Genomic DNA, 288358 nt, shown 5'->3' on the forward strand with positions numbered 1-288358 from the left:
GGAAAGTTGTAAGGAGGACATTCCAAGATAAGGGATGAGTGCTGAAGGTGGCCCACCCTACTTATCAGAATTCCGAATTAGGGGAGTGCTGAAGGCAGCACTCCTAATTATTCCTTGAACTTTCCAACCAAGTCCCATGCTTCCCCACAATTTTGCTCATTAGATTCTACATATAAGTGAAATCATATGATATTTGTCTTTCTCTGTCTGATTTATTTCTCTAAGCATAATACCCTCTAGATCCATCCATGCTGTTGCAAAAGGTGAGATTCCCTTCATCTTTATGGTGGAATAGTATTCCATTGTGTATATGTACCACAGCTTTAAAAAATATATTTGCAGCAAAATCTGATAGATCTGAAAGGAGAAATAGATTTATTCACTATCATATTTGGAAGCTTAAACACTACTCTTTCAGTAATTAATAGATCCAGCAACCAGAAAATCACTAACAGTATAGTTGAACAGCACTGAACCGGATCTAACTGACATTTATAGCATTTTTTATCCAGCAAAAATATACATTTTTCTCAAGTTCACATGGAATATTCACTATGATAGAACAAATTCTGGGCCATAAAAAGTACCATAACAAATTTTAAAGTATAGAAATCATACAAAGCATGTTCTCAGGCCAGAAATGAAATAAAATTATATGACACTCTGGAAAAGATAAAAATGTGGAAACAGTGAAAATATCATTAGTTGCCAGAATTTCTGGGGGAGAGAGAAAAGAAATATAGTGCATTTTTAGAATAGTGAAATTATTCTGAATGATCCTATAATGGAAGATATATGGCATTATGCAATTGTCAAAATTCATAGGAATGTACAACACAAACTGTGAACACTAATGTACACTATGGACTTAAATTAAAAATAATATATCAAAGTTGGTTAGTCAATTGTAACAAATGTACAGCAATAATCGATGTTAACAACAAGGCAAACTGCCTGAGAGGAGGTATATGAGAATTCTCTATGCTACCTCTATAATTTTTCTGTAAACTTAACACTGTTCTAAAAAATAAAGTGTGCTAATTTTTAAAAATCACTTACACACAGTGTATTTGCTTAAGAAATGATTGACTGAAAGATATTATTGGGAATTTAATGGAAATTAATCATTATTATTCATTAGCTTTCTATGCCAGGAAAGATTTTTCTCTAGTGCTTTACCAAAATCCCAGTGATTTTTTAATAGACATGGCTACATCTTTCATTTTAATACATGTTTATACATTATTTATTGCTTTAACCCATAAAGACTAAAGAAAAATGCTAACAAAATATACAACCAAACAAAACAAAGGCAGTGTGTGATTAGGGAGGGCACATAGAGCATGAGTAAAGGAATCGGTGGGAGTCTGACCATGGCACGTAAACAAAAGTAAGGACACCAGCTTTGCTACACACACACACACACACACACACACACACACACACACACAATAAAAGCCCAAATATTTTTTTAATCCTCTGACATTTGAAAAATTTTCAGTATCTACAAAATTATATGTGTGTTCCCGTGTAATTTTTTATTTAATCCATAAAACATTTTCCAAAAACATAAAGAACTTTTATGCAAATATCAGAGAGAAAGCTGGAACCTAGTAAGAGAAGCAGAAACCCACAGAACTACAGCCATATTTCATTAAAAAATATATCAGCTTTGTGGAGATATACTTCATATACCACACATTTCACAAATGTAAAAAAAATTCAATGGTTTTTAATATATCCACTCTTCCTCCGCAACATGGAACTGTAGAAAATGTTTTCTTGTTGATGAATAGAGCTGGCCACCACACATGTTTGCAAACTGGTTTAGGGTGATCCGAGCAATCTCAAGGTATTAACTTGCTTTGAGGACTTCCTGGAATAACATTGCTGCAAGGCACCTGACAGATGAGAACACAGGTCTTCTGTGGAGCAAGGTGCTTTTAACCTGGACTTCAAGGAATTTCTGTATATATTTTTCTATTCCTGCCTTAAAAAATTAGCACAAACGTAGAGGCCTAAAACAACACATATTTATATTTAAAAATCTATAGGTTACATGTCATTAGAAGAATCTATAGATTAGATTCTATGTATTAGAAGTCCAATGCTAGTCTCCCTAAGCTAAAAGCCGTTCCCTTGCCTTTTCATGGTGCTAAACAGGGTATGTATATTCCTGGACTTATACACCTTTAAAACCAGCACTATTGAAACTCTTTGACAATTCTTTCTAACCATTCTTTCTAGGTACATCATCTCAAAATTATCTTCTGCCTCCCAGTTCTATGTTTAGAGACCCTTGTGATTAATTGGGATCACCTGGTTAATTCAGGGCATTAGTTCTGTTTAACTTAAGCTGATTAGCAACCTTAATTCAATTTTCAATCATAATTTCTCATTGCCATATATCCTAATATATTCACATGTTCCAAAGATTAGTACATGGACATATTTGTGGACTAGACATTACTTTGCTTACAACAAATCTCAACATTTATAATTTTTCAGTGTCAATGAGCATTACACCATCAATAACAGCCTAATGTAATGTGCTATAAGCAAGAACAAACATAAATAAACAGGTAAAATAAATGGAGTTTCAAAATCTTCATATTTTGGAATGATCAGATATTATTTTAAAAACTGTGGTTATTATATCACAAGATATAACATGAAGGTTTGAAACTATCAGGAAATAGGAAACCATAAGCAAATTTACAAAATAAACAGACTGCTAGAAATAAAATATACAATGTTGGCCCGGTCACCCCTAACTTCCCTCCCTTGCCAGCCTAGTCCCCCCTAACTGCCCTCCCCTGCCAGCCCGATTGCCTCCCCTGCAGGCCTGGTCACCCCCAACTGCCTTCCCCTGCAGGCCTGGTCCCCCCTAACTGCCCTCGCTTGCAGGCCTGGTCCCTCCCAACTGCCCCCCTCCTGCTGCCTGATCACCCATAACTGCCCTCCCCTGCTTGCCTGATCGCCCACAACTGCCCTCCCCTGCTGGCCATCTTGTGGTGGCCATCTTTCACCACATGGGGGCGGCCATCTTGTGTGTAGGAGTGATGGCCAATTTGCATATTACCTCTTTATTATATATGATGTGCAACAATACATTTTACTTTAATCCATTTCTATACTAATTATACTAATTATTATAATAAGTAAATTAAGGGTTGTAAAATTATTGAGTATTATATTAGCAAATTGAAAAGAAAAATAGTACAAGAATTTTTTCTCCTCTTGGTTCTCGCATTAATCAAATTTCAATTGGAAAATGTTCAGTAAGTCTTAAACTTGGTTGATTATTAAGCTTTTTGTCTTTTTGAACATAATGGAATATTTGTTTCTTGCTTTTGGTTAAAAACAATTTGATATTTGAGGATTTTTGTTGCAAAACAGATATTAAAAAGGAAATGCAGCTGTCTTCATAAATAATTAAAGATCATTATGACTGATCTTTTGCTGGAGTGAATGTATTTTCAATTCTTTATTTTCCTAACACATCTATTTGGTGGTGAATGGTTTCTAGTTATGATCAGTCTGATATATTTTTAAACCTAAAAGATAGTTGAACACATTTTCTATTCTAACTGATTAGTAGGAGGAGAAGCTTAGCGTATCATATTGTCCAAAGATGATCTTTTCTGAACCATTATGTTTTATTTTTGGAAAATAAAATGAAAAAAAATCTTAGTTAACATGAAGAAAGTCAGAATCTCTGAATGACTGTTGAAGACTATGCAGTTGATCTATATCTTTTAGAGAAAAAAAATCCAAATACTAAGACTTTTTCTTTTAAGATTTTTTAATATTAATTTTTAGAGAGAGGAAGGGAGAGGGAGAGAGATAGAGAAACATCTATCTGCTGCCTCCTGCACACCCCTTATCAGGAATCAAGCCAGCAACTGAGGCATGTGCCCTGACATGGAATCTAACCAGCAATAATATATGGGTGCACAGACGACAACCAATCAACTAAACCACACTGGCCAAGGTAAACACCTATGACTTTTTAGCATGGTTGGTCTACTCCTCCCTGCCCTTTGCCCATTTTCACATTTCTTCTACATTCCTTAAGTGTCAAACTTTGTGCCAAATTCAGAACCTGCAAATCTGACTCTTTTCTTTCTTCTTCTTCTTCTTTTTTTTAATCCTCATCTGAGGATATTTTTCCTATTGATTTTTAGAGAGAGTGGAAGAGATGGAAGGAGAGGAGAGAGAGAGCGAGAGAGAACGAGAGAGAGAGAGAGAGAGAGAGAGAGAGAGAGAGAGAGAGAGAGAGAGAGAGATATCTATGTAAGAAAGACACATCAATTGGTTGCCTCCCACAGGTGCCCCAACCAGGGCCAGGTACCAAACCTGCAACCCTTTGGTGTGTAGGCTGACACTCTAACCACTGAGTCACAGAAGCCAGACCATAATTAAAATGACAAGGTTTAAAGACATAGATATTTTCCTAGTTCTTAAGGAGCTTATGAACTAGGAAAATATTCTATCTTGGCTACATATTAAATTACATATTGAATCATCTGGAGTGCTTTTATAAAAATACCATTTTTAAAATTTTTATTGTATTATAGATGTCCCCCTCAACCCCATTACCGCCCCCTCCCCTAGGCCTTCACCACCTTATTTTCTGTGTCCATAGGTAATGCACATATGCATATGTTATTTGTTAATCTCTTCCCACCTCCCCCCCCCACCCCTCACCCCACTTCCCTCTGAGATTTCTCAGTCTGTTCCATGTTTCTGTGCCTCTGGTTCTATTTTATTCATCAGTTTATTTTGTTCATTGGATTCCTTGTTCATTTACTTTGATTTTTAGATTCAATTGTTCATAGATATGCCATTTTATTCTTCATATTTCTCCTCCTCTTCCTCCTCCTTCTTCTCTTCTTAAAGAAGACCCTTCAAACTTTCATGTAATACTGGTTTGGTGGTGATGAACTCCTTTAGCTTTTTCTTGTTTGTGAAGCTCTTTATCTTATCTTCAATTCTAAAGGAGAGCTTTGCTGGGTAGAGTAATCTTGGTTGTAGGTCCTTGTTTTTCATCACTTTGAATATTTTCATCACTTCCTTCTGGCCTGCAAAGTTTCTGTTGAGAAATCAACTGACAGTCATAAGGGCACTCCCTTGTAGGTAACTAATTGCTTTTAAGGTTCTCTCTATGTCTTTAACCCTTGGCATTTTAATTATGATGTGTCTTGGTGTATGCTGTTTGGGTTTATCTTGCTTGGGACTCTCTGTGCTTCCTGAACTTATAAGTCTCCTTCATCAAGTAGGAGATATTTTCTGTCATTATTTATTCAAATAGTTTTTCAATATCTTGCTCTCTCTCTTCACCTTCTGGCACCCCATATGTGAATGTTGGTGCTCTTGAAGTTGTCCCAGAGGCTCCTTACACTGTCTTCATATTTTTGGATTCCTTTTTTCTTTTTGCTCTTCTGATTGGATGTTTTTTGATTCCTCATATTCCAAATAGCTGATTTGATCCTTTGCATCCTCTACTCCACTGTTGGTTCCCTGTAAATTATTCGATTGACTCTTCTAATTCTACTTTTTGGGATTTTTCTTAAAATAATTGACCTGCCCTAGCTGGTTTGGCTCAGTGGATAGAGTGTTGGCCTGCGGACTGAAGGGTCCCGGGTTTAATTTTGGTCAAGGGCACATGCCTGGGTTGCGGGGTTGATCCCCAGTAGGGGATGTGCAGGAAGCAGGCAATCGATGCTCTCTCATCATTGATGTTTCTATCTCTCTCTCTCCCTTCCTCTCTGAAATCAATAAAAATAAAAACATTAAAATAATAATAATAGCCCTAAATGAGGGTGATGCTTTCCACAGAAATATGTCCACTGCAACCCTATTTGTTACCAGGAAAAATGTAAACAGTCTAACTATCTATCAGTGCCACATGCCACATTGTATTGGTATTAATAATAATTACATAAATTCACCATAACTTAATGGTTTCCTCATATTTAGGTCAAGTATAGTATGCATGATCACATTTTATCCTGCGATGCTGTGAGGTAGGCATACGTAAGAAATATATATATATATATATATATATATATATATATATATATATACACACACACACATACACATATATATATATTTCTCTAATATATATATATATATATATATATATATATACTATGCACCAGTCCTCTAGTATATATATACATACTAAAGGACTGGTGCACAAAATTTGTGCATGGGGAGGGGAGTCTCTCAGCCCGGCCTGCACCCTCTCACAATCTGGGACCCCTCGGACATCCCTCTTGCAATCTGGGACTGCTGGCTCCTAACCGCTTGCCTGCCTGCCTGCCTGATCTCCCCTAACTACCTCTGCCTCATCCCCTGCCACCAGAAGGACTTCCAGAATGACGTCTGGAAGGTTGTTTATCTGTCTGGTCTAATTAGCATATTATGCTTTTATTATTATAGATATACACACATATACAGTGTGTTTATATTATATTACATATAATATGCTATTTTAATAGATTGTTATTGTTATTATTTTTGCTATTGAGTTTCATGGGTTCCTTACATGTTTTAGATACTAACTTTTTATCAGACATGAGGTTTGCTGATACTTTCTCTCATTCTGTAGCTTGTCTTTTCATATTGTTGTTTCCTTTTCCGGGCAGAATTTTTTCAGTTTGTGGTAGTTGCACATGTTTATTTTTGCCTCTTCTTGTCTGTGCTTTTGGTGTCATATACAAATTATCATTATGAAGGAGTTTTCTTTTTTTTAATAAATCTTTGTTGTTCAGATTATTACATATGTTCCTCTTTCTCCCCCCATAGCTCCCCTCCACCTGATTCCCCCCCATGCACTTACCCCCCGCCACTGTCCTTATCCATAGGTGTAAGATTTTTTTCCAATCTCTTCCCGCACCCTTCACTCCCCCTTTCCCCTGACAATTGTCAGTCCACTCCCTTTATATGCCCCTGATTTTATTATATTCACCAGTTTATTCTGTTCATCAGATTTTTTTTATTGACTTGATTTTTAGATTCACTTGTTAATAGATATGTATTTGTTGTCACTTTGTTGTTCATAATTTTTATCTTTACCTTTTTCTTCTTCTTCCTCTTCTTAAAGAATACCCTTCAGCATTTCATATAATCCTGGTTTGGTGGTGATGAACTCTTTTAGCTTTTTCATATCTGTGAAGCTCTTTAATTGACTTTCAATTCTGAATGATAGCTTTGCTGGGTAGAGTAATCTTGGTTGTAGGTTCTTGCTGTTCATCACTTTGAGTATTTCTTGCCACTCCCATCTGGCCTGCATAGTTTCTGTTGAGAAATCAGCTGACAATGGTATGGGTACTCCCTTGTAGGTAACTAACTGTTTTTCTCTTGCTGCTTTCAAGATTCTTTCTTTGTCTTTTGCCTTTGGCATTTTAATTATCATGTGTCTTGGTGTGGTCCTCTTTGGATTCCTTTTGTTTGGGGTTCTCTGGGTTTCCTGGACTTGTAAGTCTATTCCTTTCACCAGGTAGGGAAAGTTTTCTGTCATTATTTCTTCAAATAAATTTTCAATATCTTGCTCTCTCTCTTCTTCTGGCACCCCCATAATTCGGATGTTGGTACACTTGAAGTTGTCACAGAGGCTCCTTACACTATCTTCATATTTTTGGATTCTTTTTTCTTTTTGTTTTTCTGGTTGGGTGTTTTTTGCTTCCTCATATTTCAAATCTTTGGTTTGATTCTTGGGGTCCTCTATTCTACAGTTGGATTTCTATATATTATTCTTTATTTCAGACAGTGTATGCTTAATTTCTGACTGGTCCTTTTCCATTTTTTTTTTTTTGCATTCTCATTAAGATCCTTGAAGGTCTCACTAAGTTTCTCGGCGGTTTCTAGAAGATTCTTGAGTAACCTTATAACTGTGGTTTTGAACTCTATATCCAGTAGTTTGCTTTCCTCCATTTCTTTCATTCGTGACATGTTTCTTTGTCTCTGCATTTTGGCTGCTTTCCTGTGTTGATGGAGTGGCTTTGTGTGGTAGGTGATATATAGGGCCCAGTGGCTCAGCCTTCCCAATCACCTGAGGTAAACACTCTTGGCGCACCCCTTTGTGGGCTGGGTGCACAGTCTTGTTGTAGTTAAGCCTTGATTGCTGTTGGTACACTGGGAGGAATTGACCTTTAAGCCAATTGGCTGTGAGGATCAGCTGTGTCTATAATGGAACAGCTGCTGTGCTGGAGACAGCCTTATGGGGCAGGACTTGCTTCAGTGGGGCTTTGGTGCTCACTGAGTCTGCCTCTTGAGTGTGTCGCTTATGGATGTGAAGAGTTGAAATCTGGTGTTGTCTCACACTGACCACTAGGTACACTTGTTCCTGGATTTTCAAGGTGGTGCAAGTCAGCTACTGTCTGAGGCCACCCATCAGGAGCTCCAGCAAGATCTACAGATTTCTCCTCTTTGCTTGGGGTTTGGAAGTTTTGGAGCTGACTCAGCTGCAGTTTGTCAGGTTAAGCTGCGATAGGGCAGGCCATTCATATGCAAAAACCACTGTGCACAGTTTGGGAGGGTTTGTAAACTGGGCGGGGTGGGGTCTCAGGGAATCACTAGGGCGTGGCAAGCAGCAATGGCTGCCTGCCAGTCAGCCCTCTCTGCGTCTCTGCATTTCCACGTCCTGAGTCCCGCACCCCAGCGCAGTAAACAATGATTCCTGCATGTACCTCTGTGAGAAAGCCACCCTCACTTTCCGACCCGATGCCAGACAGTCCAGTTTCTCCTTGTAGGAGTCTGGGTCCCCAGAGTCTAACTGGAAACTGAAGTTCAGAGCAGTTAGGAGCTTGTGTCTCCCTCCCACTTGAAAAAGACAACTGTGTCCTCAGTTGTCAGCCCTCTCTGCGCGTGCCTCTGTACCTCTGGCTTTCCACGGCTCTGCACCTCCTACACCAGTGGTCGGCAAACTCATTAGTCAACAGAGCCAAATATCAACTGTACAATGATTGAAATTTCTTTTGAGAGCCAAATTTTTTAAATTTAAACTTCTTCTAACGCCACTTCTTCAATATAGATTCCCCCAGGCCGTGGTATTTTGTGGAAGAGCCACACTCAAGGGGCCAAAGAGCCGCATGTGGCTCGCAAGCCACAGTTTGCCGACCACTGTCCTACACAGTCTCAATGCACTTTTTTTTTCCTTCTAGTTGTAGAACTTCCACTCAGCCAGCTTTCCTGTGGTTCTGGGTGATAGTCATTTTGTCTTATAGTTCTAGTTTTGGTGTGGTTGTGAGGGGCAGTATGTCCAGGTGTATACCTTATGCCGCCATCTTGGTTTCCGGATATGAAGGAGTTTTCTTATAGAAGTTTTATAGCTACAGGTCTTCCATTTATTTCGTTAATTAATTTTGCGTTAACTTCTTTGTATGATGTACAATAATGGTTTAATTTAAATCTTTGCATGTGGATATCCAGATTATTCAACATTATTTACTTGAAGAGATTATCCTTTCCCCAAGTGTATTCTTGGCATGGACTTAAGTCTGGCCTCTGTACACTGTTTCATTAGTCTATGTGTTTGTTTTTATCCCAGGGCCTTACTGTTTTGATTATTATAGCTTTGTAATGTAGTTTGAAATCAGGCAATGTGAAGCCTCCAGTTTTGTTCTTCTTTCTCAAGATTCCTTTGGCTACATGGAATCTGTGTCATTCCATACAAATATGATTTTTTTTCTATTTATGTAAAAACTGTCATTTGACTTTTGATATATATTGCACTGAATTGTAGATAGCTTTGGATAGTATGGATATTTTTACAGTATTAATTCTTCCAATCCAGAAGCACAGGATATCTTTTCATGACTGAGTGGAGCTGAAGCAGGGTTAATAACCATTTCCAGATCTGCGATTCAATTGAGGTTGGTGGGCCTTCCCTCAGGGGCACAGATGAGTGTGTCTCCTTCCAAGTCCCTTGGTAGGAAGGCCAACTACTAAACTACAACAAATCTAGCTTGAGGGGGGTCATGGGCCACTTCAGGGTCTACAACCAGGACTGAGAAAGTCGGTCCTGTTACACAAGGAGTGGGCATCCATGGCTTCTCCTATATCCCTTGTTGGATGGAGCTGGTAGCAAGACCAATGCCAAACAGATCTGTAGCTAAATCCATAAAGGAACAAGCTGTTTATGTATCTGTTACTTGGACCATCCTTAGTGAGCCTAACACATGGGCATGGACCTGCCTTCTCAAGTTGGCATTCTTTCAGTCTTTGCCTTCAATGGATACATGCAAGCTTCAACTTGGATCCTAAGGCTGTTCTGTCTGTACATGGCTGCCAAATTTTGTTGCTGTAGGGGTATTAGTGCAGATCTCCTATTTGGCCACCTTACTAATGTCACTCTTTCACAACTTTTGTTAAATATTATGCTGTATGTTCTCACTGGTGCAGTAAACAAAAAATAAATACATAGGTAAATGGATGACTTATAAATTAGAAATAGAGAAATACTGTCACATTTATTCAATGACATCATGTACATATAAAATTCCAAAAAATATACAATAAGCCTTATACTAACTAATTACTAAATTTAGCAAGGTAGAAGGATATAAGATCGATATATAAAAATCAATTCTATTTGGCCCTGGCTGGTGTGGCTCAGTTGGTTGGGTATCATCCCATGAACTGAAAGGTTGCTGCTTTTTTCTCTCTTTATTGATTAAGTTATTTCATATGTGTCCTTATCCCCCCATTCCCCCACCACCACCCACTCATGCCCTCACCCCCCTGGTGTCTGTGTCCATTGGTAAGGCTTATATGCATGCATACAAGTCCTTTGGTTGATCTCTCCCACTTACCCCTACCCAAAGGGTTGCTGCTTTGATTTCTGGTAGGGGACATACAGAAGGTAGCCGATGGATGTTTCACTGTTGCATTGATGTTTGTCTCTCTGTCTCACTCTCCTTTCCTCTCTCTCTAAAAATCATCAATTAAAAAATCTTTAAAAATCAATTATATTTCTATGTATTAGCAATTCAAAGTGGAAAATACAATTTTAAAAGTAACCATAACAGCAACAATCACGAAATACATAAGGATCTATTCAACAAAATATATGAAGACTGCAAACCACAAAATATTTCTGAGAAAAATTAAAGAAGACTTACACACAGATAGCCATAACAATTTATAAACTTGGTTCATAATTGTTAAAATCTCAAAACTTTATATTTATCTATAGATTAAATAGAATTCCAATAAAAATCCCAAAAGGTTCATTTGTAGAGTTGCAGACTCTAAAATTTATATTGAAATACAAAGGAATTAGAATAGCCAAAAGGATTCTGAAAAAGATTATTAAATTTGTTGTCAACCATACAGAACTTACCTGAGCATCTGATACTATCAAATTGTCACTGCTTGCTTTCATTCCAGAAACATAAACTGTAAACCTTCTTGGCTGACAGTCTTACAGATTCAGAAACTGGTTTATAACTTTCTATGATCATTAACCTTTGTTTTCTTCTTCTGTCTTCATAGACATACTCCTTATTAAATACCAGGTTGCTTGTTTACACAATATATGTCTATCTACATCACCACCTCCTGAAGTGAGATTTCATGTTGAAATGATGACACTTCGGGAATGCCAGCCCATCCCTACTTTATTTTTTTAAAAATATATTTTATTGATTTTTTTACAGAGAGAAAGGAAGAGGGATAGAGAGTTAGAAACATCGATGAGAGAGAAACATCGATCAGCTGCTTCTTGCACACCTCCTACTGGGGATGTGCCTGCAACCAAGTTACGTGCCCTTGACCGGAATCGAACCTGGGACCTTTCAGTCCGCAGGCTGACGCTCTATCCACTGAGCCAAACCGGTTTTGGCCCATCCCTACTTTAGAAGAACGTTAAATCCCATTACCTTGTCTCCCTTAGATCAGGCAGGGAGAGAGACTTTCATACCTTAACTTGGGCAGGGACTACAAGCAATATCAGCAGGAAGCAGTTACTGAAGGCAGACCTTCCTCTCTCATCAACCCTAAAAGATTTTAAGTGTGGAAGTCTCTGAAGAGGGAATGTTATAGAATAGTAAGAAGCTAGGAAAATTCTAGGACAAGTGTAATAAGGAAACTGAGATAGACAGTTAAATAGCAGTTTGGGTCCTCCTAGTATATCCTATCTTCCTTAAACCAAGGACACACGAGTAAATGGTTTGTACTTCTCCTCCCCAGTCAAAGGGTAGATAGTGTAAATCTACTCAGGGTGACAGATAACAGCAATCCAATTAAGTGCCATTTGCAACCACACCCAAAGACAGACAAATTAAGAGAATAAATATTAGCTTGGTACATCAGCATAAAGCTGATTAATATTCTATTGGTCCACCCCTAAACAGCCAGCCTTTAAAACCCCTGAAAATGAAGGTCCCAGTGTGTGCTCTCCCTTCAGAAAGCATACCTGTGCCATTCCCTTTCCTCGCACCATGTACCCCCTAACCTCTAAGGAATCCCATGAGAATTGCAACCAGGTGAGCAAGGGCAGTGGCAGATTGCCCTGAGTTTACCCCCTGAATGTGTCTCCAAGGCCCTCCATTCTCTGACTTTCCAGTGAGCTAAGGCAGTCCAGCCTAGGCTCCCCTATTGCTTGTTGTTTCTTCTATGTCCTTCCTTACTTCACTTCTTTTAGCATATTTTTTTTCCTGTGGTCAGTAAATTCTTGCTTGCTTTTCTTAAAAAAAAAAAGAAGATGGCTGGGGAAAAAATGGTGGCAGAATAGACAGACGTGTCCTGAGCCTTGTCCCGGAGCAGATAGAAAGAAAAGCTGAGGGTCACACGGGGTGTGTTTGTTGGTGAGTTGAGGGACAGTTATACTCCAGGAGAAGGTGGAGGACTGCTAGACGGGGGTCCCCTGACCGGGCAGCCCCCACTGCTGCTGGGTTCCCTCCCAGAGCCACCGGCTCGGACTCGGAGATTGTGCCATCTTGAAGGGGAAAGTGGATGTTATTGGAAGCCTCAAAATCTACAACTGCAGCACCCAATGAACAGCTGAGAACCCCAGAGCACCGGTCCCCAATTGGCGCAAACACGCAGATACAGAGGAGCTCTACACTTCACCACAGAAAGGTCAGATTTCGCCTGGATAAGGTGAAGTCTCTGTTCCCAGCAGGAGAGAGAAACGCATGCACTGTGGGAGCTGGAGGACCAGGGGAAGTCTGCCCCTAGAAAAATCCACGGCTGTTGGGGTGGTGTGATCCGTGAATGTGGAAGGGGGACCTCAGAGCTGCTAACAGAGGGGATCTCTAAAAAGCAACCCATTTTGATCTGACAAAGAAGGACAGCCTAAAAATTTTAAAAGTGTGTCGGCTGCTTGGACACGGGGGGTGGGGGGGGGTGGGGAGGAAGAACTGCGCAGACTTGCACGCAGCCCTGGAGTTTGCACACTTTCACTTCCTCCTCTTTAAATTCTTGCTTCTGATTGCTGAGCCCAGTGCATGGGATCACACAATTGGGGACACCCTATGAGACTGCAGGGTAAAGTTGTTTTTCTGGAACCTGGGGAACAGAGCAGGGAGTGACCATCGGAGAAATAGCTCTGGGGCAGCCCACACCCACAAACCAGTATTGAGTGCTATAGGGAAAGCAGGATCTAAGCACAGGCTAGAAAGGACCTATAGACCCAGAGGCCAATCCAGAAACACTGCCACCCAGGGATTGAATCACAAATTGACTCTTGTGTAATCACAAATAAAGGAATACAAGAAAGTAAGACACACTGCCTGCTTAAAAATCAGGACTGGCTTACAACAGTGAGGAGCAGTGGAATGCAAGGAACTGCAATACTGTCCAGACTGAGAAATAGGCGTGCCAAACAGAACAATAGAGGAAGTGAATGACCTTCACTACTGCACATTTTATTTTAATTTTTTTGTTTATTTTTATATTTTTTTCATCTTTTACTTAAGAAACTAATTTTTTTCCTCACTTGATGTTACCTTTCTAATTATTACATTTTATTTTCAATCAGTATTATTACCACTACTATTTTACCTTTTTTAAAAAAGAAGTGTCACTTTATTTTCTCTTTATTGACTTTGGGATTAGTGTTCTACATTCTATTTTCATCTTTCATTTAGCATCATTCTACTCTATCTCAACTCTACCTTTATGCCATCACACTCTTCCTAACTTTTCCCCTTTTGTTGTCCTGTTTCTCTTACCCTTCTCCTGCTTTAGATTTTCCCTATTCTTTCTTTTTACCCCCTGTTAAAATTTCACCCTACTTATGTATCTAATTTCCAATGCCCTGCTCCGAGTTCATACACACCTCTCTCTTCTCTGTCTTCACTATCCCAAAAATTGCTTTTCTCCCTGTCATTTTGTTGTTGTTTGCTTGAATGTTGATTATATCGATTTTTTATGCTTGCATGTGAGATTGGTTTGCTTACTCTTTTTTTGTTTTGTTTTTTGTTTGCTTTGTTTTTGTTTCTGTTTTCCCTCACCTCGCTTGATATTAGTTGTTGTTTATAGTTTTTATTCATCTCCAGGTACTTGTTGTTGGCATTTGTTGGGATCAGTGGCTGTTCTATTATAGTTTTTGCCCCATATATATAGTTTGTTCCCCTTATCTTTCTTATTCCCTTTCTTTTCTCTCATACATTTTTTTTCCTTTTTCCAATTTCATTTTGGCACTCCTTTCTGTTTTGTTTTTTTTTTTCTCTCCTATCCCTAATTTGCTTTTCTCTGGTGAAATAAATGCACCTTTATTTGGGGTTATTAATATCGTGAATGCATTTCTGTTCAGTGCCTTGTGTGTTGTACCTGGTTGTGTTGAATTTTGTGCCTTTAAATCAATGCCAGGAGAGAGTGAACTACATAACCAGACACCCAGAGAAGAGAGGCCATGGGAGACAAAGAAACAGCCCGCATATGAAAGAAAAGCAGGTATCAACAGAAAAGGAAGTAAACAAAATCGAGGCAATCAACCTGCCAGAGAAAGAATTCAGAGAAATGGACATAAGGTGGCTGAAAAGAATGGAAGAAAAAATCGACAATATGAGTAAGAACCAAGAGGAAATGAAGAAGAACCAAGAAGTAATGAAAAATAACATTACTGCTGTAAAGAACTCAATAGAAAACATCAACAATAGATTAGAAGAAGCAGAGGACTGCATCCATGAGCTAGAAGACAAGGTAGGGGAAAAAAAAAGTAGAGCAGCTTCAAGAAAAAAAAAATAAAAAGCAGGAGGAGAGCCTAAGGGAACTTTGGGACAACACGAAATAAAACAACATCCACATAATAGGGATTCCAGAAAGAGAGGAAACTGAGCAAGGAATAGAAAACCTGTTTGAAGAAATAATGACAGAAAACTTCTATGATATAGGGAAGAAAAAACCCACACAAATCCAAGAAGCTCACAGAGTCCCAAGCAAAATGAACCCCAAAAGACCAATGCCAATGCACATTATAAATAAATTCTCAAACACCAAAGACAAAGTAAGAATCTTAAAAGTGGCCAGAGAGAGACAGAAAGTTAACTACAAAGGAACCCCCATCAGACTAGCAACTGATTTCTCAACAGAAACTCATCAGGCCAGAAGGGAATGGAATGAAATATACAAACTCATGCAAAGGAAGGGTCTGAATCCAAAAATACTGTACCCGGGAAGGCTATCAATCGAAATTTAAGGTGAAATCAAGAGCTTCACAGACAAAAAAGGACTAAGGGAATTTATTACCACCAAACCAGCAATGCAAGAAATGCTAAAGGGTCTGCTGTAAAAAAAAAAAAAAAAAAGAAATAGGGAGCGAAGAAGGAACACAGGGGTAAAGAATAAAAATGGTGACAAATAAGTACCTATCAATAATAACTTTAAATGTAAATGGATTAAATGCCCCAATCAAAAGACATAGGGTAATGGATTGGATAAGAAAACACGACCCATATATATGCTGTCTATAAGAAACCCACCTCAGAAAAAAAGACGCACACAGACTGAGGGTGAACAGATGGAAAAAGGTTTTTCAGGCGAATGGAAATGAAAAAAAAAAGTTGGGGTAGCAATACTTATATCTGACAAATTAGATCTCAAAGTTAAGGACATAACAAGAGATAAGGAAGGCCACTTCATAATACTAAAGGGAACAATCCAACAAGAAGAAATAACTCTGGTAAACATATATGCACCCAATACAGGAGCACCCAAATATATAAAAAAAAAAAAAACTCCTGGAGGATATCAATGGAGAGATCAACAGCAATACAACCATAGTAGGAGACTTTAATACCCCACTATCACCACTGGACAAATCCTCTAAACTAAAAATCAGCAAAGAAACATCAATCCTAAATGACTCATAAGACCAGATGGAATTAATTGACATCTTCAGAACATATCACCCCAAAGCCACAGACATACATTCTTCTCAAAGGCACATGGGTCATTTTCAAAGGTAGACCATATGTTGGATCATAGGCAAAGTCTCTTCAAATTCAAGAAGATAGAAATCATATCAAGCATCTTCTCAGATCACAGTAGCATAACACTGGAAATCAACTACAATAAAAACAATCCAAAAAAATCAAACACATGGAGACTAAACAGCATGCTATTAAACAATGACTGGGTTAACAGAGAGATCAAGGAAGAAACAAAAAACATCATAGCAACAAATGACAATGAAACCACAACAATCCAAAATCTATGGGACACAGCCAAAGCAGTTTTGAGAGGGAAGTTCATAGCTCTACAAGCCAACTGCAAAAAAAGAAGAAACAATGGTAATAAATTACCTAACCCTACAACTCAAAGAGTTAGGAAGAGAGCAACAAGAAAAGCCCAATGCAAGCAGAAGGAAGGAAATAATAAAGATCAGAGCGGAGATAAAGGACATTGAGACCAAAAAAAAAAAAAAAAAAATCAAAAGATCAACAAATCCAAGAGCTGGTTCTTTGAAAGGATAAACAAGATTGATGAACCTCTAGCCAGACTCACCAAAAAGCAAAGAGAGAGGACCCAAATAAACAAAATCAAAAATGAAAGTGGTGAAATAACAACAGACCCCACCGAAATACAAAGGATTGTTAAAAAATACTATGAAAAACTCTATTCCAACAAACTGGATAACCTGGAGGAAATGGACATATTCCTAGAAAAATATAACCTCCCAGAACTCAATCAGGAAGAATCTGAACAGCTCAATAGGTCAATAACTATGTAAGAAATTGAAGCTGTCATCAAAACGCTTCCAGCAAACAAAAGCTTGGGGCCAGACGGCTTCACAGGGGAGTTTTACCAAACATTCAAGGAAGAACTAAAACCTATCCTCCTCCTCAGCCTATTCCAAAAAATTCAAGAGGAAGGAACACATCCAAGCTCGTTCTATGGAGCCAGCATAACCCTAATACCAAAACCAGATAAAGACAACAGAATGAAAGAGAATTATAGGCCAATATCCCTCATGAACATAGATGCCAAAATCCTCAACAAAATTCTAGCAAGTTGGATCCAGCAGTACATCAGAAAGATCATACACCATGAGCCAAGTGGAATTTATCCCAGGAATGCAAGGATGGTACAATAACCGCAAATCAATAGACATGATACATCACATAAACAAATTGAGAGACAAAAATCACATAGTCATATCAATTGATGCAGAAAAAGCATTTAACAAAATCCAACACCCTTTCTTGATAAAATCTCTCAACAAGGTGGGAATAGAAGGATCATACCTCAACATAATAAAAGCTATATATGATAAACCCACCGCTAGCATCATACTCAATGAGCAAAAACTAAAACCATTTCCCCTAAGAACAGGAACAAGACAGGGATGCCCACTCTCACCACTCCTGTTCAACATAGTACTGGAAGTATTAACCATTGAAATTAGACAAGAAGAAGAAATAAAATGCATCTAAATTGGAAAAGAAGAAGTAAAGCTGTCCTTATTTGCAGATGGCATGATATTGTACATAAACCAGAAAGACTCCATCAAAAAACTAATAGACTTAATAATTGAATTCGGCAATGTAGCAGGATACAAAATTAATGCCAAGAAATCTATGTAATTTCTATATAAAATAGTGAACTTACAGAAAGAGAGACTAAAAAAGCAATCCCATTTACCATCGCACCAAAAAAATTAAGATACCTAGGAATAAACTTAACTAAGGAGGTAAAAGACCTATACGTGGAAAACTACAGAACACTGAAAAAAGAGATAGGGGAAGACATAAATAGATGGGAGAACATACCATGTTCATGGATTGGTAGAATCAACATCATCAAAATGTCCATACCACCCAAAGCAATCTATAGATTCAATGCACTTCATATTAAAATACCAATGGCATATTTCACAGACCTAGAAAGAACTTTCCAAAAATTCATCTGGAATAAAAAAGACTCTGAATAGCTGCAGCAATCCTGAGAAATAAGAACAAAGTAGGTGGGATCTCAATACCAGATATCAAACTGTATTAAAAAGCCACTGTTCTCAAAACTGCCTGGTACTGGCATAAGAACAGACATATAGATCAATGAAATAGAATAGAGAACCCAGAAATCGACCCAAATCACTATGCTCAGTTAATATTTGACAAAGGAGGCATGAATATACAATGGAGTCAAGACAGTCTCCTCAATAAATGGTGTTTGGAAAATTGGACAGATACATGCAAAAAAATAAAACTAGACCACCAACTTATACCATACACAAAAATAAACTCAAAGTGGATCAAGGACTTAAACATACAACGAGAAACCATAAAAATACTAGAGGAATCCACAGCCAGAAAAATCTCTAACATATGCTGAAGCAATTTCTTCACTGATACTGCTCCTAGGGCAATGGAAACTAACGAGAAAATAAACAAATGGGACTACATCAAAATAAAAAGCTTTTGCAAAGCAAAGGAGACCATCAATAAAGCAACAAAAAAGCCCACTCATGGGAGAATATATTTGCCAATGATATCAATGATAAGGGTTTCATCTCCAACATTTACAGGGAATTCATACAGCTTAACAAAAAGAAGATAAACAAACCAATCAAAAAATGGGCAACTGATCTAAATAGTCATTTTTGAAAGAAGACAGAAGGAAGGCCCAGAGACATATGAAAACCTGCTCAAAGTCACTAATCATCCAAGAGATGCAAATCAAAACAACAATGCGGTATCATCTCACACCTGTCAGAATGGCTATTATCAACAAATCAACAAATGACAAGTGCTGGAAAGGATGTGGAGAAAAAGGTACCCTCGTGCACTGCTGGTGGGAATGCAGACTGGTGCAGCCACTGTGGAGTACAGTATGGAGTTTCCTCAAAAAACTAAAAATGGAGCTCTGATTTGACCCAGTAATCCCACTTCTAGGAATATATTTCAAGAAACTAGAAACACCAATCAGAAAGGATATATGCACCCCTATGTTCATAGCAGCACAATTCACCATAGCTAAGATTTGGAAACAGCCTAAGTGCCCATCAGCAGATGAGTGGATTTAAAAACTGTGGTACATCTACACAATGGAATACTATGCTGTGGTAAAAAAGAAGGAGTTCTTACCATTTGCAACAACATGGATGGAGATGGAGAGCCTTATGCTAAGTGAAATAAGCCAGGCAGAGAAAGATAAATATCACATGATCTCATTCATTTGTGCAATATAATGAACAACATAAACTGATGAACAAAAATAGATCTAGAGTCAGAGAAACATCAATCAGAATGTCAAACCTCAGGGAAGGTTGGGGAGGGTGGGGGTAAGGGGGAGAAATCAACCAAAGGACTTGTATGCACGCATATAAGCCTAATCAATGGACACAGACAACAGGGGGGTGGAGGCATGAATGGGAGGTGGGGGGTAATGGGGGAATAAGGACACATATGTAATACCTTAATCAATAAAGAAATTAAAAAAAGATGGTTAAATTTGTAGGTCATGATATCAAGATTTACTCTAAAGCTACAGCAATCAAATCAATGTGGTATTAGGTAAAGGCTAGAGATAGATAAATGGAACAAAATAATATTCTATAAAAAGAACCATGCATATATGGTCAATTGATCACAAAAGTATCATTTTATCCATGCATATATTGCCAACTGACTATATTTTACAAAGCTAGTAAGGTCATTCAGTAGGGAAACAATAGTCTTTTTCAACAATTGGTATTAAAACAACTGAATGTTCAAAAGTAAAATAAATAAATAAATAAACAAACAAACAAACATTAATGCTTTTTTCAACCATTAACAAAACTTAATTTTAAATTTATCATACACCTGAAAACATCAAAGATATACTATAATGTTTGTAGAGAAAAGCACTTGAGAAAATTCTTGTGAGCATGGGTTAGGCAAAAATTTCTTAAGACCAAGAAGCACTAACTCTCAAAAAAAAAAAAAAAAAAAAAAAGATAAGTTGGACTCCATCAAATTAACTTCTTCTCTTAAAAATATAAAGTTATGTAAATGCAAAGGCAAGCAACAGACTTGGAAAAAATATTAGCAATACCTACATCTTACAAAGGACTTGTATCTAGAATATAAAGTCACTCTTGCATATCAATAACAAGAAAAATAGTCCAAAAATTTTGCAAAGATTTGAACAGAATCTTTACACATAGAAATAAATGATTGCCCAAAATGGTTATAGCTCCTAATCCAGGTAAATGAAGATTAAAATCAAAATGATTTTTCCATACACACCTAGTAGAATGACTAAAAGTTAAAAGAATGAAAATATTGATGAAGAGCAACTTGAACCCACATGCACTGCTGGTAGAAATGTAAAACTGTATAACCACTTTGAAAGTAGTTCGGTACTTTTTTAAAAAGTTAAAAATATGCCTATCGTGTGATCCCTTATTCTACTATGTAATATTGAAGAAAAAAGGAAATATGTGTCCATAGAAAGGCTTTGAAATACATGTTCATAGCAGCTCTATTCATAATAGCCAACTTGGAAGCAACTCAAATGTCCATTAACAGATAAACATATAAAAAACTTGGTTTATCTATACAGTTGAGCACTACTAGCAAAGAAAAAGAAGCAAACTATTTTTTAAAAACATGTTTTTATTTATTTTCAAAGAGAATAAGAGAGAGGGAGAGAGAGATAGAAACATCAATGATGAGAGACAATAATTGATTAGCTGCTTCCTGCATGCCCTCTACTGGGGATCAAGCCTACAACCCTGGTGTGTGCCCTGACCAGGAATCAAACAGTGACCTCCTGGTTCATGGGTCAACATTCAACCACTGAGCAACACTGGCTGGGCAGGAAAAAAAAAACTATTGATATGCAGAACTACATGAATGAATCTCAAAAACATGCTGAGTGAAAGAAGCCAGGCACAAAAGGGCACCTTAATATATTATTATGTTTATAATAGAGGCCTGGTGCACAAAATCCGTGCACTCAGGGGGGGAGCCCTCAGCCTAGCCTGCACCCTCTCGCAGTCTAAGACCCCTCAGGGGATGTCTGACTGACAACTTAGGCCCCCTCGTGGGTCTAAGGCAGCGGTGGGCAAACTTTTTGACTCGAGGGCCACAATGGGTTCTTAAACTGGACCGGAGGGCAGGAACAAAAGCATGGATGGAGTGTTTGTGTGAACTAATATAAATTCAAAGTAAAGGAGCAGAGGGGAGAGCAAGAGAACCCTCCGCTCTTTCGGCTCCGCGGGGCGGATAGAACAGCCGAATGGGCCGGATCCGGCCCTCGGGCCGTAGTTTGCCCACGGCTGGTCTAAGGCCTTCAGTCGGATATCCTTAGCACTGCCATAGGAGGTGGGAGAGGCTCCCGTCACCACTGCTGCACTCAACAGCCGTGAGCCCAGCTCAGGGCTTCTGGCTGAGCAGCAGTCCCCATGTGGGAGCGCACTGACCACTAGGGGGCAGCTCTTGCGTTGAGTGTCTGCCCCCTGGTGGTCAGTGCGTGTCATAGTGACCGGTTGTTCTGCTGTTTGGTCAATTGGCATATTAGCCTTTTATTATATAGGATGAAATTATAGAAGAGACAAAACTATTCTATGGTCTCATAAAACAGATTAGTGGTTGTGTAAGGCTGGAGATGGTGGATATTGAATTTAATGTGGCATGAGAGAACTATCTGGGGTGAAAAAAATTATCTATTCATTGATAGTTTTATGATTTTATAGGTGTATACAGTTGACAAAACATTAAAATGTAAAGTTGAAGTGGGCTCATTTTATTGTAAGCAAATGATTTTATAAAAATTAGTTGTGTCATATATGAAAAATGAAAAAGAATATTTTCATTTTATTGTTCTCATATTACCTGACAAAAATGTATAGCTTCTAAAGGGAAACTGTTCATCCTTTTATCACCTATCTTTTCTAACAACAGGTTCATTTTTTAAAAAGCATGTTGGAACATTTATGCCTTGAGAGAAATTTTTAAATGCTTGGATGCTCTGCTATAATATCAAATTAGATTGCACTAAAAAATAAAGCACTGAAGTCGCGTGTAACTCAAAGGCTATTTCCTAACACTAAAGGTTATTTCCTAACACCAGAAGCAGTTTTCCATGGCCTACATGGTGAATTTGTTCCAGAGTCCCCATTCATAATAAGAGTTTTACTTCTGTACTACAGCTGATGAAGCTGAAAATGGGCCTTGTACTCTGAGGGTTTAATTTCTCATTTGGATTTCATAGAAGAAAGCTTATTTCACCATGTTAATATATATATATATATATATATATATATATATATATATATATATATTATTGATTTTTTTTACAGAGAGGAAGGGGGGAGAGGAATAGAGAGATAGAAACATTGATGAGAGAGAAACATCAATCAGTTGCCTCCTGCACACTCCCCACTGGGTATGTGCCGGCAACCAAGGTACATGCCCTTGACTGGAATCAAACCTGGGACTTTTGAGTCCACAGGCCAACGCTCTATCCACAGAGCCAAACCGGTTAGGGCTATTTCACCATTTTTAATTAATAAAAGATATTCCAAGTCTATGTTTAGTGGAATGTCCCAAATAAGTAACATTTATTTGAAACTGTCTCAGCAGACTCTTTCAACTATTAAAAAAAATATGTGCTTGGAAAGACTCTTAGAAATCCTCTATTGAAAGATTCATAATACTTATAAAGCATATTTACTAGCAGCAAGGATATGGACATTCTACTTCTTTCTTTAGATTCACTAATAGTCCTTATTTCTTACTGAGTGTAAGTATTTCAGCAAACAAATAACAGTGAGAATGTTAGCTTTTGCTCCCAAGGTTCCAGCTACACATTTTTAAAAATTTTGTTTAGTTTTTGTTCCTCTTGATGCTGGAAGAATGACAGTGAATGTCAATCAACTTCATTCATTGCTTTCTACACCTGTCCTTCTGGTTTAGATATTCAGAAATATTACTAAAGGAAATCAAGTAATTGTTGCCTTGTAAGTAACTATACAAAAAAATGATGAGAAGGTCTCTTGTGAATAACCTTCACAAGATAATCCTATGTATTTGGTACCTTTTCCATTTGAAGCCTCACATTTTTCCATAAAAATACTGGAAATCTATTATCATAAAGCAAGGAAATACTTAATAGGATATAGTACTCTTTTTATTTGTTGTAAGTTTTTTTCATGTATTTTATATAATATGCCCTTCTATGAATTCAAGAATGTATGTGTGCACATGCACAGATGTGTATTGGAGAAATAATATTCAGTTTTTATTTATCTGTTCTTTTAGAATTATCATTTAGTGCACTTTGGGTTTCTATATTGGATATAAGGCATTTTCAGCAATTTTTGTTGAAATATGTTTGGTGGAACCAACTCATATTTGATCTGTTTATGCCACACAAAACACAGGAAATAAGCTTTTGAGAGAGGAAAAATAATGCTATTCATATTTTATTCATAGTGGGGAGTGTGCAGGAGGCAGCTGATCGATGTTTCTCTCATCAATGTTTCTAACTCTCTATCCCTCTCCCTTCCTCTCTGTAAAAAAATCAATTATATATATATATATATATATATATATATATATATATATATATATATATATATATTAACATGGTGAAATAAGCTTTGTATTGGGACATACAGAATTCAGGTTTCCTGAAAAATATATAATAATTTTACTGATAAATTTGTAGTTTCTCAGATTCAGTAGGGATCACAGAGAATTGCAAGGTGTCTTTTTTCAATAGCCCCAGTGAGTGTTCACACTGGCACTTCTTGAACTTGTATAATAACTGAGAATCTGCCAACACTTAAAATAGCTCATTCCATCATTGGCCCACTAGCAATTACAAAGGGTTTTTTTTCTGAAATTAAATTAAAATCTATTACTCTGTGATTTCTGCAGATTAGTTGTTTCCTCAGAGGTCAAAGGAAATAAATCTCAGTATACTTTTTCTTTGAAAATATTATTCACCTTAAGCTTCCACTGTGTTTAAATAATAAGAAGCTATAGAAACACCTTTATTTATATAGTCACTATCATTGAGAGAAATATTCATTTTTATGTTCAAAAAAAGTATGTCATTTTTTTTCTAGTACTATGAAAGAACCATGATTTGAACATTTGAAAGGTCAAATATTGAGTAAACCCAGGATTTAAAGTATATGGATTTGATTTTTATTAAAGGAAGAAAAAAAGACATTAAAGAAAATAGCATTTATCGACTATCATCTGAGCACTGGGAACTATGCTAACTACTTACACATATATTACTTTGTATTGACATACAGTGCCATGTCAATACACTGTATTTATTCCCATTTTCAGATAAGAATAATTAAACTCAACAATTAATACTAATTTTTTATCTGAGTTTCTTTCAGTACTCTCCCTGAGATTTCCTTGATGTTCCATTGTCTTCTTTCTTCTTTAGTCACAAAACCTGCCCTGTAAGTTTAGCTCTTCCAGTTATCAGATGTTCTTTCTTTCCTTTTTCAGTCATTAGATGCCTGAACCCCAACAGCAAGGAGTGTCTGAAACTGCTTGTGTTTTCTTGTAACCTGGCCAATGTCATAGTCACTCATATTCCCACTAAGCTACAGCATTCTCTGGGATCTTCATTATGTTGGAGTATTTGAAAAGCTGGGATCCTACATACAGTCTTTTCTGACACTTGCTTTGCTGGAGTCTTAGCTGGCTCTTGTCAACCTCTTTTCATTGGATAGCAGGCCTAATCCCCAAAATCACTAGTTCCTTTCTAGGGTTCTGCTCCAAATAGGTTGATCACAATAACAAATCTGTTACCTAATTTACTATATTCAGTCATTAAGTAAGTCAATATGTAACTGAGTATCTACTATGCTTGGACTAAAGATGAAAACATATACGGAGTTCACAGTCCATTGAGGTGAGAGAAGTAGCATCCAAATAAATTGTTTGCTGCAGAATTAGGGAAGCAAGACAATTCAGTAGTAGCTAGGACTGGTGTCATGGATATTTTCCTGGGGGAGGTGACATTTGTAACTGAGTCTGATTTAAATGCAGCTTATTAAGATAAAGAGAGGATGTGAGCCCTAGCGGTTGGGCTCAGTGGATTCAGCATTGGCCTGCAGATCAAAGGGTCCTGGGTTCAATTCCAGCCAATGGCTTGCACCTTGATTTTAGGCTCTTCCCTGGCCTGTGCCCTAGTCAGGGCTCATTCAGGAAGCAAACAATCAATGTGTTTCTCTCACATCAATGTTTCTCTGTCTTTCCCTCTCTCTTCCACTCTTCCTAAAAATCAATGGAAAAATATCCTTGGGCAAGAATTAAAAAAAAAGAGAGACAGAGATAGAAGATGTGAATGACACTTGAAATGAAAGAAACAAATAAAAGATTTGGAGAATAATTGGAACATATAGTATTTGGGGATGAAATGTTAAGGATTATTGGAGAAGTAGACAGGTACCAACTTACAAAGGACCTAGTGTCAGAATTGAAGTATATAGTGTTTAGAACAATTTGTGTCTGAATCATATTGACCTGCTTACCTCAATTCCCAGTGCTTATGCAATTATAGTCATCCTAGTGCCAAAAAAGAATTTATAGCATATTTTGTTCCTTAGATTCCACATATTAGTGAGATCATATGGTATTTGTGTTTCACTGACTGGCATATTTCACTTAGCATAATACTCTCCTGGTTCATCCATGTTGCCCCAAAGGTTAAGAATTCCTTCATTTTTAAAGCTATGTACTATTCCATTGTATTAATATGCCACAGCTATTTTATCCACTCATCTGCTGATGGGCACTTGGGCTATTTCCAGATCTTGGCTATTGTAAATAATGCTACTTGAACATAGGAGTGGATACATTCTTTCTGATTGGTGTTTTGAGAGTTTTGATGTTAGTGATATGTGGAATCTAATGAACAAAATAAATTGACAAACAAAATGGAACCAAAAGCATGAATACGTGAAACAGACTGACTGGTGCCTGAGGGCAAGGGGATGGAGTGATTGGATACCGAAGGTGAAGGGATTAGCTAAAGAACATATATGCATATTTCATGGACAAGGACAATAGCTTGGTGAAGGCCAAGGGATGGGGAAGCAGAGATTGGTGAAGTTGGGCAAAAGGAGGAAGGAAGGGGGACATATGCAATAATGTCAACATTAATAATTTTAATAAAAAAATAAAGGAATTTATAGCATTTTATAAAAGTTAAACCCTACAAATTAAGTTTTGTTGTAGATTAATACATTCTAAACATGCAAAAATTTATATATATATATATATATATATATATATATATATATATATATAATCAAAGTTCTGGAATATAGTATCCTTACTAGAAGTTGTCTTTAGTTAGAAGGATTAGAGGCATTTTACACCTATTTTTTCTATATTTTATGTTTTATGCAATGAGCAAGTACTACATTTTTAATAATGAAAATCCACCCGATATTTAAAAGGAGTGAGAAAAATCAGTGCAAAGAAAAATTAAAGAAGGAAAACATAAGATGTACCCAGTGTTGAGGTTAGTATACATTATCTATACTAATAATAGACTAGGGCCGTCACGACCAGATGGACAACCAGTCCAGGCAGGAGCTCTGTGCAGGTGCACTGGGCCCACCACCAGGTGCGGGAAAGCAGAGTCCGGGCCGGAGTTGCCAGAGCGTGTGTGGCCAGGAGGCCTCAGGGGCCATGCAGATAGATGGACCCCGCTGGATGGACCACGCTGGACAGCGCAGGTGGGCTGCGTGGAGGGCCGCAGAGGTACGGAGCTGTTAGGGCAGTGGCCCTCGGGGTCAGCGAGGCTGGGGTGCCAGGTAGGCCCGAAGTCCTCAGGCACCTCCAGGGGACTGTGGCCATCCAGAATGGGAGAAAAAGCTGTTCTTTCTGTAAGAGCGTGGATGGTTTAAACGTGCATAGAGAAACTGTGGCGGTACTGACATGGCTATGTCAGTTCCCGAGCTGCCTGTCGGTGCCTGACCACAGGCTTCACTGTGGGGCATAGGCCTTGGCAGTCAGACTCACCCCTGGCATCACCTCAGCATCACTACTTCATGATGTCACCCGCAAGTGGCCATTGTTGCTGGTCTGTGGGCCCCGGTGAGTCGGCACCATGCGTGCTTATGGCAGTGCTCTCTGTGTTTCCGTTGAAAGGACACATGTGATGGGTGCTATTGATTCCTTAAGGTTGAAATGGGGCAGCCTGAACTTACTTATGACACGATCTTTTCTCCGTATTTACCACACAGTCTTCTCGGGCTCAAGGAACCAGCAGCCACTGGAGCACCAGATTGGCCATCCCACACAGCCAGATGCCACCAGGAAGCACAGAAATGCCAAAGCCCCAATGGAACCCATCACGAAACAGACCCCAGTTCACATACTGGAGCGGAAACAAGAAAACAGGGGCACCTGTTGGACCTCAGCTGGGACTGTGCCCGTGGGTCTGTCTACAAGGTTCCTGCACCCTGGCCATGGCCCAGTGGCCAAGCAAGCTCTGCAAGCCTTGATTCTGGAGTTAAAGATCTTAGAAAGTAGGCAGGTGCACAAAGGTAGAGTCGAAAATAGCAATGTTAGACTGTGTGAGTGTGTGCATTCATATGCATATGTGCCCATTTCTCCCACTCTTTTTCTGAGCTGTTTGAGAGCATGCTCTACACATGACAGGATGCCTAGATACTCCCCTGTGTATTTCCCAAAAGCAGCACTCCTACATAACAATTCTCCACCCAACCATGTGAGGAAATCTCCATTCAAATGGTATTAAGGTTCAATCCACAGACCCCATTTGAATTCTGACAACTGTGTCAACAATGTTCCCCACTCCCCACACCCAGGATCCCATCCACGTAGGATGGGTCCTCTGTCATTCCTGTCCCTGACAGTTTTTCAGTTTTAATTAAAAATCATACACTTTTGCCCTAAAAAAAAATAAAGAAATAAAAATAAAGAAAGACCTGCTGGCACTTTGAGTTAGGAGCCAGTGATCCTGGATTGTGAGAAGGATTGGGCCTAAACCAGCAGTCCGACATCCCCTGAGGTGTCCCAGATTGGAGAGGGTGCAGGCCGGGCTGAGCGATACCCCCCATGCACAAATTTCATGCACCAGGCCACTAGTCTATATATATAAAAGCCTAAGTGACCATTCGACCATTCAACCAGTAGCAATAATGTGCACTGACTACCAGGGGGCAGACACTCAACACACAGGCATGGAAACATGGACCAGACTGATGAATCTCAGAGGGAAGTGGGGGAGAGGGGAAGGCAGGAAGAGAGTAACCAGAGATTTTATATGCATACTAGAGGCCCAGTGCATGGATTCATACACCAGTGGGGTTCCTCACCCTGGCCTGCGGAGATTGGGCCGAAACCAGCCTGGTGCACAGATTCATGCACTGGTGGGGTCCCTCGGCCTGACCTGTGGGCATTGGGCCAAATCTATGCACTGGGCCTCCAACATCCCCCTGAGGGGTCCTAGATTGTGAGATGGTGCAGGCCAGGCCAAGGGACCCCACCGGTGCATGAATACATGCAATGGGCCTCTAGTAAATAAATAATTTACAAATTTAAAAAATAAATTCCACAAGTTATTGTGAACTTCATTATTCATTTGATAAATATTTTTGTTCATCTACCATTTGCTAGGATTGGGAGGTATAAAGTTAAAGAAGATGCTGTTTCTGTTTTCATAAAACTTACTTTGCAGTGGGGAAGGCAGATATTAATCAAATAGTCATACAAATAAATGAAAATGTGCATCTGTGATAAATAATATTGAAGAATAAGTAGTTTAGCAAACATGTAATAAAAGAAAATACCTCATCTGATTTGGGAGTAATGTTGTTCATTGATTAATTGAATACAACACTTTGTTATTTGGGAGACCTACATTGCCTCTGAGCTTCCTGTAGCCAAAACAAATGGAAATGTAATTGCTTATGTGATTCACTCTCAAAAAGAAGCATGACTATTTATTTATAGAACTGTGACTTTTTTTTAAAGAACTTGAAAAAAATGATACATTTCAACAGTATTAATAGCATCTCCACAGTAACTATCAGCCTATTCACAAAGGATTTGGTTCTTGTCTTGTATTTCATTGCTGAGGTTTCTGTCCCAAAATCTCAATCACTCAAAGGTTATGTAAGAAATCTAAAAATCATCCCTCCAATATGATTTTCACTATTTTCATAATATATGGACTTTGGCCCAACACTTGATGCTTCCTTCCTAGGTAGGTGCTTTATTTAGACCTCACTAGGATTTAAGTTTTAGCATCATGGCAGACTATTCTCCATGCCTAGAATTGCTGTCCTCTGGTTCAGTACCCTTGCTGAAATATATGTCCATCTTTCAAGCCATCTCTTAATGACACTTAATGAAACAGTAAGAAAAATAGTCAATCTTATTAATAAGCACTTACTAAGAAACAGGCACAGTTCTAAGCACTTTATATATGACATCTAATTTAATCAGTTAAAAAATTTTATTAAATTTATTGGGGCAACATTGTCAGTGACATTATATAAATTTTAGGTATAATTAATTTACCATATTCCTATGAGGTTGAAAACAATTTTTGTCCTATTTTTATGGAGAAAATTGAGACATAGAAATGAAAAAGTAGCATGCTCAAGGTCACATATCTATTATTGGTCAAGCTGGGTCATGAACCAAAGGTCATGCACCAAACCACCAAATTCTTTCTAGTTCTGTCATTGGTAATCTGCTAATGCCTATTTTCTATGTAAGGCCTTCTCTGGACTGGTCCAGCCCCTTGGCTATGCAATTATTCATACACTATTTCAGTCTTTCATTCAACTAATATTTATTGAGGATGTCTTATAAGCAAGCAATATACTAACCATTAGGGATATGATGATGAACAACATAGATACAGACATACTCACACAGACTCAATCAAGCATGTAATTATAGACTGTGATAAATGCTATGTAAGAAAATCTACACAGGATAGCCTAATATAAACTGTGACATTAGGACTTGATATCTGAAAAATGGATAGGTATTGAATACACCAAAATGTGGTGTATTGGCAGGAGGTGAGGCAGTTGGAGAGTATTTTAAGCAGAAGGAATTATTTGTGAGAAAATGTTGAGATTGTAAGGAATGTACCTAGTTGAGGAAATAAAATAAAACCAGCACAGTTGAAGTAAAGAGACAATGAAGAAATGGGTATAACATAAGGTAGAAGAGTCTGTTCATATAAGGCCTTTGAGTATATAAGGTTATGATAAAAATTACTGAATGGAAATAGAGTAAGGAAAGCTATGGATGAGTTTTAAGCAGGTAGATGGCATGCAAAGATTTGTTTTGTTTTTATTTTTTTAACTAGTAAACAATTGTGGAAAACACATTAGAAAAGGACAGAGTAGAGGTGAGGAAAACTAGTTAGGATTCTACTACAGGCAACTGAGTGGCTGCAGAGACCCCCACTTCTATTCCATTTTTAACTGATGTGTAATCCTATATAATAAAAGCCTAATATGCTAAGTGTCTGGTCTGGTGGGCTGTTCAACCAATCAAAGCATAATATGCTAATGATATTCTAAGGCTGCTCAACTGCTCGCTATGACATGCACTGACCACCAGGGGGCAGATGCTCTGACCAATAGGTTACCTTGCTTTTGGGGTCTGGCCAATCAGGACTGAGCAAGATCGGCCAGACACGCCCTGGAGCCCTCCTGTTGTCCCTACCTGGCTAACCAACCTCCTGTGTCCTTTTCTGGTCCCAATTGTGCACCAGTGGGGTCCCTCGCCCTAGGTTGTGCCCTCTTGAAATCCAGGACCCCTTGGGGGATGTTGGAGAGCCAGTTTCGGCCCAATCCCACAGTCCAGGTTGAGGGATCCCACTGGTGCACAAATTCGTGCACTGGGCCTCTAGTTGACATATAATATTGTATAAATTTGCAGTGTACAACGTGTTGATTTGGTACATCTATATAATGCAATATGATTACAACCATAGTTTCAGCTTATATCCCAAACAGGTCATATAATTATCATTTCTCTTTTGTGGTGAGATTTAATATCTATTCCCTTAGCAACTTTGAGGTATATAATACAGTAATGTTGACTATAATTAGTATGTTATGTATTAGACCTCCAGATCTTATTCATCTTCTAGCTGCAAATTTGTAAGCTTAAACATCTCCCCCATCTCTATTCTAATGCCTGGATTTTCAGGGTAATATGATAATTGGGCAGGATCCTACTTGCATGCATCATATTTGAATAATAATTTAGACATGCTCTGTTATAAAGAAATTGATTAATTTGGTCAAATAACTGCTTATTTTAAAAGTAATTTATTAGGAGTTAGCAATAAATCATATAGGCACAAACCATTGCATGCTAAAATGTAACTTACATATAGACATGATGCAACTCAATCTGTCTTTCAAACTCCACATCTGCATAGAGCAAATAGATCAATTCTTTCTAGCATACTTAATTTAATTCAGTAATTTATAAGCCAAAATCAGGTAATGTAACCTTTTTCACTATCCTTTTTTTAATCTTTACTGTCTATCTTATAGCTTAATAATTTTGTATAAATTCTCAGCCCTTAATGGTTCACTTTCCTAAATTGCTAAGTAATGATGGTAGGGGGTGCTTATGCTTTATCCTGGAATTTTGGAAGTGGTGTCTGTTCATTGATACCTGCAAATTGAGTTTTCTCATGCTTCTCAGTTTCTGGGCATCAACATCCATCCTCAGGCACAATGCCCATGCACAGCAAAATTTTCTGTTTAGATCCTCACCTGAGGTTATATTTTTCATTGATTCTGGAGAAAGAAGAAAGGATAGGGAGAAAGGGGAACATCGATCTGTTGCTTCATGCACACACCTGAACTGGGGATCGAACCCACAACCTGGATATATTCCCTGACTGGGAATCAAACCCGAGACCCTTTGGTGCATGGGATGATGCTCTAACCACTGGGAAACACCAGGCAGGGCCACAGAATGGATTTATTAAAAGTGTAGTGTTTAGTCCTGCCGGTGTTGCTCAATGGTTAAGCATTGACCTATGAACCAGGAGGTCATGGTTTGATTTCCAGTCATGGTACATGCCCAGGTTGCAGGCTCCATCCCCATTAGGGGGCGTGCAGGAGACAGCTGATCAATGATTATCTATCATCATTGATGTTTCTATCTCCTTCTCTCTTCCTCTCTGAAATCAGTAAAAATATATTTAAAAACAAACAAACAAAAAGAGTACTGTATATTGTTTGGTTAAATCACAAGAAACATTTTTCAGAACTCACTTATAGATTATTCACATGAACTTCTTGCATACTGGACAATGTCATAATCATTCTATAAGATCTTTCTAGAATAATGCCTTAAAATCCATATCTATTCCACAAATATTTGATGAACATATTGAATAGATTATTCTCTGAAAATTCCATAAAGTATTGTGCAGCTCTTGCTTTATTTGGTAGGAATTTAGGGGATAGAAAGAAGTTAGGGGTGAAGAGGCTTGAATCCACACAATATCTCTCTGTACATTCACCAGATTTGATTATGTCTGCAATTTGCATATCTAAGCTTCACTAGGCTGTGAGTATAAAATGAGGTCATATTTTCTTTCTTTCCTTATTAAATTTTAATGCTCAATTTACAAGAGCTCAAGCCTCCACTGATTCAAATGTAGGAATGCCCCAAAGAATATCCAATGATTTCTGGTGAACTACAAAGAGTTATTATGCATATGTTCACACCACATCTTTGGTGCTCTTCCTTTCCTGATCTCTTGCCTCTTAGACAGGGGCCACTACTTAGTACATCACATGAAGAAACTCACTATGTCAGTATTAAAAAGTGTCTTTCTAGTGCCAAGAGTGCTTTTTCTCAGTGTTCACAAGAAGCCTGAGTGGCACTTGATTCTCTGCAGAGCTGGGAAGATTTGCCCCATCTTGGTCTGCTGTTTCATTTTGTCACCTGGGCCCTGAAGTGACACTGTTCAAGTCCAGTGTCTCACAGATAAGCTCAGAAATCGAGTACCTTCAACTCTTTCAAATTTATTTATCACAATAATTTATTCAATCAAAGAAAATCACTTAATATTTACATTTCCTATCTTCATCAACATGTGTCTTTTTGAGTAAAAACGATAAAGGACATACTTGCCATAGGCATTTTCAAAATGAAAGCATTCTGTCTCTAGTTTTATTAATGAGAAATTTGAGAAAACTTATTTCAAAAATTCAAATAATGCATGTCCAGATTACATACAATGAATTTTGGTTAAAATTATTTTCTCTGTCCCGTGAATGACTTATCTAATCATTTCAACTTCTCATTAAACTGTTCAGAAATAGAATATCTATATTTAAATAATAATAAATTAATGATTGTATCATAGATATGTAACAATAATAAGAGCACACTAATGTATAAGCCAAAGGAGAAAATAGTCCACATTTAATATAGTGATATTTGAATTTTTTAGAGGAAAACAAATGTAAAAGAGAATAATAATGCAATTCCATTTACTAACTGCCAAGAGGAGAATAAACAGGATGTGAAAGACACTGGGGCAAAAAACTAGGCATAATTAGTAACCTCAGTAATTATTTTTTCTCGATTATTTTAAATGTATAATTATTTGTCATTCTTAAAAGACTATAGAAAAATATTGACACAATGGAATATGTAATCTATTTCTTCATCAAGAAAATATGTATTTATTGAAATACTGAGATAAGCTAAAATTGTTTCATTAACAATTAGAACTTCTGTACAGTGGGTCATTGACTTCTAGTTTCTATAGTGTGTGTTCAGCTTGCCTAAATGTGTCCTTTCCCACTGGCATGTGTACAATTATGCAATTATCAATTTCTAGAGCATGAATGTTTAATTTAGTGGCACACTGGAATAACTTGGTGAAGCTTTAAAGAAATAAGTGTTGCCTGGGTCTCACACATAGAAGTTTTGATTGAAATTGAATGTGGTGTGGCCTGGGCTTTGAGAGACTTAACAATTCTCATGCAGAGTCATGTTTAAGAATCTGTGTTTTAGAGTTAGAGGATTTCTTTAAAAATGCCTACACTTCCATGATAAGCCTTGTTAACTATGTGGAGGCAGTATTTTATAAGGTTAAGAGTACATGTTCTGAATTTTGACTAAATTGGAGCTTCCATTCTACCATGTCATGTATGTCACTTTATGCAAATTACTTAAGCTTTCATTTCCTCATCTGTGTAAGAAGGAGTGCAATGTTTTCAATCTCAGATTTGTAATGAATCAAATTAAATCAATATTGTAAAGTATTCAGGAAAGTCTGGCACATCAAGTATATTAATACCTATTAGCAATTCATAAATTTGATTATTATTAAGAAATTAAATAATAAATGTAGATCATATATTAAAGCAACAGACATACAAAATGTTTGTTTATATTATTATGTTATTACTAGAGGCCCAATGCACGGAGGGGGTGTCTCAGCCCAGCCTGCACCAAATCCAATCTGGGACCCTTAACCACTCCCCTACCTGCCTGATTGATGCCTAACTGCTCCCCTGCCAGCATGGTTGTCCCCAACTGCCCACCCATGCCAGCACAATTGCCTCCAGCTGCCCTCCCCTGCCATCCTGATTACCTCCAACTGCCTTCCCCTGCAGGGCTGAGGGGACTGGGAGACTACGGCTGGATGAGGCAGGGCTGAGGGGACTGGGGGACTGAGGCTGGATGAGGCGGGACTGAGAGGACAGGGTGCTGCCATCTTGTGGCTGTGGATGCTGCCATCTTGAGAGGGTGTGAGAGCCAATTAGCATATTCCATCTTTATTGGCTGTGTGCACCACCAGCCCATGAGAGCATGATGGTCAATTAGCATATTCCCTCTTTATTAGATAGGATCATTATTATTTTTTTAATTTTATTGTTTAAGGTATTACAAATAGTAGTACATATGTCTCTTATTTTTCCCCCCACTGACCTCTCCCCGGTCTCCCCTACCCTCCCGGCCCTTGCCCTTGTCCCCCTGCCCCCAGTGTCTTGAGTCTGTTGGTTATGCTTATATGCATGCATACAAGTCCTCCGGTTGATCTCTTACACCCCCAATTTGCCCCTACCTTCCGGCTGTAGTTTGACAGTCTGTTCAATGCTTCTTTGTCTCTATTTTTGTTCAACAGTTTGTAATATTCTTTATTATCTATAAATGAGTGAGATCATGTGGTATTTATCTTTCACTGACTGGCTTATTTCACTTAGCATAAAGCTGTCCAGATCCATCTATGTTGTTGCAAATGGTAAGAATTCCTTCTTTTTTATAGCAGCATAGTATTCCATTGTGTAGATGTACCACAGTTTTCTAATCCATTCATCTGCTGATGGTCACTTAGGCTGTTTCCAAATCTTAGCTATTGTAAATTGTGCTGCTAAGAACATAGGGGTGCATATATCCTTTATGATTGGTGTTTCTGTTTTCTTGCGATATATTCCTAGAAGTGGTATTACTGGGTAAAATGGCAGGTCCATTTTTATTTTTTTGAGGAAACTCCTTACTGTTTTCCACAGTGGCTGCACAAATCTGCATTCCCAGACAGAGTGTGAAAGCATTCCTTTTTCTCTGCATCCTCACCAGCACTTGTCATCTGTCAATTTGTTGATGATAGTCATTCTGACAGGAGTGAGATGGTTCCTCATTGTTCTTTTCATTTGCATCTTTCAGATGATTAGTGACTTTGAGCATGTTTTCATATGTCTCTTGGCTTTCTAAATGTCCTCTTTTAAAAAGTATCTATTTACCCATTTTTTGGTTGGATTGTTTATCTTCCTTTTGTTAGGTTGTATGAGTTCCCTGTAAATGTTGGAGATTAAATCCTTATCAGAGATAACATTGGTAAATATGTTCTTCCATGCAGTGGGCTTTCTTCTTGTTTTGTTGATGGTTTCTTTTGCTGTGCAAAAGCTTTTTATTTTGATGTAGTCCCTTTTGTTTATTTTCTCTTTAGTTTCCATTGCCCTAGGAGCTGTATCGTTAAAGATATTGCTATGACAAATGTCTGCTATTTTGTTGCCTATAGCTTCTTCTAAGATTTTTATGGTTTCCCATCTTAAGTTTAAGTGCTTTATCCATTTTGAGTTTATTTTTGTGTATGGTGTAAGTTGGTGGTCTAGTTTCATTTTTTTTTTGCAAGTATCTGTCCAGTTTTCCCAACACCATTTATTGAAGAGACTATCTTGTCTCCATTTTATGCTCTTGCCTCCTCTGTCAAATATTAATTGAGCATACTGGCTTGTGCTGATCTCTGGGTTCTCTATCCTGTTCCACTGGTCTATATGTCTGTTCTTGTGCCAGTACCAGGCAGTTTTGAGAACAGTGGCTTTGTAGTATAGCTTGATATCTGGTATTGTGATCCCTCCAACATTGTTCTTCTTTCTCAAGATTGCTGCAAGCTATTAGGGGTCTTTTTGTATTTAAGATGAATTTTTGGAGAATTTGTTCTGGGTTTTTGAAGTATTCCATTGGTATTTTAATGGGGATTCCATTGAATTTATAGATTGCTTTGGGTAGTATGGACATTTTATGATGTTGATTCTACCAATGCATGAACATGGTATATTCTTCCATTTGTTCATGTCTTCCTCTATCTTTTTTTTTAGCATCCTGAAATTTTCTGAGTACAGGTCCTTTATCTACTTGGATCTTAATTTTTTTATTGCAATGGTAAATGGGATTTTTTTTAACTTCTCTTTCTGTGAGTTCATTATTGGTATATAGAAAAGCCATGGACTTCTGTGTGTTAATTTTGTATCCTGCTACATTGCCGAATTCATTTATTAAATCTAGTAGTTTTTTTGCCTATGACCCAACATATGGTCTATCTTTGAAAATGACCCATGTGCAGTTGAGAAGAATGGTGGGAGGTAATGCAGGAATAAGGACATATATGTAATACCTTAATCAATAAAGAAATTTAAAAAAATATAGTAGTTTTTTGATGGAGTCTTTGGGGTTTTCTAGGTACAATATCAAGTCATCTGCGAATAAGGACAGTTTTACTTTTTCTTTTCCAGTTTGGATGCCTTTTATTTCTTCTTCTTGTCAGATTGCAATGGCTAGTACTTCCAGTACTATGTCAAGCAGGAGTGGTGAGAGTGGGCATCCCTGTTTTGTTCCTGTCCTTAGGGGAAATGGTTTTAGTTTTTGCCCATTGAGCATGATGTTAGCTGTGGGTTTGTCATATATGGCTTTTATTATGTTGAGGCATGATCCTTCTATTTCTACCTTGCTGAGAGTTTTTTTTTTTTTTTTTTATCAAGAAAGGGTGTTGGATTTTGTCAAATGCTTTTCCGCATCAATGGATATGATTATATGGTTATCTCTCAGTTTATTTATGTGGTGTATCTCATTTATTGATTTGCATATGTTGTACCATCCTTTTATCTCCAGGATAAATCCCACTTCGTCATGGTGTATGATCTTTCTAATGTAATGCTGGATTAGATTTGCTAGAATTTTGTTTAGGATTTTGGCGTATATGTTCATGAGGGATATTGGCCTGTCATTCACTTTCTTTGTATTGTCTTTATCTGGTTTTGGGACTAGGGTAATGCTGGCTTCATAGAAAGAACTTAGAAGTGCTCCTTCCTCTTGAATTTTTTGGAATAGTCTGAGGAAGATAGGTTTTATTTCTTCTTTGAATGTTTGATAAAACTCTGCTGTGAAGTCGTCTGGTCCAGTGATTTTGTTTGTTGGAAGTTTTTTTTTTTTATTACTGCTTCAATTTCCTCCATAGTTATTGGCCTATTCAGATTTTTTGATTCCTCCTGGTTGAGTTTTAGAAGGGTGCATTTTTTAGGAATATGTCCATTTCTTCTAGGTTGAACAGTTTGTTGGAATAGAGTTGCTCATAGTGTTTTTTTTTTTGTTTTTTTTTTATGATTCTTCATGTTTCTGTGGGGTCTGTTGTTATTTACCTCTATCATTTCTGATTTTGTTTATTTGGGTCCTCTCCCTTTCCTTCTTGGTGAGACTGGCTAGAGGTTCCTCAATCTTGTTTATCCTTTTGAAGAACCAGATCTTGGTTTCATTGATCTTTTGTACTGTTTTTGTTGTTGTTGTTGTTGTTGTTTTGTTGTTGTTTTTTTTTTGTCTCTATGTCATTTATTTCCACTCTGATCTGTATCATTTCCTTCCTTCTAATCACACTGGGCTTTTCTTGTTGCTCTTTTTCTAATTCTTCAAGTTACAGAGTTAGAAGGTTTATTACAACTTTTTCTTGTTTTTTGAGGTAGACCTGTAATGGTATGAACTTCCCTCTCAGGACTGCTTTCACTGTGTCCCAAAGATTTTGGATTGTTGTGTTTTCATTGTCGTTTGTTTCCAAGATGTGTTTTATTTCTTCTTTGATCTCTTTGGTGAACCACTAATTGTTTAATAGTGTACTATTCAGCCTCCAAGTGTTTGAATTTTTGTGATTGTTTTTACTGTAATTGATTTCTAATTTTATGCCATTGTGATCTTAGAAGATGCTTGATATGATTTCAATCCTCTTGAATTTGGAGAGACTTTTCCTGTGTCCCAATATGTAGTCTATCTTTGAAAAATGTTCCATGGCACTTGAGAAGAATGTATATTCTGTAATTTTGGGGTGGAATGTTCTGAATATGTCAATTAAGTCCATCTGATCTAGTGAGTCATTTAAGATTGATGTTTCTTTGCTAATTTTTTGTCTAGAGGATTTATCCAGTGATGTTAATGGGGTATTAAAGTCTCCTACTATGATTGTGTTGCTGTCAATCTATCCCCTGATATCTTCCAGAAGTTTTTTTATGTATTTGGGTGCTCTTGCATTGGGTGCATAAATGTTTACCAGAGTTATATCTTCTTGTTTTATTGATCCCTTTAGAATTATGAAGTGACCTTTATTGTCTCTTGTTATGGTCTTCACTTTGAGGTCTATTTTGTCAGATATAAGTATTGCTACCCCAGCTTCTTTTTTTCATTTCCATTTGCCAGATAGATATTTTTCTATCCCTTCACTTTCAGTCTGTGTGTGACCCTTGTTCTGAGGTGGGTCTCCTGTAGACAGAATATATATGGGACATGTTTTCTTATCCATTCACTCGATGTCTTTTGTTTGGATCATTTAATCCATTTTTGTTTAATGTTAGTATTGATAGGTACTTGTTTGTAGCCATTTCTGTACTTTATACCTGTGTTCCTTCTTCACTTCTTATTTCTTCTTTTTACAGCATTCCCTTTAGCATTTCTTGCATTGCGGGCTTGGTAGTGATAAATTCCCTTAACCTTTTTTTGTCTGCAAAGCTCCTGATTTCCCCTTCAATTTTGATTGATAGTTTTGATGGATAGAGTATTATTGGATTCAGTCCTTTGCTTTGCATCATTTTGTATACTTCCTTCCATTCCCTTCTAGCTTGATGTTTTCTGTTGAGAAATCATTTGATAATCTGATGGGGGATCTTTTGTAGGTAATTCTCTGTTTCTCTCTTGCAGCCTTTAAGATTCTCTCTTTGTTGTTAACATTTGCCATTGTAATTATGACATGTCTTAGTGTGGTTCTTTTGGGATTCATCTTGCTTGGGACTCTCTGTACTTGTGTAACTTTTTTCTTCCCCATATCCAGGAAGTTTTCTGTCATTATTTCTTCAAATAGATTTTCTAATCCTTGCTGCTCTTCTTGTCCTTGTGGCAGCCCTATTATATGTATGTTACTTTGTTTCATGTTGTCCCAAATCTCCCTTAGGCTCTCCTCCTGCTTTTTGTTTTTTTTTCCTCCAGTTGCTTTTCAGATTGGGCTTTCTCTACCTTATCTTCTAACTCACTAATTCATCCCTCTGCTTCTTCTAGTCTACTGTTGAAACCTTCCATGATGTTTTTGATTGTAGCTATATCACTTTTGATTTCTTCCTGATTTTTGCATAGGTTGTTTTCTCATCCATCTGGTGTATGAACTGTACAACCATTGCTCTGAACTTTTTTCTGTCATGTTGCATGCTTCCATTTCACTAATTTCCTTTCTTGGCAAATCCTCATTTTCTTTCCTCTGGGGATTGTGTCGTCTCCCATTCTGACTATCACCAGAAGGTTCAAACATCAAATTGTGTGGGCCTGGGCCAAGTACAGTGGGAGTTTCACACCACCTGAGTGTCACCAAAGAGCTCCAACACCAAGACTTGTGGCTGCTGTGGGTTTTTGGGAGCCACGCTCTCCCAGGATCAGAGTCACCAGCACTCAATGTGGCCTCACGTGCACATGTGGAATCAGGGACCCTGCCTGCACAGCACTGAAACAGAGACCCCACTGGCATGTGTCGAAAATCAGATTCCCCTAGCACATGCCAGGAGTCAGAGTTCCCCTGTTCCTGGACCAAGAATCAAGTATCAGAGTCTCTGTTGCTTGGTGCGGCCTCATGCTGAGAATCAGGGTCCTTGTGTGTGTATGCACCAAAAATTGGAGTCACTAGCTCTTAATGTGAATGCACTGGGAATCAGGGATCCCAGGTGCACGCAATGAGAAACAGAGTCAAGTCAGTGGTGCTCAGTGCTGCCTCTCCCCTGGAGAATCAGGGTTCTGGTCAGCTTGGGGGACTGGGTTGCACAGTAGCACTGTGTCAGCAGGAGGTCCACTCCTGCACTGCGGAAAACAGACTTCCGTGTGCACTTGCCCAGAATCAAAGTCATGTGGCACTGCTGCCCTACATGGGCGTGGGGTTTTGTTGCCCGATTGTGTTGCGGGGAACAGATTTCCAGTGTCTGCGCACTCCCAAGCTCAAATTCTTATAGTGGTGCTGCAGCCCTGTGTGAGGGGTGGGTCTAGCTGTTCCTATGGTGCTGCTGAGAGCCTGCGGGAAGGGGTATGGGCTTTGTGACTCACAAAAATCTGCGGCCAGAATGTCTGGATTCTTGGTGTCCGTGGGTCTGCAGCTGTGGTAGCAGGTCTCTGTCCCCAGTGTCTGGAGGGTCCTGGTTTGTGTCTGAGACCAGACTGGTTGGTGCTGAGGCCAGGACCCTAGTCTCAAGCAGCTCTGTTTTCCAAGATGGTGTGGTCTCTGTGCCTGGCTGGCTGCCCCCGGAGTGTCCACGGTGGCAGCGGGCTCTGCCGTCTAAGATAGCCTGGTTTGGCAGCCCCTTGGAAGTCCTGCAGGATCTAACTGTCCCTAACTCATACACACACACACCACACGTCCACACACTCCTCTATCACTCCCTCACTCTCTCACACTATCTCACTCCCTACCATCCTGTCAGTCACCATCTTCAGAAAAACATAGGATCATTATTTAAACTACATAGGTCATAATTACCTTTTCTGGTCACATAACCAAATATAAGCCCTGTGCCACAGCCAATTTTTAAAGATAAATTTATAGCTACACTTAAAATATAGACTAGAATGAAACACCTCACTTTTTAAAAGATGTATTTGGATAACATCCAAAGTTATCCATTTTTATTTCCAAAATATAGCTGTACTGGTAATAATTAAGCTAAGAATTAAATTAGGGAATATTATATGTTATTTAGATAGAAGGGTTAACTTTCTTCTTTTTTAGAGAAACCAATATTTTTTGTATTTGCTTTAATATTTTATAACAAGTGAGAGATTCTTTTCATGTTCTTGAAAATGATGCTCAGACAAGTGATATCTAAGAGAAAGGAAAATAATATAAAGATAAATAAAGTGTTGGGTCAAATTCTCATTTGGAAAATAACAGGCTCCAACTGATGTGATGTTAGATCTACTGTGTATGCTTAGTTGTAGAATCTTTTATTTTGAAATAATTTTAGAATTATAGAGAAGGTGTAAAAATAGTACAAAGTTCCATCATATACTGGTACATCACTCAGTTTTCCCTAATGTTAACATCTTATGTAACCATATAGTACAGTTATCAAAACCAATAAATTACCATTAGACTACTGATGTTAACTAATCTACAGAATTAATTTGGATGTCACCAGATTTCACCCTAATGTTCTTTTTCTCTTACAGAATCCATTGAAGAATACCACATTTAATTTATTTGTTATGTCTCTTTACTTTCCTTCAACCTGTAGCAATTCCTATGTTTTTCTTTGTCTTTTTATCTTAATAATTTGAAAAGTAATGGTCAGTTATTTTGGAGGATATCCTTTAATGTGGGTGTATCTGATGTTTTCTTGTGATTAGACTGTGTTTATGTATTTTTAGGAAGAATACTACAGAGGTGATGTACCCAAGTCAGAGGACCCATGAGGTGAATATACCTTATGTCTGTTGATGTTAACCTTAATCACTTTGCTAAGGTGGTGTCTGATGAATTTCTCCACTATAAAGTTACACTTATTCCCTTTGTATTTAACAAAAATCTTGGGGGTGATACTTTGGGAGTATGCAAATATTCTGTTTCTCCTCAAATTTTTGTTCATTTACTTTAGTATTCATTGGTGGATCTTGCTTTCTATAACTATTAATGAGTGTTATAATAATGATGATGATGTTCCCTCATTGATTATTTCCCTTAACCCTTCCATAATTATTAATTGAAATTCTTCAGTAAGAGAAAGCTATTCCTGCCCCTACATTTAGTATTGATTTATTTAATTATTTATTTATCTTAGTATCAACTCCAAATGGATATACAATTTTTTCCTATAGGCTTCAATCCAGTACAATAATTAATCATTTTGTTGTTTAAATTGTTTCTGCTTTATCCATCGGGAACTCTTCTAGGTTGATATCTCTGCTTTTTCTATGTGTCTGCTTCCTTGAAGACATTCTTAATTTTTGGCACTGCACAATGTCAGAATAATTTTGTATTTTTTTTCTGTCTCACTCCTAGAATGGACCACTAATAATTTTGTATTTTTTTTTCTGTCTCACTCCTAGAATGGACCACTTTTCTAAGTAACTGTTTTATTATCCACTGGAAAATGGTTTTTAGAAACCAATATCTAAGCATAAGTAGTATTCATTGCTACTAGGATGTCACTGCTTCTAAGCCTTCTCCATATGCAGAGCTTGGAAAGATATGTATGTATAATAACTCATGGCTATACACACCTATATATAAGTTACTATATCTATCTATATATAGATATATGTCATCCTTTTTTATATATGTAAACTAAAACATGAGTTCATACTGATATCTTCAATTCCAATCCAATACCATGAGATTCATTCTAGGATTTGCACTTTCTTTTTAGCTTCATTCTCTGACAGTAAGAACCTGGTTATAATTTTCTACATGTTTACTTATTTTTTCAACTGTAGTACACACATACAGTAGTTTTAGAATTACAAACCCATACCCATACAGGTTATTATTGACCAATATACTCTATTAAATAAAGTATATTAGTTCTATAGTTTTTTTGTCTTTACTTATACAGTATTTAATCAAAATACGCTTCCACGGTAACTTTAGTCTCAAATATATTTATCCAAACATTTGCTGATGCTTGAAGCTTCTTAGCAGGTAATAAAATATTTCACATCCCATATTAATTACATTTTTCAAATACTCTATGCCTCCATTTAATCCAATAGCACAGTCTGAGGTTATGTGTTATCTTGAGAGAGGCTATTACATTTTGTATAGTTTTGACCATTGAATATTTCTTAAATTGAAGCCAAAACTTCTCTCTCCAGCTTCTATACATTGGAATACAAGTTTTAAATGCCATATTTAAACATTGCAGAAATTGACTTATAAAATAATTTATTAGTTCTTATAATTTAATTATTTATGGGTATATAATGGGACCATTACATATGAATAATCTAGCAGGGGGAAAAAACCAAGAAGAAATTTATTCCAGTTGCACCTGGGAACCATAGCTAATCTCATGCTATAATCTTATTTTTCTCACTATTAGTGAACTGTGTCTTTCCACATAATTATATACAAATACATATAATAGTATGGATAAACTTATTTAGAAAAAAAGTCTATGAATGCATGCTCTGTGACATTCCTTTTGTGGAATAATTCTAAATCAGTTACCTATCATATAAAAAACTCCTCTGATATTTCTGCTTTTTCATAAGAGCAGACATAAATAAAGTAAAAGACATGAACCTGTGTGGATATCTGAAGTTTGTGACCCATAATCTATTCAATGATTTTTTAAAAAACAAAAGCAGTCTTTTAAAATAAGATTATTTTATGAATCAGAGGGAAAAAGAACATGTATCATTAATAGTAACATCGTCTCCATTGTAGATTTTCTCAGCTGCATGAGAGCTAGTTCATATTTATAGATTTTGCTTTCTTCATGATGGCATGGGGCCAAGCCAGCAGGCAAATAAGGGAAAAGACTTGTGTCAAGTTTGAAGTGACCATGTTTCTGGACAAACAGTGACAGGGTGATATGAAGACATAGGGCTGCTAAAAACCTAAGGCCTTGTTATTGATGGATTCCTAGTACATAGTGGATGTGGCTTGAATTAGGATTTGAGTTGTCTTCCTTGGTGTGCTTTAAATTCTTTTGTTTCTGATTACATTTTCTCACCCTGTTGCTTAACTCAAATGAATAAATGAATGGCTTATCAGGTATTAGCTATTATGGGCCATGGGAAAGAGAACCACAACCTGCAGCTAAACAGTGAATGACAGGCACATCTATGCTTTCTCAGCTGCCTTCTGGGTCACATTTAGAATAAGTACAGTTGAGATTTATGAAGAATCTTTTATCCATACTCTGGACAAAGGCCTTATGAGCTCAAAGAGGATAATGAAGCTGAAATTCTTGATGAGTGTTCTCAGGATTTTGTCTTCAGTAATTGATCATTTCTGCAGCCTATTGATTTTCACTTTAAAGAAAAATTACTTTCTTTCTCTTTTCTATTTAACTACAAATGAACATAGGCATTTATCATTGTGAGCATTTCTTACTCTAATTTAATTTAGCTGTCATCCATAAAATATCCTAATCTTGGAAATAAAGTAGGATTATGTTTGAAATCATTTTCTCATCTTTTTCTGTCTTCTGATTTGATAAAAATCAATCCTATCTAATAAAGAGGTAATATGCAAATTGACCATCACTCCAACACACAAGATGGCCACCCCCATGTGGTCAAAGATGGCTGCCCCCATGTGGACACAAGATGGCTGTCACAAGATGGCCGGCAGGGGAGGGCAATTGTGGGTGATCAGGCCAGCAGAGGAGGACAGTTGGGAGAGACCAGGTCTGCAAGGGAGGGCAGTTGGGGGTGATTGGGCCTGCAAGGGAGGGCAGTTAGGGGTGACCAGCTGGCAGAGGAGGTCAGTTGGGGGTGACCAGGCCTGCAGGGGAGGGCAGTTGGGGGCGACCAGGCCTGCAGGGGAGGACAGTTAGGGCGACCAGGCCAGCAGGGGAGGGCAATTAGGGGTGACCAGGTCAGCAGGGGAGGGCAGTTGGGGGTGACCAGGCCTGCAGGGGAGGATAGTTAGGGGCAACCAGGCCAGCTGGGGAAGGCAGTTAGGGGTGACCAGGCCGACAGGGGAGGGCAGTTAGGGGCAATCAGGCCAGCAGGGGAGCAGTTAGGCATCAATCAGGCTGGCAGGGGAGTGGTTAGGGGGTGATTAGGCTGGCAGGCAGAAGGAGTTAGGGGCAATCAGGCAGGCAGGCGAGCGGTTGGGAGCAAGCAGTCCTGGATTGTGAGAGGGTTGTCCGACTGCCCATTTGGTCCCAATCCAGCCTAAATGGGCAGTTGGACATGCCACGAGGGGTCCCAGTTGAAGAGGGTGCAGGCTGGGCTTAGGGATACCCCCACCCCCATGCACGAATTTCGTGCACTGGGCCTCTAGTATTAACTAAATGATTTCAGAGTTTCAGATGTGAATGTTACATTCTCATAGGATATAAACTTTCTCTTTAGCACTAAACAATTCTTTGATGGCAAAAGTCACTTTGGAATGAAAAAGAAAGACATATAGAAATTTCTGCCCATGCATATCTCTTTATTAGCAGCATCTATATCCCGTAAAGGCTTACATAAGATATAGTTATAGAGGTTTATTTTAAGCTAAAAACTTAATTTCAGTAGCATATAAAAATTCTAGCCCAGCAAGTGTGGCTTAGTGGTTGAGCATTGACCTATGAACCAGGAGTTTACAGTTCCATTCCCAGTCAGGGCACATGCCCTGGGAAGTGAGCCCAGTGTGGGCATGCAGGAGGCAACCAATCAATGATTCTCTCTCATTATTGATGCTTCTATGCCTCTCTCCCTCTCTGTTCCTCTCTGAAATCAATAAAAATATATATTTAAAATATATATCTTCATTCCTCTAGTGAGGATTAAAAAAACATTCTACACCTTTTCTGTTTTTATGTCACAATGTTACATATTTTTATATAGTGTACCCATTAACAAATTATTTTGCTATAATTATTTTAATACTTCTGTCCTTTAACCTTTATACCAGAGTTAAAAGTTATTTACATGCCACCATAAGAGTTTTAGATTATTCTGAATTTGACTATATATTTACCTATACCAGTGCCAGGTTCCCATATTGATGGGCCTGCCTCTGGCATCTCAGTCTAGTGGGGCTGAAGTAGAGTTACATAGATGTTGTCAGATCCACAGCTGGATCCGAAGTTGGCAGGCCTCTTACAAGGAGCACAGCATGTGTAGTTCCTGACAGATCCCTAAATAGTCCGGATTGCTCTTGGGGGCTTGCTGGAGCAGAGCTGGAGCCAGTTCATGTGGCCACTTGCGGTTATGCAGTCCAGTTCAGTGGGTCTGTTACCATGTACACAGAGTGGTTTGGCTCCCACTGTTTCTCTGAGTGGGCTCCTACATGGTCCCTAGCTAGGATTCTGGGTAGACAGGACAGACTGCCTCCAGGACCATGGTAGAGTGGAGCTAAAGCTGGGTCACAGACATGCCAACAGGGGCTTGGACAAGCTTGTCTCCTGCAAGTTCCCTGGGTAGATAGAATTTCCCCCAGAGTGTAGCAGAATGAGGATCAAAGCAATTCTCAGGGCCGCTTCCATGTCCACAGCCAGAATTGACTTTAAAGTCCGCAGCTGGGACTGAGGTCACCAGGCCTGCTGCCAGAGGCATGGAATGGCATTCTTGTATCTTGGGTCACTGGGCAGACAGTACTGACTGCAGGACTGAAGCTAGGTCACAGACAGTTTCAATATCTACAGTGGGATTTGTGGCCTGAGAACCTGTTGCCAGGGGCCTGGACAAGAGTGGCTCTTTCTGGGTCCTTGAGCAGGCAGGACTGTTTTTAAACAGGGAAGGGAGCAGAGCTGTAGCCAAGTTAGGGCCACTTCAGCACTTGCAGTCAGGTCTGTAGCTGGTAAGACTGTAACTGGGGGCAAGGGTGGATGTGGCTTCTACTGGGTCCCTAGAATCATGGGGCTGGTTGCAGGATGGCAGACAAGTGGGACTGGATCCAAGTACACAGGAGGTTGGGGCTCCTTTCAATCTATATGTTTGGTGAGCCTCCTTAATAGGAAGTGGGCCTGTATTCTCAGAGCAGCTCTTTTCAGTCTAGAGGTTTCCTAGGGTTTTGCAAAATCTTACCTGGATCCCAGATCCCCAACAATGGCACTTCTGTCCATGATGGCTGTCAAATCAACGTATTTGTTGGGGGATGCAAGTTGGGGACCTCTGATGCCTCCATCTTGCTGGTGTCACATTCCTCATTGTGGTTTTGGTTTGTATTTCCCTAATGATTAGTAATATTGAGTATTTTCTCCTGTGCTTATTGGTCATTGGTATATATATTTTTGAAGCAATGTTTTTCAAATTATTTTCCCATTTCTTAATCAGGTTTTTCTGTTGTTATTGTACTGAGTTGTTAATGTTATTTTTATTCTGGATATTAACATGTTATCAGATATATAATTTTCAAATATTTTCTTCCATTTTTATGGCTTGCATTTTCACTCTGTTTAAAGTATGCACTAATGTACAGAAGTTTACATTTTGATGTAATTCAGTTTATCTGATTTTCCTTTTGCTACCTGTGCTTTTGATGTCACAACGAAGAAATTATTGTCAAATTTAATGTCATGAAGATTTTCCTCTATGTTATCTTCTAGAAAATAGCTCTCAAATTTATGTCATGGGTTCATTTTGAGTTAATTTTTGTATAAGGAATAGTGTAAGGGTCCAACTTCATTCTTTTGCATATGGAAATCTTGTTTTCCCTACATTATGACTGTCTTTTTCCCATTTTAATGATCTTATCTCTCTTATTAAAAAACTCTTTATTCTTTAATGAATATTAAATCTTTCATTTTATTTTTAGCAGATAAAAAGTATTGGTCCTTATCAGGCCTCAAATATGAATGTTTAATCTACCATCCCATACATCTAATATATATTACTCCTTTGGCTGACATAAAATGAAACTCATTTCTGAAAACATTCAATATTTTTATTTTTATTTTTCCATTGAGTTTTAGAGAAAGTGGAAGAGAGGGGGAGAGATTGAGAGAGAGAAACCTCAATGTGAGAGAGACGCAATGATTGGTTGCCTCCCACACACGCCCCGACCAGGACCAGGGATCTAGCCTGTGACTGAGGTATGTGGCCCTGACAGGAATTGAACCCAGGACCCTTCAGTCTGTGGGCCGATGCTCTACCCACTGAACCAAACCAACTAGGGTAACATTCAGTATTTTAAAGACAGTAATTTTAAATTATGTCAGAGTGTATATATAATACTCTTCTGGCTCATATATAGTCCACTTTTACCATTGTTAAAATAATTCAAAATTTTGTGATCTTAGTCAATAAATTTAAAATAATAGTTTTAATGGACATTTTAATTGTTTTGCTTATGTTTCATTAAGAACCAAAGATCATCTTGTCCAACTGACAAATTTTTTATACCACTAGCTTTTTGGGTCTGCAATTGAATGTTGGTAGCATACGTATTGTACTATTAAACACATTGTTAAAAGCACTGACACCAATGATAAAACAAAGGAAAATAAATCACATTAACCTTTTCAATCAGTCATTATGAACAATCTGTTAAAGAGATACCTTTTGGACATTTACTTAAGAACAAAAGAATAAGTCTCAGAGAAAAGCATGTTTCTGTTTGCAGCCTCACCATAGGGAAATCTAGTCCAGGTTTCCTTGAATTCACTGTAAGAAAAAAACCTTGAAAATGACACAATCTTTGCTCTAATATTCTCATTTAATCCATACATGAGTGAACAGTGATAAATATTGCACATAAGTGATTTGTAAAATTTTTCCCAATTCTCTCTCCTTTTAAAGAGAATTTAATAAATGAGAACATAAAAAGTCACACAACTTTTGGGAAATATAAAAAATCCCATAGGTTTTTTTTTCTTTTTTTTTATTAAATTTTTTTGGGTGACATTGATTACTAGGATTGTATAAGTGTTAAGTATACATTTCTATGATACATGATGTGTATATTACAACATGTGATTAGTCAAATAAACTTCTATAACTATATGTTTGGCTCCCTTTAGCCTTTACCTTACCTCTGGTAACCACTATACTGTTGTCTATATATATGAATTTCAGGGTTTTTTTTAATTTATTGTTGACACTATTACACATGTATTTTCTCCTTTACCCACCTCCACTCAGCCACCACCCCTTCCCTCTGGCCATCCCCACACAGTCATGTGTTTCCATGGGCTATGCATATAGGTTCTTTGGATAATCTCTTCACCTTTCATCCAGTCCCTACCTCTCCCTCCCCTCTGACCTCTATCATTCTATTCCATTGCATCCATGCCACTGGTTCAGTTTATTTTGCTCATTAGATTCCACATATAAGTGAAATCATATGATATTTGTCCTCAGTCTGGCTTATTTCACTTAGCATAATGTTCTCCAGCTCCATCCATACTGTCCCAAAGGGTAAAATTTTCTTCCTTTTATGGCAGAGTAGTATTCCATTGTGTAAATGTTTGACAGTTTTGTTTTTTTTTAATCCACTCATCTACTAATGGGCACTTGGGCTGTTTCCAGATCTTGGGTATGGTTAATAATGCTTCTATGAACATAGGGGTGCATATAGTCTTTTAAGTTGGTGTTTCAGGGTTCTTGAAATATATTTCTAGAAGTTGAATATCTGGGTCAAAGGGCCCTACATCAATTTTGAAAATTTAGCTTAAGTTAGCTGTATTGACTTTGTAGTTGTACATATTCAGTTCATAGACGAAGGAGAAAGAGGAGGAGGAGGATGGAGGAGGAGACAGAGAGGAAGGGAAAATGGGAAAAGGAATAGAAGGGGAGGAGAAGTAAAAGTGATGGAAAAACAAGAAACCAATTCTGTTTCAGCTGGCATCACTTTGTTAACATGGTTTTGGGTTTGAACAGAAAACGTACTGCCTATATAAATATTTTTAAAACACAGCTTGAAGCCAACTTAAATATCTATAGTGTGACTGAAATTCATCTGGAAATGAAGGTAAGGCCTGGTAGCAGAAGAAAAACCCAAGCATCTTAAAAGGGAAATATAACTCCCCCCCCCCCTTTTTGATTCTTCAATGAAGAAAGTATTGGAACTTTTTCAGAAAATACTATTATAGAATTGCAGGCCCAACCTTCAACATTTTTAAGGTAATAATATGACCTGTTGGTAGTTTTACTTTTTTGCTATTTCAATTTCCTGGGTACTTTATCTCCAGCACAGAATGAGTTGGTCTAATATTCCAATACCCAAGAGGAAGGCATGTAGAATCAAATCTATGACTTGATATACATTTGACTTTCTCACAGACTTGTTTCTTTCTGGTTCTTCTATACAATATATCCTTATTGATAGGGCACACTAAGCAAATACTATCTAGCTTTTAGTTAAATATGGAGGGCATCCACTGTTACATAACTCACTGGGTGATGAAACAGATAATCCCTAAATAAGGAAGCAGTGACCATTATCAATTTAACCAAAACAATTGAGTACTTACTGTTTGTCAAGCATAGTGTGCAAGGAGCTGAGAATACAAATGAGTCAAAAATAAACTAAGACTGATGTAGTTTAGTCTACTTTACTGAAGTCTTAATTAATGAGTCACAGTTAAGACTCAAGATAATGTCTTCTGATTATAAGGCAATGCTTTTGTCCATTATATTTATATTTAGGTAATATAAATATATGCTTTCTTACCTAAAAGTGGTCAGCACCAAGACTGTTTGTAACATTAGCCACATATACATGGAATATGTCAATATATATTGTGTGTCCCCAAAAATGTATACACAGTTTGAATAATTATTAATTCCAATGGGTTAAATCGGAAAAGAAAGAAACATCAATTGAGCTATCAGCTGTTAAGTATTTATACATTTTGGGGGGACACCCTGTATAGGTATCAAATATGTATTCATTTTTATTGATATGCTATTACAAGAATTCATGCTTTTTTAATATATTTAAAATAATTTATTTTCTTTACATGGCATAGTGTAGTGGTTGAGGGCATAGACCTTTTAGCACAAAGGCAGAATTTTGAATACTGGCTCTGTTGTTTAGCAACTGTCTAAACTTGGGCAATTTAATTAATATCTCTTTGCCTTGGTTTCCCCAATTTTATAATTAATATAAATAGAGTATTTATTTGATCATCAAGAAAATAAAATGAGCTAATAACTTCAAAAAATTTAGGATAGTGTCAGGTTGAAAGGTAAACATGATATGTATTTGTTAAATTAATGTAATAAAAGTTTTGAAAGACTTTGAGGGCCTCATTTTTTAAAATCTCAGAAGCAAAGAATTTCTATTAGCTAAATATCCTAGAATAGTTTGTATTCTTCAGGCTATAGTGAAGAAAGTTACAGCTGAATAAATTCTTCACATGATGGAACAGATAAGGAACACAAACTGTCTGAATGTGTTTAATACAGAATAGCTCCATGAAGAAATATATATTTATGTACAGAGCACACTATTTTTTTGTTGCATTGCCAAGATGGTCATAGATTCAATACATCAATGTGGAGGGAGCAGAATATATTTTCTTGGCTTTGATTTCAGTTCTGTAGGCTCGATGAAGAGAGGTGTCATCATGAATACTCATTTTGTATAAGAAGAAAAATGTGATGAAAACCAAATGTTATGTATGGTTTCATAAGTGAAAGCAATATTAAATCATATATTTCCAAATGACTTTATATGATAGAAAATAAATAAATGTGACAACTTAAGAAGGTGAAAGCCTTGGTTTAGCATCTGAAATTTTCTTATGTACTTTATCATAATTTGCAGAAATTATTGAACTTTATTTCATCTCTTTATAAGGAAGTAGAGTCAAGCAAGTCCAAAGTCAACTTATACCCTTATTTTACTGTTAGCTCATTACACTAAATTAACCTTTCTCATTTAGTATACACCTCTCTATATATAGAAGCTTGCATGCCAGATTTAAATAGCAAGGTTGATTTTTTCCCCAATATTGACTCCAACTTTTTCCTAGTGGTAGTTAAATGTAATGAAGAGAAGAGAAAGTTGATAATTGATACCAAATTGGGTGACCTTTAGCAAATTACTTAACTTTTCTGAAGTTTTAACTATCTCACTTACAAAGTGGGTATAATAACAACTATATACTATATTGGTAGTAAAAAATGAAATTGTATTTTTGGAATGCTAACCATTTTTCTCTCTTAATTTATAAGCCGCAATGTTCCTACTGCTACATGACAAATTATCCCAGAATTTAACAGGTTAAAACAATAAACATTTGTTATCTCACAATATCTGTGAGTTAGTAATCTACTTGGATCCTCTGGTTCAGGGTTTCTTTCTTATGAGGCTGTAATCAAGATGTCAGATATAATCCCATCTCAAGGCTCAATGAAGAAAGAAGGTGCAAAGACATCAAGAGAATCTGTATTCTGATTACTATATGACAGCAAGATCCCAGAGATGTAGGGTTCTCTATTTTGTCTCAATAGATGGAGCATAACAGTCCACAAGTGATTATACAGCTCCAGCATGTAATGTCAAATAATAGAAGAATTTTCAAATTCTTGAGTATGTTGCAGAAGTATTGGAGAGTCACTTGAAGGGTTTAAGAGGAGAAATGAGGGATGCATCCATGATTTTCTGCAAATATTGGATTGCCTGAGTTGACTGATGACACTGGGAAACAGATGTATCAACACTCCCATTCACCTACCACAAGGCTGGGGAAATGGACAAAAGGAAATTTTGCTGTGACAATGAGTCACTTTCGGCCACCCTGGGAAGTGTGGGCCCCCAAACAAATTAAGTCTCCATTCACACTGCTAAAAAAAATAAAAATAAAAATAAATAAAATATCTACATAAGTTAGGTCAAGTCTATTTCTTTCACACTTGGGTTTGCAGGTAATTTTTATCTCATTTATATAAAGGGCCTAGTTCATGTATTGAAACATTGTAGATGCTTATTAAATGGTAGTTATTATTATTTTAATTATGTCCCAAGATAACTGATATTCAGAAAACCTCATAGAAATCAATGATCTCAATGTAAAGAACATAAATGCTATTACAAACAAGGGTCTACATTTATGTTGGGGTGGATAGGGATTCATTAATCAATCTACTTCCAGAATTATCTATCTAGTAACTAATAAAGTTCCTGTACTGAAACTGATGTCTGGACCACTGATAGTCTTCTTTTAATACCTTTTTTCAAAATGGCATTTGATCTGGGCATATCTTGTTGTCCCCATGAAGAAAGTGGTTACCTTAACTCATCAAAATGTTTAGCTCAGTGGATAGAGTGTCAGCCTGCAGACCAAAGGGCACTGAGTTCGATTCTGGTAAAAGGCAAGTACCTCGGTTGCAGGCTCCTTCCCGGGCCAGATCCTGGTCCGGGCTCATGCAGGAGGCAACCAACTGATGTGTTTCTCTCACATCGATGTTTCTCTCTGTCTTTCCCTCTCTCTTCCACTCTCTCTAAAAATCAATGGAAAAATATCCTTGGGTGAGGATTAATACTTCATTAATCAATTTTTTAAATAAAGTGTTTATATTTTTTAATTGTTTTCTTCCATTAAGTCGCAGAACAGAGTAAAATATACTGAAAGTGCATGGAGTTGTGATTGTGAAACAATTATATAGGAGATGCTAACCATCTGCATCGGAAAATAATTTGCTAATATTTTTTGAGTGCCTAACACTGTTCCCTATGCTATTCTAATTGCTTGTATATATTACCTCATTTAATCTTCATCACGTCCCTATGAAACAAGTACCATTATAAACTCCATTTTAAAGATGAGGACACTGAAGCCTTTGTTCACACAGCTGGTAAGTTAATGAGCCAGGATTTTAACCGGTGCATATGGCCTCTGTAATCCATATGCTTAACAATTTTCTCAAGAATAAACTTATCACATGATGAAAGTTGGGAAAGCGTTGCAATTAAGAATGAGAGACAACTCAAAAAGCATTTGATTCAAAATTCTGCTACTGACTAGCTGAATAGATTGAACAAGTCACTTAATATTTGTTAACCTCATTTTAAAAAATCCATTACTAGTGCCTACCTGCCAAGTTTGTGATAAGAATTAAAAGAAGCAGTACAGAGTCTGGAACATATTATTAATTTTCTTCAAGTGAAATTTGCAATTTTTAATTCTTCCCTCTAGGCTCCTTAGATAATCAATGAGATAATTTCATTGAAAACTATAAGCCACAAGATAAATGAAAGAAGCTACTTCTATTAATTAACACTATTAATATAAATAGCTAACAATTTCAATAAATAGCTAACATTTTCAATATTCCAGTCACTGAAGCAAAAAACTTTTACATATTAGTTTAAGAAAACCTCTAGGGAAATTTTGGAAACCCCCAAATTATGAAGTACTATTTTACAGATGAGAAGACGGAGTCACAGAAGAGCTAAGTAGTATGTGCATGGTTACATGGTTACAGCCAGGAAGTAGTGGAGTTTTACGTTTTCCTCAAACATGGTTAACTTCAGTACTCTATTATCTATACATATAAAGAGGTAATATGCTAATTGTCCATTACAGTATCCCAATAATGACCAATTTGCATATTGACAGACCAGCAGGAGGTTGCATGCTCACCAAGGGGTGGGCAGCCAGAGCCAAGTTCCCAGGGGTCTGAGGAGAGTTCCTGACAGGAGCCGAGACTGCAAAGAAAGAAGAGGAAGCAGCCATGGTGAGCTCTTCCAATCCCCCTGCATGGACACCCTACCCCAGCCCCCGCACCCCCAGAGGGATGGGAGGCTGACCAGATGGGGAGAAGATCCAGCCTCAGGGGTAGCTGCAGCCTGCACCTCTGACTCCCTATCTCTTCCTCCGCCACCCCTGCCAGGGGCTCCCACAACAATAGCATGCCCTGCGACCACCTGACAGCGCCCCCAAGGCACCGGGGGCCCGCCGCCCACCGCTGCCAGGCCCCCTCCTCTGGGGCCAGGCACACCTCTCCTCCCTACAACTCCAGACCTGGGTGGAGGCAGACCTGAGCGGCCCCCCAGGGTCAGACCCTTCCCCGCAGCAGCAGCAGTGCTGTCTCCGCAGCAGAAGCTCGCTGAACCTCACTGGGGGCATAGCTAAACTTGCACTCCTAGCCCACCTGACTCTGCCCTGGCCTGGCCCCCACCCCGCTCCTGGAGATTAGTGTCCCTCCCTGAGCAGGTACAGCTGTGAAATAGTTACATACAATTTAAAGAATGGCGCCAAGTGGAAAGGTTTGACAGTTACTCTCCCTTTGGCCTCGCCACCCCCTAGTACCCCCCTAACACCCTGCCCCCACCAGTGCCTCCAGGGACGACCACCACTACAGGGCTGCTGGCCAGAGCCCGCCCCTCTGAGGCCTGTGGAACCCTCTGCAAAGCTTCCATAACTACTTTCCCAGGAAACAATCATGCCCTCCTCCCCTAATCAGCACCTGCTACCTGTGAGGGTACCCGTGAGCTTAAAAATAACAATCCCTTCCCAAATGTTACTTGATGAAACATTTCTAGGTTTATTAGCTCAGAACCTCCTCATGACAACCCAGTGAGGTAGGCGGAGAAGAGATTACAATTCCCATGGTATATGCATATGTATTCAGAAATGAAGCTCAGAGAGGAAAAGTGTCAAGCCCAGTGGTTCCCAACGTGCAGCACACGCCCCAAAGGGGTGGGGGGCAATTTGATTTTAAGTGGGGGCAATTCGAGAATGAGTTAACAGTGAATTTTTTGCATTTCTTATGGTTCTAGGGGGCCTCATCTACAGTGTATCCTACATAATTAAAGGCTAATATGCAAATGACCAAATGGTGGAATGACCAGTCACTATGATGCGTGCTGACCACCATGGGGCAGACACTCAACGCAGGAGCTGCCCCTGGTGGTCAGTGTGCTCCCACAGGGGGAGCGCCGCTCAGCCAGAAGCTGGGCTCATGGGTGGTGAGCGCAGCAGCAGTGGTGGGAGCCTCTCCCGCCTCCGTGGCAATGCTAAGGATGTCTGATTGATGGCTTAGGCCCACTAAGCCATCAGTTGGACATCCCCCCAGGGCTCCCAGACTGCGAGAGGGCACAGGCCAGGCTGAGGGACCCCCCACAAGTGCACGAATTTCATGCACCGGGCCTCTAGTTTACATCATAAAATATACTGATTCAAGCATTTTAGAAGCAGTCAATTCCCTGTGAACAAAATAACTCTATTGTAACCCCAGAGTCAGTTACTTTAGCTGGTAAAATGACATGTTTAAAACTAGTGATTTCTATTGTAATAGTTGATACACTTTAGGCAGGACTTGGGGAGGGTAAGGGAGTTACCAAAATCTTCTGAAAGCAATAAAATTTTATATTTTAAATGATGTTATAAAATGCTCAGATTACTTTATCTGTCTAGTTTTGCATCAATCCATCTATGTATTCCTTCTTTTCTTCCTTCATTTATTCAATAAATATCTGTCAATCAGATTAGTCTTTGCTCTAATAGTTGCATTTTACAGCACTGGAAGAAGATATATCCGAGTTCACATTGCAGCCTTAAAACTTCCTATTTCTATGACTTGTAAAATCACACAATCTCAAAGTGCAAATAATAATAGTATCTGCCTTATATAGTTGCTGTGAGTACTAAATGTGATAATGCATCTAGAGCACTTAGCACAGTGTCTAGCATATGAAAAGCACTCAGTAATGCTTAGTTATTGTCATCTTTTTCATCTTACCACAAACAATATCTAATTTATCAAAAGTTCACTGTGTTGTTTGGTCAGTGTGGCTCAGAGGTTGAGCATCAGTCCATGAACCAGGAGATCACAATTCAATTCAGTCAGGTCACATACCCAGGTTTCAGGCTCGATCTCTAGTAGGGAGCATGCAGGAGATGACTGATCAATGGTTCTCTCTCATCATTGATGTTTCTATCTCTCTCTCCCTCTCCCTTTCTCTCTCGGAAATCAATAACAATTTTTTAAAAATGGTATAGTTATAAAAAAAAGTGCACTGTGTCTCAACTTATTCTCTAGAAATAAAAGACATTTCACTGGACATAATGGGTTATCTGGGAACAGAAGCACTATTTCCCTAGAAGCAATCTTAAAAACATTACTCAGATTTCTAGGTTACCCTGCTTGGCCCATTACATTAATGCCATTATGTCACTTTATAAATATTATTTACCAATTTTCAGCCAAAAGGCAGGCTAGAGGTCTTCAGAGCCTTAGCTAAAAGGCTAGAAAAAAAATTGGTGGAGAAAGGAGTTAAAGGATAGGTTTGTAGCTATGTTGAAATGAGCTAGCTACAAAGGGGAATGGAATCATTAAAATTAAAGGTTGTATGTTTGAATAAATGGATTGATTTAATACTAAAAGTTATTAAAGAGGCTAAGACAGAACATGAAACAAGAGGCCAAAATGGGGATTGGATAGATAATGGGAAAAGATCAGGGCATATGCAGGACACTTGGTTCCAGGAATAGGGCCTAGAAAGACAAATATGGGAGAGGTTGGGTTGGGAGAGACACCATGGAGAAAGCAAGGAGACCTGCACTTCCCTGAGGTGAGATGAGAGAGAGGTCCTACATCCAGCTGTACTTTTCCACCTACTTTTGTGCTCCTGAAGCTTGACAGCTAAGAAAAGAATAGATGGAGGAGGACTGTGTGGACAGTATTCTGAAGGTCATGAAGAGTTACTAAATGGATGTAATTCAGGGAGCCAACACTTTTTACTACAACATTAGTCTCCATTTTTGCAGATGATTTTCCATGTGAACTTAATATTACATCCTGCTTCCAGGCAACTGGACAAAATATTGTAACTCTCAGTTTTGCTTGGAATCATTTAGTATTTTTCACTTCTAATGAAGCAGCCACAGAAAGATAAACAGTCCATTAACATAAAAATCTCTGGGGTGATGTTATAAAGATCGGCATTTATTAACAACACAGCTACATTATTTTTAACAAGCTGGGATGCAACATTCATTTACTCCTTTTACCATTTTCAAAGGTCACCAGATATGGAGGTCCCTGGCAGCATTACTAGTGAGCTAAAGACATGATGTAAAAGCTTTTTATAAAGCCATATAAGTTTATCTAGAGTGTCCACTCAGCACTAAGATGTGCATATCCCCCCCCTCTATATTGAATCAAATTTGTTGACATGTTGCTCCATAGAGTCTTTAAAATCTGTCGTCCTGTCCTAGCTCAGTGGATAGAGCACCAGACTGCAGGCTGAAGGGTCCCAGGTTTGATTCCTATCAAGGGCACATGCCCAGGTTGTAGGCTCGATCCCCAGTAGGAGGCATACAGGAGGCAGCCAATCAATGATTCTCTTTCATCACTGATGTTTCTATCTCTCCCTTTCCCTTCTTCTCTGAAATCAATAAAAATATATTTAAAAAAAAGTTTGTTAAAATCTGATGTCCCCCTAGATGTATTATAAATACTGTGTAGATGATTCTGAACCTCAAAGAGCACTACCTGCCATGGTACTCTGTCTCCAAATTTGATGCTCAGTAACTTCCTACCTGGAAGAAGTTGGCACTATGAAAATTAGACTACTTTGTTTGGCCAGTTATAGGGAAAGATGTTTACATAGTCTAAAATGTATCTATTGATTATTTAAACATTTTATTTCCCTGCCTCTCAGGAGAATATAAAGGTTAAAAGCAAGGCAGAAATAGTTCTCTGAAGCAAATTGTTATCTATATACTTATAGATATCCTTCTCTCTCAGAAAATAAAAGGAGGTAAAATTTTCTGAAAATTTGAATTTTGCAAACTTAGATTTTTTTCCCATAACTTTAACCTATATTTAAATTGCTTTGTATCCCAAGCAGTCCTGCCTTCTCTGGGGGAAAATGTATGCTTAACACAATTAAAATTTTTCTGATGCCTTAGTCAGTAGCAGTGGCACAAAATACTGCCTGTGATTGCTTACTATTGTGTTTGTAACAAATTACCACAAACTCAGAGATTTAACCAATACAAATTTATTATCTTTCAGTTTTATAGGTCAGAAAACCTATATGGGTTTCACTGGTTTAAAAATCAAGATGTTGGCAGGACTTCCTTTTTGGAGGATCTAGGAGAAATTCTGTTTCCTTTACCTTTCCAGCTTCTAGAGTAAGCATGTCAAACTCAAAGGCTAACACAGGCCAAATAAACAAGGTTTGAGTTTATGTGGGCCACAAAAAAACAAAAGCTTCAATTTTCATAGAAACGTAGGTTTATTTCAATAGAGACATGCTGAATACAAAGGGCTGAAATAAATGAATAATCTATATATATAAAAGCCAAGCGACCAGAATGACAGAATGACCAGAATGACCAGAACAACTGGAACGACCGGTCACTATGATGCCCAATATGGCCCAGATCAGCCCCCCTCAACCTCACGCAGCCCTTCCTTTGGCTGGCCCAGTCCCCAATCGTCTCTGCCTCCCCAATCAGGGGTGGGGCCGGCTGGCCAACCTCCTGTGTCCAGCCCCTCTTGCTGGCCCAGCCTCGAAGGCCCCCATTGGGGCAGGCTGGCCAGACCCCACCCATGCACAAATTTGTGTACTAGGCCTCTAGTTATTAACATAAAATAATAGAACATTTTAATAAAAGTTAATATTTCCTCTTGAACATTAACTTACCAGACACTGAATAAATGCACAAATTAATAAGTATAAGGCAAATAAACCTATTTTTCTTGTTCTCCAAAAGCGAAATATTTCCTGTTGCACACATCAAGCAAGTCAGTATAAGATTAATGACGTGGCCTATTGGCTGCTAAAATACCCGCTGCTAGTATTAGTGGAGAGAAATGGTGTGCCTGCACATAAGGCATGTAAGAGAAATGAATGCAACACAATTATAGTAATCAGTCATTAATAAATACTGTAGTTCATTATTAATAATTATGTATAACAGGATATTATAAAAATTAAGTTACAAAATTTTTATTAAAATGTTTCTTACATACCGTTATATTGGCTGGGCTGCAAAAATATTCATTGTGGGCGCATGTCGCCTGCAGGCTGCAAGTTTGATATGTTTGCTCTAGAGGCTGCTAACACTCTTTGTTTCATGCCCTTCTTCCTATATCCTCAAATCCAGCAGTGCGGTATCTTCAAATATCCCTCTCTTCTGATGGCTGCTTTCACCAACTCTCTTTTTATGACACAGTTGCCTCCCTCTTATAAGAATTAGGCCCATCTGAATAATCCAAAACTTCCTCTTCTCAAAATTCTTAATTGTATCTGTTCTCAATAGCTTGTTTGAAATTTTTTCTCCCTCAATGACTAGCTGTTGTGCGCACAGTTTCCCCTAAACTGGTTTTCTCCTAAGTTTCTATGAAGAATGAGAAGAGGACTAAAGTTGATAGTTGTAAAGAGAGAGAGAAAAGAGAGGAGAGATATTGAAGCCAGACTACGAATGAAATTTGAGGTAAGATCTTCTGTTAGTAAAGTGCATGATATCTATGTTATCCATTTAAAAGATTTTATTTCTTGCCCTGGCCAGGTGGTTCAGTTGGTTGGAGTCTCATCCTATACACCAAAAGGTTGAAGTTCTATTCCTGGTCAGGGCATATACCTAGGTTGTAGGTTCAATGCCCAGTTGGGGCTCCTATGGGAGGTAATCAATTGATGTTTCTCTTTCATCTATCTATCATCTATCTATCATCTATCTATCTATCTATCTATCTATCTATCTATCTATCATTATCTATCTATCTATCTATCATCTATCTATCTATCTATCTATCTATCTATCATCTCTCTCTCTCTCTCTCTTTCTCTCTCTCTCTCTCTCCCTCTCTCTCTCTCTCTCTCTCAAATCAATAAAAAATATCCTCAGGTGAGGATTGAAAAACAAAAGACTTTATTTATTACTTCTAATTTTTCAGATGTGTTCAGGAGAATTTAGTCTGCTCAACTATGTAGTCCCACCTAACTCTTCATAATCTATCCTCTCTTTGAATTTCATTCTTATTTTTTTTCTGTTTCTGTACTCATATTGCCCTCTTACTCCCTAGAATTCCCTTCTCTCACTATTAACTTTTCCAGAATATTTTTCAAATATAAATTCTTTTTGAAGACTTTTTAAACTCTTTTTCTCTAAATTAATCACTCTCTCCTTTGTGCTACTGTTGAATTGTGTTCCTGTTAAAACAGTTCTCACTCTATCAGATTTAGGTTTCCCTCAACTATGAGGCTGTGTGCATCTCAGTCTTGCATTTCAATATATATTGCAGTCCTTAGTACAAAGTACATTGCTAGGGAAACCAACACAGTTTTCTGACTATGGAATCAATATGGAGGGTCAAGAGACTGCTTGCCAGGTGAAATGGACACTTGCTGGTTTTGGAGTCTGGTCACCACCAGTCCATTGCTTTTCACTTGGTAAAAGTCTGTGAGAGATAAATGACAAATGGATGAATAAATAAAGGCAAAATAGTTTTGGGGTATTATCATTTAAAAATATATTTTTATTGATAGTATTACAGATGTGTTCCCCCCTCATTTATTCCCCTCCTCTTCAAGTCTTCACCCCCTGTTATTGCCTGTGTCCATGGGCTATGAGTTTAAATATATAAGCTCTTTGGTTTATTTTCTCTCATCTCCCCAACCCCTAAACTGGGGTATGTCAGTCTGTTCCATGCCTTCATGCTTTGGGTCTTATTTTGTTGGTCAATTCAATTCATTTTGTTCATTAGATTCCACAAATAAGTGAGATCATGTGATATTTGTCTTCCTCAGATTGGCTTATTTCACTTAGCATAATAGTTTCCAGGTCCATCCATGCTGTCCCAAAGGGTAAGAGATCCCTCTTTTTTTACAGCTGCATAGTATTCCACTCTGTTAATGTCCCACAGCTTTTTTTATCCATTCATATACTGATGGGCACTTGGGCTGTTTCCAAAGCTTAGCTATTGTAAATAATGCTGCTATGAACATAAGGCTGCATATATTCTTTCTGATTGGTTGGTTGAGGTTTTTAGTATATATTCCCAGAACTGGGATCACAGGATCAAATGGAAGTTCCATTTTTTATTTTTTGAGAAAACTCCATACTGTTTTCCATAGTGGCTGCACCAATCTGCATTCCCACCAGCAGTGCATGAGGATTCCCTTTTCTCTGCATACTTTCCAGCACTTGTTGTTAAGTGATTTTATGATTATAGCCATTCTGGGTATGAGGTAATATCTCATTGTGGTTTTTATTTGCATTTCTCTGATGATTAGTGACTTTGAGCATTTTTTCATATGTCTCCTAGCCATTTGTATATCCTCTTTGGAGAAATGGCTATTTAGATCTTCTGCCCATTTTTTATTTGGATTGTTTGTCTTCCTTTTGTTGAATTGTATGAGTACTTTATATATTTTGGAAATTAATCCCTTATCAGATATATCATTGGCAAATATGTTCTCCCATACAGTGGGTTCATTTTTTTTTTTTTTTTGAGGCTGGGTTCTTGAGAATAAACACTATGTCCTAGTTCAAATAGAAATTCTATTCTTTTATACTTCAAACGGTCCAGGAAATAGGATTTTATCTTCCCCTAGAGTTAGAAAAACACTAGTATTAGTAGTAGTAACTTTCTTTCAAGAATATTAAAGAAAAAATTCATACTGAGACATCTTATATATGACTCTCTCTCTCTCGATATATATATACACACATACATACTAGAGGCCCAGTGCATGAAATTAGTGCACGGAGGGGGGTGTCCCTCAGCCCAGCTTGCACCCTCTCCAATCTGGGACCCCTCAAGGGATGTCCGACTGCCTGTTTACTGGGATCGGGCCTAAACGGGCAGTCAGACATCCCTCTCACAATCCAGGACTGCTGGCTCCCAACCGCTCGCCTGCTTGCCTTCCTGATTGCACCTAACCGCTTCTGCCTGCCAGCCTGATCACCCCCTAACCACTCCCCTGCCAGCTTGATTGATGCCTAACTGCTCCTCTGCCAGACTGTTTGCCCCTAACTGCCTTCCCCTGCAGGCCTGGTCACCCCTAACTGCCTTCCCCTGCAGTCCTGGTCAAGCCTAAATACCCTCCCCTATAGGCCTGGGTGACCCCCAAATGCCCTTCCCTGCAGACCCAGTCACTCCCAACTTCCCTCCTCTGCTGCCCGGGTCACCCCTAACTGCCTTCCCCTGCAGGCCTGATTGCCCCCAACTGCCCTCCCTTGCAGGCCTGTTCCCTTCCAACTGCCCTCCCTTGCTGGCCATCTTGTGGTGCCCATCTTGTATCCACATGGGGGCAGGATCTTTGACCACATGGGGGCAGCCATCTTGTGTGTTGGAGTGATGGTCAATCTGCATATTACTCTTTTATTAGATAGCATAGAGGCCTGGTGCAAGGGTGGGGGCCACCTGGTTTGCCCTGAAGGGTGTCCCGGATCAGGGTGGGGGTTCCCTTGGGGCATGGGGTGGCCTGGGCGAGGGGCCTATGGTGGTTTGCAGGCCATCCACACCCCCTAATGACCCAAGCGGAGGCCCTGGTATCTGGGGTTTATTTATCTTCTACAATTGAAACTTTGTAGCCTGGAGTGGAGCCAAGCCTTCTGCTCACTCTGTGGCAGCAGCCATTTCTGTTGGGATTTATGTATCTTCTATAATTGAAACTTTGTAGCCTTAAGTGGAAGCCAAAGCAGACCAGGGCTGCAGAAGCTTGGCTTCCTCCATCGCCGTGGGCAACCCTAGCCTCCTGCTCTCTCCAGTTCCATGGCTGCCACCATTTCTGTTGGGATTTATTTATCTTCTATAATTGAAACTTTGTAGCATTGAGTGGAGGCCTGGGCCAGCAAAAGCAGGCAGAAAGCTTGGCTTCCTCCATTTCCAGGGAAACCCAAGCCTCCCTCCTGCTCTCTGTGGCTGCAGCCATGTTGGTTGGGTTTATTTGCATATTCCCTCCTGATTGGCTGGTAGGCATGGCTGGTGGGCGTGGCTTGTGGGTGTAGCAGAGGTACGGTCAATTTGCATATTACTCTTTTATTAGATAGGATATATATATATCACCTCATTTAGTTTTACTAATTAGGTAGTTTTACTAATTAGTTAAGTTTGCATGTGCATTGTACATGTGTGCTACTCTAAAAAATTCAAACTCTCCTATTTGAATCATATTTATCTGTTCTAGAGTATTTGGAATATCACTCAGCTACCATAATGGGAAAAAGAGAACAAGTCTCAAGAGAAGGGTTTCTTGTTTTAATTTAACTTAGTTCAAATTTAAATTTTTTAGTTTTTACCAAACTAATCTCATAAACGTAAACTCTCTCTCACACACATACACATACACACACACACACACAGAAACACCTCCTCTCCTGTTCCACTGTCTTGTTAAATTTGACAAAAAAACAACCACTTACAATGATTTAGTTTTCTTTATATTTTCATGCTTTTTAGTTTTTAAAATTTAGATATTTTCTACTCACGTTCTGCTATGGAGGATGAAGATTATGCTTTCTGTCACTGCACCACCAGCTTGATTTTGGCCCATTCTCACAAGAAATATTTTCCTCCTTGAAACTCCTCAGTACAATTTGATCCATTTTGTTTTCATACATTTTCAATATTTTGCATATGCAATTATTTCTCACAGATGTATCTCACAATAATTTACAATGATTATGGTGCCCTTTCTGCACATTTTTTCATCTACTTCTGAGCTAATAAATTGTCTCTTTACTTATCTGCCTAGTATTTTATATATATATATATAGATAGATAGATAGATAGATAGATATAGATATAGATATAGATATAGATATAGATATAGATATAGATATATAGATATATATCTCAATCATTCAGAGAATTTATATTAGAATGATATCCCTCTTAAAATAAATTTAAACATGACAAGGAATCTGTTATTTCATTTATGTTCATTCTTAGAAATATCGTCTTGGAGCCCTTGGTCATTCAGTTGTAATCTGGAATATTTGCTCTCTAGGCCTGCTTCACAGCTGTCATTCTAATATCTCCCTATGTTATTATCCTAGGGATTATCTTTACCTCACTTATGTATTGTTGTCCCTGTTTCTCAGTTCCTTTGTGTGATGTATATTTGATGCACTACTCAGATTCTCTTTTAATGAAGGATTTGTTATTCAGCTGTTGCAAGTAATATCTGCAGACAGCCTTCCCCTGTCAATGCCTGTCAGGATTGCTTCAGCTGTAGAAGGTTACCTCATGCAAGGCTAAATCCCTTTCTGGAGCAAACCACAACAAAACATGATTGATAGAAGAGTTAAAAGACCTAGCATCTTGGTTCAGTTTGGGACAATTCTGAATGGCCATTCTAGCTCCCAATCTTTTAATGGTATCAACCAAGGTTTTCTTTGGGTCTGCATTGCAACTCAACATCTCTTTCAACGCAATTCATCCTTTTCTCTCCCTTCTACAGATGTTGATACCAATTGCATTCCTGAATAAATATCCTGTATGTCAAACTTCAAACTAGTTTTTCATGGGAACCCGATATACAGTAATGTGTCTTCTTTTTTCTTCTTTTGCTTCCCTTTTATGTGGAGCAAACTTTTTAGTAGTTTCCTGAAAATAGCTAATTCCTATAGTTTCCACACTTCTTCCATACTTCTTCTTCATTATCATTAATGTATTAGTTGAACATTACACTGGAATTCTGCTAAAATCTAGGAAAATTCAAAAATCAGGGTGATTTCAGAATAGCTCTAAAAATACAAATGTAATTATATTTCACTTTATAAATCCTGATGTGTTAAAACAATGAAATAAATTGATAAATTAAATTATATTGAGTTTTGTGACATGTCAATTCAAGAGAATATTAGTGTTGCTTTAAGAAAATTTTCTTTATAACCTAAAGGTAAGGACAAGGGGAGTGTAATAACCATAGAATGCAAAGCTAAAGTACACAATAAGATATAAATAAGAAATAGGTATATACAATGATAACTTTTCAACTGTGATTCATTGAAAAATTATTTTTAGTTAATGTCTATGAGTCCCTATTATGTACCAAACACCATGCTAAGCACTTAGATACATTATGTATATTAATTTTAAGCTAACTCACTGAGGAATGCACTATTAATATTCCTATATTACCAATAAGAGACTGAGGGTTAATAAAGTTTATTTTCCAAAAATCACTGAGTTACTAAGTAGTGAAACTTGTTTTTATACAGTATTTAGGTGATTCTGGGTAATGCTCTTTACATCTAGACTGCACAGCCTCACCTATGACAAATGTTTGTTTGTTTGTTTGTTTGTTTTGGGCTTTATTAATATACTAGAGGCCCGGTGCACAGGCCAAAACTGGCTATCCGATATCCCCCAAGGGGACCTGGATTGTGAGAGGGTGCAGGCCAGGCCTAGGGACCCCACCAGTGCATGATCGGGGCCAGGGAGGGACCACAGGAGGGCTCCAGGGCATGTCTGGCCCATCTTGCCCAGTCCCGACCGGCCAGACCCCAGCAGCAAGCTAACCTACCGGTTGGAGCATCTGCCCCCTGGTAGTCAGTGCACGTCATAGTGACTGGTCGAATGAATGGTTGGACACTTAGCATATTAGGCTCTTATAATATAGGATAATTGACATAAATTTTATAATTTTAAGGCATATAATGCAATTATTTGATACAGAAATCTTGGCAAAATGATTAGCACAATAAGGTTAGTTAAAATATTCATCACTCACGTAATTACTTTTTTTGTGGTGGGAACATTTAACATTATCTTAATGACTTTTCAAGTGTATAATACAGTATTTTTAACTAATCATCATGCTACACATCAGATCATCAGAACTTATTTACCATATAACTAGATGTTTGTACCCTTTGACAAACATCTCTCCATTTCCCTCACCCCCTGTCTTTGGCAACCTCCACTCTTTGTTTCTATGAACTTAGCTTTTTAAAATTACACATATAAGTGAGATTGTACATATAGTATTTGTCTTCCTCTGTTTGAAATATTTCACTTAGTATAAGGCCTCAAAGTTCATTCATGTAATTTCAAATGGAAGAATTTCCTTTTTATTCATGACTGAATAATATAACTTGTGTATGTATGTAGATTAATATATATTATCAATAAACTAGAGGCCCAGTGCACAAATTTCATGCACAGGGGGCTGTCCCTCAGCCCGACCTGCACCCTCTCCAATCTGGGACCCCTCGGGGGATGTCCAACTGCAGGTTTAGGCCCCATCCCAATCCAGGACCACTGGCTCTTAACTGCTTACTTGCCTGCCTGCCTAATTGCCCCTAACTGCTTCTGCCTGCCAAACTAATTGCCCCCTAACCACTCCCCTACTGGCCTGATTGATGCCTAACTGCTCCCCTGCTGGCCCGATCACCCCCAACTGCCCTCCCCTGCCAGCCCAATTGCCCACAACTGCCCTCCCCTGCCAGCCTGATCACCCACAATTGCCCTCTTCTGCCGTGAACTACCTCCTCCACCGGGACCGGCCTCCTCTACGCCCCATGGAGCTGTGGGACCCCCAAGCCTCACCACATGGAGCAGCCTTCCGGCCCCACCTCCACTGTGTGCATGGCCATCTTGTGGTGGCCATCTTTATGGTGGCCATCTTGTGGTGGCCATCTTGTGGCAGCCATCTTTGTGGTGGCCATATTGTGGTGGCCATCTTGTGGTGGCCATCTTGTAATGACATCAAGTGCAAGGGCACGAGGACCACCTAGGCTTTTATTAGTATAGACTAGTGGCCCAGTATACAAAATTCGTGCACATTAAAAGGGGATTCATTAGAGGAAATATTTTAAAATTGCTATTTGCTCTTTCTCTATAATAGAAGTGTCAGAGATAAAAGAAAATTAGTAAAATGTATATGAAAATCTTCCTCCTGTCAGAGTCTGGGGTACACCACGGGACTCAGAATCAAGTCCCCGCCCACCCATGTGCACCTCAAAATCACACAAGACCCACACTTGGCCAACCCCCCCTCACTGGGCTAAATCCAGACCTGGCCAGTCCCACCCTTGTCAAGCCCCGTCGGGCAGGGGGCACAGCCTCACGTCTCCTGGCCTGGCACTGGGGTGGGGGGCATGGCCTGAGGTCTTCCAGCCCAGAGCAAGGGGAGCAGCCTGAGGTCCCCTGGCTTAGCACTGGGGAGGGAGGTGCACCTTGATGTGCCTTGTCAAGTCCTGCTGGCCGGGGGGCATGGCCTGAGGTCCCCTATCAAGTCCCACCAGGCAGGGGGCATGGCCTCAGGTCCCCTGGCCCAGCGCCAGGGTCGGGGGAGCAGCCTCAGGTCCCCTGGCCCGGTGACAGGGCAGGGGACACAGCCAGAGGTCCCCTGTTAAGCCCCGCTGGGCAGGGGGCACAGCCTGAGGTTCCCCGGCCTGGCACCAGGGCAGGGGGCATGGCCTGAGGTCCTCCATCAAGCCCTGCCAGGAGGGGGTGTGACCTGAGGTTCCCTGTCAAGCTCTGCCAAGTGGGGGTCATGTCCTGAGGTCCCCTGTCAAGCCCCACGTGGGCAGGGGGTGGAGCGCAGCCTCAGGTCCCTGCTGATTGCTCGTTAAGGCTCTTTACAGGAACTTGGCCTCCACTGTGGGTGCAGCCATCTTGTGTTACGGAAATACCACCTCCTCTGTGGCACAACCATCTTGTGTTACAGAAACCCCCGCCTCTGCTGTGGACACCACCATCTTTGTGGTGGAGTGACAGTCAATTTGGATATTCCCTCTTTATTATATAGGATATTTATTTAAATATTATATAAAGTTTATTAATAAATACATTTATTATTTATTGAAAAATGTATTTATAGTAAACATACAATTATGTTAAATAAATAGATTTATTGATAAATACATAAACATACACAAGAGATAGAGGAAGATATAAACAAGTGTAAGAATACAGGCAGTCCTTGGGTTATGTCATACTTGATGTATGTCATTTCAGGGTTATGTCACCATCTCCCATTTATTTATTTAAAAAAATGTTCCATCATTTCGATGTATGTACATATGTGTTTTATGTTTTTTATTATTTATTTACCACAAGTAAAGGTCAGGAATTGTTATCTTTCTTTTAATTTCTTTTTTACTGTTTCACTTCATTACTGCTGTGTATGTGCTCCATGTGAGTGACATAGGTGCTTATGTAGGTGGGTTCTGACTTATGGCGAAAATCACATTATGTCGCGCTGTAGGAACAGATCTCTGAAGTAACCTGAGGACCTACTGTATACCATGTTCATGGATTGGTAGAAATAACATAATTAAAATGTCCATACTACCCAAAACAATCTAAAGATTCAATGCAATCCTATTAAAATACCAACAGCATATTTCACAGATCTAGAATAAATATTCCAAAAATTTACATGGAAGCAAAACAGACCCTGAATAGCCACAGAAATCTTGAGAAAGAAGAACAAAGTTGGAGGGATCATACTACCAGATATTAAACTATACTACAAAGACTGGTACTGGCACAAGAACAGTTAGATAGACCAATGGGGCAGAACAGAGACCCCAGAAATCATCTCAAGCCATTACATTCAATTAATATTTGACAAAGGAGGCAAGAACATAGAATGGAGTCAAGACAGTCTTTTTAATAAATGGTGTTGGGAAAATTGGGTAATATATGCAAAAAATGAAACCTGACTACCAACTTACACCATACACAAGAATACACTCAAAATGGATAAAAGATTTAAACATAAGTGGTGAAACCATAAAAATCCTAGAAGAAACCATAGGCAGCAAAATCTCCAACATCTCTCTTAGCAATATGTTTATGGATATATCTCCCAGGGCAAAGGAAACTAAAGAGGAAATAAACAAACGGGACTATATTAAAATAAAATCTTTTGCACAGCAAAGGAAACCAACAACAAAATGAAAAGGGAGCCCACTGTATGGTAGAACATATTTGGCAATGATACATCTGATAAAGTATTAATATCCAAAACATATAAGGAACTATATATTCAGCTTAAGAAAAGGAAGACAAACAATCCAATTAAAAATGGGCAAAGGACCTAAGTAGACACTTCTCCAAAGTAGACATATATGAAAAAATGCTCAAAGTCACTAATCCTCAGAGGGATGCAAATTAAAATAACAATGAGGTACCATCTTACATCTCTCAGAATGGCTACCATCAGCAAATCAACAAATGACAAGTACTCGTGAGGATGTGGAGAAAAGGGAACCCTCGTGCACTGCTGGTGGGAATACAGAATGGTGCAGCCACTGTGGAAAACAGTATGGAGCTTCTTCAAAAAATTTAATATGGATCTGCTATTTGATCCAGTGATCCCACTTCTAGGAATATAACCTAAGAAACTTGAAACACCAATCTTAAAAAATGTATACACCCCTATGTTCAGAGCAGCATAATTTGCAGTAGCTAAGATCTGGGAACAGCCCAATTGCTCATCAGTAGATAAGTGGATGAAAAAACCTTAGTACATTTATACCATGGAATACTATGCAGCAGTAAAAAAGAAGGAACTCTTACCCTTTGAGAAAGCATGGAGGGACCTGGAGATATTATGCTAAGCCAAATAAGCCAGTCAGAGAAAGACAAGTGTTGCATGATATCACTCATATGTGGAATAATGAACAAAATAAACTGATGAACAAAATAGATCCAGAGACATAGAAGCATAGTACAGACTGCAGAATCTCAGAGGGAAGTGGGGGTGGGTAGGTGGGCAGGAAGAGATCAACCAAAGAACTTGTATGCATATGTGCATAACCCAGGGACTCAGAAAATAGGGTGGTGAAGGATGGTGGCAAGCTAGAAGGGGTCAATGGGGAAATAAAGTAAACATATGTAACACTTTCAACAATAAATATTTAATTAAAAAGATATTTTTAATTTATGTAACTGAAAATAACCAACATTCATAATATATAAAGAATTAATACAAAGCAATAAGAAAAAGTCGAATAAACTAATAGAAGTATAGCAAAAAAAACTATGAACAGGTAATTCACAGAAGAACATGAAAGTCTATTAACCTAGGAAATATGCACAAATTTGTTAATATTCAGAGAACTGGCCGAAACCAGTTTGGCTCGGTGGATAGAGCGTCGGCCTGCGGACTGAAGGGTCCCAGGTTCGATTCCGGTCAAGGGCATGTACCTTGGTTGCAGGCACATCCCCAGTAGGAGGTGTGCAGGAGGCAGCTGATCGATGTTTCTCTCTCATCGATGTTTCTAGCTCTCTGTCCCTCTCCCTTCCTCTCTGTAAAATATCAATAAAATATATTAAAAAAAAATTCAGAGAACTGCAAAATTAAGAAATAATATATCTCTTATCCAAGTTAAAAAGTATGACATTGCCAAGTTTTGAAAAGGAAATGGACACAGTAAACTCCTTTACATTGCTGGTGGGCATATAAATTGAAGAACAATTTTTGAATACATGATAAAGTTGAAGATATATGTTCCCTAAGAGTCAGCAGTTCAACTTCCTGTTACCCTGCCCACCCCCCCCAAAAAAAAAAAACACAACTCTATCATAACACTTATGTGTTGAATTGTGTTCTTCCAAAATTCATATGTTAAAGTCCTAACCTCCATAAGTTCAGAATGACTATATTTGGATACAGGGCCTTTGAAGAGGTGGGTATGTTAAAATGAGTCCATTGGGGTGAGTTTTAATTCAATCTATCCTACTGTTTTTATAAGAGGAGTAACTTTGGACACAGAGAAAGACATCAGGTATTCATGTGTACAGAGAAAGGTCCATGGGAGGACACAGTAGGAAGGCAGACATCTGTAAGCCAAGGTGTGCAGAAGCCTCAGGAGAAACCAAACCTGCTGACACTTTGATCTTAGACTTCTAGCCTCCAGAACAGTGAGAAAATAAATTTCTGTTGTTTAAGTAATTCAGTCTGTGGTATTTTGTTATGACAGCCCAAGCAAACTAATAGAACAACATATATCACATGTGCACATAGACATATATACACATATTTTTGTAATGAGAAAAATGAAACAATCTAACTATTCATCAATAGATGCATAGAAGAAAGAATAGGTTGATTTCGAGAGGCAGTGATGCATACTGGTTAAGAAACCAGTCTTTAGAGCCCAGTACAAATCCTAACTCTGCCACTTACTAGCTGCATAAACTGTGCCTTCAGTTTCATATTTGTATAATGGGTATAATAATGACTTCTTCATAGGGGAGATTTGAGAATTAAATGAGTTTATACATGTAAAGCACTTAGCAAAATGCCTAACATCTTGTAAGCCCAATGTAAATGCTAATATTATTAGTAAACTATTATATCCTTATGAATAAAGTATAATATTTACTATAGAAAGGTCACAACAAGTATAATCATGCAATGTTTTATTTATTTATTTTAAATATATTTTTATTGATTTCAGAGAGGAAGGGAGAGGGGGAGAAAGATAGAAACATCAATGATGAGAGCGAATCATTGATCAGCTGCCCACTGGGGATAAAGCTTGCAACCAGGACATGTGCCTTGACCGGAATCGGACCTGGGACCCTTCAGTCCACAGGCCAACACTCTATGCAGTGAGCCAAATCAGCTAGGGCCTGCATTGTTTTATTTTAATAAAATAAAGTTCTGACTCAAATGTTTCAAAATCTTTACATTTGTTTGATAGCTAAAAGGGTGTTTGTAATATTAACCTCTGTAATTTTTCACATGCTTAAAATAAATTATAAATATTAAAAGAAAATACAAAGTCAATTCAAATATTTAGAATGTTGAAAATGTAGTAGCTTTAGGGTTATATTGAAATGGTAATAAAACCAGAATTATTAAAGGTTTACTTTTTAATATGAGCTCAGATCAGTTCTGCAAAGCTCTACCAAGAGTTACAGAAGCCGTTAGAGGCATTTTAGCAATCTGAATCAGGATAAAGAACATGATCAGACACAATATTATCTATTGGGCTAGAAATTGACACTTGATCCAAAGTTTATAAACCCCACAATTTATTCTCAATAAGGGAAAAACGAAAAAGGGAAAATATTTTATCTCTATTCAGGGGTCCTGAAGTGAAATTTACTTTAATTCTCAATGGGAATAACAGTTGAATTATCTGTTTCTTTAAAGAGTGAATTAAGGTTGGGAAAACATCAAAATGCAACTGTGTAGGTGTGACAGGGGGAATTGAGGAGGAAAACATATTCCTCTGGAAAAAGTGTGACTTGAAATGAAAGAGTATATTTTTGGTGAAATCTGGTATTTGGGTACATTTGTTTCATCTTCTAACTAATTGGACACTTTTAAAAATGGAACTCTCATTTGACCTAGTAATCCCACTTCTAGGAATATATCCCAAGAAACCAGAAACACCAATCGGAAAGGATATATGCACCCTTATGTTCATAGCTAAGATTTGGAAACAACCTAAGTGCCCATCAGCAGATGAGTGGATTAAAAAACTGTGGTACATCTACACAATGGAATACTATGCCACTATAAAAAAGAAGGAACTTGTACCATTTGCAACAGCATGGATGGAACTGGAGAGCATTGTGCTAAGAGAAATAATCCAGTCGGAGAAAGATAAATATCACATGATCTCACTCATATGTGAGATATAATAATCAACAAATTTGATGAACAAGAATAGATCCAGAGACAAATGGAAGGGGAGGGGGGAGGGTTAGAGAGCAACCAAAGGACTTGTATGCATGCATATGAGCATAACCAATGGACACAGATACTTTGCCCGGGGTGGGAATGGCTGGGGGAGGGGGATCTCCAGGAAAAAGGGGACATATGTAAAACTTTAGACTATAAAAACAAAAAGCCTAAGGCAGGACCCTAAAAAAAAAAAAGAAAAAGAAAGGAAGGAAGGAAGGAAGGAAGGAAGGAAGGAAGGAAGGAAGGAAGGAAGGAAGGAAGGAAAAGAAAACAAGCCAGCCAGGAGAGAATTGAATGATGTCAGATAGGAAATCACTATTTTCGTTCTCCAGACCAATAATTCTCAGTTTCTGCTAAAATGTAAGAAAGTTTCTCTCTCCATTCTTATCATTTCTTGTCCAATTTTTTGACTTTGAAGGCAAAAACAGCTCCTCAGTATATACTAGAAAAGAAAAACAGACCATGCTATTGCTATGGCAGCTGCTGTTGCTGCTGATTTCATAAATCAGCATCTCCTTGGCAGATACACAGCTGACCAGAGTTGCTGATAAAATTTAAGGCATCCTAAGTTGTTAATTTATTGAACTCTGTTTTTTAATATCTGTGGAAGACTTACTTATACTACACTGATATTTAAAAATAGTCAAAAATAGATGAATTATATTTAATGTTAAATAATGCAAATATTTTAATTGCTAACCTGATATTATCAGCTCTGATATGATGTGGAGAGCTTCAAGTTTTAAAATTGAATAAATAAAAATGAGAATGTGACACAACTGAAATGAGAAAATCGCTTGGCACACAATCTCACCATTTAAGACAATAATATCAAGAAAGACAATTTAGATAAGAGCCACTGAAATGGGATAAAATTCAAGAAAGATTTTTAAGAGCTACTACAAAGACTTTTGCTGGAAGCTTTAGAAGAAGGAAACAGATGGGGGAAATAATTATCTAACATTCATGTTAGTGTACCATAAAACCCCAATTATCCAGGCTGTTTGGGGAATCAGGTGTTTGGCTTAATTTTGGGCGTTAGCTGAGACTTACTCTAAAACCCAATAGTATCCCAGCCATTGTTGTTGAAAATTGTTCTAAAGCAGTTGAACAGTGCTTAGGGATTATAATTGAGTTTTTCTATATGGAAAGGTCATTGTTCTTCGTAGATCTTGTTATGTTCTTTGAGGTCATAAATTCTGATTGTTCAGAACTATGATGGTAGACATGGACTCAACCTCGGATACTCTGGAGATAGTTTTTTCTTAAAAAAATAAATATATAGGAGCAAAGATGACTGCACTCTAACAAGAGGATGAGTGTCCTTGCTCCCAGCCACAAACTGGATTTACAGCTGAAACACAGTCATCTTGGAAAAACACGGAGAAGTATAGCTGATTGTACATATTATATCTAAGGAACACTGAAGAAATAATGTAGTGCCCTAACTGGTTTGGATCAGTGGATAGAGTGTCGGCCTGTGGACTGAAGGGTCCCGGGTTTAATTCCGGTCAAGGACATGTACCTTGGTTGTGGCACATCTCCAGTGTGGGGTGTGCAGGAGGCAGCTGATCAATGTTTCTCTCTCATCGATGTTTCTAGCTCTCTATCCCTCTCCCTTCTTCTCTGTGAAAAATCAATAAAATATATTTAAAAAAAAAGAGAGAGAGAAAGAAATAATGTAGAGATTGGTAAGAAAGGGGGGATGGCAGAACGGGGAGTCCACCCTGGAGCCAGTGCTTGGCTGCAAGGCCCGAGGGATAGTGGCTACAAAGCTCCCTCCCCTTGGGAGTGTGGACTAGTATCCAAATGCAGGAATCTCAAACCCTGAGTGGATGGAGAACAGGAAGGAGAGCCCAGTGCCAGGCAGAGGGATCCAGAGGAACAGTCTGCCTGCGAGGTGGGGTCCGTACCTTCCCAGTGAAAGAATGCACCTAATGGCAGGAAGGCCTGGCAGGGGAGATTCACTCTGGGTGCTAACTGCTAGAAAGGCTGTGCCACAGTGTGTGACTCCAGAATAGGAAGGAGCCTGTGGGCTGCACCCAGTAGTAACTTAAAGGGACTCTCTACTTTCCTGTAAGGCACTGTGCAGATACTCAGAAAGCATCTAAACTGTGTGGCATGGGAAAAAAAGGAGGGCCCTCCATCCTGTTTGTTCCCTATCAGTTTGGTTTTATTTGTTTTGCCCTGTCAGCACCTGTACAACAGTTAACACAGTGTGGTAGCAGCTGAACCTCACAGTTAGCCAGCCTGAAAGGAGAGTCTTCCCACAAATGGGACAACAAAAATCTATACCCAATCACAAAAGGAGAGTCCACAAAAGGGACACACATAGAGCATATAGCTCAGAAATACAAGGAAAATACACCTCTAGGTCCGACAGGTTATTCACTACAAAATCTCACCCACAAGACTGGGAGTCATAGCAAATATATCTAATACATAGATACAAATGCAAAGAGACAACTAACACGAGGAGATAAAGAAACAACCCCCAAATTAAATAAAAGGAGGACTTATGAGAAAAAGACTAGATGAGATGGAGGAAAGCAAGTTATCAGACAGATTTCAGAGAAATGGTTATAAAGATGTTCAAAGAACAAAATTATAAGAGACTTAATAGGCACTTCCAGGAACTTAGTGAGAATTACAAGGAACTTAGTGAAGCTACATCAGCATGAAAAGATATAGATATTGTGAATAAGAACCAGACAGAAATGAAGAATACTATATCTGACATCAATAATAGGCTGGAAGAAATTAAAAACAGGCTTGATGAAGCAGAGGATTGAATAATAAGTGAATTAGAAGATAAGGTAGAACAAAACCATATATTCAGAGCAGAAAAAGAAGAAAACTTAAAAAGCATGAGGACAGTTTAAGGGAACATTGGGACAACATGAAAAAGACATCCCCCTCATATGGGTACTAGAGGTAGAATAAAGTGAGCAAGGGATAGAAAACTTTTTGGAAAAACTAATGACAATATTTCCCTGAGTTGGTGAAAGAAAAAGCCACACAAGTTCAGGAAACACAGAGGATACCAATCAAGAGGAACCCAAAGAGACCCACTCCAAGTCACATCATAATTAAAATGGCAAATTACAAGGACAAAGAGAAAATCTTAAGGGCTGCAAGAGAGAGACAGTCAGTGACCTACAAGGTAGGTTCCATAAGGCTGTCAGCTGATTTCTCAACAGAAACACTGCAGGCCAGAAGGCCATGGCATGAAGTATTCAAGGTAATGAAAAGAAAGTATCTGAAACCAAGACTACTATATCCAGTAAAACTATGATACTATTCCACAGTAAAAATGAAGGATCTCTTACCCTCTGAGACAGCAAGACAGCATGGAGGCACCTACAGAGTATTATGCTAAGTGAAATAAACCAGTCAGAGAAAGACAGGTATCACATGATTTCACTCATATGTGGAATGTAATGAGCAAAATAAACTGATGAATGAAATAGATGAAGAGCCACGTCAGAGGAATGGTAACATGAGGAAGCCCCTTGCCCTCCTTTCCCTGAAATTTCTACAAGTTACCCAACTATAATTCAACAAAGAAATCCCTACTCGCCTGCCAGTTGAGCATCTACCCAGGAATCAAGAGGCTGTTGGTTTGATTCCTGGTCAGAGATGTGGATACATGAAACAGACTGACAGCTGTGAGGGGAGGGAAGCTGGGGGAATGGTGCCAGAAATAGACTTCACTTGGGGTGGTGGGTGCAGGATGCAGTGTGCAGATGATATTTTGTTGAGTTGTACACTTGAAACTTGTATGATTTTTTGAACCAATGTCACCCCAATAAATAATATAAAAAAGAAACCAAAAAGAGAAAAAGACAGAAAAGGGGACAGAGGATAAATTACCAGCACTGGCTCAGATTAGTGTAATTTAGAAGCTAGGAGTTGATCTTGCCACCTGTCTTGTTGCTTGCAGATTGGAATTTAATAATATTTCTATGATTATTAGTTAGTGTTTTTCTTCTTTCTTACATGTGTCTGATGTGAAACTACGTCTAGACATTGCCTGAAACCCTCTTTCTGTTTTGTTAGCCATACTTTTCAGTGTTCAATTGACAGGTAATAACAGAAATATAGTGACAAGCTCAGTGCCCCAGCCATTATGTTGTTCTTTTTCTGATGTTATCTTTATATCTTTTAAGTTCTTACTTCAAAAAGTGTGCCTGAAAACAAGCACAAAGTCAGGACACATAGTGAATATTTTGAGATAAGTTTTATATAAATACTAGGGGCCCAGTACATGAATTCGTGCACCTAGAAAGGAACTGTGGGCCGCGAGGTTGCAGTAGGCACAGGGGTGGGTCTGGGGCCATCCTCCACGACCCTACCCGGCCCCTCCCACTGCAGCCCCCAGTTCCCTGTCTGCCAGCAGCCCTACTTCCCCTACCGCCACTCCCATGCGCTGATGGCGCCGGCCCCTGCTTGCACCTGCTGACAGTGGCTGCTGCCCCAATTGCCCCTCAGGGGCAGGGGGAGATGGAGAAGCTTTCAGGGGTGATCAGGGCCAGCAACCACTGCTCCCACCTGCTGATGGTGCCGAGTGATCGGGACCAGTGCTGGACACCAGCAGCGGGTGTGAGCAGAGGCTCCAGCGCTGGCTGCGGGTGTGAGCAGCGCCGGTGTTGGCAGTGGGTGCCAGCGGTGACTCCATTGCCAAGTGGGACTGCGGCCCGCGGGAGCAAAGAATTTCAGTAACCACCAGAGGCTCCCCCTGATGACAGCGACTGCACCCTGCCTTGGTCTGGTGCTCCCGCTCACCTGCTCCACCATCCTGCTGTGGCGACACCTGCCATGTTCCGTACACGCCCCCTGATGGTCAGCGCACATGATATTGAATGATTGTACAGTTGTTCAGTTGTTCCCCCGTTTGGTCTATTTGCATATTAGCCTTTTATTATATAGGATAAAACAATGTTATAATTTTGATAATGTTACTTATCAGCTCAAAATGAATCTTATTTTCTCAGCAATGTGTTTTAAAAGAAGTACCAGATGAGCAAGTGATTAGTCACTAAATCTAGACCCATATAAGTTTTTGTCACTAATAAAGGATCATTAACACCATAGGCTCCCAGGTCAATAGATGAGAGTGCACTGAAAAGGAAGGAAGGCCCAGGTTGATGATCATATTAAGGAATTTGAACACTAGAGAATAGCACCAAAACATCTGGGAGATAGGAGCATCAGTGCACCATTCATTCCTAGATTAATTGATTTATTAAAACTTATTGTATTATTCAAAATCTTCTAAAAAGCAAGTAATCCCCAAGAGGGGATTATTCATGCAAGAGAATTTTGGGAGGGTATTGTTTGTGAGGGAAAATGGGGAAAGGAGGCCAGAAAAACCATCAGACAATAAAATGGGTCTGAACCTTGTGAAGGAGAGAATGAAGAAAAGAATACTGCATGGACTACAGAGCAGTCATAAGAGAGTTCAACAAGGCCAATGGGAATCATTGAGACAATGTCAGTCATCAGAAGAGTCTCAAATGTCGCAGAGGCTGGTCTTCCTTAGTATTCCTGCTGCACTTCATCACTGGCTGAGAGAAGCTGGAGAAAAGGAGGGCTTCCACATAAGGTGATAAGAGTATAGTAGCAGAGACTGCTGGTCAACTGCAGTCAGAGATCTGAAGCAACTGGATATCTCAAAGGTTGATTTTCATATTTCCAAACCGATTATATACTCATCACTGTACTAAACACTAAAGGGGATAGGGACAAGTGGTTAACCACTGTGGGCTGAATGTCTGTGTCCCCCACAAATGTATATGTTGAAGCCCAAGCTCTCAGTGTAATGGTGTTAAGAGGTGGAGCCTTTGGGAGGTAATTAGGTTTAGATGAGGTCATGATTGTGGAGCTTCCATAATGGGATTAGTGCCATTATAAAAAAAAAAAGAAAGAAAGAAAAAGACACCAGAGCTTCTTCTCTTTCTGGCATGTGAAGACACAGTGAAAAGATGAGTGTCTGCAAGCCAGGAAGTAGACTCTCACCAAGAGTCAAATATATTGGCACCTTGATTTTATACTTCTCAGGCTCCAGAATGGTGAGCAATAAATGTCTATTGTTTAAGTCACATAGTTTAAGATGTTTTGTTATAGCAACCTAAGTAGATTAAGATAGCAGATTATGAAGTTGAAGAAAATACTGGTCATGCCTGAATGATGCTAGCAATATAATGATAAAAGAAGACATACTCAAACAACAAAAGGGAGATAATAAAAAAGTTCAAAATAGTATATTAAGACATGCATTGTGGAAATAGAGAGATATAATTATTTTAAGTAGGTGGATCACAAAATTTTTCACAGAAGTGGCATTTGATTTTGGCCTTAATGAAAAAGTAATTTAATAGGCAGATAAAGTATAGAAAAAACATTCTAGGATGCAGAACAAAATGAAAAGATTAAAGAAATGCTTGGCACAACTTACTAGTAGAATTGACTGATATTATGGCAATCACTGTGGGAGCATAGGTTATTTGGAGACATCTTTTAGAGAAGATGGAAATGTGGGTTTGGGCTGATTATAAAGACTGGTTATCTGGCTTTAAAGTGCAACTGTATGCATGTGCATGAATATATGTATATATCTTGTTTCTTCCTGCAATGCAATTGTCACTGAAGGTTTTGCTCAAGAGGGTTATTGTGCCATGATATGATCAGACTTGATAACCAGAGAGGTTTTTGAGACCATAGTGTGGGAGATAAATCTTAAAAAGGATGAGATTAAATGTAGAAAGGAAACTGAAGATAGAGAAAGCAGTTAAAATGGCATTGCTTCAGTTCAGTGAAAAAACGTGATGGATTTAGGAAATGAAATAGGAAAAGAAAGGAAGAAAATAATTCAAGATATATTTCTGAGGTGGAATTAACAGGACCTTGTGAATAATTAGGTGGATGTGAAAAACAAAACAAATATTGTTGTAGCAAAATGTTCCTCTACTCAAAGACCACATTGTGATTATATCTACAAATTTTTCACCTGTGTATCAATAGGGAAGCCTTTCTGCTGAACACTGGATCCAGTTCTTGAGACAAATATATACTTATAATTCCTAGTTTGGTAAATGCTTTTGAAGTCTCATATAACTTGAATTATTCTATGCAGATTAATTTCATTGATTTCTTAAGACTGTGATCATTCTGGCAACTTACTGCTACATGTTGAGACTGCCTGAAGTCAATATCTGATATCTCTTAGATATCTCTTCTTATCTGAAATAGAAACTGAATAGTAGGTATATGGAAATATTGATGAGCTTTAATTCTTTCTGTGAGGGCAAGTCTAAGTACAAACAATTGTTATCTATCTTTTAGAAAATAGTTGGTAGAGATTAACTACATGGCTCCTCTCAGAGTTTATGCTGGCTCCAATCACTGTATAACTACCTTGGGAATTTGGGTGGACTGGAATGTTTGTTTTAGTTCTGAAGACATCTCAGAATAAGAGGGACAGAAAAGCTAAACTTGACAGGTCATTCATTTATTATTTATATTATTAGAGGCCTGGTGCATGAATTCATGCACCAGTGGGGTCCCTCAGCCTGGCCTGTGGGATTGGGCTGAAACCAGCTCTCCAACATCCCCCGAGGGGTCCCAGATTGAGAGAAGGCACAGCCCAGGCCAAGGGACCCCACTGGTGCCTGATCAGGGCCAGGGAGGGACGAGAGAGGGTGGCCAGCTGGGCAGGGACCGCGGGAAGGCTCCAGGGAATGTCCAGCCTGTCTCGCTCAGTCCCAATTGGCCAGACCCCAGCAGCAAGCTAACCCCTGGTGGTCAGTGCTCATCACAGCAAGTGGTTGAGTGGCTTTAGCATATTATGCTTTGATTGGTTGAACTGATGACTGGATTTGGACCACAGGAGCCACTGTATCCGTCTGTCCTCTCTCAGCCTTTCTCCTCCGCTCTGGAGAAGGCAGGGCGGGAGGCTTCCGGCAGCACCTCGCTTCGGAATAGGCCAAGGTTTGCAGTGCTAGCTCTTTGGACACCGGAAGTGCTGCAGTCTCTCCCTCTCCCGAGCCGCTGTTGGCCAGAGGTTATAGAGCTGCCCTGAAAGTTCTCTGTGCACCTCCCATCCATTGTGGCAAACATGGCAGTGGGCTTGGCGATGGAACTGCTATTTTTAGATACTTTTAAACACCCCAGTGCTGAGGTAAGGCTTCGCTTCTTGATTCTGACTCTGCTTCTCGACTGTGGGACATGTACAAAAAATCCTTAGGCATGCTTGGACTTTCCCTCCTGCTGGTGGCCTTAAATTCTGCACGTACACACCCCCTCCCCACAACTAGGTGTGGGCACTACATCTGCGGGAGAGCATCTGTGGCCAGGACATTTCTCTGCGTTATCTTAGGCTCCTGCGTCTTTGGTTGAGTTGTCTGTTCTGCTTGCTTTGCTCCCCTGCCCCCTTATCCCTGTCAACTTTGGGGCTTGAAAATATCTTGGTTCTCAGGTTTAGCTCAGGTGGTGTTTGGGAGGGTCTCAGACTGCTTGTGTTTGACAGCAGTTCCAGAGACCGAGCAGGTCATGATGGATTCGTGATTCCTAAATCCCTCCTCCCAGGTCCTTTTTCTAATGGGAGTTAGGTTGCTCAGATGTGACACTCATTTGGTTTAGGATTCACCCATTAGGACATGACATATTTGCACGGACGGGCTTTTGAGTGGAGGATAACTGTGAGGAGGGGAAACAGCAGTGAAAGGAACCAATGGCAGATTTGGAACCCCCAGACAGGGAACCTCGCTCACTCCCTGCATGTCTCCCCATTGCACTCCCTGCATGTCTCCCTCAGCGGCTGGCCTGGGCATGCGGGAGGCTTGGCTTCCCACCTGCTCTGCCAGCTCCATGGCTCCGGCGGATGCTGCCATCTTTATGGCTATGGGCGCTGCCATATTTGTGGCTATGGTTGCCACCATTTTTGTCACAGAGTGATGGTTAATTTGCATATTACCCTTTTATTAGATAGGATAGAGAGACTATATATGAATAAGTGAATAAATAAGAGTTATTTAAAATGATATAACCCATGGATATAATAAAATAGGGTATGTGATGGAGTGTGACAAACACCATTGCTAGAATAACAGATTCACCCCTCCATAAAGTACCTTCCCTGCTTTGTTTATAGACATATCAAACACATGACAAGAATAATTCATTGTTTAGCTAAACAACTATTTAATGAACGTGTATACTACTGCATTATTCTAGGCAATGAGAAATCAACTAGAAAAGGTCCTTTGGAAATATAATCATGGAAATTATATTATAGTGGACAAGGCATAACTTGTCATAGGTTCCATTATAATGTCTAAAGTTCTTCCCAAATAATGTGAAGCCTATACCTTATTATGTTAATCAATTTATATAGAAAAATTTGGAGGTGACAGCCCTCAGAGCAATAAATGTGCTAAGATAACTCCTAATTTCTTTGAAATGACAAAAATCATTAGAATACTGAAGTGGAATACTTCTGCTTTGCAAAGTATATATGTGTTTGCTGGTTGTGGCTCCCTACAATTTTTAATACAAAAGAAGAATAACAGGAAAAATTGTTTTCCACATTACAGTTAGTATAGAGCATATTATAATTTGGAAAATCCTTTAATTAGAGGAAAAAGTTGAACAAAGCATTAATTAACTAATCAGGCTATTAATTTTTGGAATATTAATTTTTTAAAATAGTAACGCTCTATCCAGAAAAGAAGACATCATAAACATAAAAATAAAGCAGCGTTCTAACACTTGAAAAAACTGCTATTGTATTTCATGGGGATGGTTTAAAGCAATATTATAGTAACCCCTATACTGAGAAATATATTGTTGTTATATTTAAAAAGTAAGTTAATTTTCCTTTTTTAGAATGGCAGTTCAAGACATTCCACCACATTCTTATCATTCTTGAGCCCCTACTATATGCAGAACACTGAAATACTGAGGGTCAAAAGATGTAGAACACTGCCTCCACCAGAATTTATGAATGATCAATAGGAACCCAGAAGAACAAGTTAAGCAAAATGTTATCCAGAAGAAATATATTAATATGAAATTTGATATTAATATGAAATTTAAGCAAGATGAGGAATTAATTTGTAATCATACCACCAGTAAATATCAGTCATTATTAGCTTTCATGAAAAATCTTAGCATATTCAGTAGTAAATTAATTCTCTAAAAATTATTACATGATTCAAATTTACTGGCCTGTACACAAAATTAAATTTTATCTAAAATTTATTCCTTTTTTAAAGGTTGCTTTCAATCATATTACTACATTTTATTAACATGACATTAGATTACTTAGTGACATTTCCATTTTCAGCTAGTTATTTAGCTGGCATTATGGACACGTAGTCGAAGCATGCATGCTTATAACCAATGCATGTTGGTTCCTTTATGGAATGGAAGCCCAGGCAAGTTACCAGTTAATGATATACCTTGATACTATATTATATGTAGAGAGGAATTTTTTGTCTCTGGGATCATTTAGCATTGCTGGCACATGGCAATTATAAAAAGCAGAGAAATGTCTGTCAATTTTTTTATTGCTTGCAAATTCTCTGGAGAACATGCATAATTTATTGCCTATACTTAGGGAAGGCTGTTCCATTGTTCTATTTTTTACATATACAATTGTCTATTAACATCTTTTGCTTGATTATTTCCTAGCTATGGCACTTATAGTGTCTTCAAACTTACTCTTCTTTTTATGTTCTTGGTCTTAGTAGATCAAACCACCATTCACCAGGCTTACAATACAAAATTTTAGAAGTATCTCTAGATTTTTACCTTAATTTACCTCCCCTCCCTACATGCCAACAGTTATGAAGCCTTGCTAATTCTACCTCAAAAATAAAGATCTATTCCTGCACTTCTCTTTATTCTTATTGCGCAGAAGACTGATCTCTTACCTGATGATTAAGTCTCCTGCTTTGTCTCCTGTTTCCACTTTTGCTTCCTCCAAACCATTCATCTTCATCACACTATTATGATATTTTTAAAATGTACAACTATCCCAACAACTTCACTGCTTCACATGTCATAATGTCTTCTCATTGCCCTTAAGATTAATTACAAAAATGCAAGACTTTATATGATCTGTCCAGGACTCCCCATCACCACCTTTTAACTTCTTTCTCTCTTCACTAGAATTTCAGCTTTATAAGGGTGGGATTCTTTGTCTTATTCACTATTGAATCCTCAGTGCTTAGAAGAGGACTCAGCATATATTAAACCAATAAATGCTCTCCAAATAAATAATTTACCTCACTTTTCATTGCTTTCTGTTGGAATGAATCATATGGATTTGCCATTCCTGTAGACCAAAACTAATGACAATTCCGTATGGTTGAAGTTACTTAATCTATCTACTGTAGACTTTCTTTAGTTCTCCCAAAGCTTATGATCTTTCCTACCTTAGAGGCTTGACATATCTTCCTACAGTCATCAATTCTGCTCCTGCAGCCATCAATTCTGTTCCAAAATGGAAATGTCATTAAACAACCTCCATGCTTTTTTTCTTGCTCAGATATTACTCAGTCTTTAGGTCTCACCTAGATATCAATCCCTTCAGGATTTTTATGACTTATCTGTCTAGATTAGGTCTTCTGATTCTATTTTTCTTTTAATACTTAATATTTTTTAAACAATATATGACATAGTTGTTATTTGTTCACTGCCTGTATGAAGCATTATAACGACAGGACTCTTGTTGATCTTATTTACCACTTTATCTCTAGTAACCTGCCAAGTGTTTAATATGTGCTCAATAACTATTAATTGAATGAATGATTTAACAATGGAATATAGGTAGTATTGAGAAGGCTAACCCCTACTTTGTAAAACTACTGTTTGGAATTATCTGCTGTTTTTTTTTTTTAGATGGCCTCTTATTCTAAAAAAATAACTTTGCTTTCTAGCCTGCTTGAATAATGAGGAAGATAAACTTAGCTGTCTGACCTTGTAGGCCAGAAACTAGATATGCCCATAATCTCAATGCCATGCTATGTGTATTTTTTAATTAGAACTGTGCTGTTTTCAAGGCCAGCAGCAAGATAACCACTAAGCCCACATAGGGCTGGCTCTTTAATAAAAAGGGAAGTTCTGCTTTTAGCCTTGCTTAGAATTTGAATTCATTTTCTCTAAGCCCACCGGTGAATAAAGTGTGACTCCAAACTCTCTGAGCATTGCTTGATTTATTCCAGTTCTCTGTAACAGTATGGAGAGAGATACCAGGATAGGAGATGTGTGTCCCTTTGTTTTTTAAGTGTATGAAATACACCTTTAATACTGAAGACAAAGAACAAATATAGAGAAAAAAATAAAATACCATAGAAGGGATAAACAATAGATTAAGGTCCTTGAAAAAGGGGGGAATGGGATTCAGAGAGATTAAATTAATGCAGACATATATATCCAACTAGCTACTAGACATTTCCCCTTTGATGGCCCATAAACCCCTAAAGCTCAATACACCTAAAATGTAATCTATAATTTTCTCTTTTCAAGCCAGAGGGATACCAAAGCAACAACAACAAAAGCCCTGCTCTCCCTCGGGTATACTTGCTCTCAGTGAATGGCAAGACCATTTATCTAGTTGCTCAAGTCAGAAACCTGAGAGTCACCCTTAACTCCTCAATCTTCCTTAGCTACCACATGCAATCTATCAGCAAGTCCTTTTAGATCTACCTACAAATGGTCTGCCTCCTCCACTAGACTTTGTGCTCAGCAAGGTAAAGAACCATGTTGGTCTTTTCACTCCCAGGTCCTCAGAACCTATGTGAGCACCTAGTATATAGTAAGCACTGAATAAATATTTTTGAATAAATGAATTAACAGAAAATGTAATTACCTTACTTAAGGAGGAGGTAGTTAAAGGAGGCAGAACAGAGCTGGCTTCTACAAAGAGCAAGGCCTAACGGATCATATCCTACAGTTAAATCAGTAAATAGTATCAACAAAACTGGGCCTTTGCATAATTAATCTGGTCACCTGAATTATCAGGATATAGTGTTTTTATTGATATATCTATATTTGATTACAAATCTCCTAAATATTTGTTCATAAACCATGTTGTGACAGATCCAAAGGTGGCATTTAGAAGTGGCCCTGACACTGACCTAATCAATTTATGTTTAATATAAATCCAAGTATGGGATTACTGGCATCATGATCTTTGGTAATTAAATTTAGTCACATTGAACAGGGAAACTTGTTTTATGTTACCTTACTATGCATTTAGGTCTCATCTCACTGAATAGATTATATCTCTTAAAGTAGATATAATCTTTCTACAGGCTTAACTTCTTCCAAAATCTAGGAATGAATGAAATAAAAACAGCAACAAGCATAACAATATTATGTTTGAACCATTCAGAGAATTCTTGAAAATATACGTTAAATTATATGCATTAGCATAAACTTATATGAATCATCTAGTAAGAAAAAAGCCAACTGGTATCAAAATCAGACACACCTATTTCTAACATCCAATCCAGAAAAATACATTATTTTCCCCAGGTGCTTTGGTGACAAATAGTAAAAAGGTAGATTAAAATTTCCACCATAGTATATACATTGTTCATATATTTTGGAGAAGTGTAAATCTCTTTCCTTATAGTCCCCTAATAAGAAAAAGTCAATCAAACTTAAGAATATTGTCAGCTTTTAAAAATATATATTTTTATTGATTTTAGAGAGGAAGGGGGAGATAGAAACATCAGTGATAAGAGAGAGTCAGTAATTGGCTATTTCCTGCATGCTCCCCAATGGGGATCAAGCCCACAATCTGAGCATGTGCCCTGACCAGGAATCAAACCATGACCTTCTGGTTCATAGGTTGACGCTCAATCACTGAGCCATGCCAGCCAGACTTGACAGCTTTCAGGTGTCTTTTTTCCTTGTAAGTCTAATAACTAAATGCCAATAGGTTTTTATTTTTTTTTTTTTGAGAAAGAAAGTGTCTAAGACCTGAAATTGTAGCAGCCAAATTTTTAGGGTACTTGGCAGAATACTTTCCATAGATTGCAAATGGCTCAATTTATTCTCCTGCAAAAAGCTACATGTAGGACCAGTCCCTTTTAAAAGGCTTGTGTCTTCAACTGCTAGGCTGATGAGTCTGTGCCCCCACACACCTTACCCCATCCTCATTCTCAGGAACTCTCAGTTTTCAAAAGTGTTATTAAAATATTGAAGCTACTGGTACATTTACACCGTGGAATACTACGCAGCTGTAAAAAAGAAAGAACTCTTACCATTTGCAACAGCATGGATGGACCTGGAGAGTGTTATGCTAAGCAAAATAAGCCAATCAGAGAAAAATAAATATCACCATTATCTCACTTATATGTGGAATATAATGAACAAAATAAACTGATGAACAAAATAGATCCCAGAGATATAGAAGCATAGAACAGACTGTGGAATCTCAGAGGGAAGGCAGGGGAATGGAAGTGATTAACTGGGGAACTGATATGCATATATACAGAACCCATGGACATAGACAATGGAGTGGTGAAGACCTGGGAGAGATGGGTATGGGGTGGAGGGGGTCAATGGAGAAAAACAAACATAGGGGGGCATCTGTAATACTTTCAAAAATAAAGATAAGTTTAAAAACATAATAAATAAATATATAAGTATATAAATACAAAAAAATATTCAAGCTATACTCAAGCCATTGTCAAGTTTATAGCCTTGATTTGTGTTAGTCATCTTCATGACTTAGTTCACCTTATCTTCATAGGTGCCAAAGACTTTTGGGTACCTTCCACAGGATGCAAGGTGAAAAAGCTGAAAATATAGTACCATTCATGAAATCTCTCTGAGTTTTCTTCAATTGTGAGATGAGTGTAATGACAACAACTTCAATGAAGTAGCTAGGAGTAACAATACTATATTTATTCCACTGGGTTGCTCTGAAGATTAAATGAGCAAATACATGCAAAGTTCTTAGAACAGTGTCTGGCACATTGTCACTACTAAATATGAACTGGCTACTATCTATATATATAAAAGCCTAAGTGACCATTCGACCTTTTGACCATTTGACTGGTAGCTATGACAAGCACTTACCACCAGGGGGCAGATGCTCAATGCACAGGCATGGAACAGACTGATGCATCTCAGAGGGAAGGGAGAAGGGGGAGAGCGGAAAGAGATTAACCAAGATCTTATATGCATACTAGAGGCCCGGTGCATGAATTTGTGCATGAGTGGGGTCCCTCAGCCTGGCCTGTGGGGATCACCTCAGGGGATGTCAGAAAGCCAGTTTCAACTCGATCCCCACAGGTTAGGCCGAGGGACCCCACCAGTGCATGGATTGCCTCCTGAATTGCAAAAGGGCGCAGGCCAAGCTGAGGGGCCCCACCGTTGCACGATTGGGGCTGGGGAGGGACCATGGGAGAGTTCCAGGGTGTCCCGCCCAGTCCCAATTGGCCGGACCCCAGCAGTAAGCTAACCTTACCGGTTGGAGCGTCTGCCCTCTGGTGGTCAGTGTGCAGCATAGTGACTGTTTGAATGGTCAAACTAACAGTTGGACATTTAGCATATTAGGCTTTTATTATATAGGATCTTACAGAGAGAAATCTGAGAATCTTATGGTTTAAGTAACTTCCTCCAAGTCACATAGATTTTACGTAGCAGATTTAGGAAATCAACCTAGATTTATCATACTGCAAAACTCATATTATCTTTATTACCAGAGAGATCTGCAACCTGAACAATTGGGACAATTCTTATCTTCTTTAAGATCTTTTTGGTAAACGTTAATTGAATAAACATTAACCTATATTATTACACCCATAAATCTGTAGTAAGAAATATTGTACATGCACAGTAGCCTGTATTTTTTCACAACAGCCCAATGCTTTAAAAATTCTTATTATGCCATTTTGTACAAATGAAATGACTGAGCACATAGAAGTTAGGGTCTCACAGCTGGGATTCTAACTCAGTTCTGTCTAATTCTGGATACCACACTTATGACCACCTTTAACCAAAGGCTCTATTGCCTTTAACGATAATTTCTGGGATAGTTGTATTCCTGTGTCTCTCTCAAGAAACCAAGAACTGGGATATGCCCTCAATATGCCGAAGTACAGTCATCCTTTCACTGATCATTACAACTTTAAATTGTACCCACACATATGTTCTCATTATTTGCAGCTCTTTATTTTATTTTATTTTATTTTATTTTATTTTATTTTATTTTATTTTATTTTTTGTATTGCATTACATATATATGTGATTTGTGTATATTGTATGTATATTCACATATATACTCACATATATAATGTGTATATATACACACATGCAAACATAAATATACTAGTACACACAAAAATATCAGGTACAGCCTTAACCGGTTTGGCTAAGTGGATAGAGCATCGGCCTGCGGACTGAAGGGTCCCAGGTTTGATTCTGGTCAAAGGCATGTACTTTGGTTGCAGGAATATCCCCAGTAGGAGGTGTGCAGGAGGCAGCTGATCAATGTTTCTCTCTCATCAATGTTTCTAACTCTTTATCCCTCTCTCTTCCTATCTGTAAAAAAATCAATAAAATATATTTTAAAAAATATCAGTTACAAAAATATTTGAGTGGGCTCTATTATAAATTATTCCACTCATTTATATCTATATGTACTACTAGGTTTCTTTACATATACATATACTCATATGTAAGTTATATTATATAGTAAATATATATAAAATGCTTTTCTTCCTTCCTCCTTTCCTTCCTTCTTTCTTTCCTTTCTTCCATAAATATCCATTAAATCTTCCCAGAACATCTAGGACCCAAGAATATCAGGCAGCCATTCTGCCTGTATGCATTATCTAGTAAGCATCCAAGTCTGACAGTGGAAGTCAGCCACCACATTTCATGGTGATATTATTATATATTTATATGGACAGTGAAAGTCTCTTCATGCTGCTCAAGAGATTCAGGAAAGACAGCTAAGTGTGCCATGCTGCATTCATGGATTAACTAGTCCCCATCACTATAGTCTTAATTTGTGGAAGCCAAATGTTTGGAGCCCTCAGGTGAAAATTGTATGTCCTTTGTTATCTGAAAATAGTGTGTTACCACTGGAGTTAATTACCTAAGGAGCTCTACACAGAATCCATGTAGCTGTGCCATGCTTTGCTTCTAAACTAGAACAATATAATTGTAATGCACAAAAATAAGTCTTTATATTTACTCTAATGAGCTTGCTTTTCAGTGTTGCTAGTGACATAAAAAAAACTAATAGCAGGGTCGATATAATGTTTCTATGGTAATCGTCACGCCCTTCTCTCTTCCTATAGTCTTCTCATGTTACATTTTAATGTGTTTCTGTTCAAGTCAATTCAATTTATCAGTTGGCAAGAAGCATGAAACAGAGCTGATTTGCTCTGGCTCTACTTACAAGTAAACTGTAAAACTCAATTTTCAAGTTCGATCTTCAATCAGATACACATTAGAAGAACAATACTAATTTGGGGAATACCATTACTTACAGAGGTTTAATCTGATATAAATATAAAAGAAAAATGTTAAAAAGTGTGGTGCATATTTTGCATTTGCATAATCTATGTGTTCCCTCTTGCTCCTCCGTTATAATGGGATTTTAGGGTTATAATCTGTGACACGATAATCTACAAGTTATCATAGAATTATAAAATTCCAAGAGATCCTCCAGGGTAGTGGTTTTTAAACCAGGATGTGCATATCTGCATATAGAGGTCTATGAAAACTTTTTAAGGTGTATATGAATGTGGCTAGTTCTAAGATAATGTATTTTCTGTTCCCTCACTTCCACATGTCATCTTTCTAAAATCGATCTGCCTGAAAGCAGCTTGAATGAAGGCCCTAACAAGTTCTCCTTTTTCATTTTGCTTTTCACAATCTTCCTCCTCCCATTTACAAAAGAAGGTCAGTGTTCTCAAGCTGCCCTTAACATCACAACATGGGCTATTTCTCTGGAAGAGAAAAACCTCCAACGCACCAGACACTGGATGAATTTCAAACACTGCTGTAAAGTGAATCAAACTATCACTGGGTGATACATTCTTTGCAGTTCATATGGTTTCCATTTCTTTTCTTTCCACCACATTAAAGGAATACCTAAACCAGTTAACAGCTAATATACCTTTGACATGTGTCAGGGCTCAAATGAATGTGAGACTTTCCACTGTCAGACTTGGATGTTTACTAGATAATTTACAAAAATAATTTGTAGTCCTAACACACACACACACACACACACACAAAAGGTCTTGATGAATAGAGTTAATTATAGCACAAAGTAATATTTTATCTATTTATATAGGGGCATCAAACTCATTGAAAAATTATTCTTATTCAATGCATTTAAGAAATACATTTCTTTTTTAAATTTTTGTTTTATTACTTCCTTTTAATCAATCAAATTAATGTTTTAAGAGTTAAAATATGCCCTAGCTGGTTTGGCTCAGTGGATAGAGCGTCGGCCTGCGGACTGAAAGGTCCCAGGTTCGATTCAGGTCAAGGGCATGTACCTTGGTTGCGGGCATATCCCCAGTGGGGGGTGTGCAGGAGGCAACTGATTGATGTTTCTCTCTCATCGATGTTTCTAACTCTCTATCCCTCTCCCTTCCTCTCTGTAAAAAATCAATAAAATATATTTTTTAAAAAGTTAAAATATAATTTGTAAGCTCAGTGTTGTAGCTTGGAGGAAAAGACAAATTTGGGTAACAGAAGCATCTTAATCATTGAAAAACTCTGACTAAAACTACAATTGGAGTCAAAATAACAAATGCTTTGAAATATAATGAAATGGTTCATGAACAAGTGGGAGAACAAAAAAAGACATATTTATTCCCAATATGGTCTAAGATGTAATAATTTACTTTCCAAATTTAATAATTGAGGCAATAGATACAATGAGAATATTTATGATTTCACTATGAAAATGTAAAAAAATATTAACTATGATTTTCTGAGTTAATTTGTAGTGCTATAATTATTGGCAGTGGTGTAAAATTAATAAAATTAATTTTAGTATCATTTGAAATTAGACCAATTGTATGTAATCTCTTATAAATTTTACATAGTATTTTAAGGATTAAAAATACGTCATTAGTTGTGAGACTCAGACAATGTATGCGGTTGGATATCATTTGCATTTTATTTTACACTAGAGGCCCGGTGCATGAAAATTCATGCACTGGAGGGGGTGGTCCCTCAGCCTGGCCTGCCCCCTCTCACAGTCAGGGAGCCCTCAGGGGCAGGAAGAAATCTGGTGATCAGGGGAAGGCGACACCCCCATCACACCTTTGCTGCTGCCACTGCTGGCAGTGCAAGCCTCAGTAGGCCCTGGTTACCTTAGCCTCAGGTGGCCCTGGGAGGCTGGGCAGCCATCATCTGAGGCTTGCTGTGCCTCAGTCCAGCCCTGTGCCGCTGGAGGCTGAGGGGACTGGGGGACTCCGGAGGCAGGTGCATAAGCAGCCAAACCCGCCTGAGGGTGGGCCTGGCCATGCTGCGCACCTGCCGCTCTAGTGGGGCTGAGGGGACTGGGCGCCACTATCTTGTGGCTGTGGTCGCCACCACCTTTGAGGGCATAGCAGTCAATTAGCATATTCCCTCCTTATTGGCTGTGGGTGCCACCATCTTTTGTGAGGGCATGACAGTCAATTAGAATATTCCCTCTTTATTAGATAGGATTAACTTAACTCTGTCATGATGCTCCATGAATAGTTTTTACAGTTTTATTGAGAAACTAGAGGCCCGGTGCATGACATTCATGCACTGGGGGGGGGCCCTCAGCCCGACCTGCACCCTCTCGCAGTATGGGACCCCTCAGGTGATGTCTGCCTGCTGGCTTAGGCCCGAAGGGTCCTTAGCGCTGCTGTGGAGGCGGGACAGGCTCCTGCCGCTGCCATTGCACTCACCAGCTGTGAGCCCATCTTCTGGCTGAGCGGTGCTCCCACTGTGGAAGTGAACTGACCACCAGGGGGCAGCTTCTGCATTGAGAGTCTTCCCCCTGGTGGTCAGTGTGCATCATAGCAACCGGTTGTTCTGCCGTTTGGTCAATTTGCATATTAGAGTTTTATTATATAGGATAATTGACATATAACAGTGTTCCATATTGTACTAGTATCTATAGATTTGGGGCGTGTGTGGGAGGTAGTGAGTTCAGGATCTTTCTATGCCACTATTCTGAACCCCCTCCCTCCAAGAAATATATTTCTAATAAATATTAATTTTTATGTTTTTAATTTTTTATTCAAATGTGTAATGTTTTATTTTGATCAATTGTATACTACTAAATAAGTGTAATGATAACTTGATCCTGAATTTTTTTTAATTCATAGAAATTTATGGTCATAGGAAATGTTTAAATGAATATTTTTATATGTATATATATTGGCATATACATATATATATATATATATATGTGTGTGTATATATATATGTATATATATATACATGCCAAATAAATATGATCTGATGTTCCATGATCTGATGTTCCATAGAAGGCTTAAGCACAAAATATATTACACTAGTATAAAATATTGTGGAAATGGCTATATGAGTTACAAGACAAAAGGAACCACATTAAATTTCTGACACTTATAATACAGATTGTTCATATTCTTTTTAATGCATAATGGTGTGTATCCAATTGTTTCATTATATAGATACTATTGGATGAATTTGAAAGGATGATGAAGTATTTTTATTTTAAAAATTAAATATTTATAACATTCTCTAAAGTATACTCTTTGTGGCCATTTAAACATATAGTGAACATTTTTAGCTTTTAATTTATAAGTTTGTGAGGAGAAAGTATATTAAAAGTTTTTTTTATGATCTACAAAAGCAAAAATAGTCAGATGAATACTGTTTCAATACAGCAATAATCAAATACTTTTCACAGTGAAAAACTTCCTTCAATTGAAATCTTATGTTATCTCAATGTATGAAAGAGTTGTGCTTGGAATAGCTGTGCACACACTTTTCATCTCACCCCCTCTAACTCCAACAGTAGCCCTTGATGTACCTTCGTCTACAGGAAAACAGTTTTGAAATCACTGATCTAGTACAACCTCTTATTTTATTTTTTTTTTCTTTTAAATATATTTTTATTGATTTCAAAGAGGAAGGGAGAGGGAGAACAAGATAGAAACATCAATGACGAAAGAGAATCATTGATCAGCTGCCTCCTGCATGTCCCCCACCAGGGATAGAGCCAGAAACTCAGGCATGTGCCCTGATCGGGAATCGAACCATAACCTCCTGATTCATGGGTCGATACTCACCATTGAACCACATTGGCCAGGCTGAAACCTCCAATTTTACTGTTGCTAACTAGGGGCTCAGAGCCAGTGAATAACTAAACTGTGCTCAAACCCAAGTTATCTAACTTCAAAGCAAATATATAAGATAGACAATCACATGGTTCAACCTAGCTTTAATTAATCATTGACAAACGAGTACTTAATATGTAGTTCCTTTATCCTATGTTTTTAAAACACATTTAATTAAAGCTTTTAAACACATTGTGAAAGCTTGCATCAAAGTTCTCCCCCTTTTCTTAAAGGGTTTAGGAAATTCAAACAGTAGAGTGGCCCTGACCGGTGTGGCTCAGTTGGTTAGAGCAGTGGTCGGCAAACTGCAGCTCACGAGCCACATGCGGCTCTTTGGCCCCTTGAGTGTGGCTCTTCCACAAAATACCACCGCCTGGGCAAGTCTATTTTGAAGAAGTGGCCTTAGAAGAAGTTTAAGTTTAAAAAATTTGGCTCTCAAAAGAAATTTCAATCGTTGTACTGTTGATATTTGGCTTTGTTGACTAATGAGTTTGCCAACCACTGGGTTAGAGCATCCTCCATTGCACTGAAGGATTGCAGGTTCAATTCCTGGCCAGGGCACATACCTGGGTTGTGGGTTTGATCCTCAGTTGGGGTACATGAGGCAACCATTCAATATTTCTCTCTCTCCCCCTCTCTTCCTTTCTCTCTCTAGAATCAATGAAAAACATGTCCTCGCATGAGGATTAAAAAAAAAAAAAGAGTAAAACTTCAATATTGTGTAATGCAAAGAAAAACATTTAATTAGGTCAATTGTGTTATTTTTTATAAAATGATTAAAGAAGTCAAGTTTTATTACTAGTTAATTGGAGATATTGTATAAAGTAGAGCACAAATGAGTAAAATAAGTGTAAACAGTTTTGGGGTCCATATTCAGGGTTCTGTAGCCTACGTCCAAATTTTTTTTAGTATATAAAAATTAATTACTAGACCCAAAAATAAAGAGGAAAAATAATACTACTCTAATTTCTTGAAACTGGTGTTTGAAAAGTTTGATTATCTAAAAATATATCTACATAGATATATATTGCTTAACATATTCATTTTAAATAATTGAATTTAAACACAAGGCATATATCTCATGTACATGAAGACATGTAACACTTTCACAGTTTAATTCCTTCATTGTTCAACAAGTCATGTTGGTGCCTTGTTGAATAAGCCTTCATTTTTTTGGTCATAAATTTAAAAAAATGTAGACACTGCTCTTCTACCAACCCTCTTAGCGTAACTCTTCAAACAGAATTACACCATGTAATATGTTTCTAATTTATTATATCAGTACTAACTTGAAATCTTAAGCTTTAGCTATAGAATAAAATCCTGTATAATAAAGAGGGAATATGCAAATTGATCATCACTCCACCACAAAGATGGTGGCACACACAGCGGAGGCGGGGGTTTCTGTAGCACAAGATTGCTGCACCCACAGTGGAGGCCAAGTTCCTGTAATGAGCCTTAACGAGAAATCAGCAGGGATCTAAGGCTATGCCCCTGCTCATCCCTGTGGGGCTTGACAGGGGACCTCAGGCTGTGCCCCCCATCCAGCAGGGCTTGACACTGGACCTAAGGCCACACACCCCCCACCACCCAGCAGGGCTTGACGGGGGACCTCAGGCTGCTCCCCTTGCCTCAGGCCGGGGGACCTCAGGCTATGCCCTCCCCCCGCAGGGCTTTATGGGGGACCTCAGGCCACACCCCCTGCCTGGCACGGCTTAATAGGGGACCTCAGGCCATGCCCCCCACCCAGTGGGGCTAGACAGGGGACCTCAAGGTGCGCCTCCTTGCCCCAGTGCTGGGCCAGGTGACCTCAGGCTGCTACCCTCACCCTGGGCCAAGGGACCTCAGGCCCTACCCTTCACCCAGCAGGGCTTGTTGGGAGACCTGAGGCTGTGCCTCCCTCCCAGTGGGGCTTGATGGGGACCTGAGGCTGCGACCCCCCTCCCGGTGCTGGGCCAGGGGACCTGAGGGTGCATATCCCACCCGGCAGGGCTTAACTAGGGACCTCAAGGCACATCCCCTGCCTGGAAGGGCTTAAAGGGTTCTCAGGCCACATCCACCACCCAGCAGGGATTTACAGGGGACCTCAAGGTTCAGCCCCTGCCCCGGCCTGGGCTGGGAGACCTCAGGCCGTGCCTCCCGCCCCGGCACCAGGCCAGGAAACCTGAGGTTGCACTCCCTGCCCGGCAGGTCTTGACAAGGGTTTGGATCTAGCCCAATGGCGGGGGCGACTGGGTCTGGGTCTCGCACAATTCAAGGTGCACGTTGGTGGGTGGGGACTTGACTCTGGATCCCGTGGTGTGCCCCAGACTCTGACAGAAGGTATATTTTATATACATTTTACTAATTTTCTTTCATCTCTGACACTTCTATTATAGAGAAAGGGCAAATAGCAATATTAAAATATTTCCTCTAATTAATCCCCTTTTAATGTGCACAAATTTCATGCACCGGGCCACTAGTATTAAATAACAGGTTACTTAGATCAATAATGACAGTCAAATTAGCTAATCCCATTACCTGCACAAATTTCCCATGGTTGGTTAATACATTGCCTATGGATTTATACATAGTAAATATGTCTCAGCCTTGATATCAATATTTCCTGCCTCTTTGATAGTTTTATGTCTACACTTCTCTGACGTCTGCTACTGCTTTCTTCCTTGTACACACTTAGGCTGCTTGGCTTCATTGCACTTTAATTCTTCCAACCCTCTAGGCACATTCCTGCTTCACATTCTTTGCACTTGGTTGTTCCCGTTGTCTACATAAGTCACTCTCTTTCTTTTTATCAAGTCTCTTCCAAAGTCTCTTTGCCAATGAAGTCTATTCTGATTGGTACCCTCCATTCCTTTTTTAAACCATTACCATCAGACATGCTATATAACTTTTTTTGTTTTGTATTGTGTTCACCTCTGTTCTTCAAATATAATTTCCACAAAGCAAGGCATTTTTTTTTATTTGAAGGAATAAATAAATCTTAATTCCAAAATATGGTGAATTAAAAAAATTATATTAAAGTATATAGTAATATGAGACCATGGATCCTCCTACTTATGGAGGATATTAACTTAGGGAATAATCTAGAAAGAAGATAATAGTACTTTCATGCAGAGGAATATTTTTAATGATTACTTCTTATTAACAAGGAGAACAAGAGAAAAGGAGAACTTGGGAAGATGGCTGCCAATGAAAAGGCAGACTGCAAGACAGTGCATGAGTGAAGAAACAAAAGGAGAGTGTGTGGTTGCACAGGGAGTGTTTATTTCTGAGTTGAGAGACAGGTATACTTCAAGGGACTATAGAGGATTAACAGATGGGGTTCCCCTGACCAGGCAGCCTCCACTGCTGCTGAAATTGATCCCGGAGCAACCAGCTCTGACATGGAGACCGCACCATCTTGAAGGGGAGAGTGGATGTTATCAGAAGCCTAAAAATCTCGGGAATCTACAACAACAACATCCAGAGAACAGCTGCGAAACCAGGAGCACCGTTTCCCAAGCAGCATGAACACGTAGATTCGGAGGAGCTCTGCACCTCCTCACGGAAAGGTCAGATTTCGCCTAGGATAAGATGAGGTCTGTGATCCAGGCAGGAGACAGAAACATGCACAACAGGAGCTGGAGGATCCGGGAAGTCTGAACCCAAGAAAAGGTCCATGGCCTTTGGGGCTAGCGTGATCCGCGAATGTGGAGGGGGATCCGCAGGGCTGCTAGCTGAGGGGAACTCTAAAAAGCAACCCATAGCTAAACTGGGCACAGGGGAGCAGCCTAAAAATTTTAACAGTATGCTGGCTGCTTAGACCTAAGGGGAAAAAAGACTGCACAGACGTGTGCACAGTACCTGAGTTTGCACACTTACTCTGGCTCTTCTTTCTTTCTTTCTTTTTCTTTTCTTTTCTTTTATGTTTTTTCCTCTTTAAATTGTTGCTTTTGATTGCTAAGCCAAATATATAGGATCACCCAATTGGGGATACTCTAAGAGACTGCAGGGGAAAGTTGTTTTTGTGGAACCTGGGGATCAGAGCGGGGAATAATGATCAGAGAAATAGCTCTGGGGAAGCCCATTCCCCCAAACTGGTAATAAGTGCCACAGGGAAAACAAAATCTACACACTAGCTAGAGAGGACCAATAGACCAGGAGGTCATTCCAGAAACACTGCCACCCATGGGTTGAATCACAAATTGACTCTTGTGTAAACACAAATGAAGGAGTATAAGAAACAAAGAAGTACTACCTGCTTGAAAATCAAGACTGCAGCCTAATAACACTAAGGAGCAGTGGAACGCAGGGAACTTCAATACTGTCCTGACTAGGAAACAGGCATGCCAAACAGAACAGTAGAAGAAGTGAATGACCTTCACTACTGAACATTTTTATTTTTATTTTTTATTTTCATCTTTTACTTAAGAAACTATTTTTTTTCTTTTTTCCTCACTTGATTTTACCTTTTTAATTATTACATTTTTATTTTTAATCAGTACTGTTACTACTGCTATTTTACCTTTTTTTTAAAGTGTCATATTATTTTCTCTTTATTTTATTTTGGGATTAGTGTTCTACATTCTATTTTCATCTTTCCTTTAGAATCATAATTACTCTATCTCAACTTTACCTTTATGCCAACACTCTCTTCCTCAATTTCCACTTTTGTTGTCCTATTTCTCTTACCCTATTCCTGCTATAGATTTCCCCCATTTCTTCTTTTTACCCCCTGTAAATATTTTACCCTACTTATATACCTAATTTCCAATCCCCTGCTCTAAGTCCATACACACCTCTCTCTTCTCTTTCTTCATTATCCAAATTGTGTGTGCTTTTTTTCTCTCTGTCCTTTTGTTGTTGTTTGCTTGAGAGTTGATTCTATTGGTGTCCTTTTTTTTTGCTTGTTTGTGAGATTGTTTCACTTTTTCTTTTTGTTTTTTGTTTGTTTGTTTGTTTGTTTTGCTTGTTTTCCTTCGCCTTGCAGGATATCAGTTGTTGTTTGTAGTTTGCATTCATTTCTAGGTATTTGTTGGGATTAGGGGCTGTTCTATTGGAGTTTTCTCCCCATATAAATAGATTTTTCCCCTCTTCTTTTTTATTCTCTTTCTTTTCTCTCTTACTTTTTTTCCCTTTTCCCAATTTCATTTTTGCACTCCTTTTTTTTTCTCTTCTTCTTTCTTTCTTATCCCCTTATTCTCTTTTCTCTGGTGGTCACTTACATTAGGGGTTATTAGTATAGTGAATACATTTGTGTTCAGTGCCTTGTACATTGTGCCTTGTTGTGTTGTATTTTGTGCCTTTAAATCACTACAGGAGAGAGATAACTACATAACCAGAAACCTGGAGAAGAGAGATCATGGGGAGACAAAGAAACAGCCCACATATGAAAGAAAAGCAGGCATCACAAGAAAAGGAGTAAATGAAATGGAGGCAAGCAACCTGTCAGAGAAGGAATTCAGAGAAATGGTCATAAGGTGGATGAAAAGAATGAAAGAAAAATTCAACAGTATGTGTAAGAACTAAGAGGGAATGAAACAGAACAAAGAACAAATCAAAAATGACATCGCTGCTATAAAGAACTCAATAGAAAGCATCAACAATAGACTAGAAGCAGAGGACTGCATCAGTGATCTAGAAGACAAGGTAAAAAAATATACCCAACCAGAGCTGCTTCTAGAAAAAAAAATAAAAACCAGGAGGAGGGCCTAAGGGAACTTTTGGACAACATGAAACAAAACGACATCCACATAATAGGGGTTCCAGAAAGAGAGGAAACTGAGCAAGGAATAGAAAACCTGTTTGAAGAAATAATGACAGAAAACTTCCCTGATATAGGGAAGAAAAAACCCACACTAATCAAAGAAGCTCACAGAGTCGCTAACAAAGTGAATCCCAAAAGACCAACGCCAAGGCAAATTATAATTAAATTGGCAAACACTAATGACAAAGTAAGAATCTTAAAAATGGCCAGAGAGAGAGACAGAAAGTTACATACAAAGGATCCCCCATCAGACTAGTGACTGATTTCTCAACTGAAACACATCAGGCAAGAAGAGAATGGAATGAAATATACAAAGTCATGCAAAGGAAGGGTCTGAATCCAAGAATACTGTACCCAGCAAGGCCATCAATCAAAATTGAGGGTGAGACCTTGAGCTTCACAGACAAAAAGGGACGAAGGGAGTTTATAACCATCAAGTCAGCAATGCAAGGAATGCTAAAGGGTCTGCTGTAAAAAGAAGAAATAGGAAGCGAGGAAGGAACACAGGGGTAAAGAATAAAAATGGCGACAACCAAATACCTATCAATAATAACTTTAAATGTAAATAGATTAAATGCCCCAATCAAAAGACATATGGTATCTGAGTGGATAAGAATACATGAACCACACATCTGCTGTCTACAAGAAATCCCTCAGAAAAAAGATGCACACAGATTTAGGGTGAAGAAATGGAAAAAGGTTTTTCAAGTGAATGGAAATGAAAAAATAAGCTGGGGTAGCAATACTTATATCTGACAAATTAGATCTCAAAGTGAAAGACATAACAAGAGATAAGAAAGGCCACTTCATAATACTAAAGGGAGCAATCCAACAAGAAGAAATAACTCTGGTAAACATATATGCACCCAATACAGGAGCACACAAATACATAAAAAAAAAAAAACTTCTGGAGGATATCAAGGGAGAGATTGACAGCAATACAATCATAGTAGGGGACTTAATACCCCACTATTACCATTGGACAAATCCTCTAAACAAAAAATCGCAAAGAAACATGAATCCTAAATGACTCAAAAGATCAGATGGAATTAATTGACATCTTCAGAACATTTCACCCCAAAACTACAGAATATACATTCTTCTCAAGTGCACATGGGTCATTTTCAAAGATAAACAATATGTTGGGACACAGGCAAAGTTTCTTGAAATTCAAGAAGATAGAAATCATATCAAGCATCTTCTCAGATCACAGTGGCATAAAACTGGAAATCAACTACAATAAAAACAATCCAAAGAAATCAAACACATGGAGACTAAGTAGCATGCTATTAAACAATGACTGGGTTACCAGAGAGATCAAAGAAGAAATAAAAATAATCATAGCAACAAACAACAATGAAAACACAACAATCCAGAATCTATGGGACACAGCAAAGCAGTCTTGAGAGTGAAGTTCATAGCTCTACAAGCCTACTGCAAAAAACAAGAAACATGGCAATAAATTAACTAACCCTACAAGTCAAAGAGATAGAAAGAGAGCAACAAGAAAAGCCCAGTGTAGTAGAAGGAAGGAAATAATAAAGATCAGAGTGGAGATAAATGACATAGAGACCAAAAAAACAATACAAAAGATCAACAAAACCAAGAGCTGGTTCTTTGAAAAAATAAACAAGATTGATGATCCTCTAACCAGGCTCACCAAGAAGCAAAGAGATATGACCCAAATAAACAAAATCAGAAATGAAAGAGTTGAAATAACAACAGATCCCGCTAAAATACAAAGGATTGTTAAAAAATATTATGAACAACTCTATTCCAACAAACTGGACAACCTGGAGAAAATGGACATATTCCTAGAAAAATATAACCTTCCAAAACTCAATCAAGAAGAATCTAAACATCTCAATAGGCCAATAACTATGGAAGAAATTGAGGAAGTCATCAAAAAGCTTCCAGGAAACAAAAGCCCGGGGCCATATGGCTTCACAGGAGAGTTTTACCAAACATTCAAGGAAGAACTAAAACCTATCTTCCTCAGACTATTCAAGAGGAAGGAAAACGTCCAAGCTCCTTCTATGAAGCCAGCATCACCCTAATACCAGAACCAGATAAAGACAACACAATGTAAGAGAATTACAGGCCAATATCCCTCATGAACATAAATGCCAAAATTGTTCACAAAATTCTAGCAAATCAGATCCAGCAGTACAAAAGAAAGATCATGCACCATGACCAAGTAGGATTTATCCCAGGGATGCAAGGATGGTACAATATCTGCAAATCAATAAACGTGATACATCACATAAACAAATTGAGAGATAAAGACCACATAGTCATATCAATTGATGCAGAAAAAGCATTTGACAAAATACAACACCCTTTCTTGATAAAAACTCTCAGCAAAGTGGGAATAGAAGGATCATACCTCAACATAATAAAAGCCATATAAGGCACACCCACAGCCAACATCATACTCAGTGGGCAAAAATTAAAACCATATCCTCTAAGACCAGGAACAAGACAGGGATGCCCACTCTCACCACTCCTGTTCGACATAGTACTGGAAGTATTAGCCATTGCCATTAGACAAGAAGCAGAAATAAAAGGCATCCAAATTTGAAAAGAAGAAGTAAAACTGTCCTTATTCGCAGATGACATGATATTCTATATAAAAAATCCTAAAGAATCCATCAAAAAACTATAAGACTTAATAAATGAATTTGGCAATGTAGCAGGATACGAAATTGGTATTTTTATACACCAATAGTGACCTTACAGAAAGAGAGACTAAAAAAGCAACCCCATTTACCAGTGCACACAAAAAATTAAGATACCTAAGAATAAACTTAACTAAGGAGGTAAAAGACCTATACGTGGAAAACTACAGGACACTGAAAAAAGAGATAGAGGAAGACATAAACAGATGGAAGAACATACCATGTTCATGGATTGGTAGAATCAACATCATTAAAATGTCCATACTACCCAAAGCAATCTATAGATTCAATGCACTTCACATTAAAATACCAATGGCATATTTCACAGACCTAGAAAGAACTCTCCAAAAATTCATCTGGAATTAAAAAAAAAAACAAAAAACAAAAAAAACACACAAAAACACACACACACACACACACAAAAAAAAAAAAACTGAATAGCTGCCACAATCCTGAGAAAGAAGAATAAAGTAGGTGGGATCTCAATACCAGATTTCAAGCTGTATTACAAAGCCACTGTTCTCAAAACAGCCTGGTACTGGCACTAGAACAGACATATAGACCAATGGAATACAATAGAGAACCTAGATTTCCACCCAAACCACTATGCTCAATTAATATTTGTCAAAGGAGGCATGAACATACAATGGATTCAAGACAGTCTCTTCAATAAATGGTGTTGGGAAAATTTGACAGATACATCCAAACAAAAAACAAACAAACAAAAAAAAAACAACTAGACCACCAACTTACACCATACACAAAAATAAACTCAAAATGGATAAAGGACTTAAACATAAGACAGGGAACCATAAAAATACTAGAGGAATCCACAGGCAGAGAAATCTCAGACATATGCCAAAGCAATTTCTTGTCCTAGATACCGCTCCTAGGGCAATGGAAACTAAAGAGAAAAACAAATGGGACTACATCAAAATAAAAAGCTTTTGCACAGTAAAAGAAACCATCAACAAAACAACAAGAAAGCCCTCTGTATGGGAGAACATAATTGCCAATGTTATCTCTGATAAAGGTTTAATCTCCAACATTTACAGGAACTCATACAACTTAATAAAACTAAGATAAATGATCCAATAAAAAATGGGCATCAGACCTAAATAGATACTTTTTGAAATAAGACAGAAGGAAGGCCAAGAGATATATGAAAACATGCTCAAAGTCACTAATTATCCGAGAGATGCAAATCAAAACGACAATGCGGTACCATCTCACACCTGTCAGAATGGCAACCATCAATAAATCAACAAATGACAAGTGCTGGTGAGGATGCGGAGAAAAAGGAACCCTCGTGCAGTGCTGGTGGGAATGCAGACTGGTGCAGCCACTGTGGAGAACAGTATGGAGTTTCCTCAAAAAAACTAAAAATGGAGCTCACATTTGACCCAGTAATCCCACTTCTAGGAATATATCCCAAGAAACTAGAAACACCAATCAGAAAGGATATATGCACCCCTATGTTCATAGCAGCACAATTCACCATAGCTAAGATTTGGAAACAGCCTAAATGTCCATCAGCAGATGAGTGGATTAGAAATCTATGTTACATCTACACAATGGAATACTATGCTGCTATAAAAAAGAAGGAATTCTTACCATTTGCAGCAGCATGGATGGACCTGGAGAGCATTATGTTAAGTGAAATAAGTCAGGCAATGAAAGAAAAATACCACATGATCTCACTCATTTATGGAAAATAAAGAACATTATAACATGATGAACAAAAAGATAGATACAGAGACTGTCAAATTGCAGCGGGAAGGCTGTGGAGTGTTGGGGAGGGAGGGAAAGAGATCAACCGAGGGACTTGTATGCATGCATACAAGTGCAAACAATGGACACAAGACACTGGGGGGGTGGGATGAGGGCATGCGACAGGGAGTAGGGGAGGCTGGGGGAAGGTCAATGGGGATAAAAAGGAGATATATGTACTACTATGTGTAATACTTTAAACAATAAAAAAAGAGAGAAAAGGAGAACTTGAATGAGTACAGGCAATTCAGCACAGCTGGATCCAACTCATTTTTTGTAATATATTTTCACTGACTTCAGAGATAAAGGGAGAGGGAGAGATAGAAACATCAATGATGAGAGGGAATCATTGATGGGCTGCCTCCTGCATGCCCCTCACTGGGGTTTGAGTCAGCAACTGGGGTATGTGCCCTGACTGGGAGTCGAACACTGACCTCCTGGTTCATAGGTCGATTCAACAACCACTGAGCCATGCCGGCCGGGCTGCAACTCATTCTGAAAAGTAAGACTCAAAAGGGAATGCTGCCTGCTTGTTCTTTACCATGGCAAACTAAATTTTATCATCTGTGGTGCTTACTAGCCCTCAGAACTGTAAATAAGTCTCGCGCTAATAGAAATACTCTATCTCTCTAACAAGTAAAACTTGAATGTTGCAGCCAATAGAGAACTTGTGTTTTAAAATGTACTATGTATTATCAACCTAGTAGCAGCATTTAAATTCAATTCACAAAACCACTTTAGATTAAGGAAGCATAAAAAAGGAACCTGTCAAAGCCAATGCTGAATAGCAACCCAAATTAAATTTTACTGTGGGCTCCAAATTTTAAGGTGGCTCCATTTAGTTTTATAAGCTAACTATTTTTTCTGTTAACATTACTTCTTATATGGTGTTAACTACTTGTAAATACACTAATATTCTCCATTAGAATGTTCTTTCATCCTTTTTTATTTCTCATTCCTAAACTAAATTTGGAGACACTAATGATATATACAAATAAGAGAAAAAAGACAAACTACATTTACCCTTACAATTAGGCTCACTGTTCTTTCCTACAACGCTCTATGAAAAGAATATTGAAGTACATGTAACTTGCTTTGAAAATGTTAGTCTGCCTTAAGTATGATCCTGAAAAAAAATTTAAAAGAGCTCTTCCAAATATGGATAAGGTCACCACTAGCATATAGAGTGAAAACCAGAGTAAAGTAGGAAAATTGTATAATTCAGATAAAGTAATTTATTTCAATAAAGAAAAGCATATGCTCCCAGGAATATATTGTATTTAAAATGGGAAGAAGGGTTACTGTTCTAATAATGCTAACATATAGCCAATAAATCCTCTGATAAAAACTATAATCTAGGTTCCTCAGGGATATTGGCCTGTAATTTCCTGTCTTTGTAGTGTCTTTATCTGGTTTTGGAATTAGGATAATGATGGCCTCATAAAAAGAGCTTGGAAGTGTCCCTTCCTCTTGGGTTTTTTGGAAGTTTGAGGAGTATCGGTGTTAGTTCTTCTTTGAATGTTTGGTAAAACTCACTTGTGAATCCATCCAGACCAGGGCTTTTGTTTGCTTGGATTTTTTTTTTTTTATTACTGTTTCTATTTCATCATTTTTATTGGCCTATTCAGATTTTCTGATTCTTCCTGATTCAGTTTTGGAAGACTGTACTTGTCTATGAATTTATCCATTTCATCCAGGTTGTCTAGCTTGTTGGCATATAGTTGTTCATGGTATTTTCTTATAATCCTTTGTATTTCTGTGGCATCAGTTGTTACTTCACCTCTTTTGTTTTTGAATTTATTTATTTGGGTCCTCTCTCTTTGTTTATTTTTTAAAAATATTTTTATTGATTTCAGAGAGGAAAGGAGAGGGAGAGAGAGATAGAAATATCAATGATGAGAGAGAATCATTGATCGATTGCCTCCTGAACAGCCCACACTGGGGATTGAGTCCATAACCTGGGCATGTGCCCCCATCAGGAATCAAACTGTGACCTCCTGGTTCATAGGTTGACACTCAACCACTGAGCTATACCGGCCAGACTCTCTTTGTTTCTTGATGAGTCTGGCTAAAGGCTCATCAATCTTATTTATCTTTTCAAAGAACCAGCTCTTGGTTTCATTTATCTTTTGTATTGTTTTTGTTGGTTTGTTTTTTATTGTTGAAAGTATTACATATGTCTCCTTTTTCCCCACTTGACCCCCCTCCGGCCACTCCCACACCCAAGGGCAAGCCCCCATCACCCCAGTGTCTGTGTCCATTGGTTATGCTAATATGCATGCATACAGGTCCTTTGGTTGATCTCTAACCCCCCTCCCCTGCCTTCTCTCTGAAGTTGGATGGTCTGTTCAGTGCTACCTTGTCTCTGGATCTATTTTTGTTCATCAGTTTATGTTGATCGTTATATCCCACATATGGGTGAGATCATGTGATATTTATCTTTCTCTGACTGGCTTATTTTGCTTAGCATAATGCTCTCCAGTTCCATCCATGCTGTTGCAAATGGTAAAAGTTCCTTCCTTTTTATAGCAGGGTAGTATTTCATTGTGTAGATATACCATAGTTTTCTAATCCACTCGTGCTGAGGAAGAAAGTGAGGAAGAAATGGTTGGCATAAAGGGAAAAATGAGATAGAGTAAACTAATGATAAGAAATAAAAATAAAAATAGAATGTAGAACACTAATCTAAAAAAAATTAAAAATTAAAAAATTAAATGTCAAAAATAATAATAAATAAAATAATAAAATAAAGAAAAGAGAAAAAAATTAGTTTCTTAAGTAAAAGATAAATAAAAAACTAAAGTAGTGAAGGTTGTTCACTTCAGCTGAGTTTAATGTCCCATGGGAGCTGGTTCAAGACCCCTCTCCACTGTTCTATCAGCCACGTCACAGCTTCTTGCTAAACAGTTAGCACCATGTTGAAGCTCCCACCAATCCACCACTCCTCTGTGTCAGACTCCACAACCTTGGTGTCAGCCAGATGGGACCAATCTGCTGCTTTGTCTGCCTGCTTTCAGTGGTATTTACAAAAGCGTCTATTTCTGACATGGCCTCTAGGTGGTGGTGTTTCTGTATTAGTTTCTGGGAACAAATGGCCCTTCAACCCAGTCCCTGAGGGCTCCCTGGGGGTATTCAGAATCCTTGTTTCCCTCCTGAGCTCAAGGCTGGGTGCAGCTGTGCTGCTAGGAGAGGCCTGGTCTTCAGGAGAAAAATGGCTGTTCAGGGTTGGAGAGGCCTGACTGTCCCAGAGCTGGCTTCCTGGTTGCCTCTCCCTGTTTTGTTCCCCAGCTTCCACAAAGCCACCTTCCCCTGCACCACAGCCTCAGTGAATGTTTGTAATCGAAAGATCCTATGCACTGGGTTTAGTGAGTAAAAGCAAGGGGATTATAAAGACAGAGCAACCGTGCCACTGTGCATCTCTACCCCCCTTCCCCAGGCATTGCAGCTGGTGCAGAGCTTCAGTCTAGCTTTCTGGGCACAGCCTCCCATGGCTGTGGACTTAGATCTAGAGTCTCCCACTGCCAACAGCCCTGTGGATGCCCTTCCACAGTAGAGCACTACACTGTCCCCAAGGGACGCAGACTTGGTGCAGCACAGTCTCCCTCTGAGACTCTAGTCCCAGCTGCATGTGTTTCTCCCTCCAGCCTAGGATAGGTGAGGTCTCTGGTCCCGGCAGGAGAGAGAAACATGCGCACTGCGGGAGCTGGAGGACATGGGGAAGTCTGCGCCTAGAAAAATCTGTGGCTGTTGAGGCTGCGTGATCCATGAATGTGGAAGGGGGTCCTCAGAGCTGCTAACAGAAAGGAACTCTAAAAAGTAACCCATTTTGATCTGATGCAAAAGGGCAGCCTAATAATTTTAAAAGTGTGCTGGCTGCTTAGACCCAAGGGGAAAAAAAGACTGCACAGACTTGTACGCAGCCCCAGAGTTCACACACTTATGCTGGCTCTTTTTTCATTTGTTTGTTTTGTTTTTGTTGTGTTTTTTTTTTTCTTTTTCATCTTTAAATCCTTGATTCTGATTACTAAGCCCAAAACATAGGATCACCCAATTGGGGACACCCTAAGAGACTGCAGCGGAAAGTTGTTTTTCTGGAACCTGTGGATCAGAACGGGGAATAACCATCAGAGAACCAGCTCTGGGGCAACCCACTCCCACAAACTGGTATTGAATGCCACAGGGAAAGCAGGATCTAAGCACTGGTTAGAGAGGACCTATAAACCCAGAGGTCAATCCAGAAACACTGCCACCCAGGGGTTGAATCACAAATTGAGTCTTGTGCAAACACAAATAAAGGAACACAAGAAATTAAGACACACTGCCTGCTTAAAAATCAGGACTGGCTTACAACACTGAGGAGCAGTGGAATGCAGGGAACTTCAATACTGTTATGCCTAGGAAACAGGCATGCCAAACAGAACAGTAGAGGAAGTGAATGACCTTCACTACAGCACATTTTTATTTTTATTTTTATTTTGTTATTTTTTTCATCTTTTACTTAAGAAAATAATTTTTTTCTTTTTAATTATTACATTTTTATTTTCAATCAGTATTATTACTACTATTATTTTAACTTTTTTTAAAAAAAACGTATCATTTTATTTTCTCTTTATTTTACTTTGGGATTAGTGTTCTACATTCTATTTTCATCATCCCTTTAGCATCATTCTACTCTATCTCAACTCTACCTTTATGCCATCACTCTCTTCCTAACTTTTCCTCTTTTGTTGTGCTGTTTCTCTTACCCTTTTCCTGCTTTAGATTTTCCTTATTCTTTCTTTTTCCCCCTATTAAAATTTCACCCTACTTATATATATAATTTACAATCCCCTGCTCCAAGTCCATACACACCTCTCTCTTCTCTGTCTTCAATATCCAAAAAAATTCTTTTTCTCTCTGTCTTTTTGTTGTTGTTTGCTTGATTGTTGATTATATTGATTTTTTATACTTGTTTGTGAGATTGTTTTGCTTATTCTTTTTGTTTCTTTGTTTTGTTTTTGTTTGTTTTTTGCTTCTGTTTTCCCTCACCTTGCTTGATATTAATTGTTGTTTGTAGTTTGTATTCATCTCCAGGTACTTGTTGTTGGCATTTCTTGCAATTAGTGGCTGTTCTATTGGAGTTTTCCCCCATATACGTAGTTTGTTCCCCTCATCTTTCGTATTCTCTGTCTTTTCTCTCTTACTTTTTTTCTATTTCTCAATTTCATTTTAGCACTCCTTTCTTTTTTGGTTCTCTCTTCTTCTTTCACTCCTATGCTCTAATTTGCCCTTCTCTGGTGGTCACCTTTATTTGGGGTTATTAATATCGTGAATACATTTCTGTTTAGTGCCTTGTGCATTGTACCTTGTTGTTTTGTATTTTGTGCCTTTAAATCAACACAGGAGAGAGAGAACTACATAACCAGACACCCCGAGAAGAGAAACCATGGGGAGACAAAGAAACAGCCCGCACATGAAAGAAAAACAGGCATCACCAGAAAAGGAACTAAACGAAATGGAGGCAAGCAACCTTCCAGAGAAAGAATTCAGAGAAATGGTCATAAGATGGCTGAAAAGAATGGAAGACCAATTAGACAATATGTGTAAGAACAAAGAGGAAATGAAGAACCAAGAAGAAATGAAAAATGACATTGCTGCTGTGAAGAACTCAATAGAAAGCATCAAGAGTTGACTAGAAGAAGCATAGGACCACATCATTGAGCTAGAAGACAAAGTAGGAAAAAATACCCAAGTAGAGCAGCTTCTACAAAAAAAACTTAAAAAGAAGGAGGAGAGCTTAAGGGAACTTTGGGACAACACGAAACAAAACAACATCCACATAATAGGGGTTTCAGAAGGAGAGGAAACTGAGCAAGGAATAGAAAACCTGTTTGAAGATATAATGACAGAAAATTTCCCTGATATAGGGAAGAAAAAACCCACACAAATCCAAGAAGCTCACATAGTCCCAAGCAAAATGAACCCCAAAAGACTGATGCCAATGCACATTATAATTAAATTGGCAAACACCAACGACAAAGTAAGAATCTTAAAAGCAGCCAGAGAGAGACAGAAAGTTACCTACAAAGGAACCCCCATCAGACTAGTGACTGATTTCTCAACAGAAACTCATCAGGCCAGAAAGGAATGGAATGAAATATACAAAGTCATGCAAAGGAAGGGTCTGAATCCAAGAATACTGTACCCAGCAAGGCTATCAATCAAAATTGAGGTTGAAATCAGGAGCTTCACAGACCAAAAAGAACTAAGGGAATTTATTACCAGCAAACCACCAATGCAAGAAATGCTAAAGGGTCTGCTGTAAAAAAAAAAAAAAAAAAAAAAAAAAAAGAAAGAAAAAAAAAAGAAATAGGACGTGAAGGAAGTGAAGAAGGAACACAGGTGTAAAGAATAAAAATGGCGACAAATAAGCACCTATCGATAATAACTTTAACTGTAAATGGATTAAATGCCCCAATCAAAAGACATAGGGTGACAGATTGGATAAGAATACACAACCCATACATCTGCTGTCTACAAGAAACCCACCTCAGGAAAAAAAAAAAAAAAAAAGACACACACAGACTTAGGGTGAAGGGTTGGAAAAAGTTTTTTCAGGTGAATTAAAATTAAAAACAAGCTGGGGTCGCAATACTTATATCTGACAAAATAGATCTCAAAGTGAAGGACATAACAAGAGATAAGGAAGGCCACTTCATAATGCTAAAGGGAGCAATCCAACAAGAAGAAATAACTCTGGTAAACATATATGCACCCAATATAGGAGCACCCAAATACATAATAAATCTCCTGGAGGATATCAAGGGAGAGATTGACAGCAATACAATCATAGTAGGAGATTTAATACCCTACTATCACCATTGGACAAATCCTATAAACAAAAAATCTGCAAAGAAACATCAATCATAAATGACTCACTAGACCAGATGGAATTAATTGACATCTTCAGAACATTTCACCCCAAAGCCACAGAATATACATTCTTCTCAAGTGCACATGGGTCATTTTCAAAGCTAGATCATATGTTGGGTTATAGGCAAAGTCTCTTCAAATTCAAGAAGATAGAAATCATATCAAGCATCTTCTCAGATCACAGTGGCATAAAACTGGAAATCAACTACAATAAAAACAATCCAAAAAAGAAAAATCAAACACATGGAGACAAAACAGCATGCTATTAAACAATGACTGGGTTACCAGAGAGATCAAGGAAGAAATTAAAAACATCATGGCAACAAATGACAATGAAAACACAACAATCCAAAATCTATGGGACACAGCCAAAGCAGTCTTGAGAGTGAAGTTCATAGCTCTACAAGCCTGCTGCAAAAAAGAAGAAACATGGCAATAAATTAACTAACCCTACAACTCAAAGAATTAAAAAGAGAGCAAGAAGAAAAGCCCAGTGTAAGCAGAAGGAAGGAAATAATAAAGATCAGAGTGGAGATAAATGACATAGAGACCAATAAAACAATACAAAAGATCAACAAATCCAAGAGCTGGTTCTTTGAAAGGATAAACAAGATTGATGATCCTCTAACCAGGCTCACCAAGAAGCAAAGAGAGAGGACCCAAATAAACAAAATCAGAAATGAAAGAGTTGAAATAACAACAGATCCCGCTAAAATACAAAGGATTGTTAAAAAATACTATGAACAACTCTATTCCAAAAAACTGGACAACCTGGAGGAAATGGACATATTCCTAGAAAAATATAACCTTCCAAAACTCAATCAGGAAGAATCTAAACACCTCAATAGGCCAATAACTATGAAGAAATTGAAGATGTCATCAAAAGCTTCCAGCAAACAAAAGCTTGAGGCCAGACGGCTTCACAGGGAAGTTTTACCAAACATTCAAGGAAGAACTGGAACCTATACCCCTCCTCAGCCTATTCCAAAAAATTCAAGAGGAAGGGACACTTCCAAGCTCCTTCTATGAAGCCATCATCACCCTAATACCAAAACCAGATAAAGATAACACAATGAAAGAGAATTACAGGCCAATATCCCTCATGAACATAGATGCCAAAATCCTCAACAAAATTCTAGCAAATTGGATGCAGCAGTACATCAGAAAGATCATACTCCATGACCAAGTAGGATTTATCCCAGGGATGCAAGGATGGTACACTATCTGCAAATCAATAAATTTGATACATCACATAAACAAATTGAGAGATAAAAATCACATAGTCATATCAATTGATGCAGAAAAAGCATTTGACAAAATACAACACCCTTTCTTGATAAAAACTCTCAACAAGGTGGGAATAGAAGGATCATACCTCAACATAATAAAACCATATATGATAAACCCACAGCTAACATTATACTCAAAGGGAAAAAACTAAAACCATTTCCTCTAAGAACAGGAACAAGAAAGGGATGCCTACTCTCACCACTCCTGTTCGACATATTACTGGAAGTATTAGCCATTGCAATTAAACAAGAAGAAGAAATAAAAGGCATCCAAATTGGAAAAGAAGTAAAGCTGTCCTTATTTGCAGATGGCATGATATTGTACATGAAAAATCCTAAAGACTCCATCAAAAAAAATATTAGACTTAATAAATGAATTCGGCAATGTAGCAGGATACAAAATTAACGCCAAGAAATCTATGGCATTTCTATACACCAATAGTGAACTTACAGAAAGAGAAACTAAAAAAGCAATCCCACTTACCATCGCACCAAAAAAATTAAGATACCTAGGAATAAATTTAACTAAGGCGGTAAAAGACCTATACGAGGAAAACAACAGGACACTGAAAAAAGAGATGGAGGAAACCATAAACAGATGGAAGAACATACCATGTTCTTGGATTGTTAGAATCAACATCATTATAATGCCCATACTACCCAAAGCAATCTATAGATTCAATGCACTTCACATTAAAATACCAATGGCATATTTCACAGACCTAGAAAGAACTCCCCAAAAATTCATCTGGAATAAAAAACGACCCCGAATAGCCACAGCAATCCTGAGACAGAAGAACAAAGTAGGTGGGATCTCAATACCAGATTTCAAGCTGTATTACAAAGACACTGTTCTCAAAACTGCCTGGTACTGGCACAAGAACAGACATATAGACCAATGGAATAGAATAGAGAATCCAGATATCAACCCAAACCACTATGTTCAATTAATATTTGACAAAGGAGGCATGAACAAACAATGGAGTCAAGACAGTCTCTTCAATAAATGGTGTTGGGAAAATTGGACAGATACATGCAAAAACATGAAACTAGACCACCAACTTACACCATACCCCAAAATTAACTCAAAATGAATCAAGGACTTAAACATAAGACGGGAAACCATAAAAATACTAGAGGAATCCACAGGTAGAGAAATCTCAGATATATGCCGAACAATTTCTTCACCGATACCACTCCTAGGGCAATGGAAACTAAAGAGAAAAACAAATGGGACTACATCAAAATAAAAAGCTTTTGCACAGCAAAAGAAACCATCAACAAAACAACAAGAAAGCCCACTGTATGGGAGAACATATTTGCCAATGTTATCGCTGATAAAGGTTTAATCTCCAACATCTAAAGGGAACTTATACTACTTAATAAAAAGAAGATAAATGATCCAATAAAAAATGGGCATCAAACCTAAATAGATACTTTTTGAAATAAGACAGAAGGAAGGCCAAGAGATGTATGAAAACATGCTCAAAGTCACTAATTATCCGAGAGATGCAAATCAAAACGACAATGCGGTACCATCTCACACCTGTCAGAATGGCAACCATCAATAAATCAACAAATGACAAGTGCTGCCAAGGATGCGGAGAAATATGAACCCTCGTGCACTGCTGGTGGGAATGCAGACTGGTGCAGCCACTGTGGAGAACAGTATGGAGTTTCCTCAAAAAACTAAAAATGGAGCTCCCATTTGACCCAGTAATCCCACTTCTAGGAATATATCCCAAGAAACTAGAAACACCAATCAGAAAGGATATATGCACCCCTATGTTCATAGCAGCACAATTCACCATAGCTAAGATTTGGAAACAGCCTAAATGCCCATCAGTAGATGAGTGGATTAGAAATCTATGGTACATCTACACAATGGAATACTACGCTGCTATAAAAAAGAAGGAATTTTTACCATTTCCAGCAGCATGGATGGACCTGGAGAGCATTATGTTAAGTGATATAAGCCAGGCAATGAAAGAAAAATACCACATGATCTCACTCATTTATGGAAAATAAAGAACATTATAACCTGATGAATAAAAAGATAGATACACAGGCAGTAAAGCACTGAACAGACTGTCAAATTGCAGCAGGAAGGCTGGGGAGTGTTGGGGAGGGAGGGAAATAGATCATCCAAAGGACTTGTATGCATGCATATAAGCACACCAATGGACACAAGACACTGGTGTGGTGGGATGAGGGCATGCGACAGGGGGTAGTGGAGGCTGGGAGAAGGTCAGTGGGGAAAAAAAAGGAGATATAAGTAATAATATATGTAATATTTTAAACAATAAAAAATATAAAAATAGAGTAAATACCTCTAAAATTCCACAAAAATATTAAATAGAGAAATTTTATTTTTCTTGTTTCTATATAGAACTTATGGTTGGCTGGCTTGCTGATATCAGAGATGTAGGCTACCATAAAATTCACTCTTCCTCTTTAATTTAGACACAATTTTATTGATTTTCTCTTTCTAAAGACTGTCACTTTCTTAGACTCCATTGTTTATTCCCTGTCATCTTACATCAAGAAAAACATCAGTTAACATATTTAGTCATTTTCCCATAGAGAAATATCAGTTTATGAGAATTATAGTTTATTATATTAGTTTATGAGAGTTATAGCTTAGGTGTCAAGATAAGGTGTAGAGAATAGCAAAGCCAAAGCAAGATGCAGATGCTGAGATTGGCTTCCCAAGTTCACAAGACATAATTTAAAAGTGTCAATCATAACCTTTTTTGGACTATGTAGGTATCCCCAAATAGCTAACCTTTTAATGAATATTATAAATTAGTGTTCCAGAAGGCCACATCTGAATGAAATCTTGGAACAGAGGTAGATGAACTAACTGATAGATAAAAATAGATAGAGAGAGAGAAAGAGAGAGAGAAAGAGAGAGAGAGTTTTTGAATGATTTTAGAACACTCACAACTAAACAAAAATACATCATAATATTTAATTTAAAAATTATATTCTTGTGTTGGGTACTGGAAATGATTTCACGATTACCAGTCACTAAGGAGTGTTATTTTAAAAAGAAAATGAATGGGCAAGGGTGATGCGTCTTTAATGCACTAACCGATCAGATTATTATTATTGCAGGCTGGTTGTTCAGGAAGCTAAGATATGAACATAGATAGCATATAAAACAGAATATGACCAGTTGTTATGAGAAAGGATACACAAAATGCCATGAGAAGACAGGAAAATGAGATGGCTTTACTACGATTAAGGATGTTGAAGAAATCTTCAAGAAAAAATTACTATTTGGGTGGGGACCTCATTTGATGTAGAAATGGGAGTAACAGCATTCCAGAGGAGATAACATTGTTTGCAAAAGTAGAAATGTGTATACCCCAAACTATTCAATGGGTTAGAACATAAAGGGTGGATAATGGAAAAACTAGAAGACAAAGGCTGCACAGGTAGTTTGAAGTTGAAATAATATAAATGAAGTTTCCACCCTTTACCATTTGAGTGACCTTGAATAATTTAACTTAATAAATCTGAGCCTTCATTTCCTCACCTTTAAATTGGAGACAATATGATTTTTTTTCATTATTGACACAAAGAACACATAGGTTATCCCTAGCATATTTCTTGTACAAAATACACAGTGAATACGGCAATGCCAATTTCTTTAGTTTTCAGTTCTTGAAACAATACTGTCTCTAGTTACAATTTATAGTTACAACTTCCCTGCATAATATATATAATTCTGAAATATTCTATGTATGCATATGTGTCCCTGTGGGTTTAAGAAAATCCTATAGAGAATAATTTCACCCCACTTCCTCAATTTTCTCCATTTCATAAATCCAGATTTTCAAACATCATATTTTCTTAATGAGGAGTATATGTATATGAACTCGTTGCCTAAACTTTGACCTTGGAGAGGTGTATGCAAATCCAGTCCCACAGCCTAGAATGTGTCCCAATATCAGAGATGTGTGATCAAAAGCTCAGTTTGTAGCCACCACTAGGAATATTTCATTGATTTTCAGAGTTATAAAAGACATAAGACAGTGTGAATTTCTATATATCCATAACATTTGGCAGGATAAAACACAGGTTAGGAGACATGGCATAGTATGTGTTTAGTTTTTTCTTATAATGGAAAAATTAATTTTGACATTTGCATACTAGAAGAACTCAGGCAAAAGAACCCCATAATTTGCCTCAAATTCTGCTTGGAAAATCATTTTGAAAACGTCTAATTTTTCCCTGAGAGTCACTATGTAAAATAAGGTTTAGGAAAATATCCAAAATGAAGTTTCTGAAACTCTGGCAGATTAAAACCTAGAGGCACTACAGATCAAGCTACATTAGAGTCACCAATTAGCTCTGAGAATGAAACTTGACAGCACTGCATTCTGACCTCAATTGCAATTTGACTTTCTTGACCCAAAAAAGTATTGGGTGAAGAAATGAGACAAACTTGGTATTTAATTGCTGAGAGAATAAAAATTGCTGAGGGAAATTGTGGGTTTGAGGAAAATCAGGGCTAAAATGACACCTTGAATTGTACCTTATTAGAAAGTGTTCACATAAAGAAGATTTCAGTGCTCAGTCCATGTGACTCAGAGAAACCAGAATCACCTTAACTATGGAGATAATTCATATATTTGTTCTGAAGAAGGAGCGTTTGCAAAATGTAGCTTCCAATTGCGACTGAGGTGTTATCTTAGACAAAACACTACATGCTTTAAAGGCATCAGTCATCTCCACATAATGTAGAGGATTAGAGTGTTTTGAATGTTAGAAACATCAGTCTGACTTTTAAATTAGATAGGTGATAGACAGATGACAAATAGATAGGTAGATGATAATAGATGATAGACAGATACATAGATAGATGATAGATACATAGATAGATAGATGATAGATGATTATGATAGATAGATAGACACATAGATAGATGATAGATAGATAGATAGATAGATAGATAGATAGATAGATAGATAGATAGACACATAGATAGATAGATAGATAGATAGATAGATAGATAGATAGATAGATGATAGATAGAATGCTCTGCCCTTATGTCACATCATACTATTAACAATGCACATCTTGCCCTAACCAGTTTGGCTCAGTGGATAGGGAGTTGGCCTGCGGACTCAAGGATCCTAGGTTCAATTCCAGTCAAGGGCATGTACCTTGGTTGCGGGCACATCCCCAGTAGGGGGTGTGCAGGAGGCAGCTGATTGATGTTTCTCTCTCATCAATGTTTCTAACTCTCTCTCCCTCTCCCCTCCTCTCTGTAAAAAATCAATAAAATATATTTTTAAAAAAACAAACAAACAATCCACTTCCACAGCTCTTATCCTTTATGATCCTTTGTTATTTTATGTTGGGTAGGAAGGACATAGTAAATATTTTGGCATCTTTATTTTGCAAATTAGAAAAATAAAGTTCAGAGAAAGTGAGTAACTTTTCAATAATTACATAGCCACTAACCTGTATATCTATCCCAGTTTATATTTTTTGTGAAGCAAACCACTATTTTATTAGACTTTTCATATTCTGTAGTTATAGGATTTAACACATCTCATTTGGATGATTCTTCTACTCCTCATGACCATTGTCCAAGGTAACTTAGTAGTGCTTAGCTGGTGGAAAGGATGGTCTGTAGGGTCCAAGTCTACCTTACTCATGTGTGACACCTTAGAAAGGGTGAATGAAAGAAGTCTTGGCTCAGTTGGGACTTTTGACCAAAGTGTCTACATGTAGCATCTCCAATATGGTCATCTTAGGAAACTCACTTCCCATACTGTAGTTGAGTTCCCCCAGAAAAAGTATCTGAAGAGAACCAGGCAGAAAATGTCTGACCATTTCTGACCTAGCCTTGGAAGTCACAGAGCATCATTCTGCTGCATTTCTAGCAATTACAAGCAATTCATATCACCTACACAGTGAAAGGGAGGAGGATTAGATTCCACCTCTTGATTGGAGTGTGTCAAAGTCAAATTGTAAAAGAGAAAAGAAGAGGGACTTCTTTAGGAAATAAAATGTGTTATAAGTGCCAACACTGAAACTAGTGTCTCATGACTCTTAAATTTTCCTGGTTCCCAAATGTTTATGTTTCATATATAAATACAAGTGTGTAACCATAGATATATGCATAGACATATATAGTGACGAACACAGACACACACATTACAAATTAAAATATAACCTCCACAAGGGCAGCACATTGCTTGTTTTTATTTCATTTTTTCATCATTATATTCCCTCAGAAATTAGCATGGTAGATATTTGATAATTTTGTGAAATGAGTGGATAAATTAATGCTTAAATATTTAATGTAGGGAAAGTATTCATAGTACATCATTTCCATTTTTATATAAAATTATCAGAGGAATTTTTATTCTAATCAATTTAATAATAGCTACTTTTAGTTGCATTTTAGAAATGTTTCACTAGTCTTGACTGATACTTTCATGCAATAATAAACAAATAAATTGTAATTCTAGAAAATGGAAAATGATTTAGTACCTCTGTATACAAATAGTCCAAGGATTAAATCTAGGCAGGGGTTCATTTTTGATGAGTAACCTCTGTGACCTTGTATAAGTAGCAGTGGCAGATGAAGCGCCACTGAGTTAAGCACCTTGTTCACAATTCATTTTGACACTTGATTTACAGTACAGAAATAAGCCTATTTTTCAGAGTAATGACAATTTTAGTTTTTCAAACTTTTATGACACTGAAAACATTATATTCTGTGTTCTCAAATTTCTGAGCTTTGAAAAAATTTTAGTATCCAGAGGTGTCACAGTTTGGGAGAAGAGCTAATGAATTCATGGTCACTAACCCCTATTTTTCCAGATAGGGAAACCAGCTCAAAGAGAAGTGACAGTCTAAGAATGTATAGCTAGTCTGCACCACAAACAGAAACAATTTTCCCAAATTCATACTGGACTTATCCCAAGTCTTCCCAAACTGTAACAACCTTTTAAAAGCTGTTAACAACTCTAACCAGTTTGGCTCAGTGGATAGAGCGTCAGCCTGTGGACTGAGGGGACCCAGGTTCTATTCTGGTCAAGGGCATGTACCTTGGTTGCAGGCACATCCCCAGTAGGGGGCGTGCAAGAGGCAGCTGATCGATGTTTCTAACTATCCCTCTCCCTTCCTCTCTGTAAAAAATCAATAAAAAATATATTTAAAAAATAAAAATAAAAGTTGTTAACATTTTTCATTTCAAAAGAGTGATCTCAGTCACAATAATACTGATTTCAGACATCATGTGTTTAAAATAAGAAAACACTGCTTTGTCAAGTATGATGCATATCTGATTTTGCCATTTTTTGTCATCATCGTTATCTGTTTTAGTTTTGGGTTAAAATTGTAACCCAGGCATATAGTATTCTTTCCTGTTTGTGCTGTACCATAGAAGCATGAATGTCAGTAACCTAGGTTGCATGAGGGAGAGGAGCAGCTGGCAAATAAGACACATGACAAGAATTACTGAACTGTACCAGACCGGGGAGGATTCATCAAGAGAAAAATTATTATTTGTGAGGCAGTTTCCAAGTAGCAGATAACTATAAGGTAAGTCATCTCACTGTGGGCATAGAATAACAATATTTCAGTTTCAATTTATTCCAAGTTTATATCTCACATATACGTTTAAATGAGGTTACTATAGGAGAGCTTCATAAAAATATTGTTAAAAACAATTTTGTGTTTTTCTGAATACAAAAGTAATACATGTTTATTATGAAATTGAAAATATAAATATACTAACAAATAAAATTTAGTTGTTAAGCTCAATAATATTTTGGAGCATTTATTTCTAGTCTTCTTATAATGTATACATAGAGTTATGAACATACATGCATATACCTACACACACACAATATTTATATTTTATTAAAATTTCATAGCCTGCTGTTTTTGGCCTAAAATTAAATAATGAATATTTTCCAGGTCATTGGAAATTCCAAGTAACATTGTGATGACTATGTAAAAGACCATAATATGGATATAACAAGTTCTTTAACAATTCTTCTGTTGAATAACTAACTTCCAAATTTATTATTAATAATGTAGTAGTAAAGATTTTTATAGATTCATTATTCTTTATGTTACTGATTATTTCTTTAGGTTAGCTTTTTTGACATTGAATTATCTGGCCAAATGCTATACATAATTTGAGGTTCTTTCACACATATAGTCAGCTTGCTTTTCCCACCTTGTTGATGATGTTTGTGAGGTTTCTTACTGGTCTTAGCTTTGTGGTTCTGATTGCAAACTCAGGAATTAAAGTGATTTGCTTGCATTTTCAATATGCTTCCACCTGGTCTGCTCAGGAACTTGTGGGCTAAAGACCCAGATTTTAGTCATAGGCATGATCAACTGCATGTTTTTTTAGTAATAACTAGTTAATTTTTTAGATTGATAATTCTTTTTTCATAACAGTTATGGATAATGCATTAAGAATCATCATATTCCACATATTCCAAAAGAATTATATGCTACATAATTCAGGCATATCTTAAAGGAAATAATTCATATGGCAAGTATTATACATTTCTCTCTACTTCTTGTTAATGAATTATGATTTAGCACTTCATATTCAAATACAGAAAACTGGTTTAAGAATTAAATTTAGGCTTGAGCTTTATATCCCCAAATATTACTGAATTACTGAGCTAATTATAGCTTATTTTAAAACTGATTTTATAAAAACATAAGTTGAAAGGTTCTTTCTAACATACTTTGAATCTTCTTATATTCATAAAAACTTCCAGAAGCATAACTTTCTTCCTCTAGAATCTAACTTACAAGCTCTCACTTGCTTATAGACTTAAATGCAGCCATTAATTTGTCTTTCCTAAGGTTCTTTTCAACTAAAAAAGAGGGAAAATGTATACACCAGACAATCGCTTCCATAAGAATTCCAAAAAGTAAGGAACATCAGCAATTTTATCAGAGGGGAAAACAGGAATTTAGATTTTGACTTAGCCTCTCCAAAAACATTCATATAGTTAGCAGCAGATCTGACTCCCCAAGCTGTTTTGGATGCACAACTCCAAGATGTCTTTGAGTTCCTCATAGTAGTGTTTTGTTTAGTTTTCTCCACTCTCAGGTCCTGTTTATTTGGATATCACTGAACCAGAAATAGAGGAATTACAGTCACACATGCATTTCTCCAGAGTCTGCAGCTTACCCACCAAGTGAGCCTTTCTAAATTGGATTTCCCTTCATCTGACTATCATGCCATGCCTTAGTAGGTCTTTAAAACTGTAGTTAAGTAAAGTAGTTATAACACAGCACTGAAATAGAATATAGGGTGGGCTTCAAATTATTTATCTTGCATATTTCCCCAGTGTTGTTATGAAAGTAGAAAAAATACACCTTCATTTTTATCTTCCACATTAATCTGTATGTCTTAGGGAACAAAAGGAATACTCATTCTACTTTGTGTATTTGATGTATATTGTAAAAATCGTTCCTATTCTTTAATGACTATGAACACATATACTAGGAAATATATATATACATTTTTATTATGTCAAGAAGAGCATTACTTCTAAACATGATAATATTGTAGAGTGTACCTTCATATAGATAGAAGGATTTCCACTTGTTGCAGATCCGGAAGACATGTGTCATATAATTTAGTTATCTCCACCCCCCATTTCCTTTTTTCCTTCTTCCACATGTCTTTGTTCTTCAAATATATAGTAAGTGCCTATTATATATATTTAGTTGCTATGTGGCAAATATGTAGTATGCACCTACTATGAGGTAGACCCTATACCCGGAGTTGAGAACAGGGAAGATACTATGATTGAATTTGTTTAGTACTTGAAAGATTATAATTAACAAAATCATTTAATCTTGAAAACCACAAACAGTAGGCATTATTATCCTCATTTTACTGATGAAGAAACTGAAGTTCAGAGAAGTTTAACGATTTGCCCTAGGTGACACAGCAAGTAAGAGGTGAAGTCAGATTAGAATGCTGGTCTGTCTGATTCCAATGTCTTTGCTGAATTATGTACTGTTTCCTTTATTTTCCTTTCTGCCATAATGTGTTTTGATTTTACTTATTCAGGTAATTTAACAGACACATGAGTTTAGGCACAGAATATTAGATTTGAAAAACCAACATCCCTTAAGAAAAGATTACATTAGTGTTTATAATCATAAAACAAACAAATTAAAAGACTTATTAGGCATAAATAAGTTAAATGAAGAATAACAAACAGAATAAAGTAATTTAATTCAATTGAACAAACACTTATTACCTCTTATAAGCAAAATACCATTGGGAATATAAAAATTAAAAAGGCATGGACCCCTGTATCCTGGAGCTTGGAGTCTAATTGGGGGATCAGAGATATATAAATGATTTCAGTAATAAAGCCAATGATTGTAAATGTTGTAAATGAGATTAAGAAATCATGCTGTGAGATTCAGAAGGATAGAGACATTAGATCTCCACAGTGATAATTGACTTATACTTTTTGAAGAGCATTGAATTAAATATGGATTTTAAATATAATAAATATTGCTTGAATAAACCAGGGAAGGCATCAGAAAGGATGAATAGCTTGAGCAAAGGTTGAGCACAGTGGTTTAAAACTCTTTGAATTCAATGTCACCAATCCGTGGATGGTTAAAGATGGCAGAACAACAAAACATCTTTATTGCATTTCCTAACAATGATCATATTAAAATGATGATGGAAATTTAAACATATTAGTAAGCAAAAGATACTAACACATTCATTACAGTTGGAAAGCTTTGGGGGATAAGGTAAGGTCTGGTGAAACAGAGAAAGAGAAGATAAAGCATAGAAACTCATTTTCATGAAGATCATATTCCACAGAGAAGGTCGTGGCTCAAATATCAAGGGTTAGAAGACCAGGGAATTAATAGTAAACATGCCACTTGATCAATGAAACATTCTCTTACATTTTCCTCAAACTATTATATTCACAGCTGCCAAGCACTTACCACTGGGCAAAAAAGAAAGTGAGGATTCTCTAAATAAATTAAATGTTCTGGCAGTAATGCACCTCCTAGTTTAATAATCTAGTATTCATCAAGCTCTGCTAAAGTGCAGAAAGAAAGAGGCACAGAACTGAAAACAGTGAAATTAAGTTAAAGCCTGCATAAGAAAGAGCATGTCTCCTAACATTACTCCCCTATTTGGCTCCCAGAATGCCTACAGCCAAGTGTGTAATCCATAGGCAAATGAACATCTCTGTGTGACTTGAGGATGCCACTAACCTTCCCAAATTGCATTTTTTTAATCTTTAAAATGGGAAAGAGAATACAAAACCTGACTGTTTATTAAAGTAACTTGATTAAATCCAGTGTGATGGAAACTCAGATATCGCTGCCAGTCAACTCTGAGATAGGGGAGGTCTCAGCATAAGAACGATGACCCCTGTGAGCACCCCTGTTTAGAAGAAAGCTGCCTCTGAGTTCTTGTCCCAATGTCAGGCAATCCAGTTACTTCCCATAGTGTCGCTGGATTCCCCCAAGCCGCTGCCCCAGCGCTGGAGCTCAGAAGGAGCAGGACCATGTAATTTCATTAGTGGTCACTCAGGCACAATCCCTGCTGGTTTTTGCAGCTAGAAGTTACAAGGGCTCCTCTTTCTAGCTCTGGAAACCTGTGATGAGGGGTCTGGTGTGGGGCTGGGACCCCTTGCTCCTCATGGAAGGTCTCTACAGCTGAGATATTCCTCTCAATTAAAAATAAAAACGCAGCCCGTTCTGCACCTCCAACCCTCCTACCAGTCTCACTGTGCTTCCTTCTTTACTTCTCTAGTTGTAAGACTTACATTCAGCCAGATTTCAGGTGGTTTTGAATTATGGTTGTTCTGTATTTTAGTTTTAATTTCAATGTGGTTGTGGGAGGCAGTAAGTACAGACATTTACCCATGCCACCATCTTTCCTTTTGGGTTTTCTTAACCATGCAAGCTTTTGAGATTTTAAAGCTACTGATCATGACATGTGGTCCTCAGTCAATTCAACTACCTGTATGATTTCCAGTAAGCTCCATATTTAGTTGCTCTCCTCTGGCCATGATCCACTGTAATTATCTATCTATCTATCATCTATCTATCGATACAGTATCTGATATAGATACATTTATTTGGCTCTATATAGCATTATTTCCATGAAACATAATATTTATTGACTCTGCTAAAATAGAAATAAAGTAAATAACATAAAATAAAAAGCAATTGTACTCAGTAATACAGGTGTAGCTTATCTAAGGTATATATGTTAATTTGAGCCTATGAGTAAATAGAGAATATTCTAATGTAAGCACATTCCCTTTAATGTAATCTTGGTTGCTGTGCTTTGGAATCAATGTAAAGGGAAGCAAACAAATAACATATATGGTGCTGCACAGCATTAAAGACAAAATGTGCTATAAAGAGTGCATATTTTAAAGCAGGTAAAGGAAGCAATTTTCTATAAGAGCTAATAATTTGCTACTAACTACTAAGGGAAGAAACTGTTTCTTTGTTGGCCCATCCTCATTGCCAATCTATTTATCTAAAATTGCAAGTACTTAAATAAAATTAAATATAAAGGAGTTCAGGAATATGTTTGGATTTCAAATACAAAAGATAGATCAGAATGTGTATAATGATTTTGTCCTCTGAGATCATCCTATAATTTTTGTTTTTATTTTTATTGAAAAGAAAGAGCCAGGCTGTTGAAGGCCCTCCATAGGAGTGAATTCTCTTTGGAAATTTTGTAATAACTCAGCACACAGCATAACCTGTTTTAGAATGTCAAGGCAAGAGAGTACCTAAAAAGGAGCAGATTGAATGCATATTTCAAAAAAACAACAAAACTCCTAATATGCAAAGGGGGAAAAAGAAAGAAAAACAAAGGGAAAAGGAAGTCAAACTGTTCAACCAACCACAGCCTAAAAGCTAGACTTCCTCTTGCTTGTACAAGAACAAGGGTTTTGTGTTTATTTTGCTTGATAATAATATTTTATGAAAGAAATATAAATCAAAACAATCTGATGATGTAGTTAAGAGGAAGAAAATAGCATGGGCGTTCATCTTGTTTATTATAGACAACAAGAAACAAGGTTTCCTCTGAAGAAGACTTTTTCTGAGGAGCACAGTTATTAAAAGTACACTTGATAGTGAAGGCTGGCTATATCAAGCATTGTTTGAAAAGCAGAGCACCAGATTGAAATCTAATTTAAAACCACTGGACTTGGCTTGATATTATTAAAGGTTACAAAATGTGATTTATAAATATTTAATGTGATTTATGTCCTTAGGTTAGTGGTAGATTTATTTATTTTTACTTTTTTTTTCAACACAACATATTGTTTCTAAATTGTATTTTCCCACAAATGCTATAAAATAAATTTGCATAATAGTGTGTGAAATCTCATCAAGTAAAAATATCTATCCCCAACATATTAAATATTGGTCCCCAAAAGTATAGTTTACCGATTAATGCAATGGTAATTTTTTTGTTTTTCATATTTACCTTTTATCATTTAATATTCAGCAGAATTTTTTTCTTCATAATACAATATAAACTTTCCTCATCTAAACACAGATCCAAATTGAATATATTATCAATTGCAGATATGAAACCTGTTAATATAAATTGATTCTGAATGAGGACTATTAAAAATGAATGTTTAGAGTAATAAGAACATTATTTTTGTATCACCACTGCTTTAATCAAAAGTAAACCTTACTGGACTGCAATTCACTTGTAATTCATAGTACTCTTTGGGATAAAGTGAGGAAACTTACTAACTTATTGAGTGACCTAGTATAGGTCACTTAAGCTCTCTGGGCATCAGTTTTCTCACCTGTAATGTATGGGAAATCTTTAATATGTGAAATTTAATGACAGCTCTGATATTCTATGAGTCCCTTTAATCTTGGGTAGAAATATCAGCTCAGAACTTCCCTAAATATTAGTAAATAAAACAGGGCCCATTCAGTCAATTTAAAAAATACATCTACAATTATTCATTATCGCCTAGTATATTTATGTTTCTACCCTCAATTAATATGTCATTAGTAAGAAAAAGAAAATCAACTACAAAATGAATAAGAACATGTATTAAGATGTTGATAAAGAGCCACAAGAAGGTAGCATGCAGAAACATCATTATGCCAAGAATGATGAGGTGAAGAACATGTGGAGGAAGTTGCACTTAGTGCTAAATCTTCAAGAACAAAAAACTTCAATATTAGGAACCAGTTCCAGTAAAGGCCATAGTGATGGTTAATATCATGTGTCAACTCGACTAGGCTAAGGTATGCTCAGATAGCTAGTTAAACATTATTTATGGGTGTGTCAGAAATAGATTGGCATTTGAATCAGGAGAATGAGTAAAGAATATTTCCCTCATCAATATGGAGAGGCATCATCCCATCCTTAAAGGACCCAAATAGAACAAAACAAAAAAAGAGAAATTTGCTCTTTCTATTAAAACTGCCCTCAAACATCACTGCTCCTGTTTCTTAGACTTTCAAATTTAGACTGGAACTGGTTCTCAGTCTCTGGCTTCCTTGGTTCTAAGGCTTTCAGGATTGGACTGGATCTATACCAATTCTGCTACAGGTTCAAACAGGGAGAAGAGTTAAAGACAGGCATTCTACTAAGAAAGGGGGAATCCAGACAAAAAGTAAGGAAGGTCTGAACTGAGGGGCTGATAGTAGAAAAGCAAAGAACATGGCTGATATATTGGATATTTGGAAGGAAGAAATGATGAATTTTGGTGGAGGAGTGGAAAAAAAGATGATTGAGAAAAAGATGAAACAAGAATGTGTCTTAATTTTAAAATCTGTGTGATTAAGAAGCTGGTAGTGGCCTTAATGAACACAGGGAAATCAAGAAGAAATGATTAAATGGACTGGGCAAAATCAAATTTGGTTGTATATTCAGGATATCAAGTTTAGGCCACTGCCAGGAACAACTGTCATGATAGGTCAAAACCACATATTATGGTTCTCCACCATTGTCAACATAATTGTATGATTCTAGAGGCTTTGTTCCTTGTAACTCACAAAAGAATCGATGGACCTGTTTTTTATGGTTTAACAAAATAGAGTATATATGTTCAATCTGAATTGAGGTGCACTTGTAAGTGTAAGATCAAAATGTTTTTGTGCTGAAGGCATGTTAATGTCACATTGATTCAATTCCCATTCTGATATAAGTTCAACTAAAACACTGTAAAGCATAATGGAGAAAAATGAAAGATACTGGCACTAGAAACGACAGATGTAGCAGTAAATATATGTTGAAACTGACATAACAACAGTAGAAGGACATGTAGCTGCAGAAAAATCAAGGCAGCCTGAGCCTGCAAAATCTTTTTATTAGTTGCCATTGCAGTACCCAGAAGGGTAATTAGGGATTTGAACAGCATCACACAGAGTAATAGAGGGGGCTAGGAAGAACTGCAGCAGGGCACAATAGCATGTGCCAGTGAGAGGAAGGCTGTGCATTCAGTTTGAAAAAATCAATGACAGGAAGAAAATGCTATTAGTGCCTGTGATTCTTGGCGGGCTGACTTCAAGGTGATGGGTGAAGTTGAATCAAGTTGCAGTGAACCAAGAAAAGGCTCACAAATATTTCCTTCCAAAAGTACCATTTCAGGCCTATACTGATTTTCTGATCTACAAATTTCAAAGGGACTCTGGATTGCATAGGTACTCAGTTTTAAAATAGGTATTTTTCCCAGGTGGGGCCCATGGGTGCCCTGATATAGACTCCTAAATCACATATTAGTATTAAGCTATGTACAAGCTATAAAACTAAAGGAAAGGTTTACCAATATTCCAGATAAAATAATTAATGAAATTTACCAAATATAATAATAAGGGTAAGAGAAAGCATTCATTGTTCTGTTTTTTCACATATACACAAGCCACTAAGCAAGGTGTGAGAAATATCAGAAATCTGATACAGAGTCTTAATCTGAAGAAACTGATGCAAAGTAAATTACATTGTAGAAATTAAAATCATAAAACATAAGAATGATAGGTGTCTTGGCAAAAATGTCTCTGTAAATGACAGTGATTCAACAATTGAAACTAACTTAAATGCTCTGCATCTCAGTTTTCTCATCTAAATGATTTTCATTGTTAACTTTAAGTAGTTGTCAAAATTAAAATTTTAAATGTATATGAAAATTACTCTCTTCTTTGGAAGATAGAATAGATATAATTTTGCCTTTTTCTCCTACCAAATTCAACTAAAAATGTTGGGTATTAAATATAAAATAAACATAAGAATACTTTGAAAGGTAGAGAGAAAAAGTCAGATTGGATGGGCTAAATAGCAAAGTGGAGGAGACAGAGGGAAAATAAATCAATGAACATTAATATAGAATAAGACAAATTATTCAATATAAACAGAGGAAAAATAGTCTTTAAAAAAAGATAAAATCAACAGAACCTCAGAAAATACAACAACAACAACAAAAGATATAGCATTCATGGCATCAGAGACCTAAAAGGAGAGAAGAAAATAACAGCTGGAGAAGTCCCCAAATTTGGCAAGAGAAATAAATAAGCCTACAGAATAAAAAATCTGAGCAAACTCTAAACAGTATAAATACAGATAAATCCACAATAGGACACATTATACTTCTGAAAAAAATAATACAAAGAATAAATTTTAAAATCATCCAGAGAAAAATAATACCATAAGTTTAAAGGAAAAATAGTTTGAATTTTCATCAGAAATCATGAAGGTATTGAATAAAATTATTCAAGTGATGAGAAAAAAGAATTGTCAACCCAGAGTCCTATACCCAGTGATAGTATTCATCAGACACAAATTACAAACATAAAGAAGACAAGTGATATCATTACACATTGGAAAATATCAAAGATATAATAAAATAATATTTAAACATACATTTGACAACTTATGGGAAATGGATTAATTCTACAAAATCTGTATTCTATCACAATTCATAAAAATGGAATAGATAACTTAAATAGCCCTATAAATTTGAAGGATATTAAATTTATAATTTAAAACTAGTCAGAAAAGAGATATCCAGTCCCTGTTGATTATACAGAAGAATTCTACCTAATATTAAAGAAGATTTAATGCGATTGGATAAAGAAAATGGTGTAAATACGTACAATGTATACTACTCAACATTCAGGAAAGATGAAATACTGCCATTTGAAACAACATGGATGAATCTTGAGAATATGCTAAACCAACTAAGTCAGATGGAAAAAGTCAAGAATCATATGATTTCACTCATGTGGGATATAAAACTGAAAGCAACAAATGAACAAGCAAAATACAAAAAAAAACATACAAAAACTCATAGTCATAGACAATACAATATACAGACGTTGTATTATTGAATTGTGCACTTGAAACCTATATAATTTTATTAACCAATGTCAACCCAAATAAATTTAATATTCTTTTAAAAGTGGGACAACTCTTGAAGGAAAAAAAAAATTGCTCAGTGATGCCTTTCACTTTGGCCAAAATTCAACTGCACAGGTATTTTATCAGAGGCAAAAGAAGAAAAAAAATCCCACAATGTTTATCATTTCTCTTCAATTAGACGAAAACCTGGAAAGGGAGGATTGAATGATCATAAATGCCAGTAGTTCGTTAACCTTTAATAAACAAGAGTTTTAAAAAATGAAATATTCTTTTTTAAATCTTCCAAAGAACCAGGAGGTGTGGGATTAAAAGCACCTAGTGAAGGCTGGTTGTAATTTTGTTCCTTATACCACCCACTGCAGAATAAATAAAAAGGCAAGCAAATCTACACATTTTGCTGATATTTGCCTTTCATTATTAAGAAAGGGAGATAGGATTGTTGCTTGGGATTTGTGAGTGAATAGTGGGAAGTGAAACATCTGAGCATGGGCCTGACTTTCTCAATTCAGAAAAATTATCTTAAAATCAAAGGGTAATTATGGAGCCTAGCACTACCTAATACTATACTATTTCATAAAGATTTTTGTGTTAATAATTTTGTTAATTTTATTACAGCCTTTAATCTATCTATTTACCTATCTACTCATTTATGAAAAATTTAAAAATGCTTTATGTGAATGAATTCAGTTTTTTTTTACTAAAATTATACCATTAACATTTACCTATATCATGTAATATTTACAGAAACTATGATATGTATGGCTTCATTTCTATTATAGAGATTTAGCATTATTTACTTATTGCCATATAGTTAAAGATAGTTTTTACTTTCATATTGTTAAAAAAGTGATATTTTAATCATCCTTGAATATAAAACCTTATAAGAATCTCTAATGATTTTCTTAAGATACATTGATAGCAGTAGCGAAATTTTAAGATCAGAAGCGCAATTATCTTCAATGCTCCTGGTGTAGCATTATACTGTTTTCTCTTCTCAGCTTTCAATCATTATTTAATTTACTATAATATCTCTTCCATCACCACTATGCCACTGAAGCTGCTCTTATTAAGGTCAGCAATAATTTCCCAGTACCTAAAGCCAATGTGTGACCCTATTTTTTATTTTACATAACTTGGCATCTGAGCAGCAGTGGACACTGGTAACAACATCCTCCTTCAAGCCTTTCTCTTAGTGTTTTCCACGATACCATTTTTTTATTTTCCTGCATCCTCTCCAGTACTTCATTTCAGGCTCTTTAAGTGATTTTCTTCCTTACCCAGATCTTCAAATGTTGTGATTTCTCAATTCTCCGTCTTAACTCCCTTCTATTCTCACTCTTCAAAGTCTCACTAGGTCATATCAAGCACTCCCAAGGCTTCAATGTGCAGCTAAGATTTCAAGTGTGGATAACAAATTGGTAGGCTAAGAGAGGGAGGGAAGAACATCCCAAGAAGGAACAGCATATGAAGACAGCAAGACCTATTTGAGAAAATAAATTAATCATAAGAGCATTAACATTTATTGAATACTTACTATGTACTAGGCACTATTCTATATGTTTCAATGTATTAAATTACTTATTCAATCATATGAGGTATTACTTTATCATCTTCATTTACATATCAATAAGCTGGGCACCGATAAGTTAGATAATTTGCCTAAATTATGTTGCTAGTGAATGGCAGAACCAGGATCTTAACCTAGGTAGCCAGGCTCTCAAACCTGCATTGTAACTGCTATGCTATGGTTCATTGTGGCTCCAGCATTGGGGATGAGGGAAGAGTGATGGAAGGAGAGGCTGAATAAGTCAGTAGGGCCTATATAGGTCATTTCAAAAATATGGGCCTCATATTCTTCCTCTTTTCCAAATGCCACCAAGTCCCCACATCTTGCTGCTAACTCTTAGTCATACTTCAAGTCTAAGTTTACATTTGATTCCTTCAAGGAAGCCCTCCCTGACCACCTCGGCCTTATTTAAGTTTCCATTGTTGTGCATTTATAAAGCTTTTTATACTACTTATTTTCCTAGCTAATTCCACTTATCCTCTGAGACTTAACACAAATGTCATCTCAGGAAAGCTTTCCTGGATCCTCTCCCAAATAAATTATATTTCACAGCAACAACCGTCATCCCATTTACACTCAGTTGTTCAATGTGTGCTCCTGACTCGGTTCTAATCTGCTTAAGGCAGAGATTTAATGTGACTCTTTCACCATGTTATCATCAGCACCTAAATCATAACATGGAGCAGATATTAAATAAGTGAACTTCAATTAAAATACTGGTAGTAAACAATACAGTTGTTTTTGTTTATGACACATACTTACCTAATATGTGCCAAGTGTAAAGTAGATTACTTTCTTTTTAAAAATATATTTTTATTGATTTCAGAAAGGAAGAGAGAGGGAGAGAGAGAAACATCAATGATGAGAGAGAATCATTGGTTGGCTTCCTCCTGCATGCTCCCCACTGGGGATTGAGCCTGTAAACCAGGCATGTGCCCTGACCAGGAATCGAACCGTGACCTCCTGGTTCATAGGTTCACACTTAACCACTGAGGCACACTGACTTGGCTAAAGTAGATTATTTTCATAAGCATTACTAATTTTCCTAACTACCCAGCAAGGGTATGTTATTAATTCCATATTAAAAGAGAACAAAATGATATCCAGAGATAGTAAATACTTCCTTAAATCAATAATAAAGATAATGGTTTCCAGTCATTTAGTGCTATGTGCCAGGTCTCAAGCTAAATGTAATTATCATAAGACACCTGAAAAAAATAAATTGTTATTGTCAACTTACAGATAAAAGAACTGAGGCTCAAAACTGAAGCGCTCTGCCTAAGATCATACATTTGTGTTTGTATGTGTAAGAACAAAGGAATGAATCCAGGGCTCTCTGATCCTGAAACCTGGGCTCTTTCCACTGCACAACTGCTGTTATTCTTCTATCATGAAAGATACTTAACAAGCTACTTTGTGCTGATCAGAAGTGTTTATTGACAATTAACTAGGTGTTTGATCTATTTGCTTTTCCTTTTTTTCTCCTGATCAAGACATAATTAATGAATTAATGTAATGTGTTTGGTAAAGTATTTCAAGATATAGATGTATCTGCTAAAAGTAACAAAATCAGTGTTAGTAAAAAGAAAAAAGAAAAAAAACCATGACTATTGGAGTAGAGGACCACTTTTCTACTGGGAAACTCAAATTTGTAATTTGGGATCTTCTTGAAGATTTCAGATCTCTCAACCAGTTAATCTTTAACAATAATATTTAATAGGAATTATTTATTTGCCATATATACTGTTCAGCTACATAACTTCTTTGTGAAATGTTATTTACAGACAATAATGTATAGTGAAGGTAAATATCACAGTATAGTATGAGAGTATATTGTCCATATATTAGCACAAATACTGATAAGCCCTACCTGGTTTGGCTCATTGGATAGACTGTCGGCCTATGGACTGAAGGGTCCCAGGTTTGATTCTGGTCAAGGGCACTTGCTGGGGTTGCAGGCTCTATCCCCAGTAGGGGGCATGCAAGAGGCAGCCTATCAATGATTTTCTCTCATCATTGATATTTCTATCTCTCTCTCCCTCTCCCTTCCTCTCTGAAATCAATAAAAAAAATTAAAAAATATATTGATAAAAATGTGTTATGATTAAGTTTTTTTGTTGTTAATCCTTACCTAATGATATTTTTCCCATTGATTTTTCAGAGATAGAGTGAAAGGGAGGGAAGGAGGAAGGGGGAAGGGGAAAGAGAAAGAGAAACATCGATGTGAGTGAGAAATTCCATCTGGTCGCCTCCCGCATGAGCCCCAACCAGGGGCAAGGAGTGAACCTGTAACCCAGGTACATGCCCTTGCCAAGACCCTTTGGTGCATGGGCTGACACTCTAACCAGTTAGCCACACTGGCCAGGGCATGATTAAGTTTTTAATAACATCTCACAATATTTAACTTAGCCTTATGAATTTTTAAATGACAGCTAAAATAAATCATCTGGCAGAATACTAATAATGAAAGAATATCAACTGTCTTAAATAAAATGAAAATGAGGAAAGGATTTTACATTTTTAGTATATTGCAAATGAGTGACAGGAAATTACATGAAAGCATGCTTTACAACTTTATCTTCAAATCCATTTTATAGGAAAATATGTTTTCTTTAAATCAGCAATGGCAAAAATAGAGTTGCCAGTTAATAAGTATCTCCTTGCAATAGTATATATGTCAAGGGGAAATCAATATTAATTAAAATAGGTTTTAGCAGGGAAAAGGTACAAACATGCATTTCCTTATCTATCAAGCATTAGCATGGGTGTGAATATTACAGATGAAGGCTCTGAATCTTGGAAAAAGGGTCTCCAGATGTATTTAATTATCCCAGTAGTTGGCAAAGGTGTGCCTTGAATTACAATAAACCTTACCTATCTGTTCACACCCACAATATCACCAGTCATAAGTGCACAATGTGCAGTTGTTTTCCTAGCAGCTCTCTCATTTCTTTAATTAATTCTTCTAGAGCAATGGTTCTCAACCTTTCTAATGCCGTGACCCTTTAATACAGTTCCTCATGTTGTGGTGACCCCCAACCATAAAATTATTTTCGTTGCTACTTCATAACTGTAATTTTGCTACTGTTATGAATCTTAATGTAAATATCTGTGTTTTCCGATGGTCTTAGGCGACCCTGCTAGCGGTTCTCAACCTGTGGGTCGCGACCCACAGGTTGAGAACCGCTGCTGTAGAGCCTAAAACCATCGGAAAACACAGATATTTACACATGGAAGTCAGAAACTTGCCTTAGCGCCTATCCACTATTTCTTGGTAGCTGCCTTCCTGAGAGAAAGCAGTTTAAATTATGTATGCCATTATTGGTATTGATTAGGGTACAGGTTTGCTTCCTCCTTTGCTTAACTTCATTCCATTACAGGAATAGAGTGTCATTCCCCAGTTTGCTTTTTGGATTTGTTCTGTCATGAAAGAACAGAAAGATGGTTTCAAATATCAATAGTTAAAAATATTTTATTTCAGCAAGATTTCTGCCCCAACCCACAATTTTAACTATCAAAATATGAGCTTTTCAAAATCTATTTGGCTGTGTGTTGAAGGCATATGAACTTCAGTGGGCTCTTACACTCTCATTGACCAGAGTTTGGTAGCTCAGGCTATAGAACAGTGGTTCTCAACCTTTCTAATGGTTATTAGATATTTTCAATACGATTCATTAACAGTAGCAAAATTACAGTTATGAAGTAGCAACAAAAATAATTTTATGGTTGGGGGTCACCACAACATGAGGAACTGTATTAAAGGGTCACGGCATTAGAAAGGTTGAGAACCACTGTTCTATAGCCTGAGCTACCAAACTCTGGTCAATGAGAGTGTAAGAGCCCACTGAAGTTCATATGCCTTCAACACACAGCCAAATAGATTTTGAAAAGCTCATATTTTGATAGTTAAAATTGTGGGTGGGGGCAGAAATCTTGCTGAAATAAAATATTTTTAACTATTGATATTTGAAACCTTTCTGCTCTTTCATGACAGAACAAATCCAAAAAGCAAACTGGGGAATGACACTCTATTCCTGTAATGGAATGAAGTTAAGCAAAGGAGGAAGCAAACCTGTACCCTAATCAATACCAATAATGGCATACATAATTTAAACTGCTTTCTCTCAGGAAGGCAGCTACCAAGAAATAGTGGATAAGCGCTAAGGCAAGTTTCTGACTTCCATGTGTATATCAGCATAGTGATTCTATTCAAGGTACCTAGTATTAACAAATAAACTCCGTAGGAGTCTTAAAGTTCCTATCTTATCAAGCCCTCCTAAAACACTCAAAACACGTGTGCATATACACATAAATTATTTCTCTTACTTCTGCTATTTAGCATCTGTTCCTTTCTTCCTCCTATTGCCCTCTCTATTATAGATAGTATTACTTATAAGTAATAGGAGTGTACTTATTAGGATAGATATAATGTAGCTCAATTCAACAAATATTTCCTGATCAGTTACTAGGGATTAGGATAGGTATTAGAGACAGAGAAGTAAATTATAGGGGAATAGAGAACAATGGTCATCTTTGAAGTCCTCTGTTCCAGCTACTGCAGTGATGCCAAAGTAAAGCACTTCTGCCCGGCCAGTGTGGCTCAGGGGTTGAGCGTCAACCCAGGAACCAAGAGGTTGCCAGTTTGATTCCCAGTCAGGGCACATGCCAGGGTTGTGGACTCAATTCCCAGTGTGGGGTGTGCAGGAGGCAGACGGTGGATGATTTTCCTGTCTCATTGATGTTTCTACCTCTCTATCCCTTTCCCTTTCTCTTTCTCTAAATACACACACACACACACACACACACACACACACACTAGAGGCCCGATGCATGAAAATTCGTGCAAGAGTAGGCCTTCCTTCCCCCAGCTGCCGGCACTGGCTTCCCTCCAGCCCTGGCTTCATCAGGAAAGACGTCCAGAATGACATCGGGAAGGATACCTGGTCTAATTAGCATATTACCCTTTTATTATTATAGATTATTATTATAGATATCTCGCCCTGCTGGCATGGCTCAGTGGTTGAGCATCGACCTATGAACCAGGAGGTCCTGGTTCCATTCTCGGTCAGGGCACATGCCCAGGTTGTGAGCTTGATCCCCAGTAGGGGACATGCAGGAAGCAGCCTATCAATGATTCTAATCATTGATGTTTCTATCTCTCTCTCCATATTGCTTCCTCTCTGAAATCAATAAAGATATTTTAAAAAAATTAAAAATAATAAATATATATATTAAAAGCACTTCTATTACAGTTCTTTAGGAAAACACAATTTGCTAGCATCACACTCACTCATGAAGCTTCTATGTCTTAGCTCAGAAGTCCTTGAAGTATTGTCCACCAAACTAGCTACATCGGACTACCTTAAGAACTTATTGCATATGAAAACTCTTGGATTATCCATATTCACTGAATAGAAACTCTGAAGGTAGAGTGCATTAATGTGGAGTTTATCAAGCTCTCATGATTCTAAGCATACTCAAGTTTGTTTGAGAACCACTATCTATTTCATAGTTTAGGCCTCTATGGGTACATCTTTTCCCAGGTAGGTCTCCTTTACAGCCAGTCACCAGTAGCACTGGTTCTGATCTAGTTTTAGTTCTAGCTTCCCTAAGTATGAAAGACCACAAGGAATAAATTCAAGTGATCCCACACTTCTGAGGTAAGCCCAGCCTAAAATTGATCCACCAGCTGAATTCAACCATATGAATGAACCCAGGTTAAATATACCGACGACTTGTCCAAGCAACACACAAATCATGATATGAAATAACATGTGTGTTTAAGCCACTAAGTTTTGAGTTATTTTTAAGGCAGTGATAACTAAACCCTGGTGCTTGGACTATATACTGAGGAATATGAGGGAACTGTTAAAGAGGTATTAAGATAGAAATTAACAGGATCAGATTTACCTAGTTAAAAGATTACTCTAGCTACTTTATAGAAGAAAGTTTGGGGAAGAAAAATGAGCAGATGGATTAGAAAATTTATGTGAAGATATTTGCCCTGAATTAAGGCTGTGGATGTCATTTACTCTTGATTGCATTACATAATATTAAGGTGTTGTTATAACTCCAAATAACTGGAAAGATATGGGATGTGATCACAATGTTTGAAAAGGCAGGAAAGAACATGGTCAGCCAATTTAATAAACTGTTTGTATCATCCCTCCAGTTAGGCCACTTAGGTAACCATATGGGTATTACTGTGATGTAATGTGCTCTACCTATGCATCTATGTCTTCAAAGATAAGGTGCAAGCACTTTTGTTGGGATAACTATCTCACAACCAGAGAAAGAGAATCACTTGATTTTTTTTTCTAGCACAGTACATAGATTTTTGTTACTCCCTTTACATACTCTATATATGATTTTTGGGGGGTAAGTATATAAACTTAATTAGTTACTCTGTCATAATTCAATAACTAATGGTAACATGGGAAAGAGTATAGCAGAGGGAATAATACTAATCTGGTCTAGACAATAGATACACCATTATAGATAAAAGCAGAGGCCTTGAAATTAGACAAACCTAAGTTGGGGTCCTAAATCTACATATCCAAAACAAAAACACAAAAATGCAACTGTATAACCTTGAGCAAAGTAAGCCTCTTTGGAGTCTTCATTCCCTATGTGTAATGGAGTCAACAATGAGATAATATACCTTAAAGTATCTTGGCACAGTGCCTGAAAAACTATCAAGATTTTGTATATACCATATGATACAGAGATTTGTCCCTGGCAATATATGGCAGTGTGCAAATCATTTCTCCACTTTAGACCTTCACAACATTATCTGTAATATGAGGGGTTGGAAGCCTGTAAGCAATACTGCTTTAGGAATTTAATATTCCTATTTTGGATCATTTTCTAAATTTTAACTGTTCCAAGATAAAGTGCAGTACTTTGCCTCTCACAGTGATTTGCCATGTAAATAACAAGGGAACCATAGAAACACATATAATTGCCACATTTTTGAAAGCTTTTTAAAATGAATTTTCAAAAGTTTTATATAGACAATATAGTCCTTGACTGTTTCTTTTGGGTGTAGTTTTATTTGCTTTGTTTCAAGTGCTCTTTTGTGTTAGACATGATTTTCTCTAGTAGAAAATGTACTGGCAGGTCTTGAAATTTATACTCAATAATGTGCTCTTTAGAGATTTTCCTTATCTACTCTTATTGACATCAAAGCCTGATGCCTAATCTATAATTCCCAGATTCAGTCTAGCTTTGTTTTCAAAAAAAGATCAGTAGTCAGCAATCATCCAAGCCAATGCCTGAGAAGCTGTTGGTAATAATATGTTGCATCTTTTTGTAGAGGGAGTCCAGCTGGGTCCCTCTACAGAACTTCACAATGAAGGCCATCTGATGCTCACACTTTCCTTGAAATTTAATTTCTTAAAATTGCCACCATTTGCTTTCAATAGACTTGTTGCTGTATAAAATATTTGTTCTTTACATCAAAAAAGTCACATCTGGTCAGTTTTTGTTGAACCCTTATGCATGACATTCTTATCCACATCTGTGGTATCTGTCACTGAAACAAATGACCACACAGTCCAAGACTTTAGCCACATATACAGGTTACGGTATGGCAAAAATGGAGAGTAATAAAAAATAGTAGTGCCCTAATCTATAGAATATTCTGCAAGGATATAGGACTGGAATTGCCCCTTTTTAAAAAAAATATATATCTGTTGGTTTGTTTATTCATTTATTCATTTTTTAAATATTTTAAAATTGATTTTTAGAGAGAGAGGAAGGAACAGGAAGAGGGAAAATTCGATGTGAGAAGAAAACATTGATATGCTGCCACCTGTATGCCCCTGACTAGGGATTGAGCCCCCAACCTGGGTATGTGTCCTGACCAGGAATCAAACTAGCAGCCTTTTGGTGCATGGAAAAACATCTAACTAGCCAAGCCATACTGGCCAGGGCATTCATTCATTTTTCTAAAACACATATCTAATTGTGCCACTACTTGCTTAACTCAATCCCTTTGCTTCTTCCCCCTGTTCCAATATTATCTCCATAAATATATCCCATAAGATAGAATCAAATCTCATTAGTATTGGCCTAAAAAGTTTTTTCCCATAGCTCCCAACCCACTTTCTTACCTCAATATTTGCCAAATCTCTAAGCTCCATCCACACAGAGATTCACTCTCTATTTTCCACTGGTATCCCAATGCATATGCATAAGCTCTTCCCTTTGCTTGAAATGACTCCCACTTGGCTGTTTACTCCATGATTGCCCTAGAAAGTTATGTGAACAATTTTATGTTCTAACACATGATGCATACTTCTCTACAATGGCCCTTATAACTAGCTGAAATTATAATAATATGTATTTATTGTTCTAGTAACAGCAAATATGTCTTACTTATCTTGGTGTCTCCAGCAGCACTGTTAACCACTAATGAAATAATGAAAATATCAAACATAAATTGCAACTGTTCATGAATATCATATCAACCTAGAGTTTGTAAGAGTGTAAAGAGATAAGGACCAGGTAAGGATAAATCATGGAAGTAAGTCAAATAGAATAATAATTACATATGAGCAATAAGGCCAATATTGAAACTATTGCAGCAGGGATTTGGTCAAAAGTCAGAAACTGGAAGAACAATTTGTTAAATCCAGACATTAAACTCAGACAGATTTTACACCCTTAACACAAATTTACTCAACATGAATCATAGGCCTAAATTTAAAATGCAAAACTATAGAACTCCTAGATAACATAGGAGAACACCTAAATGACCTTGAGTGTAACAATGAATTTTAAAATATAACACAAAAGACATGATTCACAAAATAAATAATTAATAAACTGAACTTCATTAAAATTAAAATATTCTCTGTGAAAAATAATGTCAAGAGAATTAAAAGACAATCCACAGATGGAGAAAATATGGGTCTTTGCAAAAGACACATCTGATAAATGACTGTTATCCAGAATCTATGAAGAATACTTAAAATTCAATGATAAAGAAATAACTGATTTTAAAAAATGGTCCAAAGACTTTAACAGACACCTCAACGAAGAAGATATACAGATGGCAAATATACAAAAGCATACAAAAAGTTGTCCATTTCATATGTCATCGAGGAAATACAAGCTTAAACAACAAAAAAGATACCACTACACACCTATGGTCAAAGTCCAGAACCCTGACAATACTAAATGCTGGCCAGGATGTAGAATATCAGGAACTCTCATTCATTGCTGATGGAAAGGCAAAATGGTACAGCCACTTTGGAAGACAGTGTAGTGGTGTTGTTTCTATAAACTAAACATATTCTTGCCATATGATCCAACAATTATACTCCCTAGTATCTGTCCAAAGGAGTTGAGAATATATCTATGCAAAAACCTGTGCATGGATGTTTATAGCAGCTTTATTCATAATTTCCCAAACTTAGAAGCAATCAAGATATACTTAAGTAGGGGAATTGTCTACTGTAATACATTCAGACAATAGAATATTATTCAGCCCTGACAAGAAATGAGCTATTAAACTCTGAAAATACATGGACAGACCTTAAATGCTTAATACTAAGTGAAAGAAGCCAGTCTGAAAAGGCTACATACTGTATGATTTCAACTATGTGACATTCTGAGAAAGGCAAAACTATGGACACAGTACAAAATTAGTGGTTGACAGGGGTCAGAATAGTGGGGAGATATGAATAGATGAGTACACACAGAGGATATTTAGGATAGTGAAAGGATTCTGTGTGATGCTATAACGGTGGATACATGTCCTTATACATTTATCCACACCTACAGAACCCTAATGTAAAGTAGGTAGTTTGGGTGCTAATGAAGTGTCAATGTAGGTTCATCAGTTGTAACAAATGTACCACTCTGGTGGTGATGTTGATAACAGCTACCTACAATATAACACTAAAATAAGCCTTACCATTGGATCCCAAGATTTGACATTTTTAGACATTGTTTGTAGTACACAATATTGTTATTGTAATTTTTAACAGTTATAAATGAACTATGAATAAAAGTTGCCATATGTTTATTCCCTTATAAATGACTGAAGGAATCCTTTCTTTTTTTTGTTTTGTTGATATTATGCATTTGTTTTCTTAGGTAATGATGACATGTTTCTCTGCTATACATCACATTATCAAAACTAATCCCCTGGGCACAGCCCTTATTTGAGAATAGAGCAGCATTACAGAGGCTCAGTTCAATCGCTTCCTTCTCTCAGAAGATTCAGATCATATACTGAGGGATAATTAATCATCCTGAGGACTCTATACCTTTAAACAGTCTTTAAAATGTGCACATCATCATCTTGTGTGGCTTTGGTATCTTAAAAAATGTTGTCCACTTTTCTAGCCTGATAAAGGTAGTCTCAGAAACCATGTACTTCTTTGATATTCTGTCTTCCAGGGGATCTTCACATGTATTGTTTTAGTTTCTGGAGTTCCACAAAGAACATCTACATTTTAGAGGATATATAATGCTCTCTTTTGTTTAGGATACAATTGATTTGTTTCTGGATGCAGAATAGGGGATTTTGTCTGGTGTGAGACAGTTCTTCTTGAGTGTCTGAAAGTCATATTGGAACATGGACCCAAGGCTTGCGCTAAGTCTGACCTGCTCTCCCTGGCACTAAAGTGTGTTGTGCCTGTCTGTCACCAGTGCAGCTGACATGCAGCTTTGCCACATGACTTCTCCTTTTACCCCCTTTCCAAAAAGTAGAAGGGAATGAACATTTCTTGAAACTCCTGATACCCTAGTATTAACACATACATGCACACTGATAATTCTGTGTTGTAAAAATTATTGCCATTGTATATAATAAGGAAACTGAGGCACGGGAAGGTGAAACTTGTAAAGAATCATATGCCCTAATTCTCATGGCTGGAAAGTGGTGGAATTAGATGTGTAACTAGTTCCCTCAGGCTCCAAAGCCCTGTTCCTCTTCAAGCGCATCTCACTAATCAATAGCTTATGTACCATGCCTATGAGGGAGCCTTATAAGGAGTGCATACACAAATGTTCTGGAAAGGAAAAGGGGGGGAGGGGAAGCAGAAGTAATTTGCTCCCTGTCTTGTTTAGGATCTTCTTGTGAATTTGTGGATAAATTTGTGTTAACTTTCGTGGTTTCCTATTCCACATCCAAATTATTTATTTTCCTGTGTAAATTACTTAAAAAAACTTAGGTGAATACTGTGAGTAATTAGCTTTGCAGCTTCTTTTTCTAGTTTCAAAGAACTCCACAATCGTTAATTACTCACCTACATCTGGAAGTCAAGGCAAGAATTATTGCCTTCATTGAACCAAAGGAAACTGAGAGGTCAAGAAGTCCCCTGTGGTCCCACAGCAAGCAAATGATATAGTGACTCAAGAAATCACACTTCCTCATTTCAACTCTATATTTAGACATTGGCTTTTTATTTTCTGGTATAAGAAGGACGGTGCTGCTAAGGATATTGAGTTATTATTCTGCCTATCACTCAAAGGAAGACATGTTTCTTAGAGACAGGAGAAACAAGAAGAGATTAACAGACAGAAAGAGAACTAAAGAGATGGGCAAAGAGACTATTTTCGGGCAAAATGAATGAACTGTAATATTCCTTGTGTAGGGGGAAGGGAGTGCAAGGAGCTTTGTGGAAGAAGGGAAAGCTCCAGCTAAATAGGAGAAATGCAGACCAGGAGGCAAGCAAGATGGCCAGCAGGCCACACTTTTCTTCACATCACAGTTGCTACTACCTAGCAGACAAGCATAAAAAGGGATGGCTATACAAAACAGACACAGATGTAAGATTTCAGAATGTTGACTTGAGTGCATCTTTGCCCATCACCACTGGAGTGTTCCTTAAACATCTCCAGGAACTATGAATAAAAGCAAAATTAAAAGGGCACATCATTTAAGAAAGGGAAAATATGATGAGGGTCTATTCAGTAGGCAACAAACCTGGCCACAATTAGATAATACACAATTATTTCACATTCAGGAGCCAGCTTATGACCCAGTGACACATACTATGAATTCATCAAATAGTTTACTAAAATAAAAGAATGTTTGAAATATTGAATAAATTATTTTGTTATTCCCAAATGAATTACATTACCAGAGTAATACTTGCATTCTCAAATATTTCCCACTTTATCTGCCTCCACAAAATGGTTATGGCCTAAAAAAAGTATAATATGTTCATTCAACAGAATACAATGTGGTAAATTTATATGTAATATCTTGGGGGAAATGTCTAAAATATATTAAGTTAAAAAATAAATTGCAAAGAGTATGCCTAATATAAGCCTGTATGTATTTGTAAAGAATTGGTATTCATTTTATGGATAGAATTTGAGAGTATATGCATATAATAAATGGGAACCAAACACTGGCTGACCATCCTACTACATTTCCCTTATGGGTTTTTTTATTAATTTTCAAATTGACATCTGACACTGTCTCTTCTCAAGTATCTTATAATACCCCTCTGAGCTAATGACTTGACTTGATATTTTATTGAGAAAATGGAAGCCCATGGATGAGATTATACCAGTCCACAATCGAACCTATCAAATTACTTCTGCTTTCTGTGCCCATTTTGCTGCCTTCCCTCTTTTCTGCTACAATGGAGAGTTTTTATTGCCTCATCCTCACCACTTGTGCACTGGATTGCATCCCCTCTTGATTTCTCAAAGATCTTATTTCCGTTGCCATTCATTCATATTCATTCATTTTTATTACCTCTCTCTCAACAGTGAGATGAAACCCATGTCTGTGCTAATCCACCTGACCCTCAACTTGGCACACCATTCCATTGGGGAAAATAGAACATGGGAAGTCAGTGCTTTTTCTGCTTTAGCTTCTTGCTTATACTATCATATCAAGTGATTAAAAATTGGATTGATATTTTAGTTTTGGTTATTGTATTGATCAATGGCTCCAACACATGTTAATTTCTCCCTCTAGCTCAGATGAATTCCTAACAATAGCATTATATGAAAGGAAAGGGAAGTAGAGAACCAAAATACTTTTAAAATGAAAAGTACAGTTGGTGAATGCGTAGTACACTGTATTGGTTACTGTCGCTACCAATACAGAGATATGACAATTGATTTTCTATAACGATACAAAAATTTTCAATGGGGAAAATACGTTTAAAAATGGTGTTGGAAATATTGGACATTCATATGCAAACAATGAACCTTACATGTTACATAAAAATTAAGTCATAGATCTAAATATAAAATGTAAAACTATAAAATCTCTAAAAGAAAACACTAGAGAATATATTTTTTACATATAGTTAGGCAAAGAGTTTTTAGGTATGACACCATAAGCACAATCAAAAGAAAAAAATGCTAAATTGGACTTCATTAAAATTAAAAACTTTGTCTCTGAGAATGACACTGTTAAAAAATGGAAGGGCAAGCCCCAGAAAAATGTACCACACATGTAACAAAGGACTTGTATCCAGAAAATATAAAAAAACTCACTACATCAACAATTGGAAAACAAAACAACAAATTAACAAATGGGAAAAACACTTAAAGGGACAATTCAATGAAGAGAAAATATAACTGACATATAAGCACATAAAAATATGTTCTACATTATTAATAATTAGGTAAATGCAAATTAAAATCATGATGATATACTTCTACAAACATATTAGAATACATAAAATTAATAATTATGACAAAACCAAATGCTGATGAAAATGCAGGGAAACTGAACCTTTTATTTATTGCTGGTGAGAATGCAAAATGGCACACCCATTAAGAAAAACATCTGGCAGGCCAGAAACCAAGATGGCAGCATAGGTAAGCACCTAAACTGCTGCCTCGCACAACAATTTCAAAACTACAACTAAAAGACAAAATGGACATCATCCAGAACCACAGGAAGGCTGGCTGAATGGAAATTCTACAACTAGAAGGAAAGAGAAAAGCACACTGAGACTCACAGGAGCTGCGGAAGGCAGAGGTACAGAGGTGCATGCATGGAGAAGGCTAGCAACTGAGTACGAGGCTGGCATTCTCAATCAGGAGGAAGACAAAATCTCCTGACTGCTCTGAACTCCAGTTCCAGGCGAGACTCTGGGGATCCAGACTCATTCGGGGAGAAACTGGACTGTCTGACAGCGGGCAAAACTGGAGGGTGGCTTTCTCTCATAGGTGCTTTCAGCGATTACCACAGGACACTGAGAACCAGAGGCCTCTTAGGGCAGGGCTGACCGGAAACCATCGCTGTTTGCTCCACCCTGAAATCCTGCCCCACGAAGCCATTGCTGATTGCTCTGCCCTGAGGCTCTGCCCCAATCAAGCAGAGTGCAGAGGCTTTTCAAGTCTTGTCTCATAAAGGTGTCTCCAGCACAGAAGTTCTCCCAGCATAGACACAGCTGACCCTCAAAGCCAGTTGGCCTGGAGGTCAATTCCTCCCAGTAATACCAACAACAATCAAGACTTAACTACAACAAGACTGTGCACACAGCCCACAAAGAGGTGCACCAAGAGTGTCCACCTCAGGTAACTGGAGAAGCTGAGCCACTGGGCCCTATAGGACACCTAGCACACAAAGCCACTCTATCAACTCAGAGAAGCAGCCAAAATGCGGAGACAAAGAAACAGGTCACAAATGAAAGAAATGGATGAAAGCAAATGACTGGATATAGAGTTCAAAACCACGGTTATAAGGTTTTTCAAGAATTTTCTAGAAAAGGCAGATAAATATAACGAGACCCTCGAAGATATGAAAAAGGACCAACTAGAAATTAAGCATACACTGACTGAAATAAAGAATATCATACAGAGACCTAACAGCAGACTAGAGGATCGCAAGAATCAAGTCAAAGATTTGAAATACAAAGAAGTAAAAAACACTCAACCAGAAAAGCAAAAAGAAAAAATAATCCAAAAATATGAAGATAGTATAAGGAGCCTCTGGGACAACTTCAAGTGTACCAACATCCAAATTATGGGGGTGCCAGAAGAAGAGAGAGAGCAAAATATTGAAAACCTATTTGAAGATATAATGACAGAAAACTTCCCTGACCTGGTGAAAGAAATAGACTTACAAGTCCAGGAAGGGCACAGAACCCCAAACAAAAGGAATCCAAAGAGGACCACACCAAGACACATCATAATTAAAATGCCAAGAGCAAAAGACAAAGAGAGAATATTAAAAGCAGCAAGAGAAAAACAGTTAATTACCTACAAGGGAGCACCCATACGACTGTCAGTTGATTTCTCAACAGAAACTATGCAGGCCAGATGGGAGTGGCAAGAAATATTCAAAGTGATGAAGAGCAAGAACCTACAACCAATATTACTCTACCCAGCAAAGCTATCATTCAGAATTGAAGGTCAGATAAAGAGCTTCACAGATAAGAAAAAGCTAAAGGAGTTCATCAAGGCCAAACCAGTATTATATGAAATGATGAAAGGTATTCTTTAAGAAGAGGAAGAAGAAGAAAAAGGTGTAAAGATAAAAATTATGAACAATAAATACATATTTATCAAGTGAATCTAAAAATCAAGTGAATAAAAAATCTGATTAACAGAATAAACTGGTGAATATAATAGAATCAAGGGCATAGAAAGGGAGTGGACTCACAATTCTTGGGGGGAAAGGGGTGTGGGGGTGCGGGAAGAGACTGGACAAAAATTGTACACCTATCGATGAGGATAGTTGGGGGGTCAGGTAAGGGCAGAAGGTGGGGTGGGAACCAGGTGAAGGGGAGCCATGGGGGGAAAAAGAGGAACAATTGTAATAATCTGAACAATAAAGATTTATTTAAAAAAAAAAGAAAAACATCTGGCAGGTTATATAAAGTTGAACATGAATTTATAATATAACCCAGGAATTCCACTGCAAGGCATTTACCTAAAGAAACAAAAAAATATGTTCATATAAATTATTGTTCACAAATATTTATAGAAGCTGTATTTATAATCCCTAAGCACTGGAAATATTCCAAATGACCTTCAAGGGATAGATGGATAAACAAATTACAGTATATCTACATACTGGAATACTACACAGCAGCACAAACAAACTATTGACACACATACACAACACATATAACAATTTGGATAAATATCAAATGAATATTGCTGAGTGAAGGAAGCCAATCTCAAAAGGAAAAACATATAATTTCAACTATATAGCATTATTTAATACTAGGAGCCTAGAGTGTGATATTGCGTGGCCCACCCACCCACCTGCCGCCCTGCCTTGACACCCGAACCTCTCCACGCAGAGCTCCAGAGCACCTGGCCCAACCTCCAACCCCTCTGGCCTTCTTTGGCCGCTTCAAGCCCTGCCCTCAGTCCCTCAAGTTGCCTTGGGCTGGTCCTGCCTTCTCCAGGTGCCTCCCCACTTCCACCCCATCCCTAGAGCAACGCAGCGGCTCTGCCTCATTATGGCACTGGAGGAGAGCATGGAAACCTCCCACCTGCTGGGCTATGCTCCTTTCCCAGGCAGGTGAGCAGCAGGGCGCGCTGAGTGCAAGCGGTGGGTGTCGAACTACTGGTGAGGGGTGCGCTATGGGCTCTCACCCCTGCCCTCCTGGGCACGGGATGTTGCCGCCTCCTCCAGGCACCTCCCTGCTTCCACCCTGTCTCTGGGAGCAACACCTTGCTGCACACAAGCAGGCAGCCTCCTCCTTAGCGGTTGTGACTGTTACGGCATCCTGGCTAATTAGCATATTACCTCTTTAGATATATATAAAGCTATTGTGATGGATGGTTAATAGGAGTTAGAGTAAAAAGAGGATGTAACTGCAAAGGGGGAGCACAAGGGAATTTTGGAGGTGAGGGAACTGTTCTGTATTTGATTATGGTGGTGGTTACACAAATCTATAGATCTGTTAAAATCCAAAGAGCTGTATGTAAAATATATTTTATATTACAGTAATTTAAAAATAAAATGTCAAAAGTGAGTTATTAGTCTTCCTCATTCAACCAGTGTCATTTAGATTTAAATGCCACTTACTACAGGGCTGAAATTTTTTAATAATTTCAGCTAAAATTACTTAAACTAAAGTAGGATCCATTCAGGCAATTATTGCTTATATTCATTTTGATGGATTAAAAAAACAACAACCAATTATGTAAGCTTTCTTTCAAAAACTTAGTCATTTCAACATCCCCACACCTCTACCATGCAGCCTCAAGCAAGAGTTATTGGTCAGGGGGATTAGTCATAAGATTCCCTCGAAAAATTTTGCATAGATATTTCAATATATATGTTTTTTATTACACATTCTTACAAGTTATTTTGTTTCTTCCATTTGTGGTTATGAGCCCACAAAAGCTCTTGAGTGAACTTTTTTTTTTCATAAAGTTGAAGTGAACAACTTCACAGCTTTGTTCTCCTCAACACTACTGAGGAAAGGGTATTCTAAACTAAGGCTGACATTTAAAATTGCACTAGTTATTACCTTGCATTGCATTCACATACATAATAAGTAGTTTAAAGCTAATAATTAAATTAATAAAACTTTACCATGAACTTACTAGCTGTCAGTTGCTGTGTTAAGTGGTGGGAATATAGAGATGAACAAATTATGGATCCTGACCAGAGGGATATAAAAATCTAATATAGGGCATAAAATAGTGATCTGAACAGAAACTACCAGTGGATAAGCTATTCTTGGGATATAATTTTGTCACTTCTTTAGTCTCAAAGGGCACTGGTGAACATACCTATTAAATGCTTCTTGATTGAGTGTCAGTCAAATTCAAATAAGCTGTTCACATGGTAGTTTTCACCAGGTTCATGATTTATTAACTGAACCCTTCTGAGATTTATTTACATCATTACAGTGTTTCCCTCAAAGCCCAATAGGATGTACATGTCAGAACAAATGTCATTATATAACTTAGCATATGTCCCTTTACTATTTGACTCCTCTCACCCATTCAGTTTTATAGTAATTAGGATATGCCTTTACTTTTTCCTATAGAAAGTCATGTCCCTGATATAATATAGTCTACTTATATAAAATAAACATAGTTCATTTAAGATGCATTCAACTAGCCCTTTGTTACAGTCCAAGCCCTGTGCTTGATACCAGGGTCATGCAGATAAAGAATACAATTATCCTTTAAGTGACTCAAGATCTAGTTAAGAAAGTTAGACATACATTTACAGGAAAGAAGTACGCATATATTCAATATGTAGAGGTAAAATAGAAGAGGTTGGGATCAAATATTCTGAGTGGGAGGCAAAGAAGGACTTGAAAATTTATAGTCTAATGTCTTGAAAGACGTTGCAGCACTTGACATTGTGGATCTCTATCACAGAAACTTTCTTTTAGCTTCTGGATACCACATTGACCTGGTTCTTAGCTGATCTTTATTGGTCCTCTCTCTATTCTCCTTTTCTCCTGCTATCTCTGATCTTAAAATGCTACTCTCTCCTAGTGTAACGGACTGAAAGTTTGTGTCCTCCAAAAAATTTATATGTTGAAATTATACTACCCTCAATTAGCAGGTGAGGTCTGTCTTTGGAAGGTGGTAAGTTCATGAGGGTGGAGCCCTCATGAATGAGATTGGTGCCCTTATAAAAGAGCTCTCTTGCCCATATGAAGATAATGTAAAGTGGGCAGTCTGCAACCTGGAAGAAGGCCCTCACCAGAACATGACTATACTAGCACAATGGTCTCAGACTTCCAGCCTCCAGAACTGTGAGAACTAAATTTCTGTTGTGTATAAGTCACCTGGTCTATGGTACCTACAGAAATTTCCTTGGAAGTTTCAGCCAGTCCTGTTGCCCTTAGTACCAGATTTACTATCTCCTTCCCTAGCTTCTTCATGGGTGTGGTATGTATATCTAATTGTCTGCTATACACCTTATGCATTCACTCATGTATCTATGTGTCTGAAATTATATATCTTAATATAGTGGTGAACAAAAGCAGATATAATCATTGTCACATAGATATTGCAAAAGCTTCTAAATCTCAGCATACTCAAACCTGAACAAGTGCATTTTTTTTTCTCCTAAAGCGGGGGTAGGCAACAGTTTTTCTACCAAGGGCCATTTGGATATTTATAACATCATTCGTGGGCCAAACACAATTATGAACTTAAAAATTAGCCTGGTATAATTAGTCAAACATTTAATTAACTCACCCCTAATGCCTTGGCAGGGCCAAACCAAATGATTTCATGTTCCCCACCCCTGTCCTAAAGGAATAATAACAGTTAACATTTATGGAGTAGTTATTGAGAGACACTGTTCTGATAATTTTATATTCATGAATTTATTTAATCTCAATAGCAAACCTCTGAGACAGGTACTATTTTATCTTTTTTTAAAGATGAGGAAACTGAGACAAAAAAAAAAAAAAAACGCAAAACCACACATTAAATGTCTTTTCTAGGTTCTCAAAAAAATAATTGGCAAAGTTTGGCTGTAAGTCAAGGTATTCTCTTTCCAAAGTCTGAGTTTATATCTTCTACCTCATACCTCTTTTGGAAATTCATCCAGTATTTTCTTTCTCAGAGACGCCACTGTCTGTCCTCTTATTCTTAAACTCTCCTTCTTACTTACCTTTACCCTACCCTCTCTCTTTCATTATCCTTCTCTCTCCTCCCCTCCCTTCTTATTCTTCCTTCATGCTTCTCTTTTTCCTCCTCCTACTTTTCCTCATTTTTTCTTCTTCTTCCTTCTCTCTCTCTCTCTCTCTCTCTCTCTCTCTCTCTCTCTCTCTCTCTCTCTCATCTCTCTCCTCCCCACGTGTTACCCAAGCAATCAATAACAAAGTCCTGTAAATTTGACCTCTTTTAATAGTTTGTATTGTCATATTGCCCAGCCTCTATATTTATACTACTTGTGCCACTTAAGCAGCCCTCTTCACCTTTTGTTTGGAACACTGCAACTGCTTCTTCACAGAGATTTCAACTTTAAGCATTTCTTATTTTTAATTCAAATTTTATAAAGCTGTCATCATAATTTATCTATGTTGCCATTCATTCATATTTTATCATTCCTTTGTTTAAAAGCCTTTATTTCCCCTTTCTCTAAAACATCAGGACATAGAGGGAGCCCTCTATGATCTGGTTTATGACTTTCCCCCCAACATCATTTTCTCTCAGCTCCATTCTCCTGGGTAATTTACTAGAAATTATTGTAATTCCCCAGGTGTGTCATGTGTTTTCTGATCTTCACACTTTGCCCATGCTCTCCTTTCTGCCAGGAATCCTTTCTCCAACTCCATCTAGTTCATTTCTGCTCATATGTTCAAAAGTCAGTTGAGGTCAATGGGGGAAAAGGAGACATATGTAATACTTTAAACAATAAAGAATTTAAATTAAAATTGAAAAGGTCAGTTGAAGAATATTCTTCTGATAACCTTCTCTGACAACCAGAGGGTTTAGTGCCTTCCCTCTGGGGTTCCACAGCACCCCATGCTTTCCTCATCCCCTGCACTTATTATTGTGTCTCATAATTGTCTGCAGACTTGTCGTAGATGCTCTTGAAGATCATAGGCGTATTATCTTTCATACTCAACATCCCTACCTCATATTGCTTATTACACAGAATTAATTAATCTCTGTGATTATTTAAGTAATTTGCATATCCATACTGGAATGTAAGGGCTATCCATGATGGCAATAATTATGTCTATTTTTGTACCACACTGTGTTCCTAGTGCCTAATGCAGTGTTTGGCATAGAATATATGAACGACATAATGAAAGCTTCACTTGCATGACAACTTTTTGCCAAGCAGAAGGTTAAGCACTAGGAACCCAGAAAAAGCATAGGGCATCATCCCTGCCTTGTGGCAATTTAATGCCAGGGACATAAAACTAGAGCAAATGTCTAAGTAGTAAATCATCACAAGCCAACTGCTGTGGTTCAGTTCACACACTCTTAATTATAGGTGAGAGGACAGGTGCATACAAAATAAAGGTGATACTTGTATGATGTTAGAAAAGAGATATTGAAGGAGCTGAGTCTTTGAATGACACTTATTAACACATCTTTGGGTGAGAGGACAGGTGAATATAAAGCAAAGGTGATACTTGTATGATGTTAGAGAAGAGATATTGAAGGAGCTGAGTCATTGAATGACACTTATTAACACATCCTGAGCACTTAAGAAAAAGGAGAGTGAAAAATTTTAAAGGTTAATGAAATAAAATGGCCGCTACACCCTACAGTCTGTTATGTCAAGCAGGGGAGGAAGAAAATACAATGTATCTTCTTTCCACTTTTTCCCCACATTCTCTGGTAGCCATTGTAGGCAAGAGAAGTAAGGTCTCCAAAATTGGCCCTAGATCACATGACATTCCAAGATATATCTACACTAATAAAAGAGAAAGATGCAAATTGGCTATACCTTTGTGACGCCCACCAGCCAATCAGGAGTGAGTATGCAAATTAACCCAACAAAGATGGCGGGTTAATTTGCAGATGCAGGCGCCAAGCGGCTGGGGGCAGGATGCTTGCGTCATTGCCATGGCGCATGGCGACAACGCAGGCGTTCTACACCACCCCAGCCCTCAGGGCCTCTGGGCAGCGTGGGAAGGCGGGGCCGGAGTGAGAGAGGCAGCTCCAGGGTACAGAGCAGAAAGGTGGTGCTGGCAGCCAGGGAAAGGAAGGCCCATTCTTGCACGAATCTTTGTGCATCGGGCTTCTAGTATATATATACTAGAGGCCCAGTGAATGAAATTCATGCGTGGGGGGTGTGTCCCTCAACCCAGCCTGCAACCCCTCCAATCTGGGACCCCTAGATGGATGTCCAACTGCTGGCTCCCAACCACTCACCTTCCTGCCTGATCGATGCCTAACTGCTCCCCTGCCAACCCGATTGCCCCTAACTGCCCTCCACTGTAGGCCTGGTCACCCCCAACTTCCCTCCCCTGCTGGCCTGATCACCCACAACTGCCTACCCTGTTGGCCATCTTGTGTCCACATGGGGGCAGCCATCTTTGACCACATGGGGGAGGCCATCTTGTGTGTTGGAATGATGGTCAATTTGCATATTACCTCTTTATTATATAGGAAATATATATATATATTATATATTATATATTTTAGTGTCCACATTTGTTCAGCATTTCAACAGGTTTTCTAGCTCCCGCATATTTCCATTTTTATTTTATTCTTGCATATTTCATTTGGTTTCTAAGTCCAAGAAAGAAACCTTTCAAAAGGATTCTTTAGCCTCTTTACATAGACTTCTATGACATGGGGACTTGCTGACTTCAGAGTACCCCCTTCAGAAATTGCAGTCCAGACAAAATTAGTTCATTTCCTAGGGTTACAAAAGTAGTAAGTAGCAGAATTGTGATTCAAAGGATTTGAGGATTAGAGATATTATGTGGAAAATGTCATGCATACAGTAGGCACTAGTTATATCCTAGCTATTACCTGAATTAATCCTGCCTGTAGATAAAAGGCTGAACAATACACCCTTTGAAATCCCCTTTGGTGCTTTGAAATGTGATCTTTTCACAAATAACAAAGGGTATTATAAGGATCATAGTTTATCTCCCTAAGTAGAGCCTATTATGAAGTATGAGCCATGCATGTGTTGGAATTCTTTTTCTAAATTTTAGTGGAATGTATTTACTACAACATAATGAGTCTGCATAATTTTTACTTTTCTTTCTGATTTAATTAGCCTCAGTCTTTTCTATTCTTTGTTTTGACTGGTGCCCTCTCAATCTCTGCAGCTTTTTATTATAAACACTTAGTAAAAGACAATACATATTCATATGGTTGTCAAGCTTGGACTCGGTATATTAGAGCATATTTTCCTTTTAGTGTGCATCATAAATAATAGATTATAATTTTTTAAAATATATTTTATTAATTTTTTACAGAGAGGAAGGAAGAGGGGATAGAGAGTTAGAAACATCGATGAGAGAGAAACATGGGGATGTGCCCGCAACCAAGGTACATGCCCTTGACCGGGATCCAACCTGAGACCCCTGAGTCCACAGGCTGATGCTCTATCCACTGAGCCAAACTGGTTAGGGCTAGATTATAATTTTTAAAAAATATATATTTATTGACTTCAGAGAGGAAGGGAGAGGTAGAGATAGAAACATCAATGGTGAGAGAGAATCATTGCTTGGCTGCCTCCTGCATGCCCCCAACAGGGGATTGAGCCTGTTTCATGTCATTCCATAGAATATAATCTTGTGTGAAATTAGAGAATTAAACATTTTCCATTCTTACAACATTGTAAATATTTTTACCACTTTAAGTAATCACTGCCCACGATACACAACATTCTTATTGACATTCTGAAACTCCTCTTTTCAGATATTTTAATGAGGAAACTGCCCAATGCCTACCTGGAAAATCTTGCAGCTGGATATTTCTGCAGTGATTGCTTGTTTTGTTTTACATCATCACATTTATAAATTCACAAACTTTTCTTGAAAGAAACCAAGGTTTCTTGACCTTCATTGAATTATGGACTTCACCACTACTCTATTATTTGCTATTTCTGCTGGCTTTACTTTACTTTAAAATGTTGTACATATTTCAACAAAAAGATTCAGAAAGCAGTTGCAGATCAATTTAATGAGCCCATGAGAGAACATTTCAAACTTGGATTATATTTGATAAATACATTCCAATATTGACTTTAAAATAATTTTAAAATTTCTAGATTAATAAAAGGACTCTTAGAAAATGTAAAGAATTACTAGAGAATAGTTGTTTTAATAGAAGTTAACAGTTATGAGCATATGACATGTCATATCCATAATCAACCTGTATTTTCTTAAGTTCAGGTTTCCTATTACTTAGGTCCTGCCTCTTGTTTCAACTCTATAATGAAAATATTTTCTTTATTCTGAGCCATACAAAGGCATAAATTTATAATACATTCCCATTTTAAAAAGAGCCAGGATAAGAGTTATATGTTGCTCTCAGTGTAAGTGTATAATTCATAGTAATGTTACATATAAAGGAAGTTACATCTTAAAGTTCCATATTCTAACTGGGATAATTACATCCACACTTATCTAAATTTCCTTCTGCTGCCTTCACTTGATAAGTTATCATATCTAGTTACATGAAAACTCACAATTCCTTAAGGATAAATGTTTTAAAAACCAACCAAATAGAGGTATTATTTATTATTTTTTGTCTGTTGAAGACAAAAGTCCATAGTCACTTTGAATAGCTATCTTTCATTTATTACCTCTATTTGGGTGGTAAGAAAAGATAAAGCATAGCACAGTGCACACTTAATGAAGTCATACTTTGTGAAGAGGAAACTTATTAGTGCCTAAAGAGTTCAGCTGTATATGTATTCTTCAAGTGTGCAATGTATTTTATCTTTCCTTGTTTCCCCACTACCACATGGAGGTATGTCAGTCTGTTCCATGCCTCCATGTTTTGAGTCTTATTTTGTTAGTCAATTAGTTTTGTTCTTTAGATACCACAATAAGTGAGATCATGTGATATTTTTCTTTCTCAGATTGCCTTACTTCACTTAGCATAATAGTCTCTACGTCCATCCATGTTGTCCCAGTGTGTAAGTGATCCTTCTTTTTTTACAGCTGCATAGTATTCCATTGTGTAAATGTCCCACAGCTCTTTTATTCATTCATCCACTGATGGACACTTGGGCTGTTTCCAGATCTTAGCTATTGTAAATTATGTTGCTATGAACATAGGGATGCATATATTCTTTCTGATTGGTGTTTCACAATTCTTAGGTTATATTCCTAGAAATGGGATTTCTGGGTCAAACAGAAGTTTGCTGTTATGTTTCCTGTTGTCCCAGAGCTCCCTTAAGCTGTCCTGCTTTTTAATTATTTTTTCTATTTGCTGCTCTTATTGGGTGTTTACTTCTATCTTGTCTTCTAAATCATAACCCATCTGTTTTGTATGAGGTAAAGATATGTGATTATTTTGTTTTAATATCCGGTCAACATCCCAACACAACTTTTTATTAAAACAAGGCAAATTTTACCACTTTTTAGTGATCCATTCTTAATTATAAGTTGAAGACTTTTATTTTTATTTATAAATTATATCAAAGACATAATAGGTATGTATAGCATACCTATTAAAATCTTTTGAATACATGGACATTTATATACCCACTATTCAGGTTAAGAAATGGAACATTAATAGCATATTTGAAAACCTTGTATGTCCCTTCTCATTTCATCCTCTTCATCCAATCCAGAAGTAACCACTGTCCTAAGTTTGTGCTAAGCATCCCCTTGCTAACTTTGTGGTATGAGCATGTATGTATTACCTATTCCAATATGTATTTTTTACCTATTTTTTAGTTATTTAAATAGAGTTGTATACACTCCTCTAGATCGTAATTTTTGCTAAATATTATTTTAAACATTCTTATTAATGTATATAGCTATTTTTCACTGCTGTACAATATTTCATTGCAAAAGTATGCTACATACTTATCTATTTTAGGGTAATTATGTTTTATCTATTAATGTTATTATCTTTCCCCTACATATGAATGTGAGCTCCAGAAGGAAGGTATTTTGTCTGTTTTTTTCACTACAGTATTGACAAGAAAAAATCAAGCCCACTGTTGAAATTTAAATAATATTAAATATCAAATACAATTAAAATTATTTCTTATATAAAATTTTTAATGTGCAGAAAACACAAATAGTTATTTCACAAAAGTCAGTAATTATTTTTATAAAGTGTTCAAAATGATTTGTTATAAAAAAACACCAATTAAAAACCACAACAAGGTACTTTTCCAAACCAAAAATTTATTTTAAATTGCAACAAAAAATGATTAGTCAAGATGTGATACAAACCAGCTAACACAGTACTGATAGGGGTTTAGATTGGTATGTTATAAGCACCCAAAACACCAGATAAAGAGTTATCAGACAGGCCCCTGAGTTGAAGGGAGAGGGCTGTCCCCTCCTAAGTTCTTGTCAGTCTCTTAGGATAGGTTTCAAAACAAGTGGCAGTGGTCAGTAGTGTTGCAGTAAAGTGAATTTATTATAGAAGTAAAGCAAGTAAATTTATCAAAGAAGCAAGGCAAGCAAATCTATCAAAACACATCTGGCTTAAATAACAGAAGGGCTTCTTCTTAGTTAATCTGAGAAGCCTGCCTGGTAGAGGTTTAGCATTTTATATTCTTCTGTCTGCAGGTTTTAAAATTCCTCTGCCAGATATCTTGGTACAGACTAGATCTCAAGGTCTCTCTTTTACTTTTTTATGGCTTTCCCAGAATTTATGAGAAGCATCTTCCAATTTTATCTTGACAAGTCCCAAGACTGCTGGGCTTCTTTGTTTAAGGAGTGAGATTAAAAACTCCACCTTCTTCCCCCAAATGGCTGCCTTATTTGTTTAGTGGGTGAAATGAACACCCCCTTCTGGCCTGATTTCTTTGGTTAGGGAGGAGAGGTATTAACCATTTATTATCAAGTGTCCTTGACTGGTAAAGATAAGATCTTATGGCAAACTGGCTGTAAGGTGCCCAAAATGTTTGGTCTTGTTTAATTTTCTTGTCTCAGTTTCCCTATTCCACTTGCTTAGGAATTTTCTTAGCTTCTTGCTATCCTGTTACAGTAACAACTTTGGAAAATATTTTGGTATGTCTGGTAAAAAAGAGGTAAACATATCATATAACCCCGTAATTCCACTTCTAGGTATATGCCCTAGATAAACACTAGTACCAGGTAACAAGTATAAGAAAGCTCATATCAGATCATTTTTAATAAAAAGGCAAACAAAAAACAATGGAAACAACACAGATTGTATTCATTTATTTACTGACTAGAGTCCTGGTGCATGAAATTCATGCACTGGGGGGGGGGGTGTCCCTTAGCCCAGCCTGCAACCCCTCCAATCTGGGACCCCTTGGGGGATGTCCAACAATCCGGGACTGCTGGCTCCCAACCGCTCACCTGCCTGCCTGACTGATTGCCCCTAACCGCTTCTGCCTGACAGCCTGATCACCCCTAACCACTCCCTTGCCAGCCTGATCGATGCCTAACTGCTCCCCTGCTGGCCTAATCACCCCCAACTGCCCTCCCCTGCTGGCCCGGTCGCCCCCAACTGCCCTCTTCTGCTGGCCTGGTTGCCCCTAACTGCCCTCCCCTGCAGGTCTGGTCTCCCCCAACTGCCCTCACTCCCCTGCAGGCCCAGTCGCCCCCAACTGCCCTCCCCTGCTGGCCATCTTGTGGTGGCCATCTTGTGACAACATGGGGGTGGCCATCTTGTGTGAGGGTGTGGTGGTCAATTTGCATATTACCTCTTTATTGTATAAGATTACCTACTACATATCTGCTAAGCACTTCAATTATATTAACTCATTATAACCTTGCAAGAATCCTAAGAGGTAAATATATTAAATCATCATTTTAAAGGTGGAGAAAATGAGGCACAGAGAAGTTTAAGTAAAATAGTCATGATTTTAATCTAGGAAGTCTAACTCTAGAGTCCAAATTCTAAAAGATAACTTCCTGAGAGTTACAATTCACATAAGAGTTTGTGAGAGAATTCTAAAGGTAGTTAAGATGGCTTTAACTCTAATGATGTTTAAGCATTGAGTGAACCACTTCCAGTACATTTATTTCTCAACTATCTCATTGACATATTCTGATTTATCAAGACATGTTTTTTTTTTTTCCATACCATCCAATTGTTCTTTATTTAAGCACAACCTGAAGTGAAATTCCCCTGCCAAGTAGGATAATGGACTGAATTGTCTCTAGAGGGCTATTCTAGCCTGAAGGTTTTGTGATTGAAGTTTTATATCAAGCAGATTCTTTATGCCATCAAAAATGAAAAAAAAAAGTGTATCTATTAACACCCTGCAATATCCCTCAGGCTATCTCAGTTTAAAAAATCATGAAATAAACTGTGGCTTCTAGCAGAGTCATCAGTTTAGGTGTAGTAGCTGAAACAGATTTGTTTCAAGACACATCAAAAGAACAATTTCCCTGAAAGGAAAACAAAATTATTTAACATTTTTGATAGTCATTTATCCTTTCCTGGTTAGACATAAATATGTAATGATTATGTACATGTTTAGCTATTACTACTGTTTTTATTAATTACCTTCATTTACATTTAGGTGGCTTATGAGGGTTTCAAAATAACTCCATCTGTATTAGCTCCCTAAACCTCACACAAACCCTACTAGTTTTTTTCAAATCAGGTGTTTTGTAGTAGACAGGCATGAGCAAAGCAGGAACCATAGGCCAGGTACAGAAGGTCACTAGGAGGAAAGTCCCCAGGTGCCTAACCATGAACAATTGCAGCGTGGGACCTTGCCCCCAGGGTGACCTCTCCCTGACTAGCACATTGATGATAGTCATGTGGTAGACCTCCTTAGAGGAGGAACTAGGGGACCAAAGAATAACCTCATAGGACTCCCATGAAAACCCTGGCATTACCACTCCCTTAAGCATTAAGCCCTCAGGACAATGAGATTCTGACCAAATCAAATAATCTTAGGAACAAAGCCACAGGATGTTGACCACAAGGATACTTTTTGTGAAACTAGAGATAACGTCTAGTATTCACTTTTGTTTCAACTGCAGGTCCAGAAAAGCAGCAAGGTCAGCAGGGCTGACATCAGGACCAGCTGTGATGACTAATTACCCCCTGCCCTAGAGCCAACCAATCAGTGGAGACTAGGACCCTTAGGAGACACACCTGGAAATCTGATGAATATTCTATTGAGATCCTCCTGTGAGAACTCCAGATAAAAGCACTTAAGATAAAGAATCCAGCTTGCTCTCTTTCTCTTTAGCATCTCACACCTTTCCTGACCTCCTTCTTTTTCCCAGAGTGCTCTCTCTCTCTCTCTCTCTCTCTCTCTCTCTCTCTCTCTCTGGAGCATGTTCACACCTTTCCTTTCCTCCTTCCTCTGAGTGTGTTCTCTCTGACTTTTTTCTTCTAAGTTCCAAAGCCCTTCTTTTGCCTCTGTAACTCTTTCTTGAGCTCATGCAGCCAAGCTGGTTCACCTTTTTTACATCTTTAACTTTCTAAATAAATTTTATCTTATAATTTGAGTTCCTTGGCTCTAAATTCTTTCTTTGCCAAACTCAAGTACCTAGGTTGCTGAAATGAGGTCTGCTCTAACTCCGCCAATAACACCTGTTGCCATTTCACTGCTAACAGTTATATATTTTTCCGTGTTTTTCAGATAAGTATATTGATCTCTTTATCTAATCCTAGTTATAACAGGAAGAGTCTTATTATTATTATTTAATTTGTATTAAATTGCAAAAAGAGTCCTAGGACCTTTCCTGAAATAAGGAGTTGAAAAAAAAAAATCTCACCTTTGGGCTTACAATGTAAGATATTGTGATTAAATTACAAATCATCAGGTGATAATAGGTGATTTCCACTGGGGAGATATATTTGGCTACTGGTTTCATTTTAATTGCCCATGTCCTGCAGAGCACAGACTTTTCATTCAGAGGGCATGGAAATTGATGGTCAGGGAGGACTCCATTAAAATTTGTGCTTGAAGGACAGATTTGCACTTTGGTTATAAGAAAACAAGTAGGCAGTGACAGATAGTGAACACCATGTTTTAGAAGCAGCCTGAACGAGAGCAAAAAAAAAAAAAAAAAAAGGAAATGGGAGAAGTACATAAATAGTAAAGGGTTCATAAAATATAAAGATATATTTTATGTTTTGAGATTAATAATGGATATATGCATTTACACACTATCATTCAAATTGTCAGACTGTTATAGCATCTATTATTTAATTTGTTCCTCACAAAACACTATGTAGACAGGAAAGGTTTTATGGTCAGACAAGTGGGGTTACAGGTTCTAAAGGTTAATTTAACTTGGCAAACATCACATAGGTGGTGATTAATGGAGCCAAGATTATCACTCATGCCATCTGGATGCTTTTTTCTAGGCACTATTCACTCTACTATTTTTTTCCACTGTTCATTTTTCCCCTTGAATTTTTACTTCTGTAAATGTCAATAACATCTAGTTCATAGTTATTAGTAATTTTTAAAACTACTTTCACATGCAAAAATGCATCGTGCATTTCTCTTTTTATGCATTTAGCAAATATTTCTTGCGTACCTATAACCATAATGAGCATTATCCAAAACTCTAGGGATATAGTAGCAAAAAATACAAAGTTCTTCCTATATGGACCTTAAATTCTAGTGGGGAAGGAGGTGTGAAAATGAATGAATAAGACATATTATATGTTTATTTCAAATACTGCAGAGAAACCTAAAGCAAAGTACAGTGAATCTAGAGATACTTCAGTGGGAATAGGAAAATGTTCTTTTTTATATGGCTGTCACTGATACAATAATAAATGAGCAGAGACTTTAAATAAATGAAGATTTTTCCAGATAGATGAAAGTGTGTATACAAAGGATCTGAGGGGATGGGGGGGAAGAATTCCTAGAGTGTTCAAAGAACATCAGACCGATCTGTATGGTGAGGCAGAATGACCAAGGGGAAGCATAGTTTGAGACAAGGTCAGAATAGTATATGAGAGTAAGGGAATTGTAGACCATGCAGTACCTTGCTTATTACAGGAATGACAGTGGTTGTTATTATCAGTGAAGTGTGGAGCCATTGGAGAGTTTTGAACAGAGCAGTGACAGGATCTCACTTAACTTTTTAAATGATTACTCTGCTGTGTTGAGAAGAAATTATAGAGGGACAAAGTGAAAGCAGTTGCGAACCTGAGACTAGATGAGAGATGATGACTTGGACAAATTCATATCAGTGGAAATAAGGAGAAGATATTGAATATTGGATATATTAATAAGGTAGTATTAACAGGTTTTGCTTACAGTTTGGATGTAAAAGAAAGTGGAACTAAGGGTTACCCAATAATTTTGTCCTGAGTAGCTAGAAGGATGGAGTCACCATTAAAATGGGAATATTATGGAAAACCAGTTGTATGGGATACAAGGCGGAATAGGAATTCAATTTGAAAAAGTTGGCTTTGTCATGAGTAAGATCTGTTTGTTTCAGTTACCTACTTTTGGGCAACAAATGACTCCATCACTTAGTGGCTTAGAACAACAACAACAACCATGTTTATTTTGTTCAAAAGTCTACTATTTCTTATTGTTTGATAGCGACAGCTCAGCTTTGTTCCACTGTTAACTGATGTGCCTCAAAATTAAGAGCTGGAATGATCTAAAACTTCTTACTCACATGTCTGATACTTTATACTAGCTGTTATGACTTGCCTTTTATGACATAGCCTTGGAAGTTACACAATTTCCATTAGGCCACATTTTATCATGGAGGCAACCACAAAGACCTATTCAGATTCAAGCAGAGAAGAAATAGAAAGAAAGAAAAAAAGGAAGGAAGGAAGGAGAGTAAGATGTCCTGGAAGCCAAGCCAAAGAGATGTTTAGAGTAGGAGTCATCAAGTCATTAACTATATAAAATCCTAAGGAATCAAGTAAGATGAAGCTGAAAAAGCAATTGTTGGTATTGGAAAGATGGATATTACTGGCCACTTTGATAAGAGCTAGTTTGGGTGAGTCTGAAGAAAAGGGAGTTCACTCAGTATGTGCCAAGTGCAGAGGCGGCTGCAGCATGTGTTTGTTGTTGTTGTTGCTTTTTATCCAAACATGAATGCTCTGAAGGTAAGAATAGGACCCAGAGAATAGCAATAAAAAAATTGGGAATGAAGAATTAAGACAAATATTTTTGTAGACATATCTTGGTGTTTTCCTTTATTTTAACATAATGTTTTCCTTTCATTCAGATGTTCCCCAACATAAGAATTTCCTATTGTCATTGTAACAAATGATCACATCTTTAGTGGATTACACAATAGCAATTTATTTTCTTACATTTCGGGATATCAGAAGTCTGAAATTAGACTTATAGGCCTAAAATCAAGATGTAGAAGCAACTGGTTCCTTCTGAGAGCTCCAGGGGAGAAATTTTGTTCCTTTTTTCGTCCCGCTTCTAGAAGCTTCCAACATTCTTTGGCTTGTGGCTACATCACTCCATATCTGCTTCCCTCATCACATTTCCTTCTTGTCTGATCTTCCTGGATTCCTTTTATTAGGAACTTTGTGATTAAATTGAGCCCACTCAGATAATCTTCACATCCCAAGATATTTAACTAATCATATATGTAAAGAACCTTTTGCTACATAAGGTGACATTCACAGACTTTGGGAATTAGGGCATGAACATCTTTGGGAGAACATTATTCGGTCAAACACTCCTAGCAAATTTAAGATAGTTATCTAAATTCAAAATTAAAAATGCCTTACTTGGAAATTATTTTTCCTTTGTAATGTAATATTTTTAAATATCTACCCTTTCCCCCAGTTACTTTCCTCATGCTAGGAATACAAGTCACCTCTAGAGAAAGACAAATCTCAGGAGGAGAAACCAAGATGGCAGCATAGGTAAGCACCTAAACTGCTGCCCTGCACAATTTCAAAACTACAACTAAAAGATAGAACAGACACCATCCAGAACCACAGGAAAGCTGGCTGAGTGGAAATTCTACAACTAGAAGGAAAGAGGAAAGCTCACGGAGAAGGAACGGCAAAGAGCTGAGGTACAGAGACACGCGCACAGAGAGGAAGGGCAGCGGAGTGCCTGGCTGGCTTTCTCTGGCGGGAGGGGGAAGGAAGCCCCCGACTGCACTGAACCCCAGTTCCGACTGCACTGAACCTCAGTTTTGGGCGAAACCCTGTGGACCCAGGCTCATACAGGGGGAGTTGGGACTGTCAGATAGAGAGAAAGGCACACGGAGACTCGGAGACTCAGGGGAGCTGTGGCGCCAGGGGTCTGGAGGTGCGAGTGTGCACAAAGACTGACTGAGGAGGTTACCACAGGCTTTCCCTAGCAGAAGGGAGTCAGAAGCTCCTGACTGCACTGAACCCCAGTTCAGGGTGAGCCCCTGGGGACCCACGCTCTTACGAGGGAAATCTGTACTGTAAAGCGGAAACTCGGGAACTGCGGAAGGCAGAGGTCTGGAGACTTGTGTGCAAGGGCAGGGCTGACGGGAAGCCAAGACTGTCTGCCCCGCCCTGAGACTCCACCCCTTCCAAGCTGAGCACAGAGGCTTTTGCAATCTGGCAAGGCTAATCCTATAAGGCTGTCTCCAGCACTGAAAATCTCCCAGTGTAGATACAGCTGATCCTCACAGCCAACTGGCCTGCAGGTCAATTCCTCCCAGTGATACCAACAACAATCAAGACTTAACTACAACAAGGCTGTACACACAGTCCACAAAGGGGTGCACCAAGAGTGTCCACCTCAGGTTAACTGGGGAGGCCGACCCACTGGGCCATATAGGAAACCTAGCACACAAAGCTACTTTACCAACTCAGGAAGCAGTGAAAAATGGGGAGACGAAGAAACAGATCACAAACGAAAGAAATGGAGGAAAACAAATGACTGGATATAGAATTCAAAACCACGGTTATAAGGCTCTTCAAGAATATCCTAGAAAAGGCCGGTAAATATAACGAGACCCTCGAAGATATGAAAAAGGACCAACTAGAAATTAAACATACACTGACTGAAATAAAAAATATTATACAGAGACCCAAAAGCAGACTAGTGGAAAACAAGAACCAAGTCAAAGATTTGAAATACAAAGAAGCAAAAAACACTCAACTGGAAAAGCAAAAAAAAAGAAAAAAGTTGAAGATAGTGTAAGAAGCCTCTAGGACAACTTCAAGCATACCAACATCAGAATTATGGGCGTGCCAGAAGAAGAGAGAGAGCAAGATACTGAAAACCTATTGGAAGAAATAATGACAGAAAACTTCCCTGACCTGGTGAAAGAAATAGACTTACAAGTCCAGGAAGGGCACAGAACCCCAAACAAAAGGAATCCAAAGAGGACCACACCAAGACACATCATAATTAAAATGCCAAGAGCAAAAGACAAAGAGAGAATATTAGAAGCAGCAAGAGAAAAACAGTTAATTACCTACAAGGGAGCACCCATATGATTGTCAGCTGATTTCTCAACAGAAACTATGCAGGCCAGACGGGAGTGGCAAGAAATATTCAAAGTGATGAATAGCAAGAACCTACAACCAAGACTACTCTACCCAGCAAAGCTATCATTCAGAATTGAAGGGCAGATAAAGAGTTTCACAGACAAGAAAAAGCTAAAGGAGTTCATCACCACCAAACCAGTATTATATGAAATGCTGAAAGGTATTCTTTAAGAGGAAGAAGAAAAAAGTAAAGAGAAAAATTATGAACAACAAATACATATCTATCAACAAGTGAACCTAAAAATCAAGTGAATTAAAAATCTAAGGAACAGAACAAACTGGTGAATATAATAGAATCAGGAGCATAGAAAGGGAGTGTACTTACAATTCTCAGGGGTAAGGGGTGTGGAGTGTGCATGAATAGACTGGACAAAAATTCTACACCTATGGATGAGGACAGTGTGGGGGGAGGTAAGGGAAAAGGGTGGGGTGGGAACCGGGTGGAGGGGAGCTATGGGGGGGAAACGGAGAAACAATTGTAACAATCTGAACAATAAAGATTTATTAAATTAAAAAAAAAAAGAAAGAAAAAAAAAAGTCACCTCTACTGTCTTCATTGTTACAGGCCTGTTTAAAAGAGAACATGCAGCGACATCTGTATGTATTTATGACATCTTTACCTCAATGAAGTCTCATATACCTTAATGCATATTTCTGAAAAGAAAGAGGAGGGAGCTCAGTGTGTGCCAGGTGCAGAGTCGTCAGGAACACATGTTTTGTTTGACTCAAACATCAATGCTCTGCAGGTGATAGCAGGTGTTAACACTAGGAAAGCAGTGCTTTCCTGAGATGTCCTTCAGGTCAATGTTAATAATTGCAATATTACAGGGCACAGCAGCCATCCTTCAGAATCCCTTTGCAATGTGAAGGCATCCCAATTGATTAGGATACATTTTAGAGATACATTTTAGAGGTCAATGAAAATTGTAGCATCATTTGAAGGGCAGTATTGAATTGTGGCTTCTCCTATAATGTCAATAAATATGAAATAGTGAGGTAAGGAGGAGCTCCTCACATTATATAAGTACACCTAGTTTTGTACCCAGCAATATGGAAGATACTTTTTAGTCCAAAATTTGGAGTATGGATCAAAACAGTGAACCTTACTCAAATATAATATATGCTATGCAGTGCTATGACATTATACATATATAATACATATTATATAATTATATTTATACTAGAGGACCAGTACATGAAATTCATGCATGGGGGGCGGCGGTCCCTCAACCTGGCCTGCACCCTCTCCAATCTGGGATCCCTCTTACAATCCGAAAACACTGGCTCCTAACCACTCACCTGCCTGCCTGCCTGATGCCCCTAACTACTCCCCTGCCAGCCTGATGGCCCTAACTGCTCTCCCCTGCCAGCCTTATCCCCTTAACTTACCTCCCCTCCTGGCCTGATTGCCCTAACTGCCTATCTGCTCTCCCCTCCTGGCCTAATCCCCCAGCCTATCTTCTCTCCCCTTCTGGCCTGATTGCCACAACTGCCTATCTGCTCTTCCCTCCTGGCCTGATCCCCCTTACTGTCTATCTGCTCTCCCTTCCTCTCCGTGCCCTTTGGACCCCGGTGCAGGCATGCTGATAGCTCTCTGCCATGGCCCCGCCCTCATTCTGATTGGTCGCTAACTGATGGAGTCCCAGACAATTTGCATATTCCTCTATTATTAGTATAGATTATATAATATGTACTAGAGGCCTGGTGCACAAAATTCGTGCACTGGGGGGTCCCTCAGCCCAGCTTGCACCCAACCCAATCTGGGACCCCTCAGGGGATGTCCTGCTGGATTCGGCCTAAACCGGCAGTCAGACATCCCTCTCACAATCCAGGACTGCTGGCTCCTGACCACTCGCCTGCCTGCCTGCCTGATTGCCCCCTAACCACTCCCCTGCTGGCCTGATTGACACCTAACTGCTCCCCTGCTGCCCAATCGCCCCCAACTGCCCTTCCCTGCTGGCCTGGTCCCTTCCAATTGCCCTCCCTGCAGGCCTGGTTGCCCACAACTGCCCTCCCTTGCCGGCCATCTTGTGACAATGTGGGGGCAGCCATCTTGTGATGACGTGGGGTGGCCATCTTGTGACAACGTTGGGGAGGCCATCTTGTGATGATGTGGGGGTGGCCATCTTGTGGCAGCCATCTTTTGATGATGTGGGGGAGGCCATATTGTGATGATGTGGGGGCAGCCATCTTGTGATGACATGGGGGTGGCCATCTTTTGATGATGTGGGGAGGCCATCTTGTGAGGGTGTGAGGGTCAATTTGCATATTACCTCTTTATTTTATAGGATTATGATATTATATATATTCTAATAGTATATATTATCCTAATATATAAAGAGCCAGGGTCCATCACTACCTAAACGACTGGACAGATGATTGAACAACAGGCTAGGGAGCTGAGGGAGCGGGAGCTGATCAATCGGTGGTGAGTGTCTGGAAGGCAGACCTCTTGGTCCATCCTCTTAGCCCTCAGAATCCAATCAATCAGTGGCAGAGGTGGAGTGGAACTGAGGACTGGTTCCCTTAGTAGTGCTGCAGGTTCCATCTCAAGAGGACAGGCCAGGCACCAATGGACCAGCACTGCCAGCACAATCCCAACAGCAGATTTCCAGCTTCCTGGAACTCAGCCTCAGGCACTGCAGCCACTTCCCCTCCCTAGACACTCCACAAGGAAGAAAGGATACTGCCAGCAGTGCCAGGTCACTCAAGCCGGCCCCCGCCCACCCTGCTCCAGATGAAGTGTGATCACTGCACATGGAAGGAATGTAGTAAAGAAACAAAAAACAATGACCAAAGGCCCACCTGCACGAGCTCTCAGGTGCCTCCGAGCGATGGGCACCCAGACTATTTTAGGGTCCTTCTCTTGCCACTGCCTGGGGTGCTTTCTGGCCTCGAATTCTTGGTGCCAATTGATCAGATTCTGATTCACCAGAGGGCTGCATGAGTGGAAACGCTCCTAGGCTGGGAGACAAGTAACCAGTATGAACTGTGCTCAGGGGCTGAAAAGCCCCTGGTTCAGGCAGCTGAAGAGAGCAACTACTGTGCACATCTGTGCTGCAGGGCCCACCAGCCCCTTCCAGTCAGTCTGGTGCACTCCGGATAGACTCCAGGGACCGAGAGATGGAAGTACATTTACCACCAGGCACCACCATTGGCCATGTGCTGCAGACCTGGCATCCCTTTCTCCCCAAGTTATCTATTGAAGATGCTGATCACCATATGATCCTGCGAGTGGTGGGGCCCTGCTGGACCTGTGGCTGTAGCACAGACATCAACTTTGAGGTGAAGACTCCGGATGAGTCCCACAGTGTGGGCTGCATCAGCAAGCAGTGTGTTTGGGGGGGAGGGGGGCGGGCTGCTCCAAGAAGCCCTCCCGGATGCAGATGACTTTGGCTTGCAGTTCCCGCTGGATCTGGATGTGAGAGTGAAGGCTGTACTGCTGGGAACCACATTCCTCATTGACTACATGTTCTTTGAGAAGTGAGGAGGCACTGGGCCATCTTCCATCACCAGTTAGATGGCATCTCAGGGTGAGGACTGACCATCACCTCAGCTAGAAGTCAAGATGGTCACCTGGCCTGGCCTGGCCCCTCCCTAGAGGCAGCCCCTTTCCTCCATGTACACTACAAAGGACAGACAGGGATGCCTAAGAGGCTGGGGCCATGGTGCCCCAAACTTACCCTACTCCCCTGGCCTCCTTCACCTGTGGCCCGCACAGAAGGGTATGTACGAGAGACCTTCTCCTACTACCTCTCACCACTGTCTCCAACCATCCCTCAGCACACAGGCATATCTGCTTTCAAACTGCCCTACTCACTTCCTGTCACCCCCTACAGGGCCTCAGCTCTGGATGGGGCCTTTGGAATCCAGGGCTCTAGGGTTTTACAACAGAGCTTGGTTGGGAAAGGATAAGCAGCACCAAAGATGGCTGATATGGTCATTCACCTCTGCATCAGCTTGACCAATTAGTTCAGCCTTAGAACGTGGCACTCAGAGGGGATCCCTACTTCCCCAGCAATGGCTCTAGGGCCTCAGCCCCAGTTCTAACCTCCTCTACCCCTTGGCCCTCCCCGCAGTTGGTGCTTGCTGCAGCTCCATGTGCCTTACTTAACCACCCCTTCTTTCCCTGTTCCTACAAAGGAGGCTACATTTTTGTATGTTATATTCATACTAGGGGCCCGGTGCATGAAATTCGTGCACTGTGGGGTGGTCCCTCAGCCCAGCCTGCCCCCTCTCACAGACTGGGAGCCCTCAGGGGATGTCCTACTGACAGCTGGATCTGGCCTCCCTCTGTGGGAGGTGACCGGGCTGATCAGGGGAAGGTGCCAGCCCCATCACCCCGCTGCTGCAGCCACTACCAGCCACCACAGCCACCAGGGTGTTTTCATCAACACGGACTCTAGTCCCTTCACCATGAAAAAATGACAACTTTATTTAGGCATTTTCAAGATGTGTCTTTCATAGGATATGACATTTCTTTCTTTTTCTTTTTTTTATCCTCACCTGAGGATATGTTTCCATTGATTTTTAGAGAGTGTAGACGAGAGAGGGAAAGACAGAGAGAAACATCAATGTGAGAGGGACACTGATTGGTTGCCTCCTGCCAGGGAGGAGCCTGCAACTTAGGTACATGCCCTTGATCAGAATCAAACTCAGACCCTGCGTTTGGCAGGCCAAGGCATTATGCACTGAGCCAAACCGGCTAGGGCAGGATATGACATTTCTTAGCCCTCCAGCAGCAGACATTCATTTTTTCCTCCAGGAGTGTGGTGGAAAAACCCTAGATCACCTTTTTGGATTCTTATTACTCACATTAACAAGAACATTACCAGTGGCATACAGGGAGCTTAGCCAATGAGTGGTCAGAAAAGGTGTTTCCTCTGCAGCTCACACGCAGAGGCAGGACTGCTGGAAAGCCGAGGCTGGCACACCCCCTGTCTCTGAGCCTGCTCAAGCCTCTGCCGTGGCTTGGGTAGAGCACCCCCACTCCACTCAAGCCTCTGCTATGGCTTGGGCAGAGCACCACCTGCTCCGCACAGGCCCTGCTCGAGCCTCCACCGCGGCTTGGGCAGAGCACCCCCTGCTCTGCTCAGGCCCTGCTCAAGCCTGTGCTGCAGCTTGGGCAGGGGCCTCTGGCTCCACTCCAGCCCTGCTTAAGCCTCTGCCGCCCTGCTCCTGCCCCTGGCCACTTGGCGCCAAGGCCCATAGACCAGGAGTGGCTGGGGGCGTTCTGGGACCCCAGCTGCTCAGGGCCTATGTGGGGGCCTACAGTTTTGGAGAAGCCTGGGTCCCAAGGATGTTCCCGGGACCCAGGCCACTGGGCGCCTGTGTATGCAAATTAACCCTCCATCTTTGTTGGGTTAATCTGCATACTCACTCCTGATTGGTTGGTGGGTGTTGTGGAGGTACAGTCAATTTGCATCTTTCTCTTTTATTAGTGTAGATAAACTTTGTAACGTTTTTTGGGGGAAAAAAACAATGACTTAATAAAAAAAACTAAAAATAAATAAAAAAAAAACAATTAAAAAAATAAAAATTAAAAAAAAAAACAATGACCAAGAGAATGCCACAGTCAACGTCTGTCTGGTAGACCCAGGAAACTGAGAGATGGAAGTACAATCACCATCAGGCACCACCATTCCTTCCTCCCCAAGTTCTCCATTCAAGATGCCAGAGTCTGGCTCAGGAGAATGGAGAGAAGGGAGAAATCCATAAGTTGGCTGATACCAAGATATTTCTGAGTGACTGCGTGGTGTGTGACAGTTGTGTGACTATAGAAGAAGGAGTCCAAGTTTCTCAGCAGAACACCAAGGACTTCTTCCATGTTCTGAACCTTAATAAGAAGGAACCTTAAATGAGAAGGAAGAGAGTAGTTGGCCCACAGACAACTACACAGAAAGATAAGGCTTATGGCTGGCAAGTGTAGTGGTGGTTGCGGGAGCCTCTCCTGCCTCCGTGGCAGCACTAAGGAGCAGCGGTAAGGAGCGAGGGGTCCCAGAATGCAAGAGGGTGCAGGCTGTGTTGAGGGACCCACCCCCCAGTGCATGAATTTTATGCACCAGGCCTCTAGTATTATATATAATGCACACTAGACAATATTCTAAGCAGTTGACATATTTCAACAAATTTGATCCTCACAGTAGCCCTATGAGATTGGACTATTATATGCACTTTGCTGCATGTGAGGAAACTGTGGTACAGACATGTGAAATAACGTATCTAAGGTCACACAATAAGTAACAAGTGTTTGCATCCACTTTACTATATAGTTTTCCTTGTTTTGCTTTTGGATATTTTATTCTTGGTTGATTTATGCAAATTCCAATGAATAAAATGGGGTGATTTATTATATGATTGTGTCTGCACCAAATACAGAATTAAAACTATCCTTGACTATGAATCTAAAGAAAAAAAATTTACATTATATCACATAAGGGCAACTATTGGTTAATAATTAAAATAGTTTGCATTTATAATGTTGAATTTATAATTTTCCTCATGTATATTATTTCATTTATTCCTCATAAACACATGTGAAAGAATAGTACACTTATTTTAAAGATGTGTAACTGAGGCCCAGATAATCTGAGAGATTTTTCATTAAGGTCATACAATTGATGAAATTGGCCTCTCCACAAATTGCGTAGACGTTGATTATGAAACTTAGTGTCTCAATGGAAATTTTTTTCCACTATTTCTTTTTTAAAAAATATTTTTATTGATTTCGGAGAGGAAGGAAGAGGGAGAGAGAGATAGAAATATCAATGATGAGAGAGAATCATTGATCGGCTGCCTCCTGTACGCTCCCCATTGGGGCTCGAGCCCGCAACACAGGCATGTGCCCTTGATGGGAATCGAACCCCAGACCCTTCAGTCCACAGGTCGACCCTCTATCCACTGAGCCAAACCGGCTAGGACTCTACTATTTCTTAAACAGTCGTCTTCTTCTCCTGGCCTCATAGTGGTAGCTATAGCCCCAAATTGGTGTGTGTTTTGATGGGGAATAAATTACTAGATTACTATAAATGTCCATGCCTGTAGTTCTATGATTTTCTGCACTCCGAAACCATGACCTGATTGAACACATTAATAGATAACATGAACTATGTTTTTTCAGAAGCTCAATTAACCTTGGGATTATTGTAGAGGAAATTTTATTAACAATGTATCTGTGTGATTATTGTCAAAGATAGGGCAACAAACATGTATCACAGACTATGATGTTTGAGGATTTATATTATTGAGAGTAATAAATATAGCAGGTTTAACAATCTAAAAACCCAAGTGTCTTAACATAATTATCTTTACCTCAGTACAAGTCCAAGGCTGTTTCTAGTGGGCAGTTCTTCTTCATGTAATAATTCATAGCTTTGCCATGTCAGTCTCCAATTGCAGTCACAAGGAGAGAGAGGAGGTGGCAAGCAAGATTGTGGAAGATTGAACAGAGGATTTTAGAGCCAGAAATAGAAATGGTGCTACACATATTTTATTACCAAAGCTCAGTCACATTAGAGCAAGGGAGGAGGGGAGGGCATTCTGATTATGGATAGTTTTGTCTTCCTGTGTGGTAAAGAAGAAAATAAAAATTTGTGGAAGCAGTCCTAACTGGTCTGGCTCAGTGGATAGAGCGTTGGCCTGTGGACTGAAGGGTCCCAGGTTCGATTCCGGTCAAGGGCATGTACCTTGGTTGCGGGCACGTCCCCAGCGGGGGGTGTGCAGGATGCAGCTGATCAATGTTTCTCTCTCATCGATGTTTCTAACTCTCTCTTCCTCTCCCTTCCTCTCTGTGAAAAATCAATAAAATATATTTTTTAAATTAAAAAAAAAATTGTTGAAGCACATAGCATTCTCTCTGCCACAGAAGAGGCATATCAAGGATTCTACATGCCCTAAATATATGCCCTACCAGTCCCTCCCACATGATGACAAATTCCCATTTTTAGAGTTAAACATGCTTGAACAACAAGAGCATATGTTTATGTGTTGTGTACATGGTTGAAATGATCTTGGCTACCTCTATCATCATTTTGACTTACTAGAGAAGAATCAGCTATAGGGCATTTATATCATTTAATGAAAGCTCCCTAAAATTATGATTGCTGTGGTCCTCTTCCATCATCTTTGTCTTCAGCAGCTTAGTGCATATATTAAGATATATTATTTTATAATTCATGAACTTCACAGACCTGATGTCATTTATAGTAAGTTTCACAATTATTTTCTGACAATGGGGCAGGAAACATTTCTTTAATTTAAAAAACAAAAAAAATGAAGTTCTGAGAGGTTAAGAAATCTTGCTTAATTTGACCCAGCTAGGAGGGAGCCACACTGAAATTAACCTAGGTCTCAGATATTGGGAATTTAATATGGTGCCCTTCCCATCATGGTGATTTACCTCTCACATTTAACAGCATATGTATAGAGAGTTCTATGGGAGGTCTAGACAAGAAGGAACTCTAGAATATAGGTATTGAAATAGATATTTTTTCAGTCTGAGCTTCATCAAACAGTCAAAAACACTTGTCATTCAATAAGTATTTATTGAGCACCTATAAAGGGAATAACACTGCTATGCAATGCCTTTGGAAGGAGTTTATAATTTGTTAAGTATTTGAAAATTCACTTTCAAAAGGTAAAAAATTTCTGCCATACATGTGAGCAGAATATTGATCTGAGTACAACAGCTTTTTGAATGATTTCAATACAGCAAAATTTTACTTTGTTGGTAAGTCAGGCAAGTTTTTCATTTGGCCTGACCTGAAGACAGTGACAATAGAAAAAAAAAATCAATTAATACATTGGGAGGAAATTTCTTCCACTGTCCACACAAATAATCAGTACACTTACACTAGACTGAGATAAAAATAAGAAGTCACGTTGTGGCCCAGGGCACATACCCAGGTTGCGGGTTCAGTCTCTGGCCGGGGTGCATGCAGGAGGCAGCTGATCTAGGTTTCTCTCTCACATCACTCTTTCTCTCTCCCTCTCCATTTCGCTCTCTATAAAATCAATACTTAAAAAAAAAAGTCATGTTGTAAACTAATAGGTGAAAACAGCTAGAAGCTGACAACCTTGCCTGACTAGAATACTTATGGGCTGCCAGGTGTTGGCAATGCCATTAGAATGGCAGATCACAAGGTGCACATGTCTTGAGGGCAAAAATAAATTGCCTACTCTTTCCCTTTATGTCCAGGACTTGAATCTTAGATTACATTCTCTGCGTTACACTGTAGAACTCTAAAACAATCTCTGTTAGGAAATATCAGCAGTCTACAGACACCCAGAAAAAAAAAAAAAAAGAGGTAACTAATACAATACTTATAAACTTTCACTCTCAGAAGGAAGGAGTGTCAGCCATAGAATCAAATAATATAAGCTACATTAATTAAACACCTGCAATGTGCCAGGCATATGCTAATCATGTTTCATGCATAGGTTTAATGAACCTTTGTGTTACAACTATTGATTAAAGTAAGCTCTTTATCACCCCCATTTTAATATATTTTTATTGATTTCAGAGAGGAAGGGAGAAGGAGAGAGAGATAGAAACATCAATGATGAGAGAGAATCATTGATCGGCTGCCTCCTGCACGCCCCCTACTGGGGATCGAGCCTGCAACCCGGGCATGTGCCCTGACTGGAATCAAACCAGGGACCCTTCAGTCCGCAAGTCAATGCTCTTCCACTGAGTGAAACTGACTATGGCTATCACCCCCATTTTGCAGATAAGGCAGCCAAGGTTTAGAGTGATGAAATGATGACTTTTCCAGGTCACAATAATAGTAAATTATGAAGTCAAAATCAGGATTCAGATACATGTGAATAAGATTTCAGAACTTGAACCAGAACTCAAGTGGTTTGCCATCTGCCTGATCATCAGAATCACCTATGAAGCTTGAAAATACAAACGCCTCTGTTCTGCCTCATGTGTACTGGATCTAAATTCTAAGGATGGAGTCTGAGCACCTATACATGGAAACATCTTCAAGAAGAGTGTACGCTTCAGTCAGAAGAAAGAACTACAGTGCTGGTCTATATAGTATAGAGAAAGGAAAGTCACTGTGGTTAGAAGACTACTAAGTTGGTTCTCAAGATTCTAGTCTCCTGGTATACACACACTGTACAGTCTCCTCCCTTTTGGGGTAGAGAGGGCTGTGAGTATGATAGGGTAGAGCATGAAGATTAAATTACATGTCAAAAATGATGGGATAATCTTTCTTGTGTTTGTTACTTTATATAAAGACTCTGTTTTAGCAGATTGGAGGATTCTTCTGTTAACCTTGAAGAAACAAATAGTCACATTGTGTCAGGGCCATGTGGTAACAAATTGTAGGAGGCTTTTAGGAGCTGAGAACAGTCTGCTGACAACCACTAAGAAAAGGGGAACTTACTCCTACAAATCAGGAAACTGATTTGCTACAATATTGGGAGTTTGAAAGAGGATTCTTAAGTTCCAGAAATAAACCCAGTCCAGACAACACATTGTTTGTAGGAAAGGAAGGAACTAGTGAAGCCATACCCTGACTCCTGACTCCTGAAAACTATGAATAATAATTGTGACTTATTTTAAGCTACTAAGTTGTGCAGTTTGTTATGCAGCAATAAGTAGCCAAAACAGTTATCAAGGAAAAATTAGGTGTGTTCATTCAAGCATTGTTCAGGCGGGAGACTGCCCTGGTCTAAGAAGGCTACCAGTGTTAGCTGTGTTTTTATTACAGGGACTAGAGGCCCGGTGCATGAAATTTGAGCACGGAGGGGGAGTTTCTCAGCCCGGCCTGCACCCTCTCCAATCTGGGACCACTCAGGGGATGTCCCTCTCGCAATCCAGGATGACTGGCTCCTACACACTTGCCTGCCTGCCTGCCTGATCACCCTAACTCCTCTGCCTGCCTGCCTGATAACCCCTAACCTCTCTGCCTGCCTGCCTGATTGCCCCTAAATGCCCTCCCTTGCCGGCCAGATCTCACCCCTAACTGCTCTTCCCTGCCAGCGTGATCACCCTTAATGGCCTCTGCCTCGGCCCCCACCACCATGGCTTTGTCCAGAAGGAAGTCAGACGTCTGTAAGATGGCTGGTCGACCTGGTCTAATTAGCATATTACCATTTTATTAGTATAGATAGATTATATAGGATAGGATTGCTTAAATTGGGGGGAAAAGCCTTTTTCAGCAGGTGGAGATGCTCTTGGCAGACAAAAACACATAATCCCTATATCTAGACTGATAGCCAGCCATATGCACTATACTGCCAAACCAGTCATTAAAAAAATGAATCACTTTCTTACACCTTACACCAAACAGCTATTGCCCTTAAAACTACTCCTCAGCCCCCACCTTAGGTTCTGCCTTTGCAGTTAACCCAGATTTGGTTCTGATTGGTCAGTTTCTATGCCAGTCAGCATCTCCAGGCCTATCTCCGGGCCTGATCATAGAGGTGGGGCTGATCAGCAGCCTCCCCAGGCTGCTGGCTAGCAGGCTGAACTGCTGACCTCTGGGAGAGAGGCTTGGCTGCTGGTGAAGGCAGGGAGAGAGAAGCAGGGTACAGCCTGGCGTTTGGTGGAGCCTCCAGTCGTTGTTGATATTACGAACCTGGCTCTTTATATATATAGACTAGAGGCCTGGTGCATGGAATTTATGCATGGGGGTCCCTCAGCCCAGCCTGCAGCCTCTCCAATCTGGGACCCCTCAAGAGCTGTCTGATTGCAGGATGGGTCCTAAACCGGCAGTCGGACATCCCTCTCGCAATCTGGGACCACTGGCTCCTAACTGCTTGCCTGTCTGATAGCGTGATCACCTCCTAACCACTCCCCTGCTGGCCTGATGGCCCCCAACTGCCCACCCCTGCTGGTCTGATGGCCCCCAACTGTCCTCCCCTGCAGGCCTGATAGCCCCCAACTGCCCTCCCCTGCTGGCCTGATGGCACCCAACTGCCTTCCCCTGCCAGCCTGATGGCCCCCAACTGCCATCCCCTGCCCGCCTGATCTCCCCTAACTGCCTCTGCCTCAGCCCCCACCTCCGTGGCTTTGTCTGGAAGGAAGTCAGACATCCAGAAGATGTCCAGTCACCCGGTCTCATTAGCATATTGCCCTTCTATTAGTATAGATGGTTACTGAGCAGTGCATTCTGGGGAACATGGAAAAGCAGCCTTATGACTCAGAGACCAGGGACTTGACAGGAAGCTGAGAGGTCTAGTCTCACTCAGCATGGGATCATGGGCAAGGCCTGGGCTGTGTTTAGGTCCAAGGAGCCTCCCTCCTCAAGGCACCACTTGCTCAGTGACCTTCCGCAACACCCTGACATAGGTTCAAACCCGCAACCTTTCAATGTATAGGATGAAGCTCCAACCAACGAAGCCACCTGGCCACGGCAGTTATTCTTGGCTTTTATTTTCTTTTATATTACTTTTTTATTTTATTTTTTACTCTTTTTATTAAATCTTTATTGTTGAAAGGTTTACATAGGTCCCCTTTCCCCCCATTAACCTTTTCCAGCCTACAACCGCCCCTAGGCCCTCACCACCCCATTGTCTGTGTCCAGGGATGATGCATATATGTACACAGACCATTGGTTGATCTCTTCCCACCCACCCACCCTCCCCCACCTTCCCTCTAAGGTTCCACAGTCTGTTCATTTCTCTGTGTCTCTGGGTCTATTTTTGTTCGTCAGTGTATTTGGCTCATTAGGTGTTAAAAGTGCTCTGGTTGTGATCACTTGGGTTTTCTAAAGATGCAGTCATATCATGTACAAATCTTTTTTCTTTTTCTGAATGTATTTGTGGACACATTCGGAATATAGATACCAGAAATAGAAGTCTGTGAGTAAGTTGAGAATATGATGCATTTTCTTTTGTGATGTTGTATACATGATCCTGTGCTCCCGCTGTGTTGACAACACCGAGTACTATGGCTGCAGGGAGGCTCTCATTGGCAACTCATCCACATAGATAGAGCCATAGCCTCCTCTCCATCAGCCGCAGCTCCCAGGACTGACGCATGCACCCCTCAGAGAGGTGGGGGCACTTGGCCACCTCCAGCAGGCTTGCCCCCTGTCATCACCTGGTGGGGCCCATCTTCTGCATATCACCCTCTTGTTCCTACTCCCAGGCCTTTCCATGCACTTCCTCTCACCCAGCCCCCTTCCTCCTCCCGTCATGTCCGGAGCTCCAGGTGCTGTCCCTATGAGGTCTGTGACACTCCCTATTGGACAGTTTCATCTTCTTCTTCCATGACGTCCAGTGTTTATTCTGCCTCGTTAACTTGTTTTGAATCTGAACAGAAATGGCTTCATCTTCTATTCCATTAGTGTCCTTTCCACCCCTAAGTTAATGTCCTGTCCTTAGTATGCGGCTATGAGATGTCTCTGTGACTGAGCTGGGAAACCTTTCACGTTTCTCTTTCCTTTTCTTTCATCTCAGGATAACTGAGCTCTGCGGTTTGTGTGGGACCAAAGGTCCTGGGAATACAATGCTGAGCCCTCTGAACTCATTTTATTCTTTATTATATTATTTGATTCCTGAGGTTGAATTAAACATGAAAATAGAAGAAAATATACCCTTAGATATACAATCTGAGTTATTATTTGGAGATTTCCATGGGAGTTGACACTGAGACATGAGATGCATGTGTTTATTGGTCAGTTTCCTCAACTATGGAACAAAGGTTGAACCTGCCCGTCGGATCCTTTGGAGGTTGGATATGATGCATCCAGAGGGATTAACTGGCGGCTCGGAGACTAAGATCTGAAGTCAACAGACACTTGTTTTCTTTACCTGGACAGAGTTAGAAAAACTCAACTCTTTTTATCATAACCCCAGGAAGGGCTATGCCTATGGGAGGAGGTGCAGGGAACCAGGGCTTCCCCCTTGCTCCTGCCCCACCCTCCCTCCCTCCATCCCTGCACTGGCCCAGCCACCATCACGGAACCACTCAACTCAGGCTCTGGCCCTGCCCATCTCTCAGGGAGGAGCATGCGCAGTTTGTTGCAGACTCGGAAGCAGCTGTGGAGTAGGGAGGTGGCTGTTTTTCCCCATGAGGAGGCTCTGAAGTCCTTGTTGAAGTCTTGGCTCCAGAGCCTCTCATAGCGGTGAGTCTGCATCCTGGGAGGTTGCATAGTGGAGGCGCCTTGTTCCTTTCAGAAGAAACTGAGGATTGATCGGAGCCTGCCAGCCTGGGGTAGGTACCAGGAGGTCTGCCTTGTGCCCACTCGTCAGTCCCCAGTCCTACTCCACTGCCACCCAGCCTGGTTCCCCATGGCTCTCCATTGGCCATCCAGCGATGGGAGCCTGTGGGCCGAGGGTAGAGGTGGGGTGGAGGGGAAGGACTGGTCGTCTGTTTGGTCATGATGGCACCTAGCTCTTTTATATATTAGGATAAGCTCATACCCAGTATAGCTATTTCGCTACACCCCTTCTAGTTCCATGCTAACCATCCACACTTCTGAATTTGATTTGACTTCTCCCATAAATGTATCTAAAATAGGTCTTGCCCTAGCTGGTTTAGCTCAGTGAACAGAGTGTTGGCATGTGGACTGAAGGGTCACGGGTTTGATTCTTGTCCAGGGCATGTACCTAGGTTGCAGGATCCTCAATGGCCCAGTCCCTGGTCAGGGTGTGTGCAGGAGGCAACCAATTGATGTTTCTCTCACATCAATATTTCTCTCTCTTTCCCTCTCTCTTCCACTCTCTTTAAAAACCAATAGAAAAATATCATCAGGTGAGGATTAAAAAAATAAAATATGTCTTAACCAAAAGACAGGAGAGCTTTGGTCCCTTGATAATGTCATATTACAGGACAATGGAATTAAAGTTAGCATCCTGGTTTAGACCTCACTGTCTATGATCTTGGTTAATGTGGGCATATCAGTTAGAGAGCACCATTTTGGGTACTAATGAGGCATACTTCTGAAGCTGCTTCCTCTGATAAGAGTCCTGTGCATCACTGCTCCTCAGATGGTTAAAGGTCTATCAAGTGCCTACTTACTACATGCTAGACTCTGTCAGCTCACACTATAGGTGCTTTTATTGAAACTTTTTCATTAACAAGCTACTCATTTGACAAAAGTTAGCCAAGTACCTAAACTTAAGGAAACACCAAGTGCAGTGGTATGTGGAGGCAGAGAGATGAATGATAAAAAATGACATATGTAAAAATTAGTAGTGTGCATTGTCCAAAATCTGAAGTATCTGTGTGGGGTTTGTTTCCTTTTATGAGAGATCTTCCTAGCATGGCATTCACAACTTTGACATTCACTATATTTTATCTGGCATTCCCTTGCTTTTAAATATCTCAGTGAGCATTGTGCACTGGAATTATGTCTCTATTTGTTTTAATAGCCAGTTTAATGAAGAATGCCAGTACCCATGTCCTCCATTTGTCCTCTACTGCAATCATACCTGGCAAGCTGCAGGAAGCAGTACAAAAGCTAATTTCTAGATAAGTTATCTTAGGACACCATATAAAAATCGGCTGCAGGTTTGGACTGCCAGATTGAATTTTCTAAGCATAATAGCTTAGTTGTAGCAGCAACGAATGCATTTCTGTCCACTGATACTGGAGATGGGCATTTAAAGGAATGAAGCTTATTATTACCATCCTCCTGCAAGCAGATTTATCATGGATACACACATTTCCCTGCCTATATTAGGCTCAGTTACCAGGATGTTTATTAAATGTCACTAAAAGGACAAGGGAGGTGCTTGAGTAAGAATGAACAAATACTTTCTCAAGTATTAGCTGATACCAAGTACTAAAAATATGATATAGAGGGTTGTACTGTTTGCTATAAAATGCAGCAGTAAAAAAGAAGGATCTTGCCAGGCCTGTGTGGCTGAGCATTGACCTATGAACCAAGAGGTCATGGTTCAACTCCTGGTCAGGGCACATGCCCAGGTTGTGGGTTTGATCCCCAGTGTGGGGCTTGCAGGAGGCAGCCAATCAATGATTCTCATCATTGATGTTTCTATCTCTCTCTCTCCCTTCCTCTCTGAAATCAATAAAAATATTTTTTTTAAGATAAAGAAGGATCTCTTACCCTTTGAGACAGCATGGAGGGACCTGGAGAGTATTATGCTACGCAAAATAAGCCAATCAGAGAAAGGTAAATAGCACATGAGCTCACTCATCTGTGGGACCTAATGAACAAAATAAACTGATGAACAAAATAGATCCAGAGACATAGAAGTATGGAACAGACTGTCAAATCTCAGAAGGAAGTCAGGGAATGGGGTAGGGTGGGAAGAGATCAACCAAAGACCTTGTATACATATATGCATAACCCATGGACACAGACAATAAGGTGGTGAAGGCCTTGGGTGGGTGGCAGGGGCGGGCTAGAGGGGGTCAATGGTCTCAATGTTTCCCGCTAAAATTCATGTGTTGAAATCCTAATGTCCAATGTAGTGTTTTGAGAATGTGGGACTTTTGGAAAGTGCTTAGGTCATAAGGATGGAGCCCTCATGAATGGGATTTGTGCTCTCATAAAGGAGACCCCACAGAGGTCTAAAGCCCCCTTCTACCATAGGAGGATAGAGTGAGAAGGCATCTGCTAAGAAGTAGGAAAGGACCCTCACCAGAACATAACGTGCTGGTGCCTTGATCTTAGACTTCCCAGAATATAGAACCATAAAAAATAAATTTCTGTTGCTTATAAGCTACCAAGTCTGTGCTGTTTTGTTATAGCAGTCCAAATAGACTAAGTAAGACATGAGACTTGAGAAACATTATTTTTAAAATATCTACAACCCAACATTGTTTCTTTTGTACTTTGAAGTTTTGAATAACATGGATTCATTGCACTGAAAGGGCTCCACTGGTAGCCATTTAGAATGCCAATGGCCAGCAAAATCCTGAATATTTATATTAGATTGCAGAATATCTCCAAGTATTTCTTTCTTAAAAATTCTAATGATGAAAGAGAGTTCAGATTGGATGACTGTTCTGTCCCAGAATGCCATGCAGAGAATGCCAAGTAGGCCTAAATCACATACTGGAGGCACAGCATGTGGCACTCTAATCATTTACCTATCTGTAATGATGACCAGCACATATCAAGGAACAATTTCTCCTTATAGTCCAGTATGATTGAAATCAAACTCTAATTTGTATGTGATTATGCCAAAGAATTCTATACTTTTTGTTGGTTATAAATCATAATAATGTTAAGAGTTGTTTTTCATATGGTCTTAATTTGCAGCTTTTGACTCCCTGTATATTGATTGATAAGTTACAGTCCTTTTGTGAGGAATCTATGACCTAGAATGTCTTTGAGAGTCAAAAGCAATGTGCTTCAACTTTCCACCTGGTTCCCCAGCAACCCAATAACCAAATTTCTGTGGTGCAAGCTGATATGATTCAGCCCATCATAGAATCAACCTAGACCCTCCTTACAGGGACCTTTTTTACAAGCTTGTATATACTTATATATATGATAAGGGCCATATATATATATATATATATATATATATATATATATATATATGTACTATTAATCTCCAAGGGCATGTTCAAAATCTAGAAGCTCCTGGAGGGATGTAGATCTCCTGTTTCAGTATACACAAATCCCTTCACTCTAAAACACCACTATAGGACTAAAAAATTAAGAAATACCAAATGTGCTGGTAGAGGTTCATTTGTGTAAACTTTCTATTACATTCCACAACCTGTATCCTTAATAAAAACAAAGTCCTACCATGAAAATTGTAATATGTAGGCCAAAGAAGCCTGTGCAAAATATTATTTGAGCCCCATTCTTGGTTGGTTCCAAGCATGGCTCATCAGGACATAGCCAACAATAAAAACTTGACCATTTTCTTCATCTTTTATTTTAACTTTAGAAGAATGTGTATAATGGGAATATATTATCCCCTAATTTCAATTTCTGTACCTTAGTTGGATAGAGCTTTAGCTATGTTCTATGTTACAGCATGATGTCTTTCTCTTCTGTGTACATATATTTAAGAAAGGGCAGTCTATGACTGACTTCCAATAGCTGCAGACCCAATAATATTTACAGTATCATATGAACCATGCCAAAATAGAGCAATAGAGTAAGAAATCTGATGTTTTTCTTTTGCAACAATCTACAGTGATTGCAAACCAAGCTTTAGAACAACACTTCCTTTGCTCTTACCATGATGTTAGGCTTCTTATTTAAAAAAAAAAAAAAGGCAGAATTTAAATAAGGCCCATGGAACTATCTGTACTATAGATATGACTTATACTCTAACCCACATTTGTAACATTACTATAAAATGGATCCACCTACCGTACCATTTCTGATTGTCTAAGGGAAGGAGACTACTATTAGCACTGAATATTCACCTCAGAATAAAGGAGCATCAAGAGTAAACTAGATCCACAGGAGCATGGAACAGAATGAGGAACCTCAGAGGGAAGGTAGGGGTTGGGGTGGGTGGGGAGAGATTAACTGGGGAATTTATATGCATATATGCATAGCCCATGGACACAGACAATAATATGGTGAAGGCCTGGGAGGGGGAGGGGAATGGGGGTCAATGGGAGAAAAAGGGGGGGATATCTGTAATACTTTCAACAATAAAGATAAAGTTTTTAAAAAGTCAGCTAGCCATACCCTGCATCACCATTTAGGTTTTGTAATGAGTATATTTATCCTAGGGTATGCATTTTCATCCAGATGTTTCTCCACATATAAGTCTATACATCCTGAAATCTACTTTATTCTCATACTAGAGGCCTAGTGCATGAAATTCATGCACGGGGGTGTGTATCCCTCAGCCCAGCCTGCACCCTCTCCAATCTGGGACTCCTCAAGGGATGTCCGGTAGGATTGGGCCTAAACGGGCAGTCAGACATCCCTCTCACAATCCAGGACTGCTGGCTCCCAACTGCTCGCCTGCCTGCCTTCCTGATTGCCCCTAACCACTTCTGCCTGCCAGCCTGATCACCCCCTAACCACTCCCTGCCAGCCTGATTGATGCCTAACTGCTCCCCTCCCACCCTGTTTTCCCCTAACTGCCCTCCCCTGCAGGCCTGGTCACCCCTAACTGCCCTCCCCTGCAGGCCTGGTCCCCCCCAACTGCCCTCCCTTGCTGGCCATATTGTGGCGGCCATCTTGTGTCCACATGGGGGCAGTCATCTTTGACCACATGGGGGTCTTGTGTGTTGGAGTGATGGTCAATCTGCATATTACTCTTTTATTAGATAGGATAGAGGCCTGGTGCATGGGTGGGGGCCAGCTGGTTTGCCCTGAAGGGTGTCCCAGATCAGGGTGGGGGTTCCCTTGGGGCATGAGGCGGCCTGGGCGAGGGGCCTGTGGTGGTTTGCAGGCTGGCCACGCCCCCCCTCCCCGTGACCCTCTGGTATCTGGGGTTTATTTATCTTCTACAATTGAAACTTTTTTTTTAAATATATTTTATTGATTTTTTTACAGAGAGGAAGGGAGAGGAATAGAGAGTTAGAAACATCGATGAGAGAGAAACATCGATCGGCTGCCTCCTGCACACCCCCCACTGGGGATGTGCCCGCAACCAAGGTACATGCCCTTGACCGGAATCGAACCTGGGACCTTTCAGTCCGCAGGCTAACACTCTATCCACTGAGCCAAACCGGTTTCGGCTACAATTGAAACTTTGTAGCCTGGAACAGAGCCAAGCCTTCTGCTTGCTCCGTGGCAGCAGCCATTTTTTGGGGGATTTATGTATCTTCTATAATTGAAACTTTGTAGCCTTAAGCAGAGGCCTGGGCCCGCCAGGGTGTTTGAAAAGCTTGGCTTCCTCAATCACTGGGGGCAACCCTTGCCTCCTGCTCTTTCCAGCTCAGTGGCTGCTGCCATTTCTGTTTGGTTTTATGTATCTTCTGTCATTGAAACTTTGTAGCCTTGAGTGGAGGCCTAGGCCGCAAGGGCAGGCGGAGAGCTTGGCTTCCTCCATTGCCGGGGAAACCCAAGCCTCCCTCCTGCTCTCTGTGGCTGTAGCTATCTTGGTTGGGTTTATTTGCATATTCTCTCCTGATTGGATGGTGAGCGTGGCTCGTGGGCGTGGCTGGTGGGTGTAGCGGAGTGATAGATAATTTGCATATTACTCTTTTATTAGATAGGATTCCTTTGCAACTACCTGGGATTCACTGTTTCTGTTACACCATTCTGAATTTGTTTCCAATATCAACTTGTCTTTAAATTGATGCATACATTCAAACAGACCAAACAATCCCAGTTGGCTTTTTTTGGTTTTGTTTAGAATTTGATAAGCTAATCAGAAATTGATTGTTGAAATGCAAAAGATCTAGAATAACCAAATGTTTTGTAAAATACGAAAAAAAAAATAGAGAACTTATGTTAATTTTATAATTTACAGTAATCTAAATAGTGTAGTACTGGCATAAAGATAGATGTACAGATTGATGGAAGAGAAGATAGGTTTTAGATATAGGATCACATATATATGGTCAATTTATTTTTGATAGAGATGCTAAGATAATTAATTAGGAAAGGATTTTTTAAAAATGTAGTTAGAAAAATTAGATATCTGAATGCAAATATTTATACATATATATGTATGTGTGTATAAATAAATATAAATGTATCTATATATAGAAACATATATAATACTAGTAGCCTGGTGCACGAAATTTGTGCATGTTAAAAGGGAATTAATAAAGGGAAATATTTTAATATTGCTATTTGCCCTTTCTCTAAATAGAAGTGTCAGAGATGAAAGAAAATTAGTAAAATGTATATGAAAATCATCCTCCTGTCAGAGTCTGGGGTGCACCATGGGATCCAGAGTCAAGTCCCTGCCCACCCACATGCACCTTGAAATCACACAAGACCCAGATCTGGCCGGCGCCACCCTATTGGGATAGATGCAGACCCGGCCGGTCCTGCCCTTGTCAAGCCCCACTGGGTGGGAGGTGCAGCCTCAGGTCCCCTGGCCCAGTACCAGGCAGGGGGTGCAGCCTGAGGTCCCCCATCAAGCCCTGCTGGGTGGGGGCGCAACCTTAGCTCCCCCAGCCTGGCACTGGGTGGGGGGCATGGCCTCATGTTCCCTGTCAAGCCCCTCTGGGCACGGGGCGCAGCCTCAGGTCCCCCAGCCCAGCACTGGGTGGGGGGCACAACCTCAGGTCCCCCAGCAATGGGGTGCGGGTGTGGCCTCAGGTCCCCAGGCCTGGGGCAGGGGGTGGCACAGCCTCAGGTCCCCTGTCCCAGTGCCAGGGTGGGAGGCACAGCCTGAGGTCTGCCGTCAAGCCCTGCCAGGCGGGGAGCGTGGCCTGAGGTCCCCTGGCCTGATGCCGGGGCGCGGGGCATGGCCTGAGGTCACCCGGACTGGCGGCAGGGAGGGGGGCATGGCCTGAGGTCCCCTGTCAAGCCCTGCTGGGTGGAGGGCACGGCCTGAGGTCCCCCGGCCTGGTGCCGGGGAGGGGGGCATGGCCTGAAGTCCCCCAGCCTGGTGCCAGGGCAGGAGGCACGGCCTGAGGTCACCCGGACTGGCGGCAGGGAGGGGGGCACGGCCTGAGGTCCCCTGTCAAGCCATGCTGGGTGGAGGGCACGGCCTGAGGTTCCCCGGCCTGGTGCCGGGGAGGGGGGCATGGCCTGAAGTCCCCCAGCCTGGTGCCAGGGCAGGAGGCACGGCCTGAGGTCACCCGGACTGGCGGCGGGGAGGGGGCATGGCCTGAGGTCTCCTGTCAAGCCCCATGGGGGTGGGGGGACGCAGCCTCAGGTTCCTGCTGATTGCTCGTAAAGGCTCTTTTATATATATTTTTTATTTATATATACTTTATATAGATGCATATACTTCATATACATTTATAACTTTATATTTATGTATATGTGCTTTATATATGTATGTATACTTAAAATTCAATAAAGATAAATGTCAGATGTGTAGCCCCTTTCTTTACGTACCAGCGGATATAATAGCTGTGAATAATTAAACTGCAAAACAAATTCCATTGAAATGAGTAAATCAAAGTACTATTAATTATAATACCACATTTTTCAGTTTGAAGTACATATTTACAAAAGAATAAGGGAGTTTGCATAAGCCAGTTTGTTGAATGACTGACTGATTACTGCATGCATGCCTGAGTGACTACCTTGAGAGCAGCTCTAGTTGTCCAAAGGTCATGCTATATAAAGGAGTTCCATGACTGCAAAATGGATAATTAAAATATCAGTAAACTCAAATGCATATTCTATATGAAATCAACAAAGGATGAGCAGCAGCTACAAAAATAGATTGTTAATCAATGGTTGCCAGATCTTGGGATACAGAAAAAATAAAAGAATTCAAAACCATAGAAGACCCATGCAGCAAATATATTCAAATATCAAAGAAGAAAAATACAAAACAAATTAGGTTGAAAGCCTTTAAAGATGTACCCACACATGTGCATAGCATGATTTTGCTTCACTTTAGCTACATCTTATTAACCAACTAGCCTATATAATAAAAGACCAATGTGCAAATTGACCAAATGGCAGAATGACCAGTTGCTATGATGTGCACTGACCATGAGGGGGCAGACAATCAATGCAGGAGCTGCCCCCTGGTGGTCACTGTGCACCCACAGGGGGAGTGCCACTCAACCACAAGCCAGGCTGATGGCTGGCAAACGCAGCGGTAGTGGCGGGAGCCTTTCCCACCTCTGCAGCAGTGCTAAGGATTTCCAACTATGGCTTAGACCCGCTCTCCGCAGGGAGCAGGACTAAGCCATCAGTTGGACATCCTCCAAGGACTCCCTGACTGCTAAAGGGCACATGCTGGGCTGAGGGACCCCCCACCTGAGTACACGAATGTCATGCACTGGGCCTCTAGTATTAATTATAACCACCAAGCAAAGATCTTAGCAGTGCATACCTGTATATAATGAAGCATCTGGTTATTCTTAGGCCTGTCCTTTCTCAGGCTAAAACTCTGTTAAAAAGCTGTAGCTGAGTCAGGGAACCCCAAACCTATCAATAAAAGGCCCCAAAACCGGCACCAGCTCCAGCCTGCCTTGCTTCACAGCTGGGCCTCATCTGGGCACTTCCAAACCTGATACAATGAGGAGGAATCTGAAGATCCCTCTGTAGCTCCACCTGGATGGCCACAGGCAGTGGCTGACTTTGCACTTCATTGGAGATCCAAGAGCCAGTGTACCCAGTGGTCAGTGTGAAACCATATGAGATTACAACTCTTCACCTCCATAAGCAACACACTCAAGGGGAAGACTCAGTGAGCACCAAAGCCCCACTGAAGCAAGTCTCCAGCACAGCAGCTCTCCCACTGTAGTCGCAGCTGGTCCCCACAGCCAATTGGCCTGGAGGTCAATTCCTCCCAGTGATACCAACAGCAATCAAGGCTTAAATACAACAAGATTGTGCACACTGTCCACAAAGGGGTGCACCAAGAGTGTCCACCTCAGGTGACTGGAGAGGCTGAGCCACTGGGCCCTATAGGACGCCTACCACACAAGGCCACTCTATCAACTCAATATATAGAAACAGCAGTTACCCAATATATAGAAACAAACACAGAGAAGCAGCCAAAATGCGGAGACAAAGAAACATGTCACAAATGAAAGAAATTGATGAAAGCAAACTACTGGATATAGAGTTCAAAACCACAGTTATAAGGTTACTCAAGAATCTTCTAGAAACCTCTGAGGAACTTAGTGAGACCTTCAAGGATCTTAGTGAGAGTGTCAAAAAATAAAATAAAATAAAAATAAAGGAAAAGAACCAGTCAGAAATTAAGCATACACTGACTAATATAAAGAATAATATACAGGGATTCAACAGTAGAGTAGAGGATCCCAAGAATCCAAACAATAATTTGAAATATGAGGAAGCAGGGCAATTTATTTTTATTCTTATTTTTTGTTTTCATTGAGCCTTTATATTTAATTTGGTTAGTTCTCACTTTAACATTGCAAAAAAAAAAATGTAGGCCTCATGGAGATTATTTTATCTTTCTAATGTAATAGAGGTCCTTTGAGAACAAATTAAAATATCCTGTCTCATGTAATAATTAAAACTCTAAATTTGAAATAAAGTTAAAGCTCTTCTCTCCCCCCACTGTAGTCAGTGAAAGGGATACATTCCTTCCCCATGTTGTTTTTCTATTTCTCTTCCCTGAACTTGTTATTTAAGGTTTATATTCTAAGTAGAGTTGGAGCAAAGGGAGGGAGGAGAGGTAATGGAGTAAGAATATGTCTGCATGATTAATACTGACTGGGTGACTTAAGTCTGCAATTCTTTGTACTTGAGCCTGCCTTTCTGGTAGGTTGATTCCATGAGTTTCTCAGACATGTGTCATTTCTGGAGATTCTCATCAGCAGTTTCCTTGATGAGGGCTGTACCATTAGAGTCCCCAAGATACAGATAGCACACTCAGATCTGGGATATTTGAAGAAGGTTTAGTTTAAAAGGGACTATTTACAAAATTATAGGTGTAGCATAGGCAGACCATAAAGGAAAGTGAAATAACCTGGGGTTAGTGACAGTGGGAGTTACTACCTCTAGGCCTGAATGGATGAGGGAGTAGCTGCCAGTACCCAGAAAGAGACAGTCATGAAGAGACTGTCAATATAAAAGGAACAGAATGGGATATGACAGGCTCAGGGGAATTTGAGGAAAAGAGCCAGGAAATAAACATTCTGACCTAATCTTCCCCTTCCCTCAGATCTTCTGCTGTGGATCTCCATTAAAAATATTTACTGGAAGCCAAAGGGTAAGGGATCCCTTTGATATAGTGTATCAAGGTCAGCCTTTCAGGGCAAGGAGTAGATGTAGAAGGGTAGAGAGAGAATATTGAAGAGCAGGTGAATGGGAGCCAAAACAATGGCAGATTAACCTTTCGTTGGGTTCCTCTCTAATGGTTTTCAGCCCCTGGAATCTTCTAATATTTATAATTTCTCTCTGTGAATGTCTGTTACTACTACAGATGTTCCTCTTGGCTAGAACTGACAATAACATGGACATGACTCTTCAAGTCTATAAGAAACTCTTGTGCAGCCTCACAACAAACTCAGCAACTATAAATAGCCCTATAAAAATGTCTTTACTTTGGCTCACCAATGGGTAGCTAACTTGTCCTATGCCCTTTAGATCTCTCTGGTGCGATGAGAATTAGGCCAGATTATAAAGTACACAAATTAAGACACCCATGGTTATCTTGAAACTCCTTTCCATAGACTTGAAGTGAGGGGCAAGCACTTCTACCATTCAAGCAGAAGCTTGAACGTCAATAAAGCCTCAGACTCATTCTTCAAAAGTTTAGTGTCCTCAGCTGAAAGAGATTATATATTTAGCTTTCTCTAGAAGAAACGTGCTGGTGTAGACTTGAATTTTCCCAATTAGGAATATATACTTGTTACTGAACAATAACCAGAGGTAGCAGTACTATCATTGTTTCAACCTGGGAGATGACATCCTCTTTGACTGGAGCTAGGATACATATTATTAAAAGCCCTACGTGTACCACATAGATACAGAGAGCAGATTCTCAAAGGAACCAGACATAAAAGAATGGTAAAACCTGCTTGTTAGATAAACAGTACCTATTATATCTACTATAGTATGAACCCAGAATCTTAGAAATGAACTTCAGAAAAGTTCTAGAAAAATAAAAATTGTAAAAAGAATTTTGAACAGATGACATCTAATACGTAATGGTACTTGATATGGGAGGATTCAAGGGCATACAAAAACTGAAATGCATGGTCAAGGACAAGTGTAGTGCATCAAAAACTATAAAAGATGATTTACTAGAGGTCTTGGAAAAAGGCATTGCTTTAACACCTTAAGCACAAAACCCCCGTGGTTCCCACAATTGCACTTTAAAATAGACTTTGACACTTGAAAAATTGACTCATAACTGAAATGCACCATTCACTTTCTTATAAAACAGGGTTTTTCAAATTTTCATCTTTATAACCATCACCTGAGGGACAGGTTACAAGAACTCAGAATCTTTAGCTTCCTCCTAGATATTCTGATATATTAGATATAAGATGAAACTCAGGAATCAGCATGTTAAATAAGAATAAGGTGATTTTAGGAGATGACCCATAAACTGAAAAAAAAAATTTTTAATGATTTGCCCTTGCATCAAAAGACACATTTCTAGCTTTGCAATTTATGTCTACTACATTTCCCTGACTTTTCTTTCTGTATGACCTAATGAAGGGATACCTTAACTTTATTGAAAGCCATCCAGCATCTTCTTGAACACCAGTTAAGGGAAACTTACTACTTTTTAAAGAACTTATTGGAGAGCTCATATGCGATAATTCATTCTGATTGTACTGTGCTTGTTAACATTTTCTTTTTTAGTTTCTTTTCTAATTTTCACATAAGATATGATTGGGTTTGTGAGTAGATGTACTTTTAGTAAACATTATTGTGTTCTATCTAAGACTGGCGCTTTGTACAAAGAGTATAGCCAAGTATACTCTAGGTTCTAACTTCATTTGCATGTAATACCCATTTGTCAAACTATTTAATCGTTTCAACTATTTGTTGAAATTATGATTTTTCCCCCATTGAATACCCTTGACACTACTGTCTAAATTCAATTGTATCAGTTTACTCATGGACTCTAAATTATATTCCATTGATATGTTTAATCTTATGCCAGTATCATACTGTCTTAGAAACTGTAACTCTGTAGTAAGTTTTGAAACAGGAAAGAGTGAATAATCCAACTTCATTCTTTATTTTTTTAGGGTCATTTTGGCTAATCTCGGTCCCATGAATTTGCATATGAGTTTTAGATAAGCTTGTCAATATCTGCAAAATATTTTTATTAGATTTCATTAAATCTATAGATAAATTTGGGGAGTATTTTTGTATTAACAATACTGTATTCTGATCCATGAACATGGGATAAATTTTCATTTATTTAAGTATTCTTTAATTTTTAGCAATATTTTGTGATTTTTATAGTACAAGTTTCAGATTTCTTTTTAAAAATTTATTACAAAGTATTTTATTCTTTGGGGTACTTTTGTAAAAAATTGGATTAATTTATTAATTTTACTTATTTTTCCATTGTATTGATTTATTTTTATTTTTTTAATTTAAGTTCTTTATTGTTTAATGTATTACATAAATCTCCTTTTTCCCCCATTGACCTCTCCCTGGCTGCCCCCCACCCCCAGCACATGCCCTAAAATCCCCCCATCTGTGTCCATTGGTTATGATCATATGCATGCATACAAGTCCTTTGATTGATCTCTTACCACCTCAACCTACCCACCTTCCCTCATAGGTTGGACAGTCTAGTTGATGCTTCTATGATTCTGTTTTTGTTCATTGGTTTGTGTTGTTCATTATATTCCACAAATGAGTGAGATGATATGATATTTATCTTTCTCTGACTGGCTTATTTCCTTAGCATAATGCTCTCCAGTTCCATCCATGCTGTTGCAAATGGTAAGAATTAGTTCTTTTTTTACAGCAGTGTAGTATTCCATTGTGTAGATGTACTACAGTTTTCTAATCCACTCATCTGCTGATGGCACTTAGGCTGTTTCCAAATCTTAGCTATTGTAAATTGTGCTGCTATGAACACAAGGGTGCATATATCCTTTCTGATTCCTGTTTCTAGTTTCTTTAGATATATTCCTGGAAGTGGGATTACTGGGTCAAATGGAAGTTCCTCTTTTTTTTTTTTTTTTTTTTTTTTTTTGAGGAAACTCCATACTGTTTTCCACAGTGGCTGCATCAGTCTGCATTCCCACCAGCAGTGCAAGAGAGTTCCTTTTTCTCTGCATCCTCAACAGCACTGTCCTTTGTTGTACTGCCTGGTACTGGCACAGGAATAGACATATAGACCATTGGAACAGAACAGACAACCCAGAAATCAACCCAAGCCATTATGCTCAATTAATATTTGACAAGGGAAAAAAGAGCATACAATGGAGTTGATACAGTCTCTTCAATAAATAGTGTTGGGAAAATTGGACAGATACATGCAAAAAAATGAAACTAGACCATCAACTTACACCATACACAAAAATAAACTCGAAATGGATAAAGGACTTAAACGTAAAGCAGGAAACCATAAAAATATTAGAAGAAGCCAGAGACAGCAAAATAGCAGACATTTATTGTAGCAATATCTTTACTAATACAGCTCCAAGGGCAATGGAAACTGTGGACAAAAGGGGGCACATGCTGACCTGACAAGCTCAGGGGAGGCCTGCATGGCAGTCTTGCAAACTCAGAGACCTAAAGGAGCCACAAAGGATGGTCTGAAATTAAACTTTAACTAAAAGCAGTTATGGTGAGTGTAAGACCCCCAGAGGGAGACCCTTACTCTGTCCCATGGATCGATGGCAACCCCAATCATCCGCAGGAGGCGTCACTTGATGCAAACAGCAAGAGGCTTTATTCCAGCGCCCTGGGGCTCAACTCGTAACTCACAAGGGAGCAGAGGAGTCGAAACCCGAACAGAAAGTCTTACAAGTATATATAGGCAAAAACCATACATCGGTGGGGGGGGGGGGCGGTTTACACATGTGAGGGGGAAGAGAGGACAAAGCCGCCAGGAAATTCCAACAGGGCTCGTTAATAACATGTTTAATGACAGGGCCTAAGTTTTCAGTCAACAGTCCCATCCGGTAATCTCATGTCCTGCTTTTCTTATCTGTCAGAGCACTATTTGCTCTGTCTGCTCTTAGCTCGGGGCTGTTTCCTGGGACAGGTATAAGGGTCTTGTTCCCATCACTGGTGGAGGGGGGAGACCTTGGAGAGTTAAGATAAAAACGGACAGCTGTAAAAAAAACTTTACTCTTTCAGTTAGGGTTTGCTTTTTTTTTTTTTCCTGAAGCTCCATTTTCCATTGTTGCTTTTTAATCTCTGGAGTTAAGAAGTTCAGGATTTGCCCAGATAAGATAAAGTAAACAAAATTCTTTACCTTTCAGTGAGCAGTTAAGTCCTAGGCCGGTATCTTCACTGATAAGGTCAACCTTTACCTTAACTGAGCCTATCTGTCTTTTTGCATCTATAATAACATACCCTTTGAAATGTCTGGGTAACTTGTAACTTCCCTTTTTTTGGACCCCTTGGAGCACAACCTAATGTGCTGGGCACCAGGACAGATATCACAAATTCCTTCATTATCATGTTAATTGTTCCTGCACCCACCTAAGTATGTGTCCATCATTTTACTTTTTATCCAATCCCAGGGGTTTCCTAGCTTTGCTTTGTCCCGCCTCTCTAGTCTATCACCAATGGATTTCATGTAACCCACCTATGTCCCTTTCCTTTGATTGCAATGTGTAAATACAGATTTAACCCGCCATTCTCCAGAGCACTATCTATCTCAATTCATTGAGGTTCTGATTCCCAACATGTGTCGACAGTTTGGTTCAAATAAACTCACAAAAATTCTTTACAGGTTTCAATGTTTTTTTTTTACATTAACAAAACTAAGAATAAAATACGCAAATGGGACTACATCAAAATAAAAAGCTTCAGCACAGCAAAAGAAACCATTAACAAAACAACAAGAAAGCCCACTGCATGGGAGAACATATTTGCCAATGTTATCTCCAATAAGGGTTTAATCTCCAACATTTACAGGAAACTCATAAAACTTAACCAAAGGAAGATAAACAACCCAATAAAATAAAAAAAAAATGGGCAAAAGACCAATAGACACTTTTTGAAAGAGGACATTTAGAAAGCCAAGAGACATATGAAAACATGCTCAAAGTCACTAATCATCCGAGAGATGCAAATCAAAACAACAATGAGGAACCATCTCACACCTGTCAGAATGGCTAATTTTACTTTTGGATTGTTCATTGCCGGTTATAGGAATGCCAATTTCATGTACACTGAGTTATATCCCATAACTTTGGTAAACATATTCATTAGTTCTAGTAGCTTTCTGTGGATTCCAAGTATTTTCTAAATGTAATATTGTGTCATACTAAAATAGAGATGGTTTTACTTCATCCATTCTGTGATATTGTAACTAGTGTGTACAAAAGGGGCCACATGCTGACCTGACAAGCTCAGGGGAGGCCTACATGGCAGTCTTGCAAACTCAGAGACCTAAAGGAGCCACAAAGGATGGTCTGAAATTAAACTTTAACTAAATGCAGTTATGGTGGGCAGTTACGTCCTAGGCCAGTATCTTCACTGACAAGGTCAACCTTTACCTTAACTGAGCCTATCTGTCTTTTTGCATCTATGATAACATACCCTTGAAATGTCTAGGTAACTTGTAACTTCCCTTTTTCTGGACCCCTTGGGGAACAACCTAACGTACCTGGGTGCCAGGACAGATACCACAAATTCCTTCATTATCATGTTAATTGTTCCTGCACCCACCTAAGTATGTGTCCATCATTTTACTTTTTATCCAATCCCAGGGGTTTCCTCCACTTTGCTTTATCCCACCTCCTTAATCTATAACCAATGAATTTCACGTAACCCACCTATGTTCCTCCTTTGATTGCAATGTATAAATACAAATGTAACCCGCGTTCTCTGGAGCATTATCTCAATTTGCTGAGGTTCTGCACACCGGCATATGTTGACAGTTTGGCTCAAATAAACTCACAAAAATTCTTTACAGGTTTCAATGGGTTTTTTTTTTACATTAACACTAGATAATCAATGGGACTGGGCTGCCTGTCACTACTTGATCCAATTAATCAGAGACAGGGTTGACTCATATGTGAGCATTTATTCCAACACTGCCAATAGTATGGGAGAGTAGCAGGTCATCCACAAAAATTTGCTTGGCCCCCCTGCATAAACCAGCTGCTCATATAGGGTAGAAGGACAAAGATTACATGGGGAAGTAAACAAAAGGGTTTGCCAAAGGGCAGTTTACAGGTAATGTGGGCTGGATATTTGCAAAGGCCTGCAGGTATGCAAAGACCTGGGGTCTTCAAAGGGATGGCAATATGCAAAGGGCTGGAGGCTCTGGCTTTTGCAACAAGGTTGTTAATGTTTCCATGATAATAGGCAGCTCCAGGAGGGAGAGGATGGGCTGCATTTTCAGGTGAGCTCCCAGGTCCCAAGTGCAACTCCCAGCCAGGTTAGAATGTGACTTCTTTAATCAGAACAAAACAACCACGGTTAACAGAGTATGATTAATATTTCTTAAAATTATAGCTGGTCCCCAATATTCTATTTCTGCCTCTAACAATATAATGAAAATAAATATCTGGCCTTTGTCTCCAGTTTCTGACACAGAATTGTTAAAATCTTTGGAATTTCAGGAGTGATAAGAATGTCTTTCATATGCAAATGAGACAACTGATGGTTGGGGGGACTCTAGATAGCTTTGGGATGAGGGCTGGTTGTCAGAAAGATGGAGGCATGATAAGAGGGATGGAATTTTCAGACCTACTCCCTGATCTCCAAGGAGGAGAGGACTGGAGATTGCATCAATAACCAATGGCTGATGATTTAATCAATTATAACTATACTAGAGGCTTGGTGCATGAAAATCCATGCACTCAGAGGGGTCCTTCAGCCCAGCCGGCACCCTCTGGCAGCCCGGAGCCCTCAGAGGATGTCTAACTAACTGGAGCCCTCAGGGGATGTCTGACTAAGCTGGTATTCAGTTATTCAGACATCCTTAGCGCTGCTACAGAGGTGGGAGAGGCTCCCGCCACCACTGCTATGTTGGCAGCCATGAGCCGGCTTCTGGCTGAGCAGTGCTCCCCGCTGTGGAAGTGTGCTGACCACCAGGGGGCAGCTCCTGTGTTGAGGGTCTTCCACCTGGTGGTCAGTGCACGTCATAGTGACTGGTCGTTCCCGGTTGTTCTGCTGTTAGGGTCAATTTGCATATTACCGTTTTATTATATAGGACTAGAGGCCCAGTGCATGAATTCATGCACCGGTGGGGTCCCTCACCCTGGCCTGTGCCCTCTTACAATCTGGGACCCCTTGGGGGATGTCCAAGAGCCAGTTTTGGCCTGATCTCTGCAGGCCAGGCTGAGGAACCCCACCGGTGCACAAATCCATGCACCTGGCCTCTACTATGCATATAAAATCTTTGGTTAATCTCTTCCCAACCTCCCCTCTCCACCTTTCCCTTGAAGATTCATCATTCTGTTCCATGTTTCCATGCCTGTGGTTTCCGCTCCTGTGCTTAGTGTTTGCCCCCTGGTGGTCAGTGCACATCATAGCTACCAGCTGGTTGCTTAGGCTTTTATATCCTATATAATAAAGAGGTAATATGCAAATTAACCCTCACACCCTCATAAGATGGCTGCCTACGACCAGGCGAGCAGGGTGGTTAGTGAGGGATGATCAAACGACTGAACAGCATGCAGCGTGGGGTGACCAGGCTGGCGGGAGGGTTAGTGAGGAATGATCAAATGACTGAACAGCAGGCTGTGAGGGGCGACCAGGCTGGCAGGGAGGGCAGTTAGGGGTGATTAGGCTAGCAGGGGGCCAGTTGGGGGCGACCAGGCCAGCAGGGCGGGCCATAATGGGTGACCAGTTCAGTGGGGAGGCAGTTAGAAGTGACCAGGTTGGCAGGGAAGGGGCAGTTGGGGGTGATCAGGCTGGTACTCAGAGGCAGTGAGGGGTGGTCAGGCCAGCAGGGGGGCAGTTAGAGATGACCAGGCAGGCAGGCAGGTGAGCGATTAGGAGCCAGCGGTCCAGAATTGTGAGAGGGATGTCTGACTGCCGGAATCAGGCCTAAACCGGCAGTCGGACATCCCCCAAGGAGTCCCTGATTGGAGAGGCTTCAGGCTGGGCTGAGGGGACCCCCCCCCACCATGCACAAATTTCATGCACTGGGCCATAAGTATTTAGCGTGTTTTCCCGAAAATAAGACAGTGTCTTATATTAATTTTTGCCCCCAAAGACACGCTAGGTCTTATTTTTAGAGGATCTCTTATTTTTCCATGAAGAAGAATACGGTACACATTTATTGTTAAATGAAAATAAAGGAAATTTATTACCTGTATACGGTACGGTAGTACGGTAGTTGTCAACACAAACCAGACAAACTGTGAATCATACAGTATCAAGAATTTACTCATTTATTCAATGACAATCATGTCATTATCTTCTGGGACATCATCATAACAATCCAATTCCTGAATTTCCTGGTGAATTTCTTGTGACTCCATTTCTTTCAGAATCAGTGGACCAAATCTCTCATGTTTAGCAATAGCATTGTCTTTAAATGAGTACTTCTTGTCAAGGTAGCCTGCTCGCAGTGCATTTGCAATGCAACTATCAGTAATTTTCTCCCATGAATTCTTCACCCAAGTCACAACTTCTTGCAGTTTAGGTTTCACAAAGTTTCCACGCTGATTTCTCTCCATTCTATTTTCAATGTAGTCATTAATTTCCATGCGGAAATTGTCTTTGAATGGCTTGTTTATTGCAATATCAAGAGTCTGGAGATAGGCCGTCATTCCTGCGGGAATCATTATTTGATCTATTTTTCTTTCATGAAGAAATGTCTTCATGTCTTTAGCGCGGTGAGTGCTGGCTGCATCCCAGACTAGCAGACCTCTTTGGCTCCCTCGCAAAACAAGCGGCAGCATTAAATCGACCCACTTCCTTATAACTGCTTGTGTGGCCCAGGCTTTTTCAGTTGCAAGAATAAAAACGTCCAAAACACGTTCAATCTTTTCCTTCTTGCCCTTATAAATGATTAAAGGTGGGATTTTAGTGCCATCCAGACAAATTGCCAAAATACAGGAAACATGTGCACTTTCGTAAGCAGTGGAGGGAATGTACGCTAAGGAGGCACCCTGCTGTTCAATTGTTGTTTGAGATGATTGGCCCATAAACACTGCAGTTTCATCCATAGCAATCATGTTGGAAAGATTGCATTTAGAGAAGTCAGCATCATCAATAAAGGACTTGAATGCAAGTGCTCGCTTAATAACTTGAGTATCTTCCAACCTAAACAATGTTGTAGATCTTCTTAAAGACAGTTCACTTCGCGGAAGGAAATTATCCAGCCAGTGTTGTGATGCTTTGAAGTCTTTGGGGGCTATGTCAAACTGTGGTGCCATTGCAAGGGCAAATTCTTGAATCTGAGCCCTATTCACAACCAAAGCCTTTGCTCTCCTGTCAACAACCCATTCACAGATCAGGTCTTCCAGCTTGGAAAATAATGGTTGCCGACCTGATCCACACTTGCGCTTTTTAGCATTTCCCTTGTCCACTTGTTCAATGAGGTTACCATACTCTGCTTGCCATTTTTGGACCAATCGGATACTCAACATCTTCTCTTTGCAGAAAGCAGTAAGATTTTGGCCCCAAGAGTCTTCCACGATTCCTTTCTTGTACTCCACGGAGTAGCTTTTTCTTTTTGCACTCATTTCTAGGGGTAAAAAAAAAGGAATTGGGGTATCAAGGTGGGGGGAGGGGGATCACTCAAAATGACACAGGGGGGATCAGAGGGGGGAATCAAAATGGCACAGGAGAATCAGAGGGGGGATTACCATTTTAGTAACCCCTTTTGATCCTCCTGTGTCATTTTGATTGTCCCCTCTGATCCTCCTGTGTTATTTTGATTGCCTCCTCTGATCCTCCTGTGTCATTTTAAGTGATCCCCCTCCCCCCACCCCTGTGCCACTGAACACCTTCACCAGACATCCCCCCTACCCCTTTATCAGACATTTACCCCCTGGGGCCTGCCTGGGGACTGTCACTGGGCTTGCTGGGGCCTGGATCTGGGCTGGAGCAGGGTCTGCCACTGACTGAGAACCTTCAGTCATCATGAAGATGGCCGCAAGCATCAGGTAGTGTCACCAGAGACAGACCAGCACTCACCACCTTCACCGCCTCCCGTCCGCTCTAATCCTCTTGTTCTTCTACATGCATCTGCGAAAGTCTCCTCCTCTCTCCCGCCCCGCACTCACTCCTCACTCCGACCTCCGCTCCGCCTCCACACAGCAGTGAAGTCAGGACTCCACGTAACGTCACTGGTTGCTAGACGCCAGTCAGGGCGGCCCTAGCGACCAGTTTACGGTAAATTAATTTTCATTGTGAGACAGAGCCTGGGGGCCTTATTTTTTGGGGATGCCTTATATTTCGCTCAGAAGGAAACCTGTAAGTAGGTCTTATTTTCGGAGGATCTATTATTTTCGGGGAAACACGGTAGGTAACGAAACCTCTATTAACCCCTAGATGATAGGGTTTGGGAGCTTCTGAGTTGGTGAACACATCAATGTGTCAGTAAGGTGACACACTCAGAGAGAGCATAGAAGCTCTGTGCCCCTTTTCCATAACTTGGCTATTTGAGTTGTGTCTCATTTAATAAACCAAGAATAGTAAGTAGAACACTTTTCTGAGGCTGAAAGGTGGGGGTTGGGAACAGTCTTATGGAACTGAACCCTTAACCTGCATTGTCAGGAAAGTTGGATAGCTAGTTGATGTGAGAAAAATACACCATGCATTTGGTGTCAAAAGTGTTTGTGTGTATAAACAGCTCAGACTTTCAAATCTGGATGCTTTTTATTAATTTTTCTTGTTTGAATGCCCTGACTAGAACTGAAATGGGGCAGAAATAAAATGTTGGAGAACCAGTTAGTATTGTAAGAAATATTAATCATTCTCTGTTAACCATGATTGTTTTATTCTGATTAAAGAAGGCACATTCTACCTTGGCTGGAGCTAACCTGGAGATACAGCCTTTCCTCCCCATTTGGAGCTTGGATAGAATAACAAAGATTTTTTACAGAAACCAGAATGCCAGCACTTTGAAGATCCCCAACCTTTTTGCATACCTGCAGGCCTTTGCAAATCTCCAGCCTGCTTACCTGTTAATTTTGGCACTTCCTTTGGCTATTTCCCCATGCATATCACTAAGCCCTTTGAAGACCCCTAGTTCTTTTGCATATCTGTAAACTGCCCTTTTGCCTACCTCCCTTTTGTATTTCTACCTATATATATAAGCAGCTGGCTTATGGTGGGCTGCAGAGCAGATTTTAGTGGATAACCTGCTGCTCTCCCATACTGGTGGCAATACTGGAATAAACACTCATATATGATTCAACCCTATCTCTGCTTAATTGGCTCGAGTAGTGACAGGCAGCACGGACCCATTATTTGTCTGGTTATAGAACCACCATCTTATTGTCTGCTGTTCCTTCATCCTAAGCCACATTTCTCTTCCAAGTCTTTGTAGCACCAGATCTTTCATATATTTCAAGTATCAGCTCAAGTTTTTCTACTCAAAGAGGACTCCTCCCATTTCTACAATAATTTCCTATCCCTGTCCAAACTCCAATCACCGCCTATTTTATTAACTTTTATAGGTATCCTCAAATTTATTACTATTTGAAATACAAACTCTGCCCTTTCCCTATAGCCTCAGCTTATATCATATGCCCCTCCTGATAGTCATATGCCCTTTCTTAAGTGTGATTTTTATCATATCACTTACCAGTTTAAAAGCACTCAGAAATTATTTATACTCAGGATAAATTATTTTAAACCTAACATAGCATCCTTTAGAACTTGGCTTCTGCCTGTCCCAGTTGCTACATCCATGACCATGTCTTGCTGTGCACACTGTGCTTCAGTCATGCTTTATGCATCTACATAACAAGCACTGTTGAGTACCTATATTATACTGCAAGCACTGGTTTTATAATGGCGAAGAGGGTAGACAAGATTTGTGTCCTCAGAAGCCTATATTAGAGTTTGGGAGATAATGCCAAACAAGTAAGCAAGCAATGCTATGAAAGTGAGTAAGATAGAAGGACCTAATTTAGGAAAGGTAATCAGAGAAGGTCCCTCTAGAAATGCAACATGTAAACTAAAACATAAAGGTTGAGAAGAGATGAGCTACTCAAAGACTCAGGAGAAAAGTTTTCCAAGCAGAACAGAATGTACAAAAGCCCTGTAGTGGAAACCCATCTACTCATTATTATTTGTTTGTTTGTTTGTTTGTTTATTTATTTATTTATTTATTTTAAGATGAACTTACCTAATCCTCTAGTTCTTTCTTTTTTAAAAATATATATTTATTGATTTCAGAGAGGAAGGGAGAGGGAGAGAGAGATAGAAACATCAGTGATGAGAGAGAATCATTGATTGGCTGCTTTCTGCATACCCACCACTGGGGATTGAGCCCACAAGCGGGGCATATGCCCTTGACCAGAATTGAACCCAAAACCCTTAAGTCTGTAGGCCGATGTTCTATCCAATGAGCCAAACCGGCTAGGGCTACCTACTCATTATTTAAAACTTAGCTAAAGCATCACTTTCTTCAGGAAGTTTTCTCTGACCTTCTGAACCGGATTAGGTTAAATGAAACCCTCTACATTTTAATCCTCCCTCTCCCAACACTTTGTAAATTTCTCCATCATTTTAATTTCTACATTGTACTGAAAGTATCTGTTTACAAATCTGTGAGTCTAATTAAAAGGACAGCTCTGTGAAAGTATAGTCTTTGCATTTGTTCTCTTTGTTTCTGCATGGGAACTAGCCTATGCTTTTATCCTTTGCATATAGACAGTCTATTTATTGATCTTTTCCTAAGGTTGTGTTGGTATGTAATCTGACTCTGAACTCTCTCATATTACTGAGGAAAATTAGAGTAGATCACATTCTTGATGACCATATGAATGATTTGCCTTCCCTGACGATAAAAACAGTCTGGAAGCAACGTGTGCATTTTATTTTCAGGAGTATACCTACCCAGCAAAGCTAAAACTAATTAGCTGACCTTTGGATAGATGCTAGGATTTGAGGACAAGAAAAAAAAAAGTGTTTAAGTGAGGCTATTGGGATCTGTGGGTTGCAGCAAGGGATATGGGCAGCAGATTAAAGAAGGGGAGTTGGTTTAGTACTCCTGGCAAGGAACAAGGAAAAGGCATTGAAATCCAGGAAAAAAACACACAACAAAAACAAACAGCAGAGGTGATACTGACATTCACATGCAGAGTAGCATCAAAGGAGGTGAATGGGCATTTAAATGTTTGCTACCTTCTGGTACTAGTTACTAAGTCTTCTCTTGGACACTTTCAGTCTTAGTAGATCTGGAATTTCTCTTTGCCTAGCTATCTTTTTTTCTTTTCTTTGCCGCCCACCCTGTCACTCTGATCTCAGCTACTTTGGCACTCTATCCAGTCCATTACTCTTTCTCAGCAAGAATTTTCTTTTTCTCTTTGTTTAATATTGTGATACCAGTGCCTTTGTTTTAATAGATCTCAACATGATATGTATCACATAATATAAGTACTCACCACTCACCGGGCTTAGTAGGTCAGGGAAACTGACCCGCTGGAGTTGTGGGGAGGTGTGAAATAGAAGAACAAGGGAGAGGGATAATATAAAATAAAATCAAGAAGCTAGAGAACCAGATAAGCTGATTCAGGGAGCAGTACTTTTATGTCAGAACCCTGACTTCCTATGTCAAATGACTAAGTGGTGTGAACATGATATGTTTGATTATGTCCTTTGAACCTTTATTGTAAGGCCTCTTGCATAGCACTTACCAAACCCCAAAGCAAATTTTAGAGATAAGAACTATTTCTAGCCCAGCCGGTGTGGCTCAGTGGTTGAGCAGCGACCTATCAACCAGGACGTCACTGTTTGATTTCTAGTCAGGGCATATGCCTGCATTGTGGGCTCAATCCCCAGTGTAGGGCAGGCAGGATGCAGCCAATCAATGATTCTCTCTCATCATTGATGTTTCTGACTCTTTCTTTCTCAACCCTCCTCTCTGAAATAAAAAATATATATAAAAAAGAAATATTTCTATATTTCCTGAAGCATTGGGTCCTGTAAACCTTTGCCTCCTTATCATGATTCTATTTCTCATGACCTCAGTTCAGCTTTCTTTCTTGCCTTTTCTTTGGACAAATAAACGTAGAAAGTAGGATCTTCATGTGTTTCTTCTGTTCAAAAGACATTCAGAATGACTACAGTCCATTTCCCCAATCTCCACAAAAAGACAATTATATGTAGAGGGAATCACAAAATTGTCATGCCCAGGTAGGAAAAAAAAATGTCGCTTCTCCAAAGATAACTTTTCTGACTTTCCTAATGAGCATCCCCTACACACACTACTACCACCACCACCCTATTATCTCCCTACTAAAAGGCATGGAAGTATCTCTTTAAATAACAATTTCTATTTAAATGGTTTAGACTGGTATTCAAGTTTATTCCTTCATTCCCTGCTTTTCTCCAAGATGAATTTTATATATATGGGGAAGGGAACCTTACATGATTTGGGAACTGCAAAGAAGAGGTAAGCTTTATTTACCCTCAAACATGTTCTTTGTTTCCCTGACCATATAGCACCTTGCTGTCCCCCAATTCCAAAATCTAGGTCTTGTGACCTCGTTGCCTTGCATTTTGGTTCTCAGTGACCATTTCTACCTTAGTAACTTGTATACATCTCTGTTTATACAGATGACTCAGACCCTTGAGTTAGGGTTGGCACTCTGGACCTGTTGATATGTCTTGCAGTGCTCTCTCAGCTTTAGGACCACTTCACCTCCACCTTTATGGCCTTCTCTTGAAAACTCTCAGGAAACATCCTTATTTATATCTTTGATATTCTACAGAAAAATTGAGAAGTTCTATGTGTCTTCTACATCACCTGGGAACCGTATTTCCTAACCATATCACACCACAACTTTTTTCAAAGAAGAACATGTGTCTAAACTCATCGGATTTTGGTATTCTTTTCAAATCCTCAAGATATTTCTGAATCACATCCTCTCCATCCCATATGTAGCACTGAATATGTGGGGCAAAGACCCTGATGACTAATTTTTGTTCAAATTCTATTCTCTCCTTTTCTCCTGCAATTCTATGCCATATCCTTTTATTTACCCTGACTCATAGAAAAACTTTATGATCTAGTTAGTCAGGCCCGATTGCCCTTGAAGATAAAGAAAATAAGCTACATTTTGCCAACTCCTAACTGGAACCCATGGAGTTCAAATTATCTTTTAGAGGAAGAGAGAGGGACAGAGAGAGATGGAGAGAGAAAGACAGACAGAGAGAGAGAGAGAGAGAGAGAGAGAGAAACATGGATTTGTTGTCCCACTTATTTACATATTCATTGGTTGATTGCTGTATATGCCTTGACTAGGGAACGGTCAACCTTGGCATATAGGGACAACACTCTAACCAAGTGAGCCTCTCAGTGCAATTTCAATTTATTTTTTAAATAATAGAATCTTTGTTTTTGCATTTTTTCCCTGGAATTCCAATATCTAATGAAACAAAGTTAGAATGGCCCAGGTTAAAGCTGTGGTGGGACTTTAGAGACCTTTATCTCCCTTTTCAGATGGAATGAGAAATAAGAGTAGGATAAGCGTTATCCACTTTTTACCTTTTTGTGCCTGGCTTCTTCTTCCTCATCTCTTACCTTAATAGGTGATGCCAATGAAGTTGTTTTCACTGCAATAATCAAACCTAGGTAATTTTGTGTTCAAAAGGAGTTACCTAGTCCAATTCTCCCAGGGTATATTTAAAGACACTGCTATGAACTGAATTGTGTGGCCCTAACAGTAATATGCTGTAGCTCTAACCTCCAATGTGACTGCATTTGGAATGGGTCCTATATGGAGATAATTAAGGTTAAATGAAGTCATAATGGTGGGGCCCTGATCCAATAGCACTTTTAAGAAGAGACAAGACAGGTAAAGAGCTCATTCTTTATCCTTGTGCACCCACCAAGAAATGGCCAGGAGAACACAGAGCAAAAAGGTGGCCATCTACAAACCAGGATGAGAGCTCTCACCAGAAAACAACTATGCTGACATTCTGATCTCAGACCTCCATCCTCCAGAACTGTGAGAAAATAAATTTATATTTTTAAGCCAAGCAGTCCAGGGTATTTTATTATAGGAAACTAAGAAGATTATGACAGATACTCCTCAAAGGAAACTGAGCTGGAGTTCTCTGTGACACTCTAATATCCAAGTCAATCTTTGACCTTTCATAAGCCTTATTATCCAGCTGCTTCTTGGATATCATAAGTTCCCTTTAAGGCAACACTTACTGTTTTTATTTTCTTGCTTAGTCACTTAATTAATCCTAATGGTTTCTGACTACATACTGCTGCAATAGCTTTTGAGGGGAGTTATAAACGCAGTGTGAAAAAAGCAGCAGATGTTACTTCAGAGATGCTCGTTGCTTGTTCTGACATGGTAGCATGTATTCTTGCCCAAGGAAGTAACCCTTAAACTGCTGCTTGTCCAATGTCTTTCTTTTCTAGGCCCATGCTATTCTTTGGGGAAGGTGATATAATGAATAGGCAAGACACATGACTGCTGACTCTGACTGAGAAACTAGCAGAGCTGAAAGCTAAGTAGATGAATATAGCAGAAGAGCTTGTTAACAGCCCAGAAGTCACACAGAGGATGCTGTGAAGATTGTCTGGGAGATGTCAAAGACAGATTGGTAACTGTGCAGACCATCTTGCTGTCTTGATATTAGAACTGCTGTGAATGATCCAGTTAATAATACTCTTGGAGAGTCTTTGATAAGCAGCTTGGGCCCTCTAAGGGTTGCCAACATTAAAGCTAAAGAAACATCCTGCTAAATCTGAGTGAGAAGAGGATGTGTTTTCACTGTGATCTGAAAAGTGTTTAGTAGAATGTCATTGCACTCCAAGGTTTCCATGGCACACTATTTCTTCACTAGAGAGATGGGACATGGGTACCAGTTTTTATGAGAACATAGAAACTCAGATTTCCTACCTCTATTTGTATTTTTCAGAGTAAGAGTTCAAGACCCATGACCCTCGCCAATGCTGAGGGATTACTACAGAATATTTGAAAGACATAACTATGACTGCAACTCTCTTTATGACTTTGTCCCCAAACTCCTGAGGAAGTCCAAAGTTGACAGTGACATAGAAGGCCAGATGGTAAGGTAATAATACAGAGTGCCTGTCAAAAAATATAAGTAATTTTATGCCCAAGTGAGGTATTTCCTTTCCAAAAAACTATCTCCTTTGGAATTTTAGACTTCTACCACTAACATTTGCAGTGCACAGATCATTTCTGGAATCCCTTTTGGAAATTAAGTTATGTTCTATTGAACATTCTCCATGTCAGTCATATATCATTCTTAATTAGTTTTTAGATTGTTTGCTGTAGCCAAAATACACTTGGAGTCTGTTTTGATGACTTAATCAGGTAAGCTAATTATTAATACTTTAGAACTCAAAATGATATGAGACAATAAAATAATGAAACTTGTTTTTTTGTATATGGCCAGGGATTTTGCTCTGATGGAACCTTCACAGGCAGAACACACATTTGTATGAATACATTCTGATAGACCTGTTAAGCAATTGATCTTATTCCTTTATAATCAAAACTAGAGGTCTGGTGCATGAATTTGTGTATGTGTGGGGTCTGGCTGGCCTGCCCCGATGAGGGCCATCAGGCCAGGCCGGCAAGGGGGAGGGGATGTGGGCTGTTGGCAGGCCAGCCCCACCCCTGATTGGGGTGTGGAGGGCCGATTGGGGGTCCGATCAGCCAGGGTAGGGGCTGTGGGCAGTTGCGGGGGGCTGATTGGGGTCTTGATTGGGCTGGTTGGCTGCTGCAGTGCGCATCATAGCAACCGGTCCTTCCGGTCCTTCCATTCCATCTGTCTGGTCGCTTGGCTTTTATATATATAGATACAATTGAGTTTGGTGGTTTTGTCCAAGTAGTAGATCATATTGGGAAGATCAGAATGTGCCAAATCTCACAGAATTTTGAGATAATGGTAGGTAATTTATAATCATTCTAAATATAAGGGAAGCTATTGGCAATTTTTAAGCAGATGAGTGGCAAACCCTGGATTACCTTTATGCTCCAGTTAAAATAGATTAGAGGGGAGATGGGTGAATCTGAATCATGCAACTGTTGCTGTTGCCCAGGTACAAGATGATGGTAGCTGGGTCAGTGGCAGTAGAGACTGAAAAAATTGATCAGAATTAAAGGACATGTAGGAGATGATACCACGAGTTAACATAGCTTAACATTTATAGCACTGTCTCTTATATGTCCCTCAATATACACTGATAGTATCACACCAAATTGCAGATGCATTTGCTGATTAGCTGACTTAGCAGAGGATAAATCTGAGAGAATGAATGTGCTGTATAAATTGTAGGTTTGTATGATTAATATACTTCTTTATGCTCAGTGGTGAATGACTAGTGATTTTAAAACAATCTTTCATAAAACAAAAGAATATTACTTAGAATATTCCTATTGAACATTGCAGTTATATTTCAATAGATGTAGCTTGTCATTCCTGATCATTTATATGCAGTCAGATTCAAAGTGAGCTTCAGCTTCCATTTGAGCAGACTGCTTTTTATAGTAATCGCTACTGTGACAGGATTCACTTTTTTTGTGGGAGTTCTTAATAAATTGTTTCTTTGAATGGAAATGGTCCTAATAAATTTCTCTGATGATTATTCTTCCCTGGTATCAGCTGTTGCTGTGACACTGATTCCTTCTAATTATGACAAATTGACCTGTTACTAATTATCTCCAGTTCAGAAATGCTAACGACATCTCTTGGAAATTTATCCTGATAGAGGGAGCCCCAGTTGGAAAACAGGCTCAGATGAACTTGTCATCTTCTCTGGAAGATGCTTTGGAGATACTCCAGCAATGTAGGTCTGATTGTCCAGTGGGCATAATCATATACTCAAGTGCTGAAACACTGGGCAGCTGTAGCACCAAAGTGAATATTTTTAGTTCACAAAGCTTCATTCAACCAGGTTGGGTTGCTGATTGGAAAGACATTCTTAAAGATGTCCTACAGAGCAAGGTCATTTCATTTTCAGACAAAAATCAGTTTAAGAGGTTTAAGGGACATTCACAGGGAAATACATTTGTGAGATTTCAGCAAAGTGACTTCTCAAAGATGACAAAACTGTCATTCCATCCAATGATCCAATAGAGAAGGGAAATGAGATAAGATTGGAATCATATAGCAAAGCAACTGATTGTTGTTGCTGTTGTATAGATATTTATTACCAAATAAAGAAACTATTTGTGGTTTAAAAAATAATGTTTTAAGACTCCATTTCCTCTTCATAGGTATTCAGGAAGAACACAGTTCATCTGTCTTCATATAGTTATGTGGGAGCCTGCTACTGAATTCTTGCTAGTGGAAATGAAAGCAGAAGTGACAGTGATGCTTCTATTGTGATGCATATAAGAGTAAAAGTGTCTTTTCTAAGCTATCTCTTTCACAAGTTCATGTGAAAATGGGAACAAAATTTTCAGTGATATCAGTAGCTCTAAACGGTCTTAACCAAGATCTCTGACTCACTTATTGGAAGTAAACCATTGAACTGTATTGTGAGAAATGCATCTGTTTTAAGTTGCTGATATTTGGGGGAGGGCCTATTTTTTTAATTTCAGCACATCCTGGATAAAACAGAATCTTTAAATTGTAATAATGACAACAGCAGCAGCTACTGTTTGTGGACCACATAATAGTGTAGGCATTGTACTGAACAGTTTACAAAACAAAATCTTCCAGGTCAATATTCTCATTCCATAAATTAAAAGCAGATTCAAAAAAGAAAATTGTTGGCCCAAGGTCTCACAGCAAGCAAATGTGTAACAGTCTACTTGCTTAGTTCTAAATATATTATTTTTACTACATGACAGCTGCCCCTAAGTGTACATATTTCAATTGGTTGTTACCATATTTCACAGGCAAATTTTAATTGTTGGAACTTCCTAATGGTAAGGATTCTCTAAGTTTTAGAAAGATGCCAGGAAAAATCTGGAATAATTAATGCATTAAAAAATAATGAACCAAATATATAAAGGAATATAGCACCAGATGTATTTCCAATATAAATGCTAATAAAATCCATTTTAGAATGTCTAGTCAAGATCAAAATTCTTGATATTTCTCTGTTATTTTCATCTTAAAAGCCACAGCAGCCAAAAGCAACTCTTCTCAACAGTTTGAAAGAGCACATCAGACTCACTTAATTTCTACAAAGCCTTCATAAAGGCATGGGGTTCTCCAACTAGTGTTCTTGTGTTCTTATCACAAGAACTACAGGCCCAGTGCATGAAATTCGTGCATGGGGGGGGGGGGCGTGTATGTCCTTCAGCCCAGCCTACACCCTCTCCAATCTGGGACCCTTCAAGGGATGTCCGACTGCCCATTTAGGCTCGATCCTGGTGGGATCAGGCCTAAAAGGGCAGTCGGACATCCCTCTCACAATCCAGGACTGCTGGCTCCCAACCACTTGCCTGCCTGCCTGATTGCCCCTAACTGCTTCTGTCTGCCAGCCTGATCACCCCCTAATCACTCCCTTGCCAGCCTGATCGACGCCTAACTGGTCCCCTGCTGGCCCGATTGCCCCTAACTTCCCTCCCCTGCTGGCCTGGTTGCCCCCAACTGTCCTCCCTTGCTGGCCTGATTGCCCACAACTGTCCTCCCTTGCAGGCCTGGTCCCTCCCAACTGCCCTCCCTTGCTGGCCTGATCGCCCACAACTGCTCTCCCCTGCTTGCCATCTTGTGGCAGCCATCTTGTGTCCACATGGGGGCGGCCATCTTTGACCGCATGTGGGTGGCCATCTTGTGTTGGAGTGATGGTCAATTTGCATATTGCCTCTTTATTATATAGGATGAGACATTTACAGGACCCACAAGTTATAGAGCATAAAAAATTCAACTTTGCCAAAACCGGTTTGGCTCAGTGGATAGAGCGTCGGCCTGCGGACTGAAGGGTCCCGGGTTCGATTCTGGTCAGGGGCATGTACCTTGGTTGCGGGCACATCTCCAGTAGGAGGTGTGCAGGAGGCAGCTGATCGATGTTTCTCTCTCATCAATGTTTCTAGCTCTCTATCCCTCTCCCTTCCTCTCTGTAAAATATCAATAAAATATATTTAAAAAAAAAAAATTCAACTTGCCCAGCCAGCATGATTCAGTAGTTGAGCATCAACACATGAGGAGGTCATGGTTCAATTCCTGGTTAGGGCACATACCCAGATTGCAGGTTCAATACCTAGTATGGGGCATGCAGGAGGCAGTTGATCAATGATTCTTTCTTATTCTCTCTCTCTCTCTCTCTCTCTCTCTCTCTCTCTCTCTCTCTCTCTCTTCTTCCTCTCTGAAATCAATAAAAATATATTAAAAAAATAAAAAAAATGAAATATTCAACTTGTCTCTAAAATGAGTACTTTTAATTTAGGTAATATTTAATAGCCCTGACAATGGTCATGACCTATGAAATATATTTATTTTACAGCTTATTTTTATTATTGAGAGAAAATTTGTTTTTTGTAAGAAAGATTAATAAGTGTATCTAATTACAATTTTACCTGATATCCTATAGGGTAAGTCTAAAAAGATTTGTTTTTATGTACAGTTTGAATATAAACTAAGAAAATGGAATTGCTTGTGTGTGTGTGTGTGGATTTTTTTTTTCAATATGTCTTAGAAGTCACTGCCCATGCAAAAGTTCCGAAGCCATTTTGAGCAATGGCACCATCACTGGAATATGTGTGTATTCTCCCAGGGGGCGCTACTTAGAAATACAGCACTCATTTAGATGTATAAATTCTGACTTGTTTGCTTTTAAAAAGTGCAATTATTTTTATTCATGCATCCTATATGCTCTTGTATATCTTTATAATGGCTATCTGCATGTTTTCCTTAAGATAAATGTAGTGTTGGAGAAAATGCTTTTGAAATATGAGGTTGAAGACAGTTTTTTCGTTTTAATGGAGTTAAGATAGTATTAAAAATTTCTACTTGTTAGAGGTGTATAAGTAGAATTGATGCTTAGTGTTGGCAGGCTGGTATAATAGATAAAAGGTCTATGCTAGGACTCAGACACTTTGGTTACAAAATTTGTTTGGCCTTGTATTATCAAAAAAAGGTGGATAAACATTAATAATGATATTCATTTCCATTCATTTATTCTTTCTTTACTCGTTCATTTAATAATAACTTAGCATCCATTTTTTTTTGAAGAAAAAACATGAAATGCTCACTATACTCTTTTGGGGAATCATAAAATTTTGTAAAAAAAACAACAAAAAAAACCCCTTTCCACAAAATGCCAAACTTCCTAAACCTTAAAGACCCTTCCCTACCTACCTCATCAATGTATTGTGAGATTTTAATGAAAGGACTTATGTGAAATTGTTTTATGAATTCTAAGTTGCTACACACATATACAAGTACTAGAGGCCCGGTGCATGGATTCATGCACTGCTGGTGTTCCTCAGCCTGGCCTGTGCCCTCTGGCAATCCAGGACCCCTCAGGGGATGTAGTAGTGTGCCAAGCGGCAGGCAGCCGGGGAGGAACCTGAGCCCAGGCCAGTTGCCACGCCATTCCTGCTCATCCCAGCTCTGCTGCACCTGCCACCTCTGCTGTGGCCGCCACCCCAGTATCGCCAGAGGAGGGAGAAGTGCACGCCGCCACAGCTGCACTTGCCAGCGGTGACCCCGGTGTCTGGTGCCTCTCAGTCAGCTAAATGGTGATCCCACTGTGGGAGTACACTGACCAAGAAGGGGCAGATCCTGTGTTGAACATCTGCCCCCTGGTTGTCAGTGTGCATCATAGCGACCTGTGAACCAGTTGTTTGGTCACTTAGGCTTTTATATATATAGACTAGAGGCCCGGTGCACAAAATTCGTGCACGGGAGGGGAGGGTCCCCTCAGCTCAGCTTGCACCCTCTCCAATCCAGGACCCCTTGGGGGATGTCTGACTGCCAGTTTAGGCCCGATCCCGGGGATCGGGCCTAAACTGGCAATTGGACATCCTTCTCACAATCTTGGACCACTGGCTCCTAACCACACACTTGCTTGCCTGCCTGATCACTCCCAACTGCCCCTCCCTGCCAGCCTGATCACCCTTAACCGCCTCTGCTTGCCGGCCTGATTGCCCACAACTGTCCTCCCCACTGACCTGGTCGCCCCCAACTGCCCCCCCCCCCACCCACTGGCCTGGTTGCCCCTAACTGTCCCACCCGCCGGCATGGTCACCCCTTACTGCACCCCTTTCCAGTCTGGTCACTCCTAACTGCCCCCTGCTGCTGGCCAGTTCGCCCCTAACTGCCCCCCCCCCCCCCCGACAGCTTGGTCACCCCCAACTTCCCCTACTGCCGGCCTGGTTGCCCCATGCAGCCTGCTGTTCGGTTGTTTGGTCATCCCTCACTAACCCCCCTGCTGGCCTGGTTTTCCCATGCAGCCTGTTCAGTCATCCATCTGGTTGTGAGGGCCCCTGGCTTTTTATATATATGGATTATCATGGGCCCCTTTACAAAAAGTGCATGGCATTGAAACTAGTGTATTGATATAGGAAATATTTTCTCCATAAATGGTCATTTTGACAGTTTCATTTGAAGTATTTGGCAATATTGAAATGGGCAAAAGATAAGGGAGGCATAAAGACTTGGAGAATATGGGTGAGAGGATAATAAAGGGGTTTGAGAGGGAGTTACATTGAGTTCTGAAAGAGGACTGCTCTGACAAGCATGAGGCTTTGAATTCATGAGGATGACCTCAAAGCAGGAGTGCAAGAGAACTAAGAGGAAAAGGAAAGTAAGGATGGAGTGGAGTCAAAGAGTGTCGGTGGCATAGTTTTTACTCTCATACTTTTCTCAAACATATATGGAAATCATCCTTAATGTGAAAGAGCAAACTTCAGTTTCTATGCATCATGAGGATTATTTAAATGCAAGGAACTAGAAACAAAGATCTACCTCAAGAAGATCAAAGAAAGAACAGATTTATTATAAGGATACAGGGAAATCTCATAGAAATTATTGCAGGAAATCAAGCTAGAGTTCACAGAAAAGAGAAAATAACTCTCTCTCTCTCTCCCCTCTAACTCCAACATCCCCCTTTATCTTCTTTAACTCTGAAGTCACATAGTGTATATTCTCTCTTTCTCTCTCCATATTAGCCTGTTCTTTATCTCTCTGTAGTGCCTAGACCAGTGCCTAGAGCCGCAGTTTGCAGCTCTGTTGACTAATGAGTTTGCCTACCACTGACCTAGACTCTCAATTCCAATAATTACAGGCTGTTGTTGTTCTTGTGATTAAGCCCCTATCCCAGTGGTCAGCAAACTCATTAGTCAACAGAGCGGCAAACCAGGGCTCACGAGCCACATGTGGCTCACGAGCCGCAGTTTGCCGATCACTGGCCTAGTCTACTAGTATTGTGTTAGTATAACTGGGTTCAAATCTTGAATCTGTTGTCTGTGTCACTTTCATCAGGCTGCTTAACCTCTACGTTCTTCCATTTTCTCATCTGTAAAAAGATGATAAAAATACTTTCCTTTTACTGGGTTGAGGTGAAGATGAATTAGTTTATTTTATGTAAAAATGCTTAAAAGAATGCCCGATTCCTAATAAGTGCTTCACCCTTTAATACCACCCTTTAGTCAGTTAGGCTAACCATAAATAATCCACTCAGATTCTTTAGCCAATTCTAATTTTCCAAAGGAGAAAGTATTTGTTCAGCTCTGACACTAACTTGCTATACGAGCCTGACCAACTCCCATCCATGCTAGGCATTTTGGTTGCCTCTAAAACAAAAGTTGAAGGTTGGATTTGATGCATGCCGAAGATTCTATGATTCTCTGAAATGGCTCCCTTTTGACAAACTCAGACATGCATTAAATCTCACTTACTATGTATTTTATTTATAAATAATATGCATTAAACAGCCAAGTTCCGAGTAAAGGTAAATCTCAGGCACAACAGAGATTTATTCCCAACTCCCTGCACCCTACTCTTGGGGGGAGGAGGGTTAAAACTACCTACATTTTTCTGAAAAGCTCAAAAACAGAAGGCACTGATTTGGCATACCAAAACACCCCACAATAAATATGCACTTGCTTACAAACTGAAGCTGTTTAGATTTGGACTGACTGGAAGAATAAAAGTGGAAAGGGAAATTAGGAAATAAGTGAGGGAGTAATAATGAATTAACAATCTGCATAACTTCCGTTAGACTTTATTAGGAGAGCAGAATTTGGCCATGTGGTGCTGCTATTACACAAACTAATGAGATTAGTAGAGAGGGGCGAATGTAAATAAACATAACTGTTGTTGTTTTTTTTCACTTTGCACTCTTTTATTTGTTTCCAAAAGTAAAACATCCCTTCTAAGACATTCTCTTGTTATACATACAGCACCAGAGGACATTACAACCTTTGGAAAACTGGGAAGCAGCATACCAATTACTAAAGTGTTTAGTGCAAGGCCCCACTGTGGTGGGATTTTCAGAGCTTCTAGATCAAAAGCTTTGCCAGTTAGCTAAAGCTAATAGAGGCTCCTTTCTCCAGCTCCACAGGGAAATGAAAGCTACCCATCTAGGGGTTTGGAGGACAGGACATGTGCACGTGTGTGTGTGTGTGGGGGGGTAATTGTATGTTCTGAGTGTTTTCTAAAGCATTACAAACTAGAAAGCTCAAAAAAAATGAATTTTACATAATGTTTTCACTGTGAGAAACTAAGTGCTTAACCGTGCCATTATTTTCCACTTAGTTACTCATTGTTTTATCTTTTTTTTTAAATATATTTTATTGATTTTTTACAGAGAGGAAGGGAGAGGGATGGAGAGTTAGAAACATCGATGGGAGAGAAACATCGATCAGCTGCCTCTTGCACACCTCCTACTGGGGATGTGCCCGCAACCAAGGTACGTGCCCTTGACCGGAATCGAACCTGGGACCTTTCAGTCTGCAGGCCGACGCTCTATCCACTGAGCCAAACAGGTTAGGGCTCATTGTTTTATCTTATCCAAAATGAAACTGAGCTCTAAATACTACAAAAGGGTTGATAATAAGGTAATAGTTAATGGCAACAGTAAAAGGGATTTTGTTGCAACCATTTCAAAATCTTAATCTAGTTTTGTCTGCTAAATACCTACATAGTATAAGCACCGATCACACATTTAATTTTATTATTCTTTAAATTACATTTATTGGGATTAATATGATAATATAGGTTTTAGGTGTGGTTTTCTGTTACAAGATCCATATATCGCACTGTGTGTCCACCACCCAAAGTCAAATATTCTCCCATCACCATATATTAGGATACCTTTCACCCCCAACACCTTTCCATCTGGCAACCACCACACTGTTGTTTGGGCTCATGAGTTTCAGTTTTATATCTCACATATGAGTGAAATAAAAATCTCAATTGAGTTTTGTCTATTAAATACATACATAGTATAAGCACCAATCACATTTAGTGTTATTATGTTAAAATATGTGTGGGGAGTAACTGTTTAGTAAATACAGGGTTTCCTCTTGGGGTGATGAAAATGATTTGGAACTAGATAAAAGTAGTGGTTGTATAACATTGTGACTGTATTAAATACCACTGAATTATAAACTTCAAAATGATTGCTACACGGTATAAGTAAATAACAAAAATGTGTAAATTGGTGCTTTCAGTAAGTTCATAGTTTCCGTTTTCTTTGAGTATGATGAAGTTAATGTTTTGTAGTTGTTAATGAAATGTAAAACTATCATTCTTTTAGTCCCTCTGGAAGCTATATCAGGTCCTTTCTGAATGTCTGTCTATAAAGTCACAGTTTAAAAGGGGCCCTCTCTGATATTGCTACAGAGATAGAGCTAGTCCTTTAAACGTGGAATCTTTTGTCTTCCCTTGATCTCTTAATGATCCAGAAGGGTTTAAACAACTCAGTGGCACTATGTTAAAGTAGACTGGGAGTACTTGTTCTGTGACTGTGGGCCAAAGTGTTATAGGAAGAAAGAATAGCATCTGAGAAGTTGGAACAGATAAAGACTTCACTTTTTTTGAGAAAAAGAAAGAAAAACAGTGTGGCTCAAGTGCAGACAGCCTGGAAGCTAATAAATAAGAGTTAATATGGAGAGGTTCACCTCATCTTTGTGAAGCTACTTGACATCATATGATACATGGCATTTTCAAATTAATCCAGTAATGGTCTCTGGATATCAGTGATCATGACATGATATTATAAAATATGTACATTATGTACTCTTTTGTGTCTGAATTCCTTTCCTCAACATGTTTTTACAGGTTTTTGTGGTTTGTTCATGTGCATTACTGTATATGATTTCATTTGTGTTTATACTATATTTATGCATTTTCTTTGTTGTTGCATATTTAGAAAGTTTCAACTTTTGAGTTCTTACAAAGAGTCCTGCTATGAAAATGCAAAAATAGAATGCATATATCTAAAATCAAAAGTCCATCATAATGGTTACATTTGGATTGGAATTCCCTTTCCAGATGTGAATATGAATAATAATTAAACTATCACCTGAAAAGCAGAGGGAATGCTGCTATAGGTTAATTGCATATTAATCAAAATGGCCTTCACATTTTAATTCATCATTAATCACTGAGGATGTGGTCATGTCATCTCAAACCACACTGATATACTTTGTAGAATACTTTGTGTTCTTGTGCAAATGCAAATTATAAGCATTTCAGTGATTTTAAGAAAAATGCTGCGATTGTTGTGACAAGATAAAAGTTGAAAGATTAATGATAACAGAATTAAAGGAAATTAGGAAATGAACCCATCCTGTTTCCTTTTAAATAAGGGCTTCTGCCTTGATTAAGATCACTATAATTTGGAGACACTCTGGTTCAGATGGTTTTCCTGCTGTGAAGCGGAATGCTTATGGAACAGGAGTCTGCTTCTGTCATGAAATCATTTACGACACATCATAGATTATCTACCAAATAACCAAAGGAAAACTACTTGCTTGTAATGTCTATAGTGTGCTAAACATTAGTAGTCTAAATATTATTACACTTTATTTAGCCAATTGTAGCACTTGAATACATCATCAAACTGATTTTATACACACTAATATGTATTTATTAAATAATTATTGTCAACAATGAATTTTCTGAGCTTAGTGTAACTTTCAAAATTTCCATGGAGATGTTATTTATTCAAGGATATTTCACCCTTTTTCAAATGCTGTTATAACTTTTGTGATCACTTTAGAAAAGTAAATGAGTGATGTAAATAAATATAATATTTCTTGATCTTCTCTCATTAAATGACATTTCTTTAAATGACTGACATTTAAAAAGTCTGCTACCATGATCCCATTTTTACTAATACTTGCTTGACCCCATTCTAGTAGTTTTAAAAATGTTAAACACTTAGAATTTTATAAGCACTACATTTGCGGATTTTACAATTTAATATTATAAATTGAGGTCAGCAGAAGAGAAGCTGCTACTTGAATTGTAGTGTACTTTTGCACATACTCTTATCTTGAATATCCAGGTGATATTTTTGAATGCCAGTTGTAATAGTGAGATGTGTCTCTGAAAATTTCTAAGTAATATCTGATGCTGCATCAATGTTGTGAAGGTTACAGTTTTATAAAGCAACATCAATCATTTATAGATCAGTAAACCAAGATTAAACATGGATTTTAACAATTTAAATAAAGTATAGCTCAAATTTTCACAGAACCCAAATGTCATTTTTTTTACTAAGAACGCATTGATATTATTGTTTCAAATTATTTTATATTTCTTTTAATTTATCTCTATTGTAAAAGATATTACAGATGTCCCCTTTGTATTTTATATTTCTTTAATTTTATTTTATTTGGGTTGAATTTGAATTTAATATACACTGGCTAGTTGGCTTTCTATTTCTTTCATATTGATAATTTATATGTTTAAAATAAAGTTAACAGTAAACTTTATAATAGACTGTATTAGGCTTTAAAAACTATTTATTTTTTCTAGTTAATATCTTTATACCTATAAATTCAACATTATTCTTCTTGGTTTGAAAAAAGTCATTATTTATTGGAAGGAATTTAAGAGAACATTCAGTAAATAGATCACAGATTTTTGTATTTTGTTTAAAAATATCTCTAATATTATTTTCATGACTGAATTACATAGTTTGATCAAATATATGAATGACAATAAAAAATGCAATGTAATGTTATGAGTTAAAATTCTGACATGTCATCCAAACACAAATTTAAAACACTTCCAGAGAGAAATAGTTTATCTTGGAATGCAAGTGCTTTCTGTGAAAAATTGAAATATATTCAAGTATCCTAATTCAGGTAAATTAAACTCCCTAAAGGAGCCTTCATATGTGAATAGAAATACTGTATTTAACAGTGATCCTTACAAATGTGTGTAGAATAAGAAAAGTGCCAGAAGACTTGATAAAACTTTTAGGGTCCCTGAGCACTGATGAGATTATGATGTCTACTGCTTCCATTTGTAATAAAAATAAAAGGGCCCTAACTGGTTTGGCTCAGTGGATAGAGTGTCGGCCTGTGGACTGAAAGGTCCCAGGTTCGATTCCGGTCAAGGGCATGTACCTTGGTTGCGGGCACATCCCCAGTAGGGGGTGTGCAGAAGGCAGCTGATTGATGTTTCTCTCATTGATGTTTCTAACTCTCTGTCCCTCTCCCTTCCTCTCTGTAAAAAATCAATAAAATATATTTAAAAAATAAAAGGAATACTAGATGACAAAGTAATTACTAAGAAAATACAAAACAAAACACTGAAGCCCAGCCAGCATGGCTCAGTGATTGAGCATCAACCTATGAACCAGGAGGTCACCATTCAATTCCCTGTCAGGGCACATGCCCGGGTTGTGGGCTGAATCTGTGCAGGAGGCAGCCCTTCAATGATTCTCTCTCATCATTGATGTTTCTATGTCTCTCTCCCTCTCCCTTCCTCTCTGAAATCAATAAAATATATTTTAAAAGATAAAACACTGAGGTTTTTCTTGGTAACCACTGTGATGCTGTGTTTTCTTTAAAGACGTAGATTTTTTTTTTCTAAGATCTTTTGTATTACCTCTGCCTTGCTGGTGGCTTCTATCCTTGGTCCACACAATAGATAAACCCACATACTCTGACAGTAGACTAAAGATAGGCTATATTTAACTCTTTCTAAAAAATGCTGAAATCCAGAAACTCCACATTTATGATTTTAATATCAATGCATAGAAAAATTCCAGACAGACTGCCAATCTGGTGACTTTATAGCACTAATAATGTAAAAATTAGTAGCAGCCAGGATGGGTTCAATAATACTAAGTCATGTTAATGATATTAAATTGATATAATGGTTAACTTAGTAGAAAAGTGTGTGTGTGCATACATATTTTTTTCTTGATGTGAATAAGTGAATTGATAGTATCGCTTTATATAAATTTAACCAAGAAAGGAAAATAAACTAAATGACAGTAAGGCAAGTGGATATTTAACTGGATCTGTTAATATCATTTATGCATTCATTTATCTATTCATTCAATGAGTATTTAGGGCCTAATATTATATCAAGCACTTAAATTCAGAGAAGACATAGTCTCTGGTCTCAAGGAACTTATTTTCGTGTGTGTGTGTGTGTGTGTGTGTGTGTGTGTGTGTGAATAGTAGTAGTAGTAGTAGTAGTAGTAGTAGTAATAGTAGATAGTAGTAATAGTGGTGGTATCAGTAGTAATGGTGGTAGTAATGATAATAATGGTGTATATGGACTCTGAAGTTAGTTAACTGGGTTGGATTGCTTGGTCAACCATTTAGTATCCACACAACTTTAAACTTGTTCCTTGACTTCTTTATGCCTTAGCTGTTTGTGTGTTATGAAAGAATAATATTAGTATTGGATCATAAGCTATATATGGATTAAAAGAGAACACACATGGCAGTGGCTGCTAGTTATCCATCAAAATCCAATGAACTAATTTTAAGTTAATCATCTATATCCAAGTACAGTCACATTCTGACATACTAATGGTTATGGCTTTAACATATGAATTGGGGAGGGGGAGAAACAATCTATCCCATAAAAGTGAATGGCCCCAAATCAATAAAACTTTTCCAACATTTAGAGTTGTGAAAAGTTGCCATGGGCTGTCTTAATATGTGGTGAGCTCCCTGTTACTAGAAATGATTAAGCAAGAGCTATAATTGATGTCTCAGATGTAGACTTTGAGACAAAGAGATCAGGCAAATTGTGCCAGATCATTAGCAAATGCTAAAGCTCAGAACCATGTAAAATTCCTTTTTTTCCTATTATTCCAACCTAGATTTATGAGACTATAGGAAAATACAACAGTATATCTTGAGCCACAGGAAAAAAAAAACAAAACAAAACATGAAGTATCCATTTTTCTTGATATTAGTGTATTAAGTCATTATTTTCAGATCAAAATAAATATAGATGTATTATAAAGTAAAATGCAACTTCTACTTAATTTGTTAAATAAAAAAGATTTACAGGTGATTTTTGTTTATAGAAGACTGATGTGTTCATAGAAACTCTAAGACTTCCCTAATTTCTATTCATAGATCCCTCTATGCCTTTAGGAATCTTCAATGGAAAAGTTTAAGAAACTGCCATGTGATGTTGTCACCTTGTTGTAGAGGGACATTGGTCATACCTGAAGAAGTAATTTTGTATGCAACTCGTCATCCATCTAATAGAAACTGCTCATAAAATATGGTTTACTGCAAGCCGTCTCTTCATTCACAGATAATTAATCCATCAGAGAGAGCCTCCAGTAGTAATTGCTTTCACTCCTCTCCAATCAACCTGGGTTAGATTTATACCGCTGACCCTGAGAGAAGACTCTAATCTCAAACCTCTGGATATTTCTTTTACAATGTATTCTGGCATGTTTAGAATGGTGATAAGCAATTAATTAGGGGATATTCTTTTATTTTTAATCTAGTGCCAGAAAACACAAACTTAGTTATATTGCCAAGGGGTTGGGTTTAATTATGTTAAAAACACTTACTTTAATTTTTGCAATGAGTCAATTTCATCCTTCTGAAATAAATATTATTTAGTCATTGGATTCTGAGATCCTGCTTGTGAAATAGGATGATTTGAAATGGCCAATTTGACATGAACATTTTGATGTTGGGAATATTTTGATGTGGCTGAAGCAAAACAGCTATGGAAAGTTTTGAGAACACTTTATTATCAAGTAATATGAGCAATGTATGTCCTTGGCTCTCATCTCATCCTTGAATTTTACCTATACTATATATTTATGACATTTGTGAGGACCATGGATGAGATAAAATATAAATGATGAGTACACATTCCTTTGGTATAAAAGAAATAAAAACATATTTTAATGTTATTCTTTTGAGTCAGCAGCAGTAAAAATGTCCCCATATCTAATCAGCTATATCCATTTAGTCTTTTTATAGTCCTTTTCCAGAACCTGGATTCAGCCAGGCCAGGCATGGGTTGTTCAGCAGCCTCTCACCCATCTCTAAAAACTCAAAAAAATTTCTGATTCAGTAGGTCTTGTGGTGGAGTGAGCACTAATAATTAACATCTCTAATACATTCCTAAGTGATCCTGATGCTGTACATCTCAAGACTATACATTGAGGACAAATAACCTAGAACTAGGCACTGCCTTCACTATCAGTCTGGGTATTCTATGAGGTTCTTAGAAAGATGCAAGATCTCACTCTTGGGGATATCCTAATATATAAAGAGCCAGGGTCTGTCACAACTTAAATGACCTAAGGGACAACTGAACAGGAGGCTGCATGGGGCGACCAGGCCAGCAGGGGGGCAGTGAGGGACGACCAAATGACTGGGCCTGGGCACCAGCTGGGGCATGGTGGAACTCTGGGTCTTCCATGATTGGGGGCATGGCCGGCCTTCAAACCCGAGGCCCAGAGCTCTCTGTGGCCGCTGCCCCCAGATGGGGCTCAGAGTTCCCTCCAGAGATCCCTTCTGCCTCCAAAATCAGGGGCATGGTCAGCCTTCAATCCTTGGGCCCAGAGCTCCCTGCTGTCGCTGCCCCCAGTCAGAGCCCAGTGGCGGAAGGGAGCTTTGGGCCCTTACCATGGCATGGCGGAATACTGGGTCTCCTGTGATCAAAGGTGTGACTGGCCTTCAAACCCAGGGCCCAGAGCTCCCTGTCGCCAACGCCCCCAGCTGGGGCTCAGAGTTCCCTCCAGAGCTCCCTGTTGCCACCTGGGCAGGCTGCGGTGGGAGGCGAGAGGTGGGAGGAGGGAGGCGGGGCATCAGTCTGGGTCCCACATCCCCCAGGCTTGGCAAGAGTCAGTCTGGGGAAACTTTCTCAGACTTGCTTGGTGCTGGGGCTGGATGTATCCAAGCTCAAGGCAGGCTCTGCAGAGGTTCCTGGTGGCCGAGGGTGCAGAGCTGGAGTATGGGCGTATGGGTGTGTGCATGAGCATGGACCCAAGCAACACACACACGCAATCACATTCCCTTACCCACACAGGGCCCTCAGCTGCACCACCCGTGCCTCTCTGGAATTTACCCTCCATCCCGGATCCTCCTGGTCCCACGCCTGCTGGCCTGTTCCCGCCTAACGTTTCTCAGCAACACAGCATGTGGTATTTGGGAGTCAGGACTGTGAGCAACTGCATGGTGTCCCCACCACCTGTTGTCCCTACCCACCCGCCTGGGGAAGGGGACAGGGAAGGGCGCCGGGGGCTCTTACTGCTCAGTGTTGGTGGGGAAGTGGCCAGAGGGGACACAGCCAAGCTGCCCCACCCCACCCCGTGGCACGTCCAAGGCTGGCCAGGCCCTGTGTGCCCAGCCCCAGAGTGCAGAGGGTGTCAGGGCATGCCCCTCCCCTGAGGGGGGGAGGGTCCCCGCTGCCCTTATACCTCCTTAGGAAACTGCTTTTCCAGCTCTGTCCCAGTGGGAGAACCATAGGGGCACCGGATCCCTTTCCTTCCTTCCTTCCTTCCTTCCTTCCTTCCTTCCTTCCTTCCTTCCTTCCTTCCTTCCTTCCTTCCTTCAAAAGTGCCCTAAAAAGTGCACAGACAGCTTTGCCGGGAAGCGGTCGCTCAAGTTCAGCAAGAGTTTGTGATTTGCCAAAGGTACATTGAACGGTTTTCTCTTACCTTGTTTGTGGGAGTGTAATCTGATTTAAAACCAATGGACTAAACAAACAGAAGCACTTTCTAGAAAATCAGTTTGGAAATGTGGATCAAAATTCAAGTGAATTAGCTTTGGGCCAGGAGTTCCATGTCTGTGACTTTGTCCTAAGTAAACCCTCCAATAAGCAATTATGTTTACTGTAGTTGTTGATGCCAGGGGAAACCAGAAACAACCTGCCCCACAATAGAGGGTTAGTGAGGTAAATCATAGTAATGTCAAACAGTCAGGGATAACACCGTAGCCATTAAAAATAATGTCTGTACATCCAGTTCGTTCACATGTAAAGATGCCATAGCCAAATATTAAGCGGAGGGCAGGGGAAGCTCAGAAGAGGGCATGTATATTTATAAGTATGTATATTTTATATGTCAAGGAAATAATAGTTTTAAAAACAGTGATTCTTTCTGAGCTCTGCAATTGCGAGTATTAGCAAATTGTGTTTCAGGGTGACAGGTGTCCTTTGGTGTCCCATACACACAGACATCCTTGCCTGTGGGACAGCCTGAATCTTTGGTGCACCTGCCCCTCTCTGCTGTGGCAACGGCCCAATCAGACATTCCCTTTTATAGGGCTGGTTTCCTTTTCTCCTTTGCCCAAACCACGCCTTTCCAACAAAAGAATATCAACCAAGCAATCCTAACAACAAGTTTTGTTGCTGACTGAAACTTATGCCCTTTTACACAAATGTTGTTGCTTTCAAGCCTACCAGGTTGTATTTTAAAACTTTTATTTTTCTGCAACTTGACCATTTTTTATTCTCTTGAAATATTCTGGAGTATTTTATTTTATTTATTTATTTTATTTTATTTTTTTAATATATTTTATTGATTTTTTACAGAGAGGAAGAGAGAGGGATAGAGAGTTAGAAACATCGATGAGAGAGAAACATCGATCAGCTGCCTCCTGCACACCCCCTACTGGGGATGTGCCCGCAACCAAGGTACATGCCCTTGACTGGAATCAAACCTGGGACCCTTCAGTCCGCAGGCCGATGCTCTATCCACTGAGCTAAACCAGCTAGGGCTATTCTGGAGTATTTTAAATACATATAGAAAAGTAGAGAATAATATAACAAATACTAATCTATACTAATAAAAGGGTAATATGCTAATTAGACTGGATATCTTACTGACCTCCTTTTGGACATCCTTCCGGAAAAAGCCACAGTGGCGGGGGCCAAGGCAGAGGCGGTTAGGGGTGACCAGGTCGGCACGGGAGAGCAGTTAGGAGTGACCAGGCTGGCCAGAGAGGGCAGTAAGGGGTGACCAGGCAGGCAGATAGGTGAGCAGTTAGGAGCCAGCGGTCCTGGATTATGAGAGGGATGTCCAACTGCTGGTTTAGGCCTGAAACCTGCGGGATCAGGCCTAAACCAGGAGTCAGACATCTCCTGAAGGGGTCCCGGAATGGAGAGGGTACAGGCTGGGCTGAGGGACAGCCCCCCTCCCATGCACCAGGCCACTAGTATAAATATATTAAAGTAGAAATTGTATTTAACTGCTCTCTTCTAGTTCATCAAAATCCTTTATCAGTACTTTTATATCCTTTGTTAGTGTTTTCAGTCCTCCAAAATTCCATCTTTGGGTCACTGCACTAGAAGATCATTTGCATTTGTCTTACCTAGCAGGCAAACCTTCACTCTATGGATTTACTTAGTGGTTTTTCTTAGAAATTCCCTCAATTCCTCTTCCTCAGATGTGATGCTAGCCTAATGTTCATCCCATTCTGTAAATGAACTTTTCATATATATATATATATATATATATATATATATATATATATATATATTTATTATTGATATTTTACAGAGAGGAAGGGAGAGGGATAGAGAGTTAGAAACATCGATGAGAGAGAAACATCGATCAGCTGCCTCCTGCACACCTCCCACTGGGGATGTGCCCACAACCAAGGTACATGCCCTTGACTGGAATCGAACCCGGGACCCTTTAGTCCGCAGGCCGACACTCTATCCACTGAGCCAAACCGGTTTCAGCTGTAAATGAACTTTTCACATGTCACTCTGGCATTAAGATATATGCATCCCATTTTCTCTTTTAATCCCCACAGGATCCTGCTTCTTTTGATCTTTTAGTGACAATTCTTTTTTTCTCTATACATGCCATTGCCAATGCCAGACTCTCTTCTCTGTTATCCTTGCATCTTATTTTAACCCCTAGAGGCCCGGTACATGAAATTCATGCACTTGGTAGGGGGGTGGGATCCCTCAGCCTGGCCTGAACCCTCTTGCAGTCCTCAGTCCAGGAGCCCTTGGGGTCCTAAGCTGTCAGTCAGACATCCTTAGTGCTACAGCAGAGGCGGGAGAGGCTCCCGCCACCATTGTTGTGCTCGCCAGGCATGAGTCCGGCTCAGGGCTTCTGGCTGAGTGGCACTCCCACCGTGGGAGCACATTGTCCACCAGGGGCAGCTCCTGAGTTGAGCTCCTACCCCCTGGTGGTCAGTGAGCATGATAGCGACCGGTCGTTCCACCATTCGGTCTATTTGCATATTAGCCTTTTATTATACTATTAGAGGCCTGGTGCATGAAAATTCATGCACCGGAGGGGGGTCCCTCAGCCAGGCCTGCCCCATCCCACAGTCTGGGAGCCCTCAGGGGTGGGAGGTGACCCGGCGAATAGGGGAAGGAAACACCCATCACACCTCTGCTGCTGCCACTGCCGGCAGTGCAAGCCTCAGCTGGCCCTGGTTACCTGAGCCTTGGGCAGCCCTGGGTGGCTGGGCAGCCGTCATCTGAGGCTTGCCTGCACCTCGGGTTGGCCCTTGGCAGCTGGGGGGCTGAGGGGCTTGGGAGGCTCCAGAGGCAGGCATGGGGAGTGGCTGGGCCTGCCTGGGGGAGGGCCCAGCCTTTCTGTGTGCCTGCCACCCCTGCGGGGTTGAGGGGACTGGGCACCACCAACTTGTGGTTGTGGGCGCCACCATTTTTGAGGGTGGGGCAGTCAATTAGCATATTCCCTCCTTATTGGCTGTGGGTGCCGCCATCTTGGTGATGTCGTGAGGGTCAATTAGCATATTCCCTCTTTATTAGATAGGATAATGGAAAGGCAATATTCTATAATGGTTAAGAGGCCTAGTCACAATGTTGTAAGTGCCTAGGTTCAAACCCTATCCTTACCATTTACTAACTGTGTTAGCTTTGGCGTGTCATTGAACCTCTGTATCTCATTTGTCACAAGTAAAATCTGGATGATAAGTCTAACCTCATATGGTCACTGTTATAAGGTATGAGATCAAATTAGTTGTAAATGGTTTCTTATTATGCCTGGCACACAGTAAGTGTATCAGTGTTTGTTGGATAAACTGTAAGTTATTCATTATTTATTCTTAGGCCTAAAATATGCATACATCAATATTTCAGAAAAAGAAACTTTATCCTCAGTGGTGCTTAGAAATTTATTTGATCATTTTTTGTTGAACTTATTCTTATTCCCACTTCTCAATGTATTATCATCTTGCTTCTGTGACTCAGCTTTCCACCTTTTTAAGGCTTCCTTTAACATTCTACCCTCATACCAAAGGCTTCTTCTCTTGTTCCCATTTTCCTTCAATATATCTTTAAATACTGTTGAACAATTATCTTTGCAAATTAAATAGGATATACCCTTTCTTACTAGTAGAACTTACAAAATTTTCTTTCCTTAAATAATATCTTTCTTCTTCATTACAAAATTAGCCTGTCCTAAACACATACACACACACACACACACACACAGACACACAATAGACTTAATAAGCAAAAATCCAGAATCCTACAAAAAAATATCAAATAACATGTATAAAGAAAGACTACTAAGACCCATGTGCAGCATAGGGCAAGTTAATCATTTAGTACCATTTCACATGACTATTTCTTTTTTTATTTTATTTTTATTGATTTCAGAGAGGAAGGGAGATGGAGACAGAGGTAGAAAAATCAATGATGAGAGAGAATCATTGATTGGCTGCTTCCTGCATGCCCCCTACTGGGGATTGAGTCCACAACCCAGGCATATGCCCTTGATTGGAATCGAACCTGGTACCTTTCAGTCCACAGGCTGATGTTCTATCCATTGAACTAAAGCAGCTAGGGCATGACTATTTCTTTATAAGGTACGGTCTAAGTATCAGGTGAAAGAAGATCACAAGAGATTCTCTTTTTTTTAAAAACATTTCTTTATTGATTAAGGTATTACATATGTGTTCTTATTCCCCCATTACCCCCCACTTCCCATTCATGACCCCACCCCCCTGTTGTCTCTGTCCATTGACTAGGCTTATATGCATGCATATAAGTCCTTTGGTTGATCTCTCTCCCTTACCCACATCGTCCCCTACCTTCCCTCTGAGGTTTGATGTTCTGATTGATATTTCTCTGTCTCTGGATCTATTTTTGTTCATCAGTTTATGTTGTTCATTATATTCCACAAATGAGTGAGATCATGTGATATTTATCTTTCTCTGCCTGGCTTATTTCACTTAGCATTATGCTGTCCATCTCCATTCGCGTTGTTGCAAATGGTAAGAACTCCTTCTTTTTTAACTCAGATTACTATTCCATTGAGTAGATGTACCACAGTTTTTTAATCCACTCATCTGCTGATGGGCACCTAGGCTGTTTCCAAATCTTAGCTATGATGAATTGTCCTGCTATGAACATAGGGGTGCATATATACTTTCTGATTGGTGTTTCTAGTTTCTTGGGATATATTCCTAGAAGTGGGATCACTGGGTCAAATGGGAGTTCCATTTTTAGTTTTTTGAGGAAACTCCATACTGTTCTCCACAGTGGCTGCACCAGTCTGCATTCCCACCAGCAGTGCTTGAGGGTTCCTTTTTCTCCGCAACCTCGCCAGCACTTGTCATTTGTTGATTTGTTGATAATAGCCATTCTGACAGGTGTGAGATGATACTGAATTGTTGTTTTGATTTGCATCTCTCTGATGACTAGTAACTTTGAGCAGGTTTTCATATGTCTCTTGGGCTTCCTTCTGTCTTCTTCGAAAAGGTGTCTATTTAGATCAGTTGCCCATTTTTTTCATTGGGTTGTTTATCATCTTTTTGTTAAGCTGCATGAGTTCCTGTAAATGTTAAGATTAAACCCTTATGGTTCATATCATTGGCAAATATGTTCTCCCATGCAGTGGGCTTTCTTGTTGTTTTATTGATAGTATCCTTTGCTGTGCAAAAGCTTATCATTTTTATGTAGTTCCATTTGTTTATTTTCTCTTTAGTTTCCATTGCCCTAGGAGCAGTATCAGCAAAGAAATTGCTTCGGCATTTGTCAGAGATTGTTCTGCCTGTGGATTCCTCTAGTATTTTTATGGTTTCTCGTCATATGTTTAAGTCCTTGATCCATTTTGAGTTTATTTTTGTGTATGGTGTACGCTGGTGGTCTAGTTTCATTTTTTTGCATGTATCTGTCCAATTATCCCAACACAATTTATTGAAGAGACTCTCTTGACTCCATTGTATGTTCATGCCTCCTTTGTCAAATATTAATTGAGTGTAGTGATTTGGGTTGATTTCTGGGTTCTCTATTCTATTCCATTGATCTATATGACTGTTCTTGCGCCAGTAAGAGGCAGTTTTGAGAACAGTGGCTTTGAAATACAGCTTGAAATCTAGTATTGAGATCCCACCGACTTTGTTCTTCTTTCTCAGGATTGCTGTGGCTATTCAGGGTCATTTTTATTCTAGATAAATTTTTGCAGAGTTCTTTCTAGGTCTGTGAAATATGCCGTTGGTATTTTAATGGGGAGTGCATTGAATCTATAGATTGCTTTGGGTAGTATGGACATTTTAATGATGTTGATTCTCCCAATCCATGAACATGGTATCTTCTTCCATCTGTTTACATCTTCCTCTATCTCTTTTTCCAGTGTCCTGTAGTTTTCCACGTATAGGTCTTTTACCTCCTTAGTTAAGTTTATTCCTAGGTATCTTAATTTTTTTGGTGCGATGGAAAATGGGATTGCATTTTTAGTCTCTCTTTCTGTAAGTTCACTGTTGGTTTATAGAAATGCCATAGATTTCTTGGCATTAATTTTGTATCCTGCTACATTGCTGAATTCATTTATTAAGTCTATTAGTTTTTTGATGGAGTGTTTTGGGTTTTTTATGTACAATATCATGTCATCTGCAAATAAGGACAGCTATACTTCTTCTTTTCCAATTCGGATGCCTTTTATTTATTCTTCTAGTTTAATTGCAATGGCTAATACTTCCAGTGCTATGTCGAACAGGAGTGGTGATAGTGGGCATCCCTGTCTTGTTCTTGTTCTTAGGGGAAATGGTTTTAGTTTTGCCCATTGAGTATGATGTTAGCTGTGGGTTTATCATATATAGCTTTTATTATGTTGAGGTATGATCCTTCTATTCCCACCTTGTTGAGAGTTTTTATCAAGAAAGGGTGTTGGATTTTGTCAAATGCTTTTTCTGCATCAATTGATATGACTATGATTTTTATCTCTCAATTTGTTTATGTGATGTATCACATTTATTGATTTGTGGATATTGTACCAACCTTGCCGACCTGGGATAAATCCTACTTGGTCATGGTGTATGATCTTTCTGATGTAGTGCTGGATCCAATTTGCTAGAATTTTGTTGAGGATTTTGGCATCTACGTTCATGAGGGATATTGGCCTGTAATTCTCTTTCATTCTGTTGTCTTTTCTGGGTTTGGTATTAGGGTGATGCTGGCTCCATAGAAGGAGCTTGGAAGTGTTCCTTCCTCTTGAATTTTTTGGAATAGTCTGAGGAGGATATGTTTTAGTTCTTCCTTGAATGTTTGGTAAAACTCTCCTGTGAAGCCATCTTGCCCCGGGCTTTTGTTTGCCAGAAGCTCTTTGATGACTGCTTCAATTTCTTCCATAGTTATTGGCATATTGAGCTGTTTAGATTCTTCCTGATTGAGTTTTGGAAGGTTATATTTTTCTAGGAATATGTCCATTTCCTCCATGTTGTCCAGTCCATTGGAATAGAGTTGTTCATAATATATTTTAACAAATCCTTAGTATTTCATGGAGTCTGCTGTTATTTCACCTCTTTCATTTCTGATTTTGTTTATTTGGGTCTTCTCTCTTTGCTTCTTGGTGAGCCTGGCTAGAGGTTCATCAATCTTGTTTATCCTTTCAAAGAACTGGCTCTTGGTTTTGTTCATCTTTTGTATTGTTTTGTGTTTTGTTTTTTTTTGTCTCAGTGTCATTTATCTCCGCTCTGAACTTTATTAATTCCTTCCTTCTGCTTACACTGGGCTTTTCTTGTTGCTCTCTATCTAACTCTTTGAGTTGTAGGGTTAGGTAATTTATTACCATTGTTTCTTGTTTTTTGCAGTAGGCTTGTAGAGCTATGAACTTCCCTCTCAAGGCTGCTTTCGCTGTGTCCCATAGATTTTGGATTGTTGTGTTTCATTGTCATTTTTTGCCATGATGTTTTTTATTTCTTCCTTGATCTCTCTGGTAACCCAGTCATTGTTTAATAGCATGCTGTTTAGTCTCCATGTGTTTGATTTCTTTGGATTGTTTTTATTGTAGTTGATTTCCAGTTTTATGTCACTGTGATCTGTGAAGATGCTTGGTATGATTTCTATCTTCTTGAATTTGAAGAGACTTTGCCTATGTCCCAACATATGGTCTATCTTTGAAAATGACCTCTGTGCACTTGAAAAGACTGTATATTCTGTGGCTTTGGGGTGAAATGTTCTGAACATGTCAATTAATTCCATCTGGTCTAGTGAGTCATTTAGAATTGATGTTTCTTTGCTAATTTTTGTTTAGAAGATTTGTGCAATGGTGATAGTTGGGTATTAAAGTCTCCTACTATGATTATATTGCAATCAATCTCTCCTTTGATATCCTCTAGTAGTTTTTTTTTTTTTTTTATGTATTTGGGTGCCCCTGTATTGGTTGCATATATGTTTACCAGAGTTATTTCTTCTTGTTGGTTTGCTTCCTTTAGTATTATGAAGTGGCATTCCTTATCTCTTATGTCCTTCACTTTGAGATCTAATTTGTCAGATATAAGTATTGCTACCCCAGTTTTTTTCATTTCCATTCACCTGAAAAATCTTTTTCCATCCCTTCACCCTCAGTCTGTGTGCGTCTTTTTTTTGAGGTGGGTTTCTTGTAGACAGCAGATGTATGGGTCATGTTTTCTTATCCAATCCATTACCCTATGTCTTTTTTTTTTATTAAGGTATTATATGTGTACATATCTTACCATTGCCCCCCCACCACACTCCCATACATGCCCTCACCCCCCAATGTTTTGCATCTCTTGGTTACTCTTATATGCATGCCTATAAGTCCTTCAGTTGATCTCTTATTTCCCCCACCTCTCCCTAAACTTACCGCTGTAATCTGACAGTCTGTTTGATGCTTTACTGCCTCTGTATCTATCTTTTTGTTCATCAGTTTATAATGTTTTTCATTATCCCCAAATGAGTGAGATCATGTGGTATTTTTCTTTCATTGACTGGCTTATTTCACTTAGCATAATGTTCTCTAATTCCATCCAGTTGCCTACAAATGGTAGTAATTCCTTCTTTTTTATGGCAGCATAGTATTCCATTGTGTAGATGTATCATAGTTTTCTGATCCAGTCATCTGCTGACGGGCACCTAGGCTGTTTCCAAATCTTAGCTATTGTAAATTGTGCTGCTATGAACATAGGGGTGCATATATCCTTTCTGATTGGTGTTTCTGGTTTCTTAGGAGATATTCCTAGGAGTGGGATCACTGGGTCAAATGGGAGTTCCATTTTCAGTTTTTTTAGGAAACTCCATACTTTTCTCCACAGTGGCTGCACCAGTCTGCATTCCCACCAGCAGTGCTTGAGGGTTCCTTTTTCTCCGCATCCTCGCCAACACTTGTCGTTTGTTGATTTGTTGATGATAGCCACTCTGACAGGTGTGAGATGGTATCGCATTGTCGTTTTGATTTGCATCTCTCGGATAATTAGTGACTTTGAGCATGTTTTCATGTGTCTCTTGGCCTTCCTTCTGTCTTTCAAAAAGATTCTATTTAGGTCTGTTGCCCATTTTTTTATTGGATCATTTATCTTCCTTTTATTAAGTTGTATAAGCTGCCTGTATATGTTGGAGATTAAACCTTTACCAGTGATAACATTTGCAAATATCTTCTCCCATACAGTTGGGGTTTCTTGTTGTTTTGTTTATGGTTTCTTTTGCTGTGCAAAAGCTTTTTATTTTGATGTAGTCCCATTTATTTATTTTCTCTTTGGCTTCCATTGCCCTAGGGGCAGTATCAGTGAAGTTCTTTTGGCATATGTCTGAGATTTTGCTGCCTGTGGATTCCTCTAGTATTTTTATGGTTTCCCGTCTTATATTTAAGTCCTGTATCCATATTGAGTTTATTTTTGTGTATGGTGTAATTTGGTGATCTAATTTCATTTTTTTTTGCATGTATCTGTCCAATTTTCCCAATACCATTTATTGAAGAGACTCTCTTGACTCCATTGTATGCTCATTCCTCTTTTGTCAAATATTAATTGCGCATATTGGTTTGGGTCGATATCTGGATTCTCTATTCTATTCCATTGATCTATATGTCTTTTCTTGTGCCAGTACCAGGCTGTTTTGAGGACAGTGGCTTTGTAATACAGCTTGAAATCTGGTATCGAGATCCCTCCTACTTTATTCTTCTTTCTCAGGATTGCGGTGGCTATTCAGGGTCTTTTTTGTATTCCAGATGAATTTTTGGAGAGTTCTTTCTAAGTCTGTGAAATATGCCTTTGGTATTTTAATGTGGAGTGCATTGAATCTATAGATTGCTTTGGGTAGTATGGACATTTTAATGATGTTGATTCTCCCAATCCATGAACATGGTATCTTCTTCCATCTGTTTATATCTTCCTCTATCTCTTTTTTAAGTGTCTTGTAGTTTTCCGTGTATAGGTCTTTTACCTCCTTGGTTAGGTTTATTCCTAAGTATCTTAATTTTTTTGGTGCGATGGAAAATGGGATTTCTTTTTTAGTCTCTCTTTCTGTAAGTTCACTGTTGGTTTATAGAAATGCCATAGATTTCTTGGCGTTAATTTTGTATCCTGCTACATTGCCAAATTCATTTATTAAGTCTGTTAGTTTTTTGATGGAGTCTTTTGGGTTTTTTATGTACAATATCATGTCATCTGCAAATAAGGACAGCTATACTTCTTCTTTTCCAATTCGGATGCCTTTTATTTATTCTTCTTGTCTAATTGCAATGGCTAATATTTCCAGTACTATGTCGAACAGGAGTGGTGAGAGTGGGCATCTCTGTCTTGTTCCTGTTCTTAGGGGAAATGGTTTTAGTTTTTGCCTATTGAGTATGATGTTAGCTGTGGGTTTATCATATATAGCTTTTATTATGTTGAGGTATGATCCTTTTATTCCCACCTTGTTGAGAGTTTTTATCAAGAAAGGGTGTTGGATTTTGTCAAATGCTTTTTCTGCATCAATTGATATGACTATGTGATTTTTATCTCTCAGTTTGTTTATGTGATGTATCATGTCTATTGATTTGCGGTTATTGTACCATCCTTGCATTCCTGGGATAAATTCCACTTGGCTCATGGTGTATGATCTTTCTGATGTAATGCTGGATCCAATTTGCTAGAATTTTGTTGAGGATTTTGGCATCTACGTTCATGAGGGATATTTGCGGTAATTCTCTTTCATTCTGTTGTCTTTATCTGGGTTTTGTATTAGGGTGATGCTGGCTCCATAGAAGGAGTTTGGAAGTGTTCCTTCCTCTTGAATTTTTTGGAATAGTCTGAGGAGGATATGTTTTAGTTCTTCCTTGAATGTTTGGTAAAACTCTCCTGTGAAACCATCTGGCCCCGGGCTTTTGTTTGCCGGAAGCTCTTTGATGACTGCTTTAATTTCTTCCATAGTTATTGGCATATTGAGCTGTTTAGATTCGTCCTGATTGAGTTTTGGAAGGTTATATTTTTCTAGGAATATGTCCATTTCCTCCATGTTGTCCAGTCCATTGGAATAGAGTTGTTCATAATATTTTTTAACAAATCCTTAGTATTTCATGGAGTCTGTTGTTATTTCACCTCTTTCATTTCTGATTTTGTTTATTTGGGTCTTCTCTCTTTGCTTCTTGGTGAGCCTGGCTAGAGGTTCATCAATCTTGTTTATCCTTTCAAAGAACTGGCTCTTGGTTTTGTTCATCTTTTGTATTGTTTTGTGTTTTTTTTTTTGTCTCAGTGTCATTTATCTCCGCTCTGAACTTCATTAATTCCTTCCTTCTGCTTACACTGGGCTTTTCTTGTTGCTCTCTATCTAACTCTTTGAGTTGTAGGGTTAGGTAATTTATTACCATTGTTTCTTGTTTTTTGCAGTAGGCTTGTAGAGCTATGAACTTCCCTCTCAAGACTGCTTTTGCTGTGTCCCATAGATTTTGGATTGTTGTGTTTCATTGTCATTTTTTGCCATGATGTTTTTTATTTCTTCCTTGATCTCTCTGGTAACCCAGTCATTGTTTAATAGCATGCTGTTTAGTCTCCATGTGTTTGATTTCTTTGGATTGTTTTTATTGTAGTTGATTTCCAGTTTTATGTCACTGTGATCTGTGAAGATGCTTGGTATGATTTCTATCTTCTTGAATTTGAAGAGACTTTGCCTATGTCCCAACATATGGTCTATCTTTGAAAATGACCTCTGTGCACTTGAGAAGACAGTATATTCTGTGGCTTTGGGGTGAAATGTTCTGAACATGTCAATTAATTCCATCTGGTCTAGTGAGTCATTTAGAATTGATGTTTCTTTGCTAATTTTTGTTTAGAGGATTTGTGCAATGGTGATAGTTGGGTATTAAAGTCTCCTACTATGATTATATTGCAATCAATCTCCCCTTTGATATCCTCTAGAAGTTTTTTTTTTTTTATGTATTTGGGTGCCCCTGTATTGGGTGCATATATGTTTACCAGAGTTATTTCTTCTTGTTAGATTGCTTCCTTTAGTATTATGAAGTGGCCTTTCTTATCTCTTGTTATGTCTTTCACTTTGAGATCTAATTTGTCAGATATAAGTATTGTTACCCCAGCTTTTTTTTTTTTCATTTCCATTCACTTGAAAAACCTTTTTCCATCCCTTCACCCTAAATCTGTGTGAGTCTTTTTTTCTGAGGGATTTCTTGTAGACAGTAGATGTATGGTTCATGTATTCTTATCAACTCAGTTACCATATGTCTTTTGATTGGGGCATTTAATCCATTTACATTTAAAGTTATTATTGATAGGTATTTGATTGGCGCCATTTTTATTCTTTACCCCTGTGTTCCTTCCTCACTTCCTATTTCTTCTTTTTACAGCAGACCCTTTAGCATTCCTTGCATTGCTGACTTGATGGTTATAAACTCCCTTCGTCCCTTTTTGTCTGTGAAGCTCAAGGTCTCACCCTCAATTTTGATTGATGGCCTTGCTGGGTACAGTATTCTTGGATTCAGACCCTTCCTTTGCATGACTTTGTATATTTCATTCCATTCTCTTCTTGCCTGATGTGTTTCAGTTGAGAAATCAGTTGCTAGTCTGATGGGGGATCCTTTGTATGTAACTTTCTGTCTCTCTCTCTGGCCATTTTTAAGATTCTTACTTTGTCATTAGTGTTTGCCAATTTAATTATAATTTGCTTTGGTGTTGGTCTTTTGGGTTTCACTTTGTTAGCGAGTCTGTGAGCTTCTTGGATTTGTGTGGGTTTTTTCTTCCCTATATCAGGGAAGTTTTCTGTCATTATTTCTTCAAACAGGTTTTCTATTCCTTGCTCAGTTTCCTCTCTTTCTGGAAACCCTATTATGTGGATGTTGTTTTGTTTCATGTTGTCCCAAAGTTCCCTTAGGCCCTCCTCCTGCTTTTAATTTTTTTTTCTAGAAGCAGCTCTAGTTGGCTATATTTTTTTACCTTGTCTTCTAGCTCACTGATGCGGTTCTCTGCTTCTTCTAGTCTACTCTTGATGCTTTCTATTGAGTTCTTTACAGCAGCGATGTCATTTTTCATTTCTTCTTGGTTCTTCTTCATTTCCTCTTGGTTCTTGCTCATATTGTTCAATTTGTCTTCCATTCTTTTCAGCCACCTTATGACCATTTCTCTGAATTCTTTTTCTGGAAGGTTGCTTGCCTCCATTTCGTTTACTTTCTTTTCTTGTGATGCCTGCTTTTCTTTCATATGTGGGCTGTTTCTTTGCCTCTCCATCGTCTCTCTTCTCTGGGTGTCTGGTTATGTAGTTCTCTCTCTCCTTATCCCAGGCGAAATCTGACCTTTCCATGGCGGAGTGTAGAGCTCCTCTGAACCCGTGTGTTTGCGCCAATTGGGGAGCATTGTTCTGGGGCTCGGAGCTGTTCCGTGGGTGCTGCAGTTGTGGATTCTCAGGCTTCTGATAAGCTCCACTTTCCAGTTCAAGATGGCGCAGACTCCACGTCCAAGCCCGCAGCTCCGGCAGGGAACCCAGCCGCAGTGGGGGCTGCCAGTTCAGGGGAACTCCGTCTAGCAGTCCCCCACCTTCTTCTGGAGTTCAGCTGTCCCCCAACTTGCCAACAAACACTCCTTGTGTGACCCTCAGCTGTTCTTTCTTTCTGCTCCGGGAGAAGGCTCAAAACACGTCTGTCTATTCTGCAGCCATTTTTCCCTCCTCCACCTTATGTCTTTTGATTGGGGCATTTAATCCATTTACATTTGAAGTTATTATTTATAGGTACTTATTTGTCTCCATTTTTATTCTTTACACCTGTGTTCCTTCTTCGCTTCCTATTTCTTTTTTTTTTTTTTTTTTTTTTTTTTTTACAGCAGACCGTTAGCATTTCTGGCATTGCTGGTTTGGTGGTATTAAATTCCCTTAGTCCTTTTTTGTCTGTGAAGCTCCTGATTTCACCTTCAATTTTGATTGATAGCCTTGCTGGGTATAGTATTCTTGGATTCAGACCCTTCATTTGCATGACTTTGTATATTTCATTCCATTCCTTCTGACCTAATGAGTTTCTGTTGAGAAATCAGTTGCTAGTCTGATGGGGGTTCCTTTGTAGGTAACTTACTGTCTCTCTCTGGCCGCTTTTAAGATTCTTACTTTGTTGTTGGTGTTTGCCAATTTAATTACAATGTGCCTTGGTGTCGGTCTTTTGGGGTTCATTTTGCTTGGGACTCTGTGAGCTTCTTGGATTTGTGTGGTTTTTTTCTTCCTTATATCAGGGAAGTTTTCTGTCATTATTTTTTCAACCAGGTTTTCTATTCCTTGCTCAGTTTCCTCTCCTTCTTGTACCCCTGTTATGCGGCTGTTGTTTTGTTTCATGTTGTCCCAAAGTTCCCTTAGGCTCTCTTCCTGCTTTTTAATTTTTTTTTTCTAGAAGCTGCTCTACTTGGTTATTTTTTCCTACCTTGTCTTCTAGCTCACTGATGTGGTCCTCTGCTTCTTCTAGTCTACTGTTGATACTTTCTATTGAGTTCTTTACAGCAGCAATGTCATTTTTCATTTCTTCTTGGTTCTTCATTTCCTCTTGGTTCTTACTCATACTGTCGAATTTGTCTTTCATTCTTTTCAGCTACCTTATGACCATTTCTCTGAATTCTCTCTCTGACAGTTTGCTTGCCTCCATTTCATTTACTTCCTTTTCTGGTGAAGCCTGCTTTGCTTTCATATGTAGGCTGTTTCTTTTTCTCCCCATTGTCTCTCTTCTCGCAGAGTCTGGTTATGTAGTTCTCTATCTCCTGTGGCTGAGGTGCAGTAGAAGGTGTGGACTTGTGGAATCTGGGCAGAGTTGGTGGTGGTACAGGAGAGGTGGTAGTGAGTCTGGTGCTGAGTCATATCTAAGCCCCAGTGGCTGCCATTTTCTTCTGAGAGCCACAAGAGATTCTTAGTCGCATGGATCAGTCTTATCTACTCTGTGGTACTCAGACCCCAAACTTGTATACCCCCCAAATTAAAAAAAAAATTATACAGTTAATTCGGTCTACTTTATTTAATAGGAAATTTCTTGTCTATGTTTTAGAACTGGAGCATGATCTTGGTGTGGTATCTCACCATACTAGACCTAACTGAATTTCCACATTGAGGTATCTACCCCCTTAAAATAGTATGTTCCCTGAAAATTGCTCTGGTAAATATTTTTCTCAGTCTAACTGTATTTGCAATGATGTTCTAGTCTCCCACATATATTGACAACTAGAGAGCTACCTGGCTGGTTTTCTCCTTGTTTGGCTAGAACATATTTTAATCATTTTATAAAACACTAACATGTTGGAATATTTTCAACAAATATTTACTACAACATGATTTGCAATGGATAAAGAGTAGTCCACAGAATTAAGGTGTCATAATTTATTTAAAGAAGTCCATCATGTTCGTTTTTATATTTTTACCTGTTTCTTGATAGTATTCACAAATATATTACACTACATATTTATCTGTGCCTATAAATCTTTGCATGTATAATGGGTTATTTCTTTAGGAGGAATTGTTAGAAGAAAACTTGATGGTTCAAATAATAAGAATATTTTAAGACAACTCATATGTACTTACACTAATAGGACTGTATCAATTTGTATTTTATGCAGATATGAACTATAAAACCAATAAAATATTTGATGGAAGAGTGTTCCTGAGAGATGGAACCTGAGACCATGAAGTAAATACATGTTTGGTGTATTTAAGGTATGATAAGGTGGGATGCATGACCTGAACTGAGTGAGTGGAAGGGAAGGAGTAGGGATTGATGTCACAGAAATAGCAGGGAACCAAATGGTAGGGTGGTCATTTTAGAACCTTGACTCTGAATGAGGTAGAACATCAATGGAATGGTTTAAACAGAGAATAGATGTAATATAACATGTTTTAATAGAGTTACTCTGGCAGCTGTGTTGAGAAAAGATTGAAAGAGGATTAGAGCAGCAGTTAGACCCATTAGGAGACTACTGCAATAATAGAGGAAAGGAACATGAGATTGCAGCAACTTGAAACAGAGTAATAGCAATAGGTAAGAAACCTCACATTTTAAATACATTTAGATAATAGAACAGATATAAGTTGTTAATTGACTGGTTATTAAGTGCTAAAGAAAGAGAAGAGTCAGAAATGACTAAGCATCTTAGTCTGATCAGGTAGAAGAATGAAGTTGTCATTTAACAAGTTTGGGAAGACTAGAAGAGGAGAGGATTTTTTGAGATGAAATTGGGACCAGCTTATGTCCCAGATATAAAGGCAAGGAAAATATCTCACCTTGATAAGCTAAGGACTGAGTCACTGATCTGAATAATTGTGTTTAAGGGGAAGGAACACATTATAATCTGTTTTATTTATTTTCCCAATACCGTATATTAGTCACATTATTATTTGTGTTATCTGCATATTATGTTTGCTGGACTACTATATTAAAAGTATAACTTTGGGTAAGTCATTTAATCTCTCTGGACTTAGTTTCCTCAGCTAAGAGATAGGAAATGGAGACATTATTTAATTGTAAGGATTAAATGAGATGATACATGAAAGGAGCTTAGTATAATGTTTAGCACACAATTAAATTTCAACAAATGTTAGTTCCTTTTTTTCTCTCCACAAATTATAAATCCCTTCAGAATAGAAAGTTTACTCATGGCATGTTTTATGTTACCCTATATATTGTAAGTATACAGTACTTATTTATTTATTTATTTATTTATTTATTTATTTATTTATTTATTTATTTATTTATAATAAGTACTTAAGCACTTGTTTTTCACCTGCATGATCTGTTATTCCCAAATCATATGTATAAATGTCAGGTAGGGTTAGTTACATATATCATTTCTTATACTTAACATTTGTATCCTTTCTCTCTAGGCTACCAGTGATCTTTTGATAAAGTCTATTTTACTGAAAACCACTTCCACTGCCTATAGTATTTTTTTTAATTGAATTCCTCAGTTGAAAATGAGAGACAGATTGTCCTGTTTTTATCAGGTCGAGGAATGATGAATTTGATTGTGTTTCCTCTCAGGAAAGACTAAAGATAAAGTAGCTGTATCTGAGAAGTCTGCTCTACGATTTGGGTAGCAGTTACCCAGGGCACATGTCTTCCAGTCAGCTACCTGTGATATAAGAAGTCCTACTCTATGTTATATCTTATAGGAACATCTTCTTAGGCTTCACCATAATATTCAACATTGATACAGTGATCTGTGGGTGCAAGGCGGCTAGCTGTGAGCACATGAACTCTCCTCCTTTTCCTCTACTTTCAATTTCTGTCATTCTTGAAATAGAAGCAGGTTGGGGTTCTTCATGAATTCTCCAAAGCTCTCTTTGATAATTACCTGGATCTTACTTTTTTATTCTCTTTTTATTTTATATATTGGAATAAGTTCGTTAGCGCAGTTCATACCCAGCTCATTGATTGTAACTTAAATATCCCAAGTGATACTGGTTAACAATATTATACAGTTTTCAGGTAAACAATTTCACAACACATCATTTGTACACTGTATTGTGAGTTCACAATGAATAGGTGAACAATGAGATCAAGTAAGAAATCAAAAGATACCTTGAAACAAACGAAAATGAGAATACAACAACCCGAAATCTATGGGACTCAGTGAAAGCAGTCCTCAGAGGGAAATTCACAGCATTACAGTCTTATCTCAAGAAACAAGAAAAATCTCAAATAAACAATCTAACTTTACATTTAAATGAACTTGAAAAAGAACAACAAACAAAACCCAAAGGGAGTAGAAGGAAGGAAATAATAAAGATTATATCATAGCTTTTACTTTATCTTGCCCTAGACAGTCAGAAGAAATGGATTTTATCCAGATCAGATGTTCCAAATAATAGGGTTCATGTTTTGAGGATACAGTCTTTAAGATACCATGTGACTGTAAAACATGATCTATGCATAGTTCATATCCAGCTTGCTGATTGTGACATAAATATCCCAAGTGATAGCATTTTATCTCCTGTTTATCATTTCAGCAATTTCACCCAACTGACCAAATTTAAGGAGACATCTAATCAGCTAATTAACCAAATTCAGTTATTATATCATGGAAATATTACTAGACAAATTAGTGTTTATATTTTCTTTCAAGGTCTGTAGGACAGGAATTTCCCAAACCTTCTTCAACTTATGCTAGAAATAAGTGAGCTTCACCATCAAGAAATGCTTCTTGCCTGGATGCTGTGGCTCAGTGTTTGAGCATGGATCCAGGAACCCAGAGATTACCAGTTCAAATCCATTTGATTCCTGGTCAGGGCATATGCCGGTGTTGCAGAATTGATTCCTAGTGCAGGGTATGCAGGAGGCAGCTGATTAATGATGTTTTCTCTCACCAATGTTTCTATCTCTCTCTCTCCTTTCCATTCTCTCTAAAAATAAATAAAAACATATATTTTTAAAAATGCTTCTTTATTTTCCAACCTAACTTCCCCAAACTGTGCCTTGGTGTTTTTTTTTTTTTGTTTGTTTGTTTTTGTTTGTTTTGTTTTCTTTCCTTTGACTACATAATTCTCTATTTTACAAAGACTTTTAAAATCCATGTTAAAGTAATTCCAATGGCAACTTGGGTATACAACTGTGTTATATATATCTATATATCTATATCTATATATATCTATATCTATAGATATAGATATATAGATATATATAAGGCTAGTGTTTTCTAAGCAAACCATCTCTTTTATAAAGTACTGATTAAATATGTCATATAAAAACACTGAAATGACTACTTCTGAGCATCTTAATCCATTACAAATCTCAATTTAAAATGCAACAGCTTTTATGTTTTTAAATAAACAAAATTAAATTTATTTATATATTTTTTGTTTATATATTCCCTCTTCCTAGGTGGCTAGAAATCTAGGCTGTTACATCTCAGTTTTTACTAAAAAGTCAGAGTATAGTGTAATAGTATATGGAGTAAATTAAACAAAATGAATAAAAATCAAATAATTTAGTATAAACTGAAAAACAATAATGAAACATAAAGAAAATAAGCAATTAGAAAATATTAAAGATGGGGCCAGTTATCAAAGAGTGATGAAACAACAAAACAGATTAACTTAAATGTAAAATGTCATAATTAAATTAGATAATAAAATACATAGGATTCTCATAATTTGGCTCAATATTGGTGTATATTTATAAAATTTTAAGTGACGACCATTTAAGACATTTACAATTTAGTGTTAAGCAAGTTTTTAAAATATATAATTTTGCTCCACTAAGTCAGTCTGTGGCCGATAATGTAATGATGGAAATCTAAAATGTCAAGTTTAAAATGATCACCTAGGGATGTGAAGTTCATGGAAATGAGCAGGGTGCCATTCATTAGTATGTCAGTGATGCTTCTTCAACAGGATGCCATTAAATTATTGTGGTGATAATTGAGACACTAAAAAGAGACAGATGCTGGGGCTGTAGTTTCTAAGATCTTATAACCCATTAGCAATTAAATTTCAATGAGCTAACATAACTTCACTCTCACTAAATTAACAAGTGGGAATATTTTTTTTGAAGTTGTCACTTTCCAGGTGGTTTTTTGCCTGATATTAAAGGCAAATGGGAAGTCTATCATGGTGCAGGATTCAAGAAACAGAGTATCCAGGTATTAGAGATGTGCCCCCCACAGAACTGAAACTTGGATGTCAACCAACAAAGAAAGGCCTGCCACTGGTGGTCAATTATATCAGAGGGATCTGATGGATAGGATATTGTAATTGTAAAGAGCAAAAGTGTATGGTCAGAAGGTCAATTCCTTCAGGAAAAGCATGTTAGTACTCTCTGTAGGTAAGAAGAACAACCTCAGAAATTGCAGTTCTGTAGGTAATTCAAGGGAATACAATTCCAATCTGACTGACATGTATTAGTGAGGATATATAAATTTATGCTGTGGTAACAAATCAATCCAAATATTTCACTGGTTTAACATAATGGAGTTGTATTTCATGTTCCCTTAAATCTCAGTGCAAGTACTCTGATCCAGACAGATTAGACATCATAATGTTATCACATCAGCATATAACTTTGAGGTCTCTAGAGCAGAGGGAAAAAGAGCAGAATGAGAGCTTGAAATAAAGGATCTTAGTATGCACAGAATGAGCACTTATCATTTCCACTGATAGATCAGGGCCTAGAACCAACTATGTAGCCACCCCCCCCCCCTCCATTGCAATGGAGCTGGGAAATATAGAGAAGTACATGTATATTTATAAACAGTAAATATCTCTGACCCAGTATCTGATTGAAATAGAGGTACAGTATTACAAGCAGGTCAAATTTGGTAAAAAGTAAAGCTATAACCATATAGGCAAAGTGCAAATTCTGATGGCTTAGAAAATCAAGCTGTAGGACTAGAGAACACTGGGGCTAAAACCACTCTATCAAAAAAAAAATAATGTGTCAGGAGATAATGAGCAAATTTCAATTTCAGTAGTTTTTTAACAGAAGCTTGAAAAGACAGCACAATGGTATGGGAATAATATGAACATGAATTCTAGAATCATATAAACATTAGGTTATATCTTAGATCTACTCTACTTACTAGGATATCTTGACATGTTATATAACTTCTCTGATGATGAATTTCCTTATGTGCTAATATGGGCTGAAATGTGCAACCTAAATTTCATACATTGGAAGTCCTGACTTGCAGTACCTCATAATGTGACTCTGGAGATAGGGTCTCTGAATAAGGAATTAGGTAAAACTGAGTAGTGGGCTCACTCTATTATGAATAGTGTCCTTATAAAAAGAGGAGGTGAATATTCCATTGTGTATTATGTACCACATCTTCTTTTTTTTAATTTAATAAATCTTTATTGTTCAGATTATTACAATTGTTTCTCCTTTTTCCCCCCATAGCTCCCCTCCAACCGGTTCCCACCCCACCCTTTGCCCTTACCTCCCCCCACACTGTCCTCATTCATAGGTGTACGATTTTTTTCCAGTTTCTTCCTGCACCCCCCACACCCCTTTCCCCCTGAGAATTATCAGTCCACTCCCTTTATATGCCCCTGATTCTATTATATTCACCAGTTTATTCTGTTCCTCAGATTTTTAATTCACTTGATTTTTAGGTTCACTTGTTGATAGATATGTATTTGTTTTTCATAATTTTTCTCTTTACTTTTTTCTTCTTCCTCTTCTTAAAGAATACCTTTCAGCATTTCATATAATACTGGTTTGGTGGTGATGAACTCCTTTAGCTTTTTCTTATCTGTGAAGCTTTTTATCTGACCTTCCATTCTGAATATTAGTTTTGCTGGGTAGAGTAGTCTTGGTTGTAGGTTCTTGCTATTCATCACTTTGAATATTTCTTGCCACTCCCGTCTGGCCTGCATAGTTTCTGTTGAGAAATCAGCTGACAATTGTATGGGTGCTCCCTTGTAGGTAATTAACTGTTTTTCTCTTGCTGCTTTTAATATTCTCTCTTTGTCTTTTGCTCTTGGCATTTTAATTATGAAGTGTCTTGGTGTGGTCCTCTTTGGATTCCTTTTGTTTGGGGTTCTGTGCCCTTCCTGGACTTGTAAGTCTATTTCTTTCACCAGGTGGGGGAAGTTTTCGGTCATTATTTCTTCAAATAGGTTTTCAGTATCTTGCTCTCTCTCTTCTTCTGGCACCCCCATAATTCTGATGTGGTACACTTGAAGTTGTCCCAGAGGCTTCTTACACTATCTTCAACTTTTTGGATTCTTTTTTCTTTTTTTTTTTGCTTTTCCGGTTGAGTGTTTTTTACTTCTTTGTATTTCAAATCTTTGACTTGATTCTTGCATTCCTCTAGTCTGCTTTTGGGTCTCTGTATAATATTTTTTATTTCAGTCAGTGTATGTTTAATTTCTAGTTGGTCCTTTTTCATATCTTTGAGGGTCTTGTTATATTTATTGGCCTTTTCTAGGATATTCTTGAAAAGCCTTATAACCGTGGTTTTGAATTCTATATCCAGTCGTTTGTTTTTCTCCATTTCTTTTGTTTGTGATCTGTTTCTTCGTCTCCCCATTTTTCACTGCTTCCCTGAGTTGGTAGGGTAGCTTTGTGTGCTAGGTTTCCTATATGGCCCAGTGGATCGGCCTCCCCAGTTAACCTGAGGTGGACACTCTTGGTGCACCCCTTTGTGGACTGTGTGTACAGCCTTGTTGTAGTTAAGTCTTGATTGTTGTTGGTATCACTGGGAGGAATTGACCTGCAGGCCAGTTGGCTGTGAGGATCAGCTTTGTCTACACTGGGAGATTTTCAGTGTTGGAGACAGCCTTATAGGATTAGCCTTGCCAGATTGCAAAAGCCTCTGTGCTCAGCTTGGAAGGGGTGGAGTCTCAGGGTGGAGCAGACAGTCTTGGCTTCCCCTCAGCCCTGCCCTTGCTCGCGAGTCTCCAGACCTCTGCCTTCCGCGGTTCCCGAGTTTCCGCTTTACAGTACAGATTTCCCCCATAAGAGCGGGGGTCCCCAGGGGCTCGCCTGGAACTGCAGTTCAGTGCAGTCGGAACTGGGGTTCAGTGCAGTCATGAGCTTCCAACTCCCTTCTGTTAGGGATAGCCTGTGGTTACCTCTGGAGTCAGTCTTTGTGCACACTCGCGCCTCCAGACCCCTGCCGCCGCGGCTCCCCTGAGTCTCCGAGTCTCTGTGTGCCTTTCTCTCTACCTGACAGTCCAAACTCCCCCTGTATGAGCCTGGGTCCACAGGGTTTCACCCAGAACTGAGGTTCAGTGCAGTCGGAACTGGGGTTCAGTGCAGATGGGGTTTCCTTCCCCCTCCCACCAGAGAAAGCCAGCCAGGTACTCCGCCGCCCTTCCTCTCTGCGCGTGTGTGTCTCCGTACCTCAGCTCATTGCTGCTCCTTCTCCGTGAGCTTTCCTCTTTCCTTCTAGTTGTAGAATTTCCACTCAGCCAGCTTTCCTGTGGTTCTGGATGGTGTCTGTTCTGTCTTTATTTGTAGTTTTGAAATTGTTGTGCAGGGCAGCAGTTTAGGTACTTACCTATGCAGCCATCTTGGTTTCTCCTGTACCACATCTTCTTTATCTAGTCCTCTATCGCAGGACACTTTGGTTGTTTTCATGTTTTGGCCACTGTGAATAATGCTGCACTGAACATAGGGGTACATATATCTTTGTGTATAAATAATTTTGAGTTATCCAGGAGTGGGGTTGCTGAGTCGTATAGTCATTCTATTCTGAATTTTTTGAGGAATCTCTAGAGGAAGGGAGGTGGGGAGGGGGGGAAGGAGTTCCTAATACCTAATATGAGATGACAGGAGAAGATTTGACTTTGGGTGATGGGCACATGGTGCTATATACAGACTTTGTAACTTAGAAATCCACACATGAATCCTATATGTTCATTTTGACCAATGTCACCCCAATTTAAAAAAAAGAGATGAGGGCATAGAAACACAGAGAGGGAAGACCATGTGAACATAGCAGAAAAGAAAGCAATCTACATGTTAAGGAGAGTGGCCTTAGAAGAAACAAACCCTACTGACATCTTGATCTCAAACTTCCATTTCTCAGAACTGGGAGGAAATAAATTTCTATTTTTCTAAAGAACACGGTCTATGGTATTTTTTTTTTTGGCAACCTTAACAAGCAAATACTAATACATGTGTAAAAGTGTAATAATACCAATACATGTTCAACATATTAACGTTTCTAAGAAAGCACTTTAATAAGTTAAAAAAACAAAGTACAGCTAATTTTTGTTATTTTTTTCTTTTAGACTGATTGTTCCTCAAAGATAGTGATGTTATTTATCACTGAATCCCTAGTATTCCACACAAATCCTCAGCACATAGGCATGCAGAAAACCCTATAGTTTTCTGAAATAGTCTTTGGAAGAAAGGAAGGAAAGCAGAAAGGAAGGAAGGAAAGAAGGAAGGAAGGAAGGAAGGAAGGAAGGAAGGAAGGAAGGAAGGAAGGAAGGAAGTTAAGAAAGAAGCTAAGAAGGAAGAAAGCCTAGCTCTGAGGAATCCTATCAGACTGGCAGGGGAGGGCAGTTAGGGGCAATCGGGCCAGCAGGGAGGGCAGTTAGGGGTGACTGGGCCAACAGAGGAGGGCAGTTGGGGGAGACCAGGCCAGCAGGGGAGGGCAGTTAGGGGCAATCGGGCTGGCCGGGGAGCAGTTAGGTGTCTATCAGGCTGGCAGTGGAGTGGTTATGGGGTGATCAGGCTGGCAGTCAGAAGCGTTTAGGGGCAATCAGGCAGAGGCAGATGAGCTGTTGGGAACCAGCAGTCCTGAATTGTGAGAGAGATGTTGGACATCCCTCAAGGGGTCCCAGATTGGAGAGAATGCAGGCTGGGTTGAAGGACACCCCCCACCCCCCCGTGCACGAATTTCATGCACTGGGCCTCTAGTTTATTAATAGGGATCCAGAAAGTGTAACTAAATAAAGTTATAACCCAGGTAAAGAGTCAATGTAGAAAACTTAAGGTGCAAGTAAGAATGACCACGGACACTGAGCCAATTTTTACTAAAGCAAGTATTTATACTATGCTTCAACTCAGGGCAGGAGTCAGGATCAGTGAAGGAGACAGTCAACTTATCTTTCTATAACAGAACTATACAGCTGTGAGGATCCAGGCAAGGACTAAAATATTAAACTGTATTTTGCAATCAAATAACATTGTGAAATACTCAATGACCTCATTTGAAGTTTCACTGTGTTTTAAATGATGATAATGCGTTTAGGACCTTAGATGATGGGTTTCAATGTAAAGGGAGCATCTTCATTGAGGATAGCAGAGATATAAAGAATGATTAAGTGCAACAAACATCTACTGAGAACATTCTTATGCAAGAAACTCTTCTCAGTTATGCGAGAATAAAAAGGTGACTAAGACCTAATTCCTAACCCCAACAGCCTGTAAAAGTCTGCTTTTTGAAATGATTCCTATTTTCTCATCCAAATAAGCAAAACATCAGCAAATACTCACCTGTGTTTGTATAGTTACATAAAAATAAATAGCATAGCCAGACTGGAAAATAACAATTACATTTCAAATAATCCCCTGAAACCTAAAATAATTTATTTGCATTTTCATAAAAGGAAATTGATGTTAAAAATGCACACAGGCGCTTAGTAGATGCCTATTGAATGAAGCAGAATTAATTCCTGGTGTAATCAACAGCAAATACCTGCAGGTCAGCTAGTAGAGGTTGGTCAAGGATATAGCTTTTGGTTGAAAAGAAGGGGAAAAAAAGGAGAGAGACAAAACTGTCTTAGATTGTCAAAGTGTCCAAGGTCAGATCATTACTTAAGGACCTATGATTGTCTCTCTTTATAGAAGTGATTAAATATGTAAATATGTGATCCAACCATTCCCATGAGAGCCTTCAAGATATTTGAAAATATGCCATTGTTTTTCTGTTGTGAGAACTTGTGTATGTGTGTGGCAGAACAGAATAATATTTTGAAGTACTAACCAACCCAATGAAGTTTATCACCCTAAATTACTTGCATTCTTAGCTTTCCCCCTCATTCTAGATGACAAGGGAACAGAATGTATTCCAGATGATATGAAAACATGTGGACATGGTATTTATTATTATTATTATTATTATTATTATTATTAGTAGTAGTAGTAGTAGTAGTAGTAGTAGTAATTGTTAATTCTCACCCAAGGACATTTTTCCATTGTTTTTTAGGGAGAGTGGAAGAGAAAGGGAAAGACAGAGAGGAACACTGATGTGAGAAAGACACATCAATTGGCTGCCTCCTGCACAAGCCCCAACCAGGGCCCAGGCTGGGGAGGAGCTTGCAACCAAGGTACATGCCTTTGACTGGAATTGAACCTGGGACCCTTTGGTCCACTGAGCCAAACCGGCTAGGGCTGGACATGGTATTTTGAGTCAGCAGTCCTAGAGAGGCCCTGTATTCAAGAGGAGGGCATGGCAGAGTAAAACATGTGGATTGATGGAAGAAGGTGAGGGAAACAGTAAGGACATTTTAGTAGAGACCTAAGTATTGAATCTCAGCTTGGGCTCAAGCTGAGACCACCATTCCTAGAGTAAAGATGAGAATAACAATATTAGCTACTATGTATTTAAGCCTACCATATGCCAGGTATTATGTAATATAATTTACATAAGCCATCCACATTACCCACACATGGATCCTAGAAATTTATGTTATTATGCATATTTTATATTGTCAAACTAAATCTCAGAATAAATTCCAAAACACCACAAAGATAGAAAATGAAAGCAGCTGGATTTGTACCAAGGTTGATGTGACTCTTGATTTGGTACAGTACTCAGATTGCAAAACAAAACAAAAAAAGAGTAGAAGCAACTATCCTCAGGCGCAGTGTGTCTTAATTACTTTTGATAGGCATCTCAATCGTGGTGTGCTGATAAATGTGTAAAAGTTTTATGATTTGTAGCATTTGCTTATTTCTGTGGTGTGGATACCCCTTTCACAGTTAATTTCAGGATACTCATGTGAAGTTGCTCAATATGCAATTGGGAAGAGATGCTCACAATGGGCTTTCCTGAGTTGTATAGGCCAATTCCAGCATGTTGCTAAAAGCACTAGTCATAGCTGCAGCATTCAAGTTTGGAGAGTGGTTTTCATTTTTACATGCATTAGAGTGGATTCAGGATTAACCCTAAAATATCAGCACAAGTATGAACTTGCAATTGAGATTATTTCCTTTATTAGGAGAATGTGCCATACATGTGCCATTACTATGTGTATTAGAATAAAAACCAAAAGTCCAAGGACTGAATTTAATGCTATAATTCAGCAAAATCTGGCATCCTTATGAAGTAGCTTGTTTAAAACTACGTATTTTCACATGCTGGTCAGTAATCTTACTACATCTAAATCAGCTGAGACTTTATTAAAATACTAGAGGCCTGGTGCATGGATTTGTCCAGGGCGTGTCTGGCCCGGTGGGGTCCCTCAGCCTGGTCTGTGGGGTCAGGCCGAAACCGGCCCGGTGCATGGATTTGCCCAGGGTGTGTCTGGCCCGTCTCACCCAGTCCTGATTGGGGTTAATCAGGGCCAGCTGGGAAGGAACCATGGCAGGGCTCCAGGGTGTGTCCAGCCTGTCTCGTCCAGTCCTGATCACCGGACTCCACCAGCAAGCTAACCTACTGGTTGGAGTGTCTGCCCTCTGGTGGTCAGTGAGTGTCATAGCAACTGGTTGAATGGTGGAACAAGCAGTCAGACACTTAACATATTAGGCTTTTATTATATAGAAAAGATTCCTGTACCATCCACAAGAAAAGAAAAATGGTCTGAAAATGAAGAACATGAGACTGCCAAAGCGACATTATTCAAGTGTCCAGGAGCCAAGGTGAATGAAAGGTTTGATCAACCTATTGTCCCATTTTTAAGACCCTTGCAATCCACTCTCAGTTACATGAATGGAAACTTGACTTAATATTGACTTTGTGTCCTCAACAACCTATTAAGAGGGAGGATGAGCCTGTTACAAGAGTCTTGGTTCGGTCCCTATTGTTTCCCTGTAGAGATATATCAAGACAATTCCTCTAGTTAAGGGACTCCTATCTATCTAGAAAAATGATGGGCATGGATACCCACAACTGTACCAGGATAATCAAGGTTTGAAATAAGCCTATTAGACTACCCTTAAGTGGGGCTGTGGGGAAAGTACTCATCAGTTACACATGTGGTATGTCAGTAGATCTTAATGTGTAAACAAAAGTAGTCCATGAAAAACTGGATTTGGAAATGCTGGATTAAGTAGTCAAAAATGATTACTAGAGGAGTGCCAAGAGCATTTATTATTCAAATAAAGTTGGAATCTTCCAAAACAGGATGCAGTGTGTGGTGCTTCTGAAACATATTTCACCATGGAATCTTTATTTTGTGCATCTGAGATTAATGTTCAGTGGTTTGGGATATGCTAGAATAAAGAGAGCTCCAGATATTTAATTTTATTTCTAATTAGTTTCAGTGGAAGAATTAATGGTCTATGTTCCCATGATGCTCTAACCTTCTAGCTAGGGCAGTGGTCAGCAAACTCATTAGTCAACAGAGCGGCAAACTGCAGTTTGCTCACCAGTGAGCTAGGGAGAAAGCTACTTCATTATTCATGTATATATCTCTTACCAGACAATGTAGAATTTTAAATTTCTACTTTTTATTAGCTGCTTTATATATATTTCAATGGTCTATGACAGTATTGGCAAATTATGTTTGAAGGGCCACTAGTAAATATTTTTACCCTTTATAGGCCATGCATATTTCTGCCATGTGCATCTATCTATCATCTATCTATCTATCTATCTATCATCTATCATCTATCTATCTATCATCTGTCATCTATCTATCTGTCATCTATTTGGCTATATACTTGTTCTATATTGCTCTTTCAAACTGTGAAAAAAACAACCACTCTTAGTGACTATATGAAAATAAACTGCAGACCAAATTTGACCCATAGGCCATAGTTTGTTGCCTCCTGATCTATGCTGACAGTTTCAAAGCTCATTGAAGGATTGAACATCAAACTGAATGACATAGTTTAGATGTTCTCAAAGAAGCTTTCCATTCTTCCATACCCAAGCTTTCCTGATATTAAAGTGTTAAGGTCTCTAAGGTCAGACCTATTGTTTCTATGCTTCTGAAAGTACATGGCCCCTTGTGACAGTCAGCTTCCAAGAGAGCACCAATGATTCTCTTTCTCCTAGTATTTACAGCTTTATGTTGTTCCCTCCCACATTGCAGCAGCATTGCTATGAGTGATCAGTAGAATGTGGCAGAAGTATGTGATATGTGAGACTAGATTATAAAAGACATTGTGCTACCTGCCTTGCTTTCACTTTTCTTCTTAGATCACCTGCTTTGGGGGCAGGCAATTATCATATTGTGAGGATACTCAAGTGGTCCTGTGGAAAGGGCCTCATGCCAGTAACCAGCAAGGAGCAGATGCCTTCTGCCAACAGCCACATGAGTTACCCACCTTGGAAATGAAGCCTCTAGCCCCAGTCAAGCCTGTGGATGATTCTGCATCTCAGAAGATTGCTTGATTGCAACCTCATGAGACACATTGTGCCAGAACCACTCAGCTAAGCAATGCACAGGTTCCTCACCCATAGAAACTAGTAAGTCGTAAATATTTGTAGTATTTAAGTTGTAAGTTTGGGGATAATTGTTTACATAGCAATAAATAATATACTCTTTTAGCTAACCATTTTGACATAGCTGACTTGCTGTCAAGAATATTTTATTTCAATCAGTTTGCCATAGGCATTTTTATGTAGGTACATTTTGACAAGCCTATTTTTTTAACTCTAAAAAAATAACCAAAATAATACATACATTACACAAATTCAAACTCTCCTATTGTCAGCTCCTATCTAAACAGTTAGAGGCAGATCAGATAAAGGATGGGCTGATGCCTGAAGTTGAGGTGAAGTTCAGCAAAAAGTTGAGAATAAAGTGAGGCTTAGGGATGGGCCAAAGATGAGATGCAGGTCAGAGACAGGTAAGAAACAAGGTTAGGGTAAACCTACATATATCCTTTTATAATTTTTAAAATATCTTTATTTTTGGCCATGCCCATCTTGACTCATCCTGTTTCATTTTTTGTAACCAAATTATTGTCCAGGTTGTACATATTCAGGCCAAGAAAATTTAACAAATGTCAGATACAATTAGATGTATAATTTACTCCATACCCTTACCAGCTCATCCCTTTCTACCCACATTTATTCATTTATATAATTTGAATGTATATTATCAAGTTAAACAAATACAAGCTACTTAAGGGCAAGTATCCTTTGTTCTCAACCTTTGTTTCCCTCCCACAGAACAAGGTACATATGAAACTAAGCAGAACAGAGCTGAGTACAAATAATATAGGACTATGAATTGCAATATGATCCTTCCAGTCTCATTTAGTAGCTTATAAGAACTTCAATAACCTCATTGGCAAATGGGGATAATAATACTTTTTCCACAGGGTTATTTTGAGTTCTAATGGAATTATAAATGTGAAAGAGCTTTGGCAACTTGAACTCTATGCAAATGTTATGTATTGCTAAAACAAAGATCCATAGCTCCATAAATACACACCGAGTTAATCTATTCAAATGATTTCAGGACTCTGATATATTTTTAAAAAAATATGAGTCAAGTTTCTTTAAATGTATCAGTTAACAACTGTGTTTCCCTATTAAAGGCAAAAGTCTGGTCTGCATTCTAAAGAGGAAATAAAACATATGGAAATTCTGACATAACCTATATATATCAGTATAAATAGACAAAGAGGAAATCCCAATATTTTATCATTTTATGTATGCTTTGGTTTTGTTGATCTTTTTATAGAAATTAGTATACATCCCCACCTGTGATTAAAATGCATGACTTAAATTTAAAATCTATTTAAGTGCCTTCAAGAATGTGATGTTAAATATTTTATCTCAATCATACGGTTCAATACCTCAGATGTTGTTGCATTTTCCTTTATTACAATTCAGTTCTCTTATTCCAAATTCTTATTTGTTTCAGTTTCTTAAACTATGAAATCAGGGCATGCTGCTTGGAAATGGATTTGCTATTTGTTATTTTCTGGCACAGGAGTAGCTTACCCAAATCATACCCAGTCCCATCAGTCTAAAAGATATCCCACTCTAGCATTGCCATAGGGTGTCAGGATATTATTAATTTAGAAAACATACAGATTCTTATATATGATCCCAAGTGCTTCAAAACCAATGAAATCAAGAAAGAGCTTTCTTATAATTTGATTTTGCAAGAAAAATTGCCAGAAGCTCCATTCTCAGATCAGACATACTAGTAAGTCACACAATTGAACAGAGTTTGGTATCAACGCATGTAAAAAACAAAAACAAAAACAAAAAACCTTGATGTTTTCAAATAGAGCTGAAAATGTTATGTTATCTCATTAAAGTAATAAGTAATTCTTGTGTTCATTTAATGTGCCAGTTATTGTTCTATGTGCTGTGTGGGTATAGAGATAATCTGTGCTTATATGTCAGAAGACATAAATGTTTTGCATTATCCTATATAATAAAAGGCTAATGTGCAAATTGAGTGAACGGCAGAATGACCGGTCACTATGACACGCACTAACCACCAGGGGGCAGACACTCAATGCAGGAGCTGCTCCCTGGTGGTTAGTGGACTCCCACAGGGGGAGTGCTGCTCAGCCAGAAGCCCTGAGCCAGGCTCACAGCTGGTGAGCACAGTGGCGGTGGTGGGAGCCTCTCCCGCCTCTGCAGCAGCACTAAGGAGGATGTCCAACTAATGGCTTAGGCTGTGCTGAGGGACCCCACCACCCTGAGTACACAAATTTAGTGAACATAATGAAATAAAAGTTAAATCCAAGTATAAGTTTTCACTCTGCATACAGAAAAGCAAATAATTTGTAGAGGGCCGTCTGGGAAGGCACATGGATACTTTTTTAATTCTTATTCAGCTGAGCCCAAGGGCACTGGCAGAATCCTGTTATCAGTACTGATTCCATGTACTTGGAATGAGGAACAAAAAGGACCTTGACCCACCCAAAATTAGGAGCTTACTCAGATCCTGATGAATAGGATTTGGGCACACCTGAAACTCCTTTTTATCATAAAATCCCTTTTGGAAACCAATAAATATGCTGTGTTGTCTGAGGTGAGTGTGACTGTCTCTCTATCACAGGACAGGAAGCCACCCGGCACCCAGCTTGAATCTATTTCTGTCTCTTGTCTCTTTCTTTCTCTAATTTCTTAACCCCCAGCTCCTCCCCTCAGGAACCTGTCTTTCTCCCTTTCCGTGCGGGACGCGGAAAAGGAAGAAATACCACACCACAATGATTAATTCTGAATAGAGAGACCAGGGCACTGAATCTGAACCTGAATGAAAAGGATTCTAGTAGGCAGCAACCGAATGGGGCACTTGGCCATCTAGGCAGAGGGAATTATCTAAACAGAAATACTGAAGCAAAAAAGTGTTTAGGGTCCATATGGAGTAAATACTTTGTTAAGGCTTGAGTTTAATATCAAAGGAAAGGTGAATTTGGATTTGCAACTGAAAAAGTGGTTTTGGGCCTAATTGGAAATATCATGCTAAGCTTAGAGTTTATTGTGAAGAAATTGGGAGTAATTTATAAATTTTGAGATACAGAATTTGAGATGTCACTTTTGCTTTATAAAGACAATTCTGAAAACAGTATTAAGATTGGTCTAAGTAGACAAGAGACTGAAGACAAGGATTCTAGTTAGTCCAGAAGAGAAATGTGTATTTGAATGAAGGTAGTGGTTATTTAAATAGAAAGAAAATGGAAAACTGGGACTAACTAAAAATACATTGCAAAGACTGGATCAATAGGATTTAACTGATTGGATGGGTGAGGGAAATAATCTAGAATGATTCTGAAGTTTCTATCATGGGTGACTAGGGGATGTGATGTGCTGGTGGTCAGGAAGCTGAACAAGTACAGCAATGGTGTTGTCAGAGATATTTCCCTAAATGAGGATCTACTCATGGATCAAAAAAAAAAAAAAGAAGGTTGGAACTGATTACTCTTCCTTATAGAAAATGAATAGAGCAAGACATATATATAAAAAAAAGATGTAAGTCAAAGACAGTGACCTAAAAAAGGATATTAATTAGGACAATAACGGCATGGTGGTAAGGTTGGTGTTGGCAGCTTTATATAAATCACTGAGCTAAGATTGTTTTATCTTTATTAAATATATTAATATCACTCTATAGCAAGAGTATATCCCTTATATTTCAAATATACTTGATTGGACTGGGAGATTTTCCAATAAGGTGATATTATATGAAACTAATTAAGTAAAATTAACAAATGATTTACTAACACAGGTATGACATAGGAAATATGCTGAGGGATGCTTCAGCCAACATACGATGTTAGATGGTTGTCTAAACACTTATATAAATCACAGAATCATTTTCCAGAGTTCATGTATGTCAGTACCTATTTATTCAGTAAATATTCATTGATATAGGTGTCAGTTACTACGCTGGGTACTGGTGATGCAAAAATAAGAAAGTTCTTGTTCTCAGATTACTACCTAGTTAAAGATATGTTGATCTTAGAAGCTTAAAGGTGAAAGCAGATTAAAATTAAGTTTACTACCCATTTCTAAAGATTGAATGAACAGAATAAGAAAACAACAAAAGATACAGGTACCTTGATTGAACATCTATTATGTGCCAGAAACTGAGCTGGGTAGTTCACACCTGTCATTTCATTTAATCCTCACAACAATTATATAAGTAGAGATTGTTACTCCAAATTTTTAGATGAGAAGATTGAATGTGAATTTAAGAAAATTTCTCAATGTCACAAAATATAATTGTTACAGATAGAAATTGAACAAACATATCATTTTCTCATTTTCTGATTTGATTTCAGGCTACCACTCAGGAAACTTCTACATAAAACTGAGGAAGGAATGTTAGAGAGTCATAGATAAGAGTGTGAGAAAATCTCTGGGAAGAGGTGGACCATGAGTGTAGAAGAAAGCAAGAAACTTAAATTGCAGAAGTTTTTTCGGGTGTACATATGTGGGAGGGGGACTAAAAGGAAAGGAATGGGGAGGGGGCAGAAAACATCAGCAAAAGCCCTGAAATAGGAATGAGCATGCAGTGAAGTGTGCCAAAGAGACCCGGCTGTCTGGAACCCAGAGCCATATTGAAAGACACATAGGCTTCTAATTTCCAGAATAGTGAGCCTACTTCAGTCATTGAACCGCTGGGAACCTTAGCTGGGATGCATCATCATCATGTGCGTGATTTGTTTCTTCCTCTTTCACCTCTGTCTAAGTTTTTAATTAGCGGCATGCTCCTAGAAATCAGTGAAAGTGTAAACAGGCTACAGCTTAAAATATGTGAAAGCAACTTCCAGCTGTGAAAAGCTTACCCAGTGGGCAACTAGATTCCAGGTTGTAGTTAAGAACTGCACAGTTCCAGTTCTGAAGCCCTGCTGGAATGGTGCTGCAAATGTGTGTGTCATCAAACAATGATGGCATCTCACATCAGGAGGCTACCTGAATCACAATGCCCATTGGGAGAAGCACCATCCTGAGACTGAGTTTCATGGGGTTCTGATTGTAGTCTAAGATTGTCATTTCATATCCCTAATTTTTTCTTTGATGGCATGCCTTAATGAGTTTATTCAGGACTAAAATGATCAGAAAACATGTTACTGAAAGCAACTGCTTCCTAACAATGTCCTTGACTTAATCTCTATGCTTCACATTAGGAAACAAAGAATATGACATTCATTTATTTATACATTAAATTATGAAAAATTTTAAACAATTCTCCACTTCAAAAACTGCAGTAAGCACTGAGGGAAGCGTACAAAGATTAATAATATAGTCTATGCTCATCATAAATTACAGTTTAGGAAGAAAGACGGTATATCTCAATGCAATAATATAATGCCTTGTTTCTCAAACTAGGGCCTGGGAAAATATTCTCAAGGTTTAGAGATTACTCTATCAGATTGTGATGCACACACATGCATGACTCTTCAGAAACTTAAGTAATACAAGCTTATTTTGGATCATCTGGAGGTCTACCTTATTATAACATATTATGATATTTTATAATATTACTAGAGGCCCGGGGCATGAAAATTCATGTACTGGAGGGGGGGTCCCTCAGCCCAGCTTGCCCCTTCTCACAGTCCAGGAGCCCTCAGGGGTGGGAGGTGACCCGGTGATCAGGGGAAGGCAATGCCCCCATCACACCTCTGCTGCTGCCACTGCTGTCAGTGCAAGCCTCGGCCGGCCTTGGTTACCTGAGCCTCAGGCGGCCCTGGGAAGCTTGGCAGCCACCATCTGAGGCTTGCCTGCACCTAGGGCCAGACCTGGGCAGCTGGGCAGCCGCCATCTGAGGCTTGCCTGTGCCTTGGGCCGGCCCTGGGTAGCTGGAGGGCTGAGGGGACTGGGGGACTCCAAAGGCAGGCACGTGGAAAGGCTGAGGGGACTGGGCAGATTACCCCCTTATTGGCTGTGGGTGCCGCCATCTTTGAGGGCAGGGCAGTCAATTAGCACATTTCCTCCTTATTGGATGTGGACACCACCATCTTTGTGATGGCATGAGGGTCAATTAGCATATTCCTTCTTTATTAGCTAGGATAACTTGGAATTTCAGAGTCCAGGTTTATGTTTTTGTTTTAAAGGAGGCTAGTGCCAGTTTTATGCTTATACTTTTAATCAGGATGCTGCCAATTAGTACCCCTTTTGTTGCCTATTACAAATGAAAGGAACAGTTTTATGATACAGATAATGAGTTCAGGCTCTTCAAGGTCAAATCATAGCATTGTGTGCTGTGTAAACAAAAAGTGTGAAAAGAGACAAGTCACAGGTGAATTGAGTTATTACAAAGCTCAAAAATTTGACAAGGTACTTTATATAACTATATTTTAGTTCTTGGGTTTACTTTGATTTCAGTAAAATGACAGCATTACATTAAATATTTTAATTATATATAGGGTGGGGCAAAAGTAGGTTTACAGTTGTTTGTATGGAAAATAATATGATAATTAATAAATAATAATACAAGATTAGACTCCGTTCTGCATACTCACAACTATAAACATACTTTTGCCCAATCCTGTGTTTATATGCTTAAGTTTAAATTTTTGGAAATAGCATAAACATGAGTTTAGGTTGGAAAATAATTAAATAACATAATAAAATAATTTAAGTTACATAATAATTTAAAAAATGGTCCATATATTACCCAAGATTGAGAGTCACTGTTATGTCATGGTCCATTATCCATCCTGCCTGCCTCTACCCCAAATTGCTCTGATAAAGATCAACTAGATGTTGATCTACTTTTATAGTTTTATGGCTTCTTACTAGTCCTCATTTTGACTGAATCTTCTCAGTTATTTGGTACTATTATCATTTTCTTCTTTTTGAAACTCCTTTTCCTTTTGACTACAGAAAAATATCTCTTATCTTTTCTTCTGTCTGGCCATTTTTTGTTAGTCTCTTTGTGGAATTGCTGTTCCTCCCTCAGTTGAATAGATATTGACATTTTTAAGAGATTTCTCCTAGCTTCTTCTTTACTTTTATCACTTTTTACATTTGACATGGGTAAATTCATCTTCTCCTAATATTTCAATTACTATCAATGTATATGGTAATGACAAAATCTAAACTATGTAGCCAAATCTCTCTCATAAGCTCCACACCTGTATCTCCAACTGTTTACTGTGAGTCTTCAACTGGATGGTACATAGTCTTCTCAAATTCAAGATGTATAAAACTGAACTCATCAGCTAAACACACACACACACACACACACACACACACACACACACACACACACACACACAAACACAACCACACAACCACTCCTCAATTCCACATCTTACTCTAGTTCCCCCATTTTGTGAATGGAAGTCATTCTGCATTCCTTCTCTATTTCTAACCACTTATGCAAGTCAGAAAGCCACAAGTGTGTTGAAGGAGCTAGACTGATCTCACTCATATGTGGAATATAATGAACAAAATAAACTGATGAACAAAATGAATCCAGAGACATAGAAGCATGGAACAGACTGATAGACTTTAGAGGTAAGTTGGGGGTGGGTGAGTGGATGGGTGGGAGAGATTAACAGAGGAACTTATATTCATACTAGAGGCCCAGTGCATGAAATTCATGCATGGGGGGTGGTGGGGCCAGGTCCCCTCAGCCCAGCTTGCACCCTCTCTAATCCTGGACCCCTCAGGGGATGTCCAACTTCCAGGGATCAGGCCTAAACTGGCAGTTGGACATACCTCTCACAATCCGGGACTACTGGCTCCTAACTGCTCACCTGCCTGCCTGCCTGATCACCCATAACCGCCTCTGCCTGCTGGCTTGATTCCCCCTAACTGCCCCCGCTGCCAGCTTGGTTGCCCTGAACTGTCCCCCCACCAGCATGGTCACCCCAATCTCTCCCCCCACCAGCCTGGTTGCCCCAACTTCCCCCCCTGCTGGCCTGGTTGCCCCCAACTGCCTCCCCTGCCAGCCTGGTCACCCCCAACTGCCCCCCCGCCAGCCTGGTTGCCCCCTCACTGGCCTGGTCGCCCCCAATTGCCCCCCCCACCAGCCTGGTTGCCCCACGTAGCCTGCTGTTTAGTCGTTTGGTCATCCCTCACTAACCCCCTTGCCAGCTTTGTCGCCCCACACAGCTTGTGTTCAGTCATCTGTCCAATTGTTTCAGTCATGACGGCCCCTGGCTTTTTTATATATTAGGATATGCATAGCCCATGGACACAGATATTAGTGTGCTGAAGGCCTGGGAGGGGTTGGTGCAGGGTGGAGGGGGTCAATGGGGGGAAAAACAAACAAATGAGACATCTGTAATACTTTCAACAATAAAGATAACTTTAAAAAAAATAAAATAACTCCCAGTTTCTTACATGCCACACACAAAATTCCACACAGTATTTGAGGCATTTTATGATTTAAACTATGCCTATATCTTAGGCCTTCCCTCTTATGCTAAACCCCCAAATCTGATATACATCTACCCCAAAATCTGATGTCAATCAAACTAAGTACCTGAAATTATCTGTGTAAAATCTTCCCAAGTTTGTCTATATAATGCAATGCCTTGTTTCTATATATCTCCCTCCCATACCATCTCATCCTATCTCCAAACTAGATAAAAAAAAAAAAAAACAAACAAAAAAACAAAACTCGCCGAAACCGGTTTGGCTCAGTGGATAGAGCGTCAGCCTGTGGACTGAAAGGTCCCAGGTTCGATTCTGGTCAAAGGCACGTACCTTGGTTGTGGGCACATCCCCAGTAGGAGGTGTGCAGGAGGCAGCTGATCGATGTTTCTCTCTCATCGATGTTTCTAACTCTCTATCTCTCTCCCTTCCTCTCTGTAAAAAAATCAATAAAATATATTAAAAAAAAAAACAACTCTATTTATCTTTTAAACCTAACTCAATGATGACTCTTTGAAGCATTTACTGATATTTCCAGAAGCATATAAATTCATCTGTCAATTTTAGAGGCCTGCAGTATCATTATGGAAGGGCTGTCACTAACATAAGTTCTCATTAACAGTGTTCTATCTCCAATCACATACCTGATTTAATCTCTGTTGACTCCCATTCTTAGCCTAACCATAACTCCAGATATTAACTCTCATGGATGTTTGAGATAGGAAATAAGAGGGAACATCTATCTTATTTTGCTTAGCATAATACCCAGAAGTGTTTTTTCTAATATTTTGTCAGACTAACAGTTTAATATTGCTTTAGTTTCTTCCTTAAAGCATTCCACTAGAGCATAACAGGGCTTTCTGACCTAATTTGCTCATCTCCCCCATCTGTAACAAAATAATGGGGATCCTCAATTTTTCTCTAGGCTGTATTACTAAAGCCTCAACTCCAAATATACACATATCTATCTCTCTTAGCCCATATCAATCACTAATTCCACTTTTTTTTACAATTATCATCAGTAAATTCAAATATGTAGATTTCTAAATAAAATGAATGAGGGAGATATAGTACCCATATGAACCAGCTGTACTGTGACAGAAAGCAGATAGGTGAGGGCATCACTAGGTTTTGTGAGAAATTCTTGGCACAGACTAATCCTATATGATAAAAGGCTAATATGCAAATTGACTGAACTGTGGAATGACCAGTTGCTATGACATGCACTAACCACCAGGGGGCAGACACTCAAGGCAAGAGCTGCCCCCTGGTAGTCAGTGTGCTCCCACATGGGGAGCACCACTCAGCCAGAAGCTGGGCTCATGGCTGGCAAGCTCAGCGGTGGTGGCAGGAGCCTCTCCTGCTTCTGCTGCAGCACTAAGGATATCTGACTGCCAGCTTAGGCCTGTTCCCCAAGGGGTCAGTCGGACATCCCCCAAGGGATCCAAGACTGCGAGAGGGTACAGGCCGGGCTGAGGGACCCATCCCTAAGTGCACGAATTTCATGCACTGGGACTCTAATCTCTAATAAGCTCTGCTGCATATTGTCAATGATTAGATTATACAACTGAAGAGTTGTGTATGGCACAATGAAAACAATGACAATATTTTTTAACCATAGTACTACTTGCTACAGTTAAATTGTAGCACTGCTGACAAATATGTCAAAATTGTGGAAAATATCAGGAGCCTAAGAAGGATGTCAGCAGTTATTGCTGAACAGAGGAAGCAAATAAGGTATGTATGTAATGGTTACATTTTTGTGTCATCAGTGTTTTGGGTAAAATTACACATTTCTGGGTATATTCTGCTAGGATTACTTGGAACTTGGCACAGAGAACATTATCTTGTTAATGGAGTCATTTTCCTTTATTTGATTTTTTGTATCCACAATATATCCCTACATTTGTTTGCTCAGGCTACTATAACAAAATACCATAGATGGAATGGCTTAAACAATAGACATTTATTTCTCACCATTTTCAATGCTGAGAAGTCCAAGATCAAGGTATCAGCCAATTTAGTTCCTGGTAAGGACCATCTTCCTAGCTTGCATATGACAGCCTTCTTACTATATTCTCATGTGATAGAGAGAGCAACCTCTCTCACACTCTCTGTGTTTTTATAAAGCCACTAATCTCATCTTAAGGGCCCCTTCCTCATGTAACTATAATTACCTCCCAAAGGCCCCATGTCAAAATACTATTACATTGGGGGTTAGGGATTTAACATACAAATTTGGGGTACATAGTTCAGTTTAGAGCAACCCCCATGGTTTAAAATTTTTTAAGTCTACGTAAAAAGTTATATAGTAAAATGTTTCTCTATGTCCCATTTATTTACATTGTTTTATAAACAAGCATGATTATGAGTTTCTTATATATTTCCAGATATTTTATGCATTTATAAGCACATATAAAGATATTTTCCATTTTCACACAAATGATAACATACTGCATATACTATTATTTACTTTCCTTTTTCCAGTTAACAATGTTTCTTGGTGACCACTTCATATTAAAATACAAAGTACTATCTCATTTTTTACATATCATCACAGTATTCCATTGTTGGGTATACTACTATTATTTATCCCATCCCCTATTGATTATCATTCTCTTTGTTTCAAATGTGTTACTAGTGTAAACAATATTACATTAAATAACCTCATACAAATGTTATTTACATATGTTGGAATATATCTAGTATACATTTTTGAAAGGGAAATTGATAGGCAAAAATATATATGTGTATATGTATATACATAATGTTAATTGAAATTATAAAAGTATTTTTCATAAAGGTTGTGCCAATATACATTTGTTGACAACATAGTATGTTTTCAAAAGTTTAGATATTTTCTAATCTGATGAGATAAAAATATACTTTTAATATAGTTTAAATGTAGTTTAATGCAGTTCAAGTATGCACTTCCCATAATATGAGTGAAGTATACTGTTTTTCATTTTTAAGATCTTTGTATTTCCTTTTCTGCTGTTCATTCATATAATTTAGTCAATCTTATGTATTGATAGTCTTTACAAAATACATTTTTAGTTTGCTGTTTATCTTTTAGATTTGTTATGGTGGATTTTGACACCTGTTTCTTATTAGTAACATATATATTAAAATATATATTATTTATTTGATGGATTATGAATTTTGTGAGCATTAGGAATTACTTTTTCACACCAATGCTATAAAATATTTCTCCCAAAGTTTATTCTGGGGTTTTCATTGCCATTTTTTGTTTTACCTATTAAATTTAAAAGTTTACCCATGTAATGGGGAGTCTCTAAGATGGTCCCCAATGTTTCCCACCTCCTGGTATTTATACTTTTGTATAATCTTCTCCCTTCTATTTCAGGGTTGGTCTGTGAGAGCTGTAGAAATCAACAGAATTGTTAAGTGAGTAGACTAAAACCAAGCAAATCAATTATCATCTACACTACTAAAAGCCTAGGTGGCCCTTGTGCCCTCACGCTCTCACATCATCACAAGATGGCCACCCCCACATTGTCACAAGATGGCTGGCCCCACATCGTCACAAGATGGCCACCACAAGATGGTCAGCAGGGGAGGGCAGTTGTGGGTAAACAGGCCAACAGGGGAGGGCAGTTGGGGGAGATTGGGTCACCAGGGGAGGGAAGTTGGGGGCAATCAGGTTGGCAGGGGAGCAGTAAAGCATCAATCAGGTTGGCAGGGGAGTGGTGAGGGGGTTATTAGGCTGGCATACAGAAGTGGTTAGGGGCAATCAGGCAGGCAGGCAGGCGTGTGCTTAGCAGCCAGCAGTCCCAGATTGTGAGAGGGATATCTAACTGCCAGTTTAGGCAGGGTGGGCAGTTAGGGCTGACCTGGCCAGCAGGGGTGGCAGTTAGGGGCGATCAAGCCAGCACCCAGATGCAGTGAGGGGTGATCAGGCCAGCAGCGGGGGCAGTTAGGCATGACCAGGCAGGCAGGCAGGTGAGTGATTAGGAGCCAGCAGTCCAGGATTGTGAGAGGGATGTCTGACATTCCCTGGGGGGTCCCAGATTGGAGAGGGTGCAGGCTGGGCTGAGGGACACCCCTCCAGTGCATGTATTTCATGCACCGGGCCTCTAGTTAAATATAAATTGACTAAATACTTTAAAAAAATCAGAGATTGTCAGACTGAATATAAAAGGAATATCCAGCTACATGTTGATTACAAGAAACACAGTTAAATAGGAAGAAACATGCAGGTTAAAAATATAAGGATAGAAGGAGTTGTATCATGGAAATACTAAGCATAAGAAAGTTGATATGGGTATATTTCTGATAGATACAAGACTTCAAATAAAGATGATTAGGAAGGACAAAAACAAGCATTTCACAAAGCTAAAAAGGGCTAGTCTATCAAGAAGACAATTATCTTGCAGTATTTATCTAACAACAAAGTTTCAAGACCCATAAAGTAAAAATGACAAGAGTAAAAGAAGAAAATTAAATCCATGATTATAGTTGTAGATATCAATAATCTTCTCTCAGATATTGATAGATTAATTACATTGTAAATCAGCAAAATTATATAACACAAATGACACTATCCACAAAGTTGACTTAATTGACATTTATAAAATACTATATCCAACAGCTACTAAATGCAAGAGCTAAATTCAAATGCTAACATGCACATGTACCAATGTCAATATATATATATATATATATATATATATATATATATATGTATAATAAAATAAATCTACATTAATTTAAATAGATTTAAATCTTATATAATATTTCCTCATCAAAATTGTGGAGCAAAAGAAGCCAGACACAACATAGTACTTGCTGTTTGGTTCTACTTAACATAAAGTTAAAAACAGACAAATATAACCTATCATGATAAACATCAGACTGTTTGTTGTTTGAGGGTAGGCTGATGGTGGTAATGGCCTGCAAAGGATCACAAAGAAACATTCGATAGCAATATACATATTTGTCTTTATTCATTTAACTAACTATACTTTTAAAGAGGATTTATTTTATCATGCATAAATTATGCTTCAATAAAGTTAAATTAAGAAAGGAAAAAGAATAACTGTATTTCATTAAAGATATATTTGGTGTCAGAGTAAATATTGGGGAAGGAGTTTTATGGTATGAAAGAGAAGGTGATTGTCTAAAGTCATTTTATGCCCCCTGATAAAAACAACCTGGAGGGCTATGTCAGGAGAAGGGAATAATAAGGGATATTCTTTGGTCTTACCCTTAAACAACCATTTTCCTAATAAACCTAAATTCACTGGTGATACCATTCTCAGTGCATCTTGTGAATGCTGAGTAAATATGTCCTTGCAATCACATAGTTCTTTCAGGTTGTACCACTTATTCTCTCCTAGAAATCTGCTAAGATATTCCTCCTACTAAATTTCCATGCACCTTACTATTTTTCCTCTTTTAAATATAGAACAGAAGACTTTCTCACCTCCTAATATTAACCTTGCTCATGATATCTAATACCCATAGAAATAACCTGATTTTATGTATAGTTTTGTTCCTTGGGAATTGTTTAATTGAATATGTAATAACTTAGGTACACTTGTATCTCATTTTTTGAAATTTGCAACAGAGACTTTGCCATCTACACTAATAAAAGAGTAAGATGCAAATTGACCATGCCTTTGTGACACCCACCAGCCAATCAGGAGTAAGTATGCAAATTAACCCAACAAAGAGGGCACGTTAATTTGCACATGCAAGCACCAAGTGGCCGGGGTCAGGGTGGGATGCTTGCGTCATCGCCATGGTGATGAGGCAGGCGTTCTGCACCGCCCCAGCCGCTCCGGGCCTCTGGGAAGTGTGGGAAGGCAGAAAGGCAGCTCCTGGCCAGAGCAAAAAGGCGGCTCCAGCCATAGTGAAGGTGGTGCCGGCAACCAGGGGAAGGAAGGTCCATTCTTGAATGAATCTTCATGCATTGGGCCTCTAGTGTATGCTATATTTATCCTTCGCATTGAAGTCGTTGAAAGAGAGCAGCTCACTGCAGAAGTAGCATTTAATTTAGATCTTAAAGGACAAAGAGCTTACATCATAGGTTGACGAGGAATTAAAAGAATATTTTAGGTGAAGGGAAAGGTATGTGCCAAATGACAGAGATGAAAAATATGAGGGTGTTTATATACTAGAGTGAAATTTTATAGTTCCCTGGATTGTTGGAGGTTGAGGAAAGCATAAGTGACACTTTTATAAATATAGTTTGAGACAGTGGTGTGCTGGTGAATGTATAACAATTGGCACTAGGTGTCAGAGGTGGGGACAGGAATTCCTTATTAGTAGTATTTGCTAGTTTTCACCATGATCAATTTTAAACTATCAGTGTGACACCACTGAATGCAGAATTGGGAGATGTACACAATCAGCTCTTGAAAGCTGGTATGAACCATTTCAAGAATGTCCCTCATTGGTGTCACTTCAAGAAGACCCTCTCATAAAGACCAGTAACAATATCAGCACCTAAAATAAGGGGTTCTTGTTTCCTAACACATGCAACCTCACTCCAGTCCTCAGTGTGTGCTTTGGAATTTCTCTTAGATATAATAACTTTCACAATTGTCTGTTAGTCTCAATTCAATTTGTTCAAATAAATGAACGCATGTACTCACTATGGACAATGCCTGTCAAAAATTAACATTTCTTCTGCACCTCCCTTTTAGATAAGGACTCCATCAAAGTCTGAATAATCTATATGAATAAAATAGAAACATGTTAAATTGACTGTCACTTTTCAATACCCACACCCAATAAGGAGTGAATATGCAAATTAACCCGACAAAGATGGTAGCGACCCCACCCCCCTGGCCCCTCTGGGCCTCTGGGCAGTGAGCCTTCTCAGGGCCTCCCTGCTGTGCTCCACACATGTCAACAGTCCTTGCAGCTTCCATATGGCCCAGCCCTCAGCCTCAGAGGCAACCCTCTGGTGCCTGAGGTCATAGCTCCAGGTGTCTGGTGTCTCCCTCTACCCCACCCCTGTCCCACTGCTCTGGTAAACAAAACCCTAGCATTGGAGAAGCCTCCAGGGACAGACACAAGTGGGAGCTCATTCGGTGCACAGTTAACGTGCCGCTGGAGCCACAAGCCAGCCAAGGGGTGATGGTGGAGGCAGCGGCAGGCAGCTCAGCTTTGTTTTGAATAGATGAAAGAGGCCACCTACACAGTAACCCAAATTATCAGATCTCCCTCCTCCCTTTCTCGCCAAATCAAGAAGGGAGGGGTGATGGGCATGGAGGGAGGGCGGGTGGGCAGGAGGTGGAGGGTGGAGGAGGAAGAGGATGTGGAAGGAGGCCATTTCCATCCCACTTTCACAATGGGAAATGAAATGCACTAGCACACCCAACCTCTCCAGTCCTCCATGCTTGCCTCGATTCCCCCACCTCTTCCCCTCCGTGCCTCCCTGGGAGCTCCAGTGCTGCACAGAGGAACTCTCCGGAGAAGGAGGGCGAGGAGGAAGTGCCGCCAGAGCATGCAGGTCTTGCCACACCACCGCTGCTGCACAGGCTGCCTGAGCGAGCCTGTGGCGTGCCGGCAGCCAGGAGAAGGAATGCCTATTCTTGCACGAATCTTCGTGCATTGGGCTTCTAGTTTAAAAATAAAGAGAAAATTATTGGGGTCAGAATTTATATAAACCCACAAAGGAAATTTTTTGCATGTTTTTAAAAAAAGGATTTGAGAACCACTCTAATGAGAAAAAAATAATTACTTGAATTAAGAAGAAAATCCTATCTAATAAAAGAGTAATATGCAAATTAACCATTACTCAGATACACCCACAAGCCATGCCCACCATCCAATCAGAAGCGAGTATGCAAATTAACCCAACCAAGATGGCTACAGCCATGGAGTAAGCAGGAAGCTTGGGCTTCCTGGTAATGGAGGAAACCAAGCTTTCAGCACACCCTGGCTGACCTAGGCCTCCACTCAAGGCCACAAAGTTTCAATTATAGAAAATAAATAAATCCCAGATACTAGGGCCTCTACTTTGGTCGCCGGGGGGTGTGGCTGGTCTGCAAACCACCACAGGCCCCTCGCCCAGGCCACCCAAGGGAACCCCCACCCTGATCCAGGACACCCTTCATGGCAAACCAGCTGGCCCCCACCCATGCACCAGGCCTCTATCCTATCTAATAAAAGAGTAATTTGCAAACTGACCATCACTCCAACATACAAGATGGCTGCCCCCATGTGGTCAAAGATGGCTGCCCCCATGTGGACCCAAGATGGCCACCACAAGACGGCCAGCAGGGGAGGGCAGTTGGGAGGGACCAGGCCTGCAAGGGAGGGCAGTTAGGGGCAAACAGGCTGGCAGGGGAGTGGTTGGGGGGTGATCAGGCTGGCAGGCAGATCCCTACTGGGATCGGGCCTAAACAGGCAATGGGACATCCCTCGAGGGATCCCAGATTGGAGAGGGTGCAGGCTGGGCTGAGAGACACCCCCCCTGTGCACAAATTTCGTGTACCGGGCCTCTAGTATTTCTAGATTTATTGAAAGTAACTCAGTATTTATAGTATTATTAGAGTTTAATGAATTTAAGTAATTTTTCTACATAATAATTATGGTCATTTCTTAATATTGTTTGTCATAGGATCATTTCATTTAGAATTATGTTATTAAGAATGCTTGTAGATTGGCACTTAACTTTTAAAAGTAGGGCTTGTATAATCTTTCAAAACTGTTTCTAGGCTTTGGAAGGTATAACTCAGACAAAATTTATTCCATGGCATCTGAATTCATTGATGTTAAAATCTGATCCATGTATGCAGAGAGTATGTGTAGGTGATCTTATCAGTACTGCTTCCAAATTTCTTTACAGACCCCTCATATTGTATTTCCTATAATTTGGGGGCTTGATTAGATTTTCTCCCTGAAATCCTATAATCATGGAGGGCTTCCAAAGAAAGGATAGATAGTGTAATGGGTTAAGTTTTGTCCCACAAAATTATATGGTGAAGTCCTAACTCCTGGTTTCTGTGAGTGTGGACTTGGTTGTAAATATAACCTTTGCAGATATAATCAAGTTAAGATGTAGTCACTAGGGTGGGCCCTAATCCAATATGACTGGTGTTTTTGTATAAAGAAGCAAATAGACGCAGACACTGAGACATACACAGGGAGAATGCCATGTGATAATGGAGACAGAGATTGGAGTTATGTTGCCACAAGCCAAGGAACACCTGGGGCTACCAGAAGCTGGAAGAAGAAAGGAAGGAGCCTCCCAGAGGCTTCAGAGGGAGCATTGCCCTGACAAAACCTGGTTTTTGGATTTGTAGCCTCCAAAACCATGGCATAATTTATCTCTGTAGTTTAAGGCAGTGGTCGGCAAACTCATTAGTCAACAGAAGCAAATATCAACAGTACAATGATTGAAATTTCTTTTGAGAGCCAAATTTTTTAAACTTAAAATTCTTCTAACGCCACTTCTTCAAAATAGACTCGCCCAGGCCGTGGAATTTTGTGGAAGAGCCACACTCAAGGGGCCAAAGAGCCGCATGTGGCTCACGAGCTGCAGTTTGCCAACCACTGGTTTAAGGCATCAAGTTTGCAGTACTTTACTACAGCAGTAAGAAAACTAATACACATAACAAAGTCTAATTATACCTTAATGGAATTCAATTTTTGAACTCTGGTTACTACATTAAAGGAATCTCCCCTACCGTTCATGAAACTGCTTCTATGGAAAGATGTCTCTTGAGGCTCCACTTTAGGGCAATCAATAGGATATTAGGATTTTTTGCCTGAACTTACAGACTTACTGACCAGTGGGAACAAGTATAGTGACCATAGGATAAGGAATCTGATAGGAATAGACACCCCAATATTTAGAGAGTAAATAAAGCATGGAGTGGGGTTTATCGGCATTTAATTTATTTGTTATTATGTTTTACTTTTAAGAAAGAATTTAATGATGTGTACAAATTCATAAATCTTAAAAATGTGCCTGTCTTTTCAAAACAATATAACTAATAATCCATATTCTATTAAAATGAATATTTATTTAGTAAAAGGTGTATTTTACTACAAGGTATATCAATTTTGTATCTCTGTATTTATGCACTGGAAAATTAAATGAAAGGTTGCCTGGCTTTGTTGGTAGGACTCTGAACCCCAATTAGATATACAGCTTTCCAATGGGCCAGCTTCCCACATCCTAGAATTCCATCATGGACTTTATAAGATTGTCAACATAGCCACATTTGCAAAGAGAATGACATCCTTTGGCAAATCCTAGGCCTAATCATAGCATAGTAAAGTGACTTTTGGAAGGTACATTGCCAAGCAATTAGGACACATTTAATAAATTATCCCTTAAGGAACACTCTGACCTTAGTTATCTGAAGAGACTAATGCACCTCTCACAACTGAGTGATACTCATTTTCCAGGGGTAATTTCAAGACCATAGTTAATCCAAACCTTCTCATCAATGGCCTCTTACTCTGGAGCCACTTCTGTGTTCTGGCATCAATAATCCTACACACTTATATTTCTCCTGTGCATTTCACATGCTTCACTCTTTTCATTTATTTTTTATTGAATTTATTGGGATGACATTGATTAATAAAATTATATAGGTTTAAGGTATATGCTATCTAATAAAGAGGAGATATGCCAATTGACCCTCACACCATCCAAAGATGGCAGTGCCCACAGCCAATAAGGAGGGGATATGCTAATTGACTGTCACACCCTCAAAGATGGCTGCACCCACAGCCACAAGATGACGGCGCCCATTCCCCTTAGTCCTGCCAGGGCAGCAGGTGCACAGCAGGCTGGGCCTGCCTCCAGGCAGGCCCAGCTGCTCTGTGCACCTGCCTCTGTGGTCCCCCAGTGCCCTCAGTCCCCCAGCCACCTAGGGCTGGCCTGAGGCTCAGGCAAGCCTTGGATGGCAGCTGCCCAGCTGCCCAGGGCCGCCCAAGGCTCAGGTAACCAGGGCCAGCTGAGGCTTGCACTACTGGCAGTGGCAGCAGCAGAGGTGTGATGGGGCGTCACCTTCCGCTGATCGCTGGGTCGCCTCCCGCCCCTGAGGGCTCCCGGACTGTGAGAGGGGGCAGGCCAGGCTGAGGGACCCCCCTCCAGTGCATGGATTTTCATGCACCGGGCCTCTAATAATTCTCTAATACATCATCTGTATATTGTATTGTGTGCATTTTAATCTGCCAGGAACATTACTCAATACTGGAGGGCTCTTTCTAAACCATTTATTGTCCAAGGAACACCTGGCACTAGGATGACTCTATACCTTTCATAGTTTGTAACTTTTAATTACATTTCTATTCCATTGATTAGAATCTTGTACACAACATGGTGGCCAAAAATTAAATAGGATTCAAGATTACTTTATGTTCTCATAAAACATCTGGAACACACTGTTTTTCTGTTTGTTTTTCTGGAGTTAATTAGAACTGTTGTGATGTTTTAAGGCTACAGTTTCTAATTGCACTACTCACCTTCCCAAACAATTGCTTAAAGATGAATTCTCATTGTTCTATTTGCTATCTTTCTTTTTTCTGGCCAGAGCCCAAACTTTTTTTGACCTCATTTCTTTCTTTGTACTCCCTTTCTGTGCATGTGTATGTTCCAAAATTATTTTTATATTTTTCCTTCCACACATCAAGACAGAGAATACACTACTCAACCTCTAAAGGTGAACCTCTCTACTCCCTCTACCCTCCAGGTCTGTCTGTGTTCACCATACTAATCATTTCTATTGTGTTGTTTTTTGTTTTTTTTTTCTTCTAAGAGAACTGATAATACTCAAAGTAATTTCTAAATAAGATCCAGGGAATTGTAGAAAACAGAGAACATTGAGAATTTATACTACTTACATCCAGTTATAGGACAACACAACACTGAGGCTAATTTGACAATCTTATAATAATAATGACCATATCATTGTTCCATTTATTTAGGTATAACAGATGGTTGTACTTAGCAGTTTTAATAATTCTTTAGAGACGATATTTTCCATATGAAATTATTTGTCACTATTAGAAACAAATAAAAATATTAATAAAAGGAAATCAGAGAATTTTACATAATATATAATTTTTAGTTTTTTATAAATAATAAAAGAATGTTGGATTTTTTTTACAAAAATTGTTTGCATTTTGTAGACATTTTTATATTTTGTTGTCTACTAATATTCTCCCTTAATTTGAATTAATTTTTTAAAATCAAATAAATGTTGCCCCAATATAGCCAAAATACTACTGTGACTTAAGTTATTTTGAAAGTGAAAGTCAAGAATTCATAACACTGTATGGTTTCATGTATATGTGGAATCTAAATACAAACAAAATAAAAACAAACTCATAGAAACAGAGACCAAAGGGATGGTTACCAGAAGGGAGAGGTTGAAGGGATAAGTGAAAAGGGGAAGGGGAATATAGTCAATAATATTGTGATAAGTTAACATGGGGTGATCACATTTTAAGTTATAATAATGTCAAATCACTACATTGTTTACCTGAGACTAATATAACTAATATAAGATTGTATATCAACTATAATGAAATAAAAAATAAGTTTAAAAAGAATCCACAACAGATTAGCGCATTTCCCTGAGGTGTCACTTAAGTTATGTGACCTTTAAGTATATGTACTTGTGTCTTTGTCCAGGCTATTATAACAAAATACCATAAATTGGTATTACAGCCAATAAACATTTATTTCTTGTAGTTCTTGAGACTGGAATTTCAATATCATGGTGCCAGCATGGTTGTGTTCTACTGAAGGTCCTCTCCTGCCTATTTCTTACTGTCCTCAAATAGTAGGAAATGATAGGAATCACTCTTGGGATGCTTTGATAAGAACATTATTCCCACTCATGAAGGCTTTATCTCCATGAACGGAGTACTTCCCTAAGGCCCCTCATCTGAATACCATCACCTTTGGGGATTAAGATTTCAACATATAAATTTTGGGTGGACAAAAACACTCATATCAAAGCAGCACAAAAACACTCTACTGTATTTATCTCAAAAGACCATGACTTTTCAGAGCTGCAAGTCTCTGCCCATGTTGGGCCTTCATCTTGGAACACATTTACCCCACTATAGAAACAATAGCACTTCCTAAAGACTTCTGTATATTTGTATTGTCACCTTCAGTAAAAAAGACACACATATATACACCAGTATTAACAGAGATTTAATTTCTATATTAGACGTGTTTACAATATATAATTTTATGAATTCCCCCCAAAACTTTGAGCAATTATTTCTATGCTTTACATACAAGAAACAGTCTCAAATATTTTACATACCTTACCCAAAGTTGCACATCTAATTAATGTGGGAATCAGCAGACACCGTGCCTAATTCTGCACAGATATTGCTTACAATACAAATAAGCCATGAATAAATGTTTTGACAATATTTGATTAAAGACCTCTGGAGTATTAGAATTCAATACCACATCATAGCCACCCTCACCCTCCACAGGCTTCCTGAGAGAAACACATGTACTAGATTCAAAAGCAAAAGAAAGTAAATTACCATTGTAATGAGAGCCTGGCTTTTATCGAAATCTCAATGCAAGAAATGTGGGCACGTGTTTATGTCCAAACTCAGATCTTAGGATCTTACCAAATTCTAGCACAGCCAAGAAAGAAGAGAGGACAAGATAGCCAAGGTGGTCTAATCTACTATACCACTTTAGACATAAGGAAGGATGATTTAGAAGAGAATAAGTGAAACATGTGCATCACCTTTTAGCACACTAACCTTGATAACTGGTAAAGAGTCCCATGCTCTGCCCCTGAATCTAAGTAAAGTTTCATATTCAATGAGGAAGGAATTTGGGTATGATAGATAAGGTACTTTCTCCATCACCAAAGGGTTCCATTATCAGTTAAATTTGATAAACTCTGGGCTATATGTTTTGTTTACTGAGAGTCATGTTTAGGGCCCTTGAAATACTATGAGCATCAGAAATTTGAAAAGGGACAATAGCACTTTCAAATCTTTATTGGCTAAAAAACCGTTTCTCCATTGAAACACCCATTCTATTGAATACAAAACAAAGATGCCAATATAGAGGGTAGATCATGGGATAAAGCATTGAAGAAACCTCATTCACTTAATGCTACAGCACTTACTAGCTGTATAAACGTGGTCTAATTATGTAATACATCAGATTTTCTGTTTTCCCATGTGATGAAAAGATAATAATCTCAATCACACAAATTCATAAAGGCCTATGAGTTGACAGATGTAAATTGTCAGATTGTGCTTGGTTTATAGAAATTGCTCAGCAAGCAGTTTCCCTCTCTCCATTTTCATGTGCACTTACTTTGGTGTTTAAAAATACCAAGTCATTGATGAATTTATTCAATTAAGTAAAAATAATCAGTGAAATCTATAACAAGATAATGGAGAGAGCTAACTCTGCATGACAGAACAATCAGTTATGTATAATGCTGTGGTGATTTCATGCAACCCTTTCTCAGTTATTAATTACCACTGGTTTGGGAGAGCTTTCAAAGGTTGAAACTCAGAAAAGGGCCATGTAACTTAGTGAAATCATTGGTTTTGATTTTTACTCTGCCAATGCTTATGGGTATATTAGCAAGAGTCTCCTCTGATTTATAACCAGAGACCAATAATTTACTGTTTGTAACAGTGTTACTTAAAAGCAAATCAGAGTTTGACCAAACTCACAAGGGATTGCAGTAAGTAGGTAGTTTAGGTTAAGTGCTTTGAATAGGTGGTACTTGTTCACACTGAAATCTCAGAGATACAAGTGTCAAGTGATTGTAACCTCACCCCTTACACAAAACTTAGTGAGTTATATTAACAAATGGATAGCATTTAGAACTTGTGTTCTCAATGATGTTAATGTCTCAAGTACTTGTTTTTTTTACAAGGGTTCTTTTTCAGAAACTTTGTAAAAGACAAAAAGGCAATCAAGGTTCAGAGTGGTTAAATGACATGGAATATCTAGAGCACAAATTTTCTGTGTCCGACTCCAAGTTAACTGCACACACCTATATATATTTTGTTGTATATCTTCCTTGAGGGAAGAATCCAATTGGGTTTAGTTCCTAAATCCTCATAAAGGTAACTTGTGTGTTTGTGCCCTAATATAATCTATCTCCTGAGTAGAAATATCTTTGCAACAAATCTGTGTCTATGTATCTAAGTATATCATTTTCCCCTCATAAACTTCTGGAGCTACCGTACACCAGGAAAAACAAAAAACAAACAAAAAAAACCCCACAAAAAACAACAGTTTCTCTTATCTTCTGTACTCCAACCAGGAAACATATTTTTGGGCAGGTAACTATGATTAACATGGACATCAAAGGCAATCTTTAAATCATAAGATATCTCTAATTCATGGAGCCAAGCAGGCTGATTCTTATCAGTGGGAGTTCGGAGAAAGCATTCTGGGAATTGGCCTTAGTTTACTTGTAATAGTACTAAAGCCTAATTCCTTTAAAAATTACTAAATCTAATACATTCCACATTAACCTTCAGTTTATGTTAGAAATGTACTCATTTTTGGCAATCTTTTAGCAATTAGTCAACCAATTTTTAGGAAACACTACTAGGCAACAAATACCCTTTTAGGTTCTATGGCATTTCATAAATCTAACCAGTGAATGCTATTTTAGTACAAAGAGAGTTTTATAAAAAAGTGTAGGATTAACATATCTTACTTTTGATTCAGGAGAGTGTTTCTGGCTAGAGAGAGATTGAATTGGGACCAACTCTAAGTTCCTATACTTTGAGGACTAGAGGGGAAGAGATGGAACTGAGGCTTTCATGTGGGAAACAGACAAGCAATTTAGAAACAGTGTGTCATTTACATTTAACAACAGCCTTATGAAGTAAACACCATTATGTTCTTCATTTTACAGAGGAAACCTAGGCTCAAAAAAAGTCACTTGTCCAGGATCACAGAGCTAGCATTTTGGGTCTCCTTTTCAAACACAGGTCTCTGTCTGAAAATTTAGAAGAGTTGTACTTAGAATCAGTAGAAGTACTTTAAAAAAACCCATAATTATTTATTGTTGGAAGTATTACATATGCCCCCCTTCCCCCCATTGACCTCCTCCAGCCCGCCCCCGCCCCACGCCCCATTGTTTGTATCCATGGGCCATGCATGTATACATACAAGGTCCTTGGTTGATTACCTCCCACCCACCTACCCTCCCCCACCTTTCCTCCAAGTAGAAGTACTTTTGATCTGACAAGGACTATGGATGTTTTTTCCAGATTTGACCAATAACAAAACATGTTCTTCATAGCAAAGAAAGGGCCTATAAAATGATTTGAACACAAGTCCAGAGGTGAGGCTTTGGGAGATAACTGAGTACTCTTGACACAACAATAATAATAACATTATTTATTGATCATTTAGCATGTTCCAGACTTTTGCATAAATTTTCTTTTGAAATCCTTATATTGAACCTGTGAAATAGGGATTATATTTGTTCCCATTTTACATATGAAGACAGACACAGAAAGAATTAACTGCCATGCATTAACAACTAAGAAATTTCACATTGCGATTAACCATTTAGTTTTTCTTCTGCATGAGAACAGGAGCTTCTTGGATAAAGATCATTCCTTATTCTTTTTAGTATCCTCAAGCTCAGAGTGCATATTGTCTATGTTTGATTTTATTATTGAATTCAACTTAAGAAAAATTTGGGCTTTGGTAAAATAGCTATCTTAACCATGTCCTAATAGATTTAAAAGCTGTCTTTTGGTTGATCTGGAAGGTTTTCCCTTTCTTTTACCTTTTATTATCACTTTCATATTTCAAAATAGCTTAAGACTCACAAGAAGTTTAAAACATAGCAGAGAGATTTTATATGCACCCAACTTCTCCTGAAGATATCTTAAATACTAGTAAACATAATGCATTGTCAAAACCAGGAAATTGATATTGGCACAATACTATTAACTCAGCTACTTAAATTATTCTGATCCCACCAGTGTTTACCTATACTGTGTGTGTGTGTGTGTGTGTGTGCGTGTGCGTGTTATATTATAACATTTATAGATTTAAGTAATCATCACTAAAAGAATATGGTGTTTCTATTTTTAATTTTATGAGGAACCTCATATTATTTTCTATAATGGTTGCATCAATTTACAATTCCACCAGCAGGGCACTAGGTTTCCCTTTTCTCCACAAAAGATTCTTTAAAAAGTAATTTACCTAGAGGAGTCTTAATGTATTGGCAATGGCTAATAATTTGTAATTAATGTCAATGAGATACAGCAAAATTACATGTTATGACTGCATTGAAACTTTTCTTTGTCAACGTAAGTCTGACTTCATGGGTGTTGCAACCACTGTAGTCACACAGAGCCCCAAACCCAGAAGGCATCTCACACTTAGAGTTTAAATGTTGGCAATAAAAGTTCTGAAAATCTTAATTTTATCTTTGAATTTGTGTTTTGTAAATGAAATCTGATGGGACAGAACATTCCTCAGATTGAATTTTTAGCATATAGCTGGTTCTATCACCCTATCAACACAGGATAAGGTCTCCATTGTTGGCTCCCATTCTCAACACAGCAACTGCTGTTACCCTATGCCCTTGGCAGAGGCTTAGTCATGAGACAGTTATGAAGTCACAAGGCAACTGTGAAAGTCTGAACTTGCCTCTTAAGAATCATAATGCTCAAAGCACCACACCACTAAATACTACTAAAAGCATCATAACAGGTTGAGAAAGACAACAAAAGAAAGAAATTGTCCTGATTTTTGAGCAAGGAGTCTTATATTTTCACTAGTGGCTTGGGGCATGAAATACGTGTACATTAAAAGGGAATTAATTAGAGGAAATCCTATATAATAAAGAAGTAATATGCAAATTGACTGTCACACCCTCACAAGATGGCTGCCTACGACCAGGCCCACAGGGGGGTTAGTGAGGGACAACCAAATGAGTGAACAGCAGGCTGCGTGGAGTGACCAGGCTGGCGGGGGGGGGGCGTGAGGGGCATCCAGGCTGGCAGGGGGGGCAGTTGGGGGTGACCAGGCTGGCAAGGTAGGTGCAGTTGGGGGCAACCAGGCCAGCAGGGGGTGCAGTTGGGAGCAATTAGGCTGGAGGGGGGGGCAGTGAGAGGCGACTAAGCCAGTGGGGGAGAAGTTGGGGGTGACTAGGTTGGCAGGGGGGGCAGTAAGGGTGACCAGGCCGGTGGGGGTGTCAGTTAGGAGCAACCAGGGAGGGGGCAGTTAGGGGCAATCAGGCCGGCATGCAGAGGCAGTGAGGGGCAATCAGGTCAGTGGAGGGGGCAGTTAGGGGCAACCAGGCAGGCAGGCAGGTGAGTGATTAGGAGCCAGTGGTCCAGGATTGTGAGAGGGATGTCCGACTACCGGGTTAAGCCAGATCCCCAGGATTGGGTCTAAACCGGCAGTCAGACATCCCCTGAGGGGTCCCAGATTGGAGAGGGTGCAGGCTGGGCTGTGGGGACCACCCCCATGCACAAATTTTGTGCACCGGGCCTCTAGTATTTTAATATTGCTATTTGCCCTTTCTCTATAATAGAAGTGTCAGGGATGAAAGAAAATTAGTAAAATGTATATGAAAATCTCCCTCCTGTCAGAGTCTGGGGCATGCCATGGGACCCAGGGTCAAGCCCCGCCCACCCGTGTGTGCCTTGAAATCAAGCGAGACCCAGACTGGGTCGGGCCCACCCCCATCAAGTCCCACAGGGTGGGGGGGTACAGCCTCAGGTCCCCCATCCTCAGTGCCAGGGAAGGGGGCGTCGCCTCAGATCCCCCTGCCCAGTCTCAGGTCCCCCGGCCCTGGTGCTGGGGTGGGGGATGCAGCCTCAGGTCCCCCAGCCCGGCCTCACGTCCCTTGGCTCCCGAGGGCGCCAGGGCATGAGGGCACAAAGGCATGATGATCATTTGCATATTAGCTCTGTATTATACACTAGAGGCCCAGCACATGAAATCGTGCACAAGAAGGGTTCCTAGGCCTAGCCTGAACTCAGGGCTATGTCCAATGCTGTGCGATGCCCCACTATGCCCCGTGATGCCCCACAATGCTCCATGAAGCTCCCTGCCCTGCAAAGATCTGTGACACTGACCACTGCTGCCCCGCAATGCTCACAGCCCCACCAGGCTCCACAACACTTGCTTCTGCTGCACCGTGACACTCTTCAATGCTCCTCGCCTGGTGACTGCTCTACAACTCCTGCTCCCCACCCTGCAATGCTCTGTGACACTCTCTGCTGCTGCCCCACAATCCTTGCAGCCCTGTGAAGCACTGCAACACTTGACTCCACCACCCTGCGATGCTCCTTGATGCTCTGCAATGCCCCGTTACTGCTTCGCAATGCCCCACGACTTTCCACAAAACTCCCTGCCCCACGATGCTTGCTGTAGCCCCGCGATGCTCATCGCCGCTCACTGCTGGACACTCACCACCACTGACCACCCACAGTTCGCCACTGCTGAACAGTCTTCAGTGCCACCCCGCAGCCACCCAGCCCAGTTCCCATGGTTCCCCATTGGCCATCCAGTGATGGGGTACACCTCATGGTAACTGGTCATTTGTTCATCACATTCATCACAGACACTGGCTTTTTATATATATATAGATTAGAGCACATAAAATGTGTAGGCAACCTAGTGTCAACCTGGAGCTTTTTTATTTAAATGTGCTGTTTTAAATTTTAAATTCTTCATTCTTTAAAATTTTTAATTGTGCTTTATATAACTTCTTAGAACATCAAAATTGAAGTTGATAAAAGAAAATATATGGCTGACATCCAATATAATAAAAGGCTAATATGCAAATAGACCGAATGGCAGAACAACCAAACAACCGGTCACTGTGACATGCGCTAACCACCAGGAAGTGTGTGCGGAACGTTGGCCATGGCATCGGCCATGACAGGATGGTGGAGCAGATGAACGGGGGCACCAGACCAAGGCAGGACGCTGGTCACTCTCATTGGACAAGCCTCTGGTGGTTACTGAAAATTCTTTGCTCCCGCCTGCCGTGGTCCCACCTGGCTCTTGCACCTGCTGCTGGTGCTGGCCCTGCTTGCACCTGCTGCTGATGCTGGAGCCACCTCTCACCCCCGCTGTCAGTGCCCGGCGCTGGCCACGATTTCTCAGTGCCATCAGCAGGATCAGTGGGTGCAAGTGGTGGCTGCCGGCCCTGATCTCCCCTGAGGGCTTCTCCACCTCCCTGTGCGCCTGAGGGGCGATCAGGGCAGTAGTTGCTGCTCGCACCTGCTGCTGGGATTGGCCCCAATCACTTAGTGCCTTCAGTGGGTGCAAGTGGAACCAGCACTATCAGCATGTGGGAGCGGCAGTGGCAGGAGCAGGGCTGCCATCAGACAGGTGACCTGGGACCACCATGGGAGGGGCTGGGTGGGGGACGGAGGATGGGCCAAAACCCACCCCTGTGCCTACTGCAGCCTCACAGCCCATTAGTTCCTTTCAAGGTGCATGAATTTGTGCACTGGGGCTCTAATGTTTAGATAAAACCCCTATTGAGAGACTTCCAGATTTAACAGATTAAATTTGAGATTTCCCCACTCATTTCAAAAATCACCCAAAAGTCAAAATATAGAAGAGAGAGCAATACAAAGTACATTTAAAAAATGAAGAAATATTTGAAATATCAAACACAAAATAGAAAACTGCCAAAAGTAGTGAAGGTAAAACAATTAGGAAGAAGATGTAAGCAGAGTAAGCCCACCAATGCAGATTCCAAAGAAAAAAATATGCAAAGCATACTTTTTTGAACGTGGTACACCCAAATGTATAAAGTCCACTAAGATGCTTATTTGCAAATGTAGAGTGGAATAAAAAGTTGGCAAAGGATAGTTTTTCTAAACTATATTTGGTTTTAAAGTATAAATGGAGGTAAATAAAAAATCAAACAGACAAAGTCATACTTACAAATAACAGTAAAGCAGTAAGATAATGAGCAAAGGGGAAAAAGAATTGCCAGATGCCCATGAGGACTAATTTTCAGAAATAAAAGCTTAGGGAACTCTCAAAAACACTGTGAGAAGCAGAAACCTTTCTAATATGAATAAAACCTTACTTCTTTTTCTAAACAAATACCCTGCATATAATTTGTCCAAAATATAACCATGTATGCAGGATAAAGGTACAACATAAAAGGAGAAACCAAAGATCAGAAAATAAATATCAGGTAAAGAATACTAAACAACAGCCCTGGCCAGTGTGGTTAAGTTGGTTGGTCATGGTACCATGGACCAAAAGGTTGCAGGTTTGATTCTCAGTCAGGACATATGCCCGGGGTTGCAGGCTCAATCCCCAGAAGGGGGCACGCAGGAGGTAGCTGCTCAATGTTTCTCTCTCATATTGATGTTTCTCTCTCTCTTTCCCTTTCCTTCCCCTCTCTAAAAATCAATTAAAATATTTTTTTAAAAAAGAATATTCAACAACAGCAAAAATGTTGCCAAAAGCCAATAAAAATTGTGATCAAACATACTGCCAATATTATTTTTAAAAATACTAATGCAATTATTTTTATAAAAACAAACTCAGAAGAAATATGATAATTCAAAAAATATGGAGAGACAACAACAATAACAATGATAAACATAATGAAATATAAAGTGCAGACTTCAGAAGAGAAACTGAAGAAAAATATTAAATAGTAAAATGAATATGAAAAGTAAAATGTAGACATTTTTGCCATTTTTTCTTTTGGGGAGATGATCATGGATGTTTCAATTTCCTCACTATTGATGGGTCTATTTAGATTTTCTAGTTCTTCATGATTCAGTACAGGAAGGTTATATATTTCTAGGAACTTATCCATTTCTTCTAGATTATTGAATTTGGTGGCATGTAGTCTTCCATAGTACATATTCTAGTATGATCCTTCCTTTGTATTTCTGCAATGACTGTAGTAACCTCTCCTCTTTAATTTCTCATTTTATTTATTTGATCCTTTTCTTTTCTTTCCTTAGTTAATCTATCCAGAAGTTTGTCAATTTCTTTAATCTTTTCAAAGAATCAGCTCTTTGTTACATTAATTTTTTAAAATATATTTTATTGAATTTTTACAGAGAGGAAGGGAGAGGAATAGAGAGTTAGAAACATCGATGAGAGAGAAACATCAATCAGCTGCCTCCTGCACACTCCCTAATGGGTATGTGCTCACAACCAAGTACATGCCCTTGACTGGAATTGAATCTGGGACCCTTCAGTCCACAGGCCGACACTCTGTCCACTGAGCCAAACTGGTCAGGGCTGTTACATTAATTTTTGTAAAGTCTTTTTGTTCTCTATTTCATTTAATTCTGTTTGATTTTTTTTCTTTCTTCTGCTGACTTTGGACTGCTTTTGTTACTTTTTCTAGTTCTTTAAGATGTGATGTTAGGTTGTTTCCTTGAGATTTTTCTTGTTTCTTGAGATAGGTCTGTACATTTATCTATCTCTCTCTATATTTTGATCTCACCTTTTATTTCTTCTTTGACCCATTTACTTTTTAGAAGCATGTTGTTTAATCTCCGCATATTTGTGGGGGTGGGGTTACTTCATTTTTGCAGTTAATTTCTAATTTCAAATCATTGTGATCAGATAATATGTTTGATATACATTTTCAATATTTTTAAATTTGTTGAGGCTAATTTTGTGTTCCAACTTATGTTGCATTCTTGAGAATCTTCCATGAGCATTGGAGAAGATATCTGATGAATACAGATTCAAAAACCCTAAATAAAATACTAGCAAATAGAATACAACAATACATTAAAACATATTACATCATGATCAAGTGGGTTTATTCCAAGGGCAAAAGAATGGTTCAACAAATGCAAATCAATCAATGTAATATACTACATTAACAAAATAAATGATGAAAATCATATGACCATATCAATAAATGCAGAAAAGCATTTGATAAGATACAACAATTATTTACGAATAAAGCACTCAATAAAACAGGAGTAGAAGGAAAGTAACTCAACATTATAAAGACCATCTATGACAAACCCTTAGCTAATATAATTCCCAATGGTGAAAAACTGAAAAATTTTCCTCTAAGATCAAGAACAATACAAAGATGTCCACTCTCACCACTCTTATTCAACATAGTGCTGGAAGTCTTAGCCAAAGCAATCAGGCAAGAGAAATAAAAAAAGGCATCCAAATCAGAAATGAAGAAGTACACATGCCATGTTTTTGCAAATGACACTAGCTATCCAGCTAAGGCATTATTAAAAGAGATTGAAAATGGCACAATGAAATGGAAAGATATTCCATGTTCATAGATTGGAAGAATCAACATAGTTAAAGTGTCCATATTACCCAAGCAATGTACAAATTTAATGCAATACCCATCAAAATCCCAATGTTATTTTTTAAAGAAATAGAATGAGAAATCATCCGATTTGTATGGAACCACAAAAGACCTTGAATAGCCAAAGCAATCCTGACAAAAAAAGAACAAAGATAGAGGTATCCTGATACCTGACTTCAAATTATACTGCAGAGCTACAATAATCAAAACAGCATGGTAGGCAGAGAAACAGACACACAGATCAATGGAACAGAATAGAGAACCCAGCTATAAAACCACATATATATGGACAGATGATTTTCAACAAAGGAGCCATAAACACACAATGAAGAAAAGAAAGTCTCTTCAATAAATGGTGCTGGGAAAATAGGAAAGCTATATGCAAAATGATGAAACTAGACTACAGATTGTCCCCATATACAAAAATTAATTCAAAATGAATAAAAACCCTAAATATAATATCTGAAACAATAAATTATATAGAATAAAGCATAGGTACTAAACTTATGGACTTTGGTCTTAGAGATTTTATGAATTTGAGCCTAAAGACAAGGTAAATACAGTAAAAAGTAAATAAATAAGAATGTATAAAACTAAAAAGCTTCTTCACAGCAAAAGAAACCTCCAAAAAAACCAAAAAGACAACCAAGCAAACAGCTGTGACAAAGGGTTAATATCAAAATTACATAAATAATTCATACAATGCAACACCCAACAAACAAACAATACAATTAAAAAAAAAATGAGCAGGGAACCTGAACAGCCACTTCTCTCAAGAAGATATACAAATAGCCAAGAGATTATGAAAAAATGCTCAACTTCACTAGTTATTTGGGAAATGCAAATAAAAACTATGATTGCTGTTAACAACACAAGTAATATAAAATGTTGGGAGGTTATGGAGAAAAAGCAACCCTCATCCATTGCTAGTGGGAATGTAAACTGGTACATCCTATAGAAATTCCTCAAAAAATTAAGAATAGAGTTACCATATCACTCAGCAACCCCTCTTCTGGATATCTATCTGAAAAACTCAAAAACATTTACTCACAAGGATATGTGCACCCCTATGTTTATTACAGCACTATTCATGGTGGCCAAGACAGGGAGATAATTGAAGTGTCCTTAGATAGATGATTGGATAAAGAAGATGTGGCACATATGTACTATGGAATACTACTCAGCCATAAGAAAAGATGAAATACTGCCATTTGCAACAACATGGTTGGACCTTGAGAATAGTATGCTAAGCAAAATAAGTCAGTCAGAAAAAGCTAAGAACTCATATGTGGGATATAAAACTGAAAGTAACAAATGAACAAACAAGAAAAACAACCAAACAAAAACACATAGACACAGGCAAGAGTATGGTGGTTACCAGTGAGAAGGCGGTGCAGGGGGTGGGGGGGTGGAGGAAGTAGAAAATGGTAAATGGGATCAAATATATGGTGAGAGAGGATGATGTGACTTTGGGCAGTGGGCACACAATACAATATACAGATCATGTATCATATAAATGTACACTTGAAACCTATATAATCTTTTTAACCAATGACACCCCGATAAGTTTAATACAAAAAGTAAAAAAGTATTTTACAAGAGCCTTACCTATTGTGATTGTTTAAGGACATTTGTTATTTGGCAGTTTTGTTTCTCCTATGCCATTTGATATGTTTAGATATTCTAACTATTTGGATACCTGTTTTAAATATATGTTTACTTGGGGATTTTTTGTGGGATTTATAAAAGTAGTCACTTATGACCCTTTTTATTTCTTTTACTAGAGGCCCAGTGCATGAAAATTTATGCACTG

At 38.9% G+C, this 288358-nt stretch overlaps 1 pseudogene across 1 annotated transcript; it reads left to right on the forward strand.

The window, feature by feature from the left end:
• Positions 1–170229: 170229 nt before the first annotated feature.
• LOC308239693 (phospholipid scramblase 3-like) lies at positions 170230–170626 on the forward strand (annotated as a pseudogene). Its single transcript has one exon. The product of its transcript is annotated as a phospholipid scramblase 3-like (transcript).
• The last annotated feature ends 117732 nt before the right edge of the window (positions 170627–288358 follow it).

This window comes from Plecotus auritus, assembly GCF_963455305.1.
Source record: "Plecotus auritus genome assembly, chromosome: X".
Taxonomy (NCBI): domain Eukaryota; kingdom Metazoa; phylum Chordata; class Mammalia; order Chiroptera; family Vespertilionidae; genus Plecotus; species Plecotus auritus.